This window comes from Patiria miniata, unplaced genomic scaffold (genome assembly GCF_015706575.1).
Source record: "Patiria miniata isolate m_02_andy unplaced genomic scaffold, ASM1570657v1 HiC_scaffold_16, whole genome shotgun sequence".
NCBI classification, from domain to species: Eukaryota; Metazoa; Echinodermata; class Asteroidea; order Valvatida; family Asterinidae; genus Patiria; species Patiria miniata.
Genome location: NW_024037054.1, coordinates 2370709 through 2659066, shown reverse-complemented (window position 1 = coordinate 2659066; position 288358 = coordinate 2370709). Strand labels below are relative to the sequence as shown.

At 41.2% G+C, this 288358-nt stretch overlaps 10 protein-coding genes and 1 long non-coding RNA gene across 17 annotated transcripts; 3 read left to right on the top strand and 8 right to left on the bottom strand.

The window, feature by feature from the left end:
* The first annotated feature begins 9384 nt into the window (after positions 1–9384).
* On the top strand, positions 9385–15057 carry LOC119723189 (uncharacterized protein K02A2.6-like). The gene is made up of 4 exons (XM_038193749.1): positions 9385–9601; positions 10102–13910; positions 14348–14645; positions 14894–15057. Exons 1-4 carry the CDS (start codon positions 9385–9387, stop codon positions 15055–15057), a joined length of 4488 nt encoding a protein of 1495 aa, XP_038049677.1.
* A 6150-nt stretch (positions 15058–21207) lies between these two features.
* On the bottom strand, positions 21208–40149 carry LOC119722661 (lariat debranching enzyme A-like). 4 transcript variants are annotated; one of them, XM_038192896.1, is made up of 10 exons: positions 40014–40149; positions 36420–36510; positions 35414–35528; positions 32546–32670; positions 31375–31541; positions 29144–29270; positions 27586–27683; positions 25655–25729; positions 24867–25009; positions 21208–23319 (listed from the first exon to the last, which is right to left on the bottom strand). In XM_038192896.1, the coding sequence occupies exons 2-10, from the start codon at positions 36499–36501 to the stop codon at positions 22497–22499; spliced, it is 1755 nt and encodes a 584-aa protein (XP_038048824.1). In that variant the 5' UTR covers positions 36502–36510; positions 40014–40149; the 3' UTR covers positions 21208–22496. The 4 variants fall into 4 exon arrangements, with proteins under 4 accessions (XP_038048824.1, XP_038048821.1, XP_038048825.1 ...); XM_038192893.1 differs by having other exon boundaries at positions 39992–40116; XM_038192897.1 differs by having other exon boundaries at positions 36420–36515; positions 40014–40116.
* Positions 40150–51088: 10939 nt separating this feature from the next.
* On the top strand, positions 51089–86644 carry LOC119723188 (helicase with zinc finger domain 2-like). The gene is made up of 34 exons (XM_038193748.1): positions 51089–51150; positions 52315–52351; positions 52910–53031; positions 54632–54716; positions 56588–56624; positions 57026–57159; positions 59208–59366; positions 60284–60369; positions 61971–62135; positions 64602–64999; positions 65583–65865; positions 66066–66255; positions 66953–67090; positions 67358–67588; positions 67876–68153; positions 68689–68890; positions 69853–70088; positions 70799–71032; positions 71421–71793; positions 72119–72400; positions 72521–72631; positions 73341–73416; positions 73539–73828; positions 73989–77638; positions 77933–78024; positions 78230–78379; positions 78975–79109; positions 79242–79531; positions 80031–80278; positions 80561–80663; positions 83128–83352; positions 83859–84012; positions 84796–84963; positions 85416–86644. Exons 1-34 carry the CDS (start codon positions 51089–51091, stop codon positions 85514–85516), a joined length of 9525 nt encoding a protein of 3174 aa, XP_038049676.1. The 3' UTR covers positions 85517–86644.
* Positions 86645–92134: 5490 nt separating this feature from the next.
* Positions 92135–93829, bottom strand: LOC119723187 (helicase with zinc finger domain 2-like). Its single transcript, XM_038193746.1, has 3 exons — positions 93694–93829; positions 93127–93294; positions 92135–92370 (listed from the first exon to the last, which is right to left on the bottom strand). The coding sequence occupies exons 1-3, from the start codon at positions 93827–93829 to the stop codon at positions 92270–92272; spliced, it is 405 nt and encodes a 134-aa protein (XP_038049674.1). The 3' UTR covers positions 92135–92269.
* A 438-nt stretch (positions 93830–94267) lies between these two features.
* Positions 94268–118643, bottom strand: LOC119723186 (helicase with zinc finger domain 2-like). The gene is made up of 24 exons (XM_038193745.1): positions 118458–118643; positions 117529–118017; positions 117130–117330; positions 114581–114860; positions 114189–114378; positions 112279–112416; positions 111793–112023; positions 110929–111206; positions 110524–110677; positions 108027–108262; positions 107242–107475; positions 104716–105088; positions 103812–104093; positions 103527–103637; positions 102587–102662; positions 102191–102480; positions 98361–102019; positions 97971–98062; positions 97632–97781; positions 97067–97201; positions 96628–96917; positions 95876–96123; positions 95382–95484; positions 94268–94513 (listed from the first exon to the last, which is right to left on the bottom strand). Exons 1-24 carry the CDS (start codon positions 118630–118632, stop codon positions 94268–94270), a joined length of 8661 nt encoding a protein of 2886 aa, XP_038049673.1. The 5' UTR covers positions 118633–118643.
* Positions 118644–119117: 474 nt separating this feature from the next.
* LOC119722659 (classical arabinogalactan protein 9-like) lies at positions 119118–120461 on the bottom strand. The gene is made up of 3 exons (XM_038192892.1): positions 120325–120461; positions 119715–119811; positions 119118–119518 (listed from the first exon to the last, which is right to left on the bottom strand). The coding sequence occupies exons 1-3, from the start codon at positions 120442–120444 to the stop codon at positions 119118–119120; spliced, it is 618 nt and encodes a 205-aa protein (XP_038048820.1). The 5' UTR covers positions 120445–120461.
* LOC119722660 lies at positions 120457–124057 on the bottom strand. The gene is made up of 4 exons (XR_005270467.1): positions 123980–124057; positions 121826–121862; positions 120866–120999; positions 120457–120504 (listed from the first exon to the last, which is right to left on the bottom strand). It is a non-coding gene; the product is annotated as an uncharacterized LOC119722660 (long non-coding RNA).
* A 1218-nt stretch (positions 124058–125275) lies between these two features.
* On the bottom strand, positions 125276–128002 carry LOC119723185. The gene has a single exon (XM_038193744.1). The coding sequence runs from the start codon at positions 128000–128002 to the stop codon at positions 125276–125278; it is 2727 nt and encodes a 908-aa protein (XP_038049672.1).
* A 19873-nt stretch (positions 128003–147875) lies between these two features.
* On the bottom strand, positions 147876–192847 carry LOC119723184 (helicase with zinc finger domain 2-like). The gene is made up of 35 exons (XM_038193743.1): positions 192663–192847; positions 184622–184684; positions 183775–183811; positions 182479–182600; positions 182106–182190; positions 179823–179885; positions 179329–179445; positions 176486–176647; positions 175214–175295; positions 174278–174458; positions 172719–173122; positions 171637–171916; positions 171244–171433; positions 169571–169708; positions 168607–168837; positions 167701–167978; positions 167292–167445; positions 164431–164666; positions 163650–163883; positions 162137–162509; positions 161533–161814; positions 161248–161358; positions 160313–160388; positions 159917–160206; positions 156103–159749; positions 155708–155799; positions 155369–155518; positions 154680–154814; positions 154244–154533; positions 153455–153702; positions 152567–152669; positions 151161–151385; positions 150564–150717; positions 149997–150164; positions 147876–149247 (listed from the first exon to the last, which is right to left on the bottom strand). The coding sequence occupies exons 2-35, from the start codon at positions 184678–184680 to the stop codon at positions 149147–149149; spliced, it is 9498 nt and encodes a 3165-aa protein (XP_038049671.1). The 5' UTR covers positions 184681–184684; positions 192663–192847; the 3' UTR covers positions 147876–149146.
* A 1236-nt stretch (positions 192848–194083) lies between these two features.
* On the bottom strand, positions 194084–228890 carry LOC119722658 (helicase with zinc finger domain 2-like). The gene is given in 38 exon segments (XM_038192891.1): positions 194084–195599; positions 196281–196448; positions 196803–196959; positions 197662–197886; positions 198054–198156; positions 198563–198807; positions 199116–199405; positions 199595–199732; positions 200280–200429; positions 200706–200797; positions 200928–204604; positions 204832–205121; positions 206006–206081; positions 206242–206352; positions 206459–206740; positions 206861–207233; positions 207550–207780; positions 207993–208179; positions 208182–208227; positions 208685–208886; positions 209186–209466; positions 209723–209953; positions 210094–210222; positions 210398–210584; positions 210721–211012; positions 211282–212010; positions 212214–212702; positions 213143–213516; positions 213808–214177; positions 214375–214471; positions 214985–215164; positions 215520–215653; positions 216482–216518; positions 218074–218158; positions 220314–220432; positions 220829–220865; positions 221243–221333; positions 228618–228890. Coding segments are annotated over 37 exon segments (10980 nt in total). The 5' UTR covers positions 221302–221333; positions 228618–228890; the 3' UTR covers positions 194084–195492.
* A 2372-nt stretch (positions 228891–231262) lies between these two features.
* On the top strand, positions 231263–287313 carry LOC119722656 (helicase with zinc finger domain 2-like). Of its 4 annotated transcripts, none has more exons than XM_038192890.1 (40): positions 231263–231431; positions 235965–236086; positions 236202–236235; positions 239921–240039; positions 241905–241989; positions 246189–246225; positions 247225–247370; positions 247760–247945; positions 248607–248724; positions 249432–249484; positions 251287–251371; positions 252199–252498; positions 253744–253930; positions 255127–255268; positions 256260–256991; positions 257703–258207; positions 260660–260987; positions 261413–261620; positions 262588–262716; positions 263424–263654; positions 264076–264365; positions 267095–267287; positions 269135–269367; positions 269661–269894; positions 270184–270568; positions 270987–271250; positions 273277–273384; positions 274122–274197; positions 274359–274639; positions 274773–278818; positions 279100–279197; positions 279558–279707; positions 280372–280509; positions 280627–280916; positions 282022–282218; positions 282733–282835; positions 283256–283486; positions 284015–284171; positions 284524–284691; positions 285873–287313. In XM_038192890.1, the coding sequence occupies exons 2-40, from the start codon at positions 236028–236030 to the stop codon at positions 285977–285979; spliced, it is 11433 nt and encodes a 3810-aa protein (XP_038048818.1). In that variant the 5' UTR covers positions 231263–231431; positions 235965–236027; the 3' UTR covers positions 285980–287313. The 4 variants fall into 4 exon arrangements, with proteins under 4 accessions (XP_038048818.1, XP_038048816.1, XP_038048817.1 ...); XM_038192888.1 differs by lacking the exon at positions 231263–231431 and adding an exon at positions 232778–232871; XM_038192889.1 differs by lacking the exon at positions 231263–231431 and adding an exon at positions 232778–232875.
* The last annotated feature ends 1045 nt before the right edge of the window (positions 287314–288358 follow it).

Below are 288358 nucleotides of genomic sequence, written 5' to 3'. Positions count from 1 at the left end.
TTGTGTTTTCATAACTCACGGCGCGACGAATTGATTCTGTTTTTACCCCAGACACCGCATACAAAAACAAACGCAAATGTAACGCACAGGCAGGCACCAGACTATTCCTCATTTTGCATACGTATTCAAAAAGTTTGCACAGTATGCAAATGATCCAACACCAGGATGAGAGAGCAGGTAATGGTGGGCGCGTACTGCTTGACACCCTGGGGACGAGGTTGCCCATCCTGTTATTTACATCTTTGTATTAAGTTCTTCTACATGTGTTTAATTTCATTAATATATTATTTAGACCCGGATTCTGTTTCACGATTTTCCCCCCCTTGTCTTTGATGATGCCGGTACGGTGTTATAGATAGCACTTATGTTTACGTTACATACGTAGTGTGAACATTCCTTTGTTTTTGTGTAATTAAGAAAAACCTTCTATGATTCTTTTTTTATGATTCCCTTGAGTGTTTCTCTTCATTTTGCTACGGATAAACCTAACCCCAAAATGCCTCTTAACCTGTTTTCCAGAGAGGGGGAAACACTGTGTGGACTTGGGCAAGTCCACACAACGTCGCTGCTACATTGTTTATGTGGACCTCTTTTGTTCGGAAGTCCACACAGTGAATGCTTGTACAACAAAAGTCATCTGGGTCATTTTTTTGGCCAAGATGAGACTTGACCAAGTCTAATTCACAGGTGACAGTGAATCAGTCAGTGAGATAGGTATCTCTGTGACCAGCAAGTGTTCACGATATCGAAGAAGAATCATATGAAATTTTCCAATACAACCCTGAATGCAAACTGAATGCTGGTGTTTTAATGGGAATCTTCCAATGTTTGAGAGGGAATTATATTCAACCGACTAAGGAAAACTACATACCTGCAAAGAAAGTCATTGCACTGAATATTTCGAGGTTTTTTTCATTAAACGTTACATTGCCTTAAAAAGTACACTGTAGGCCATATACCCGTGCCAGTTGTTTTGGAATTGTTGCTCTTCAAAACAGATTGGTGCATGCACCGTGGACGCATACCCTCGTTTTGTTGGCCGATTTGAATTCACATGTACTATAAGCTCGGTCCAGTTGTGGACATGGCGTAAGAAATTATGCCTGAACATGTAGAAGGCGTTATAACGAACGGTAGGTATATAGTGGTTCGAGATTTTGCCGTGTTGTTTTAACCATTGCTGGGTTCTCTACGAACACAGCTCTGCATCCATTCAACGAGATATGGCACGAGCTAGAGCATTCTCGTCAGAGTTAGATAAATACATGCATCACTTCACCAGAGCGGGGGAAGGGCGAAGGGAGCGAAAGGCAGCGCTATGGTTGAAGGGGGTAAGATAATACTCGACTCCGCACTTCTAGTGGGTACCGGTAGTTTCTCGTTTCTGGCCCTGCCAGTTTCTAACTGAATTTGTCGTGACAAGGGGCAGAATCGCCTAATATGCTAAAAACAAAACCAAATTTTAAACTGACTTTATAGTTTAGATGTTTTCCCTTCGAATCTGCTGACCTGTAGAATATCTGTCCGGTTGTCAGTTTCGGACGCTTGGTGGCAGCACAAGTGTAAGTTTTGGACGCTTGGTGGTAGCACAAAAGTCATTCCACGGAGTTCACTGAACTGATCATGCATAACGGACCTCTGGGCGGACAGGACCATTATAGCGGGGCAGATAGGGGAAATATTGTTGGGAACGGTTCAGTTCAGTTCAGCTCAGTTCAATTGTGCCTTTGACGATACAAGCGTGACATTTGGCACACAGTCAGATTATGTCTTAAGAAAGATATTTGGCTATAGGCCCATCGCACATTTGTCCTTTGAAAACATGTAGAATAATAAGCAATTTTCAAAGTTTTCAAAATGGCTGCCATTGCTTGTTATTCTACCTATATATTTTTCAAAGGACAAATCTGCGATGGCCCTATAGCCAAATATCTTTCTCATGACATACTCTGACTGTGCGCCAGATGCCATGCTTGTACCATTAAATGCACAATCCCATCACCTATCTGCCGTACTTTTATATATGTTGGCACCAAGTGCATTGTGTGCAGCACACATAAAGCGAATGAAGAACCATTTAGTTCTGCTGCAAACAATAACTAGTTTGTGAAAAAAACCCATTAAATATCTTAATTATCTGGTTTATCTATTTTAGATATTAAAATTGAATTCTCGTTTATAAATCACGTGTTCCTTTTTTCTTACTAACGCCCAACATTTTAAGGTGTTTCTGAAATTCATTCAGCAATTCCAGAATGAGCGAATTCAATAGCATAACCAGAATTTACTGCGTTAAATATTCCTCTAATAGTGAGCTTGTTGTGCTGCACATTCACGTACGCCCAATTGCATGGTATTCACGAATCGATTGAATTGTAACAAATTGAAGGGAATTTAAGTAGATGTTATGCCCAAATATATACGAAAACGAAAGCATGGCGCATCAATGATTTGCTTGTTGCTATGCTCCTCAAGGGTTGTGATCAGGGGTTTTTACAAACTTTTATTTTCCATCGAAGGAGTAAACATGATTTCCCACCTGTTGCAACGGACTGCTGTCATGAAAATACCTCCGATGAGTGTCTTACGAATTCGATTGAACATCCAATAAATGAACTCTTAGTTTGAGTCTTCTGACCTACATAAACCCCAGGGACACAAAAAATAATCCGGCGAGCTATTTCGGGACCATCTGCGCCTATATATGGAACTAAATCCAGTGTTTTGAGGCGAGCAAGTCACTTGATGACGTCAATGGCGTATTGGATGTTAGCCCGGCCGTGATCGCACCGCTGTGTGTATTGTCACAGGGCGTATAGCAGTACGATTGATTGGTTTGCTGGCGGGAGGCAGGGGCCGGAGCTGTTTTGGCGCGCGCACGTGTCAACCTCAGCTTCTAATCACTTAAGATGCAAGTCCTTGAAAGATTCGAGATGCCCCAACAGGGAGAGCCAACTAAAGGTGGTAGAAGCAAGGATGTTCAGAGGTTGATGAGGGCAAACCAACCACACGAGTTATGGGTTAATGACAAATGAGGTAGTTGAGCTTTGTGCCTCAATCTTTTGAGAAATGCAGCAGTAAACAAGGGGGAAAATCTCCAATTAGTCAAAGCTGCTTACATCATTAGGAAGGTGGTTGTCCCTCCGTAAAGTTTGTCTCATGAACATAATGCCCTCCCACTGCAGTTTAATTTGATGACAACAGATATTTATTACTAAGCGATGATTTCTGCAGGTAATTTTACTCTGCTTGACGTTAAGGTACTAACAACCAATCTTGTTTTCGAAAGGACAGAAATATTGGCAATGTAGGTTTTGAATTATTGTCAGAGGTTCTTTTGTTATGAGTCCGTGGATTGTGATGATGATCAAATTATTCCACTGAATATGTGCGTTTAGTCATCATTGCAGCAAAGAATTTGGTTAACCAGCATTTGAAAGGCCGTTTGAAAGTGACATGAAAGACCTTCATAAAAGGAGAAAGATGCGAACACCAAAGTGATTAAATGCATGTGCTGCGTGCCTGGATAAGCGCGCGTTGTGATTGCCAATGGAGAGACTTCACACGAAGACAATTCCATCTCAACGATTATCAGTCCCGTCAGCTCTTGACTACAGCCTGAGCATTCGTACATCGCAAACACATCCCCCTGGGCCTCAAGACAAATATTAACCCCGGGTTGCCATGGGTAACCAAGAAAGAGCAAAAAGTCAAGAGCTCTTCAGTGTCACTAACTCGCGCTGAATTTTCTCGATTGGCGGCGCTGTGCACAGTGAGATATGGCCTGGGTTTTGGTAATACATAATGTGGCTAGCATTATGGAGACGCATATCGAGATAAAGTGCAATGTAAGGCAGAGCTGAATTCAAGCACAGATTGATAGGGGAAAAGCAGTAGTTGTATATTTAAATTATGGAGCATTACGCCATAATGTCACTTGAATGGGTAACATAAAATTCTCTACCAGACACATGTAAGACTGTTAGTCAGTAACATAGACGCCTTCGTCTAAACTAAGAATATTTACTTTAATAGCCACTGCACAGTAAGTTAAAGGTAATAACAAGAAGAAGAACGATGCGAAAAACAGATGGCTCTTTTCTTTTTTCACTATTTGGTGTTTTCTGGACCAGAAACATTTCAAATATTTTACTTTTATCTTTAAAAGTCTTGTATTTTTAATACAATTTTATCATTGGTTATACGCAAGCACAGATAACTGGACAGATGTTTTATAAAGCGGTATAAAGCGGTATAGGCCACCGTGTGAAAACAAATTGGCCATAAATATGACATTACTGTGAGCCCTCGTGAAACTGTTAGCCAATGCTGAAACAACTCGAAAACACTCAGAGAGCGCACACGTACCCCGCCAAGACTAAACAATGTCCCGCCATTACACACAGCACCAATGCACAAATGTGGTTTCTAATCAAATCCTTAAACTGAAACATTTTGTAGTGTACATGTGCCTATGGGACTTATTGAATTGAAAGTTAGTTAAAATATTAATTTTTGGAACTTGCGAAGAGAAATGAAAGCAAGGAAATATATAATGAATTCCAGTCTGCTGCAATGAATGAGTTACCGTCTGTCATTAAACATTCCTTTATGTTTAAAGCCATATTTAAAAAAGAAAAAATGACAGTAAAATAAGGCTGCATTGTGCCAGCATAAAAAGTCTGGCGCCTTTCTATTCAACAGTTAACAATTAATGAAATGCATTCAGGGAACACGACAAAAATGGCCAGCTCGTGAATAAGGCCCATGTTGGTCTACCGTTCCTCTCCCCCATTGTATATAATGGTTTAGTCCATTGACCTGTGTGGTTAGATTAGGTGGGTGATAAGATATACAGGGTGGCCGGGTTGGTGCCACGCACAAGAAGCTGGTCACACAGGGTGCAATTTTCCATATGATGGGTGAAAAATCCTTTAAGAATATCCTGCATCCAGACGCAGATCCAGATCACTTCCAAAATATATTCGATTTGTATTTGTACCAAGGACTACCCCAAAAGTTTAATGAAAATCCGTCCATAACTTTTTGAGTTATCTTGTTAACAGACAAACCAACGCCGGTGAAAACAGAACCTCCTTGTCGGAACTAATTACGTTGGGTTTTAATCATAGGCCTACTCGCAGACGTATGTTAAGTTTGTTTCTAAAAATGATTAAAAAAAACCTCGTTCTTAATAAATCATCTTGTTGTAACACCTTTTCCATGTACAAAATACCAATAGCTGAAAAGGAGAGGTTGTTTGCTAAAGATTCAGCGGAGCATGCATACCCAAAATGAGTTGCCTGAGACAATAATACGTGCACTTAGTTCTTCTCTGGGCATTGTGCCATCGGACTTCGTTGTACCAATTCCACTTGAACGACCCAGAGCAACAGAAAATGCCAACTTATTGCTGAAGGCAATCCGCATTATTTCTGCCGTCTGATCATATCACTGTTCACGTTCTGCAGGTGATATATAGAGAAGGAATATGGGTCTGTGAGGCTGGCCGATTTGTGCCAGGAAGATTTGTATCACGGTGGTAAAATAATATCCATCGGTGTATATATAAATGGAGAATCAATCCCAGAACAATCCATTCCTTCCATGTTGTATGAGTAAACACGTCTGCCTTGTCTTACAGGTAATAAACAACATTCGCAAACATCATAAGACAAAACTACCAGAATCATAATAATACTTGGCTGCAAATGAATAATAGTCTCAAGCAGCCTGTGAAATCATTGCCTGGTGCGTTATCATTTTCAAGACGTGGAATTTTGTATCAACGTCCAACGATGGTCGACCGACCATCGTCAGAAAACACTGACTTTTTACACATCCGTGAAGGGTGCAAGCCATCTAGTCTGGTACCCTGCCCTGACAGGTCCCCGACGTCTATAAAATGCTCTGTTTCAGACTACAAGAAAAGCTTTCTTTTCTTGGTTTTTCCAGCATATGAACACAAAACTTGAAACAGGCCAGTGAATCAATATTTGCTATAAAGTACTAACCCCCAAATCCATCCATTTCTGAAAATTACAGCAACAGCAATTGAATATTATCTTTAATTTTGCCGGGAATTTAATATATCTTGCTTTGATAACAAAAAAATAGGCAAAAACAAACAAACATACAAACAAACAACAAACAAACACCCCAGCACCCCAACAGCCTAGTCCCGTTTTATTCCACAGAAAAGTTGTCATTAACAACGTCAATCATCTTTTTCAAAATTTGGTGGGTACTTAGCACTATTTTTGAAGCTTAATACTATAGGGGAAAAGGGTTTCCAGAAGAACTTTGCCAATTTTGTTTGAAACCCAAATCTTTTGATTTAAATGTCACTGCATGATATCTTCTTTTTTTTCCAAATCGCAATTGAATGAAATATTTCTCCGTAATCGCGAGGAAATGACGGGCAGTGCAAACCACACATAGACCAGCAGAATAGCAATGGCACGTGAGTGGCAAGGGAAGTGTTCCTTTAAGCTGGCTTCGATTTGAATAGTTTAAAAGAAAGCCGTTTTCCCAATTACTTTGACGCACAGTAAAGCGTGTGATTACATCAAACACTGAGGGTTTAACCAACCGTTGATCTGAGCTGTCCGCAGCAATGTATGGCACCGGCTCGCTTTCGGAGTAGTCAGCGGCGTCTGTAAGTCGACAGAGCTCTAACTTTATATGCATACAAATGAAGTTAGGGTAACCAGTTGCATTGCAGCTGCGCGGACTATGGGGTCTGAAACTGAACAAGGTGCTTCAGCCTTTCAGATGACGGTGAGCGTAACTTGAAAAAGATTAGGGTTTTTTGTCTGTATCTTTGTCTAGTTGGCTAAGAATTTTCACACTTCATCTTGATACTTATGCGTCGCATTAAACATGTAGACGGATCAACCAATCGACAAGCAATGCAAACGAAGTCTAGTTGATGCTACTTTATTCAAACTGGCAAATTGACAATTAGTTGTGCATCTATTTCTTACTGGAAATACTGTATCCCCGATTGATTACAAACCAGCATGTAGTTCTTCTTGCTTGTTATTATGCTGCTTGTTCAATCATAGATGGTGTACTTGGGGTGACATTTGTTTTTGCTCGCTGACCCCGTTTACCTTATATCAGACAAGGCAAGTCTAGTAAAGCTGGTCCCAGAGCGCCGCACAACACTCTGTTCAATCCATTCACAACGGCTATTCACCGGAGTGCATTTTGCCTACATTCAATGGGCCGGATTCAGCCCATTCATTGGCGTAAGGGGGTAAGTTTATTCCAAACTGTCGGGCCAAGCAAGTGAGACTTTAGAGCAAGTCTAAGTAACAAGTGACAGTCAGTCAGTCAGTCAGTCTGTCAGTCGGTCGGTCGGGGAGTCAGTTAGCCAGTCAGTCAGCTGGCTACCACAAAGATGACTACGGGGTAGTCCTCTAGCACAAGCAACAATTTAGAACTTTGACAAATACACATTCAAATATTTTTTCATTCGTGTGTTGTTAATTATTGCTAACACATTTTAATTTTCAAAAAATTATTCCCCAATTTTTGCTTGTCGGAGTATAGACAATTCCAATTAAACCTACCGTACAAAAAACACATCACCCGCTACACGCAGTACATATGCTCGTCAACTGCTGCAGTTCGCTCGTTTCGAAAGTCATTAAAATGTCACCTATGCCAAGGTTGAACTGCAAATCACAAAGCGAGAAATTTCAATCAATATTAGTATGCAGCTTCGGTAAACGGGGAAGGAAATCGCCGTCTTGTTGGTGCACTTCGCTGGCTTCAAATACAAGCTGACAAGGTTGAGGCGATGCATCGCGATGCATCGTTCGTTCAGCGATCAAAACAAGGAGAACTTCTGGTCCGTGGAATGTGCTTTATCGATCCCGTCACATCTTGGATAAGCAAGAGCGAATTCGTTAATGGTTTGGGGAATTCCGACACTTTCACTACACGCACAAAGTAATAAACGTGCACCCATGCATAAAATAATGCATGAATGTACATACGTTTACCGTGTAACAACTACATTACGCTTTCATACTGTTTTAAAACAAGTGCGAGTGCGCAATAAGCTCTTGCTGTCTTGCATGAACGTTTTTAACGAAATCTATCAAAATGATCCATGCCAAAGCTTAAAAATACGACGCCCAAAAATGCGACGCCGATGGCACATATGCAACACCATACTTTAGATTACCTATATTTATAGCGATTTGTGATAAGTACCACGTGACTATAACATTACTGCACATATTTTGCCTCCATTCACAAACTTTTCATGAACATCTTTCCAAATTGTTACAAACAACTTTTGTCAAGTATTTAATTTTTAGCTGTTTCGGTGACACACCGAAACAGCTCTTGTTTTCGTTAAGATTTCTTTTCTGATTGGCTTTTCCGCATAGTTGCGGAAAGCCTTTCTTTTTGTTCTCGTTGGTTTTTCCGCATAGTTGCGGAAAAGCCTTTCTTTTTGTTCCGATTTTTTCTTTCTTCCCCCATCTTTTTGTCGCCACAAAATCCCATAGACTTTGTACACGTCTTTTCGGCCCTCACTTTTGACATTAATCTCTGTCTTACATCATTCAAAGTCAACATACGCATAATCCCTATAGCAATAGACTTGACTCAAGTCGGAATTGCTCGAAGTCGGTATCTTAAAAAAACATCTCACAAATAATCACTTAGTTTACATCTTTCCAGAAGAAACTTCAGCAGGGGTTATTTAGCTCCACTGCGCATGTCTGTCATCACGCGAGGAGAAGGCGCGAGAAAGCTGGGGGACGTAATTGAATCGAATCGAAGTAGTAGCGTATGCAGTTCATACGGACTAGCTGGCCACAACGGCGGACCTCCGGTGTGGAAGGTCGTGGTCCCACGGGCGAAGGTGGAAGATGTCCTTAGACCGGCCCATGACAATAGGACTTCGGGCCACATGGGGATTGCCCGGACGGTCGCATGGTTGCGGCAGGCTCCCGTGTACTGAAGGGAAATGCGACGTCAGACGGTGGACTGCTGCCGAAAGTGCCACAAATGCGGATCCAAGAAGCCACCGCCGCGTCCTCTGAGAGCCCCACTCCAACAGAACGTGGTGGGGGCTCCAATGGAGCGCCTTGCAATCGACCTCACGGGTAGGCTTCCGAGGAAGAAGGCCGGGAATACGAGCATCATGGTGGTAGCCGACTACTTCACCAAGTGGGTAGAGGCATTCCCGATTTCTGACCAGACAGCAGAGACGGTTGCCTAGACGCTCGTCGAACAGGTCATTACGCGGTTCGGGACCCCTCTAGAGATCCACACGGATCAAGGGAGGGAATTCGAGGCTGGCCTGTTCCAAGGGGTGTGTAAGTTGCTCGACACTCACCGTTTCACCCTCAGTCAGATGGCATGGTGGAGCGCTTCAACCGCACGGTGAAGACCATGCTGAGCATGTTCGTTGACGAAAATCAGGACGACTGGGACGAACATCTCCCGTACGTGATGATGGCCTACCGTTCCTCTCAGCACGACAGCACTAAGTTTACCCCGAACATGCTCATGCTTTGCCGGGAGGTGGGACTTCCGCTGGATGTGGTGGTGGGCCTGCCGAAGGAACAGACAGCTGGTGTGGCAGTACATGGATGAATTAAGTGTGAAGATGGAACGAATTCGCCCGGCGCCGTTGTGGTTGTATACCCCCTTGAAGAAGGTGGGTCGCACACTGTTGTGTTCACAGTCTATTTGCATAGCGCCCTCTGGAGTAGAAATGTGTGGGCTGCGCCATGTTGGAATTGTACGAATAAAGTGTTACCTCGAATCTGAATTGCTCTCTCTCAGTACTGGATTTATAACCCATTTACACACCCTGGATATAACATTATTTGGCGACGAGGGAGGATAGATCATACTGAGAGTTCTTACAAGCCATGGCATCGATTCCACCGCCTCCATTCTTCCTCGTAACTCCGGGAACTCCGCCCGTTCCGTGGACTCAGTGGCGAGGTATGTTTGAAACTTACACTGTTGCATCAGCTGCAAATACGTATCCTGCCGTACGTAAACGTGCGTTGTTACTGCACTGCCTTGGCACTGAAGGTCAGCGTGTTTTCCATACGCTTCCACAAGAGAATGCAGGGGAAAATGAAGATGAATTTGATTCTGCTCTCCGGGTGCTTGACAGACATTTCAAACCCAAACTGAACGTGGTTGCTGAAAGATACAGATTTCGCAGACGTTCACAGTTGCCAGGGGAATCCGTTGATGATTACATCCGAGAGCTACGTGCCTTAGCATCATCGTGTAACTTTGGTAACATGACAGATGAGCTGATCAGGGATCAATTTATTGAGCGCACATACTCTACTCAGATTCGAGAGCGCCTACTGCTTGAACCAGATTTGACACTTACTGATGCAATTACAATTTCGCGTCAAGTCGAGTCGGCATTGCGTGAATCCAAGATCATCGGGGAGAATTCTAGCCATACTCCAGAGGCAGATGTACATGCAGTTACACACCGAAAACCCCGACAGCAAAATCGCAAACCACGCAAGCATCGCAACACTACAGGGCACCCTCCGCAACAATCGAGACCAGCACCGCTGCAGTCACAGATTTGCTACCGCTGTGGTGAACAATCGCACAAAGCAAATGATCCAAACTGCAAAGCCAAGTACGCTACATGCTCTAAATGTGGAAAAATAGGGCATTACGCACGTGTTTGCCGGTCTGGACAGAGATTTCAATCTACACGCAATCAGGTTCAGGGAGTGTTCACCAGTGATAATCCCGTTGCACCTCATCCAGACTATCAAGACTCCAATGTCTTGACCATTCAGCACATTGCACATGCTGATAGTGTCAAATGCTCCGTACTCCTTGGCCAATCCGTGCAACTCGCGATGACTGTTGATACTGGCGCTGCCGTGTCAATAATTCCTGCATCCACATTCGGAAAGTTCTTCGCACGTGAGGCATTGCAACCTTCAACAGCTAAACTCACTACTTACCTGCACGAACCGAGTACAGTACTGGGTACATTCCACACCACTGTTCGTCTTGCGAGTAATCCTGAGCGTTGTGTTCCTGCGCACATTTTCGTTGTACAGTCTGGCATCGCTATCATGGGACTAGACTTGATCCGACGCCTGGATATTACAATCACAGGTGGTAAGGTCATGCTCGTGAATGGGAACGACTCGAAACCTCCATCGTCAACTCCTCCAGCTCCGACTGCAACTACTCCATCCGACCAAACTTCAATGGACATGCGCAAACAATACCCCGAGCTCTTCAATGGGAAAGTTGGACTTGCAAAAAACTACGTACACAAAGTCAAAGTACGCCCATCCGTCCCTCCAATGCAGCAAAAACTCCGAAATTTGCCATTCTCGGTACGCGACGAAGTGGCAAATGAACTGAAACGTCTCGAAGACGCAGACATCATTGAGCGTATCGACGCCAGTGAATGGGTGTCACCACTGGTGGTCGCATACAAGAAATCCGGAAAGGTGAGACTTTGTGTGGATCTCCGCGAAGTCAACAAAGCAGTCGTTGTTGATAAGTATCCACTTCCAAACATTCAAGAACTACTAGGGGAACTCCATGGAGCTAGTGTTTTCAGCTCCCTTGACATGAATTCCGCGTACCATCAACTACTACTACATGAAGATTCGCGTGATCTCGAAGCCTTCATTACACATGTTGGTTTGTTCCGCTTCAAGCGCGTCTGTTTTGGATTGGCATCTGCACCGTCGGCTTTCCAAAAACTCATGTCGTGTGCTCTAAGTGGTCTTGCTGGAGTACAATGTTACCTAGACGACATTGTCATCTTCGGTCGCGATCAAAAGGACCATGATGCCAATCTCTCCGCAGTGCTGAACCGCCTTACAGAACTAGGTGTCACGCTGAACTATGACAAATGCCACTTCAATTTGTCAAACCTCCGCTTCTTGGGCCATACCGTTTCGTCCGAAGGCCTTACTCCAGATCCAACACACGTAGAGGCTCTACTAAATGCTCCAAAACCTACCGATCCATCTACACTCCGATCCTTCATGGGACTTGCGTCATACTACGCCAGATTTGTGCCAAATTACGCAAGCATGGTTGAACCACTCCGCGCACTCCTTCGCAAGGACACTCAGTTCATTTGGTCTGAGGCTGCTCAATCGTGCTTCGAGTTACTCAAACAGCACATTTCCAATGCTACTACACTTGCGCTGTTTGACCCCGATCTTCCTACCATCGTATCTACTGATGCTTCAGCTTACGGCATCGGTGCGGTACTCGCACAGATTAAGAACAATCACGAAGTTCCTATCGCGTTCGCTTCTCGCTCTCTTACAACTACGGAACGCAAATATTCAGTCAGCGAACGGGAAGCACTTGCATGCGTGTGGGCATGTGAGAAATGGTACAAGTACTTATGGGGCCGTCAGTTTACACTTCGAACTGATCATCAAGCTCTAACTACATTGCTGTCCACACGTGGCACTGGCCACAAACCAATGCGGATCGCCAGGTGGGCTGCTCGTCTGCTGAATTTCAACTACACTGTCGAATTTCGTGCTGGTGCGCACAATAGAGTGGCTGACGCTCTATCTAGACTGCCACTGCCTACTACAGTGCACGCAACCGAACATACTGATGATGAAATCATCGTCCAGTGGATTTCAGCACTACTTGTTGATGCTTCCGCTATCACCAAAGCTGACCTCCAAAGTGCTACAAGGACAGATACAATCCTTAAGTCCGTGTCGGAATACATCACATCCGGTTGGCCTGCTAAACAGCACATTACAACTGAACTACAACCCTACTTCAACCTCCAGGATGAACTTTCAGTTGCTGATGACTGTATTCTGCGAGGTGACCGTTTTGTCATACCTACTGCTCTACAGTCTAGCCTGATTACCATTGCGCACCAAGGACATCAGGGAATTGTACGCACCAAGCAACGACTTCGTGACTGCTATTGGTGGCCAGGTATGGGCAAACAGATAGAACACCAAGTTCGTCACTGCGCAGCTTGTCAAGTCAGTGACAAGACAGCATACATTCGCACTCCACCATTGCAACCAGTACCTCTTCCAGCTCATCCATGGCAAAAGATTGCCATTGACATTTGTGGTCCCTTTGAGCATGGTCCACAAAACTGCCGATTTGCAATCGTCTTGATGGACTACTACAGTAAGTGGCCAGAGGTCGCGTTTGCCGCTGATGCCACTTCACATTCCGTCTGCTCCATGCTTGATTCTATTTTTGCGAGGGAAGGGTTGCCTAACGAGTTGGTTTCTGACAATGGGAGCCAGTTCGTCTCCACAGAGTTCGAGTCTTATTTGATCCAGCGAGGAATTAAGCACATCCGCACTTCACTTTACCATCCGCAGGCAAACGGACTCGTCGAGCGATTTAATCGCGTTCTCAAACAAACTCTCCAAATCGCAACTCGCGAACACCGACCTTGGAAAACTGCAACGCTTGAGTTACTGACAGCATACAGATCCACCGCTCATGCAACTACAGGTAAATCGCCAGCAGAACTCTTGCACAGTCGCCGAATGACAACTACCCTGAACATTCGCCCTACAGAGATCAGCCAAGAAGAACCAGCTGATATTCGTGATCGCGTTCGCAGTACTCAGACAAAGTACAAGCGATACACAGACCAGAAGCGTGGTGCAGTACATCCGCGTTTCCGAACAGGAGACTATGTACGTGTTAAGAATCCTAGACATGTGCATAAGGGTTCAAATCGCTATGGACCTCCTCAACGCATCACACAGTCCAAGGGTCCATCCACTTACCAGCTTGAAGATGGCCGAACATGGAATGCAACACACCTTACCATGACTCATAAACTGCCAAACCAAATGCCTACGACTCCAAGACAACCAGCTACACCCAAACCACAGAACCGTCCTAAGAGACAAGTTAGACAGCCTACTTGGGTTAAAGATTACCATATGTAAATTGTGAAGTTCTGTTCATTCCATGTGCCAGTTAAACACACAAGTGTATGTGTTTAAGTAATTGAACTGTGATTTTCCTAATTTGATCTGTTGAACATTCCAAACATTCCAATGTCTCTGATTCCTCATTTTGTATTTTGATTCTTTGCAAATGATCCAAGTATGGTTTCAAAATGTAAGCTAGTTGCTCCTGTAATTACTCATACAGTTTCCTCATTTTTGAGAGGGGAGAATGTTGTGTTCACAGTCTATTTGCATAGCGCCCTCTGGAGTAGAAATGTGTGGGCTGCGCCATGTTGGAATTGTACGAATAAAGTGTTACCTCGAATCTGAATTGCTCTCTCTCAGTACTGGATTTATAACCCATTTACACACCCTGGATATAACACACACCCAAGCTGCAGCGCTGGTGGGAGGGTACCTTTGTGGTGGTAAGGAGGATAAATGACGTCACGTACCAGATACAGAGGTCTCCACGGGCCAAAGCAAAAGTAGTAGACTACAACCGACTAAAGCAATACCTGGGCGATGCCAAGGTGGATTGGTGGAGACGCGCAGCTCAGGGACCTTTGGGGGTGAAGGATCAAGCCTCGGAGGCAGGACTACCAACAACCCTTGACCGACGGGAGGTTATGCTTCCAGATCCAACAACCACTACTAACCCGGACGACCCACCAGCCGACGGGGGTGACCAGCGTACTAAATAGGACCCACCTCCGGCTCGGAGGGGGCGGGAGACATCACTGCTAGACACAACGGCGACGGCTGCCCCTTGTGAGCGGAGTGGTACAGGAACAGGATCCCGGACAGTAGCCAGTGAGACCGGGGAGGGAAGGAATGCCAGCCTCAAGTACAGTCACCAGGGGTGGTGGGCGAAAAATTGTTCGACCAAGCCGTTATTGCTTACAACTAACTGACTCGCCACTCTCTCCTTCTCCTTGCAGGATGGCTCCAGTGGTTTGCCTCAACTGCGGAAGGACCTTCGGCAGGAACCGGAGTCAGAACAGCAGACATCGATTCGGCCAGGCCGCAGGTAGAAGCCCCGGAACCCAGTCCCGACCGACGCTGGCGGAGGAGGGAATGCAGACAGAGTCCCCGGCGTCTATAGCGAGACCCCCATTCTACTGTGGAATGGGCGGACTCGAGTTCTTTCTGCAGGGTCCCAAGTGAGTTTTCCGGACGGAATCAGGCAACCAAGCGCCACAAGAGAGGCCCACACACATATGGAAGTTCTCCTCTGCGAGCACCATGGGGATGAGTGGTGCCTGGAACGGATGGCTCACGGTAATGACGCCGACGGCTCCCGTTGTGGCGGACGCGGGTGGTCCACACCTACGAGGTCCCTGGGCGTCTTCTTCAGACATACCAGGGACAGCAGTATGCCCAGTATTACGTGGACCCATCTGTGTCGAGTCTGCCCAACCCTCACTTGGGGGACTACTCCCGGGCAACTCCGCCTACACGCTACCCTTCCAATGTCCCTCAGGCCTTCTGGGACCAACTGTTGCGGCAGACAGAGGTACAACGAGGACCACCACCTGCCACAAGACCGGCCCTAACCATCTACGAACATTCTTTTCTTTTTGGTAGTTTTTGATTGTTTTTGTTGTTCTCATTTCTTTTCTAGCTTTCTTTGTATGAAGACCTGCAGGCGCTTCCCGGACCGGAGTCTCCCTGGTTGTCCGTTTGCCGATGCTCGCCGCCTTGATCGAGGACTAACAAGGGTCCTCGGAGGGGGCGGTGTGGCTTGGTGCACATGTCTCATACTTTTTTTTTACATTTCAGAGGAATCGGTGTTTGCTAATATGCTCCAGTGTAATATTAGTTTCTTGGACCCTTTGTTTTTAGTTTCAAGCAATAGATCTGTTGCAATGTAGCCATCTTTGAGGTGCATGCCTGGTTCTACAGTGATGTGCATGGGTAAAAAAAACCTCACGATGGCTGCTAAATGAAAAAAAGTCTTTTAAGAGCAGAACAAAACTTGGCCCTCAAGGACACCAAGAATGGCTGCAGTTTTAATAATCGCCACTAGGTAGCATAGAAAATGCATTTAAATTTTCAAAAAAAAATTAATGTATAATAACTTTAAATACTTGTTTTCTTGTTTAATACCACATTAAAGAAAACTGTTGACATTGAATATTTTAGGCAGTTACTTCCCTCTTGATGCCAGCCCATCCCTTGAAAATGCATGTATTTGTAGATTTGAAAATGTTAAGATTGTTTCAGATTATACCCCACGTTGTGTTCATCCCAGACTTAAGAGTATTTTATTGTTATTCCAAGGATTCAGAGCCATTTCTCTTGTGATTTCCTGCTCAAAATAGTAAGCCTCAAAATTGCCATAAAAGTTGCTCTTTTGTGTTAATTTTTCTACTTTTTTTAATATATATTTCTTTGAGTTTGTACCTGTCAGCCCATGATCAATGAGCCAACAACACAAATATAACTAAGGGACTAGAGGACCGGACGGACGATGAACTTGAAAGGCCCGCGCCGCACGCTTCGCCTGGCTGGCCTGGCAACAAATTGGTTTTAACAGAACGATTGAGGGCGCGGCGCGGCCGCAGCCGCCTCCGAATGATCTATTGGCTGCGTCCGTTAAGCCACGTCCACAGCCGCAGACGCTGCCAGCGGCCACAGCCGCAACATTCGGACGCAGCCTTAGGCTCCGGCTTCGACTTATGAGGCTTCGTCTTTGTGCGGCTCCGCACCAAGCTAGCTCACAGCAGCTAAAAGCTTTGGAACGCCGAGGCTTCGGCTGGCTTCGACTGTAGCGGCTCCAACCATTCGCGATGCTTCGGCACCGTTCATCGTTGCGCGTTGTATAATGACATTGTGAGGCTATGAATGACAATGATATTGATACTTTTAAAAGCGCCAATTATTGGCTTTATTTGTGCCATTTCGATAAAAAAGCGGACTTTAGCTGCCATGCAGAAATTTTTAAAAAGTGATATTTTGATTCTGCCTTGAAATACTCTGCGGGAAAAAAAACGATGGGTAAACATCCAGGCCTACATCAACAAATTAGATTGTTTTGTTTTTCTATGAATAAATTTTTGACTTTATTTCATTCCAACGAAAAAACCTTCTTTTTCACTATTTTTTGAAGTCTGTCACTGTTTTTTTTTTTGGGGGGGGTTACTTTTAGCGATACTGATTTGGCGGGAACCAGCCTAGCCCACGAGAACGGGAATCATTGTCTGGCAGCCACTAAATCGAAATAGGTATTCAATAACTAAACCTTTTTTTCGGTCAATGTCTCTCATTCAAAAGTGAGTAATTTTTTATTGATTGAAAAACAGCAATCATTACAAAAAAAAATTCCATTCATCAGCCATCCGTTGAGGATTCTTTTACCCATGCAGATCACTGTAGAACCAAGCAATGCACGTCAAAGATGACTGCATTGCAGGAGATTTATTGCTTGAAATTAATTTTACACTGGAGCTATTAGCAAACACTGATTCCTCTGAAATGTATAAGAAGTATGAGACATATCCCTTTTAGTAAAATTGTTTGCGAGGTGCACTTTTTTATATTTAAAATGTTTCATGCTTTTCCTGAAAACAGTTACTGAGGGTGCTGTTGCTGTGATGTCACTGTCGGAACACACTCTTCAAACTGTGAGACCGAAATTCTGCTTATTAACCCTCCGACGCAGAAAGCCCATTTAGTAACACACTTACAGTAAGGGGTCCCCCGGGGACCCAAATATTTAGCGCCACGGTTTGAGGCTACACAACACTGTATCCACATGAACACAATCTTGCCATGTCTGTAGACTAAGGAGGTGTATTTGCATACATAGTCTGTGGTCAAGCCGTGCACTGTCTACTCGCAAGTGACCTTGTTTTGTGCGCGTGCATATGGTGGGTCCCCGGATGGGCAGAAATTGCGTCGGTCCTTAGCCCAGGTTGTCATGCTCAGATATGCCTGACCCGGGGTCACACACTAAAGGTGACTGCATATATCCGTAGAGGGTGTCTCTTGCTAGGATTAGATGGAACATCACCAGAATTGGTTTGAATTTTTTTTTTAAATTAAGGTAATTATCCAAATTGGGTCCCCAAAAGGGCTAGATTCTGCGCCGGAGGGTTAAAACATTTGTGTACAGTGTGCTCAGAAAAATAACCACAGCAGACTCCTTAGTTCTGGTGATTATTTTTGCTTCTCAGCAATATTCTTCCGTTAGCTGCTGAATGATGTTGCCCCCTAATACTCTGTGTCTGAGCTCGATGAGCTTATAGAAGTTCAAATGCGCTGAAAAAAACCTGCAGACACACATAACAAAATATGTCCTATAATTGTCAATTCTTTGGTTTAGTTTATGTATTGAGAAAGCGCCGGTGGACCTTTTACCTCAGTCAAAAATTGTCTTTGTGTAAAATGTCAGCTTTCCTTTTATTTTCCTGCTTCTCCCTTTGTTGTTGCTTATTTGATAAAAAGAACCGTTCGGATATAGTTCAATATTGCCGAGACCGTCATTTAATTAACATATATTGTATGTTTATGGTTTTATCGATTTTTTCAATAAATCCTACGAACCAATAAACAAATTACTATTTTTTGCCCAAGGCATTAACAAACCCCCGTTTTAAAACTAGGTCGTTAAAAAAGGGGGGAGGTTGATATTAAATTAAAAAGGACTAAAGCTTTGAAACTTTTCAATAAAAGTATTTGTGCGTCCTTGCGTTATTGCCACGCGTATTACCCTGGATTAAGTTCACAATCGAAATCATTATTTGAATATTTTCTTTCAATGATGCCCCTGTCCATGAAATTGGTTTCGTGCACGTTTGAGACATGCAGGTTCTGTGGTCGCTTGGGTGTAAGTGTGTCTTTTTCGACAAGTATTTCTTCATCTTTAGGACCCTGAGAATGAGCCACAGCAATCGAATTGGGCATCACAATTAATTACAAGAGACAGAAACCCGTCCCGGGATAAGAGGACTCTAAGGCACTTTGGCACTCCACTTTGGCACTTTTGGAAATCCGATCGATTTCAGACTTGGTACATACTTAGACCACCACCCACAAATGGTCCTAGATGAAATTTGTGATCGTGGCGTCATCAGGTGTCAAGTTACGTCACATTGTACTTCGGAAGTACAAGTCCGATTGGGTTGGAACGTGGTATGCACATACACACTAGGATGTGTTACAGATGAAAATTGAAGTGACGTCATCATGAAGTCATCACGTTATGTGACGTCACATTAAAAGGGTAATTTTCTAAGGCCTATATCTACAGAACCATAGGTCTGATTGGAATGTTACTTGATAGGTACCCATGCTGTAATTTGTAAAAGATGAAAATTCAAGAGATATGTCATCATCAAATGCCATGTATATAATGTACAGAACTATATTTTCGATTTGACATGCACGTATGATATGCTGTTATAGATGACATTTGAAGTGAGGTCATCATGCGTTCATCACGTGCACAGAGTCATTTCAAATATCCGAAACAACTTGTGTTTATCCACAAACACATTTCTAGTTTTGCTTGCTTTTTTTTTGAAAATTTAACTTGGAAGTTATATTTTATGGGAAACGTAGGGGGTTCATTTTTGGTAAATTTTCCAGGGACAGACCGACCGACCGACCACCAAGTGGAGATCCGGCCAGAGCTTAAAAGGGGATACATGTACCTGAAGATAATCTGGGAGTCTTCATGCACATTACTAGGGGGGGGGGGGGGGGCGGGAATGGACGGCCGGTGTGAGCGGAATTTTCGTCCCCCGTACAAAATCTCCGTATCCTAGGAATGAGTGTACGGCCGGACCGGATATCCTTTTAGGATATTTTGTCCACCCGTTTTAAGGCAAATACAGGCCATGCCCGACCGCTGTTCTGATACATTTCTCAACGAATTATTGCGACTGGGCCACAGGGTGATGCAAAAAGAAGGAAACCCACTTTTGACAGCACTTTTCGCCTACTTGTTGAGCATGTTTTAAAAAAAATTCAATTTAATGGTATTAAAATATTGATCTTTAAACATAAGTGACGAAAAAAATGTCCTATTGTCTCTGAGATATGGTAGTTTAAAGATTTCATGTGCCAAACCTGTTTGTCCACGGACGGCTTTATTCCATCCACTTGACTAACCTCCGGGGCTTGAAAACAAAAAAACACTACACTAGACTTACACGTGGACAACCGTGAGTTTGGTGACTTGTATTCAAATTAGCAGAATAACACTATTCTTGCGATTTTTTTTTAAAGATTTTTTTTACCACGTATGAATGAAGAGCCATCGGCCTACTTCACTACATTATAAAAAGAACATTCAAATAAGTTAAGTAGTTATATTAAAATTCCTGTCAAACTTCCTTCTTTTTGCACCAGCCTGTACATTATATGTTTGTCAATATGTGATCATGATTATTAACACTGTGTTGGTAGTGAGAGTTCTAATTTTGTGTGCCTGTGAAAAGTAGAATACCTACTACGTACTTCCACACTAGAGAAGCGGTTACGGTAGTGTGGGTGTGAGTTCGGATGGGTGTTTTGAAAAGACACCAACGGTCATGCCCCTCTTCATTAATAAGCCTATAGGTTTTTAAATAGGTTTTGAAAATCAAAAATTAGGTTTTTAAAGGTTTTCCAAGCGCCAGAATATAGGGATAAAGTAACATGTTTTTAGAATTCAAAACCATGCAATATTTCAGCACGAGGTAGCAGAAATATCGCGAATAGACCTTTACCATGCTGCCACCATTTCAGTCATGTTCCCTGTATTTAATAACATTACTGAATGATAATGTTTTTACGTAAAAAGGAACCAGACTATTTTTACTTTCAGCCTCGCTTTGGTTATGTTGATTTGAATGGGGAAAAATCAAGATGGCCGCAACATGATAATGGTCTATGCTTAGGCTCCAGTTCTTCACATAAGGTAAACGTACCCATTTCAAATTCAATGTAGTTGTTCGTTGTCAATGTAGGTAGGCCTATATTGACATGTTGTTATTTTGGCATTAATATTACTAAACTGTGGGTTACTCCATTCTTAAAATTGTCTTTAAAATTTGTGAAAATGTATGCAAGAATACAAATATAGCTTTTTACATGTATAGGTTACTTTAAAAAAAAAAATAAGATGGTTCCAAGTTGAAAAATAGGGGTTTTTTTCGTTTTAGGTTTTGTATCTTTGAAAGGTTTGGCTGTGAAACCTGTATATTATTTGGGGGTACAGATATGGCCTATACGAAAATACACAAAAGCACAAACCTTAAACAATAAGTAGTATCCTTCAGCACGGACGTTCAATATTTATTAATTACGAATCACTTGTAAAAAAAAAACCACTCGACAGGAACTAAAAACAAACGTTAAGGTAAAATTGATCGTAAAACATTAGAGACAACAGAAAAAACGAACTCATTCTTATAATCTGTACACGTCGCATGCAAAAAATATAAAACTGAAGACTGGGACATAATCAGCTTCACTCATGTGATTATATACTCCGTCAAAAAGTACACGAAGCACTGTTAGTCGATGTACGAATGGATCACAAGTACATCACAATGTAATTCACCGTCAATTGAACAGGTGATGAACAATTACATGTATACATTATGTACATTGTATAAGGAATGCCTTTGTCACTCTTCATTTGAACATCTTGTCTGATGACTTGGGACTGGCTTGTGATTGACTTGTGATTGACTTATGATAGACTTGTGAGGAACTTGTAATTACTTCTTATCCATCACAAAGTGTCTCGACTTCAACGCTGACATATTTATCCCAAATACTTGGTCGCTTAGTCTTCGCATCCTTTGGTTAATTTTTTGTTTAGTGGGAAAAAAAACCTCATCTGTCAAAGTTTTGGCCAATACGACCTCTGTGGGTCCCGCTCCAATACTTGGAAAAAGTGACCTAAAATGTTCAAAAGGTTACTTCCCAAACGTCTGTACACAATTCATTAAAAATACACTGACTTTTCCCCTACTTTGTCTGTGTTTATTAACACAAGACCATTTAAAATTAATTGGGGACTTTCTGCCGCAATATACAAACATACATGCTGAGAACAAAATACTCCTTGATAAATCACTTGATTTTTTCTCAATTCCCAATCTGCAATAAATTGTCAGGATAATAAACTAGGGAAACTGCGTCCCAAACGTATTCCAGTTGTTTTTCTATTAAAACAGATTCTTTGGGGGAGATCGGGGTTTATGGGATAATCACGTCCAATTGGTCAAGATAACACTGGTTCTGATTGTTTACAAATAAAATTGTCCTTAAATTTAATTACTATTTCTGAATGTTTCCATATTCAAAACTGAAAAGTTTATTGAAAGGTATTCATGTATGCACATACATTTGTGCAGTTGTAATTTAATGAAAATCAAGTCTCATATCCCAAATTCATCTTAAGTATATACAAAGGTTTTGATACTCCCCATCTTGCTTTAAGAAAAAGTAAGTGGTACACATCAGATGATGACATACTAAAATGAGTACATTGTACAAATACATGAACAGATACACAAGTTTTCTAGACACTCCACCTCTTTTGATTCACTCAGTATCATCATTTGATGCATACATGGATTGGTTCCTTCTCTTCAGCTTCTTACTACCGGAAGACCCTGACTCTGTACTACTAGATTCTCCCGTTGATGACAAACCATCTGTCTTTGCTTCATCTGCTGGTGAATCCTCCTCTTGTGAGGAGTAGATTTCAAGATTCCGCCGCTTGAACTTTCCCATCGTTAAAACCGGGGTCTGCATTGTTGCATCTCTGACCAGCGAATCCTTCAGGGGTGTGCTGCTCACAATCTCGGCATCCAGGGAGATTTTGTGGCGCAGGGTTTCTTCCAAATTTGGCTCTAGACGTCCTCCAGGAGTGGGAAAGTCGATTAAGAGAGGCCGATCTACAGAACGATCTCTTAAGCTTGTCCTTAGAACCTGCTCCGCTTCCTCTTCTTCGTCATCTAAACTAATTTCGGCAGGATTACTGGAGGAGTTGGCAGTGTCCTCTTCACTGCCTTCCTCGATGGAGGTATCAAAGGGCACAGTGAAGGAATCATAGATGGCACTATCCTCCTCAGTATCGATCGTTACATCCCTCTTGCCGGTAGTCCTGAGTGGAGACGGGGTTGCTAGGATACTCTGACCTGTGCTCTCCATGATCGTGGCGAACGGGTCGGATATAGACAGTTTGGAGCAGAACGTTGTCGTCTGCGGATTTACTGCAGCCTGGGGCTGGGTCGTGTTCCTGACTGGTTTGGCTGGATCATGCTCTCGCACTGTCTTGGTGAAATTTAGCGGGATCTTCAAGTCATCTTGGAAGATTTCCCGAACAGCTGATAGCTCCTCAAGTGAAGCACTGTAATCCCACCTTTTATTCACCCAAAAAATCAAGAAACTAGAGTTACATTTAATTTAATTAACCCTTCCATGAAATATAAATTAGCCCCATCACTACACTCAACACTGGGTGGGCGACAACACTGTGCATTTCCAATGTAACACTGCACACACATAACACAACAATCATGGCAGTAATCTCTCAAAACATCACAGGGTAGAGCTTATCTCTCCTGCTATTTAAGCAATCTGCCACAGACAGTCAAAATTCACTTCACTTCCCCTGCTATACTTTTAACAAAGGCTAGTTACCAGCAGTCAGATCATATGTCAAGCAAATACTGTCTAGTCAAACTCAGTCAACAGACAAAGCAGGCAAGTTGTGGTCACAGCTGGTTTATCACTCTCCTCGAGTCAAAGCATAGCTGTATCAAGTTACTTAAACAGTCACAGACTGTCAATCCTGCTTTGAGTGGGCTGGGAATTTTTAGGGTTGAAAACAGTCACTTGATTGATTTTGAATGCAAGGACAACTTGGCACGAATGTATGTTTGCATAGGGGGGGTTAATGGATCTCTTGCCCTCCATTGGGGAGACCCAATTGTGTATTGAATACAATCCAGAAGACGATTTGAAGGCCTGTGTACATGGAGAAGATCATGTGAACCATTTAAAATGTACGGTCCGTGCCATTTTCAAATGAGGTCTTTTCTGAGTTCCTATTGTTGTATAAATAATAAAAAATAATAAACAAATAAAAACTCTGCCCAAGTAGGCCTATATTTACGGAATAATTTCTTTACAAATCTGAGTTATTTGCAGCTCAACAATCAGGCAGTTATCACAAGGTAGATTGGTTCCCGCCTCCTCATCAGTATTAATAATATAGGAACATGGAATCAGTCAAAAGTCTGATTGTGTGAAAAGGCCACCTACAATCAAAGCCTTTTGGAGAGGGTTACTGACGCCCAACATAGAGAAAGATACATTGTTGTTCTTTTCTTGTTTTTTTTCACAAAGTAAGGGTTTTTGAAGAGCATGGAATTTACATCTTAAACCCTAACCCTACTCAATCCTCCAAAATCCTCCAGGTGGTTTTTGGAGGATTTTGGAGGATTGAGGCTGAATGGCAAAAGTGTCAGTTGATTTTGGAAGATTTTGGATTGTGTCAGGTTTGTAAGCTGTTTATTTTTAGTCATGCATAACCGAGACCTACACCATGCTCGATATCATCCGCACTGCTTCTGAATGTCTTTGGCACTGCCAACCCATTAACAGTGATTATTGGAGGATTTTGAAGGATTGAGGCAATGGGCACCCCTCCACAAACTCAAGAAATAACAGATGATTTTGGAGGATTGAGGCTGTACTTAAATTTGTGCATGGTGGCAATTGAAAGATTTTGCAGGATTGAGGATGGTTGCTAGCCCAAACGGCCTAGGGGTTAGGGTTAATGGCAAGAACTAACTTGACGCGGTATGTGCTATGTGCTCAAAACACAACTGCAACAGCTGCGACCAAAAGGGCATGCCCCTTTAAGTGTGTAATCAGGAAAATATAACGGACACTAATACTGACCTGTTGTTGTACTGCTTATTAGGCATGTGGACAATCCTGTCATTAGTTGTAAGAAGAAGCTTCGTGGATTGTAATATGGCAAGCCACTCCGTGTCATAGGTCAACTCCCAGGGTGCATCAGTCTTGTGGGGTATGTCTACCACCTAAATTTAGAAAATGAAAATATGAAAATGGTCATTGTATCCACAGTGAAGATTTTGGTTATTAATCCCTACTTTACCTTGGAATCCAAAAATATGGCAGGTGTTCTCTGTATTGGTTTATATACCTGTTATATATATATATATTATCCTAGCCAGGCATATGGTATTCAATATTATTTCTAGAGGACATCATGATATGCAGATAAAAACATGTGTGACACTGCATGATCAAACTGACATCTCTGCAAAGTTAAAATAATATCACTTTGAAGCACTCTTTTACTTTTTTTTTTTAAATAAACACCAGAGGGTCTCTGGCTAAATTCTCTTTTATTTTATACTGCATGGAGCAACATGGTACATGCGTTCAAATCCTGACAGGGAACACTGTCCCTGTGTTCTTGGTCAAGACACTTTACTACAATAGCCTCTCACCATCCAGGAGTATGAATGGCTACCTGTGCGGGTAGAGACCAGACTGCGCTGATCTCAGCTGCAGAAAACTGATCTCATGGCCTGATAAACAGGGGTAGTAACTGTGAACCTCTTTGAGACCTAGCATTGGTGGAAAGAGCTATATACATGTATATATATACATGTAAGTGACAATCACAGAGCTTAGCTTACGACCTAACAAGATCTCACCTGAAGAAACTTCCTCCTTGGCAGGCACTTGTCAAGTGCCAGGAACTTGGTTGTCCTTTCCTCTCCACCTTCAGACTATGAATTTGTCACAAAACAAGTACATGAGGAAATCAAAGTTACCAAACCTTTAATTCACTGGTGAAACATGCTATCAAAATCAATCATAAAATGATCATTACACGTAAATGTATGCAAGAAATATTAACTTCAGGGATCTGAATTGTTAGAATGCAGATGGTAGAGTACATTGGAAAAATAAATTCTGTGATCTGATTGTTAGTTTAACCCTTTGGTGCACCGATTATTGGGATAAGATGCAGCAAAGGGTTAACTCTGATATAGCAGCGGGTACCACAACCAATATCTTTATTTAGGAACTTCAGGCATGCAACTGGGAAGTCACAAAAAAGAGGAAATTCAAATCTTTCCCAGACTTTGTACAGTGTTTTTCTATTTTCAATGGCATACATGAGAAGTGAAAAAAGAGGAAATCAGCTGATCCGAGGAAAAGTTGCATACCTGGAACTTGTGTTGAAGTGAGTGTAACTTTAATATAGAAGCTTTTCCCTTTAACCAACATATTTTTATACAATTAGCGGACTCAGTATTGTCTTGGAGCTTGGAAGACGAAATTCACAAGCAAGTGGGAGTGGGACTTGAACCCATGACCTCTTGCTTACTAGTGTACCTCACACAAGCTCTCACACAGCACTGAGTAAACTTTGCTTATAGAACTTATAAAATCAGCGAAGGGCAACACCCGAATTTCAATTAAACATTTGCCTAATACATACTCCATTATACAAACATTTAAAAAAAAACGGCCACAGTGCCAGAACAAGCTCGATTGGATCTCAGGAAGCTGCAGGTCAATGAATTTGTGTTCATGCAGGAGTCACGTGATTGTGCCATGCAATTTCTGGAAGTAGTGTTTTGAGTAAAGGTTTTTGATCCCAGTGACCCCATGACCTTTGACCCCAGTTTGGTCATGAGACATGTTGGGGCTGAGCTACTGTACTTTTGACAAAGTTTGGTTGTAGTCGGTCAAAATATGTAGGAGCAATGGACAATGTTAACGATTGTTACTAATTCATTCATTTAAAGGGAAAATACAACATTTGCTAACATCAAAAAATAAAACTACCAAATCATTTTGAAATACCTTGCTGGACTGTTAGTGAATGACAGTGTAAAGCATCCTGTAAAATCATGGCACCTGGTATACTGTCATTTTCAAGAAAAGTGGTATTTTTGTATCAATTTCCAACGCTGATCGGCCGATCAGCATTGGAAAAAACTGGCTTTTTTTCAAATACTGGCCCCAATTGACCATCGCACTTGTTTGCAATCGATTACACACCTATGAGCCGGTACGAGCCAGCTAGACTGGTTCCCTGACCTTACAATTCCCCAATGTATGTAAACTGCTCTGTTTCTTCTTATATGGAGTAAGGGAACCAGACTACAGGAAAATGATTGTTTTTCTTGGTTTTTATAGCATTTTTGAACCCAAAACCTCAAAAAAGTCAGTGTAACTATATTTGCTATATATTTCCAACCCCCCAATTCCATCCATTTCTGAAAATTACAGCAAAAGCAAATGATGTATATTCCCTTTAAGTTTAACTCTAGCTGCATACAGCAGCTGTTGAGCGGGCATGGAGAGTCAGTCCAATGCCCAAGTAACTAACTAACTAACTAATGGAGAGACATGATTATTGTTGAGCTATCCCACAGCTAAAAATGTAACGTGGTCATGGAATGGGATTAATTCATTGCATTTTTTTTTTCAATTCAATTTATGCTACTAATTGATCAGCCACTTCGATCTGGAAATTTACCTCCATGTTTCAACGAGGATTACAAATCACAGCACAGATTTTGTGTACTTTGAATTCTTGGACACAATATGTCACCACGATATTACCCACCCCATGTGAAACTGCAGCGGCAAATTTGACGTGCAGATGAGCAGCAAACCAGTAAGCAGGCTTGAGATGATGTAACAGCTCCTCATTGCATGGCGAACCTGTTCATGTTAAAAAAAAAAAAAGTAGCAAATGTTTGAATTTTTGTGCACTTTTTTCAGTGGGAGGGGGGGGGGGGGGGTTGTGAGGGGCATTTGAAATGATAATCTATTTACATTTTACTGGAGCTCAAAATGTCTTAGATTTTACAGATTTTATACTAGATCCCCCTCCCCAAACTACACAATGGTTGCGTTTCGAGTAAGGCTCAGATCATAAAGCACTTTTTGCTATAGAGAATGTGGCGCAAACTTTATGTTGTCAACTAACTGTTCAATGTGAAATGCGCTGATATCCTAATAACGAATTTGCTCAACTATGAAATATGTGTGAAGTATGACCTGGCCTTAACTGTGCATGCCTTTCCTGACGCAATTAGTTCTCTTGTAAATATTATCGGATAATTTCAGGCAATTTAAGTTTCATGATAAGAGATCCCTGTTGTCTGAGCTCACGAATATGTTGCTATGAGTGAAGTACACAAAACAGGTATGCTGGGATATAGTATAACTAAAACTAATGCCGTGGCCTCGTGGTCTGGAGCATTAACTCGTGTCTGCCGGTAATTCTGCAGGTTGTGGGTTCGATTCCAGCCTGGGGTTATGGTGTGTGTGCCCTTGGGCAAGGCACTTTGTCTCTCATTGCTTTTTCCCACCCAGGAGTATTTGGCTACATCGAGCTGTATACTCCCCAGGGAGCTGAGATGGTATTTGCAATGTTTCATTGGCCCAATGATCAGGGGTATTAATGCAAAGAGCTTTGATTTAGGTTAAAGGGAAAATACATCATTTGCTTTTGTTGTAATTTTCAGAAATGGATGGAATTGCGGGGTTGGAAATATATAGCAAATATAGTTACACTGACTTTTTTGAGGTTTTGGGTTCGAAAATGCTATAAAAACCAAGAAAAACAATCATTTTCCTGTAGTCTGGTTCCCTGACTCCATTTAAGAAGAAACAGAGCAGTTTAAATACATTGGGGAATTGTAAGGTCAGGGAACCAGTCTAGCTGGCTTGTACCCGTTCATAGGTGTGTAATCGATTGCAAACAAGTGCGATGGTCAACTGGGGCCAGTATTTGAAAAAAAGCCAGTTTTTTCCAACGCTGGTCGGCCGATCAGCGTTGGAAATTGATACAAAAATACCACTTTTCTTGAAAATGACAGTATACCAGGTGCCATGATTTTACAGGATGCTTTACACTGTCATTCACTAACAGTCCAGCAAGGTATTTCAAAATGATCTGGTAGTTTTATTTTTTGATAATTGCAAATGTTGTATTTTCCCTTTAAAAGCGCTATACAAGTACTTGTTATTATTAAGATAATCATAGAGATTTTTACACAGATCACAGAGTGATCTTAACCAACCTCAGCTGTCTTTAAAAGCCAAAACAAACTAAGTCTACAGTTACGTAATGCTTTATTATTACTACTGATCTTTGATCAGTAGCATCTTCTCACCCAGTGTGTTGCTTTGCACGTCGTCTCTAAAAAAAGTCTTTTCCCTGAGGAGCCGTTGTGTGTTACCATGGTGATATATTCCTCGTGGCCAATCATGTGACATCATGATGTCAATTGGTTGCGCTATCTTGGGATAAGAATGGTTGAGACGGATGCATTTTGCATTAGGGAATCAGAAAAAAAAGATGCCTCTGGAAAGTTGAAAACTGAAAGATTTGTGTCTATCAACTTCCATCTCGGGAATGAACCAAATGGATAACAAATATTATCTGTAAAGAAAACGTCACTGGGTTTTATGAGACCTCTCCCAGTAAAGATTTCTTCTTTAAATCTTCATTGCTAAATAACCCTACATACAGGTGTGCATACAATATTATTAACCCTAACCTTCCCAAATCCTCCAAAATCCTCTTGGCAAAATGGAGGATTTTGCAGGATTGAGGCTATATGGCAAAAATGTGTGGCTGATTTTGGATGCACTGTGTCAAAGTCTTGGGCCCAACCTTGTGTTGTTTATGTTCAGCCAGGCATAAAGTTAGGCCTACATTTTACTTGAAATCCTCTGCACTGCTCCAGGATGTCACTGGCTCTGCCTCATAATATTGACAGTGATGCTAAAGGAGTTTGCAGGATTGAGGCAGTGGTCACTCCTCCGAGGACTACATTCAAGAAATAACAGAGTATTTTGCAGGATTGCGGCTGTATGCAATTTGTACATGGAGGTAGTTGGAGGATTTTTCGAAAATGCTAGGGTGTTTGTGTTTAAGTAGCATTTTCCACAGAATTCAACCATTAGGGCTCGAAAACACGTTCACCACAAAATGATAATACATGTACATGTATTTGGAAAGAATGGTAAAAATATCAAGGTTCACACAACCATATCTTAATAATTTGATGTTTCCAAAAAATCACCGTGCAAAGGAGTACAAATTTTGGGTCCTCAAAATGTGAGCTGCTTGTTGTATTTCCAGTTACATTTTTTTCTGTTCACGCCATTTGAGCAAATCTGGCATTTTCAACAAATCTGTCACCTCTATGATAGGCATGTTATGCAGCGCCAGTCTTACGTTGACAGATTTGCTAACTTCGATGACCTTTTTCACTGCTTGAAATGCGTATAGACTGCATACAAATTTGTGATGTGACGGATGTACAAAATGTAAACAAACAGTGTTTGTCAACATTTTCTCCGTAAATGTATTACATTATGTGGATCTTTTGTAATACCAAGACCTTTTAAATATGGCCAGGAAAAAAATATGAAACACTACATTTTGGCAATCTCTGGATGCAAGTGTTTTTTTAGGCTGAAAATCCATGTGTCCGTCATGCGTTAAGCGCAGCTCGCACTGTGTGTTGCGTGAAAATCGGTTGTTAAAAAAGCAACGCGCATACGTCCATGTATCCCTATTGCGCAGTGCATTTTCTGTACTGCGCTATCTGTTGAAATTTTAAACGCTTCAGGTAGCGATTGAAACGGATGACGCATACAATACGCATGGAATTTGTTGCCCGCAACTTCAATAAATGATGCAGTGGTTGGGTAAAAAGATAAATATTTATGGTTGGCTTTAAAACCAAGCAGTTTATATGTGAATCTTATTGAAACAAGCTAGGGCCTGCCTCGATTTACATTTTCCAATATTCCATTGTTAAAACACCGAATATTTATCCCTTGTGAACTTTATTGAGAAGTTATAATCTTGTCGACGTTTATTTTGTAAAATGTGTACTTTCCCAAAACTAGTCCAAATTTCATTGAGACTTGATTTTTCTACTCCCAAAACTGCTGCATGCTCTCTTTGTGAGCTTTTACATCCGTCAAGTGTCCAGATAAATACGTACACATGGAGTTACAGAATACGCATTACAAATATGCAACTGGTAAACGCACAACGCAATACGCACATTGAAAACGGACACATGGATTTTAGGCCTTAATGTCTGAAGTCTGTGTGTTGCTTATGAATAAGGTTCCAAACAAAGTACTATCAGAAGCCTACGCCTATACATGAATATGCAATAAAATATCTCACTATTTTTAGCTATATTCTTTTGCCAATTTAAACGCCAAACCATGAAATTATCTCAAAAATGATTTCTGGCACCTTCGATTAAGTTGGGTTTTCTTTCATGTACGTGTCCACAAATGTGCTTCCTGGCCCTTTCTTAAACCACGCCCCATCCAACCCCTTCCCCTGTTCCATCCAGTCTTTGTCCCTCCTCACCTGCTTTAGTCTGAATACCTCCAGCCCCCTCGTGTGGTAGGCACTCCTGACTGTGTCTTGTGAGTAGGGAGGGATCTCAAAGTGTCCTTTCCTGAAATCACGCTGCTTGAAGATCCCCGAGATGCCACCTATTCTGATGCCACCATAATTAACAACACTGGCATAACCTAATGGGGAAAACAAAGAACATCAGCGTTTGTTATAAAAAGATCAAAGAGTTTCATGATTCATATTTCTGTTGCTTAATTAGCTGTATTCTGCAATTTTTGTCAGATTGTTGTTGATGCATTCTGGTTTTATTTGCCGGCTGCACATTACATAGTTGCTGCATTCTACTGGATTTAAGACGCTCTATACTTTTCTGCTGATGGATTCTGTTGAATTCAACAGGCTTTACACTTTGCTGTTGATGGATTCTCTTGGACTCAACAGGCTCCCCACTTTGATGTTTATGGATTCTGTTGGATACCACAGGCTTGAAGCTTTGCTGTTGATGGATTTTGTTGAACACAACAAGCTTGACACTTTGCTGTTGATGGATTCTGTTGCATGCAACAGGCTTCATACTGAGTCAGGTTGGCGTAGCGGTACTTTCCTCGCCTTCCACCGCTGTGACCCGGGTTCGAATCCTGCCTGGGCCAATATGTGGATTGGGTTTTCAGCCCCTGCCTGATTCCATGGGTTTCCCCCAGAATATTCTCCTGGGCATTTCCTCCCACCTCTAAAACTGTAACTTCTTCTCACTGTCTTCTCCGGCCACAGGTTTCTTCAGGCTTGCGAGCTACAGTGCCTAGGGCGCTTTTGAGGAATCCTTGGTTTCATTACCAGAAATTATTAATAATAATAATAATACAGGCTGTTCTTGGATTCTCTTGGATTCTGATGGATTCTCTTGGATGCAACAGGTTGATAGATTCAGTTTGATGCAGGATTTATACTTAATATCGTTCATGATTCTATAATATCTTGAAGTTTCATAGTTATGAAACATTGTACCTTGAAATTGGTTTCAGGGTTTCATAATTAAATCATTTTGTCCACTCTGTCATGGTACATTACCTGTGCAAATCTTGTTTGATTTCTGTTACATCTGAGAATCTTCAAGTTAATTTGATCCAAATTCAGTAATAGTTTGGAGATTTGTGAATCATAACAAACCCCATAAACTCACCCAAATAATAGATGTTTGGCGCCACCCATCCTCCATAGGCCAGCTCCCCAAGATAATTGGATGCTTCATGGTTCCCTCCAATAAACAGGGTCAAAATCGGAGCTTTCTTCTCACCAGAGTAATACCTTCAAAACAAACCACTTTAGAGTTTTAGCTTTCAGTCAAGCAAGAAAATTGCCTTTGGCAATATTCAAACATTCAAATACTATTCAGGAATACTACGTGTTAGTTAAGAAGGTGTAATAAGGCCAAAAAAAAAAGTCTCCGGTTTCTGGTATGCGCGCGCGTCGCCGTAGCCATGCGCGTCGGCAAAATGAAAAAGTTTTTTTTTTCAATACAAGATGATGTTTCAAAACCGCCAAACTCACTGGTTTGACTGGAATTCTGCTGCTGCACAATTTTAACGTGTTTTTAGAAGGGGTTATGATCGAGAATAAGATTTATGTGGCCTCTCTGGACTCCCATATATTTGCACTAAGTTTAGTCGGGCACCATTTGCAGTCATCAGCCGACATTTGAAGCCAAAAAAAAAAAAAAAAAAACAGGTAAAAAAAAAAAAAAGCCGCGTCGCCGCACCACTTTTGGGGCAAGCTCCATACCAGAAACCGGAGACTTTTTTTTTTTGGCCTAATGGTCTGGAGTCAGTCATGAAATGACCATTCACCACATTTCTTTCAGCAAATTTTGGGACAGGTTTTAAAAGTTGAATAAAGAAATTGACTGAAGCAGGATTTGAACCTACAGCCTCCAGATTGCCGTACCGATACTCCACCAAGTGAGCAATCCAGCCCTATGTTAGCGGTTCCCCATTATGTCAATGTCTTTGTTCAAGTGGCAACTATAGTCCGAAGCCATAAACGCCTTTGTAACACCTCACCCACAGATTCTGTATCTCGATTGGCTGAGAGCAAGTAACATGACATTTGCTATTTTTGCTATCTTGCTGTGCACGACGAAAAGTACTATACCCGTAGCAACCAAAGTACTATACCCATAGCAACCAAAGAACATGTACTATGCGATGAGAACCTGTATTGTGTGCAAAAGCAACAGGTGTGCGAATAGCGTGTATTAGTCCCAAGCGCGCGCTGGCGCTACAGAGCTGGGTTCAAACATCTGGGGTAGTTTGGAAAAGTGCAAGTAAATTTTCACCTATTTTCATATTCAATTTGAAGTACATTTTAATTGAATTGATGTTAAATTAATCACACATAACTTAAAAAACAAGCAGAATCTGTGGGAGAGGTGTTATAAAACAAATATTGACTGCTTTATCTCGTGGTGTAGTCAAACTAGCCTCCCTCGGTGATCCATGGAGCATTCTATTTTCCCTCAGCTTCACCTAGGGGAAGAATAGAATGCTCCATGGATCACTGAGGGAGGCTAGTTTTACTACACCACCTTGAAGCAGTCAACATTTGTAAAATATGCCATGAAGCCAGGGATTACGAACAAAGTCACGATACTAGCAACATTTTAGCACTGCTGCAAACCTGGAAATAGGAAACAGGGATCACTCAGAGAGGATACAGTTTTTTTTGTACCAGTTTTCAATCAACCACAAAGTCAGTTTCCCTTTGTGGTTAATTGGCAAATTTTGGATTCGTATCATTCTAAGTACATTCCAAAGCTCCAAATTTATTGCTTTTGGTCACTTTTTGTTTTAAGCAGGTGTTATATCTCCTTCTGATGGTGTTCCAGGGGCCAGTGGATATCTCCAATGAGTCACTGTTCTTTGTTCAACAGGACTTTAATTCATATTAAAATATCTGAAATGCTATTGTGATTGATTACTGAAGTCAGTAGAATTAGAGATTTGAGGATGCTTCCAATAACTGATGTTTCTCTCCAACTATATTGGTTGGCTACTTGCAATCACTTCCATTCTTCGAGATTTGAGATTTTTTTTTTTTTTTGGGGGGGGCTTGTTTTTGTTTTTATTTTGTGTTCCCCCCCCCCCCCACAAAAAAACAACAATTCTTCAGGAGTGGAGTTGCCATTAAAGGGGTTGACAGATTTTTTTGCAGGGGCCTTCCCCTAATCCTAACTCCCTAGTGTCTTTTAAAGTACTGGACCAAGTCCGCCAAAATCCATCACTGACCCTGCTTCACATAATGCTTCAAGACCAAATCCGCTAAAATCCACTACAAGACCACCACTACTATAGGTGGATTTTGATGGACTTGGTACTCATGGCTTGCCTACCAAAGTCCCCAAAATGGGGGGATGTCTTTTGATGGATTTTGGAAGGTTAGGGTTTATGCCACTGAAATCAACCACGTAGCTGATATGATACCAAATAAAATTAATCATTTCAGTCAAGTTAAGGATTTGTTTCTCTTCACTATGTCAGGCATGCAACTGGGAAGTCACAAAAAGAGGAAATTAAAATTTTCCCAGACTTTGTACAGTGTTTTTCTATTTTCAATGGCACACATTGGAAGTACAAAAAGAGGAAATCAGCTGATTCGAGGAAAAGTTGCATGCCTGCTATGTTTCAACTTGCTTATGAGTTATATTTTAACAAAAAAACCTACTTTCATTTTATTTTGTCTGCTTTCTTCTGGCATAAGATTTACATTCCAAGTTGATATTATGCATAAAATGATCTGCTGTTGCAAATAGAATGGTTCCCAGTATCTACATTATCAACTCTCATTGGGGGGACCAGCTAGTCTATCCTACAAGAACTGAATTATTGTTGGGTTGCAAATAATTGAAATTTTGCAAAAGTAATTATCCAAAAAACAATTATATAAGTTATATTGCAAGACAAATAGCAATTCAAAAACTATATATTTCAGCGTGAAAATCAAATTTAGCTCAAACAGTACATCATAAATGTTATAATGGCCAGTCTTGACTTACTTGTAAAAAGAGTTCATTGTTCGGAACTTTTTGGGCACTGCCATGCACTCCATGTCTCTTTCATTACGGACAGCCTGAAAGTCACCACAACATAGCAGAAGGTCCACCTTAATGCCTACCAAAAGAGAAACCAAAAGAAAAAACAGTATCGTAAAAAAAATTAAAAAAATGCCAACCCAATAAATGTTAAACCTTTGAGATCATGTTTCTTTATGTACTTGCCTTCATTCTTTCACAACAGGACCTCTTAAAAATCAATGTCAACAAAAAACCTGCAATATTGTGGCAATACTTTTCCCAAATAAAAAGACATTGCCAAGGTATTTAAAACACATTCATAAATACCTCAGACAGTTTAGCTATTCCTATTGGTCGAGAGCCCGTCACGTGGCCGGTCGTAAACGGATGATAAAGACATGGCTAGCTGGTCTTAAACACTTTTCCAGTGTCACAATAAAATGTGGACTCCTAAAAATCCAGTGCCTCTTACCGTTTCATTGGTTGAACGTTCACAATCCTCACGTAGGCATGCGCAACACTACAAGCGAGTCAGAATTTTATAGTTCTAAATTCAAAACGCAACGCCCCAGGTGCGTTCTGCGTGACATCGCGCAGAACATGTTACGCGCGCGTCAATCTCCATAAAAGGGTTGTTTACATCTTACTCGCCAGCTGAACACTCCATTATTTTGCTAGGGGGATGTTTCAAAAAGCATGAAGTGAACTTGTTGAACAAAATCGGGATTTTTTGAACGAATTATTTGATATTTTTTTACGGATAAGGTATTTATGAATGGGAATAAATATGTGCTCGGTCGGTATTTATCACTCTGTTTAATACCGCTTAGAGTCTGGGTGCTGATAATTACCCTCGCCTCCGGCTCGGGTAATTATCAGCACCCAGACTCTAAGCGGTATTAAACGAGTGATAAAAACCTCCGGAGCACACATTTATTCCCTTAATTAAGATTCCAAACCTTGACAGGATTACATGTAGATAATTTACCCTCTTTCTCTTCAAGATGCTGGATTGTGGCATATATTTTCTCCAATTCTCCATGGCAACATCCCTCCACAGCTATCTTCATCTTGCAGACCTAACCTTAGAAGCATGAACGGTAGTATTTAGAACATCTCACATCATCAATTCATTTTAAGAGAGAAAAACTTGGAACATAAATTAGCGATTGCGAAGTTACGGACCCCTCATTAAAAAAAAAAAGTTGTTGGAGTGTTTTACATTCAAAAATGACTTCTGCAACCTTACATAAAAGCAATCTTCTTTTACTTCCAATAACCATATTTTATTTTTACTAAAAAAGGATTTTGACCTAAAAAAAGGATTTTCTTCCCCTTTTAACTTCACTCCTAACTTCACAATCACCCATGAAGGGTTGTGCTATTAAGCGTCAACAAGCTCAATAGCCACTCTTGAGCTTCAAAACTCAACGTATTCAACAAACTCTCATGTGTCGTTTTATGTAAGACAGTAAGAAATGGGTGAATTCACATTCACAATCCCAAACAAAAGTAGAATTTTTATGGTGACTTCCTAAAACGGGGATGAATTCCATGTACTGACATCACTTAGGCCAAAAAACAAATAGGAGTTTAGGGGAAAACTGTGCAGCGGTTTTCTGGCAAAAGACTACATTTTGATGCACATTTTTGTACTTAGTAGTCGTTTCGTAGCAGTCAATAAATTTGTTGGTGATGCTGTCTATGGGGCTCTGCTACGGGTAGCAGATAACATTGCGATACCTCATCATGAATACTTAATTCTCATTCATTAGTCTTACTTCAACAGACACCTTATATATCGAATGATCTTAACATCTGCAACAAGCACTTGTTGTCGAGCGGGTAAACAGGCCCCACGGGCAATCCTCGAAATATCACGCTGCGCTGTATCAGTCAGTGCCAACATTTGCTCACACTATGCACTATCAACCTCTTTCTGAAATTGTCGTATTTAATTTGGCTCTGTATAGTGTTATGCGCTTTCTTGCAATTTGGGCAATTTTAAGAATGAGCTCGCATTCTTAACTAAGAACAAGTGCACATTCTAATGAGCACACAATCTTAAGAATGAGCGCTCACTCAGTTAAGATTGCATGAGAATGTTACGTGCGCAATTATGAATTTTGCACAATCTTATCAAACGTCATTGTGCATGGGAAATGTGTTCCCCTCTACTGTCTTTAAAGTCACATGGTGGCATAGCTTGAGTAACTCCAGCTCCAATGTTGTGGGTTTTTTTTGGTCAACAGCAATCGGCAGAATAGTGTTGCGCGACGTTTTCTCATGGTTTCTCGAGAATCGCCACCAAAATCATCGAAAAATTTCATATTTTAGTCTTCGTTGTTCTGTTTGAAGTCGCTTACTAGCTTTGTGAATGTCTGTTGCATCGTGTATGACTCATGAGCCAGAGGTATGTATGAATTATGGAATCTGGGTCGGGATAATATAGGGAAAATGGACCGTTTTTGTAAGATAGTGGATATTTTGCCGGAGGTAATGACGGCAAACTAACGTTTACTAAAGGTTTGCCGGCGGCAATCCATATCAACAGAGGGCGCTGTACTCTTTAAGTTAGGGCTGAATTATAAGATGTATTATATTCCCACTAGAAATTGAGTAGCTTGTTTGGTGCAGTGGTTAAGCAAAGGCTTTAGTAAGTGGGATGACTCGGGTTCGATCCTGATCCCAGCCACATTTAAGTTGTTTTTTTTCCCATCCCCAAATAAATAAGAATATTCTTCTTTTATTATTTTAACATGTCTCAAACATTTTATTGCAGAGTATTACATTTTCTTTTTCAGATTTGTGGCTCTGGAGGATTTTTTTTTAAAGGGAAATAAAGTCCGAAATTATAAAATGGTCTGAATCCCATCTTGCATCTTGTGAATACGAGGTTACAACGATAATATTGGCATGGAGCCAGACTAACATTTGTCACCGGAAAATGTTGAGGTACCAAAAAACAGTAACTCACTAACTGCGCATGTTCAGTGCATATCCGGCAAACTAACGTTTACTAAAGGTTTGCCGTCTCCGGCAAAATATCCACTGCCTTTTTGTAATGCACTGGGGATACAGTGCAGAGTCCGGGATTTCGGGACTCTTACGACCCGGTACTTTTAACGTAGGCCTAGTTGTGATTCCAGCTCTAATGCGATAGGCATTAGAGCTGGAGTTACTCAAGCTAATGGTGGCGATGTTTTCAAGATGTGTCTCCTTTCGGTTTTGCGGTAACACCATGTGGTAATAACTACTGCTTAGAACTTAGATATTAGTTCTGAGAAGAACTTGTCCTGCCTATTAGTATTACTAACTTGCTAAGTAGTTTTTTGTTCTGTTTAGAACAGTCCTGCTGTAAGTTCTAAAAGAACTTGTCTTTGGTCTCAACGTTTCGACTAGCCTGCTCTAGTCATCGTCAGGAGATCTTCAGTCTCCTGACGATGACTAGAGCAGGCTAGTCGAAACGTTGAGACCAAAGACAAGTTCTTTTAGAACTTACAGCAGGACTGTTCTAAACAGAACAAAAAAACTACTTAGCAAGTTGATAATAAGCAGGACAAGTTCTTCTCAGAACTAATATCTTCTAAGCAGTAGTTATTACCACATGGTGTTACCGCAAAACCGAAACGATACCGATACCCCACCATGCAAAGCCTCAAATCTTATATAAGATCACTCCTAGAACTATGAGGCTCCACGTAGTGGAGCCTCATAGGTTCAGAAGCCCGCAAAATTGTTGTCAGCACAAAACACTAATTAAGTACAAAAACGTCCATCCCAAGCAGGCCGTTTTCCACAGAACCGCTGCACAGTTTGCCCCTAAACTCCATACAATACCTCATGACATACTCACGTTATGTGCACCCAACAAACATCGGTGGATTCTGTCTGTTTTTCGGCAAAAATGATGAAAAATATGCCCTTTCTGCACTGAGCCAACCTAACACTTGAAACGAGCACGCGTGCAGAATGATCGCAGTTATTTTCGGTTCGATCGCTCGGAGCGCGCCGCGGGGGGTATGGTGTAGGAGCGGAACGATAGTATGCACATGCGTACAAGTGCAAGTACGTACCCCCCGCGGCGCGCTCCGAGCGATCGAACCGAAAATAACTGCGATCATTCTGCACGCGTGCTCGTTTCAAGTGTTAGGTTGGCTCAGTGCGGAAAGGGCATATTTTTCATAATTTTTGCCGAAAAACAGACAGAATCCACCGATGTTTGTTGGGTGCACATAACGTGAGTATGTCATGAGGTATTGTATGGAGTTTAGGGGCAAACTGTGCAGCGGTTCTGTGGAAAACGGCCTGCTTGGGATGGACGTTTTTGTACTTAATTAGTGTTTTGTGCTGACAACAATTTTGCGGGCTTCTGAACCTATGAGGCTCCACTACGTGGAGCCTCATAGTTCTAGGAGTAATATAAGATGTGTCTCCTTTTACATTTTACTGCAAGTGCAAAGTCCAAGAAATCGCTGATTTCCCGACTTTGCATTTGAGACACATGGTCATGGGCTAGCTGAGCTGAACACTTTTGTATCATCATATTCATATTCCTACCTGAACTGAAGGAGATACTCACAAGTTATCAAGAAAAAAAGAAATCGAATGAAAGTTAAACCTCCAGTGCTCCACAAAGTCAAAAATCTATACATGCTATATGTAAAGAATCCATCCCCGACGTCTTTGTCGTGGTTTGCAGTGCTTGCAAGTGTTGCAGGCATCGCAAGCATCGCAGGTACCAGGCTAATGGTGAATGAGCGGCGCTTGAGGGCGGTAGATATTCTCGGTGGTGGTTGATTCGATTCCTCGTGCACTTGTTGAAGGCGGGAGGGGGAAGGCGGGAGGGGCTACCAAGCAAGGTCCCGTATAAACCAAAAACAAAATGAAACTATATAATTATATATCATTGTTAATTAAGTAAAGTTTAGGCCTATCTTTTTTCTTGATTTTGTTAGCTTTACCATAACATCAGAAGGGGGACTTCTACAATTTCCATGAAGATGACAGTGCTACTCATTTCTCAAGACGATTGATATTGTACGAACTTGAGGTATTTAGGCCTATTAAAAAAAAATTAGGAAAAACAAACATGTTATTCAATTATCACAAGAGCTCAACTATGGTCATAAAGGTCAAATAGCATTATTTTTTTTTTTCAATGTGTCAAATAAGTAACACGTTTATAATATAAAATATCATTTTTGAACACTTGCTTTGTTTTCCTTGATTTAAATTAGTGATTTTTCTTCAAACCAATAATAAACCTTAAAAGTGAATGCAGGTCGGGTAAATTGGTTTGAGGTTTAATGTGAGTTTACTTCGTGCATAAATAAAACGTTTCACAAAACTAGTTCCAACAGACTTGATTCAGTGGAAACCACTCATTTCCATGTGGAAGATAATACTCAGTACATGTATACATGAAGTCTATCATAATTATTGAACACGACCTTTATGAACGATTTCCCAAGCATTTCGTGTCAAAATGCTTTCAAAATTACGGCGAGGGGTTCTGGGCCCGCTCAAGGGCCCTGAAAATGTTTTGGATTCTAGCCTGGTGCGATCCGAGGCAATTTCGGATCACTTCAAGCAAATTTGAGGAAAATAAGGTGGTGTAAGTAGTATGTGAGGCGTAAATCATTCCCCGTTTAAGGATTAAGCTGTGGATCAAATTGTGGATCCACAACTTAATCCTCAAACGGGGATGATTTACCCCTCACAGTGGGCACTCCGAGGAGTTCCAAGTTGCGCGCGCGCGTATCTACCTTCTCCTCCGTCTTAGTTCCGGTTAGCAATCTATTTATCAATAGAATAAACTCTTAAAACATTTTTAAAATGCGGCGGCGATGACGTCACTTATCCTATATGACGGCAATACATTTGTACATGACGAAAATTTCAGAGTCCGGTTGGCTGGATGGTTCAAGTCTAAAACAGCAGCGCGAACTGCAACCAAACTTTTTTTTCGGGAAATGTAAATTTTATATTTGATTTTTCCCTTCGCCGACGTATTTGTATAATTTAACTGAAGAGCCCATATTTTCTTAATCATTTTCTCATCAGCCGGTCCTTTTAAATGAAACCATGAAGGTGAATTACACATTCTAGAGTGTAGAATTTAGCTTCTGGTCGTTATGATTTGTGAATACTATTATAAACGAAGACGCCCTTTATTAATTGATATATGGATGGGTGGATTGACGGATTGATAGTTTGATCAAATCGATGGATTGATGGCTCATGCGTAATCTTGTATTACTCATTTAAATCATTTACTCATTTCGTTGCTCTTTGTACTTATTGCGCTGCTCATTGTTCTCATTTCGTTGCTCATTTTACTTATTTACCCATTTCATTGCTCATTTTACTCATTTACTCATTGCGCTGCTCATTTTCAAATTTCGTTGCTCATTTTGCTCATTGCGTTGCTCATTTTGCTCAATGCGATGCTCATTTTGCATATACAACCCAATCGAAGATGTTACTCAAACCGGATTTCAATAAAGGGCATCCTGTCAATTCGTATTAATTATTTTAATTAATTTACAGGTGAACGTTGACATTGTTCGTGCTGGGTCAAGCGAGTGGGCTATTGCGAACCAGGAATGCGGGGCACCAATCACCGCCCAATGCGCCCATGAAGCCAAACCACAATCGCGATCGACTGCGGTCGACCGTTAAGGGCTCGCTTCGTGGCCGTCGATATTCCGGGCACTGCAACTCTCCAGCTCTGTGAGGTGCGTGTTGAATTGCTGTCTTCCGGACGCTGCTAAGGATGTTACCGACTGTCACCTCCCTCAGGACCCGATTACGATGTACAACCCAATTTCGAATTGGCCTGATTACCGATTAGTTTTCACTCGGTGTCGTGGATTGGGATTTTTGTTTCATTACTAAATTCTAAATGAAGAAGTAGAAAATAATTTTGTTTGCCGAAATGACATGAGGGTATATCCTTTTCAAAGGTGTACTTTACTCGCTCAACAATATAGTTTAATAATATCTGCAACTTCCCACAAGAAAGGAAAAGAATAATTACTCCATACACATTTACACATGATCAGCCATAGGTTGGACATGGTGTTTACCCATGCGCATTTTAACGTCAGTTCATTGATTGGAAGCTATACTGAAATTTATTTTAGACGTGAAAATAACAACAGAAATGTCACACTTTTTCTCTACACTAACTTTGGTGCTTCAATTTCCATTGATTAAGTTTTTTTGGGGGGGGGGTGGGAGGTTTGTTTTTTGTTCAACTAATATTAGCTTAAAATCACAGCTACAATTTGCTGGTGCCTAGATCACAGAATTTTTTATTTTATAGTTTTTTTCATTGCAATTAATATTGCATTTATTCATAGCAGTTCTCATTTAGTGTATTGCTATTTTGAAACCATACTCTTTTTTTAAGAAAAAAGACATTCATTTCCTTGCAATTCCTACGATTTGTTATCGCTTTTAGAAGTGATCTGGATTATTTTAATGGAAATAAATACCCGTAACAAGTGTTTCCAGCGATCAAAAATATAGCGTCATATCCAAGTAATCGCATGTTGCATGCACGGGCGTCGCTACGGGGGGGGGGGGGGGTGTCACACCCCCATTAGTCACTTTTGTCGACAAAATCATGGTGCTGTCGGCAAATTAGAAAATGAAGAATGGAGAAGGAAGGGGAAAGGAAGCGGGAAGAAGAAATAATGGAGAATGTAAATAATAAACACCACTGCGCAAGACCCCACGAAGCTAAAATCCGGTTCTGCAACCCATGACAAAAGATTGTACATTCTGTCATGTCGGCTACAACTACAGCTGTGCAAAGCACGTGCTCGCTCGCAGGCAGTCACGATGCAACAGGTTGCCAATTTTGTCCTTTTTCTTTTTTTTTGGGGGGGGGGCAATTTTATAAATGATATAAATGATATAAATGTGGTCTGTTTTTGAGCAGTAAAATAGGGGTATAAATGGCGTCACCACGTCAAAATACTCTCCCCCCCCCCCCTGAAAAAAAAATTGAAAAATAAAATCAAAGTTTAAAAAAAAATAAAACTAAACGCTGACTCATCTAGTCACAGACTCCCGTGTTTTAATTTACTCAATTGCTATCTGCGTGAACGATTGGACAGTAATTGAAGTTAATAATATTACATTTATAACAGTCACAATTTGCAATGTTTTCAAAATGTTGTAAATTATAAATAAGCCTTTTTAAGGACCCATTTATTGCCATTGATTGGATGGGCCTAGTCAGGTCACAAAATATACAATTCCTGTTAGAGTAGAATCTGCTTCACGAAGCACAAAGATATCAGCCGGATGTTGGAAAGTAAAATCTATAATATGACCACTAATAGTGACCAATGGGTCACCTTTCACCTACACCTGCAGTCAACCGGCGTTAAATTGACCACGTGTGGCTGAAATCAAGCGAAAAACGTAGAAAAAGAACCATGTTGCAATTTTCCCATGAAATGACCACTAGTGACCACGGGTTGACCTTTGACCCAAGTCATTTAAAAACTCGTGATAGCTAGGCTTGGGTAAATGATGCATATGACCAAATTTGGCTTGAACCGGATAAGGAATGTGACAATGTGAGGCACTTGACATGTTTGAATAAAATGACCCCCTCTTACGCAAGCTGTCTAGTGAAGACTGTGGGAGAAGCATCTTGTCATTTTCAATTTAAAAAAAAAAAATTACCACTAGTGACCACAAGCCTGACTCCCCCCCCCCCCTCCCCAAATAATAGTGACTGCCCGATATGCCGCCTGATGTCGGTGAAGATCCTGTCAAAATTTGGCTGAAATCAGCCAAAGCGTTTGGAAGATAAAGCATTAAAGTTTAAAGGCCAATTGGGAGAAAGAAGAGGAAGATACAGCAGCGTCATAGTGTATCAGCCGGTGCAGCAACACACGTTGTAGATCCTCTATAGCACCCGGATGTGCTGTATTCTCGTAAAATATCGCTTCCACGCTCTATTACTAACACCGGATAGGGTTCAGGTACTACAATCGCGCTGTTTCACAATCACCATCGTATTTTTCCGAACCTGCACCAGCTGCATATGTCATGAGTCGCCTGCAAGGTTGTCGAACAATGCATACATGTACGCAATATGCAATTTCTCATGCGGGGATTTTTGGGGATGAGAAATATCAACTCTAATAAAAAAAAGATCAGCAGAACGGAGGGTATTTAAAAAATTGTTTGCATGCTGCAGAATGCCTTCATGTCGGGGTAATTCTGGTTAACATTGGTCTCCAAATATTTCTCTACTCCATCTACTGTGCGAATGGTGGAACTAGACATCTTCAGGGCAAATCTGAATCGATTTCCTGGTGTACTTTTGTTTTTTAGGTATTGGTCAGCGCATAATTCGTCTGGCTGCCTGCTTGATTAAGACTGGTATCTATGAAACTGTTAATGGGTGACTTTTTGAAAATTTGTATTAGGTCATAGACTTATCCAAAATATTGTCAGTCATATGTTTCAGTTTACTTCGGTAAATGTCAGCAATCGACATACCCCTCTATTATCGAGAGGGTGAAGGTACAATAAGCACACACAAACAAACACGCGTGCCGCTACACCCACACATGAATGTTGGCCTGTATTAAATTAACAATGCACGTCCATTGTCATGAGTCAGCTACAAGGCCGTCACCACAAACAATGGACACACGGAACATGTAAATATTTCTCACCGGGGAATTTGGGAGGATGAGAAATATCCTACCCACATAATGGATACATCCTTATTCCAAGGGCCAATTACACATGTAAGGTAATGTTGCAAACTTGCAATGTAGAGATTTAGAAAAGATAGTAAATATTTATTGCAAGGTTTGGTAGGGATGTTTTTTCATTTTTCTCGAAAATGTCAAAAAATTATAAATTGTTCCCTTCAATGTTTCAGTATGACTCCCTTATCTGCACGACAAAGGGCGCATGCGCACCAATTCATTAAATAATAGGCGCTGCGTCACCGTTTGCAAAACAACAACCATAGGCGATATTTGTCATTGGGGGAAATCCCTTATACGCAATCCCGTTTTATAAAATGCGTAGCCAAATTCTAGGCGTTTTTTGTATACAGAGTACAGACAATTCAAAGGCTTCTCACAGCTGTACATGAACATGCCCTGTCGTCTCCACAGTATTTGATGCCTGACCAAATGCGAGTCGTGTCTTATTAATTAACCACTTTTGTAGCTATGTTCAGAAAATGGGTCTGCCCAAGAAAAGCTAACCAAGTACAGCTAATTTAGCGATCGGTCCGGTTACGAGTTATCTCTTGATTGGTTGAGCCTCTACAAGCGGACAGCTAAGGTAAGTTATTATTCCCATGTAATTTGATAACTAGGGGCCTATATCATGACCACAGATGTGAAATACCTGTATTTTAAACTACATTGTATAATGTTATTTTGTAGAAAGCCGTGGCATTTTCGCTTTACTATAAACTGAGCTTTCCAGCCTGAATACCTGTAATACATTGATTAATTGTTAAGTCCGTGTTAATCCACTGAAATTGGTGAATAATTACCTCTTTCGCCCTTTTCGTTTGATTATAAAGCATTCCAGATTCGCACACGTTGTATAAATATATGACCCATCCATTTACATTTATTTTTAGGCCTTCAAAAATGAAGTTAATTATAATTACAGTGCGAGTAAAAAAAAATATACACTTTTAAATTTGGCCATAGTTTTTTTCTGTAGTAATATAGATAAGATATTTTCATATGTACTTTTAGAGTAACTCTTCCTGCTTCGTTTGGTAACATTTTCACTGGATTGGTTTTCTTGCATGACTGCACAGGAGACAATCAAAGGGATCGGGTGAAATCTGACTTGCGCCAACTGGTCAGGGCTGGATAAGAATGAAACAATTTAAACGAACACAACCATTGTCTTGGTTCTGGTCATGGAATGCATAATCAGTTCAGATTTGTGGATCTTGCTTGCAAGAGTTTCAGTAGGCAAATCTGGATGACCTCCAGGAAATGATAACTCGTGAAATTGACATTCTCAGACAAGACAGGGAGGTGATTCGCCGTGCTGTTGCAGGAATGATGCACCGAGCCCATCTATGTGCATTGAACGAGATGGTGGCCATGTTGAGGACTAAGACGACGTGGAATTTAGTTGCCTTTTTAATTTAACTTAAATCTTTTAAATAAACACGAAGTTTAAAAGCTAATGAAAGCCTCTTTTAAATTGTTTCTTACTTATCCAGCCCTGACCAGTTGGCGCAAGTCAGATTTCACCCCACCCCTTTAATTGCCTCCTGAGCAGTCATGCATGAAAACTAATCCAGTGAAAATGTCACCAAAAGAAGCAGGAAGAGTTACTCTAAAAGTGCATATGAAAATATCTTATCTTTATTGCTACAGAATAAAACTATGGCCAATTTTAAAAGTGTACAGTGTTTTTTTTTACTTGCACTGTATAATAATGTAAACTTATTTAGCGCTTTTAACTACGATCAAAGCCTTTTTACATTATTACTAATACCCCTGATCATTGGGCCAATGAAACATCCAAAGACAATCTCAGTCCCAGGCTAGTGAGTACAGCCTGATGCTGCCACAAATGTCAGTGAATTTTGTATTCTCGCTTTTTATTGATTTATTTTGTCTATTTTTTCCGTGTGTTTTATTTGTTTGTTTTGATACTGTGTTTTGATTTTCAATCTTCAGCGTATATGCATATTCAGTTGTTTATGTTTGTCTTTTATTTGTTTTTGCTCCTTTGTTTCCTTGTTTGTTTGTTATTTTCTATGTGCTTGGGTCTGTCTGTATAGCTGTCCTTTTTGTGTACATGCGTATCCTGCCTTGTGTGTTTGTCTCCTGTTTGTCTTTGCTTCCCTTGTTGCCTTTTGCTCACTGTTTTCTTGTATGTTTGTTTGTTTGTTTGTAATGTTCTGTGTTGTGCTTGGACCTGTCTTTTCTTTCCCCAAATGCATATCTTGCCTTACTGTGTTTGTCTTATTTTTTGTAAACTACTTTTGTTTGTTTGCTTGTTTGTTATGCTCTGTGTGCTTGTGTCTGTCTGTCTGTCTGTCTGTTTGTCGTGTTTTTGTTTGTTTGTTCGTTCATTTGTTTGTTTGTTTATGTGTCTTGTGTAAAATTGCACTGTAGTTGGAGAGCCTCTCGATAAGCTTCTTTTCTTTCTTTTTTTTTAGCTTTTTAGGCAATCCCTCAGGCCTGCGTATGGCACAATTTAATGTTTAATGTTTTTTAACGGATTTTTGCATTTTAGTTTCTTGTATCTTAGCCTTTTGTAGTTTGTCATTTTGTTGTGACATTCATGTAATGAATTTTAAAACTGTCATATGTTCAGTTGTCTTGTATTTTGCCTGAGAAATAATCTAATAAATAATAAATAAACCAGTCCCAATAACCATTTCTGCCCTCACATGTACCCATTTACTCCTGGGTGGATGGGGAGAAGTAGTGAGTGACAAAGTGCCTTACCCAAGGACACACGCACGCGCAACCCCAGGCTAGACTCGAATCCGCAACTACATGCAGTTTGGTTCGTAGAGGGGTAGTTCACGACAGACGGTATAGCCTTTGTACCCCGCACTGAGCAGCTTGCGTGTTCCCATTCACCAACCACTCGGTCGACGAACCGCACGCAAAATGCGTGTGTTGGCGCCCGCTTCCTTGAATCCCATTCGTGCTGAAATATCGCACCGCTAAGGACGTTCTTGGAACCAAGAGAAATCCGCAGCCTGCAGAATTGCCGCAGACTATGCAGGCGCGGATCCAGGGATTTTAGCCTCTGGCGACAAACACAATGATCATTAAACCAGAATAACAATAATAATAAAATAAGTGATACTACAGACCCGCGAGCTTACTGCTTCTGTTTTGTTGGTATAAATAAAGCGCAGTGATTTCGAACATTGCGTACTGGCCGCTTGACATGTCGACACAGCGAGAAGCTTTGAAATACACCGCGATCCCACCGTACGTACCCGCACACACGACACACACGTTTGTATCTTTATTTGGACCACCAAGGGGTGTGTTTTTGTAAGAACAATTTGCCAGCATTTCCACTGCTTTAAAATTACAAATTATACCTCCAAAACATTTCCTTGTTTTAAAATGAGTTCTTCAACGTCATCATATAATTTTCGTAGAGCCTTTATTCAAGAAACGATGTAAAACCCTGAAAAAGATTGAAACACCCCTTAAGATATAAATGGATCCATCCATAATGTCGACAACTTGCTGAATTTATCGAAGAAAGTTGCGATCAAAAAGTAGGGTTTTGACGTTACTACGCGTTGCAGAAAATAGAAATCTGATACTTTGTTGGTACTCAAAAGGTATCTGTTTGTTCTTAGGAAAAATCAATCAGCAATTATTGCCACAAGGCAAGTTTTAGGCTCCAGACATGCTCTGGCAAGACGGAACGCGGTGTGTTGCTTTCTCAAGTGCAAGCGAGGAAAATTTGAACGTAGCCAGGATAGGTAGCAATTCCCGATGTCTATTTCTCAACGTAATCATGTACAATTATTTACTGTATTTTTTACATTCAAAAATGACGAATCCACCTTCAAAATGTGTTGCACCATGTGGAAATTGCAATCATGGCGCCGAAAGGCCCGATGACTATTTTTTTTTTTAGACCAGTCGCATATTATTATTTTTAGTCATATACGAACTACGATGATTGCTTTATACAATTTGTCTTGCCGCGCCGCCGATCTGCCGATGGTTTTATTTACAAAAACATGTATTAGGCCCTATTCTTGAAATTGAAACTGGACTGAAATAAAACCAAGAACATTTCTGCATGATTGGGCAAAGAACCTGCAAATTACATCATGCAAAAAAAGGAAGAAAAAAATAGACGACCGCATGATTTAATTTTTGTAGTCATGAGATAAAACTGGGCTGTGAAGTTACACACAATGTGCACGGAGGCCTAATTGCTCCTCTGTTTTAGATTGATTAAATTAAACTAATTTGAACTTGAATTCAATATACATGTTCAAGCGGTTTGTTCTTCTTGATAAACTAAACACTTCAACTTTAAACAAAATATTGAGGAACAAGTAAACATCAGAAAGCATCCCGTTGCAACAGTTTACAAACTAAGCCAATACAATTCCTTTTCCAAAAGAAAATGCAAAAAAAATGCAGGCGTAAATGGTTCTCAACTTTGAAGTACACAAGTAACTTGAACTTGAGATAATTCAGGGGAAAGTGGCTAGGAATTGCCTCAGATTGCAACACAGCATCTAGAATCCAAAATGTCCCGGGGCCCCTAAAGCCGGAGTCCATCATTTGCAGCTATCCAAAAAGTAACTGGCGTAATTATTGTTGAAAAACATACTTGGTTGAAAGATAGTTAGGGAACTAAACTCCTTGTGAAATTTTTCTTCCTGGCAAGCTGTCATTTTGAAGTAATCAACGAAAGAAGGCCTTTCCAACGGTGCGTCGGCGAAGTGCGCGCAAGCGTTGACATGACACACACAAGCAAATGCCCCAACGGTGTTCCCAGCCCCCCCCCCTAAAAAAAATCCTGGATCCGCCCCTGCTATGATTTCAATGCTCCATATATTACGAGGCCACGTAAAAGAAAGAAATAAACCACGTTTATTTCCTCGTCGAACGTTTGTTAACGCCGTGGACATTGCTTTCTTCTATTACCTCTAACTTTCCTCGATATCCCACTGTATTTTAATACCACTTTAGTGAGCATGGGGAAACGTTTTGACATAATTTGTTGTGATAGCGCCCTCTAGCTTTACGAGAGCGAAATTTTATACTGGACAATTATGTATTTTATTCTGTTGTCACACTTTGTTTCAAGTCAGTAGTTCCTGTGCGGAAACTGTAGATCTGCCACCATTGGGTCAGGGAAATTGAGCTTTGCTTTTGATAACCCTATCAGGACAGCTGTGGGAACAATAATTGGCCCAGTCTAGTCTGAAACCTCTAGTATAACCGGGATGCTATACGGCCGATCGGCAGGCAGTATATGGTACACAAACCGATTATTTGGGTTTCATGACAGATAATTGCGCCATTGTTAGATTCAGTGTTACCGGACGGGGCGGTATTGCACAATATAAAGGGAGCATATACATTTTCTTCTGTCTCAATAATGATTCACCATATCGGCACATTAAAAACCGTCACCGAAAACAGTTGTTCACTAAGGAGATTGCGCAACTTTCTTTGGGAAAGTGAACTCAATTCGGACCAGTACATTAAATTGGGCCTTTTTTTCATGATGAAATCATCAGTATCTAGCAGGGGGCCAATGGGAAAGGGGTCGGAAACTCCCTTCCCAAGCGACATTTTCCAATTATTTTAAGGAAATAAAAGCACCAGCACCTAACAACCGCTGCTTGCAGTATTAGCTTCCACCAATAAAATAACGTTACATTGGATAAATATTAATGATTGGCCTTTTTCGTCGCTAGTTGGACCTACGCTTATGGGGTCAGGAAATTGGCATTCAGAGGTTTTGTATTTTGAGTATTATAAATTGAATGTGATTTCGGGTTAATGTATGCCTAAGCCTTAGGGACGAAAAATCCAAGATGAAATTGGTGGTTTGGCGGATTATGATGTAACAAAGTGATAATTGGCTTTTGAAATTCTTCCAACTCAAAATAGGAGAATGGATGACGACGACCAGGAACAGCGTCTTGGAAGACTTTTTCGAAGTTTTCGCCTGCTCAGGTAAAGAAAAACAATCTATTCATTTGTCGTTTTTAATTTACGCATAATACAATTAAGGTATTTGATGTTGATAAAATACCCATTACAATGAAGGCCTTCTTACGATTTTTGGGAGAAAACGACAGAAATGGGTTCATAATCTTCACCTATAAAAATTCAAATTATTTACTCAGTGTAATTTATTTATTCTTGATATAAAATTCTCCTTCACGAGATGTATTATTATTTATAGCAGGCTTCCAACGGTAAAAATAAATCAGCGTGTTGTGTGCTTTTGTAAAAAGTACCCGGATGACAGTAATATTATGTCAGTAAAAGTACCAGTGTCCTAATCCGGGCATTTTAACAAATGTCGCTGGTTCCCGCACAATCAAGAGCGTAGAAACTCACTGTTGTCAACCAGTCAACAGAGTGTATATAGCGTGCGGTACCGTTGCAGGCGGACGTAGCGCACGCAGCAGGATGTATCATTAATTATTATGCGCACTTATTTTGTCAACAACCACAATGGCGGCGCGAAATTTGGCTTCGGTAAGCAAAGAACATTTGACGATATATGGTATATGAGAAATAAAGATAGTATCCTGAAAGGTATTTCTTGCGGATCAAGTCAGCCTGATATAAATAATATTATTAATATTGGATGGCTTTTTTCAGGGGATACAAGAATATATTGCACTCACTATAACAATATTGTTTTAGCTTGTGCAATATATTCTTGTACCCCTCAAAGCCATCCAAATAACTAACATGACGTTGAACTCCAAAGTTATAGACAAGGAAGCCAATGTTGAGATTATCTCGTGTAAGCATTAGTCTCCAAGGCAAACGCTTCGAGATAATCCAGTTTGGAAGGATCAGGGAAAGACGAGTTTTGCATTTTTTTTAATCTCTATTTTTCTAGCAGAAAGTGTTATCCACCTTTGATTGAGACATCGGACAACAAAAATCGGCCCACTTTTATTCACGTATGGAATAATTACCAAACAAATTTTGTGTGTAAAAGCGACCTCAAATAAATTCCTAAGTTTTTCAGAGGGTTGCGGATAAAACAACAATAGAAAATCCGTCAGGAGAAAATAAACCTTAAATTTGTTGAGGAGTAGGAAAATACATCTTTAAAACAGCCACATTCGAATAAATGTGTTCTCTGTCTCTTTTTAGTGAAACTCCTGAAGAACTACTCCCACCTCCGAGCATTGTGAGTGCCATTTCTAATTTATATCGAAACAGGTGGTACAAAACCCATTTGTTTTGCATTTTCCAAAATTTGTAAAAATGCCAGCGAAACTCCATGATGCTCTTTGTTCTTAATGCCTAAAAAATCCTATCCGCGATTTGTTTCTTTTAATTTACACACCAATATTGACACTGTATTTTTATAAGCATTACACGTTATGTAAACCATTTTTAAGTCACTCATCATACCTCTGAATTATATGTCTTTGACTAAGAAGAAGGGTTTAGTTTTAATTTGCCAAACAGTTCCAGCTCTAAGTGATCCTCCAGTTGGCGATTTTTTCTTTACTTTCGGTTCTGAGTGCCCTTTTTGCAGTGTACCCCGGTGACTTTACATGTTCTGATTTCAATGCCCACTAGAAGTATGCAAATATATGCATAAACCTTTCTATATTTCAGTTGACAAAATGCAGCAGGATTTGGCTGCATATAGTGATGTATGTCAGCTTTATAAGCAGTCTGTCTCTCAATTGGTATTATGTACGACTTTACCTTCAACATTTATTTTCCAACCTTGCAGGTAAGGGAATTCATACGGGGAGTACAGCAAGATGTCAAGGAAGAAGCCAAGGCGCTGATAGCAGAGGAAGACTATGAACAGGCCCTCGTTTTTCTTTGTGTTGGAATCGATCATGTTGGCGGGTAAATATTAAATCAAACCTGAGAATAAGTAACGTTAATTAGAATGCGGCACAGAGAAGGAAAATTGTCAAAACGGGACACGACAATAGATGGATTGAAACATCGGAAGCCACAGGTGATTTCAGCAGAAATAACTTTGATAATACTGAAACGTGAACTTATTGGACTCTTGTCCTCCAAGTCTAGCAAAACGCAAGAAAAGGGGACACACACAGGATTTCCAACTCCAGAAGAAACTCTTATTTATTCAACTCTGTGGTCAACCTGCCACACTGCTACCAGTACCAGTACCACAACTGCGAATTCCCAGCGTATAAAACACAGCTGCACAAAATGAATATATTACAATGTAACAACTTGGAGTAGGCAAACCCTATGAGCCAAACCTTTTAGTGATTTATTTATAGAAAGTAATCTCCGGAGCGCACGCTAATAGAGAACTAGGTCAGTGCACCTGTGACCCAACGCGCCAACAACGCGCCGCCGCGCCGCGCCGCAACCCTCCGGCGGTGGCTAGTGAACAAAAGCAACAAACTGTCGTTACACTGCCCCTCCCAAGAATTTGCATATTCTCCTGAATAGAGGCACATCTCTACAGCAACATTACAGGGATTTATAACAAAATTTACAAATTTCCAAATGTTGCCAAAGGGTTTGACTGCAAGAGCTCCCGCAGAATCGACAGGATCTGGTCAATGGCCATGGAACTAAGGGTTTCCTCCTTTTTGGGCCAGGGAAAGACTGCACGCGACCGCCCAACTTGCTCTGCCTTGCACCACGCCTCTGCCTCGGCCGCGATTTCCACTGCTCATCGAGGGTCGAGGGTTTTCTCCGATCAAAATGCATCAAGTAATCCTTCATGTTCGTAGTCCCTGACCCGCGGCGCCGCTCCGGTGCGTTCGACGTTCGTGAGCGTGCTGGCCAACTGCATGTGCAGCACTGATCCGCTAGTAGCGATATCAGTGTGCACGTCCGTGATCCTGTCCGCATGATGAGGCTTGCAACCGCTGCTTGCCCCGGTAGGACTCGTCGGGGATCGAGAGCAACTAGGGGGCCATTCAGAATTTGCAATGTTTTAAAATTTCGACTTTTTGCTCCTTTCTTGCTCATGTCTTGATAATGAGCAAGACAGCTAGGAGCAAAAGAGCATGAAAAGAGCAAGGAAAGAGCAAGAAATGAGCAAGAAAGAGCAAGAAAAGAGCAACAAAAGAGCAAAAGAGCAAGGAAAGAGCAAAAAAGAGCAAGAAAGGAGCAAGAAAAGAGCAAGAAAAGAGCAAAAGAGCAAGAAAAGAGCAAGAAAAGAGCAAGAAAAGAGCAAGAAAAGAGCAAAAGAGCAAGCAAAGAGCAAGGCAAGAGAAAGAAAAGAGCAAAAGAGCAAGGAACGAGCAAGAAAAGAGCAAAAAAAGAGCAAAAGAGCGAGGAAAGAGCAAGAAAAGAGCAAGTAATGTCCGTTACAATACATTGCTTTTACAGAGCAATTTCAACCTCTAATGACAAGTGTGTGCTATAACTTTAGTTACTTTGTCACTTCTTGGGGTTTTTTTTTTGGGGGGGGGGGTTTAATCTAATTGACATTGTTTTTTATGTATTTTCCCTCAAGACTTCTCTCGCGTGTGGGATATAGCTGTGATACAGCAAATGACGCCAGACTCCTTATCTTGAGGTCACAATGTTACAACATCCTGGTAAGACTACTTCATGAATGTTTAAACCATTCATTGATCATAATGACGAGATGTGTTTTAATAATACACGAAAAATTGCACAACATTAAAAACGCTGACATAGAAAGAACAGTTGTTACTCTGTTTGTACATGCGTTCTTTTTGTAGGTCTTTGCCTTTCAAAACGTCCTTGCGTTGTAAAAAATAAAATGCCCCTGTTACAACCAGGAAAAACACATTAATTTGAGAGTTGAAACAGTGACTCTCAGACGGCAGCCACATTGGAACACACAGTTAACGGAATGTTCTAACTGCAACCGGCGCTATAACAGTTTCAGTCTCCTACAAGTTACTATAGCTCCCAAACTGTCTTTGTTTTTGTCCAACCTTCAAAATCGGAGACTTAACACGCCGCCGATACCCCGTTGTTCACCAGATATATCTTTAATTTGTATCGCAAAATAGTTCGAGCCATGACAAATTTAAATAAAATTTTATGCCAAAATATAAACAAACATGGAATTTAAACTGAAAAAAAAAATGCATGGCAACATTTTGTTTCCAGTAACGGGTCATTATAACGTAGCCGTAGCCGACGACGCCGCAGTCAAAGAAAATGTTGACTCTTTTACCTTTAACCCTCACTCCCTATACCTATCGCTTTCTAATGTCCAATAAGGCATGCACAATACAACCAATGAGCAGGACTCGTAGGACTCGAGTCCAGGACTCGGACTCGAATCGGACTCGAGTCGATTTTTCGTGACTCGGACTCGACTCGAGTCACATTGGAAAATTACTCGGACTCGGACTCGGACTCGACCATGATGACTCGGACTCGAGCTTGGTGACATGTGAGTGAGTCACGTATTTTCATCAAAAGACAAAACATAATGTTACGTATTTGTGCGACGAACGTAGCATTCCTTTTTGGTTTTTACTCCATAGACAAAACAGGGCGCCGCGGAATATCGTTTCTAGGGGCCGCGCACGGGGTAGTGATGGGAGAGGACCATTGAGGAATAATGTTTGGATGATAAAACATGGAAGCGGAAGGGATGGAGGAGGTTTTTTTAGGGATAGGAATTACAAGGAAAACACAATTTTGGATCTAAACAAGATGTACACACACAAGGTAAACTATATACACTGGGATTTACTTAAAAGACAGAATGGATGATTGAAAAATAATTTTAAATTTATTTTTATTAGTTTGGTGAACAACTGAGAAAAAGCGACTCTTGACTAGGACTCGGACTTGAGGTTTGTGACTCGAGACTCGGACTCGGACTCCAGGCTTGTGACTCGAGACTCGGACTCGGACTCCATGCTTGTGACTCGAGACTCGGACTCGGAGTCCAGGCTTGTGACTCGAGACTCGGACTCAGACTCGGACTCGGACTCGCGAAGAGTAAAACTAAGACCCAGAGGATTTGGATTGAGAATCACTCCAATTTAAGATTGAAATACTCTAAAGAACGAGTCAATCCAGTGGACCTCGAGTGAAAACTCGATTTATTTGAATGAACGAATTTCACTCTGAAACGCCTGGTCCCTAGTTTCAGTCCAGTGAGTGAGTCCAGTAAGTGTTCACTATTTGGAAATATGAGAGCATTACGGTATGTGTTGGGATACACTGTAAACAAAACCCGTTGAACACTGTCCATTTCCCGTGATATTTACAGTTTATTACCGTTATTGCTCAAACCGTCCCAAGAAAGAATGTGCTATGCAGAGGAGGCGGAACGCTTTTCAAACTTGGGGGGGGGGGCACCAAAAAGGGGCACTTATCCAGAAAAGGGGGCACCTTTCTGTCGGTGTGAAAGTGAGAGCCCTCAACTACAGAGTTGAGACTTGTCTTGTTTTCATTTCTCAAGTTCCTTTTATTTCAGGGTGCACACCGAGAAGCACACGCTGACGCTGAAAAAGGTGAGCATTTTTTTTCTGATTTTTTAAATTTTTATTGTTGCTAAAAACGAATACAATTTTCATTTGAACATTAAATTTACAGGTAGGATAATGATAAATGATGGTGAAATGAAAAAATAAAATAATAAATTAGATTAAGATAAAACAAAATTTAAACAAAAAAATTGACTGGAGCGGGGTTTGAACCTGACTGGAGCAGCGTCAATTCTTTTGTTCAACAATAAAATTTCGCCTAGTCAGTTTCCCTTATTAGAAAAACAAAGGGTACATACAAACAATTCGAATTTAGACTTAAAACAACAGCAATTTCTTTTTATTTTAAGCGAAATCGTTCAGGTTTTCGTCCAAAAGCTTGTCCACTGATGGAAATTATCAAATGTTTCCGGTTTTGTTTTTATTAGCCTTGCAGATTGATCCTAATTCTGTCCCTGCGGAAGTTGAGCGTGTGAAAGCCAGATTTGCCATAAGCTGCGAAATAGGTGGCGGCCTTCTCAAGATGTTCGCTTATTTCTTATTCGGTCAGGTCCCTGAATCGGTAAGATATTTTGCATGTCACGTGTTTTATGATCATTTTTTTGGGGGGAGGTCAATTAAAGATTAATAGTGTTTCGCTATATTGCAGCTTTGGTATTTTCCCCACTTTTTATGAACATAATTATAACGGCCACTCATGAACTGTGCTTCGTGCAGTTTGCAGCACTGTTGTGTGCATGTACGTGTCACGCGCAAAGTGGGAATCTGGGTAAATTCGGAACTTGCCCAGGGCAAAGTGAGAATTCCAACACTGCACGGCAAAAGTGGGAATATTGTCTTATGTAATATTAACATCAATATCTCTTCCTAAAATCACCTGTGAACCCTTTTGAAGCTAGAGGGAGGTAATACATAAGGGGTGTTCAAAGTACCTTTTGGTAATATTCCCACATGACCCTACTACAGAACCAGGGCCGCTGAAGTGGGAATTACGGGCAATTGTGATGTAATTTGCCATACATAAGGGCTGTTCAAAGTACCCATTGGTAACACTTCCACATTGCCCTACTACAGAACCGGGCAACGTGGGAATTTCGTTCTAATTTGATGTAATTTGCTATAGTTAATAGGACCGTGTTGAAATTACTATTCCTACATTGCGCTACAACCTTGTCTAAGTGGGAATTTCGATAGATTTTTATTTTATCGCTATAAGTAAGGGCTGTTGAAATTACCGACTGTCAATATTCCCACATTGCGCTTCTACTTAACATGTAGGAATTTTAACACCCCTTTTCTATGGCAAATGAAATCAAAAGTTCCCAAAATTCACACTTTGCCCAGTTTCGGTGGTAGCGCAATGTGGGAATGTTACCCCTGTGTCATTTCAACACATCATACCTATAGTGCATCCAAAATTGAACGAAATTCCCACCTTGCCCGGGTTCGGTAGTAGCGCAGTGTCGTAATATTATGTATCGGTAATGTTAACACCCAGTTTTCTATGGAAAATTAAATCAAAATTCCCACTTCGCCCAGGTTCAGTGGTAGCGCAATGTAGGAATATTAACTAGGCCTATGGGTAAATTTATCTGCCCTTTTATCAGAACTCAAGCATATTCCCACTTTGCCCAAGTTTAGTAAAAGCGCAATGTAGGAATATTACCAATGGGTAATGTGTGTTACACCCCTTATCGATAGCAAATTAAATCAAAATTGGCCAAAATTCCCACTTTGCCCGGGCTCAGTAGTAGAGTAATGTGGGAATTGCCCATGCGTCATTTCAACACGCCATACCTATAAAAAAAAAAGTACATCCAAAATTGAACGAAATTCCAACCTTCCCCGGGTTCGGTAGTAGCGCAGTGTGGGAATATTACGCATGGGTATATTTTATCTGCCCTTTTCTATAGCAATTACATCAAAACTTACAAAATTCCCAATTTGCCCAAGTTCAGTATAGCAGCGCAATGTAGGAATATGGGTAATTTTAACACCTATTTTCTATGGCAAATTAAATCAAAACTTCCAGAAATTTACACCTTTCCCAGGTTCGGTAGTAGCGCTGTGTGGGGATCTTACTCATGTGTTATTTGAACACCCCATACCTATCAAAAAATACATCCGAATTGACCAAAATTCCCGCTTTGCTCGGGTTGAATAGCAGTGCGATGTAAGAATATTACCTATATGGGTATAATTTCAAAACCCCTTATCAATAGCAAATACATCTAATTTGACGCGAATTAACTTTGACTAGGGTCAGTAGCAGTGCAATGAAGAACAAATAACAATGGGCAGTTTGGCTGTCTGACACAGTATGCTTCTGTGTTAATGTTCGCAGGCCAATCATTAAAGAACGTTGAAAACTAAGTACAATTGTAAATATGCAAGTTTTAGATGCATTCCTACTTTGCCGGGCAGTATTGGAATTCCCACATTGCCCAGCCGGACAAAGTGGGAATTCCAACTTTGCGCGGATTCCCACTTAAACCACGACACATGCATTGTCCATAATCATCATGGTTTTTTGTACGTATATTGACCCATTATGATAATGACATAGAGGTGCGAATTCGATATTCATTTATCTTATTAAATATTTTACAGGTAAAAGCAAACCCCGAAGTAATATACATAATAAGACTACTGGATGTGCATTTCAATCTAATGCCTGCTGCAACTGCAACCAAACGGAAGTCGGATTCAAAGGCTTTCGACACAGACTGGATTCCTTCTCACAATAAAGAAATTGCCAAAACCAGTAAGGTAGGAAATTATTTTGATTCAAACCGCACAAACCTGCTAAAATATTATTAGAGGAATTGTAAACCATTTTATGCTATTTGTATTTTGGCCCCAGAGGGCTGGCCGACTTGACACAAACTGACTCACGGACTGACTGACTGTCACTTGTGAATTAGATTGGTTACTTATCTAACTGACTGACTGTTACATGGGTATTGGACTGGTCATCTACTGTCACCAGTGAATTAGACTTGTACATTTCTCACTGACTGACTGTCACTTATGATTTGGACTGGTTACCTCTCTCAATGACTGACTGTCACTTGTGAATTAAACTGGTCACCTATCTCTACTGTCATTCTTGTGAATTAGACTAGTTATATATCTCCCCGACTGACTGTAACTTAGGATTTAGACTGGTTACCTATCTCAATGACTGACTGTTACTTGTGAATTAGACTGGTCACCCATCTCAATGACTTTCTGTCATTTGGCTACTGGTTACCTATCTCACTGACTGACTTCAACATGGGGAGGAGACTGGTCACCTAGTAACTGACTGATGGTCACATGAGAATTAGACTGGTTACGTATCTCACTGACTGACTGTCACTTGGCAATTAGACTGGTTACCTATCTCACTGACTGACTGTCACTTGTAAATTAGACTGGTTACGTATTCCCATCATCACTATAGCTTGTTCTACGAACTTTTTAGACATTCTGGATCAAATAAATTGAATCGACATAGAATTAGCATTTCTGCATAGGTGTCACACTAAAACCCACTTTGCAGGGTTCCATATGGTAACAATACCACTGGCCACCTCGCTTAGATTGTTAATTTGTAAGTGCACATATTAACGCAATCAGTTGGGATTAAAGACAGTTGTATAAGTGAATAAACTACATGTAACAAAGAAATTGTTGATTTCCAGATTAACACCTCCTCCAGGCCCAGCGAAAAGAAACGGAAGATTAAACAGATTTGTGATGGTGCAGAGCCAACCTTTACGAAAACAGGTAAAGTAGTTTTATGGGGAAAGCTTTGTGACATTTACCTTCAATTCCTTAATATTGTGATGTGAAAAGTTAACCGTCTTTTAGGCTTTATCCGGACAGTAGCACGTGGAGCTTCTCCATCTGCCATCTTTTGCTTGTACCGGTCCCTTGTCCTTCCTATTTTGGAATATGGCTTACCTGTTTGGGACCCCTATACCACCGCTGATCAACAAAAGCTTGAACGTGTTCAACGCACAACTACCCGTATTGTTCTAGGTCAGCGGAGGGGGGAAATGTCATATGAGGAAAGACTCCATCAGCTCAATTGGTCCATGCTCACTTCCAGAAGAAATTGTATTCTGTGCTCATTTGTATTCAAGGTATTATACGGTCTAGTACACTGTGAATCCGTCCATGAGAACCTTCATATTAATCCACGTCATCCTAACATCCTCATATTTCGTCATCTTCCTGCTCGTACTGATGCTTTATTCCATTCACCAACCCGTCGCTTTCCTAGACTCTGGAATCACTTACCTACTTCAATCCGGGATTCTGCAGTGCTTAATTCACTAAACTCATTTCTAACCAGTCTCAAGACACACTTCCATGACCAGCTCACATTATAGCGCAATTTATTTAATCTTAAGTTTAATCTTCGGGCTTCCCTTTATTGTGTTATTTCCCTGCCATTTGTAATCTTGTTCTTGTGCATTTGTTTGCCTTTTTTGTCCCGTTCATTTGTCATTATGTGCGGGTCCGCATGCTTCCGAGCAACAGTGATTAGATTCGCTTTTGCGGTCCCTGACCCACATAATCGTTTTCTTTGTGATTTTTTGTGTCTTACTGGTTATTGTTCAACTCCCATTTGGGAAGCCCACTCCAGCTGTCATTTTAAGTGCATGCCCTCTACTTCATGATTTTTTAATAATTTAAATTACATGTTTATACGTTTCTTTTGTTGTGCGTTTTCAACCACCTTTGTGTAATTTTTGTTTGGGTTTGTATCACTGTTTGTAATTCTTTGTTGAGGTCGAATAAATAATAATAAAAATAATAATAATAATAATAATAACATATGTATGTTGTAAATATTACACAAACTGTATGGTGATGACAGATTTTGCCCAGTTGGAGGATTATTATAGTATGTGCATGGCCCTGTGAGTAGACTGGTTCCCGAGCTATTGGTAGATTATGATTGGGCTATTAACTTCGTGCATGTTTTAAATTGTGAACTAAGAATTGTATACCCGACCTGTTAAAGGTAGTGCAGGATTTAATAAAGAAAATTCACTTCTAGCACTTCTGTTTCTCCTGACGTGAAAGAAAGTTTGACCAATACAGAGGTCAAATTAGTTTCTCGTTTCCAATTGTATGTTGTTACAGTCGTACGGTGGGTTCCACTCCAATCCCCAATCCACTAGTAATCCACCCCTTCCACTCATCCACTAAAATTTTAGGAACACTGGTCATCTGATCGTCAGTAAGTGCTTGTGCCGTCATTCTGACCAGACCCGGGGCAGGGAGGTTACAATATTTCGGTCTACATTTAGGTCTCAAAGCGAGAGCACTATTCATGTTCAATGACATTTTTATTGTTCCCACAGTATCTAGGCCTGCATCATCTTCATCACAACAGTGGGTAAGACAGGGGGCAAGGCCAAAGAAATCAAGCAACAAGACAGTACGAGTACCTTCTTCAATAGTGCCTGTGAAGTCTTCTAAGAAACAAACTGGCAATGCCCCCAAACGAAACGAAGTTGAACATTCAGCAGCTGTTGTAAGGTAAGGAGGTGATTACGATCAATGGATAATTACTGAAACCGTCTCAATCGCAATTAAAATATCTATAAGTGGGGGTGATGTTCTGTTTTAATCGCAAGCTCTTTCCAATGAGGCCTCTAGCCTCCTTTTAAAACCCATTAGCCTATTGCAAAGGCTGGAGAATGAACTCCGAGTAAGGGAAGGGATGGACTGGATTGACAGTGTTTAGCTTTGATGTCACAATATTCTGTTATTGCTGCCCTCCAACCACCACAGAATCGGGATAATAAAACAAACCGCACCCTGCAAATCTACATAAAAACATAAGTACTAATGAATTACATGCATGTTACACCTCCTAGCGAGTATCCTCGCAATCACAAAGGATTGTTACCTTTAAGCTACACCGTACCGTGTGTACATACAGCGTGCACACCCTCACTTGTTCCGTAGTTGTGGGGGCTACAGCCGCTACACGCGTGTGTTGTCCCACGGTACTATGGAGACCGAAGACGCTATGGGGACAGCAGAAATTCCCATAACTCTGTCCTAATTTGCCTAACATTAAAACAAAATTCACTATAACGCGGTGACGGCCCGCCCATTGTGCTATGTGCATTTGGTAAAGTTAAAACAATTATAAAGGTCGAAAAATGCAGAATACCGTCGCAAGTATGTACCAAACACTCTTCAAACCTACTGAACCGGACACCAAGGGGTGGACGGACACTCCAAGTGGACCAGGCTGTAGACTCAGAACCAATATTTTGTTATGTATTTTGCTGCCGGAATAGTGCGTGAGCTCCACACCACAGGGCTTCAGCCACATAAAAGGGCAAGACCCCCGCGGAACCAAATAACGCGAAAGACTAGTTTAGACATCCTTGTGCGGTAAAATATACAAAGATTATAAAATGGCTCGAATCATCATTAAATCAATGTCAAAAAGATTCAAGATAATTCACAAAGCAGTACTAGAAAGTAATTCCCACCTATATGTGTCTGAATGAACTGTTCATTGGAAAAAGTAGCTAGAAATACTTCCTATACAGGCGCTGGAATAATATAAAGTCAAAAGTAAACCAACTTCTCGTTGCTACGCAACAAAGTAAAGGTGAAATTAACAGTGCAGTTTAAAATGTAAGAGATATGGGGCAGATCCCCACATTATTATTATGATTAATAATAATTATTATTATTATTATTACATTTCTTTACCCAGGCTATGCCTAAACAGTTAAAACTGGTCCCTGCCGTGTCGACGTGTGGGCCCAACCTAAAGTTTCATTAGTAACAACACCTAAATAGTTACAATTCACCTTTACAACTGGACTACCAGCAATACTGACATTAAGGCCAATACTGCAGACTGTTATTATAGTTCCAATAATCATGGATTTTGTTTTGCTGGCGTTTAAAGTAAGTTTGTTTCTGACACATCAATCGTAAATTCTCGCTAGGTCTGTATTCAAGTTGTTCTCTTTTTCAGCAACACTGGTAGAACTTGATCCCTGTGGTACGCCGGTCTTAAGTGGTATGGCATTAGATATGTTGCCCTCAATATTCACAGATTGACCACGTTGACTTAGGTATGAATTAAACCAGTTGATAACAGAGATTGAGATATTTACCCGTTCAAGTTCATCTAGGAGAGTCACATGATTAACAGAGTCACATCCTTTACTTTAATCTATAGAAACAGTGCCTGTTTTTTTCCCACGCTCCATAGCCTGAAAACATGTGTTCCTTAAATCATGTAAGGTAGTTTCAGTTGAGTGTAATGGCCTAAATGTAATGGCCTAAACCCTGACTGACAACAAGGAATCAGCTTTCTTTCATCAAGGTATGAATAGACTGCTGAGTGTTTCCATCTTTCTAGAATCTTAGAGACAATCGGCAGCATTGAAAATTGAAATAGGCCGAAAGTTAGTTGTATTACACTTGTCTCCACCCTTGTGAATAGGCGCAACCTGTTTACGCGTAACTTGTTTCCACTCATTAGGGTATTGTTCGCATCTTATCGAGATGTTAAAGATGTGTGTGTTAAGGATTTAGTTATGTACGGAGACGATATGTTAATCATTTTCACACTTATTCCATCTGGACCTGTTGCTTTTCCGACCAACATTGATGATATTTGCTTTTGAACATAGACTTCTGTAATCTCTAGTAAGCATTTTTCATCAAGTGAATCTGTAACAAAGGAGTGGATATTGTTGCCCACTTCAAGTTCACATGGAGGGGCATTACTGCATGGCCATACGTGTTCCGATTGTTGAAAAATGTTCGTTATGTCGGTGAGATCATCAACAGATTCCCCATTCCGGGAAACATAGACTTTGGAATACTTTTATGTTTGTTGGGGAGAACCTATTTTAGTTTTTTCAACAGAATGGAGTAAGTATGCTCGCTGACACTTGGACTGTTGGAATGGCGATGGTTCCATTGATAAGAAAAATATGAAAATGTTATTTGGTCAAATTTCAGCCACGAAAAGACCAGAAGTTCCAAGAAGACAAAAGATCAGTGCCCTGCTTACCAAGCAACATCGAAAAATCTCGCATCTCTTCCAATCTTCCACTGTGACATCAAACACGTGTGTGGGATATGTTATTCACGAGGTGATGTAGTTGAACAACGATTAGGAAGCAAGCCACTGGTGTGTGCCGGCTCACCAGGCGAACACGACTGGAAGAGATGCAGGATGGTGGTTGTATACTCCAGCGAGAAGAAGAAATGGCGTAAGGTGCGACGGAGACATGCGAACGCACCCCCTATTCCGACACTTTGTACATCTGGTGATGCTTGCAAGCGTGGTGGAGAATGTTGGTTTCCACACTTCAAAGAAGAGAAAGACCTGTGGATCTATATGGGGAGACACAAACGTAAGTCTTAGAACAATAATGTGGTAAACTTGACCTATTCCGTTAATGACGAGTAACAGTGTCATTTTATGTGCTAAACAGAAACCACTTTGCTTGTCAGAACCTCGTTCGAAACACTCCACAATAGGGGGCCCGACATGTCTGTCGTAGGATCTTTTTACTAAGGCAAACGATCCTTGATAAAGATAGGAGCCAATGCCGCACACTCTTATTGGTGCGAGTTTGTATATTGTAGGTCAATTTCTATCACCCATCTCACCCTTCCCCTGGCCCTCCGTTTAGATCAATCCAGTCAGCAGGCAGTTTGCAGCGGTTCAGTATTTCTTATGAGAGAATTTTATGACACCCTAGACTAAAAAATAAAGGACACTAGGCTGTGCAAGTCAGAATATAATCGAGGAGTTTGTCAGCTATGTCCTTTGGCAAGACACTTTTTTGTGAATGTTGTCTTTGGAAGAATTATCATTACGAACACTCGTTATCGAGGAAAAAATCAGTATTTCCCGTAGTTGCAGAAGTAAAACTTAAGTTTTGCTAAAGTCATGATGTTGTCTTCTTTGCAAATATTGGTTTTATTTATCAGTCACCAAGTTAGATGACGTAGTGTTCGCCGGGCGTGCATCCCCGGACGTCATGTCACAAACACTCCCTTCGAAGTCGCAGCGTGACAAACGCCCCCAGCCTCAGCCTCAGCATCGCTGCTCCTACTGCGATAAATCTTACCCGCAACAATGGCAGCTTCAGCAGCACATCCAAACCATGGATCACTGGTCAAAGGTCAACTCAGACGAAGACAAGAAAGACCAGTGGAAGCATCGCAGCCCGCCCTGGAATGTCGTCAACGGACAGTACCAAGAATGTTCAGAGTTAGTCACCAGTTTGTCTTTTTGGAACTAAATACAATTTAATATATTCTTTGCTTTAATGTACGGATAATGATTGGAGGTGTCCTCACTGGACTGTTGCAAAAGATCTAGTCAAGTGCCATTTGATTTGAAAATTCATTTTGAGTAAGTGAAAATGGGTACTAAGCATGCCATTTTTAATGAAAGTCTTGGTCTTCCAGGAATAAAAATGGGAGATGCGTGTTCACTGACTGCACGAAAGCACACGGTGTCGATGAGTTAGAGGAATGGAAAGAAAGACATCGGTATCGAATAATGAAAGTGAAGAAAGCCAAGGAGTGCAGGTTGTACGCGTTCATGGACGAAGTCCTCGATAAATTCAACTTCTCTGCTTCACAAGGGAAGGATGTGGTAAGATATTAGCTAATTCAGCTTTTTAGATGAACTCCACCTTAATATATACATCGAGTGTAGGAGCGGTTACCCGGTCAATAATATTTTAGACTCCAAAAGAAGGGGCGGTAAATAAACCAGTCTTAATCTGAAAGTACGAACCTCGATACTCGCTAAAGGAGGTGTGTCAGGTGTCCCATTATCTGTTTTTGAACAGCGCCCCATTGGTAAGATGGTTTTCGATTTTGCGTCTGGCGGATGACCGGGAAAAATTCCAGCACCGGACCGAGTTGGTCTGTCGCTAATTTTGATGTCACGGCCCCATTGGTACCGATAATAATACCCGGAAATGATTTACTGCAAAAACAAAAGAAAACCTTGCTCAAAGTAGAGATAGGATGACAGCAAATACCTTGTGAAATTATTCCGTCTAGAATGATATCATTTGGAAGAAAACAATCATTTCACAACTGTGCCCGCGAGCACACTTTTTACGTGCATTAGCAATGGAATCCACGAGACCCCCAAATTACGAGACCCCCAAATATGTGCATATTCATTCTGTTACATTTCTAGCACAATGTTTTCGCCATTGAAGGGGACTTCGCTATGAAATTGACAGCGTCCCGGGAATGGTCTATACCGGTTTATAATAGTAATTGTTGGAAAAATTCGGAACCACAGGCGTAGAACACTCCTTTTTAATTTTTCGCAGATTGCAGAGCGGTTACCTGGAGTCCGCATCGACTGCTCTGAAGATCTTGTCCAGTTTCTGGATACAGAGACGAAGGATAAGGAGTCGGCATACACGTGTACCTGGTCATTCACCCTTGACCTCAAGACCTCGGAAAATGTAATTGGAAAAACCGCACAGTTAAATTACAAACACTCTCATTGTTGTTGTTGAGAATAACTTGTTCCAGTAAATGATGCGCAGCAGTTTGAGGAAGGGTAGGCAAAGAAGAACGATGGGACAAAATTGAAATAAAGTGATACTATTTTGTGAGTGAACTTCACAGTACAAAATGACAATCTACTAAGTAAGTCTGTATTTTTTTTGTAAGTTTAAAAATGACCAGGCATCCTGAAGCTTAACTATCGGTATGTGTTTATTAAATAGAAATTCCTGAAGCGTGTGTGCTTGTTCTACGACGACAACAGACTCTACTTCAGGTTGTCCCAGCCTGCTAATGAAAGCGAGGCTCAGGTGTGTCCTGGCAACCTGATTGTAGAGGAGGACAGGAGGTCATATCGGTTTGACGTCATCTTTCGCTCTCAGATCCTCGGTCGCTTCTCCCAGTGGGTCCTCTTTGACCTTGGTACTGAACCGTATCTTGTCCGGAAACTTCAGGTATGTTTTGCCGTTTGTTTTGCAAATCTACACTTTTAAAAGTCCCGTGACAGAATTAGATAGTACAATGTAATTGTAAAGAAACCAAGTTGAAAATTAGTCGTCTGCTATATAAAGTCCTTTTGTCAAAATACTGTGTTGATCGGCGATTATCTTTTAGCAGTATATGCAACCAAATACTTCAAGTTTTTGTAGCTTTTTATATAATCTTCCGAAGACGATTAGCCTTTAACCAAATGTCCGGAAAATATTCAGATGAGGCCAACTTCTTAAATCATTATCTTCAGGTCCTGGTTGGATCGCATACACCGCACGACAAATCCGATGAGATAAGCGGGGAAAAGAACAAATTTGAGCTGTGGACTGACATACACCCGGAGATTGTTAGATTCTCGGAAAGCGACCGACAACCTTCAACTAGTGAAAGGCAGCTGCTCAACGACTATGAAGTACCAACGCCACTAGACATTGAAGATCTAGGAGAGCTGAGTCGGGACAACTACAGAAAGTACATGCACGGAATGCTGTACCTGGAAGAACAGGAGTGTAATATCAAAATATCCAAGTGAGTGAATGAGATGGGTATTCGTTATTATTATTATTAATCATTTCTAGCAATGAAACCAAGGATTCCTCGAAAGCGCCCTAATCACAATAGCTCACAAGCCTGAAGAAACCTGTGGAGAGAAGACAATGAGAAGAAATTACATTTTTAGAGGTGGAAGGAAAGCCCAGGAGAATATTCTGGGAAAAACCCACGGAATCAGGTAGGGACTGAAAACCCAATCCACATATTGGTCCAGGCGGGATTCGAACCCGGGTCTTAGCGGAGGAAGGCGAGGAAAGTACCGCTACGCCAACGTGACTCCCGTCTTATTTAGAAGTGGCAAGAAGCTATAGGCACTTATTGATACTCATTGAGACAAAGATGAGAAACAGAGGGAGAAAGAAAATAGAAAAACCTTAAAACGGTAATACAAAAAGGCTAAAGACTTACGAGATGAGTCAACAGGGAAAAATGAACATTTTGTTAAGCATACAATATTTGCTTTATTTTAGTTGCTAATTATTAGCACTATTTCTCTATCTGAAAAAAATAGGTTTGCCTCAGAGAGCAGATTAGAATGCCTTGACCATATTTTACGTGAGACCCCGACAGCGACCAATGTGGATTATGCAGTTGACGGCAGCCTGTTTGGAAAAGTCGATTTGAAAAGTGCACTCATGGACGACTCGGAGACCAGCCAAATCATTGAGAGGAACGTGCGCAAGATGATGCTGAAATTCGCTAACTCGAAGAAGGTATAGGATGGTATAGATTAGCTCAGCAATTTTCTGCTGTATGCTGAAACGATTTAAAAAAAAACAACTGCTACTGCTGTCTCACTTTTAAAACAGTTTTACTAGACCTCGTTTTGGCGATGTAAACTTTTAGCAGAGTGTACCTCTCCCTTCCGTGCGTTAAAACCCCAACTGGTCACTGACTGCGAACAAAACGTCCAATCATCTGTATTTCACGAAATTACATTCACAAACAATTCACAGTGTTGAGTGTTCATACTGATAAAACACATATACTGAAATTTGTATTCTTGTGGAGACATTTCTTTGTTCTCGTGTAGTAAAGTTTTCGAGTTTAAAAGTGAAGTTTCAAAAAGCTCTTATTTCAACCAGAATTAACTTCCTTGGCTAAAATTCGGACTAAATATCCCTTTTCTAAAACTCTACCATTTGCAACGGATCAACCAACCTTGGAAATTTCTAATTTTTGAGGAAATCCATATATCTTTTTCGTGAAAATCTTGTGGAGACGTATTCATCTATAGAAATTGCCCTGCGGAGACGTATACAATCTTTTGTTCCCTATTGTGTGCACGTCTCCAGGGGGCACGGTATATCAGATCACACACACAGGCACACAAGACTAGTGTGTATTTGCCTGTAATCGGGGACCTCCTATTGTCCCTCTTTTGTTTGTACTTTTTAGGAAGACCTCCCATATGTTTTGTTCACGAATCCAATTGGAGACCTCTCGGGAAATGTTTCACTCTGCGACTGACTCTGTCAATCACAGAGACACTTAAAATAATGCAGACAAGCAGTTCCCAATTGACAGGAAATCCACGTTTGTTAACACAATTCATTGTGAACTGTCAATGGTGTGATCAAATGGTGGAAATTACTGTGACTTTGAGTGAGTACTATGTGATAATTCTGTGACATTTTTATAAGGGTAATGACGAAGGATATTTTCTCTCTTTCAGATATATGAAGCCATCATATTGGACGAACAAAATGACTTTAGGAAGCAAGACAAAGACACGCTGTATATCAAGCTCAGTCCCACATGCGTGAAGGAGATGGACCTCAGAGGTAAAACCGAACACCGGGTTGAAATTCAACTTCAGTTGGATCGTCTCCCTCTCTGCTATATGCATTCGGCAGTTGATCGCCTTCAGAACATGGATATGGTTTTCCCACCTATAGGAAACCTAAACAAGTGAGTTATAATATTAATAATGATAATAATAATACCGGAGTCTTATATAGCGCACCTATCTACCAACAATAATTAGGTACAAGAAATTGTGTCTACTATTCAAGACAGGTAAATGAAGTTTATGAAAAATATGAGACCCATTATGTAGCACCTTATAAGGGTTTACAAGGTGCTGCGGCGCATATTGCAGCCACTGCCAGAAACACCGGGGCAAACCCCTTCTCTTTAGCGATAAGTGTTACTTGGCTCTTTTACGTGCATTACACAACACACACGGGACCTACGTCTTAGGAGCAGGGAAGGGCTCATGCTGCAGTCTTGAGCTGCAATAACACTGAGACCATAAGTTCAGGTCGTGAAACCTGGATCCAAACAGGAGAAGGTTGACTATGATTTGAAAATCAAAATTAGCATGTGAAATTGGTATAATAAAAAATCGTAAGCGAATCCGAGTCCAGCTTTTTACATCAAAAAGGTTAGAAAGACATGAAGAATAAAGCATGTTACTTTCTAAGCCCATAATGCGCTCAACGAAGACGGTATTACATACTGAATTCATTATTTGCTCACCTTGTAATTTTCCTCTTCTTTTTTAAGCGACAATAGTGGAGGTCTCTACCTCAGCTCAAAATACTGTGCCGTTGGAATCCACGGTTCCCAATCCGGAGAATAAGTTTAACCTTCTTATGAAAACTTTTGATTTCTTCAAGGCTTCCACGCGTTGACAAACCATTGCAACCAGACACGGATGCTCACCAGGAAAGAGCCGTGAGATTCATTTGTCGGCACAAAGGAGGTAAAGCAAGTCCAACGTATGGAGTTGGACCCGTGCTTCTTTGTGGACCGTTTGGAACAGGAAAGACTCATACTATGGCGACGGCAGTAAGACGTACCTTAAAGGAACGTCCGGACAGCAAGATTCTCATTTGCACACACTCTAACAGGTACTTTTCATTCTGGGCCAATTTCATGGCGCTGCTGAACAGTTATTAGGCCTAGAGTAGAAAACTGTTGATTTGCTTACAGTTTCCTCCTTGTCTAGCGTGCATTTTGCTGATGTACACTAATTTAATACTGCGTATGTGGTCTACGCTTTGTTTGCAGACAGTACTGTTGTGTGCTTACTAGGCGCAGCCAAATTGGGCTGCGGTTGTTTCCCAAAATTTTCTTACGTTTTAACTATAAAAGCAAATTTTGATCAAACTCTGTTAGTAGAAAATTCATCTTCATGTTTATACTGAAATACTAATTTCACCAAATAATGCACAAAAGACAATTGAGAGAAATTTAATAGAAAAAAAAATAACTTTTGAGTATTTGTTGTTCTGTTAGTGCTGCCGATTTATACATCACCGAACATCTGCACAAGCTGGTGGAAGCAAAAGAAATCAAGCAGATGACTCGTGTCTACGCAAAAACTCGAGACATCAACACCATTGGTGACATCGTCCTAAAATACACCAAAGTTGCAGACGGTAAGGTTATGATTCCAACCGTGGAGAAGATCAAAGCGAGTAGTGTTGTTATTACGACACTCACCACATCTTACAGGCTCCCATCGTCAGAGCTATATGGTCACTTCACCCATATCTTGATAGACGAAGCGGGACAGGCATTGGAGACGGAAGTACTGCAACCTTTGACCTTTGCTACAGGAAGTACCTGCGTAGTTCTGGCAGGAGATCATCTACAGATGAGCCCTAAGGTAACCACACAATTCAGGCTTCACAACTCACTTATCGTTTTCTGTAATATTTAAGTTTCAATTCAAATTAAGCAGCTAACTAAACTGGACTATTTGACGGTATTATAATTCTTGAGTGATTTTCATGCGAGTACTCAGTTTTAAAGTTGTGTGACAAGATTTAAAAGCAGGATTTAAAAGCAGGGTCGTGGGTCTGTACCGAGTTAGTTTCGAATTCCGAACCTGAAACAAGTTCCACATGGTATGATTACGTCTCTTTATCCTTACAATGTTTACCCGATTTCTTAATTATAAAGTAAATATGACTTGTTTAATGCTTTTCAAGGTATTTTCTGGAACCGCCCGACATGCTAAGTTCCACATATCTCTCCTGGAGCGTCTATTCTACCTGAAGGTTGGCAGTGTTCTGCTGTCCTCAAACTATCGGACCTGTCAGAAGATGCTAGATTTCATCTGCGGGTCATTTTACTATGGAACCCGCACAGGTCGTATCATGAAAGCAGTTGGTAAACACGAGCCACACCCGAGATTCCAGCATCCGTTGGTGTTCTGCACGGTGAAAGGAGAGGATCAGAAGATTGGCATGTCGTACGTCAACCACTACGAGGTAGATTCAAATCTATGGGTTTTCTTTCACAAAACGTTATTAGCATTTATATGTCATTTGCTTCCACTTATAACGACCTTATCTAGTTATATTTAAGGTGTTTTTTTTCGGTTCCAACAGGTAGCAGAGATAGTGTCAACTGTGCGGGACTTGCTTCGCGACTGGCCCGAAGATAAGTGGGGGAACCCTGACACAAATGGCATCTGTGTGGTAGCATCGTATAAAATGCAGGTATATTAAACATTCTTAAAAGTATTGAGGATCACTTGCTCTTTGTTAATTTTTTATGTGTGAAGTAATCAATTTGCTGGTAATCTTAAAAAGGGTGCATAACAACTAACCCGTTTTAGCTAGGTTGATACTGTATACATCTTGAGAAAACAGGGGAAACCTTCGCATAACTTTTTGCCTCGTAAGTGGATTCAATGTAAGCGCTTCAAAATCAAAAGATTCCGCTTCATTTCTTGGATCGCACCCTGTCATGCTCAATCCCCATCACTCGAGACATGCTTCTCATTCAGCTGGTTTGTGCATGTGACGTTGAAGTTCCAGTGGGATGGGTACATTTCGCGATATTTAACGAATATCATCAAACTTTTAAATATTGTTCCCGCGGGCACACTTTTTTTTTAACCACTGTCAACGATTGTTTCAGGCGGAACATTTTCACTGGGTAAGTGGTACCAGCCATATCTTCAGTTTGGGCAAGGTTTTCTCCTTAAATATGTTGGTCCGTTTCTGAGTGCCCACCGATGTTTCTATTATACGTACCTTTAAATTTCAACCGCTTGGAAATAATTTTTTTCTCAAATGGTGCCGTTGTAAATTTCTGAGCCTTCTTTAGATCCTCCTGACTTAAATTAAATATTGTTTATTACATTTTTAAGTTCATTTGATAGTGATTTTTAAAACATCATGAGTTTAATTTTCATCGTTGAAGATACGGCAAATTCGTACTCAACTTCGAAAAGGAGGGATGGGAAGCATAGATGTATTACCAGTGCAGAGTGCCCAGGGTAAGTCATTGAACTTTACGATTAACAAATTTAGAAATCATTTTTCATTACTTTGTCAAGTAATATGGATTGTAACTAATGGTGGTAGATTAGTGCGTTATTCTTGTTATTATACCACACAGGGAAACAGTATCGGGTGATGATCATTAGCACGGTAAGAACACGAAGCACGCTGAACAAAGCCGACACAACAGCATTTGTTTCAAAGATAAGCCCGGCCAATCGCCCGGACGACACATTCGACTACGGCTTTCTGTCTGATCCCCGACTCCTCAACACAGCGTGTACACGAGCACAGTCTCTTCTGATAGTTGTAGGTGATCCATCGACTTTGTGCTCGGTGGGCGATTGCTCCAAGATATGGCGAAGGTACTTGAAAGATTGCGAGGACAACAAAACACTGCAACCACCGGTACGCAATTTTGATGTTGTTTTTTTCTTTTACCGACCAGGTCAGACCATGCATACGTTACAGTAGAATTTCCAAAAAGTGACAAAAATCCAGCACCTTAAGTGCTTCCATATGCCATATTGAAAACCTTAAGTATCACAAACAATACGCTTGTTTACAGGGGACTACTATCGCAGGAATCCAACAAGAGATGGAAGCAGCTAAACAGCGTTTGAACCCTTCGGCCCCGGTCTTCCAGCCTGCTTCTACATCAACTGGCAAGCTTCTTCCAAAGGGTCATTCATCAGAAGCCAACAAACCGACCTACTCACCAGAGCCTGCAGCATTGAAACCAATTGATGACCCATGGCTGCCAGACGATGATACAATCCTCTCCGATGGCATCATGCGAGAACTGTACAGGCAGATAAGCCACGATGAGCGTAGACGAAAAAAGTCAGAGGAGGATCCTGGTGTCGATATAGGCGAACCCGATTATGCCGAATTCGAAAGGGAGGTGTCTGTTAAATGGAAAAGGAAGCCTCCTAAGTTTCGGATGATACGGGAAAGCGATCGCATAGTTCTAGACATCAAGTATACCGATGGAGACAAGAGGGGAGCTGATGAATCCGAAGAGTCAGATTCTGGTGAAGGTTTGAGAAATGACAAGCATGACGAAAGAAAACGCCAGAACGCTTACAAGCAAGTTGAACAACGTCCAGACAAGTTCAAGATCTGTTCTTTCCATTGTGACAAGTCCGGGCACACATACGCCATCCCGCTTGATGAGGGAATGTGTGGGAAGATTTCCATCACCAGCAAAATAAGACGAGGAAGAGCCTTGAATTTAGATGAGGTTATCGTGGAAATATTCGACGACACGCGCGAATCTGTGGTCTCAGAAAGCGAAAGAAAATACGGGAAGGTCATCTGCGTGTGCAAGAGGGCAGCTCGATCCGCCCTCAAATCAAAAGTAGTCTGTAAGCTTGACGAGCATATAGGCAACCAAATGGTTCCGCTTGACCGCACTCTCCCCAAGTTCTTTGTCCTTAGTCGAGATGAAGAGAAAAGAGGGAACATAAAGACCAGTCGTGCATCACCGGACCTTTGTACCGTTTCCATCTACCGTTACAGCAGGGAACTTCAGGAAGACTCGCCCTTTGTGAGGAATGTGAAGGTGTCCAGGAGAGATCGAGCTCACAAGCTCTTCGTCGTTGAATATCTGAAGTGGTTTGCCAATGCTCCTTACCCCATGGGTGTGGTCACGGAAGAACTCCCACAAGCAGAATGCAAAGAGACGGGCCTTCGCATTCTGAAGCTCATTTATGGAGTAAAGGATGACTGGAAATCTGACATTATTGAGGAGGTGGAGAGCAAGTTTCCGGATGATTGGGAGATTCCAGAAGCTGAAATTCAGTCTAGATGTGACGCACGAAACCAATTCGCATTTACTATTGACCCACAAGAAAGCCAAGACCTCGATGATGCTCTCAGTGTAGATTATGTGGGAGAAAACTACAAAGTCGGCATTCATATTGCCGATGTGTCTTACTTCGTCTCTCATGGTAGCGCGCTTGATAAAGAAGCAAGAGCGAGGGCTACCTCGTTCTATCCACATCGTGCTCTCGCCAAACCAATCAATATGCTCCCTCCACAGCTTAGCAACAAGTTATGTAGTCTGCTGCCACAAAAAGATAGACTTACCATTTCAGTCTATGCCACCCTAGATGGAAAGGGAAATTTGGTGGGTGACCCTGAGATTGAGCGGTCCGTGATTCGTTCCCACAACCAGCTGAGCTATGAGTACGTAGAAGAAATCATCATGTCGACCAGCAGCAAGAGAAACAATAACATAACTATCACAGAAAAAATCTTGACATTAAATGAGCTAGCAAAAGAGAGAAGAAGGATCCGTCTGGGAATGGGTCGGTTTGCTTTCTCACATGATGCTGAAGAAGATGAGGTTCAACATCCACTGGCGCATTCATTGGTAGAAGAAATGATGCTCCTTGCCAACGAGGCCGTGGCCATTTATCTTGTGAAGGTATATCCCGACTGCAGCCCACTCAGAAGGCAGCTTCCTCCAAGTGACGAAAATGTTGAACAATGGTTGAAAAATCACGCCCAAGACCTTGCAAACAGTTTGGAACTCCAGTCGAGACTTTTAGAAAAAGTGGTCCACAATGAAGTTGACGTGTACGTACTGAAAGAAAAGTGGAACCAACTGCGTTCAGCTGTCGATAAGCAAGACAAGATTACTACGATCACCGATTTAATAACCAGCGATGAAAACCACCCGCAGCTTGCCGTGGCCAGAGCAGACTTATTTATCATTCAAGAGACTGCTGACTACATCAGCACCGGAGAACATCCAGACACATCTAGGAGAGGTCATCACTCGCTGAACATGTCAGTCTATACTCACTTCACCTCACCGATCCGTCGGTACTTTGATCTCGTTGTACATCGAATGCTGATTGCTGCCATTAATGACGACAAAGCTGGAGGCACTCTGCATCAGTCAGAACGGCCATATGACACAGATGAGCTTTCATCAATTTCTCATCATTGCAACATACAACGACTGAATTCCCAAGCTTTTGAGAAGAAGACCCGTGCCCTCCAGTGTGCTCTGAGGCTTCGAGAAGCCCCTCAGTTGTTCGAGGTATTTGTTGGTGGATTTTCTGACGCGAGTCTGGAACTGATATTTCCCTACAGACGTTTCCTCCCGTCAGCGTGTCCTCTGAATCTACTGAAGCCAATCAGCAAGCCAGAGTTTGATGGGGAAAATGTTAATATGGAGCTAAGATGGAAAGAAAGGATCTTCGAGTTGCGTGGTACAACTACACCCAAACCACGATTTGTGTCACAGCTAACTCTGGATACGGAGCAGATGATTGTGAAGATTTCTGCGGATCATTGGAAGGAGATTCTAGAAGCAATTCAGGCACAGAACACCGATATGATTCAGAGGGCTGTCAAGGGCGCAGACGAGGAACAACAACTTACCGAACAAAAAAAATCGAAAAGACAAAATCAGCGACACCTACCAGAGAATCAGGACATTCCTGTTGAAGAAGTCACTTGCGAAACCTTAGATGTAAGAAAACCCTCACCTTTCGTAAATTTCCAGAGAAGCTTCAAGCGAGGCGATGTGTTGAAGGTCCAGCTGAATGCAAAGGTTCGGAGGGGTATATTGTCACCATGTATGCAGCTCTTCTTTCTCACCCCGAAGCTGAGCCTTTGCGGGGAACATCGAGGAAATGCAATTGAATGCTTTTCCAAAGAGGCAGCACGTCGCCCTCCTACACACATAGGCAGTGTTGAACAGTACCAGGCCGTATGGCTGCCAATCATTCAGATGGTCTCAGCCTACAGCGCTGTTGTGAGTGATGAAAGCTGCGTGATCCATGACGTAGATGTCGACTGGCACTGCGCTGAAACTGACGATCAAGAACGACAATACAGTGGGACGTTTATGATCAAGCAAACTTTCTGCAGTGATCGGAGTTTTGGTATGCACCGGGGTGACTACCTTTGTATGCGCTACAGGGACGTACCTCTGTCTTCCGAGGCACAGAGTAAGCTCCGCGAACTTGGTACCACCCCCACATCCAGTCAAAGTCACATTCAGTCATCCAAGACTACATTCGTTGCCCATGCAGTCATTACGTTTGTTGAGGACATAGAAGAGAAAACCGACGCGTGGACGATCCAAGTTAAAGTTGGAGTTAATCAACTTTCGGCCCCTTTTCCAGATGTGTTGTTTGAGCAGAGTAAGAAAGTACCAACATGTACCATCGAGTTAATACCAAAGGCCAGCTCAGACATGTGAGTAACAGTATCAGTAACACATTTAGCATTGCGATTTTCCTCCTGATTGATGTGTCTGAAATGTCGTGACACAATTGTCCTTTTAAGTTGATTTGTCAATTTTAGTTCGTATTTTAAGTTTTTCAATACAAATTGTGGTATTGATGTACGCAAGCTCGGCTTCTCATGCATATAATTTAAATCTAATGACTTATTATTATTTTCGTTTCAACTGTGATGTTTTAAGAAATAATTTTGTTGATTTTGACAAATCGAAAAAAAAAAAATTCCTATCAATTTGCTTTTTTATAGCCGCCTTGAGTCTGCAGTAAGACATCTGCACAACGCGAAGGAGCTGGTCAAAGGAATATGCATGCACCAAATACCTGCTGTCAGCGACACAGGTATTTTATTACTTAATTTTTCAGCTACATGTGATACAGCCTTCAATAATACTGGTATCTCGTGACTGTCCACACAAATCTTTGAAGTTAGGTCTAAGTGAACGCTGCTTCAGTCAACTATTAAATTATACAAATTTCTTGCACTTCCACCTAGTTGTAAACGTCTTAACATTTGCTTGATCTGCAACTGCATGCTTACACACAGATCCGGTCATCAGAAAGCTTCTCGAGGAAGGTAGAAAGATCGACGATTTTTCCATCACAGGATCGCCATTTCCCAAACCTAATGAATCACAACAGACTGCCTTGAAGAAGGCTCTGCGGCAACATTTCACAGTCATTCAAGGACCTCCAGGTAAACTAGGCTTGTAGATACCATATTCATAATTGTCATTCATCATCAGATTGTTTCCCCAGTGCTTTAAATGCGTTTTGATTATTATCAATGACCCAGAGTAATTTTGGCTTGAAATATAATGTTAACGTGTTTTTCCCCAGTTTTGAACGTGTTTCATGTAATTTGTTTTAAAAATCTGTAAATGGATATGATTGTAGATTTTCAAGTCCATGCCGAATTTTTGTAAGTTGTGTTCAATTCAATTCCGACATATTCAGATTGTGCACATTTGTAAAAGATACGCTCAGTCTTGGGCTTGAATCTAAACCAAGCTCATGTAACTGATATAGAAACAGAAGAAAGTTTGTAAAATATATTAATATTGTGAATTTTGATTTGGAAAGGTATGTTTTGATATCGTGACTTTGTAATTACTGAACGATCCTGGGACTCTGTTAACATAATCATATTAAAACATCAAAGTGTTTTGCATCTACAGTTGTTTAACGTTGCTGACTGCTTTATCATAATTATCACCCATAAACAACAATAATACTCTACCGAATATGACAGTGAGATTTACAAGCCACTGTTGTATTTAATCACTTTACAGGTACGGGCAAGACAGTGACCGGTGTCCATCTGACATATTTCTTCACGGAAGTCAACAAGCAGCTTCCTGCCTTGGGAAGAAGACCACAAGTTCTCTATTGCGGACCGTCCAACAAATCTGTAGATGTCGTTGCCCGTGAGATATCCTGATATATATTATTTTAAACAACGTTTGTTCGTTTCGCTTTCTTATCTTAAAATAATATCAGTGTTCGGCGTTCACCTAAGATAAAAAGCATGTAATTATTTCTCGCTCATTTCTTGTTAGATTACATGCTACGACTGAACATAGCAGCAGTTCGGGTCTACAACAACATGATTGAACAGCAGGACTATCCCACACCTGGACAGTCAGGAAGAGCATCGAAGGCTGGAAGCACCAAAGAAACCAAAATGGATCCTCATCTGAGGCAAATCTCACTCCATCATCTCATCCGGCAGCCATCCAACCGACACTGTGAGGAAATCTTGGCCCTTGAGCAGACATTCCAGAGTCCAGGATACAAGATTTCATTCCGTGAACAAGACAAGTACAAGAGAGCCATTCACGAAGCTGAGGTATGCGTTATGGCTTTAAAAAGCGAATTCATTAGATTGTATCGAATATAAGCTGATTATGGCCAATGGAGAGATTTGAAATGGATCTCACAGTTTTGACACTTTCACTATTTTGTTTAATCAATATTATTCAGACTATGCAGATTACTGATGGCACAGATCATTGGCAAAAGAACATTCCACTTGGTAGTCATCTTTACAAATATACACAGTCGCGATCATTTACCTGTCAAACAGTTTGTAAGCGTCTATTGGGGGCAAATCAAAGTATAGTCAGTCTAAATTTACTTTCTTTGCACATGATTTCCCAATTCATTTTACTGATGCGTCCATAAAATGAACTGCGGGCAATTATTGCTTCATACAAAACTGCACATACCAAAAAAATAATGGCATTTGCCATGTGAAAACAAATATGGAATTACATATATAAATGAATGGTTGCCAAAAAAGAGGCAAAAACTACAGCCAGACATTGTCTCCTTTCCTTTTTATGTAGGCCGAAGAACTCAAGAAGTACAAGGTGGTCTTGTGTACATGCAATGAGGCTGGGAGCATACGGATACAGAGAAATGTGAATGCTATACAGTGTATCGTGGATGAGGCTGGCATGTGCAACGAGCCAGAGACTCTGATACCACTGGTTGGCACTATCGAAGAATCGGAAGACCAACCCTTTGCACGCAAGAAGGATGTGAGACAGGAACCACGCCAAATTGTCTTGATCGGTGATCACAAACAACTCAGGTAAACAATCAACCTTATGCGTTAGGGTAGTGTTGGAGGTCAGCGAATGGGTAGGCATGAGTAAAACTTTAGTTGTTGCGAAATTAAAATAACAAAGAGCACCCTCTGAGGCACCTGCCAAGGTTTTGTGCATACGGCGCACATTGAGGTGATTACAAACATTAACAAAAATCTCTGGCAGTAAGCTGCTGCTTGGGATTTTGTTCTCTAGAGAAGGTTAACAATAATGCGTCGAACTAAAGTCAAAATGACATTATTTCTTTCTGTTCTCTTCAATTACAGACCTATCATTCAGGAGAGGACTGCCGTGCAGCTAGGCATGGAGACATCGCTGCTAGAGAAATACGGAAAGGAGGCCACGATGCTTACCATTCAGTATCGCATGGTATGTTCTAGTGGAATATCTATGTACCGGAGTCATGAAATGAAGAAACCCCTTCGTTTTCTTTATTAGAATTGTAGGGGCGTGCACTAGGCCTGGGTTGTCCGGCAAGTGTTCGAACAGGGGGGTGGGAGTCAATCCTTGAATCCAGGAGACTGTTTTCACTATGGGATTTATTTTCCACCAAAAAAATTAAAGACCGATATAAAAGACAAAACCGAACCCCTGCAAAGACAAAGAAAGACGTATTCCAATTATTAAAAAGTGCTCCAATTATAATGAAATAATTACAATCAGTGGTAATTCTTCCAAACGATTGAAATATAAATCCTACAGTTGTACAGCAGAACAATACAGTGTACTTATTATATAAAGAATTCCCAACTTAATAGTCAGTTTAAATGATGAACGAAATACTATTTCACACGATGTGCGCTCACAGCGCATATCGCGACTGCGGTGGAGACTATACAAACTTGCTAAATACACAGCGCGGGTCAAAGGTCACCCACGAGAAACTTCTGTGACAGCGCACCACTGATCTCTATATAAAGACTGGATAGCTAATAAAGAGCCGCACAATGTACGAATTTGACGCCATATTGGTGAGACCGGCTGGTGATCTACAAAGGACAAGTTGCCGTCTTTATAGACAGCATGATTTCTTTTGTAACGTCGCGGTTCACTTGACTTATATTTTGGCCACCACCACTGACCAACTGACCAAGGTTTACTACAATTTTTCTAACGTCGTGGTTACTTTTATAATGCCGCAAATCACTTTTTCGGCGTTTTTGAAATAATAATCACTACGGAAATGTGTCCTTTTTAGAACATCATAATATGTGTACGTGACCAAAATGCGCGTCAACTGTTGATACAACGCGCGCGTATTTACGCGTAGAACGTTCGTATATACGCGGCCATCTTCGTGAGACCGGGGGCGAATTGGTCAATATGCAAAGTCTACTGTGTGAATGTTGTATGCATATCCGCTATCCAGTCTTTATATAGAGATCAGTGCAGCGCACGCACGGTGTGTACATATACTGTGCATACGTACTGTACATGTACATGTACCATGCACGTACACATTAAACGTTGTGAGAAAGCGAGCTCGGTGAGCACACAAAACACTGCCGTTTATGAAAATGTGGCAACAAAATGTCAAGGAAAGTGTCACTCACCAATCAGCAAGTGATAAATTATCCTCTCAATAAGTGATGTCCACCAGACCACGATTGTTTGGCTGAAAGAAGAGACTTTTTTGATGTATTTCTACGGAGCTTGACTGGCCGGTTTGCCGTGAAAGCAGAAAAAGGAATGACAACGCGTGCCCTATCACAGTGTCTCCACAGTACTAGTGCCTTCATTGCTAGATACACGGAAATGGATCTAAATGACAGATCCCATCCAGAATATGTAACCTTAACTTACTTCTAATTAGAAAGTAACCAAATAGTTAAGTTAACCCAGTTCCCCTAATAATGGACTACATTTTGTTTACGCAACTACGCACAGCTGTGGTGTGGCCAAAGCGGCTTGACTTACTTCCAGCCCATATATTTCAGTTCCCCACAGAAATAATGACAGTGTACTTGTGTTACAATGACGTAAACAGGAAACTTCCCTTGGTGTTCATTTCAATGCTTTTTAACAACTTGGCAATAATACTCAAATGTCGTTGGAATTTTCAAGTTATGCTCGTTAGATATTACTGCGATGTATCTTAGGAGGAGGGATGGAGAAGATGTGTACTGTGTGTCCCGATGAACATTGTGTATAATCATAGAAATCGCTGATTTTCTCAAAAGTTGGTCAAACTACAGCTTATCAAATTTTATAGCATTTTTTAGCCCATGGTCTTGTTTGTAATTGGTGAAAAAGTAAAATCCAACGATGCAAACAAGAGATATCTTCGATTTGGTAAGGCTATATATGTATATTTTGACGTGCACAATGTGAATTCTACACTTAGTATTTGCTTGCATATAACAATTATTGGGTTATTGGTATGTGTTACGCAGTGCTTGAAATATTGCATGGCCTTTATGCTGCATTTGGATAAGGGTGTTCGTAGATAACATTTTGGGTACATAACATTATATGTATAATCAAATCTAATATCATTTGGAATGCCTATATAGGTTTTGAGTCTTTGACAAAGATTTTGAAGGACAATGAACATTCAATCTTCTTTGACAGCTGAAATGTATTGGCCTAAGCTTAACTAGGGCAGGAGGAAAATAATATAGCCTTTCAAAATTAACGGTATGTCTGGTTTGCATGATGGATTTCCTTGATATTTTCACCAATTACAAACAAGAACATTGGCTTTAAAATAATATAACATTTGATAAGCTAGTATAACCACCTTTTAAGCAAATCAGCACAAATGTTTATTGGGGCACGCTGTAGAGATTGACTTTACCATCACTTCACAGGAGCATTTCACTTTTCTTTCCAGCACGAATCAATATGTGCCTTTCCATCAGAGGTGTTTTACAAAGGGAAGCTGGTTACGGCAGACATTGTGAGACGGCAAACCCAGCAGCTGAATAAGACCTGGCCCGGTGGGCGGGGCAACCCCCTTGTGTTTTGTCATCACATTGGAAGCGAGGATAAGCAAAGTGTCAGGACCGAGGAGGGTGGGGAACAGTCCCGGGCTAACCCTCAAGAGGTCACTCACGTGGTACGTAAGGGCTTCGTGCTGAAATGAGTACGAAGTAGCCAAAGAGTGTTTATTTCTTCTGTTTATATACGCACTCCAAAAGGTTCAAGTAAAATAATCCGGGACTTTTTTACATGATACTTTTCAATGTCAAATGACAATTTCCAGTTCAAAATGACACCTCTCTGTATCATTTCGAAAGTGTCGTTTGGACCCACAAAATTGTCATTTTGAGACTAGAAAGTATCGGGTCAAATAGGACCCAGAATCCTGGCCAGTACGACCGGGACCGCACGTTTAGATTGCGTAAACGTTATTACCATATCTCTTCTGTTTTGTCTATTGTTGGATGGAAATTCAGCTCTTCGTATGCTCCAACCGGGTCAAATAAGACGGCTATCCTTGGTTCACCGGCCTTTTGGCAAAAATCTGCATAGCAGGAAACTGTCATTTTCATGTGAAATGCATTTTTGTCTCAAAGTAACTCTTCACTTGAAATTTATTCCACCGGTATATCTGCTCAACAGCTCCGCATTGCGTCAAACATGGTTCGTCTAGGCGTGAAACAAGACAGGATCGTCATTCTTACCCAATATCGCCTCCAGAGGGCGCAGATCGAAGAAAGGCTGAAGGAAGCCAACATGAAAGACATCCTCGTCAGCACTGTCATAACCAGTCAAGGTAATCTAACATATTGCTTCACTTTTTATGGCAGGCTGCGTTTCCATTTATTTCCAAAATAAAGATTTTTGTATTTTTAATAGAATCTACGAATAGGGATATCTGTACTACATACGCTTAAAAATTGAGAAACACGGGAGATATTATGTAGAAATATCTCTTTTTTGTTTTCGGTCGCTGAGGTCAGATTGCAAAACGATCCGTTTCCATCAGAAAGAGAAAGATTACTAGTAGAATTGAGATTTCCTTGGATGTTTCGCTATATCGGGATTAGATTTTAACTTTGCATTCCATATTTTTAACCAATATAGGTCAAACAATATGACTAAAGAATGCTATATTCCGATAGATGTTATAATTTGATAGATGTAGTCAAATTCATGCATTCTTATACGACTGATTTTAACTTTTGTTTGGCCGTGCTCTAGAAAATCTTAAAAAGGAATGGAATGTACATTTTTTTAATTTAAGTTTTCCCCTTTAAACCTCGGTGAAGTGTGGATGGTAATGGTTGCTACTCTTAGTTGAAGTTCGAGACTCGTGCCCCGACATACACTCTTTAAACTCACTAGACAGGTTCGACCCAGAATTCCAGGTTGGATATGACCTGACACTGTTATTGTTCAAGTGGCCCTGGAAAGTGACTTAGAGAAGTGTCATTTTGACCTAGAAAATGTCAAGTCAAATCTGGATCTGGGTCTAACTTGACCCGGGACTTTTAGTAGTGTATACTATTTATCATGTTCAATGTGTGCTCTGGTTGGTTGATTGTCCCTGTTATAGGTAAGGAGTGGGACTACGTGATTCTGTCTACGGTCAGGTCACTTCCACGGGTCGAGATTGACGAGAAAGCATCCACAGCCTGGAAGAAACGCAACCTGGGATTTATCACAGATGAGAATCAGATAAATGTCGCCATCACCCGGCCAAAAATGGGATTGATCATTCTAGGTAAGTTGGAGTTCTTGCAGGACTGCGATCTTTTATTATATGAGATAGTTTATCTAAATATGTTAAATTAGCTGGACTGGGTATTAACTTTGACGCGGTATGTTGATTTTTTCTTGATATATCTTTTGGTATGTTACAATTTTGAAAACGTCTTGTGTCAGAATCAACCTGAAATCTGGGTTAGATTTTAATTCATACTTTTTGGGGGTCAAAATGACAATTTTGTTGTAAACAAAGGACACTTTTCTTAATTTAAATGATAACTTTTGTGTGTGTGTGTGTAAAAAGACACTTTTCCAGGTCAAATGGCTCGCGAGAAATGGCTCGGAAAAGTGACTCAGAGAAATGTCATTTTGACCCGGAATGGTGTCAGGTCAAATCTGACCCTGATTCGTGTCGAGAATGTATCTTCTAATAAGGAATCTTGTAAATGTGTGTGTTTTCACTTCAAGGCAACAAGTACTTACTTAGTGTTCACCGCACATGGAAGGATCTACTGGCCCATTACAAAGAGAAGGGAGCTTTGGTGAACGCAAAGGACTTCCTACCTTAGACTGTGAACGGGAACAGCTAAAACGCTGCTACACTAAATAAAGCGTTGATAGCCATTGTTATTACTTTCCTGCATTAGATTAAAAAAATATATATCGGTATTAATGAGATGGGCAAGTGTGGTTTCTTATGAAAAACATAAAATGTGTTTAATCTGTATCCACACTTATAGTTATAGTGTGCATTTGCCGATTGGGAGTATTTTTTTGAGAAGTGCGAATCTTAAAAGATGTAGTCTTAAATGATGTAGCAAAACCAATCCAACCATCGTTCTTCATATAACAGATGCATATAATGTACAAATAGTTGGTAGGGTAATGGTAATAGTTGGGTAAAGACCAATTAATGGTAATGTATCATTCCGAATAAATGGCAACTAAATCATTCCAAAATCGGATTTATCCAAAGTCAAATCTGAAGTCTGCAGGTCACAAGTAAGAGAAGGTGAACAATCACAGGGATGCTTTTGTCACATTGCGTTTAAATATAGCTTGTCACCTGACTTGAGACTGTGTGACACGTGATTGACTTTGGATGGGCTTATCAGGTCGAGACTATATCCCTTGGTCGTCTGCTGTTGAAAATATAGCCCTCTTGACCTTCGGGTGCATAGATGTACAATATTGACCTCATTACCATAATCAGTATGTGTGCGTAATATTTGCATCATCTTGAACATTTCGAGTCAGGGTTTCTTTCAGAAAATATTTCATCTCCTTCAGTAAATATTTGATGTATAGGCATAATTGATACATATATGTTTTTAGAGATATTGTTTTTAAGTTCGTTTTTTTTTCAAAAATCGATAGAAAGATCGATCCTCCGTTCGTCCCCTCGCCCTGTCCTAGGAAGCCCCTATCTGTTAATCTTTTTCACAGAAAAAAAAACACATGCAGGACAAAGAGTAGTCGCAAAGCATTGTGGGAAAGTCAAGTACATGTGTAATGTACATGTTTTGCATTGATCTCCATTAGAAAGTCTTTCTAATGGAAATCAATGGTGCATTCCATGCGCACGGGCTATGCGCATGCGGAAGTGCTGACCCCGGGCCACCCGCTAAACAAATGTATCCAATGAAAGCTCAAATAAACTGGAGGTCACAAGCCTTGGATAGGGGTCTGGGTACATCATTATATATCATATGAAATATATATATATATATATATTAAAATTTATCATTAGCCAAATATATTTTCCTGTTTACACTTTATTGCATATTCTATTACAAATATTTAATTTCTCAGCATTTTTATGAAATATTTTTCAACTCGGAATTGTATATCAATAATCGAATGTATCTTTATATAAACTGACATTTTTGAATTGTTTATGTGTATGTGCCAAATACTTAAATTGCATATCTTTATTATGAATGAGATGATCAAGATGAATCATATTCCAATTGTCTTAAACGTACAACATTTTGCCTTGGAATTACGATGTAATAGTTATAGTTATTAGTATTAGATTGTTGAGCCAAATATTTGATAATGTAAATGATGCAAACAGGCTTGACGATTTTGTTTTCCATTTTTTAATTTTTAGTGGAAGACTTTTTCAGAAAGCGCCAGTGATGCCAATGGTTAATGCCAGTTCGATTGCATTGAGCCTTGATATTGATTTTCCTGAACAAACTGACCGGACAGTGCATGGTACATTCATTATATTTTCAATATGAACATTAGCAATTCTTGTAATTTAGGTCGAGGTCTAGAATAAACCATGATAATAAAATCTCAATCTGTTACTAAAACGTGTCCAAACATGTATCTGCCAAAGAGTCTGTTTTATCTTTCCCGAAGTATATTTTTAGATCGTGAAGAATATACGGTTATTTATGATGCATTATGCAGGATGTGCCTGCCGCCATTTAAAAATGAACTTGAGTTAAAATGAAAGGCATAGGTATCCTGTTCGTTAGTAAAAACGTCATCCACGCGCGCGTACCGCTGAGTAGTGACGCCCATTTGATAAACACTCGAGTTGCGTTGACTTCCGGTTCCAATGGTTCCGATGCTAATGGCCAGTGGGCGTGGTTTAAACTAAACTGATGTCACACTAACGAACCGGATATAAAGGCCCAACAAGGTCATGTTTAGTTGGGAGGGGGGGGGGGGTAAACAAGGCCTCCGTAAAATCAAATGGGGGGGGGGGGGGCTGGTCCGTCGATGGGGGCGCTGTTCAAATCCGATACATGCGCGAAAATTTAAAAAAAGGCAACCCCATAACGGCCGATGGCACACAAAAAGAGCACGATTTAAAAATAAAAAAGGCACTTGTTCAGAAAAAAGGGGCACTCTTTACAAATATTGAGGGGTAAGCGCTGGTGAATAAAGGCATTTGAATGAAAAAGGCAGTCTTGACAAAATATTTGGGAGGTAAATACCCCCTCCCCCCCCCCTCGCGCTAGCTACGCATATGCTGATCTGTAAAGTGAACAATGCACAATGCATGTGGTCCGAACAATGACTGAGATCGAGTGGCCGGTCATTAGGCCTAGTGCAAGTTGTGAAACCAGGGCTTTGTGCCTGTCGTCATATTATCCCAGAACCCCTGTCTTGGGCTTTTAATATTCAAACTAGGGGACAACTTTTGCTTATCATTATGAACGATTTGATCATGCTCATGCATGAAGCGAACGACCCGTGATATTAAACTGGAATCTACAGCTTCGATATAGGGGTACAATATATTTTCCGGGGGGGGGGGGGCGCAAAGCACTTACCGGCCCGAAAGAGAAAAACAAACCTAGGATGGGTGAGTGTGTTTGTGTGTGTGTTTCCGGGGGGGGGGGGTAAGAGACGGGCATCATTTGATGCTTGGGGTGCTTTTGAAGATGTGTTCATATAAATTATGTTGTGTACAAAGCAGCGGGCCCCTTTCCAGAAGTTTCAATTATTCAAAAATACAAAAAAAATAACGCTTAGGCCAAAAAAAAAAAATATACGGTCTCTGGTCAGACCAAAGTTCCGGAATTGACGCGGCCACCTGGCTTTTTTTTTTTTTTTTGGTTTTTTTTTTTTTCTTCAAGCTTGGATTGTACAGACAAGGTGGGTACTATTTTGCTTTTTTTGGTATCCTCATGTACATTGGTGTCCTCCATAATTTGCCTTGGTGCTTTCGATCATTTGCCTTGGTGCAATTTCCCATTCCTTGGTGCTCTCTTGGTAAAAAAAAAATGAGGAGTTGCGGAAATACAGGGCGCTGTTGGAGCTACCGCGGAACATTTTGGACAAAAAAAAGATCGACGCGCATGATTAAAATCGACGCGCGCGCTGACCAGAGACCGACTTATTTATTTTTTTGGCCTTATAGTATCGGTTTAAACTAACTTTTTTTCTGAGATACATTTTATTTTTCATTCTTTTTAATTCCCCCCGCGCCTTCTCTATTCCAAGGGAGACAAGTAAACCCCTCGCCATGCCGAATAATTAGACTGGAAGAGAAAGTACACAGCTACAGGCCTCAGTGAAAGTCGTACAACGCTTTCCATATTATGACTTGTGCAATCTATATACACAAAAATTAAATGTAAACGAAGAACGATTACCGACCTAGGCTATACACATTGGTTGCCAACAAGTTTCTTTTATTTCAAGTTAAAGCATTTATAACAAAGCTCTGATTACGGATATCGTTTGGTCGATACACATGTATATATTCATGTTCTAAATGTTAGCTTCAAATTAACAATAATTATGTGTAGCACGAGCTTGACGGATCTTTACTATGGCATTGGAGCTGCACACTGAGGCATACTTTCTTTGCTGTGTTTCGTTCGTTATATCTAATTTATTGTCAATAAGCACTGCAGTCCCCTTTTCTTCACAACGTATATCCTGGGCCATATTTATATGGCTAACGTTTAGAAATGAGAGCACAGTCATAGATGTACAGACCATTAGTAATGCATCTTTTAGGGCAATTCTTTTCCATTGTTTTTAATATTTTTGCCTGCACAAAAACACCTACAAATAACTCATTGTTTCGGCAATTAAATATTTTAGTAAATCTGACTGTGATAATTCTGTCACTCAAGGTTGAGAAAGCAGTTTCGTAAATTAAGCTCTAAATAATAAGGTATACATTGTATATATTTTTCCTTCTATTATTCGTAATACATGTATATCATTTCTAAATACATGTACGTTATATACTTCCGTGGATAATGAGAGTAATACGTGAAAATATACATCAAAGTTACAAAACTGTCATCTGGAATGCATGGTATCATTTTAAATCAAATAGTTCTTTGAATCACCGGAGTTCAAAAGTTCAAAAACTGAGATGTCCTTAACATATTTTAACCTTTTATTTAATCATTCCTGATATACTAAACCTGTAAAATCATGTAAAAACACCATACATAAAAACCTAAAGAGTCCTATCCGCTGTAATTTCAACGAGGCCCCCGGTGCGTTAGACCCCCCCCCCCCCTCCCCCTTGCCAAGCCAATAGCTCCGCTTAGCAAAAAATATATTGAGGTTTTACTGCAGCAACAAATTTTCCAACAGGATTTTCATTTTCCAACAAACTTTTGTTTGAAATGTCATATCTCCGATGTCCGGAGATATGAGTAGTAAAGTAATTAGTCCCGGCCTTTACAAAATTGCGTAGGCCTATACCACCCCTGTTCATGGAGAGAGATGGTGTTAAACGGGGGCCATTGTCACGCTTACGGACCCTTTCCAAATCTTGTAACTGACACAAACAATGAAACCGACAACGGATATAATACCATCACCTGAAGTCTATATATATTATTTTGATAGAATTAATTAATTTGTACACATGGTGTAATAGTAATACAAATATTTGTACGACTTTGTAATAGAAAACGTAAAAAAATTGCCTTGTTCACACTTTCTTGAAACATTTTCATTCGACTGACCTGTAGTTCAGCAGGCCTATCTTTAAGATCAATATATTACATCTGTTTTATTTGATGTTTATTTAATAACACAGGAGGCTGTTAATTATGGAAAGCATTGATGCATATTATTAAGGAATTCGCATAAAACAGATATCATTAATAATTACAACTGAATAATCACAACTCGTCAATTAGCGAGTTGTATGGACTTGATTTCAATTAACACAATACTATACTGAGATTATATTTCAGTTCATGTGATAATAGCCTACCTCAGCTCTAACCTTGCCCACTAAGATGGATTCACTTGACGTCTAGCCACACTTTTAGATCCATCTTATACTTCTCGATCAACTAGGAAAGTGCTGTCACTCAGTGACGGCACAGTCTTTTATATTATTAAAATTTTAGGATAAATAACGATAACTAATTAATAATTTAAACATGTCGTAATTCCAAAGCAAAATGATGTACGGTTAAGACAATTGGAATGTGATTCCTCATGATAGTATTTAAGTATTTGGCACATACAAATAAAAACTGTAAAATTTGTATCATAATGATACAGTCGATTGTTGATATAGAATTCTGAATCGAAAATTATTTATAATAATGCTACAATTATATTATTTTATAGTAGAATGTGCAGTAAGGTGTATAAAGGAAAAAATATTTGACTAATACAATATAAACTTTAATAAATATATTTTCATATGATATATAATAATATAGTGTTTTGTATCCAAAGTGCAAGCGTGTTTTACAAGGTGCGTCTATCGCTCGTACCTTGACCCCTATTCAAGGCTTGCGATCTGCAGTTTCTTTGAGCTTTCATTTGATACATTTGTTTAGCGGGTGATCCGGGGTCAGCACTTCCGCATGCGCATAACCCGTGCGCAGGGAATGCACGATTGATCTCCATTAGAAAGACTTTCTAATGGAGATCAATGTAACGCACATACATTGTACTAGACTTTCCCACAATGCTTTGCGACTACTATATGTCCTGCATGAGTTTTTTTTGTGTGTGTGAAATGGATTGGCGGTATTAGGGGCTTCCTTAGACAGGGCGTGGGGACGAGCGAAGACTCCCCTTTCTTTTGATTTTTTTAATTATTTGAAGGAAAAAAAACGAAATTAAAAACAATTTCGCTACAAACATATATGTCTTTGGCCTATATCTGACATTTACAGTAGAAGATGAAACATTTCCTGAAAGACGTCCTGACTCGCAAGGTTCAAAATGATGTAAATATTATACGCGTACATATTGACTATAGTAATGAGGTCAATAGAGTACATCTATGCACCCGAAGGTCAGAGGGACAATTTTCAAACGGCCGAGGAATATAAACTCGGCTTTATAAGCATCCAAAGTCAGTCACATGTCACACAGTCTCAAGTCAGGTGACAAGCTATATTTAAACGAAATGTGACAAAGGCGTCCCTGTGATTATTATCCCCTGTTACTTTTGATCTGCAGGCTTCAGATTTGACTTGAGGTCCGATTTTGGAATGATTAAATTGACATTTATTCTGAACGATACATTACCATTAATTGGTCTTTACCAAACCTTCATCATTACCCTATCAACTATTTGTACACCATATGCATCTGTTATATGAAGTAAGATCGTTGGATTGGTTTTGCTACATCATTTAAGACTACATCTTTTAAGAAAATGACTCCCAATCGGCAAAGGCACATTGTAACTATAAGTGTAGATACAGATTAAACACATGTTATGTTTTTCATAAGAAACCACACTTGCCCATCTCATTAATACCGATATATTTTTTAATCTAATGCAGGAAAGTAATAACAATGTCTGTCAACGTTTTATTTGCTGTTGCAACGTTTTAGCTGTTCCCGTTCACAGTCTAAGGTAGGAAGTCCTTTGCGTTCACCAAAGCTCCCTTCTCTTCGTAATGGGCCAGTAGAAGCTTCCATGTGCGGTGAACACTAAGTAAGTACTTGTTGCCTTGAAATGAAAACACACATTTACAAGATTCCTTATTAGAAGATATATTCTCGATAACGCATCACAGTAGTGGACATTTTGTAGGCGGTTGTTCCCATGCACACTTCAGGGTTCCGGTCAGATTTGACACTCTTCTGGGTCAAGATGATAATTTTCATATAGGCCTAAAAGCCTCTCTGGGTCAAATGACACAGAAATTGACTCAGAGAAGTATTATTTAGGTCCGGAAAATCTGACCCGGATTAGGGTCGAATCTAACCTAGGACTTTTAAGAGTGTACAGCCAACCGTTTGCTGAAACATTTTTCCCCAAGAAATGATATGAGTTTTTATTGTGGCCTTCATACTTTGTATGTTTAACTACCTCTGAAATGTCTGACATGTTGGGCAAGCTGTACATTCATTCAAGTCCCGGGTCAGACTCGATCCGGGTCAGGGTCAGATTTGACCTGAAATAATTCGTGGTCAAATGAGTCATTCTTCCGAGCCATTTGATCCGGGGAAAGTGTCTTTTTCACGCCAAGATAACTAAGAAAAGGGTTCTTTGTATGCCACAAAATTTTGATCAAGAAAGGCGTGTGAAGTCAAATGTGACCCAGATTTCAGGTTGAATCTGACCCCAGACGTTTTCAAAATTGTAACACATAAAAAGTCAAAATACCAATATCCAAATCAATACCCGATCCAGCTAATTCAACATATTTAGATAACCTGTCTCTGATAATATAAGATCGCAGTCCTGTAAAATCCAACTTACCTAGAATGATCAATCCCATTTTTGGCCGGGTGATGGCGACATTGATCTGATTCTCATCTGTGATAAATCCCAGGTTGCGTATCTTCCAGGCTGTGGATGCTTTCTCGTCAATTTCTACCCGTGGAAGTGACCTGACTGTAGACAGAATCACGTAGTCCCACTCCTTACCTGTAACAGGGAAAAACAACCAACCGGAGTACACATTGAATATGATAAATAGTATACGGGCTAGTATACTCTAGCACTATATTAAAAGTCCCGGGTCAGGTCCCACACAAATCGGATTTGACTTGACATTTTTCCGGATTGAAATGACACTTCTCTCGGTCACTTTCCTGGACCACTTGACCAATAACAGAGTCAGGTCAAATCCAGTCATATAAGAATGCATTAATGTGACGCAAGATAATCACTTCGCTCTGTAGACTTTGAATACATTCATCAAATTAGAGTCCGAATGTATCATTCATATTGTTTGAACTATAGGCCTATTGGTTAAAAGGTATGACATGCAAGTTAACATTGAAACGCCGCACGCCATAGAACGGTGAAGCAATGTTAGATTACCTTGACTGGTTTTGACAGTGCTGACGAGGATGTCTTTCATGTTGGCTTTCTTCAGCCTGTCTTTGATCTGCGCCCTCTGGAGGCGATATTGGGTAAGAATGACGATCCTGTCTTGTTTCACGCCTAGACGCACCATGTTTGACGCAATGCGGACCTGTTGAGCAGAGATACCGACAGAATGATTCTCCAGTTAAAACTGCATTTTGCATGAAAATAACAGTTTCCTGCTGTGCAAATATTTGCCAAAAGTCCAGTGAACCAAAGATAGCCGTCTTCTTCGACACGGTCGGAGCATACGAAGAGCTGAATTTCCATCCATTACCAAAAAAGCAGAAGAGATCGAGGAACAACTAATTCTCAATCTAAAAGGTCCCGGGTCCTATTTGACCCGACACTTTTCAGTGTCAAAATGACACTTTTGTTGGTCTAAACGACACTTTTGAAATGATACAGAGAGGTGTTATTTTGACCCGAAAATTGTCAGTTTGACCCTGAAAGGTATCTCAGATTACGGCTTAATTAATCTAACTCGATTTTTTTAGATTGCGTAACAAACGAAATAAACTCCCAATGGCTACTTCAAGTCTTTACGTACCACGTGTGTGACCTCTTGAGGGTTAGCCTGTGAGTGTTCCCCACCCTCCTCGGTCCTGACACTTTGCTTATCCTCGCTTCCAATGTGATGACAAAACACGAGGGGGTTGCCCCGCCCACCGGGCCATGTCTTATTCAGCTGCTGGGGCCGCCGTCTCACAATGTCTGCCGTTACCAGCTTCCCTTGGTAAAACACCTCTGATGGAAAGGCACATATTGATTCGTGCTGGAAAGAAAAGTGAAATGTTCCTGTGAAGTGATGGTAAAGTCAATCTCTACAGCGCGTCCCAATAAACATTGTGCACGAAGTCACTGATTTGCCAAAAAGGTGGTTAAACTAGCTAATCAAATTTAATATTTTATTAAAGCCTATGGTCTTGTTTATAACTGTTTAAAATATCAAGAAAATCCATCAATGCAAACCAGAGATATTGTTGATTTTGTAAGGCTATACTATTTTCCTCCTGAATTATGTAGATAAGCTTACGCCAATACATTTCAGCTGTGAAAAAATTGCATGTTCACTGCCCTTTTAACACCTCTGTCAAAGACTAAACACCTGATATTATCTATTATGTAAAATGTTATCTGTGAACAAATATAGCCAAATGCAATATATTATGCAATATTTCAAGCACTGTGTAACACATACCAATAACCCAATAGTTGGTATACTCAAGCAAATACTAGTATGGAAATTACATTGTGCAGGTCGAACAATGCAGAGCCAAATCATTATCTCTGGTTTGCATTGTCGGATTTTCTTGATTTTCCACCAAATATAAACAAGACCATAGGCACGAAAATGCTATAAAGTTTGATTAGGTAGTCTGACCAACTTTTGAGAAACTCAGCCATTTTGTTCGTGCACAATGTGGGTGCACCGCTCCTCCTAGGATAAATCGCAGTGATATCTAACAAGCATAACTTCAACAAATTCAAGTGACATTTGAGCATTATTGCTCAGTTGTTAAAAACATTGAAATGAACACCAATGGAAGTACACAAGTATATTGTCATTATTTCAGTGAACAAAACGTAGTGGTTTCTTCATTTCATGATTCTAGTAAAACGGATATTCTGCGGGAACATACCATGCGATACTGAATGGTAAGCATCGTGGCCTCCTTTCCGTATTTCTCTAGCAGTGATGTCTCCATGCCTAGCTGCACGGCAGTCGTCTCCTGAATGATAGGTCTGTAATTGAAGAGAACAGAAAGAAATAATGTCATTTTGACTTGAGTTCCACGCATTATTGTTAACCTTCTCTCGAGAACAAAATCCCAAGCAGCAGCTTACTGCCAGAGTTGTTTGCTACAACGTGCGCCGTATGCACAAAACCTTGAGATACAGATCTTATACGTGGCAGGTGCCCCAGAGGATGTTCTTTGTTATTTTAATTTAGTAACAACTAAAGTTTTGCTCATGCCTACCCAACCACTGACCTCCAACTCTACCCTAACGCATACTTCCAACGACTATTTATTTCGGGGGAGACCGTTTGCATGTACGTCACGTTCTTACATTTGGCTAGTGCAATTTTTTTTATGGAATTATTTTGGGGGGCCGCATATGGTCTATTGCTCACCTGAGTTGTTTGTGGTCACCGATCAAGACAATTTGGCGTGGTTCCTGTCTTACATCCTTCTTGCGTGTAACGGGTTGGTCTTCCGATTCTTCGATAGTGCCAACCAGTGGTATCAGAGTCTCTGGCTCGTTGCACATGCCAGCCTCATCCACGATACACTGTATGGCATTCACATTTCTCTGTATCCGTATGCTCCCAGCCTCATTGCATGTACACAAGACCACCTTACATTTCTTGAGTTCTTCAGCCTCCATAAAAAGGAAAGGAGACAATGTCTGGCTGTAGTTTTTGCCTCTTTTTTGGCAACCATTCATTTATATATGTAATTCCATATTTGTTGTCACATGGCAAATGCCTTTTTTTTTTGGTATGTGCAGTTTTGTTTGAAGCAATAATTGTCTGCAGTTCATTTTATGGACGCATCAGTAAAATGAATTGGGAAATCATGTGCAAAGAAAGTAAATTTAGACTGACTATACTTTGATTTGCCCTCAATAGACGCTTACAAACTGTTTGACAGGTAAATGACCGCGACTGTGTATACTTGTAAAGATGACTACCAAGTGGAATGTTCTTTTGCCAATGATCTGTGCCATCAGTAATCTGCATAGTCTGAATAATATTAATTGAACAAAATAGTGTCAAAACTGTCAAAACTGTGTGAGATCCATTTCAAATCTCTCCCTTGGCCATAATCAGCTTATATTCGATACAATCAAACCGAATTCGCTTTTTACAGCCATACCGCATACCTCAGCTTCGTGAATGGCTCTCTTGTACTTGTTTTGTTCACGGAATGAAATCTTGTATCCTGGACTCTGGAATGTCTGCTCAAGGGCCAAGATTTCCCCACTGTGTCGGTTGGATGGCTGCCGGATGAGATGATGGAGTGAGATTTGCCTCAGATGAGGATCCACTTTGGTTTCTTTGGTGCTTCCAGCCTTCGATGCTCTTCCTGACTGTCCAAGAATGGGATAGTCCTGCTGTTCCATCATGTTGTTGTAGACCCGAACTGCTGCTATGTTCAGTCGTAGCATGTAATCTAAACAAGACATGAGCGAGAAATTATGACATGCTCCCTCTATCTGTGCTGAATAAATATGTTTTTGTCAACGCCCAACAATGATATTATTTCATTACAAAAAAACGAAACGAAATAAACGTTGTTTGAAATATATCAGGATATCTCACGGGCAACGACATCTACAGATTTGTTGGATGGTCCGCAGTAGAGAACTTGTGGTCCTCTTCCCACGGCAGAAAGCTGCTTGTTAACTTCACCGAAGAAATATGTAAGATGGACACCGGTCACTGTCTTGCCCGTACCTGTAAAGTGATCATAATTATGTTTACAGAGTCCCAGGATCGTTCAGTAATTACAAAGTCACGATATCAAAACATACATCTCCAAATCAAAATTCACAACATTAGTATATTTTACAAACTTTCTTCTGTTTCTATATCAGTTACATGAGCTTGGTTTAGATTCAAGCCCAAGACTGAGCGTATCTTGAACACAACTTACAAAAATTCGGCATGGACTCGAAAATCTACAATTCCACATCCATATACAGATTTACATAAAAATTACGTGAAACACGTTCAAAACTGGGGAAAAAACATTAACATTATATATATCAAGACAAAATTACCCTCGTTCATAGACAATAATCAAAATGCATTTAATGCAGCACTGGGGTGGGGAAACAATCTGATGATGAAGGACAAAAACAAAAATGGCATCTACAAGACTTACCTGGAGGTCCTTGAATGACTGTGAATTGTTGCCGCAGAGCCTTCTTCAAGGCAGTCTGTTGTGATTCACTAGGTTTGGGAAGTGGTGATCCTGTGATGGAGAAATCGTCGATCTTTCTACCTTCCTCGAGAACCTTTCTGATGATCGGATCTGTGTGTAAGCACGTAGTTGCAGATCAATCAAATGTTAAGACGTTTACAACCAGGTGGAAGTGAACGAAATTTTTATAATCAAACAGGTGTCTGAAACAGCGTTTACTTAGACCTAACTTCAAGGATATGAGATACCAGTATCATTATAGGCTGTATCACATATAGCTGAACAGTTGGAATAAACTACCTGTGCCGCTGACAGCAGGTATTTGGTGCATGCATATTCCTTTGACCAGCTCCTTCGCGTTGTGCAGATGTCTTACTGCAGACTCAAGGCGGCTATAAAGAAAAGCAAAGTCGATAGGAAATTGTATATATACATTGACTTTTCAAAATCAACTCAATTATTTCCAGAAACATCACAGTTAAAACGATTTGAAGAATAACCTATTAAGGTTAAACTCTATGCATGAGAAGCTGTAGCCTGCGTAGATCATTGCCACAATTTTATATTAAAAAAGTAAGAAATTTAATAGACAAAAACATAATAGGACAATAATAATGTCACTCTTTACATTTCAAACACTTTATCAACCAGAAGGAAAATTGCAATGCTAAAATGTTTAATGATACTCACATGTCTGTGTTAGCCTTCGGTATCAACTCGATAGTACATGTTGGTACTTTCTTATTCTCTTTGAACAACACATCTGGAAAAGGGGCCGAATGTTGATTAACTCCAACTTTAACTTGGATCGTCCACGCGTCGGTTTTCTTGTTTATGTCCACAACGGACGTAATGACTGCATGGGCAACGAACGTAGTCTTGGATGACTGGATGTGACTTTGACTGGATGTGGAGGTGGTACCAAGTTCGCGGAGCTTATTCTGTGCCTCGGAAGACAGAGGTACGTCCCTGTAGCGCATACAAAGGTAGTCACCCTGGTGCATGCCAAAACTCCGATCACTGCAGAAAGTTTGCTTGATCATAAAAGCCCCTTTGTAATTTCGTTCTTGGTCGTCTGTTTCGGTGCAATGCCATTCGACATCTACGTCATGGATCACGCAGCTTTCATCACTCACAACAGCGCTGTAGGCTGAGACCATCTGAATGATTGGCAGCCATACGGCCTGGTATTGTTCAACACTGCCTATATTTGTAGGAGGGCGACGTGCTGCCTCTTTGGAAAAGCATTCGACTGCATTCCCTCGATGTTCCGCGCAAAGGCTCAGCTTCGGGGTGAGAAAGAAGAGCTGCACACAAGGTGACAGTATTCCCCTCTGAATCGTTGCATTAAGCTGGACCTTCAACACATCGCCTCGCTTGAAGCTTCTCTGGAAATTTACGAAAAGCGAGGGTTTTCTTACATCTAAAGTTTCGCAGGTGACTTCTTCAACAGGAAGGTCCTGATTCTCAGGTAGGCGTCGCTGCTTCTGTTTTCTCGATTTTTCTTGTTTTGTAAGTTGTTGTTCCTCGTCTGCGGCCTTGACAGCCCTCTGGATCACATCGATGTTCTGTGCCTTAACTGCTCCTAGAATCTCCTTCCAATGATCGGCAGAAATCTTCACAATCATCTGCTCCGTATCCAGAGTTGGCTTCGACACATATCGTGGTTTGGGTGTAGTTGTACCACGCAACTCGTAGATCCTTTCTTTCCATTTTAGCTCCATATTAGCATTTTTCCCATCAAACTCTGGCTTGCTGATTGGCTTCAGTAGATTCAGAGGACACGCCGACGGGAGGAAACGTCTGTAGGGAAATATCAGTTCCAGACTCGCGTCAGAAAATCCACCAACAAATACCTCGAACGACTGAGGGGCTTCTCGAAGCCTCAGAGCACACTGGAGGGCACGGGTCTTCTTCTCAAAAGCTTGTGAATTCAGTCGTTGTATGTTGCAGTGATGAGAAATTGCTGAAAGCTCATCAGTGTTATATGGTCGCTCTGACTGATGCAGAGTGCTTCGAGCTTTGTCGTCATTAATGGCAGCAATCAGCATTCGATGTACGGCGATATCAAAGTACCGACGGATCGGTGATGTGAACTGAGTATAGACTGGCATGTTCAGCGAGTGATGACCTCTCCTAGATGTGTCTGGATGTTCTCCGGTGCTGATGTAGTCGGCATTTTCTTGCATGATAAATAAGTCTGTTCTGGCCACGGCAAGCTGCGGGTGGTTTTCATCGCTGGTTATTAAGTCGGTGATCGTAGTAATATTGTCTTGCTTATCGACAGCTGAACGCAGTTGGTTCCACTTTTCTTTCAGAACGTACACGTCAATTTCATTTTGAACCTCTTTTTGGAAACGTTTTTGGAAACGTATCGACTGGAGTTCCAAACTGTTTGCAAGGTCTTGGGCGTGATTTTTCAACCATTCTTCAACATTTTCGTCACTTGGAGGTAGCTGCCTTCTGAGTGGGCTGCAGTCGGGATATACCTTCACAAGATAAATGGCCACGGCCTCATTGGCAAGGAGCATCATTTCTTCTACCAAAGAATGCGCCACTAGATGTTGAACCTCGTCTTCTTCAGCATCATGTGAGAAAGCAAACCGACCCACTCCCAGACGGATCCTTCTTCTCTCTTTCGCTAGCTCATTTAATGTCAAGATTTTTTCTGTGATGGTTATGTTGTTGTTTCTCTTGTTGCTTGTCGACATGATGATTTCTTCTACGTGATCATAGCTCAGCTGATGGCGGGAACGAATCACGGACCGCTCAATATCAGGGTCACCCACCAAATTCCCCTTTGCATCTAGGGTGGCATAGACTGAAATGGTAAGTCTATCTTTTTGAGGCAGCAGACTGCATAACTTGTTGCTAAGCTGTGGAGGGAGCATATTGATTGGTTTGGCGAGAGCACGATGTGGATAGAACGAGGTAGCCCTCGCTCTTGCTTCTTTATCCAGCTTGCTACCATGAGGCACGAAGTAAGACACATCGGCAATATGAATGCCGATTTGATAGTTTCCTCCCACATAATCTACACTCAGAGCGTCATCGAGGTCTTGGCTTTCTTGGGGATCAATTGTAAAGGCGAATCGATTTCGGGCGTCACATCTTGACTGAATTTCAGCTTCAGGAATCTCCCAATCATCTGGAAACTGGCTCTCCACCTCCTCAATTATGTCAGATTTCCAGTCATCCTTTACTCCATAAATGAGCTTCAGAATGCGAAGGCCCGTTTCTTTGCAATCTGCTTGCGGGAGCTCTTCCGTAACCACACCCATTGGATAAGGATCTTTGGCAAACCATTTCAGATATTCAACGACGAAGAGCTTGTGAGCTCGATCTCTCCTGGACACCTTCACATTCCTCACAAAGGGCGAGTCTTCCTGAAGTTCTCTACTGTAACGGTAGATAGACACGGTACGAAGGTCCGGCGATGCACGACTAGTACTTGTGCTCCCTCTTTTCTTTTCATCTCGACTTAAGACAAAGAACTTGGGGAGAGTGCGCTCAACCGGAACCATTTGCCTGTCTATATGCTCGTCAAGCCAACAAACTACTTTCGAGGTGAGAGCGGATCCAGCTGCCCTCTTGCACACGCATATGACCTTCCCGTATTTGTTCTTGCTTTCTGAGACCACAGATTCGTCCGCGTTGACTATTTCCACGATAACCTCATCTAAATTCAAGGCTCTTCCCCGTCGTCTTTTGCTGGTGATGTAAATTTTCCCACACATTCCCTCATCAAGCGGGATGGCGTATGTGTGCCCGGACTCGTCACAATGGAAAGAACAGATCTTGAATATGTCTGGACGTTGTTCAACTTGCTTGTAAGCGTTTTGGCGTTTTCTTTCGTCATGCTTGTCATTTCTCAAACCTTCGCCAGAATCTGACTCCTCGGATTCATCAGCCCCCCTCTTGTCTCCATCGGCAAACTTGATATCTAGAACTATGCGATCGCTTTCCCGTATCATCCGAAACTTAGGAGGCTTCCTTTTCCATTTAAGAGACACTTCCCTTTCGACTTCGGCATCATCGGGTTCGCCTAGCTCGACACAAGGATCCTCCTCTGACTCGTTTCGTCTACGCTCATCGTGGCTTATCTGCCTGTACAGTTCTCGCATGATGCCATCGGAGAGGATTGTATCATCGTCGGGCAACCATGGATCATTAACTGGCTTCGATGCTGTAGGCTCTGGTGAGTAGTTCGGTTTGTTGGCTTCTGATGAATGAACCTTTGGAAAAAGCTTGCCGGTTGATTCAGAAGCAGGCTGGTAGAGCGGGGCCGAAGGGTTCAAACGCTGTTTAGCTGCTTCCATCTCTTGTTGGATTCCTGCGATAGTAGTCCCCTGTAAACAAATGAATTGTTTGTGATACTCAGGGTTTGTCAACATGGCACATGGAAACAATTATGGTGCTGAATTAAGGTAAACTTATTTTTGGAATATCTATTGTTATGCTACAGACGAATACATGTGTTGACGCGGTCAATGAAAGAAAACAACATCAAAAGTGCGTACCAGTGGAAGCAGTGTTTTGTTGTCCTCGCAATCTTTCAAGTACCTTCGCCATATCTTGGAGCAATCACCTACAGAGCACAAGGTCGAAGGATCACCTACAACTATCAGAAGAGATTGTGCTCGAGTACACGCTGTGTTGAGGAGTCGGGGGTCAGACAGAAAGCCGTAGTCGAATGTGTCGTCTGGGTGATTGGCCGGGCTTATCTTTGAAACAAATGCCGTTGTGTCGGCTTTGTTCAGGGTGCTTCGTGTTCTTACCGTGCTAATGATCATCACCCGATACTGTTTCCCTGTTTGGTGTAAAGAACAAGGATAACGCACTATAAAATCAACTATGCCGTTTGTTACAATAAGGGTACCATCCAAATTAAGTTTGCGTAAACTTCAATAACTTACCCTGGGCACTCTGCACAGGTAATACATCTATGCTTCCCATCCCTCCTTTTCGAAGTTGAGTACGAATTTGCCGTATCTTCAATGATGACAAAATAAATTCATGGTGTTTTAAAAATAACGGAGCAATGAGGGTAAACATGTTTTATACAATATTCAATTAAAGTCGCTATTTTAAGAAAACCATGAGCTTTGAACCCATCATTTTGTGTCCCCAAATAGGGTAAAGTCACATGATTTTGGAAGTATCCTCAAATCAATATGCCCTCGGATAGTACAAATGCAAATTAAACTTGGACCAACCATGTTTTTCCTTGTTTATCCATCCTCTCAAGACTGTTAAAAGTGACAATAGGTCACGGCTGAGCCAGTTTACTGACAACACTGGCCCAAAATATGATTTTATCTTTTTTCCTCAAAATAAAAAAAAAATTACAGTTTTTTGGGGGCTGAAAGGCAAAAGTACCGGCTTTGCCTTTGAAGAGCACCATTTACGGATGCCCCAAAGTAAACTAAAACAAAAATAATATAAAGATTAATATCTAACATTTTGCGAATAAATGGCCTTATCCCAGGGCTCATAAGTAGAGAGAGTCCATATAAAAAAAAGCCCAACAATGGCACCATTTGTAATAAAACAGATATATTTCCTAGCGTGGTGCTATCCATTGTGGTAACAAAAACATAAATCGTTGTCATGTTCACATTTATTGTCTATGACGCCCTATAGGATAAATGACGTCAGCGCCGCCACCTTTATTCCATCTTTTAAGCATTTATTCTATATATAAATAGAACTTGATCCTCAACTTAATCCTCAATCCTCCACACAAAATCCTAAAACAAGGACTGATTTGCCCCACACCTACTACTCTGTTTTCTTAAAATATATAGCATGCACTGAGCTAAAACGTCAACATACCGTTAAGAAAGTTTAATATACCTGCATTTTATATGATGCCACCACACAGATGCAGTTAGCTCCTTGTTTCCCCCACTTATCCTCGGGCCAGTCGTGAAGCAGGTCTCGCACAGTTGACACTATCTTAGCTACCTGTTAGTATCGAAATTCAAAAATAAAAACACCAACTATATTTAGATAGGGCCGTTGTTAGGTGGTAGCCAAAAAACATGACCTGCTGATTACGTTCAAGTGAAAGAAAACCCATCGTGCAAGTTTGACTGTTTTCTTGTCAAATGTAACTAGGTGTTTTTACAGTGTTTTTACCTCGAAGTGGTTGACGTACGACATGCCCATCCTCTCATCCTCTCCTTTTACCGTGAAGAATATCATAGGATGATTGAATCTCGGATGCGGCTCATGTTCACCGACTGCTTTCAAGTTGCGGCTTGTGCGGTTTCCATAGTAAAATGACCCACAGATGAAGTCTAGCATCTTCTGACAGGTCCGATAGTTTGAAGCCAGCAAAACTCTGGCCGCCTTCAGGTAGAATAGACGCTCCAGGAGAGAAATGTGGAACTTAGCATGGCGAGCAGTGCGAGAAAATACCTTGGAAAACATTAAACAAGTCATCTTTACCTTGTAATTTAAAAATCGGGTATATTTTAAAGCGGGGGTATTGAACTCACATAACGGGTAACGAAACGTAATCATACCATGTGAAACTTGAGTTCGAAACTAACTTGGTACAAATCCGTGATCCTGCTTTTAAATCCTTCTTGTCACACAACCTTATAAGTTAGAGCTCAATTGAAAATCGCTGATGGTCCCGTCAAGTACAGCTAAGCAAGGGCGGATCCAGGGGGGGGGCCAAAGGGGGCCATGTCCCCCCCCCCCCAAAAAAAAAATAACATCGCAATAAAGGAGTACACCACCATCTTTTCCTCAAAAAACCATTGGTTAAAGAGGTCAGAAATTGCCTCAGATCGCACCACAGAACATCTAGAATCCAAAAAATTTCGGGGCCCTTAAGCGGGCCCGAATCCCACGCTGTTATTTTTTTGACCCACTTTTTTGGGGACCACATTTTTTTTGGGCCCCCCCCCCCCCAAAAAAAGAATTGTGTTCTGGATCCGCCCTTGCAGCTAAGCTGCTTAAATTGTAATTTAAACAAAAAATATTACAGAAATTAAAGGATAAGTGAGTCGTGAAGCCTGAATTGTGTGGTTACCTTAGGGCTCATCTGTAGATGATCTCCTGCCAGAACTACGCAGGTACTTCCTGTAGCAAAGGTCAAAGGTTGCAGTACCTCCGTCTCCAATGCCTGTCCCGCTTCGTCTATCAAGATATGGGTGAAGTGACCATATAGCTCCGACGATTGAAGGCTGTAAGACGTAGTGAGAGTCGTAATCACAACACTACTTGCTTTGATTTCCTTCACGGTTGGTGTCTGAACCTTACAGTTTGCAACTTTGGTGTATTTTAGGACGATGTCACCAATGGTTTTGATGTGTCGATTCCTTGCGTAGACACGAGTCATCTGCTTGATTTCTTTAGCTTCCACCAACTTGTGCAGATGTTCGGTGATGTATAAATCTGCAGCACTAAAAGAACAACAAATACTCAACGGTTTTTTTCTATCAAATTTCTCTCAATTGTCTTTTGTGCAGTATTTGGTGATATTAGTATTTCAGGTTAAACATCACAAATATTTTTCTGCTAAAAGAATTTGATAAAAACTCGCCGTTTACAATCAAAACGTAAGAATAATATTCGGAAACAACCGCTGCCCAATTTCATGCGTCAGTAAGCACACAATTTTCTGCTAGCAGAGCGCCTGTCCTTCAATATAATGGCGACCGCATTATCAGTCAGCACATCAAGCTTACACAACAAATTTTCAAATGTGGGGACATTTCGTATTTGTTCTCTGGTGACCTTTGAGTATTCAATGACTTTTACATACTATATTAACCATTGTTCTTCAAAACTTCACCTTCATATTATCCATTTCCCCAAAAATAGCAGGAAATAATAATTGGAATTCGGGCAACGCTTGTAATTCGTGCCAGGTGATTAGTAGAAGGGTGTTACGTAATGAGATCAGTGAGTAGTATAAATAAGGAGGAAGTATAAAAGAAAGCCAGTTCTAGAAACTTGCACTTCACAAGATCCACCTCCTTAGTTTCTTTTTCCGCCGTGGATGCACAAGCGCGAGCAAGCAGCCTTTATCGATGACCGTGTTAAACCCGCAGTTGCAGGATGGCAGGCAGCCATATTAGATAAGATTGATGGCTTGATCTACCAAATTTGCAAGCTTTGTGAGCAAAGTATGCGACACGCAGAGACAGATCTCGGGCACTCAGTTGTCAAAATCGAACACAACATTCTAAGTAATGATAGTTACAGATTTAAACGCAAAAGCTGCGAAGATCATTACAAGTTTAACGCTAAGGCTGTCACCAAGCTGAAAGATGCCTACAGAAACATTTACAGATAGGGTTTACAAACGTCATGACCCCTTAAAGGTCACCAGAGGTTAAATGTGAAATGTCCTATATATGAGATTATTGTCCTATCATAAACACCTAACAATCAGACTTGGGTCGTTAAAAAGTTTGGGTTTGAAGTGCAAATCCTATATACAGTGCGAGTCATATGTACTTTAGAGTAATTCTTCCTGCTTCTTTTGGTGACATTTTTACTGGATTAGTTTTCCTGCATGACTGCACAGGAGACAATTAAAGGGGTCGGGTGAAACCTGACTTGCGCCAACTGGTCAGGGCTGGATTAGAAAGAAACAATTTAAAAGAACACAACCGTTGTCTAACAAAGAGACACAACAGGATTTTTTTAGCTTTTAAACTTCGTGTTTATTTAAAACATTTAAATTAAATTAAAAAGTCAATTGAATTCAACGGTGTCTTAGTCCTCAACATGGCAACCATCTCGTTCAATGCACAGCTAGCTGGGTTCGGCGAATCACCTCCCTGTCTTGTCTAAAAATGTGAATTTCACGAGTTATCCTTTTCTGGAGGTCATCCAGATTTGCCTACTGAAACGATTGCGAGCAAGATGCACACATCTGAACTGATTATGTTCCATGACCAGAACCAAGACAATGGTTGTGTTCTTTTAAATTGTCTCAATTTTATCCAGCCCTGCTGACCAGTTGGCGCAATTTAGCTTTCACCCGACCCAAGTTTAATTGTCTCCTGTGCAGTCATGCAGGAAAACTTATCCAGTGAAAATTTCACCAACAGGAGCAGGAAGAGTTACTCTAAAAGTACATATGAAAATATCTTATCCATATTGCTACAAAATAAAACAATGGCCAATTTTAAAAGTGTATAGTTTGTTTTTACTCACACTGTAAAGCTATAAAAAAGTTTACAAAGGTCACTGACCTCTCGAAGGTCACCAAATTTAAGATATGAATTGTTGCCACGTCTGCATGTTCATTATTTGCATTGTATGAAAACCTACAACATAGACTTGGGTCATAGAAGAGTGAAGTTTGAAGAACAATTGTTATAAATATAGTATGTAAAGGTCACCGACCTCTCAAAGTTTGACCAAAGGTCAAATACGAAATGTCTCCACAGGTGCATGTGAAAATTTTATTTTCTTCATGCCATGAAGAACCAACATGTGAAGTTTCATGCTTTAACCACAAAGTGGACATTTTTGAAAATATTGGGTTATGCTGCTCGACTATAGGCCTAAGCAGCACATTTGCCCAAGAAGACAGAATCACCTGTTGGAGTGCGTGCAGATGAGAATCTTACTGTCCGGACGTTCCTTTAAGGTACGCCTCACTGCCGTCGACATAGTATGAGTCTTTCCTGTTCCAAACGGTCCACAAAGAAGCAAGGGTCCATCACCATACGATGGATCTGCTTTCTCGCCTCTGTGCTGACAAATGAATCTAATAGCTCTTTCCTGGTGACAATCCGTGTCTGGTTGTTCTACTTTGTCAACGAGTGGAAGCCTATAACAAGAAATGCTGTTTTCATAAAAAGGTTGAACAAAACTCCGCACGGTGAACCGTGGATTCCAATGGCACCATGTTTTGATACAAGGTAGAGTATTGCAATATTGTCACTTGAACTGGAAACGTGTACCACTTAAACCAAAAAAAGGAAACTACACGGTGAAGAAATTTACAATGAAAGAAAAAGCGGATTCACTAAGAACATTTTGTGCTTTAAACTTAATATGCTTCATGCGTCATGTCTTTCTGACCTTTTTAATATCAAAAGATGGAGTCCTATTCGCTTAAGATCTCTTCTTATGCCTATTTCACATGCTAATATTGATTTCCAAAGCAGAGTTATAACCCTCTCCTGTTTTGGTCCAGGTTCAACGACATGAACTTATGGTCTCAGTGTTAATTGTACCAAACAGTTACGGGACACAGAATGTGCGATTCCCTGCTCCCAAGAAAGACAAAAGGTATTAAAGTGTTTTTTTTCACAAGCTTCCTCTAAATCCATTTGTGGTTGTCTGCGTAAGATTTGGTTCTATTGAAGACCAACTCACCTGTCTGGGTTTGCTACAGGTGGGAACACCATATTCATGTTCTGTAGGTGATCAACTGCCGAATGCATGTAGCAGAGAAGGGACCGATCCAACTGAAGTTGAATCTCAACCCGGTATTCAGTTTCACATCTGAGGTCCATCTCCTTCACGCATGTTGAACTGAGCTTGATATACAGCTTGTCTTGGGTTTGCTTCCCAAAGCCATTTTGTGCGTCCAATATGATGGCTTCATACACCTTAAAGAAAGAAAAACAGATTTCACAGTGTTAGCATATATAGTTCAATCATATAGCTCTCACTTTAGGTCACACTGATTTCCACCATGTGACCACACCACTCGTCACCGTTTTCATGAAGAGACAGCCGCATGTCAAATGACAATTGTTTCGATTTCGATTATTTTTTTCACTATATTGCCGAAGGCGAGGGTAATTATCAGCACCCAGACTCCAAGCGGTCTTAAACAAAGTGGTTAAAACCGACCAAGCACATATCTATTATTACTATACCTCATACATATTCATGATCGAGAGCCGAACTCTCACTGGTCAATTCACCATCACGTGCCAGATGTTATTCTTGCTGTTTACCAAACGCGCGCGCGAGGATTCTCGCGTGCGTAGTAGACTGTCGCATGAGTTACCCGTGCGACAGTCTACTACGCATGCGCTTTACAGAGCAATCGAGAACTGTCGCACGGGTGCAGTACGCACGCGCGAACACCGCCCAGGAGGGAGCGCCATGCATGGTTGTACAGTTCGCGTAAATGTTAATTTCCAGAGCTCAATGATGCCGTACTGGAGAAAGTGTACAAAAGAAAGTTGTACACGTCAAACAACTGTATTTACAACTATAAAAAAAAAATGTCAACTGAATATGTATGAGGTATAGTAAAACAAATATAACATGGTTTATTTCGGGTGGACAGTCGATATTAGCTCCCCTCGGTATTGGAAGTTGACAAACTAGTTCCCTAGTCAAACTAGTCAACTTCCAATACCTCGGGGAGCGAATATCGACTGTCCACCCTCAAACCATGTTATATTTGTATATTATTGAACAGTTACATAGGATCGATGCTTGTTCCATGACGCAGTATTTGTGTGCAAAAGTATGCTGGTGTGCGCGTCCAGCGTTGTGCGTATAGTGCGTGTTGTAAGAGTCAGGCTCACTGATCTCTATATAAAGACTGGATAGCGGATAAAGACCCACACAATGAATGAATTGACGCCATATTGGTGAGACCAGTGAGACATGCTGGTGATCTACAAAGGACAAGTTGCCGTCTTTATAGACAGCATGATTTCTTTTGTACCATCGCGATTCACTTGACTTAAATTTTGACCACCACCACTGACCAAGGTCAGTGAGACCGGGGCCATCTTCGTGAGACCGGGAGTGAAAAGGTCAATATGCAAAGGCTAATGTGTGACTGATGTATAGATATCCGCTAGCCAGTCTTTATATAGAGATCAGTGGTCAGGCTACGGAGTTGGGTTCAAACATTTTCGCGAAGGGGTGGTTTGGAAGAGAGAACAACATTTTCCACCAATCTTGTATTGAAATAAAAGATGAAGCATATCAAATGACAAGGATTTATAATTATGTCAGTTATATAAAACAAATTTTGAGTGGCTTTAAACTGTGAAATGGGAGGAATATTATCGCTCGGTAAAATCTGGAGTTTTCCAGTCCAGAAAAGTCCAGATTTTACCGAGAGATAATATTTCTCCCATATCACTCTGAGCCACTCAATATTTGTATAATTACATACTATACAATTAGACGCAGAACGCGCAATATGAGACAAACACAACTTAGCGTACACGAATTCCATAGGCTTGTTGTCTACGGGGCGTGGCTAACTCGCAAACAGCGATAGGTCAATTGCGCATGCCTACGTGGGGATTGTGAACGTTCAACCAATGAAACGGTAAGAGGCACTGGATTTTTAGGAGTCAAATTTCATGTGACACTGGAAAAGTGTTTAAGACCAGCTAGCCATGTATTTATCATCCGTTTAAGACCGGCCACGTGACGGGCTCTCGACCAATAGGAATAGGTAAACTGTCTTAGGTATTTATGAATGAATTTTTATACTGTGTTCTCGGGTTATCAGTGTTAATCATTGTGGCTACATGGCCCAAGCCAAACCTGACAATTTTAGTGTGCAGAGACTATGTTCACATAATTACTACAATGTAACAAAATACAGTGTAGGTACTCGACGGTGTACTCACACTGTTTTCACATTGTATGCACCGTGTTGTATGAGTGTAACTGTGACTTTTTATGAGGGTATCGTCAGATACAGACGCATTGTTCGCGATCAGTGACCAGTGTCAGTGACGCAAAGGAGAGGTACACTTTGCCGAACGTTTATTTCGCCAAACAGAGATTTGGTAAAACCGTTTTAAAAGTGGGACAGCTTAAAAATCATTTCGTAATCGTTTCAGTATACAACAGAAACTTAAGAAACAAATGTATTTTCTCCTACCTTCTCCGAGTTTGGGAATTTCAGCATCATTATCTTGCGCAAGTTTATCTCCATGATTTGAGCGATCTCCGAGTCGTCCATCAGTGCACTCTTCAAATCAACCTTGCCAAACAGGCTTTGTTCGAAACATTCTAATCTGCCCTCCGAGGCAAACCTTTTTTATCCAGATAGAGAAACAGTGCAGATAATTATTAGCGACTTATATACAAAATATTTTGCATTCTTAACAAAATGTTCATTTTTCTTCGTTGACTCATCTCGTAAGTCTCTACTCCTTTATTACCGTTTTAAGGTTTACTATTTTCTCTCTCTTTCTGTTACTCATCTGTGGCTCAATGGGTACCACTAAATGCCCTGGCTTCTTAACACTTCTAAATAAGACGAATGCCCATCTCATTCACTCACTTTGATATCTTGATATTATACTCCTGTTCCTCCAAGTACAGCATTGTGTGCATGTACTCTCTGTAGTTGTCCCGGCTCAACTCCCCTAGATCTTCAATACCGAGTGGCGTTGGTACTTCATAGTCGTTGAGCAGCTGCTCTTTACTAGTTGAAGGTTGTCGGTCGCCTTTGGAGAATCTGACAATATCCGAGTTCCTGTCAGTCCACGGCTCAAATGTCTTCTTTTCCCCACTTATCTCATCGGATTTGTCGTGCGGTGTGTGCAATCCAACCAGGACCTGAAGAAAATGATTTGGGAAGTTGGCCTCAATCTGGATTTCTATCCGGACACTTCGTAAAAGTCTCATCGTTTTTGGTAGATAATATGTTTATTTATAAATAACTACAAAACATGAAGTATTTGGTTGCATATACGGCTTAAGTTAATCGCCGATCAACACAGCATTTTGACAATAGAACCTTAAAGCAAACGACTCAATTTCAACTTTTTAATTTAACAATTACATTGTACGTTAACTTCATTTTCAAAATATTTTGTTATGGTAAGGAAAAAGGGAACACTGAAACAATACAAAGTATTTGTTACAAATATGAATTACAAATCAACACGGGACAGATCAAACATTTTACACTCTAACAAGTCCCGGGTCAGATTTGAGCTGACACTTTTCATTGTCAAAATGACACTTCTCTGAGTAACTTCTTTTTATCGTTTACAACCCGGAAAAGTGTGATGTTGACACAAAAGAAATTGATTATGTGACAACAAAAGTTACATTTTTTACACGACAAACTGTCATTTGACCCAGAAGAGGGTCAGGTCAAATCTGACCCACAGTTTGAAAAACAAACAGCACAACATACCTGAAGTTTCTGGACAAGATACGGTTCAGTACCCAGGTCAAAGAGGACCCACTGGGAGAAGCGACCGAGGACCTGAGAGCGAAAGATGACGTCAATCCGATATGACCTCCTGTCCTCCTCTACAATCAGGTTGCCAGGACACACCTGAGCCTCGCTTTCATTAGCAGGCTGGGACAACCTGAAGTAGAGTCTGTTGTCGTCGTAGAACAAGCACACACGCTTCAGGAATATCTATTTCATAAAACAAACAATTTAAGTTAAGCTTGCTGATGCCTAGTCATTCATTAAAAAAATTACAGACTTACTCAGTCGATTTGTACTGTGAAGTTCATGAACAAAATGATATCACTCTATCTAAATTAGCGTTAAATGTCCCGTCGTTCTTCTTCGTCTACCCTTACTCAGACATAAATTCACTGGAGCAATTTATTCACAACGTCATCAATGAGGGTGAATGCATTTAACTGTTATTTTTTCTCCAATTACATTTTCTGAGACCTTGAGGTCAAGGGCAAATGACCAGGCACACGTGTATGCCGAGTCCCTGTCCTTCCTCTCTGCATCTAGAAACTGGACGAGATCCTCAGAACAGTCAATGCGGACTCCAGGTAAGCGCTCTGCAATCTGCGAAGAATCATAAAATCATGGCTACGAATTTTCCAACAGTTACCATAATAAACCGGCGTAGACCAATCCAGGCACGCCGTCAATTCTATCGCAAAGGCCCCCTTCAATGGCGAAAACATTGTGCTAGCTATGTTAACTTAATCTGTCATAGGTAGTGGCTATTTAGCACAATATCTTGCAATGCTTTCACCATTGAAGGGTGTGTGTGGGTGCGTGTACAAACACTGCCTTGTGGGGTACCGGTGTCACATGAAAATCGGACTCATATGAAAATCGGACTCTTTTTCCCTTTATTGGTTAAACCCTCTCACATGACAGGTCCCTCTCCTAATTATCTATGCATGAGCATGCGCAATAACACCGACGAGTCCGTATTTCATAAAACCTAAATTCATGCTACACCTGTCCAATGGGAGGTGCCCCAAAAGGAATGCCCACCGACTTGCGGGGTACCGTTTTGGTACCCCACAAGTTTTTCACGAAATAAATGTACGGATTTTACTCAGAAACTAGGAATTTCCAAGGTGCGTTGATCCGTCGCAAATGGAAGAGTTTTAGAAAAGGGATATTAAGTCCGAATTTCAGCCCAGGAAATTAACTATGGTTAAAATAAGAGCATTTTGACATAAGTGTGCGACGTTGCAAAATTTTAGTACACGAGAACAAAGGGAGTACCCCACTTCATGCCTATGTAAGCGTGAGTTTGTGTTACATACCCTATGTGAACTTGTGAACAAAAGAGGTCCACATAATGCAGGTTGTGTTAACCTTATGTGGACTAAGCCGTGTCCACATAAGGTTTTGCCCTTTCTGGAAAACAGGTTTAGAGGCATTTTTGGGTTAGGTTTATTTGTAGCAGAATGAAGAGAAACACTATAGGGAATCCTAGAAAAATAATTGGGTTAAAAGAGTTTTCACAGTTTAAGTAAAGTTATTTTTTGTACCGAGTTTTCTTAACTACACGAAAACAAAGCAATGTCCACACAAGGTATGTAACGTAAGTCTGGGTGGGTGTGTGGGTGTGTCTACGTGTGCTGGAATTTACTACCTTAAGGAGATATGCACACAATAGGAAACAAAAGATTGTATACGTCTCCGCAAGAACATTTCTATACTACAACTAACATGTGGAAGTTGTAGCTCAGTGGCTACTACACATTTGTGAAAACAGAACAAATTTATGCACATTTTTGGGAGTCTCATAATTAGTTTCCATTGTTCACGCACGTAAAAAGTGTGCTCGCTGGCCTATATTTATCGTCCCCTCTTTCAGTGTCCAAAATATAATGCAGAGATGAAACTGGCCTTAGCAAAAAAATAATCTGAAATTAGACCTTGGGTCCGAGCTGCCACAGGGTCCAAGCTGCCACAGCGTCGCGCGGTGCAGCGCAGCACAGCGCATCAATGTCATGGGGCAGTATTTAATCTTTTCTCCAAGGGGTAAGGGATCTGATCAGCGTTGGTCTAGGTGTTTTACACTTCTGCACGTTTTTGACATGCCATTTTCATCGACTTTTCTTGGAAATTATAATTTAAAAAAACATTTTGTGGAAAATTTTTTAAATAATCATTTTTGTGGGATCGTTAAAAAATCTGAAACTTCTTTGGAACAGTTTTTAAAATCTGATTTCAGATTAAAATCTGAAAGGTTTCATCTCTGATAATGGACTGGGTAACAGCCTATTTTCGCTTCAATGGACGTATCTTTGTTTCCATACATTCGATGTATATAAGGTGGAATTTGCCTGTAGAATGAGATACTGTCCTACCACGTCCTTCCCTTGTGAGGCAGAGAAGTTGAACTTAACGAGAACTTCGTCCATGAATGCGTACAACTTGCACTCCTTGGCTTTCTTCACTTTCATCATTCGATACCGATGTCTTTCCTTCCATTCCTCCAGCTCTTCGGCACTATGCGCTTTGGTGCAGTCGGTGAACACGCATCTACCATTATTATTCCTAGAGGACCAAGATAGTCAATAAAAATGTAATTGACTACATAACTATTTTCACTTATCAAGACGATTTTAAAATCAAGTTACGATTTACTTAATCTTTGGCAAGCGCCCAGCGACGACTCCTCCAATAATTGTCCCGATATTTAAAAAGATTGTATTAATTTTCATTATAAAAGTTCCAAAACGTCAAATTGGTGACTAACTCTGAACATTCTTGGTAATCTCCGTTGACGACATTCCAGGGCGGGCTGCGATGCTTCCACTGGTCTTTCTTGTCTTCGTCTGAGTTGACCTTTGACCAATGATCCATGGTTTGGATGTGCTGATGAAGCTGCCATTGGTGCAGGTAAGATTTATCGCAGTACGTGCAGCAATACTGAGGTTGAGGGGGTCGTTTGTCATGCTGCGACTTAGATGGGAGTGTTTCTGACGTGACGTCAGAGGATGCACGCCCGGCGAACACTACTTCATCTAAATTTGTGACTGAAAAAAAAAAATAAAGCAAAATTTGCAAAGTAAACAACACCAAGAGTAACAACAGTAAAGTTACTTCTACAACTAGGGAAATACTTATTTTTTTCCCCTCGATAACACGTGTTCTTCAGGATTATTCAGGATTCTTCTTCCAAAGACAATTCAATCCAACAAGGACATAGATTACAAAAATTAGATGTCGACTTGCATAGGGATCTACTCGATGTTCCCCAATACCGATGTTCCCCACTACCGATGTTCCCCCAAATCCTTAGGATTAGGGTTAGGGCTAGGGTTAGGGCTAGGGATAGGGCTAGGGTTAGGGTTATTTTGGTAGGGATTTCGGGCAACATCGGTATTGGGGAACATCGGTATGCACCCCTTGCATAGCCTATGGGCTCCGAGCACCAACAAAAGAGGGACACACAGCGTGTGCGTAGTGTACTGTAGTGGTTCGTGCGTGAAGTACGGGTGACTTCCTGAATATGCCAAAGCTATTAGCCACAGTGTCTTCGCGTGAGCGTCAGGCGTCGTAGGGGCGCGAATGCGGTCCAATTTATCTTTCGATGGTCTCCAACACTTATCCCCGCCGCCAATTACTTTGGATCATTCAAAATATGCAGTGGATGGACCAGGAACCAGTCAAGGTCTCCCCAACTGTCCTTTTCTGGTTGTTAAATGGGTACTAGTGCACGGAGTGCATAGTGTCTTGAATAATTTAGTCTGTGGTATAACAAAATTCTCTCGTAGGAAATACAAACTTGCTGCAACTTCTTATATATATATTGTATCAGTAAGAGGGTGTGGCATTAAGGCTCTCATCTTTTAGAAAAGATACCTTTGTAAAAGACCCTGCTTTGACAAAAAATGTCAAGCCCTCTATTATGGAATGTTTCGAAAAAGGTTCTGACAAGCAACGAGGTTCGTGTGCAGCTAATAAACAAATAACATTGTCATTCGTCATTAAAGAATTAGTTAGAGTTTACCACAATACTGTTGTAAGACTCACGTTTGTGTCTACCCGTATAGATCCACAGGTCTTTCTCTTCTTTGAAGTGTGGAAACCGACATTCTCCCCAACGCGTGCAAGCATCGCCAGATGTACAAAGTGTCGGAATAGGGGGTGCGTTCGCATGCCTCCGTCGCACTTTACGCCATTTCTTCTTCTCACTGGAGTATACAACAACCATCCTGCATCTCTTCCAGTCGTGTGGGCCTGATGAGCCGGCACACACCAGTGGCTTGCTCCCTAATCGTTGTTCAACTACATCACCTCGTGAATAACATATCTCACACACGTGTTTGATGTCACAGTGGCAGATTGGAAGAGATGCGAGATTTTCTGATGCTAATTTGGAAGAAGGGCACTGATCTTTTGTCTTCTTAGAACGTCTGGTCTTTTCGAGGCTGAAATTTGCACGGGTGACAATTTTATATATTTCTTTATATATATCAATCATGCCACAACGCCACTCCAACGGTCTCATCATCGGTGAACAGACTTAGGCCTACTAATTATTTCTAGGTACGCTGGTGGATTTTAAAAGGAGGCTAGAGGCCTTAAGTGAGGGAGCTTGCTGTGTAAGGCAGTGATGGAAGACTGAAGAGAACATTACCCCCATATATATTTTTTAATTGCGATGAGACCGTTTCAATAATTACCCATTGATCGTAATCACATCCTTACCTTACACAAGCTGCTTGAGGTTCTACTTCGGTTCGTTTGGGGGCCTTGCCAGTTTGTTTCTTAGATTTTTTAGGAACACTTGGAGAAGGTACACTTTCTGTCTTGTTGCTTGATTTCTTTGGCCTAGCCCCTTGCTGTAACCACTTTTCTGATGAAGATGATGTTGGCCTAGAAACTGTGGGAACAATCAAGATAATAATCAACATGAATAATGTTCTGAGTTAAGTACAGACCGAAATAGAGTAACGAGCGTCGCCAGTTTTTAACCCTCCATTCCCAGTGTCTGGTCTGATGAAGCCCACAGCACTAGTTACTGACGATATGAGGAAACTTTTGGAAAGAGTGGATAACCTTTTGGATCGGTTGGATTGGGTGGATTATAAAAAGTCATAATAAAAATATTAACTGGACTAAAAAAACGCCAAATTGCCAAAGAACACAAGGCGCTTATTATTACCCCTGCTCATTGGGCCAATGAAACATTCAAAATACCATATCAGCTCCCTGGGGAGAATACAGCTCGATGCAGCCATTTCGGCACAAATCAGCTAAGTCAACCACAATAACCATCAGTTTGCAGGGGTTTCTTACAGGCTGATGACTTGAAAGCAGCGGAGGAATTTCTTTCAGGCTTTTCCCTGGTTGCCGCTGCTAGTTGATGGATTCTTGCTGGCACGATGTCAGCAGTAGAGGCACTTGTTTGTTGCTGGACTGGTCGAGCTTTTGCGGACGAGTGTAACTGAGGAGAAGTTACTTGCTTCAGAAATGGCATGACGTCATCGAGGGTCGTCACTGCAAAAGAAATATGAGAACAAGCGTGCACAAACGTTTATTAGATGGGTCATGGCTTACCATATGGAACATCTCCGATAATCATTTTTTCGGATCGCCACCTTAAAAGAACCTTAACAATAGTTCAGTTGAGAATGTTAATCTTAAATAGTGTGCAAAGGCTTTCTTAATCATTTTTACCGACATTTCTGTACTCACATTTGTACTTGGCCATGTACACCCGCAAATCAAATTCTTCCTTGATGCGTGGAAACATGCAGTTGGGTCGTGGACAAGCTCCACTGTGCTGACACAATACAGGTTGGACCGATGCCCTTAATTTGGGATGTCTTGGCATGACTTTACACCAAGCTTTCTTTGCCTTTGAGTACATTACTACCACCTTGCTTGGTTCCCACAAGTGGGGAAGTGCACCAGCACATTTGGGTGAATTACTGTCAGCTCGCCCCACTTGCTCATCACCGTAGAGTGTAAAACATTGACCGCAGATATACTTCATGGCATGCTTAAAACTCGGGATAGCAGGTTCTGTAGCGGCGATGGGGACAGTTTCTTTTTGTCTTTTAGATGGGATGGATTGATGGGAAACTGACGGTTGTGCAGCTAGTGAAGATGTCGTCGTTGGCTTGTTCTTCGTCTCTTGTGGTGTTCCTTTTCTTGCTGACAAGACTTCATCCAACGTTTGCACTGAATACAGGAGGCAGCATTTAAAGACAAACATTAACACTTTACTGAAGACCAGACACGATATCAAATGTTATTTACCCACTGTATAGTTTACCCATCTTTGAATTGTCCGTGAGGTCTTGTATAGGTTGCGAGTTAGAAAACCGAAACAAAACGAAAAGAAAGCAGTTCCAATTTCGCCTGTCAGAGGCTAGTACGACTCCGATCACAGTTAAATCCAAAACAGGGCCTGCAAAGTATGGGTATCATTTTATTTACTCTTTTGCAGGACAGAGGATTCTATAACCTTCCTAAACTCCTACAAGTCCATTTATGGATTTTACCCCCTCATATAAAATGCATTCTCAATATTGATTTCCGCACGAAGGAGATAAACTTCAGCTGCTATTCATGCTATTTTGAAATATAGTCTAACGTGACCAGTAAACTTTTATACTCACATTGGTGTGTCCACATGTACTGCCAGAGTTGCATTTCTTCTTTGATATGTGGAAACATGCAGTTAGTACGCGGGCAAGTATCCCCCGATAGACACACCTTTGGTAGGATTTTGGATCCTAGCCTAGGATCTCTTGGCTTCACCTCAAACCAGGCCTTCTTCTCTTTCGAGTACATCACAGCTACTTTGCCCTGCCGCCAGTTGTGGGAACCTGGGCCAGCGCAAACTGCGGGATCGCTGCCTTTCCTTTTCAAAACCAACTTGGATTTTTTGGTTGCGAAGCACTCTCCACACACGTACAGCGGGAGAGGGTTGAAGATGGGAATAGAGGCGGCGGCGATACTCGCTGCTTTTGCATAGGGAAGTTTCTTTTTCCTAAACAAAAAAGATCGGGAGTATATTAACCAAGTTCTCAATTTAGCCACAAGTACATAAATCATTATGGAAGTCCATTTTTAGACAATGTGTAATGACTTCGATCACATTTTAATTTATATGAAACCTTCCTAAATGCAGTTTAACATTTTCATTTGTAAATTGTGCTACCAGTTTCATGAAATGAACCCTTATTAATGGGACACTCCAAACATTCAGTACTCAATACTATAGCATACGACAAGCAAACGCATAGCCTACAGCTACCACGTTCTGTGTTTTATCCTTACTTGACACTTGATTGAACGATTTGGAATTCTCCTTCCTGGCTACAGCCCAAGTCATTTGCTGTCTTGGAAATCTCCGCCGGTTCAGATGTAGCAATCTCTGGTGGTGAAACTAGTGAATCCTTGTTGGTCTCCTCGTCGGCCGCTGTCGGAGTCTGTGTTTTGCTCTGTGGTGTGGCGCTATTTTCCAGCTCAGAGCAACGAGGAGACGGTAATGATTGGGTCGGTGATGATAAAGGTGGTGAAGAAAGAGCTGTTTGGGGCAAAGATGGTGGTGGTGGCGGTGATGGTAGTGGTGGGGGTGGCGCTGATACTGCTGGAGGGGGAGGTAAAGGTTGCTGTGGTGTTGATGTTGCTGGTGGTGATGGTGATAGCGGTGGTGGGGTGACTTGTGACAACTCTGTAAGAGAAATCCAATCGAATCATTATTCACTGTTTCATGGAGAAAAACCAACAGTATATCTTTTAAAATAGTTCAGGAAACTATTGAAAGATCACCATTTAAAGGCCATTAACAATTCAAATTAACTGGCCATTTCGTGGTGGTTCGAGCAGATTTGAAGTGGAAAAAAATGAAAATCCAAAGACTGACTCACCATTCGTTGTGTTCTTTTCAGAGTGTGGATGTGTGCCAACGGTTGTACATCCCACTTGTCCTCTTTCTTTTCGTCTGCATGACATGTCACTGTTTTCCTACAATAGAAACCGTGTTTAAGACAAAGTGAATAACGAGGGGTCACCTTTAATTTCAGCATGACTTCTGAGGCCTAAACGCAAATTTTAAAGCAAGAGCATACTTGATCTAAAAAAAAACACGAATCTTGACTCAACGGATAGGTTAATCATGCCGATGTGATTATAAAAAGTAAGGAAAATAAGCTCATATTCAATTGCTGTTAACGTTTCTTATGTTAACCCGACAAGTCGAGAGTGTTGCCCTTTTCAGAATCACCAATATGGACAATGTAAATTCTTGCCATTTTGTTTCTTTTGAATTTTTGTTTATCTTTATGAATGATTTTCTAACAAAAACAAAAATTTAAAGGCTTCCACTACATCATACAGTATTAAGCTTTCCACAATATCTACTTGATACAGTATGATACAATACATTTATTGACACGAAAGATTGATTTGGAAAATTGTCAAATTGAATTAAACCCCGAACATCATGAGTATAGATTTCTACATATCTAGTCCTTTTACCGAGTTGTTCTCAGCACTGTTTTCTTTGTGAAATGGAGTCAAATTCGGCGCAGGTGTTTCGAGACAGAGGGCCGCTTGGTTGGCAGTGGTTGCCCTACTGGTCGGAGGCATCGAAGCCATGGGGTCCAAGGCGGCTTCAAACTGTCGTATGATATTCCCCACTTCTGGATTTTCTTTAACCTGTACATTATACAAAAAAAACCCACTAATTTTTGTTGTTGTTTTTTCATGAAATTTTTCGTCTAAAAGGTGAAGGCTGTATGGAGATTATATCACCGTCTGAAAGCCCAGGACACAAGACATAAAATCAATGCTTTTTCTTCAAAAACAAAATAACACAAGAAGAGTCAATCTGGAAACTCCACTTCTCCCCAAATCTACACTAAGAAAAACAGAAATACAAAATTACATCATTTTCTATAGGCCTTCATGTATTTGGCCCATTAATCGAAAGAAAAAAACTGCCATTGAAATATCTGTTTTGAAGGAAATTTTCTCTGAAAGAAAAAGGATAGGTTTAAGTTTATTTTCACCGTCTTACCTTTTGTGGGACTTGATAGAGCAAGAATTCTTGGAATTCCACCAGACATTGACCCCCTTCTGCACAGGCAAATGCGTACTTGGCTTTGACTAACTCGACCCTGGCAGGGATGGAGTATCCGTTGATATACAAAGCTACATAGTTTAGTAACAGTCGAATTGTTAGGACCACAACTATAATAAGATGAATTTAATGCAACTAAATTTTTCTTCCGTGAACCCTTCCAACACCCGGTTACCTTGTTTCGGATAGGAACTAATCTTTTGTCGTGTTTTTATGTTTCTGTTTTGTTTTTGTTTTAGATCGCCAGACTGAGAAGACGACGTAAAAAGTGTGAAGCATTGCAAAGACGTTACTTACAATCTGAAAACTGCCTTTTGTTAATTACAAAGTGATTACATTCATCGTATGCATTGATCAATTAGTTTTCTTACACTGCAAGGGCAGATATCTGTAACAAAACCACTTTATTTTTTCAAGAAAAAGTTCACTGTTGACACTGACCGCGAGTTGGAGTATTATCTTTGTTTGAATGTTAAAGGCATATCGAATCTATTGCTTTTTGCTCGTTACCAAAAAAAAACACACTTTGAAGTTTCAGTTCGGCGGATAGTATTACACATTTCGAGAAAACAGTGAAAAGCAATGACAACCTTTTGATGTCGAAACACGATTCCTTCCATAGCATTTCCCCAAATCAGTTAAAAGACTGGTCGTTGGAAATCACCTACATTTCTCATTTCTTATTTCTCACAATTAACAGCACGCCAGACGGAATAATTTCACGGGTTGTTTAGTACCGATACAAGCTTCAAGTAAGCTTTTTGATTATTCAGTAGATTACTTTTGAGATCAATGCAAATGATTATATGCCTTTCAGTAACAATTGTTTCTATTTATATTTCAATTTTGTAGAATTTTAATTGCTTTATCAGTTTGAAACAACAATTTTGCACGTACCGTTTTCGGCATCCTGTATTGCTGCTTGAGAATATCCCTGTAAAAGACAACCTAATTTACAAACATGCGTGATGATTTTCAGAAGAAAAAGACCTGTGATATTTTGCTTTTTTTAAACAAAGAGTAAAGATGTGTCGTTACCTTCACGGAACGAAGTTAAGATGTTAACTGCCATCATCACGAAATGTGGAAGACAAGCTCGGCTTTATCACAAATTTAAATGGGACTTTCTGTAAACTAGATTTGTATTCATAATCATAAATTTGAATAATTTATGTTGTGCATGATGGTATAATGGGAGGAAGTACATGACTTCCATTGGTGAGATTTCTTTTTTAAGATTTGAGGCAGACAAATCTATATGTGTATGTGCAATGTACTAATTTTATTAGTCTTGATTCTTGACCTACTTATATGGGTTATTTCTCTGTATGTATTTGTTTAATTCATGTTTACCGTGATTTTGATGTTTTTGAATATTGTACATTATCATGCACTTTGACCTTTGGGTCACAATGTGATAATATGAATAAATATACCATACCAAGTTTTCCTTGTTAATTAGTTACACTGTGATAATGACTAAATCTTACCTTTGGAATGGAACTATTCAATTCAATTCAAATTGGTTTATTATAAAGCATCATGAATCGCAGCCAAGGGCTGAATTGCAAATGATTTACATTTTCGTTTAAACAGCTAAAAAAATACTAACTATCAATTTCATTCAAACCAAGGGCGGCGAGTTCGGGAGGGCGAGGAGCATGTCTCCCCCCCCCCTTCACACACACACACACACACTCCACCCCCAATAACATTGGGCAGGGGACACCAATGGCGATGCACCATTAATATATCCCAATGTTACCTCAATCTTCTTCATGTCTTAAAGGGAATATACATCATTTGCTTTTGCTGTAATTTTCAGAAATGGATGGAATTGGGGGGTTTGAAATATATAGCAAATATAGTTACACTGACTTTTTTTAGGTTTTGGGTTCGAAAATGTTATAAAAACCAAGAAAAACAATCATTTTCCTGTAGTCTGGTTCCCTGACTCCATTTAAGAAGAAACAGAGCAGTTTACATATATTGGGGAATTGTAAGGTCAGGGAACCAGTCTAGCTGGCTTGTACCCGTTCATAGGTGTGTAATCGATTGCAAACAAGTGCGATGGTCAACTGGGGCCAGTATTTGAAAAAAGCCAGCTTTTTCCAACGCTGGTCGGCCGATCAGCGTTGGAAATTGATACAAAAATACCACTTTTCTTGAAAATGACAGTATACCAGGTGCCATGATTTTACAGGATACTTTACACTGTCATTCACTAACAGTCCAGCAAGGTTTTTCAAAATGATTTGGTAGTTTTATTTTTTGATGTTTGCAAATGTTGTATTTATTTGTACAACTTTACAGGGGCGGATCCAAAATTGGCTCAAAGGGGGGCGGGGTTAGCTGTCAGGGGGTAGCAGGCATGGCTACTTTTTTCCTGCATGATTTTCCTATTTTTGCGGACCAAGGGGGTACGAGTTTGGACCCCTTTGACATCCCCCGCGCCGTCAACAGCTCCGGGCATTATAGGGGCCATAGCACTAACTATAGGGGGGGGGCACACTACAATGAAAAACAAATACATAAGTATGTATTAAAACATGCTTTTTTCTGCCGGTGGGGGTCAATTGCTCGCCGGGAAAGAGGGGGGGGGGGCGGCACGGCCCCATCGCCCGGTGAATACGTAAATGTTTGTACATTGTGTTAATATAGATACATGACCCATTTTCTTGAAATTCAATGAGTCTTGAGTCCTGAGTGGTAGGCCTAACGCACACATGAAGCAACCGATAAAAAGCGGTGTACAAACGAATAGATATTTTCACCGGCTGACGTTATCACGCCCATTCATGAATACATTTACATGAGTACATGTGTATGTTGTATGTACATTCAAGTTTAAACAGCACTCCCGAGGATAAAGGAAGCTTCCAGCCCCCCCCCCCCCAACACCCAACGCATCGATAGTCAAGCCATTGCCCCCCCCCCCCCGTCCCTGCCCCCCCCAAAGAAATCGTCGCTCGTTTATCAAAGTATCATTTCAAATGCTAGTTCAGAAGTATTGATGCCAATATAAAAAAAAAATCAAAAGACGGCTCTGACCAGTTTGTTGGCACACTGTGAGCGAAGGATGAGCAGTTGGGCATCGGTTGTCGTGTAGCAAGAGGAACCGTCTCGTCGAAGAAGCATACAAACGGATTGCAAACACTACAATTTGTACGGATATAACTCATCAAAAGAAGAGTAGGCCTACATGTAATATTAGAAATGATTTCACTACTTGCACGACCCGCGTTCCATAACTCATGACTCATGATTCATGAACTGTATAAGCCATGTGTGGGGGATTTAGGCTGTGTAAATTCACTAACGACCACTGTCTGTTAGTGGCGCTTGTTTAACAGTTTACTGCAAACACACATATGTCTTATGTTCATCATTTATTCAACAAACTGTCAGGATTGTGAGTAATCTTTATCTCCAGAGCATTGGCACAGTTACATGTAATTCTCACATCTGTTAAAAGATAATGCTCACACAGTGATGATCTCCAATATCGCACAGTACATGAAATGCCTCCAAAGTCGTACACTGCAAATGTTATACACTCTGTAGTTTGCTGTACTAGTCAACAAGACACTTAGGTGGCCATGCATACAGTCACGCGACAATGTAGTACGATGAACCTTCGAAATATTTAACAGTCAAACAACACAAGAATGATCCAACGATAATTATAACGACAAGCGAATATCCCCCCGAATATGTGATTTGCAGATTACATGTAAGCGACGACAAAGCGACCAGTACAAAACCAAATGGCAGTTCTTACACAGCTTAATCAAAGTGATCCTTACTCAGCAGGCCGTGGAAGCAATTATCACCTAGGTTTGTGGCCTCAAATAACTACATTTCTCCAGAAACGAAGTGATTTCTGACAATAATTCTTCACAAACTCACAAGCGACATGTCTCGTTTCACTTCCGTACGTTGCTTGGTTACTGGAAAACAGCGCCCTCCATCGACACTTACAAGATTGTTAACAAACGCTCATTCATAAATTTTCGTCCGGAACATCCCGACCCCTTAAATGCGAACATTAACAAGTGAACATTAACAAATACTTAAACAATAAACATACAAAACTTAAGTACCACCGACTCTCTGGCAATACATAAACTACATATACATTTGAGATCAAAGTTTAAAGACATCTGTCAACTGGTTCCGAACATTATATCTCACAAAATTAAGATAAATCAAAATGTAAACTGTCTCTTGGGCTTTGTGGCAGAGTAGCAAAAACCTGGTGAATACTGAGATTTTAAGAGCAGAGCATGTCGTACACTCCCAATCAGGAGGCATTATTCTAGCCTTCAATCCTGATTGTTTAAAATCTCAGTCAGCTGACTCAAGCAGGCAGAGCTTGTCGACAGGTCTGACCACAATGTTCTGGCGAGTCTTCACCTCAGCCGTCCTCACAAGTCCATCCTTGCCTGGAAATGTCCTCGTGATGAGTCCCAAGGGCCAGTTCCTCCTTGGTGTAGTCTCCTCCATGATCAGTACAGTGTCTCCTGCGACCACGTTCCTCTGGGGATCTATCCACTTTCTCCTCAGCTGTAGAGTTGGGAGATACTCGCGTATCCAGCGCTTCCAGAACTGATCTGCAAGCAGCTGCACATGTCTCCAGCGCCGTCCATACGCATCCTGCTTGATGAAGTTCCCTGTAGGTGCAGGCTGGCCAGCTCTGAGCAGCAGCAGGTGGTTTGGGGTCAGAGTTTCTGCATCATCGGGACTATCGGAGACAGGAGTGACTGGGCGTCCATTCACAACGGATTCCACCTCACAAAATAAGGTATCCAATCGCTCATCATCCAGCACTTGGTCCTTGAGCAGAGAGTTGATGACCTTGCGTACTGTTCTGATTTGGCGTTCCCAGACGCCTTTAGGTAGGTCAGCCATTCTCTGGGCACATGTTTTTCCTCTGATCCTCCTGCAGACAACACAGTCACGAAGTACTCTGTTGATGAGTGGGCGCGCTCTAGGAATCCAAAAGCGCTCCCTCGTCAGGCACAGCACATACTCCCTCCCCGAGTGTGCTGACTTCCTCTCATGGTAGTGTCTGATGATGAGCTCAGTTACATGGTGTTCTCTGGGTACTATCAGTGGGTGCTTTGCTTGTTCTGTGAGTGGCGCCATCTTTAACCTCCCTCCAACTCGCAGCAGACCATCATCATCCACCACAGGGTCCAGGCTGTATACGGCGCTCTTCCTGGAAATGGTCCCGTTTGTTTTCAAAGCACGCACTTCCTCACCAAAGTGCTTCTCCTGCAGGTGTGCAATGATTGCCTTCTCAGCTGCCTGTAAGTCGTGAACCTGTAAGGACACTTCCGGTTCCTGCTGTCTGTGATTGCGGAGCCACGCCTTGAAACGCAACAACCACGCCACTGTCTTCTTCAAGCGAAGCCAGCTCGAATACCTCTTCAGCAGTGTGTTGATGAGATCGTCTGGGGCAACTGCCTCAACAGCACAGGTCTTTGCCTCATGCTTGACTTCCTTGTCATCTTGGAGCAGGTCCGGACTTGCTTCAGGCTCCACTGACCAAGCTGTCTCATCTGCTGACAGGAACGCCGGACCCTGTTTCCATCTTGGTTGGCATAAAATCTGCTTGGCATCAAGCCCTCTGGAGGCGTCATCTGCTGGGTTAGAGCGTGTATCCACATACCTCCATTGAGCTGGCAGCGAACCATCGTGAATGACATTCACTCTGTTGGTGACGAAGGTCTGGAATCTCTTCGAGGTATTCTTGATGTATTGCAAGACAATCTGGCTATCAGTCCAAAATGTGGTACTCTGAACCTCCAGCCTCATTTCACGTTGCAGAATACTGTCCATCCGCACTGCCATGACTGCTGCCGAGAGCTCAAGTCGTGGAATGGTCATCGACTTCATGGGAGCCAGTCTTGATTTTCCCATCAAGAATGAGGTGTGGATATGTCCCCGGTTGTCTACCAGCCTGATGTACGATACTGCTCCATAAGCAACCATAGACACATCGCAGAAGTGATGTAGCTGTACACTGGTGGGTGTCCCAAACTCTCGAGGTACGATACACCTGGGAACACTGAATTCTTCCAGCTTGGGTAGACCCTGCAGCCACTTCATCCACTGCTCAAGGTTTCCTGGCTCTAGTTCGTCATCCCAGTCTTTTCCTCTCTTGCACTCATCTTGGAATATCTTCTTTGCTTGGAGCACAAATGGGCACACGAATCCAAGTGGATCATATACAGAACTCACGATGCTCAGAAGACCTCTTCTGGTGTAACCCTTCTCTTTTGGCTTTATTTTGATACCAAGAACATCCGTGTGTGTATCCCAGTGCACTCCAAGAGCTCTCTCAACAGGTAGTAATCCATTGTCCAGGTCGACTTCTTTAGCGCTCTTGGCTCTTTCCTCCAGCGGGATGGATTCGATGAGCTTCCGACTGTTTGACAACCATTTGGTTAGCCGAAAACCACCCATAGATAGCAGCTTGCACAGTTGTTCCACCAACTTCATGGCCTTCTCGTCATTCTCCACTGACTTCAAGCAGTCATCAGCGTAGAAGTTTTCCATCACAGTGGTGATGACTTCAGGGTCAAATTCGTCCTTGTGGTCTTCGGCCGTTCTGTGGAGAGCATAACTTGCACAGCTTGGGCACCAAACACCTCCGAAGAGATGGACTGCCATTCTGAAGACTTCAGGCTGGTTGGCTATGTCTCCATCTCTCCACCACAAGAATCTCAGAACATCTCTGTGGGATGGAGTCACCTTGACCTGGTAAAACATCGCCTCTATATCACCCATAACTGCTACTCTTTGCTCTCTGAACCTCACCAATACGCCAATCAGCTTGTTGGTCATGTCGAGGCCTTGCATAACATTCTTGTTCAGAGATGTTCCTGCATATTCAGCAGCACAGTCAAAGACTATGCGGAGTTTCTCAGGCTTGTTGGGGTTGACCACATTATGATGAGGCAAATACCAGGTCCCACCAGGCGAAGCATCAATGTCACTGCTCAGCACACGTTCCGCATATCCCTTGTCCAGTAGATTCTCGATTTCAGTCTTGTATCTACCGTGCATTTCAGGGTTCTTGGCAAGACGTCGTCCAAGACTCTGCAGCCTCTTCTCAGCAAGGGATCTGTTATTTGGCAACTGTGGGGCAGAACCTTGAAGGGGATGTCCATCTGATAGTGCGTGTCACCATAGTCAGAGAGCAGTCCCACACATCAATCGCTTTCTTGTCATTGACAGACATCTGAGGAACGCTTGCTGCCAGCACTAGGAACGCTTGCTGCCAGCACTTGGGGTGTGTCGAGCTTCCAGAACTGTTCGACTTGGGCATCAAGGCTGACCTCTGGCTTCGCGCATGCTTGTATGAAATTGCACTCAGCCTTCCCATGGTGCAGCTCCCCACCGATCGGTCCATTGACGGTCCATCCAAGTGCAGTTCTCGTTGCATAAGGCTCGCCAGCATTGCCTCGTCTCACTTCCAGCGGTATCAATGCCTGTGGAACGTCTTGTCCCACCAGTATGGTGACTTCAGTCTCGTCCATCCGGGGTATGTCAATGTCTTGAAGGTGCTGCCATTGTTTTGTGTCAGCTGATGTGGCCACACAACTCTTCAGCTCTGGGAATTTGGCCAGGGCATACACTCTCGGTAGTTGGATGACCTCCATTTTCCGCATCTTCCCAATGGTTCCAGTCACCTCCAAAGCCACCTGAAAGGCTTCAGCATCGCTTCCATCATTGAGCGTTTCAAGGGACAGGTTGGTTTTCTCTCCCTCAAGGCCCATCTTGTCGAGCAGAGCTTGGGAGCAAAATGTTTTGTTACTGCCAGGATCGAGAAGTGCATGAGTCTGGACAAAGCTGCGTTGGCCTTTACCTCTGACATTCACCGTCACTATGGGCAGGACTACCTTCACTGGTTCTCTTTCAGAAGGACCGCATACACAGCTTTTGGCACCCACGGTTGGTGAGTCAGCCTTGGTTCCACCTCCACCCTGTGCATCCTTCTGATCTGTCACACTGGTGGCATACTGCATCGCATCATGCAGCAAACTGGCATGTCGTCGGGTACATCCCTCTTTATCACAACCGCTCTTCTTCCTGCACCATCGAGCTACATGGTTACTTGCCAGCAAGCAGTTGAAGCAGAGCCTTTTACCTTTCACCACCTCCATTCGCTTCTGCGGGGACATTTTCTTGAAGTCATCACAGGCGTCAAGACGATGATTTCCTCTGCAAAGATGGCACGGCCTTGACTGTCCGTCTCTCCCTGATGATGTGCCAAACTTCTTTGACTCTGATGACTGTTGTGTCATGCCGTCTTTGGCATGGACATTGAAAGTTGTCCCTCGCCTTGGATTTCCGGGTCTGCTTGTTGGTGGTTTTGAGTCCTTGTACTTGGTGTTGAGGGATCCAAATACGGGGTCATTGGCCTCGTTGGCAGCCACATTCAGGAATTTGGCCAGCCTGTTGATGTTTGGGTAGTCACCAGTTGCTTCAACTGTCTTCACTGCATCTTTACGCCATCTGGACTGCAGGAAGAATGGTAACCGTTCCACAATTTTTACCATCCTCATACGAGAGTCAATCTCATTGAGCTTGTTCATGGCTTTAAGCGTCTCCATGCAGCCTTGGACATCATCAGCAAAATCTTGCAGGGCTTCGGCACTGTTCGATTTGAGAACAGGGCCCTCGCATACTCTGTCGACCCAGGCCTGCGATATCTTGAATTCATTGCCGAATCTCTCCTTCAGGAGTGTCCGTACCTTGGCATAACCCTCTAAAGGTTTCATCATTGCGCATGGCTGGATGACGCGAGCTGCTTTTCCCTTGCAGTACTCGAACAGTCTGTTCAACTTGGCTCCATCGCTGACAGACGAATTCCCCACACAACTGTCGAACGATTTCATGAACGCCCAGTAGTTCATGGGGTTGCCATCAAAGGACATCAAACTGGTCTTCGGAAGGTTCATAACATCTAACATCTGACGCTGCAGTGTTAGGAAAACACCTTCCGGTTCCTTTGAGGGAGTCGGCCAAGCCTTTGCAAGTGGGTTAAGCTTGGAGTTTTGAACGTCGTTACTCCTTGGACAGTCTGTTGTCGGTATCTGTGCTGCAGCATTGGTGGATAAGGGTTGCTGAACTGGTAACCCTCCTTCACCACAGTCTGGTTCCGAGTTCAAGACTGCATGATCACCAGTGGCTGCCTGGTTCTCCGCTTCACCGTTGTGCAGTGGGGGGTCAGTGAACTTGGCTAATGCTTCCTCCTCCGCAATAGCTATCTCCATCTCTGTTTCAAGCTGCAGGGACTCCATTGCAGCTTTGTGTTTCAGCAACTGTTCATCCATCTGGATTTTCTGCTTCAGTTGCTCAAGCTCCAACTCCTGCTGTCGTTTCAGGAACTTGGCCTTGACATGGAGTGCTGCCCTTTTGGCTGCAACCTTGGCTCTGGCACTTGATGCGGTCGACCGGGCTGTAACACTCGTGCTGTACTGCGAAGCACTATCGTTCGGGGCTATGTTGTCGTTCGGGGCTACGTCGTCTTTCAGATCAATGACCAGTTCACTGTATGTATTGCAAGCCGCCTTCATGAGTTCTTCGATTTCATTTAAGTCTTCTTCATATTTCGGCAGCTTGTCCTTGTCCACCTCTGATGCTAGGCAAACACAGTCTGCATGGACTTCCTGATATTTTACAACTGCAGACTCTAATGAGGCCAGTCTATTTCTAACAGTCTCCAAATCAAGCTTCGTGTCCACAGAAATTTGGAAATCTTTATATTTTCTTTTAATGTTCGAAGCATGGCCACCACGAAATTTATGGAGCTTCACTAGCTTTTCCCTGCTTGCTGTTTCTTGGTCCAAACTGTCGTGCAAACTCCCAGGGTTACTCATCTTTGCTGTTTATAATTATTCACTCACAATGCAGCTTAAAGTCACTTACAGTCACAATAGTGTACAGTGTTCAGTTAGTACACCTTTGGTTTTGTACGGAAAATGAGGGGGGGGGGTTAGGCTGTGTAAATTCACTAACGACCACTGTCTGTTAGTGGCGCTTGTTTAACAGTTTACTGCAAACACACATATGTCTTATGTTCATCATTTATTCAACAAACTGTCAGGATTGTGAGTAATCTTTATCTCTAGAGCATTGGCACAGTTACATGTAATTCTCACATCTGTTAAAAGATAATGCTCACACAGTGATGATCTCCAATATCGCACAGTACATGAAATGCCTCCAAAGTCGTACACTGCAAATGTTATACACTCTGTAGTTTGCTGTACTAATCAACAAGACACTTAGGTGGCCATGCATACAGTCACGCGACAATGTAGTACGATGAACCTTCGAAATATTTAACAGTCAAACAACACAAGAATGATCCAACGATAGTTATAACGACAAGCGAATATCCCCCCGAATATGTGATTTGCAGATTACATGTAAGCGACGACAAAGCGACCGGTACAAAACCAAATGGCAGTTCTTACACAGCTTAATCAAAGTGATCCTTACTCAGCAGGCCGTGGAGGCAATTATCACCTAGGTTTGTGGCCTCAAATTACTACATTTCTCCAGAAACGAAGTGATTTCTGACAATAATTCTTCACAAACTCACAAGCGACATGTCTCGTTTCACTTCCGTACGTTGCTTGGTTACTGGAAAACAGCGCCCTCCATCGACACTTAAAAGATTGTAAACAAACGCTCATTCATAAATGTTCGTCCGGAACACCATGGTTTAACGAGGAGCAATATGAATGCGCTCACACACACACGCAATCTGGAAGGCCTTTGTGTATGTGCCGTCTCTGTAGCCATGCATGCTGCCGTGGTTGAGGTTGCTATGTAACCTTGACACACCATCCCAGTATTTGAATACCATGTTACCAAAGTCATTTTTCATAGATCCGGATCTATAACAATGACATTTTGTATATATGGAGGCCTTTTGTATGTATTAAGGCCTTAATCAAGTCATTGGCAGTCGTTGAATTTTACACTGGAACATAGTTGTAGCACATATCCATTCCTCTCAAATGTATTTTGTTTTTAATGATACGAGACATCCCTTTTGGTCAATTTTTTTTTGGAAAGGGCACCTTTTTTAAACATGAAAAAATGTTTCATGCTCTTCCTGCCAAACGAGGGCGCTGTGGCTGTGATTCACTATAGGAACACACTCTTCAGATTAAGATTTTTCTCTGTAAGCTGAACCCAAAATTCTCCTTAATTCTCCTTAAACATGGAGCAAGCTTAGTGACTGAAACAAGAATGAATATGAAAGCCGGCCGAACAATGACCACAGCAAACCACTAAAATTCTGGTGGATTTATGATGCTGAAGCTTTGAACTGAAGTTTCTGCCTTGAATGATATCACAGTTTTGATCATAGATATGGATATTTGCATTTGCTATAAAAACCAATAAGGCACGCAAAAAATGGCAATATGAAGTCAACAAATAAAGTTACATGGATCACAAAGGTACATTTCCAGGATTGCGGTTACAAAACGATTCCACTGCATTGCACTTTAAGCACGGGCTGTATTTTGTTTAGGCAAAGGAATACAGACTTTTACAGACTTGTACTTTTTTTCACATTCTTAATTAAAAAATCAACAACGGACCAGGATTTCATCTCACGTGAAGGCGTTCACAATCTGTCTTAAGTGTCATCATGGTTTCGCTCATGTGAACATGGAAAATTCGGATTAGCATAAAGCACACGCAACACTGACACTCATACTGCCTTATTAAGCCCGGTTCATCCTCGGCGCGAAAGCGAAAAGCGAACGCGAATTTGTGACGTGATGGCAAGTATTCGCGTTGCGAATTCGTAAAAGTTGAACATAATCAACTCGGACGAATTTCGCAGCGAATGTTTCATGACGTCAAATTCGCTTCGCATCCGCATTCGCATAGAGCCTCACCCGGGCTTATAAGGCCGTGTCCGAATTACTTGACTGCGGCTGAAAATTACACACAAGTCGTTGACAGCGGCTGCCACCACTTCCCATAGACCCGTGTGTAATTTCAAGCCGTGGCCAAGTAATTTGAACGTGGCTTTAAGTTTCATCATGGTAATCACGAATTTTCGGTTTTGCTTATGAATATGGAAAGTTCGAATTAGCATAAAGCAGATGCAGCACTGAAGCCTCAAGAGTCACAATGGCTTCGCTCATGAATATGGAAACTTCGAATTATGAAGCAGATGTAACACTGAAGCTTAATGTGCCTTTACGTGTCACAATGGCTTCGCTCATGAATATGGAACCTTCAAATTAGCATGAAAACCAAAAGATCCTTAAAACACGAACATTTAAAAATTAAGTTGTTTAAAGATTACATGGATTAAAAAACATAGTAAATGGTCCTTTAAGATTTACCCGCTGATGTCGATGCCACGATTGAGATACATGACAGCTGTGTTGTAGTTGTCTTGTGCAATCAGATCCATTGCCTCATCCCGAATGTCTTGCTGTAGTTTTACTATGAATTCTTTAAGCTGTACATTTAATGTTGCATCCATTAGTATCATCCTTATAACACCTTATAAATCTCGCTGATTTAGCTTGAAAAGAGAAAATCGGATAACGCAATAGATCAGCCCCCATCCCACCCCTTAAAAAATATCGAGTATGTATACACATGTACCTGCAATTGGTACACGGAAATTGTAAAGAGCGCCCTCTTTATCAAAAGGTACCGGTGCACATCTTGTTTCAAAATACTTGTTTATCATTCAGAAGTGAATTATTGCGGGACAAATCCAGCGTCACCGTCAGACTTTGACCCGGATCGACGTAATCATTTATTATGTTTACGAGGGTTGAAATGAAAATTACCCCAAGTTAAGAAAGAATCGAAATCGTTGAAGGGCGTGTATCATGAAAGACCACTTATGACTAAAATAGGAGGCAGAAGGTCCACGGAAGTTAAGCTGAGGAAAAAGATTGAAACACAAACACGATTGCCTTTACGAATTTGAGGGCTGCCGTGTAGTAGATAAACGTTACACACATTGGGATGTGTCAAGTTGGATTTATTTCCGTGTGGGCGTACTTTTGCGTTGGATGCTTGTTTACGTATGCAAACTTCAAGTCAAGCGACGGAACCAGCTGCATTGTGTCAGGCTGTTAATATTGACACCAATTGTATGGTTTTATCAAGAAGTTATTCACCCACGCTATTTGCACCAATGATCATGTTTTACCGACCAAGTGGTGCAATTCTGTGTCAACAAACTTTAAAAATGAAAAAAGAATCATGGAAGGATTGAAGAAACGTTAGGTTTTCTTTTTTACCTTAGTGTTCCTAACCGCCATCTTATTCTCTGAAGTCGTTTGTCTGGACGATGCGCCATCGTTTGTCAACTTTTATCAAATCTTTCTGGTGCTATTGGGAACGAGTAAAAAGGGACCCCTGTTTGAAGTCAAGAAGGTCATTATACCCAAGGGCGGATCCAGAACCCAATTTTGGGGGGCTCAAAAAAATTTTGAACCCCCAAAAAAGTGGGTCAAAAAAATTACGGCGTGGGGATCGGGGCCCGCTTAAGGGGGTCCGCTTAAGGGCCCCGAAAAAAATTGGATTCTAGATGCTCTGTGGTACGATCTGAGGCAATTTCTGACCACTTTAACCAATGTTTTTTTGAGGAAAAGATGGTGGTGTACTCATTGCCTGCCTTTATGGCGATGTCACATAAAAAAAAAAATTGGTCTCGTTTTGGAATGGGGGGGGGCACGTCCGGTCCCCAGCAATAGGAAAATTACTGTGAGAGCACTAAGTTTAAATGGTTACATTGCGCAGACGTTACCGCAGTTGGTCATGTTACTTGAAAAAAATCATTAACTATGGCAAAAAATATCAAAAAATTATGAAGTAGCTGTAACACCGAAGGTTCGGCCTTGAAAAGATAGCCCACGTGTGCTCCTAAATATTGTCGATTTGCATAAGAATAAAACGGCAGCAAAAAAAAGTATTAAGATTTGAAATACAGTTTAATGGGATACAAAGGTTCATTGTCAAGGATTGCAATGTACAATTTATTTCGGGCCATTTAAATTGCTATTTAGCAACAAGCTTCAAATGTTGTTTTCGTTTGATTTCGGAATGATTACTTTACAAATAGTATTACGAATTATTACCGACCCGACAGCAATTCAGCTATCTCAGCGTACCAAACTCCACATCCAAGTGCGCCGCTGCATCTCTCCGGACATCTGAACAATAGATTGGCCCTTTTGTGACAATTGCCACTATTTAACGATCCCACGAAAACATAAGTACGCTTCCCGGTCTAAACTTGCTGCAGGGTGAATCTAATTGTGAGCAAGAGCGCCCCAAAATAAGAGCCAATTTATTATATGGTTGCAGACACCAAAAAAGAGGGGAAAGTTACAAGTGAAAAGTCGCAGGAGACAAACAAATCGAATGTATGTAAAAACAAGTGCAGTCGTATTTTATCATGTGCACCTGCTGTTGACTTTGTTATTTCGCTTTTAGGTTTTTGAAGTCCTGGATCGGGTCAAAGCTGTAAATTTTCTATCAATATGCAGCCTATATGACATTGATTGTGCTGTCTTATCATAAGGATCACATACTTGAGAATGCACATGTATAATCGGGATGCAAACACGATGTTTGAAACAAAAAAATAACTCATCTTGTGTGTTGTTTTTTTTGTTTGATAAAAAACGCAATGTCGAGTTACAATTGAATAGAATAATAATTCTGATCACAAATTTGAGTTTAAAAAAATAACAAAATGTTACATACAAACAAGAAACACAACCACAGTTGGGTAAGGATCAAGGATTTTTTTTGCATTGTACTAGGTTACACCATTCCTCCATGGTTACACACCATGATCCGACACATGCACATGTCCCCCCCCCCCCCCATTTGTTCCAACTGTACATTCATGTCCCTATCCTAACCCTAACCGGAAGTAATACAATCTTATGTGGGGGTTGTCAGAACATATGGTGTCTGAACATATGGAGCTGTCACCTTATACTAAATGTCAGGGCGAGTCAAGAAGGAAGTAACTAGGATTTATCCCCTTAAAACACAATTAAATTGATACACATAATGACGCATGTAATAAACGAGCATGTTTTTCCACCCATACCTGTGAACAAAAAAGAATTTTTGAAATGGATCGTTGCTATCAGGGGTCATGCATGTTTTACTATATAACCACACCATTAATGGTTGTCCATAGAATGTGAAATGCTGTTGAAGCTATTTGGCTGATTGCACACAGGCATTCAAATTAAACTGAGATTCATAACTTGAGGGGTTTTTTTCCAAACCAATAATGGTGATTTTGGTGTGTAATACCTTTGCAAGTTTTCGTTCAGAAAGGGTACTCATCAATGCGTATCTGTAAAATGATCAGCGGTGCACAGTTCAGTGAAGTTATAGTGGCATTCCTATTAAAATTAAAGACCACTTGAGAATAGAGTATCATTACGTGAACATTTCACACGTCGATAACATGCACACTTATTCCTTTCATCAATTGGAGCGACCTACATAAAATTAAAACAAGAATTATAATTCGGTCACTTTCTTTTTGACTCATTAGTCTGTATTTTCCGTATTTCTAAAAGTAAAACGTTTGCACAAGTCGGAAGTAAAACTCAACAGTAACATCCGGTTTGGTTTTACCCTATAATTGACCACCACCCATGCCCTATTATTAATACAGTGCATATGCCTATGTCCCTGTTTAACAGTAGCGTATATTGTCACATTTCCTACGCAATATGAGTGGTTAAACGCCGTTCTTCTATCAAATATAATGTGCGTACAGGCCTATTTAATAGGGCCTATATGTTAAAGGGAATGTACATCATTGGCTTTTGCTGTAATTTTCACAAATGATCTATTTGAGGGGTTAGTATAATAGATCAAATATTGTTACACTGATATGTTTGAAGTTTTGTGTTCGAAAATGCTGGAAAAACCAAGAAAAACAAAAATGTTCAAGTAGTCTGGTTCCCTGACTCCACTAAAGATAAAATGGATCAATTTATAGATGCCGGAAATTTGTGAGGTAAGGGAACCAGTTTAGCTGGCCTGCACCCGTTCATGAACATGTAACCAATAGCAAACAAAATTTGGACCGAAAAGAATGGTAAATTTGGAGCAGTAGTTGAAAAATAGTTAGGTTTCATTTTCCGACGGTGGTCGGCCGACCACTGTTGGAAATGTACACAAAAATACCATTTTCTTGAAAATGACACCAGGTACCATTGTACAGGATGCTTAAGACTGTCATTTACCAACCTCCTAGTAAGGTATTTCGTAAAAACTTGGTAGTTTTATTTTTCGATGTTTGCAAATGTTGTATATTCCCTTTAATGTTTTCCTGATAAATAAAACAATAGGCCTACATCTGCAATGCTTTTCAACACAAAGAACAATCATGACAATGAAATATATGTGGAGTTTATCAAATAAGGTTACTTACCTATGAAATGTTCATGGCAGTCGCTGTGTCTGTCGGCATCGGGTCGATCAAACCCCGGGATCAAACCAATATCGAATTGGATATTTCAAAATGCGTGATAGACCGATATGCTTATCGCTCACCTTTCCCGCACATAGGTTTATTTCCCGGGTAACAAAATTAGCAAGGCACTCTCATAGGTACTGGTTGGTGAGTGGTGACGATAATACAATAGTACCACTCGACTCAACCAGGCCCTAAAAAAATAGTCTCTGGCATTGAAGTACTACTAGGAAATGAAGCGCTCTAGCTCTGCTGTTTACATGCAATTTCAAGCACTATAACGTGCTTCGTGGAAGTCATTGCGTACACAGCGGTTTTCCTCATGATGAGAAATATGTCTGGGTTGGAACTTTGACCACGAGCTTGATATGTTATTATCATAATCATCACGAACATTATTTCTCTGTACCATTTCCGCGTTAGCAGTGACGTTCAATTATAGCAATTCGTGTTACAGAGTCGATCGACATTATTGGTACTTTGTTTAAAATGCATCCTTAAATGTGACTAAAGAACACATTTTATTCAGATATTATAATCATTTAACCCTAAAAGGGCCGGGGGCGGAATCCGCCCCCCACCCCTCGACTTTTTCCGCGATAGCCTTTACAAAAAAAAAATTCGCGACCCGAGCTGATTTGACTTTTTAGCCTCAAGCCTTGCGCATCTTTTGACACCAAAAATATAAAAATCGGACCAGGGGTTGTCGCGCAGCGAAAAATTTTCCGGCGCTACGCGCCGTGAAATATTAATTTTCCCATATACGTCGTGGACACAGACTAGAATTACCATTCGTAAATTAATTAGCCATAATTCCAAAACCCTTTGACCTATAGTCATGAAATTTCTTGGGTATGTTCATGAAGAGTTGCTCTATGCATGTACTAAGTTTCACAATTGTTCATCACTCAATAGCCGAGATCTTACGGGGAGGAATCCGCCCCCCCCCCCCCCCCCCCCCCGCACGGCTGAGAGATGGTCAAAATAACCCGGCCCTATTAGGGTTAAATTATATTAATTTAAAAAAAAAATAATAAAAAGGACCATGAATTAAGCATGATCACTGTGTACCGATGACCGTTTGCTCCTAGTGACACTTGGCGGGGTACTTGACAATTCGAAAATCGGAAAGTGAGCACATGGGCACCCTCCAAATAAGCATCAGGCATGACAACTATACAAAACCACAATATTTGGCTTTAATAAAGGCAAAAATACTGCATCTAGGGGTATTTTCTTTAGTTCAATACAATGAGGAACTTCCATTCGATTAGTCTGATGATTATACAAATTAGAGGCTTGTAAATTTGTGAACGTCAGCAGACAATCGCGCCACTTTGACGGGGTCTTCTACCGATGTTCCCCAATACAGATGTTCCCCTAAATCCTTAGGATTAGGGTTAGGGTTGGGGGTTAGGGCTAGATTAGGGTAAGGGTTAGGGTTCGGGTTATATGGTAAGGAATTTTGGGAACATCGGTATTGGAAACATAGGTATGTGCACCCGGCCCACTTTGACGGACGTAGGGCCCTGTCACACTTCTGCGTATCCTAATTCCTTATGAGTTGCGCATTGACACTTTTTTTCATACGCAGTCGTACGCACAATACGCACCTCATTATGCATCTCTATCGTTTTGTGTAAGTTTTATGTACGCAGGCATACGCATGGTACGGCCCAGTGCGCCGGATAGTTTTGGGCATGCACAAAACTAAGCTGCGCACGCTGTTACGCAGGTCATAAGTTATAAATACGCAGCGCATCGGTCCTGCATCGGTCGAGCAGTACGCTATATGTTCGTGGGGGATAAGCGGTTCATACGCAGTAATACGCTGACCTCCCGGCATAACATAGCGTACTTGCAGCGCAGATACAACGCACGCTGAACGAACTCATGCCGACGTATTGCGTCAGGCATGCGGTTGGCATAAGTCGGGTGCGTCCGGAATACGCTCGGCATGCGCACTGCATACTGACCTATTTGCAGCCCGAAAAATAATGTTGTGCACTGCATACGCAACTCTTACGCATCTCATACACAATGGATGCGCTGAATTCGTAACTTGTACGCTAGATGTGCGTCGCACATAAGTCAAAGTATTCAAAAAATGTCGACGTTTTGAGCTTACGGCCGCGTATTGATATTTTTTGATGAGGAACTCATAAGGAATTAGCATACGCGAAAGTGTGACAGGGGCTTCACACCAGTTCAGACTTGCCACCCTATGGCCTACGTACGTACGCGGGAGGCAGCACAACTTTCCAAAGAAATTGGAATTCTCTCTTTAAAATAACCTCCTCTACTGAACAGATATAGATTTCAACGAAACTGCACTGAAACTCTGATATTGTCACTTGTGTCGTGTCGATGCCGTGGGCAGCGCTGACGGGAAGTACATGTGTATTTCTCACCCCGAAATTCCCACAATCCAGAAAATGCCATTCCACTACGCATGCGCGGTATAATTTGCAGTGTCATGCAAATCTGAACTTTGCTCCGTCGAGTGCTACCTTAATATGTTAATTATATACCTACGTACATGTTTGTGTAAAAATGAATTATATTAAATCTCGGTCTCAGTCCATCACAATGATTGCCAAGTGAGTTTTATACCGAAAATATAACCCGTTGGATTTACTGCAATAGGCGGTTTTTTTGTATTCACAAGATAGAATTTGCTTCGGGGTGATGTAATTTAAACAAAATCATGTCGGTCTAGAATAACAGCATAATAGCATAAGCACAGTGATTCAAACACGCCATGGTGACTGACAGGCATAATTATAGTGACGTTTACTCATGACTTCTCGATCGTTTTTCATATTAGTGTGACGGTAGGAACAGCACAGCAAATTGTATAGTTTCTGACACGATCCGAATTCAAGCATGCAACCCCCCCCCCATCACCATCAACCCCCCCCCCCCCCCCCATGGCGGTAAATATTCCCGGTACCGTTACGTGAGGCTAATGTGGTTTATACCCCAGACTAGAAGATTGCGCCACGCTGCTAGAACGTGCCAGCAATTCAATCATTATTTCTCAGTGCAAACAGAACTGTCACAAATTATACGTAATGGCTGCAAAAATTACAGTCAATATGGAGTATGAATATTCATATCGCATGTCCTGATAATTAAGCCTGATCATAACTTTATGTAGGCCTATGCTCCATTTTCTTTGCTTGTTCTCAGTGTTTGACGGATTGTTATTTTTCCATCTTTTTCGATCGACCTTAATGACATGATGTAAATGTAATCATAATCAACTCTTAACTCAAAACTTAATCGTCAGTTTTTATAAATATTCATTTCTTATTGCCCATTATATCTGTGGTGGAGCCCTTTGATTGGTTGTCAGTCGGGCACTGGTCCCGTTATTCTAAATTATTATATATATTTGCCCATGTATATATGAAGGCGGGCACCAGTCTGGTCGTTTGTTGTCATAATTAGCATTATTATGCATGTATTGTGGTGTTGCAATCGGATGGGAATTCCCCCAACAGCAAACCGAGAATTTCACAGACAACACCTGCTGGAGTGCTGGCCGGCCGTGGTATGTGTTTGTGGAACTTTGTGAATATTTCTCACAACACTCGGTGCAACACTGAGTATACAGTGTTTATGAACGACGTCGGTGAAGGGTTGAATAAAATAATCGCGTTTGCAAATATAATATGTGAATGAACACACGTAGATCGTGTTGTATGTGTTCCCCGTGCATTTCGCAAGGAAGTACGCGCACACAATCTATTTGGGAAGATTTCATCAGTCCGAGTAGTCTAGCCTAGACGTTGTTCTTGTTTGCTACGCCGATAACCGGCCACCGCTATAACCGGCTACCGCGAGAGGGCGCTATCACGACCAACCAGTATCACCCACGAACCTGTCAGAACAACGTCTAGGGCAACCTCGTCCCCAGTGCTTACTTTATTTCCAACTGCGTTTCCAATAGTAAACCCTGGATAAGAAACTTTCTTTCTATATCCTGATTGGATACCGCAATTGGCTAGTAATTGATTTTTATCGTGTACTTGGTGCTATTATTCACAACGTGCAGTACGTGTTTTCGCGATCATTCGTCCACGCCTTCTTGAAAATACTAATTTCCTATCCAATTTGCTCATATTAATATGAAATATGATACTGCATGTTGTCTCGATAAGATCGTAACAGTTTGATTTCAAAAATCGTGTTTTCGTAACTCACGCCGTGCTCGCGCTGCTACGAATTGACGTTGTTTTTACCCCAGACACCGCATACCAAAACAAACGCTAATGTGTAACGCATATCCAGGCACCAGACTGTTCCTCATTTGCATACGTGTTCAAAAATCTTGCACATGCAAATGATCCAATACCAGGGTGAGAGAGCAGGTAGTGGTGGGCGCGGACTGCTCAACACCCTGGAGACGAGGTTGCGTCTAGGGTACTTGCTATTGGTTGTCTAATGCGCGCGCATCTGTTTTGCCTAATGTATGTAGCGCGCATTATATATGTTGCATAATTACCCCCAAAATCATGCATATTCATAGTCTAGCTCCCTGACGTACCATACCGCGCCGTATCCTGCGGATTGAATCATGATGTACAATATGTGTATATGTACATGTACATGTACATGTAATGGTGCATGTGTACCAAGGTGACCGTTTTTAGCCCATTTTCGGCTAACGTTGTCTGAATTTTGTTTAAAAAAACGAGAGTTTGACAGAAAATTTGAAAGAATGGATTTTTTGGGAACAGATTTCTGGCAGAATTCTGCAAAAATGGTTATAAATTTGATTTGATGAGACGGAACAGCAAATTTGAACAAAAAATTAACAAATCTGAACAACAAATTTCAACAAAAAATGATACATATTTGTTTAAAAAGCTTCAATCCTTTCAAACAAACCCTGGCATAATGGGACAAGTTGGCTGGTCTAGGCAGAGTTGTAATGACTCGAGTCAATTACTCGACTCGAGTCGGACTCGAGTCACAATTTTTGCTGACTCGACTCGACTCGAGTCCCTAAGGGTAAATGACTCAACTCGACTTTACTGCGAGCAAATGACTCAACTCGACTCCAGTCCCTCATCAAAGGACTCGACTCGACTCGAGCGAAGGCTGATAATTAAGACTCGATTGAGTCCCAAAAATAAAAAGCACAACTTTGCGAAAAGTATTCGCAATGACTTACGGTGCAAAATTTATGCTCACTGTACTTTGCGAATAGCAGTCATGTACAAATATACAAGTGTCTCAGACTCCCACCTCATGGTTCTAGAACGCACAAAATACCATCCGGGAACCAGATTTTTAAACACATTTTCTAATTCGCTGTTTCATCACCGGTTTTTGGCGATTTCTTATGAAGCTTTTGGATTTGAACGCTCGCTAAAGTTATGGCCTCCTTTTATAAATTTTGGTATACATAGTGTTCAAATAATCGTAACTCGAATTGACTCGACTTTTTGACCTAATAACTGGACTCGATTCGAGTCACTTCTTTAAAATGACTTGACTAGAATCGAGTCCAGTTATTAGGTCAATGACTTGACTAGAATCGAGTCACAAAAATCAGTGACTCGTTACAACTCTGGGTCTAGGTGCTGAAGTTCACTGGGAAACGTCGTCGGGGCCGAATCTGCGTTTTGCCCAAAATTTACGGGATAATTTCATAACATCTTTATGTGACTATAGAATGTTTATAGTGTATTTCGAGTAATTCTGGGGAATATGGCAGATTTTTGATAAATCTGACAGATTTTTTATGTGCATCTAGCAGAATTTAGCTCTGCCTTACGGTCACACTGATGTGTGTGGGTGTGCGTGTACGTGTACGGCGCCTACGGCTCTATACTTTGGTGTATCATACTGCGCTAAGTTGGAAATGGCAACTTCTCCGCCATTTCTCCGTCGTATTTTACGAACCAAACAGCGCGAGCGTACTGCAATGCTACCCCGGACGGGCCCGGCGCCGTACACGGCCGGCTGGCAACCTGCGGCTCGGCCGACAGCAGACATTATCCACTGTATGTCTGAAACGTCCAGCCAGTAGTATAGCGAGCTACCAGACTATTGTGCAGTTTTGTGGCAGATCTGTTTCGTGAGTGCGCGTGCGTGAAGAGGAACTAACATACAAAATCGGCGCACGCGCACTAGTTTCCCCCATTTTTCGGGGGGAAATTTAAGCAAGTACCCTAGACGCAACCTCGACCCCAGGGTGTCGAGCAGTACGCACCCATCACTACCTGCTCTCTCACCCTGGTATTGTTGGATTATTTGCATGTGCAAGATTTTTGAACACGTATGCAAATGAGGAATAGTCTGGTGCCTGCATGTGCGTTACATTATCGTTCGTTTTTGTATGCGGTGTCTGGGGTAAAACTGAACAGAGTCAATTCGTCGCAGTGCGAGCACAGCGTGAGTTACGAAAACGCGTTTTATTTAATTAAACTGTTACGATCTTATCGAGACAACATGCAGTATCACATTTCATATTAATATAAACAAATTGGAAAAGGAAAGGAATGTTTTTGAGAAGGCGTGGACGAATGATCGTGAAAACACGTACTGCACGTTGTGAATAACAACACCAAGTACACGATAAAAATCCATTACTAGCCAATTGCGATATCGAATCAGGATACAGGAAGAAAGTTTACTATCCAGGGTTTACTAATGGAAACACGGTTGGAAATAAAGTAAGCACTGGGGACGAGGTTGCCCTAGACAACGGTTCTGACAGGTTCGTGGGTGATATTGGTTGGTCGTGATAGCGCCCTCTCGCGGTGGACGGTTATAGCGGTGGCCGGTTATCGGCGTAGCAAACAAGAACAACGTCTAGCCCCTAGACTACAGTCCGAGTCGTTGTTGTCTGGGACATATGGTAAGAATGCGTTTCGGAATTATCATATATTGAGGTCACTTCAAACAAAATGAAATGACTTGTTAAAAACGCTGTAAGCTATTGTTGTTGTTGTTGTTGTTTTTTAGTAATATTACAGCGGTAGGCCCAATTGCAGGGATCATTAGCCAATTATTTCTTCCAAAAAAAGTATGCTTGACAACAGTGCACCTGGAGCTTTTCCATCATTCATATTTTTTTTAGTTATGTGGCATTGGCTCTTTAGTTTATGTTACCGATTGGATCGTAAGCACTAAATTCGGATTTTAGTCTTAATTGCAAGAAATTTATAATTGTTTTTACCCAATTTTGAGACTAGGCCTAGCTTCACCTAGCCCCATAAATGTGGCCAATTTACTGGACTACCTCCGTAAATAAAGGCCACACTTCCACCATGTACAAAAACATGTCGAACTTTGTCAAATTTTGATTCTTACATTAAGGCTTAGTTAGTAGTTTATTTTTTGCTTTAGAAGCATATTCACCCTCTTTATGGGCTAATCAGAAAGTGCTGCTTTTTTCAGATGTCTATTTTTCGTCAAATTTCCAGATTCGTTTGCACACGTTTGCGTATCAAAATTTCAACATGAAATTTCACGAAAATTAGACCTTTATTTGGCCACATATATGGGGCTAAGCTTCACCACAAATTGTTTAAACAAAATAGCAGTGGAATCCAGTTTCGGATCCCACAAATTGTGCAGTTTTCTCTGACGGTTTTCTGAGCTGAGCTTTAACTTCAATCGATTAGCTTTTATGCACCATGTACTTAAAATTCTGAGCAATTTTGTTGCAGATGATCCTATCACGGTATGCAATGGAATATATTCACAAGTAGCAGGCATATTCTTTCAGTACATGGGCCATATCGTACTCGACCCGAATTCACAATCTCGGCCTGCATTGTGCAACGCAACGATTGTTGTGCTTTCTTGAAAACATTTCTCACGCCAAAAATACCCGTTGCGTTTGGGAATTCCCCGAAGTTATGACGGTTTTTATCGTTGGTGGCGCAATCTCCATTGTATTTTCGGATCAGACGCACGCGTTGCGGTCGCATGCTCCACTCCCACATTTCAGCCGTTTTTCTCATGATTCATCTGGGATTGATTGGTAACAATTCGTGAGTAAGACAAATAATAATACATTGTGTAACAGAGACGGTCCTGGGAGAAAGGTAACAGGCCAGGTAATGTTTGTGCGAGACGGATCGTGCACATGTTTTTTTGGAACGATTTCCGGTCTCTCTATTTTTTTTTTAAATATCCGCAAGACCGCATGGAGGTAGACTAGACTTCGCAACGTGCATGCATGACGTGGCGGGATTTTGGGTGACTAGGGCCCGGTTCCCTATTTATATTAGCCCCATAATTACTCCTAGAACCATGAGGCTCCACGTAGTGGAGCTACGTGGAGCCTCATACATGTCATAGTTCTAGGAGTACCCCATAATGTGGCCAATTTACTAGACAACCGCGTAAGTGAAGGCCACACTTAGAACATATGTACCCGAAAATAGCTTAAGTAACTCCAGCTGACATGCTCATACTCATTCACATGTAGCGCTGGAGGCATAACCTGTTCGTTAGAATGTGGTAGCAAGAGACCCTAAAAAAATGGCCTCTCAAGAATTGTTCATTTTTACCTCTAATATCCCACCCCAGAGTTCATTTACATACCTCATACATTCAGCAGTCATTTACGAAGCCTAATGATCGACTTGAAACAGACCACACACAAAAAATGTGAAAAATCTTGACGATTTCGGTGGCTTGTCCGTAAAAACACGCCAGTTCCAACGGCTGTCGTCCATTTTAATTTGCTAATTATGTAAATGTATGCATCACGTGATGACATCGAAAAAAATCTGCCCGCGCGATGTATGTGGGTACCACACCGCTTTCAGGCGCCGCAAGTGAGTTCAATTTTCGTCTGGTGCGTTGTCGTGGACAGCATTCTCATTGTCTTGCTTTTTTTCCATTGTTCTTAATATTTTTGCCTGCACAAAAACACCTACAAATAACTCATTGTTTTGGCAATTAAATATTTTAGTAAATCTAACTGTGATAATTCTGTCACTCGGGGTTGATAAAGCAGTTTCGTATATTTAGCTCTAAATAATAAGGCTTATATATTTTTTCCTTCTACTATTCGTAATACATGTATATCATTTCTAAATACGTTATATACTTCCGTTGATAATACGTGAGAGTAATACGTGAAAATATACATCAAAGTTACAAAACTGTCATCTGGAATGCATGGTATCATTTTAAATCAAATAGTTCTTTGATTCACCGGAGTTCAAAAGTTTCAAAAACTGAGCTGTCCTTAACATATTTTAACCTTTTATTTAACCATTCCTGATATACGAAACCTGTAAAATCATGTAAAAACACCATACATAAAAACCTAAAGAGTCCTATCCGCTGTAATTTCAACAAGGCCCCCGGTGCATTAGAGCCCCCTCCCCCTTGCCAAGCCAATATCTCCGCTTAGCAAAAATATATTGAGGTTTTACTGTAGCAACAAATTTTCCAACAGGACTAATTTTCCTACAAACTTTTGTTTGAAATGTGATTATCACGATGTCCGGAGATATGAGTAGTAAAGTTTAGTCCCGCCCTTAACAAAATTGCACAGGCCTATACCACCCCTGTTCATGGAGAGAGATGGTGAAAAACGGGGGCCATTGTCACGCTTACGGACCCTTTCCAAAATCTTGTAACTGAAACAAACAATGAAACCGAAAACGGATATAATACCATCACCTGAAGTCTATATATATTATTTTGATAGAATTAATTAATTTGTACACATGGTGTAATAGTAATACAAAAATTTGTCCGACTTTGTAATAGAAAACGTAAACAATTTGCCTTGTTCACACTTTCTTGAAACATTTTCATTCGACTGACCTTTAGTTCAGCAGGCCTATCTTTAAGATCAATATGTTACATCTATTTTATTTGATGTTTATTTAATAACACAAGAGGCTGTTAATTATGGAAAGCATTGACGCATATTATTACGGAATTTGCATAAAACAGATATCATTAATAATTACAACTAAATAATCACAACTCGTCAATTAGCGAGTTGTATGGACTTGATTTCAATTAACACAATACTATACTGAGATTATATTTCAGTTCATGTGATAATAGCCTACCTCAGCTCTAACCTTGCCCACTAAGATGGATTCACTTGACGTCTAGCCACACTTTTAGATCCATCTTATACTTCTCGATCAACTAGGAAAGTGCTGTCACTCAGTGACGGCACAGTCTTTTATACTATAAAAATTTTAGGATAAAATAACGATAACTAATTAACAATTTAAACATGTCGTAATTCCAAAGCAAAATAATGAACGGTTAAGACAATTGGAATGTGATTCCTCATGATTGTATTTAAGTATTTGGCACATACAAATAAAAACTGTAAAATTTGTATCATAATGATAGAGTCGATTGTTGATATAGAATTCTGAATCGAAAATTATTTATAATAATGCTACAATTATATTATTTTATAGTAGAATGTGCAGTAAGGTGTATAAAGGAAAATATATTTGACTAATATAATATAAACCTTCATAAATATATTTTCATATGATATATAATAATATAGTGTTTTGTATCCAAAGTGCAAGCGTGTTTTACAAGGTGTGTCTATCGCTCGTACCTTGACCCCTATTCAAGGCTTGTGATCTGCACTTTCATTGAGCTTTCATTTGATACATTTGTTTAGCGGGTGACCCGGGGTCAGCACTTCCGCATGCGCATAACCCGTGCGCAGGGAATGCACGATTGATCTCCATTAGAAAGACTTTCTAATGGAGATCAATGTAACGCACATACTTTGTACTAGACTTTCCCACAATGCTTTGCGACCACTATATGTCCTGCATGAGGGTTTTTTGTGTGAAATAGATTGGCGGTATTATGGGCTTCCTTAGACAGGGCGAGGGGACGAGCGAAGACTCGCCTTTCTTTTGATTTTTTAATCATTTGAAGAACAAAAAACGAAATTAAAAACAATTTCGCTAAAACCATATATGTCTTTTGCCTATATATCAGACATTTACAGTAGAAGATGAAACATTTCCTGAAAGACGCCCTGACTCGCAATGTTCAAAATGATGCAAATATTATACGCGCACATATTGACTATAGTAATGAGGTCAATAGAGGATATCTATGCACCCGAAGGTCAGAGGGGACAATTTTCAAACGGCCGAGGAATATAAACTCGGCTTTATAAGCATCCAAAGTCAGTCACATGTCACACAGTCTCAAGTCAGGTGACAAGCTATATTTAAACAAAATGTGACAAAGGCATCCCTGTGATTATTATCCCCTGTTACTTTTGATCTGCAGGCTTCAGATTTGACTTGAGGTCTGATTTTGGAATGATTTAATTGCCATTTATTCGGAACGATACATTACCATTAATTGGTCTTTACCAAACCATTACCATTACCCATCACCTATTTGTACACTATGCTATGCATCTGTTATATGAAGTAAGATGGTTGGATTGGTTTTACAACATCATTTAAGACTACATCTTTTAAGATTCGCACTCGTCAAAATGACTCCCAATCGGCTAAGGCACACTATAACTATACGTGTGGCTACAGCTAAGGTTAAACACTTTTTTTGTTTTTCATGAGAAACCACACTTGCCCATCTCATTAATACCGATATATTTTTTTTAATCTAATGCAGGAAAGTAATAACAATGGCTATCAACGCTTGATTTACTGTAGCAGCTTTTAGCTGTTCCCGTTCACAGTCTAAGGTAGGAAGTCCTTTGCGTTCACCAAAGCTCCCTTCTCTTCGTAATGGGCCAGTAGAAGCTTCCATGAGCGGTGAACACTAAGTAAGTACTTGTTGCCTTGAAATGAAAACACACATTTACAAGATTCCTTATTAAAAGATATATTCTCGATAACGTAGTGGACATTTTGTAGGCGGTTGTTCCCATGCACACTTCACGGTTCCGGTCAGATTTGACACTCTTCTGGGTCAAGATGATAATTTTCATATAGGCCTAAAAGCCTCTCTGGGTCAAATGACACAGAAATTGACTCAGAGAAGTATCATTTAGGTCCGGATAATCTGACCCGGATTAGGGTCGAATCTAACCTAGGACTTTTAAGAGTGTACAGCCAACCGTTTCCCCAAGAAATGATATGAGATTTTATTGTGGCCTTCATACTTTGTATGTTTAACTACCTCCGAAATGTCTGACATGTTGGACAAGCTGTACATTCATTAAAGTCCCGGGTCAGACTCGATCCGAATCAGGGTCAGATTTGACCTGAAATAATTCGTGGTCAAATGACATTGCTCTGAGTCATTCTTCCGAGTCATTTGATCCGGGGAAAGTGTCTTTTTTCACGCCAAGATAACTAAGAAAAGTGTTCTTTGTATGCCACAAAATTTTGATCACGAAAAGCGTGTGAAGTCAAATGTGACCCAGATTTCAGGTTGAATCTGACCCCAGACGTCTTCAAAATTGTAACACATAAAAAGTATCAAAATACCAATATCCAAATCAATACCCGATCCAGCTAATTCAACATATTTAGATAACCTGTCTCTGATAATAAAAGATCGCAGTCCTGTAAAAATCCAACTTACCTAGAATGATCAATCCCATTTTTGGCCGGGTGATAGCGACATTTATCTGATTCTCATCTGTGATAAATCCCAGGTTGCGTTTCTTCCAGGCTGTGGATGCTTTCTCGTCAATCTCTACCCGTGGAAGTGACCTGACTGTAGACAGAATCACGTAGTCCCACTCCTTACCTATAACAGGGAAAAACAACCAACCGGAGTACCCATTGAATATGTTAAATAGTATACGGGCTAGTATACTCTAGCACTATATTAAAAGTACCGGGTCAGGTTCCACACAAATCGGATTTGACTTGACATTTTATCGGATTAAAATGACAATTCTCTCGGTCACTTTCCTGGGCCACTTGACCAATAACAGAGTCAGGTCAAATCCAGTCATATAAGAATGCATTAATGTGACGCAAGATAATCACTTCGCTCTGTAGACTTTGAATACATCCATCAAATTAGAGTCGGAATGTATCATTCATATTGTTTGAACTATAGGCCTATTGGTTAAGAGGTATGACATGCAAGTTAACATTGAAACGCCGCACGCCATAGAACGGTGAAGCAATGTTAGATTACCTTGACTGGTTATGACAGTGCTGACGAGGATATCTTTCATGTTGGCTTCCTTCAGCCTTTCTTCGATCTGCGCCCTCTGAAGGCGGTATTGGGTAAGAATGACGATCCTATCTTGTTTCACGCCTAGACGCAACATGTTTGACGCAATGCGGACCTGTTGAGCAGAGATACCGACAGAATGATTCTCCAGTTAAAAATGCATTTTACATGAAAATGACAGTTTCCTGTTGTGCAAATATTTGCCAAAAGTCCAGTGAACCAAAGATAGCCGTCTTCTTGGACACGGTCGGAGCATACGAAGAGCTGAATTTCCATCCATTACAAAAAAAAAGCAGAAGAGATCGAGGAACAACTAATTCTCAATCTAAGAGGTCCCGGGTCCTATTTGACCCGACACTTTTCAGTGTCAAAATGACACTTTTGTTGGTCTAAACGACACTTTTAAAATGATACAGAGAGGTGTTATTTGGACCCGAAAATTGTCAGTTTGACCCTGAAAGGTATCTCAGATTACGGGTTAATTAATCTAACTCGATTTTTTTAGATTGCCTAACAAAAGAAATAAACTCCCAATGGCTACTTCAAGTCCTTACGTACCACGTGTGTGACCTCTTGAGGGTTAGCCCGTGACTGTTCCCCACCCTCCTCGGTCCTGACACTTTGCTTATCCTCGCTTCCAATGTGATGACAAAACACAAGGGGGTTGCCCCGCCCACCGGGCCAGGTCTTATTCAGCTGCTGGGGCCGCCGTCTCACAATGTCTGCCGTAACCAGCTTCCCTTTGTAAAACACCTCTGATGGAAAGGCACATATTGATTCGTGCTGGAAAGAAAAGTGCAATGCTCCTGTGAAGTGATGGTAAAGTCAATCTCTATAGCGCGTCCCAATAAACGTTGTGCACGAAGTCGCTGATTTGCTCAAAAGGTGGTTATACTAGCTAATCAAATTTTATATTTTATTAAAGCCTATGGTTTTGTTTATAACTGTTGAAAATATCAAGAAAATCCATCTATGCAAATCAGAGATATTGTTGATTTTGTAAGGCTATACTATTTTCCTCCTGCACAATTAGAATTCTGTAGATAAGCTTACGCTACTACATTTCAGCTGTAAAAAAATTGCAAGTTCACTGCCCTTTCAACACCTCTGTCAAAGACTAAACACCTGATATTATCTATTATGTAAAATGTTATCTGTGAACAAATATAGCCAAATGCAACATATTATGCAATTTTTTCAAGCACTGTGTAACACATACCAATAACCCAATAGTTGGTATGTACAAGCAAATACTAGTATGGAAATTACATTGTGCAGGTCGAAAAATGCAGAGCCAAATCATTAACTCTGGGTTGCATCGTCGGATTTTCTTGATTTTTCCATCAAATATAAACAAGACCATAGGCACGAAAATGCTATAAAATTTGATTAGGCCAAAAAAAAAGTCTCCGGTTTCTGGTATGCGCGCGCGTCGCCGTAGCCATGCGCGTCGGCAAAATGAAAAAGTTTTTTTTTCAATAAAAGATGATGTCTCAAAACCGCCAAACTCACTGGTTTGACTGGAATCCTGCTGCTGCACAATTTTAAGGTGTTTTTAGATGGGGTTATGATCGAGAATAAGCTATATGTGGCGTCTCTGGACTCCCATATATTTGCACTAAGTTTAGTCGGGCACCATTTGCAGTCATCAGCCGACAATTGACGCAAAAAAAAACATGTAAGAAAAAAAAAAAAGCCGCGTCGCCGCACCACTTTTTGGGCAAGCTCCATACCAGAAACCAGAGACTTTTTTTTTTGGCCTTAGGTAGTCTGACCAACTTTTGAGAAACTCAGCGATTTGTTCATGCCCAATGTGGGTGCACCGCTCCTCCTAGGATAAATCGCTAAATCGCAGTGAACACCAATGGAAGTACACAAGTACATTGTCGTTATTTCCGTGAACAAAACGTAGCGGTTTCTTCATTTCGTGATTCTAGTAAAACGGATATTATACTGGAACATACCATGCGATACTGAATGGTAAGCATTGTGGCCTCCTTTCCGTATTTCTCTAACAGCGATGTCTCCATGCCTAGCTGCACGGCAGTCCTCTCCTGAATGATAGGTCTGTAATTGAAGAGAACAGAAAGAAATAATGTCATTTTGACTTTAGTTCCACGCATTATTGTTAACCTTCTCTCGAGAACAAAATCCCAAGCAGCAGCTTACTGCCAGAGTTTTTTTGCTACAACGTGCGCCGTATGCACAAAACCTTGAGATACAGATCTTATACGTGGCAGGTGCCTCAGAGGATGTTCTTTGTTATTTTAATTTAGTAACAACTGAAGTTTTACTCATGCCAACCTCGTCCCCAGTGCTTACTTTATTTCCAACCGTGTTTCCAATAGTAAACCCTGGATAGTAAACTTTCTTCCTGTATCCTGATTCGATATCGCAATTGGCTAGTAATGGATTTTTATCGTGTACTTTGTGTTGTTATTCACATTGTGCAGTACGTGTTTTCACGATCATTCGTCCACGCCTTCTCAAAAACATTCCTTTCCTTTTCCAATTTGTTCATATGTTGTCTCGATAAGATCGTAACAGTTTAGTTAAATAAATCGCGTTTTCGTAACTCACGCTGTGCTCGCGCTGCGACGAATTGACTCTGTTTTTACCCCAGACACCGCATACAAAAACGAACGATAATGTAACGCACATGCAGGCACCAGACTATTCCTCATTTGCATACGTGTTCAATAATCTTGCACATGCAAATGACCCAATACCAGGGTGAGAGAGTAGGTAGTGATGGGCGCGTACTGCTCGACACCCTGGGGTCGAGGTTGTACTCATGCCTACCCAACCACTGACCTCCAACACTACCCTAACGCATATGGTCTATTGCTCACCTGAGTTGTTTGTGGTCACCGATCAAGACAATTTGGCGTGGTTCCTGTCTTACATCCTTCTTGCGTGTAACGGGTTGGTCTTCCGATTCTTCGATAGTGCCGACCAGTGGTATCAGTGTCTCTGGCTCGTTGCACATGCCAGCCTCATCCACGATACACTGTATGGCATTCACATTTCTCTGTATCCGTATGCTCCCAGCTTCATTGCATGTACACAAGACCACCTTGTACTTCTTGAGTTCTTCAGCCTACATAAAAAGGAAAGGAGACCATGTCTGGCTGAAATCTTCGTTTCTTTTTTGGCAACCGTTCAAACATGTATATATTATGCAATTCCATATCATAGTAAGTACCATTATTGAGCAAAGGAAGAAAAGTTAAACTTACTACCATCTTAACATTCATTCACCTGTGTTTTATAATAAACATAATTTCCAGCGCCTTGAGTACCAAATATTGTTGGTAGATACGTGCGTTATATAAGTGCTCGGTAGTATTACTATTAACATGTGTACTTTGATTTGCCTCCAAATAGACGCTTACAAACTGTTTGACGGTAAATGACCGCCATATTTTGTGTATAAAGAAAACTACCATGTGGAGGTTTCATTTGCCAATGATCTGTGCCATCAGTAATCTGCATAGTCTAGTTAGTATTGATTTAAAAAAAAAGAGAAGTGAAATTGTCAAAACTGTGTGAGATCCATTTCAAATCTCTCCCTTTGCCTAATCAGCCCTCAGTTCGCTACAATAAAACTGAATTCGTTTTGTAAAGCCTCCAACACATACCTCAGCTGCGTGAATGGCTCTTTTGTACTTGTCTTGTTCACGGAATGAAATCTTGTATCCCGGACTCTGGAATTTTTGCTCAAGTGCCAAGATTTGCTCACTGTGTCGGTTGGATGGCTGCCGGATGAGATGATGGAGTGAGATTTGCCTCAGATGAGGATCCATCTTGGTTTCTTTGGTGCTTCCAGCCTTCGATGCTCTTCCTGACTGTCCAGGTGTGGGATAGTCCTGCTGTTCAATCATGTTGTTGTAGACCCGAACTGCTGCTATGTTCAGTCGTAGCATGTAATCTAAACAAGAAACGAGCGAGAAATAATTACATGCTCCTGATCTGTGGTGAAGAATTTTGTCAACGCCGAACACTGATATTATTTTCAGATAAAAAAGCGAAACGAAACAAACGTTGTTTAAAATAATATATATCAGGATATCTCACGGGCAACGACATCTACAGATTTGTTGGACGGTCCGCAGTAGAGAACTTGTGGTCCCCTTCCCAAGGCAGGAAGCTGCTTGTTGACTTCCGTGAAGAAATATGTAAGATGGACACCGGTCACTGTCTTGCCCGTACCTGTAAAGCGATTATATACAACAGTGGCTTGTAAATCTCACTATCATATTCGGTAGAGTTTTATTATCGTTTTAAATGGATGCTCATCGTGACATGCAGTCCGTAAAACTGGCTGCAAAACCCTTCATCTTTTATTATGTTACAAGGTTACGGTATCAAAACATCGATTTCCATAACAAAATTCACAGCATAAAACATTTAATAAACTCTCTTCTCTGTGTTAACTGCAGTTATATAAGCTTGGTTTAGATTCAAGCCCAAGACTGAGCGTATCTTGAACAAATGTGCACAATCTGATTATGTCGGAATTGTATTGAACACAACTTACAAAAATCCGCATGAATTCGAAAACCTACAATTTCACATCCATATACAGATTTACATAAAAATTATGTGAAACATGTTCAAAACTGGGGGAAAAACATTAACAGTATATATATCAAGACAAAATTACCCTGGTTCATAGACAATAATCAAAGTGCATTTAAAGCAGCACTGGGGAAACAATCTGATGATGAAGGATACAAACAAAAATGGCATCTACAAGACTTTACCTGGAGGTCCTTGAATGACTGTGAATTGTTGCCGCAGAGCCTTCTTCAAGGCAGTCTGTTGTGATTCATTGGGTTTGGGAAATGGTGATCCTGTGATGGAGAAATCCTCGATCTTTCTACCTTCCTCGAGAAGCTTTCTGATGACCGGATCTGTGTGTAAGCATGTAGTTGCAGATCAATCAAATGTTAAGACGTTTACAACCAGGTGGAAGTAAACGAAATTTTTATAATTAAACAGGTGTCTGAAACAGCGTTTACTTGGACCTAACTTCAAGGATATGAGATACCAGTATCATTATAGGCTGTATCACATATAGCTGAAAAGTTGGAATAAAATACCTGTGTCGCTGACAGCAGGTATTTGGTGCATGCATATTCCTTTGACCAGCTCCTTCGCGTTGTGCAGATGTCTTATTGCAGACTCAAGGCGGCTATAAAGAAAAGAAAAATCGATAGGAAATTGTGTTTATATCGATTTGTCAAAATCAACAAAAATATTTCTTTAAACACCACATGCACAATTGAAACGAAAAGAATAATGTCATTAGACTTAAGTTCTATGCATGACAAGCCGAGCTTGCGTACATCAATTCCACAATTTGTATTGAAAAACTTAAAATACGAACTAAAATTGAAAAATCAACATAAAAGGACAAATATGTCACTATATATCAGAAACATCAATCAGGAGGAAAATCGCAATGCTTAAATGTGTAACTGATACTGTTACTCACATGTCTGAGTTAGCCTTTGGTATTAACTCGATGGTACATGTTGTTACTTTCTTATTCTGCTCAAACAACACATCTGGAAAAGGGGCTGAATGTTGATTAACTCCAACTTCAACTTGGATCGTCCACGCGTCGGTTTTCTTTTTTATGTCCACAATGGACGTAATGACTGCATGGGCAACGAACGTAGTCTTGGATGACTGGATGTGACGTTGACTGGATGTGGAGGTGGTACCAAGTTCGCGGAGCTTACTCTGTGCCTCGGAAGACAAAGGTACGTCCCTGTAGCGCATACAAAGGTAGTCACCCTTGTGCATACCAAAACTCCGATCACTACAGAAAGTTTGCTTGATCAAAAACGTCCCACTGTAATTTCGTTTTTGGTCGTCTGTTTCGGTGCAATGCCAGTCGACATCTACGTCATGGATCACGCAGCTTTCATCACTCACAACAGCGCTGTAGGCTGAGACCATCTGAATGATTGGCAGCCATACGGCCTGGTATTGTTCAACACTGCCTATATTTGTAGGAGGGCGACGTGCTGCCTCTTTGGAAAAGCATTCAATTGCATTCCCTCGATGTTCCGCGCAAAGGCTCAGCTTCGGGGTGAGAAAGAAGAGCTGCACACAAGGTGACAGTATTCCCCTCTGAATCGTTGCATTAAGCTGGACCTTCAACACATCGCCTCGCTTGAAGCTTCTCTGAAAATTTACGAAAAGCGAGGGTTTTCTTACATCTAAGGTTTCGCAAGTGACTTCTTCAATAGGAAGGTCCTGATTCTCAGGTAGGCGTCGCTGCTTCTGTCTTCTAGATTTTTCTTGCTCTGTAAGTTGTTGTTCCCCGTCTGCGCCCTTGACAGCCCTCTGGATCACATCGATGTTCTGTGCCTGAACTGCTCCTAGAATCTCCTTCCAATGGTCCGCAGAAATCTTTACAATCATCTGCTCCGTATCCAGAGTTAGCTGCGACACAAACCGTGGTTTGGGAGTAGTTGTGCAACGCAACTCGTAGACCCTTTCTTTCCATCTTAGCCCCATATCAGCATTTTCCCTATAAAACTCTGGCTTGCTGATTGGCTTCAATAGCCTAAGAGGACACACCGACGGGAGGAAACGTCTGTAGGGAAATATCAGTTCCAGACTCGAGTCAGAAAATCCACCAACAAATACCTCGAACGACTGAGGGGCTTCTTCGAGCCTCAGAGCACACTGGAGGGCACGGGTCTTCTTCTCAAAAGCTTGTGAATTCAGTCGTTGTATGTTGCAGTGATGAGAAATTGCTGAAAGCTCATCTGTGTTATATGGCCGTTCTGACTGATGCAGAGTGCTTCGAGCTTTGTCGTCATTAATGGCAGCAATCAGCATTCGATGTACGACAAGATCAAAGTACCGACGGATCGGTGATGTGAACTGAGTATAGACTGGCATGTTCAGCGAGTGATGACCTCTCCTAGATGTGTCTGGATGTTCTCCGGTGCTGATGTAGTTAGCAGTCTCTTGCATGATAAATAAGTCTGCTCTGGCCACGGCAAGCTGCGGGTGGTTTTCATCGCTGGTTATTAAATCGGTGATCGTAGTAATATTGTCTTGCTTATCGACAGCTGATTGCAGAAGGTTCCACTTTTCTTTCAGAACGTACACGTCAATTTCATTTTGAACCTCTTTTTGGAAACATCTCGACTGGAGTTCCAAACTGTTTGCAAGGTCTTGGGCGTGATTTTTCAACCATTCTTCAACATTTTCGTCACTTGGAGGTAGCTGCCTTCTGAGTGGGCTGCAGTCGGGATATACCTTCACAAGATAAATGGCCACGGCCTCATTGGCAAGGAGCATCATTTCTTCTACCAAAGAATGCGCCAGTGGATGTTGAACCTCGTCTTCTTCAGCATCATGTGAGAAAGCAAACCGACCCACTCCCAGACGGATCCTTCTTCTCTCTTTCGCTAGCTCATTTAATGTCAAGATTTTTTCTGTGATGGTTATGTTGTTGTTTCTCTTGTTGCTTGTCGACATGATGATTTCTTCTACGTGATCATAGCTCAGCTGATTGCGGGAACGAATCACGGACCGCTCAATATCAGGGTCACCCACCAAATTCCCCTTTTCATCTAGGGTGGCATAGACTGAAATGGTAAGTCTATCTTTTTGTGGCAGCAGACTACATAACTTGTTGCTAAGCTGTGGAGGGAGCATATTGATTGGTTTGGCGAGAGCACGATGTGGATAGAACGAGGTAGCCCTCGCTCTTGCGTCTTTATCCAGCTTGCTACCATGAGGCACGAAGTAAGACACATCGGCAATATGAATGCCGACTCTGTAGTTTCCTCCCACATAATCTACACTCAGAGCGTCATCGAGGTCTTGGCTTTCTTGGGGATCAATTGTAAAGGCGAATCGATTTCGGGCGTCACATCTTGACTGAATTTCAGCTTCAGGAATCTCCCAATCATCTGGAAACTTGTTCTCCACCTCCTCAATTAAGTCAGATTTCCAGTCATCCTTTACTCCATGAATGAGCTTCAGAATGCGAAGGCCCGTTTCTTTGCAATCTGCTTGCGGGAGCTCTTCCGTAACCACACCCATTGGGTAAGGATCTTTGGCAAACCATTTCAGATATTCAACGACGAAGAGCTTGTGAGCTCGATCTCTCCTGGACACCTTCACATTCCTCACAAAGGGCGAGTCTTCCTGAAGTTCTCTACTGTAACGGTAGATAGACACGGTACGAAGGTCCGGCGATGCACGACTAGTACTTGTGCTCCCTCTTTTCTTTTCATCTCGACTTAAGACAAAGAACTTGGGGAGAGTGCGGTCAAGCGGAACCATTTGCCTGTCTATATGCTCGTCAAGCCTACAAACTACTTTCGATGTGAGAGCGGATCCAGCTGCCCTCTTGCACACGCATATGACCTTCCCGTATTTGTTCTTGCTTTCTGAGACCACAGATTCGTCCGCGTTGACTATTTCCACGATAACCTCATCTAAATTCAAGGCTCTTCCCCGTCGTCTTTTGCCGGTGATGGAAATCTTCCCACACATTCCCTCATCACGCGGGATGGCGTATGTGTGCCCGGACTTGTCACAATGGAAAGAACAGATTTTGAATTTGTCTGGACGTTGTTCAACTTGCTTGTAAGCGTTTTGGCGTTTTCTTTCGTCGTGCTTGTCATTTCTCAAACCTTCGCCAGAATCTGACTCCTCGGATTCATCAGCCCCCCTCTTGTCTCCATCGGCAAACTTGATATCTAGAACTATGCGATCGCTTTCCCGTATCATCCGAAACTTAGGAGGCTTCCTTTTCCATTTAAGAGACACTTCCCTTTCGACTTCGGCATCATCGGGTTCGCCTAGCTCGACACCAGGATCCTCCTCTGACTTGTTTCGTCTACGCTCATCGTGGCTTATCTGCCTGTACAGTTCTCGCATGATGCCATCGGAGAGGATTGTATCATCGTCGGGCAACCATGGATCATTAACTGGCTTCGATGCTGTGGCCTCTGGTGAGTAGGTCGGTTTGTTGGCTTCTGGAGAATGAACCCTTGGAAGAAGCTTGCCGGTTGATTCAGAAGCAGGCTGGAAGACCGGGGCCGAAGGGTTCAAACGCTGTTTAGCTGCTTCCATCTCTTGTTGGATTCCTGCGATTGTAGTCCCCTGTAAACAAATGAATTGTTTGTGATACTCAAGGTTTGTCAACATGGCACATGGAAACACTTATGGTGCTGAATTAAGGTAAATTTTTGGAATATTTATTGTTATGTTACAGACCAATACATGTGTTGACGTGGTCAGTGAAAGAAAACAACATCAAAAGTGCGTACCAGTGGAAGCAGTGTTTTGTTGTCCTCGCAATCTTTCAAGTACCTTCGCCATATCTTGGAGCAATCACCTACAGAGCACAAGGTCGAAGGATCACCTACAACTATCAGAAGAGATTGTGCTCGAGTACACGCTGTGTTGAGGAGTCGGGGGTCAGACAGAAAGCCGTAGTCGAATGTGTCGTCTGGGTGATTGGCCGGGCTTATCTTTGAAACAAATGCCGTTGTGTAGGCTTTGTTCAGGGTGCTTCGTGTTCTTACCGTGCTAATGATCATCACCCGATACTGTTTCCCTGTTTGGTATAAAGAACAAGGATAACGCACTATAAAATCAACTATGCCGTTCGTTACAATAAGGGTACCATCCAAATTAAGTTTGCTTAAACTTCAATGACTTACCCTGGGCACTCTGCACAGGTAATACATCTATGCTTCCCATCCCTCCTTTTCGAAGTTGAGTACGAATTTGCCGTATCTTCAATGATGACAAAATAAATTCATGGTATTTTAAAAATAACGGAGCAATGAGGGTAAACATGTTTTATACAATATTCAATTAAAGTCGCTATTTTAAGAAAACACATGAGCTTTGAACTCATTATTTTGTGTCCCCAAATAGGGTAAAGTCACATAATTTTGGGAGTATCCTCAAATCAATATGCCCTCGGATAGTACAAATGCAAATTAAACTTGGACCAACCATGTTTTTCCTTGTTTATCCATCCTCTCAAGATTGTTAAAAGTGACAATAGGTCACGGCTGAGCCAGTTTTTTGACAACACTGGCCCAAAATATGATTTCATCTTTTTTCCCCAAAATAAGCTTTAAAAAATTACAGTTTTTTGGGGGGCTGAAAGGCAAAAGTACCGGCTTTGCCATTTAAGAGCACCATTTACGGAGGTAAACTAAAACAAAAATAATATAAAGATTAATCGTAACATTTTGCGAATAAATGACCTTATCCCAGGGCTCATAAGTAGAGACAATCCATATAAAAAAAGCCCAACAATGGCACCATTTGTAATAAAACAGATATATTTCCTAGCGTGGTGCTATCCATTGTGGTAACAAAAACATAAATCGTTGTCATGTTCACATTTATTGTCTATGACGTCTTATAGGATAAATGACGTCAGCGCCGCCACCTTTATTCCATCTTTTAAGCATTTATTCTATCTATAAATAGAACTTGATCCTCAACTTAATCCTCAATCCTCGACACAAAATCCTAAAACAAGGACTGATTTGCCCCACACCTACTACTCTGTTTTCTTAAAATGTATAGCATGCGCTGAGCTAAAACGTCAACATACCGTTAAGAAAGTTTAATATACCTGCATTTTATATGATGCCACCACACAGATGCAGTTAGCTCCTGGTTTCCCCCACTTATCCTCGGGCCAGTCGTGAAGCAAGTCTCGCACAGTTGACACTATCTTAGCTACCTGTTAGTATCGAAATTCAAAAATAAAAACACCAACTATATTTAGATAGGGCCGTTGTTAGGTGGTAGCCAAAAAACATGACCTGCTGATTACGTTCAAGTGAAAGAAAACCCATCGTGCAAGTTTGACTGTTTTCTTGTCAAATCTAACTAGGTGTTTTTACAGTGTTTTCACCTCGTAGTGGTTGACGTACGACATGCCCATCCTCTCATCCTCTCCTTTTACCGTGAAGAACATCATAGGATGATTGAATCTCGGATGCGGCTCATGTTCACCGACTGCTTTCAAGTTGCGGCTTGTGCGGTTTCCATAGTAAAATGACCCGCAGATGAAGTCTAGCATCTTCTGACAGGTCCGATAGTTTGAAGACAGCAAAACTCTGGCCGCCTTCAGGTAGAATAGACGCTCCAGGAGAGAAATGTGGAACTTAGCATGGCGAGCAGTGCGAGAAAATACCTTGGAAAACATTAAACAAGTCATCTTTACCTTGTAATTTAAAAATCGGGTATATTTTAAAGTGGGGTATTGAACTCACATAAAGGGTAACGAAACGTAATCATACCATGTGAAACTTGAGTTCGAAACTAACTTGGTACAAATCCGTGATCCTGCTTTTAAATCCTTCTTGTCACACAACCTTATAAGTGAGAGCTCAATTGGAAATCGCTAGACTGCTGGTCCCGTCAAGTACAGCTAAGCTGCTTAAATTGTAATTTAAACAAAAATCTTACAGAAATTAAAGGATAAGTGAGTCGTGAAGCCTGAATTGTGTGGTTACCTTAGGGCTCATCTGTAGATGATCTCCTGCCAGAACTACGCAGGTACTTCCTGTAGCAAAGGTCAAAGGTTGCAGTACCTCCGTCTCCAAAGCCTGTCCCGCTTCGTCTATCAAGATATGGGTGAAGTGACCATATAGCTCCGACGATTGAAGGCTGTAAGACGTAGTGAGAGTCGTAATCACAACACTACTTGCTTTGATTTCCTTCACGGTTGGTGTCTGAACCTTACAGTTTGCAACTTTGGTGTATTTCAGGGCGATGTCACCAATGGTTTTGATGTCTCGATTCCTTGCGTAGACACGAGTCATCTGCTTGATTTCTTTAGCTTCCACCAGCTTGTGCAGATGTTCGGTGATGTATAAATCTGCAGCACTAACAGAACAACAAATACTCAACGGTTTTTTCTATCAAATTTCTCTCAGTTGTCTTTTGTGCAGTATTTGGTGAAATTAGTATTTCAGGTTAAACATCACAAATATTTTTCTGCTAAAAGAATTTGATAAAAACTCGCTTTTTAAAGTCAAAATGTAAGAATAATATTAGGAAACAACCGCTGCCCAATTTCATGCGTCAGTAAGCACACAATTTTCTGCTAGCAGAGCGCCTGTCCTTCAATATAACCGCATTATCAGTCAGCACATCAGGCTTACACATCAATCTGCAAATGTGGGGACATTTCATATTTGTTCTCTGGTGACCTTTGGGCATTCAATGACCTTTACATACCATATTAACCATTGTTCTTCAAAATTCACTTTCACATTATCCATTTTCCGCGATTCGGAGAATAGCGGGAAATAATAATTGGAATTCGGGCAACGCATGTAATTCGTGCTAGGTGATTAGTAGAAAAGGTGTTACGTGATGAGGTCAGTGAGTAGTATAAATAGGGAGGAAGTATAAAAGAAAGCCATGTCTAGCAAAGCACTTCACAAGATCCACCTCCTTAGTTTCTATTCTACCATGGATGCACAAGTGCAAGCAGCCTTTATCGATGACCGTGTTAAACACGCAGTTGCAGGATGGCAGGCAGCCATATTAGACAAGATGGATGGCTTGATCTACCAAATTTGCAAGCTGTGACAGCACAGTAAACGACACGCAGAGACAGATCTCGGGCACTCAGTTGTCAACATCGAACACAACATTCTAAGTAATGATAGTTACAGATTTAATCGCAAAAGCTGCGAAGATCAATACAAGTTTAACGCTAAGGTTGTCACCCAGCTGAAAGATGCCTACAGAAATATCTGCAGATAGGGTTTACAATCGTCATGACCCCTTAAAGGTCACCTTAGTATGTAAAGGTCACCGACCTCTCAAAGTTTGACCAGAGGTCAAATACGAAATGTCTCCACATGTGCATGTGAAAATTTTATTTTCTTCATGCCATGAAGAACCAACATGTGAAGTTTCATGCTTTTATCACAAAGTGGACATTTTTGAAAATATTGGGCTATGCTGCTCGACTATAGGCCTAAGCAGCACATTTGCCCAAGAAGACAAAATCACCTGTTGGAGTGCGTGCAGATGAGAATCTTACTGTCCGGACGTTCCTTTAGGGTACGCCTTACTGCCGTCGTCATAGTACGAGTCTTTCCTGTTCCAAACGGTCCACAAAGAAGCAAGGGTCCAGCTCCATACGATGGATCTGCTTTCTCACCTTTGTACTGACAAATGAATCTAATAGCTCTTTCCTGGTGACAATCCGTGCCTGGTTGTTCTACTTTGTCAACGAGTGGAAGCCTATAACAAGAAATGCTATTTTTATAAAAAGGTTGAACAAAACTCCGCACGGTGAACCGTGGATTCCAATGGCACCATGTTTTGATACAAGGTAGAGTATTGCAATATTGTCACTTGAACTGGAAACGTGTACCACTTAAACCAAAAAGGGAAATACAAGGTGAAGAAATTTTCAATGAAAAAAAGCAGATTCGCTAAGGACATTTTGTGCTTTAAACGTAATATGTTTTATGCGTCATGTCTTTCTGACCTTTTTAATATCAAAAGATGGAGTCCTATTCGCTTAAGATGTCTTCTTATGCCTATTTCACATGCTAATGTTGATTTCCAAAGCAGAGTTATAACCCTCTCCTGTTTTGGTCAAGGTTCAACGACATGAACTTATGGTCTCAGTGTTAATTGAACCAAACAGTTACGGGACACAGAATGTGCCATTCCCTGCTCCCAAGAAAGACAAAAAGTATTAAAGTGTTTTTTTTCACAAGCTTCCTCTAAATCCATTTGTGGTTGTCTGCGTAAGATTTGGTTCTATTGATGACCAACTCACCTGTCTGGGTTTGCTACAGGCGGGAACACCATATTCATGTTCTGTAGGTGATCAACTGCCGAATGCATGTAGCAGAGAAGGGACCGATCCAACTGAAGTTGAATCTCAACCCGGTATTCAGTTTGACATCTGAGGTCCATCTCCTTTACGCATGTTGAACTGAGCTTGATATACAGCTTGTCTTGGGTTTGCTTCCCAAAGTCATTTTGTGCGTCCAATATGATGGCTTCATACACCTTAAAGAAAGAAAAAAAGATTTCACAGTGTTAGCATATATAGTTCAATCATATAGCTCCCACTTTAGGTCACACTGATTTCCACCATGATTGTGATCACACCACTCGTCACCGGTTTCATGAAGAGACAGCCGCATGTCAAAAACGACAATTGTTTCGATTTCGATTATTTTTTTCACTATATTGCCAAAGGCGAGGGTAATTATCAGCACCCAGACTCCAAGAGGTCTTAAACAAAGTGGTTAAAACCGACCAAGCACATATCTATTATTATATAACTGACATACATATCCTAGTCATTTGATTGGTGGAACTCACATCACGTGGCATTCGTTATTGCTCCCATTCATGCCACGGCTCAAAAAGTACTATCCGCCCATGGGGAATGGGAAATACTATTCAACAGTTAGGATCATGACGCGGTATTTGTGTGCAAATGCATGCTGGTGTGCGCGTTCAGCGTTGCGCGTAGCGCGTATTGTTCCAAACAGCCAGCGCTACAGCGTTGGGTTCAAACATTTTCGTGAAGGGATGGTTTGGAAGAGGCAAATACATTTTCCTCCAGGTTTGTATTGAAATAAAAGTTCAAATATATCAAATGACAAGGATCTATATGTCAGTTATATAAAACAAATATTGAGTGGCTTTAAATTGTGAAATGGGAGGAATATTATCGCTCGGTAATATCTGGACTTTTCCATTTCACTCGGCTTCGCCTCGTGAAATGGAAAAGTCCAGATTTTACCTTGCGATAATATTCCTCCCATTCCACGCTGAGCCACTCAATATTTGTATACTATTGAACAGTTACATAGGATCGATGCTTGTTCCATGACGCGGTATTTGTGTGCAAAAGTATGCTGGTGTGCGCGTCCAGCGTTGTGCGTATAGTGCGTATTGTAAGAGTCAATAAGGCTCACTGATCTCTATATAAAGACTGGATAGCGGATAAAAACCACTGATCTCTATATAAAGACTGGATAGCGGATATGCATATAACATTCACACAGTAGACTTTGCATATTGACCAATTCGCCCCCGGTCTCACGAAGATGGCCGCGTATATACAAACGTTCTACTCGTAAATACGCGCGCGTTGTATCAACAGTTGACGCGCATTTTGGTCACGTACACATATTATGATGTTCTAAAAGGGACACATTTCCGTAGTGATTATTATTTCAAAACGCCGAAAAAGTTATATTTGCGGCATTTTAGTAACCACGTCACCACGATGTTAGAAAAATTGTAGTTAACCTTGGTCAGTGATGGTGGTCAAAATATAAGTCAAGTGAACCGCGACGTTATATAAAAGAAATCATGCTGTCTATAAAAACGACAACTTGTCCTTTGTAGATCACCAGCCGGTCTCACCAATATGGCGTCAAATTCGTACATTGTGCGGCTCTATATTAGCTATCCAGTCTTTATATAGAGATCAGTGATAAAAACCCACACAATGAATGAATTTGACGCCATATTGGTGAGACCAGTGAGACATGCTGGTGATCTACAGAGGACAAGTTGCCGTCTTTATAGACAGCATGATTTCTTTTGTACCATCGCGATTCACTTGACTTAAATTTTGACCACCACCACTGACCAAGGTCAGTGAGACCGGGGCCATCTTCGTGAGACCGGGAGTGAAAAGGTCAATATGCAAAGGCTAATGTGTGACTGATGTATAGATATCCGCTAGCCAGTCTTTATATAGAGATCAGTGGTCAGGCTACGGAGTTGGGTTCAAACATTTTCGCGAAGGGGTGGTTTGGAAGAGAGAACAACATTTTCCACCAATCTTGTATTGAAATAAAAGATGAAGCATATCAAATGACAAGGATTTATAATTATGTCAGTTATATAAAACAAATTTTGAGTGGCTTTAAACTGTGAAATGGGAGGAATATTATCGCTCGGTAAAATCTGGAGTTGTCCAGTCCAGAAAAGTCCAGATTTTACCGAGCGATAATATTTCTCCCATATCACTCTGAGCCACTCAATATTGGTATAATTACATACTATACAATTGGACGCAGAACGCGCAATATATGAGACAAACACAACTTAGCGTACACGAATTACATAGGCTTGTTGTCTACGGGGCGTGGCTAACTCGCAAACAGCGATAGGTCAATTGCGCATGCCTACGTGGGGATTGTGAACGTTCAACCAATGAAACGGTAAGAGGCACTGGATTTTTAGGAGTCCAAATTTCATGTGAAACTAGAAAAGTGTTTAAGACCAGCTAGCCATGTCTTTATCATCCGTTTAAGACTGGCCACGTGACGGGCTCTCGACCAATAGGAATAGGTAAACTGTCTTAGGTATTTATGAATGAATGTTTATACTGTGTTCTCGGGATATCAGTGTTAATCATTGTGGCTACAAGCCTGTTGTATGAGTGTAACTGTGACTTTTTATGAGGGTATCGTCAGATACAGACGCAGTTCGCGATCAGTGACCAGTGTCATTGACGCGAAAGGAGAGGTACACTTTGCCGAACGTTTATTTCGCCAAAAAAGAGACTTGGTAAAACCGTTTTAAAAAGTGGGCCAGCTTAAAAATCATTTCGTAATCGTTTCAGTATACAACAGAAACTTAAGAAACAAATGTATTTTCTCCTACCTTCTCCGAGTTTGGGAATTTCAGCATCATTATCTTGCGCAAGTTTATCTCCATGATTTGAGCGATCTCCGAGTCGTCCATCAGTGCACTCTTCAAATCAACCTTGCCAAACAGGCTTTGTTCGAAACATTCTAATCTGCCCTCCGATGCAAACCTTTTTTATCCAGATAGAGAAACAGTGCAGATAATTATTAGCGACTTATATACAAAATATTTTGCATTCTTAACAAAATGTTCATTTTTCTTCGTTGACTCATCTCGTAAGTCTCTACTCCTTTTTGTATTACCGTTTTAAGGTTTACTATTTTCTCTCTCTTTCTGTTACTCATCTGTGGCTCAATGAGTACCACTAAATGCCCTGGCTTCTTAACACTTCTAAATAAGACGAATGCCCATCTCATTCACTCACTTTGATATCTTGATATTATACTCCTGTTCCTCCAAGTACAGCATTGTGTGCATGTACTCTCTGTAGTTGTCCCGGCTCAACTCCCCTAGATCTTCAATACCGAGTGGCGTTGGTACTTCATAGTCGTTGAGCAGCTGCTCTTTACTAGTTGAAGGTTGTCGGTCGCCTTTGGAGAATCTGACAATATCCGAGTTCCTGTCAGTCCACGGCTCAAATGTCTTCTTTTCCCCGCTTATCTCATCGGAATTGTCGTGCGGTGTGTGCGATCCAACCAGGACCTGAAGAAAATGATTTGAGAAGATGGCCTCAATCTGGATATTTATCCGGACACTTCGTAAAAGTCTCATCGTTTTTGGTAGATAATATGTTTATTTATAAAAAGCTACAAAACATTAAGTATTTAGTTGCATATACGGCTTAAGTTAATCGCCGATCAACACAGTATTTTGACAGTAGAACCTTAAATCAGACGACTCAATTTCAACTTTTTAACTTAACAATTACATTGTTCGTTAACGTCACTTTCAAAATATTTTTGTTGTGGTAAGGAAAAAAGGGAACACTGAAACAATACGAAGTATTTGTTACAAATATGAATTACAAATCAACACGGGACAGATCAAACATTTTACACTCTAACAAGTCCCGGGTCAGATTTGAGCTGACACTTTTCATTGTCAAAATGACACTTCTCTGAGTAACTTCTTTTTATCGTTTACAACCCGGAAAAGTGTGATGTTGACACAAAAGAAATTGATTATGTGACCACCAAAAGTTACATTTTTTACACGACAAACTGTCATTTGACCCAGAAGAGGGTCAGGTCAAATCTGACCCACATTCCGGGTCAAATCTGACCCGGGACTTATAACGGTGTACATTTGAAAAACAAACAGCACAACATGCCTGAAGTTTCTGGACAAGATACGGTTCAGAACCCAGGTCGAAGAGGACCCACTGGGAGAAGCGACCGAGGACCTGAGAGCGAAAGATGACGTCAATCCGATATGTCCTCCTGTCCTCCTCTACAATCAGGTTGCCAGGACACACCTGAGCCTCGCTTTCATTAGCAGGCTGGGACAACCTGAAGTAGAGTCTGTTGTCGTCGTAGAACAAGCACACACGCTTCAGGAATTTCTATTTCATAAAACAAAAATTCAAAGTTAAGCTTGCTGATGCCTAGTCATTCATTTAAAAAATTACAGACTTACTCAGTCGATTTGTACTGTGAAGTTCATGAACAAAATCATATCACTCTAATTAAATTAGCGTTAAAGCTACAGTCCATCATTTGTAATTTGTGCATTTTGTTCGTTTGAAGCAACAAAAGAGTTCAAAATCTAATGAAGGATAGTGAGCAACTAACCTGATGAAGTTTCAGCTAAGATCTCAATTTCAAATCAAAAGTTACTGAATCATGTTTTGAATTGTTTTGAATTGCAGCTATACGCGACGTAGCGCACTGATCCGACAAATTATAACAACCGCGCGCGCGTGTGCATCGTTCCAATACTTGTGCGCGCTGCGCTGAATAACAAAACGAACTACTAATTTAAATTTTCCTACGGTGTTTCTTAAGAATCACCGTTGGAAATGCCTTCTTTCGTTAATTACTTCAAAATGACAGCTTCCCAGAAAAAATAATTTCACAGGGAGTTTAGTTCCCTTACTATCTTTCAACCAAGTTTGTTTTCCAACAATAATTACGCCAGTTACTTTTCGGATGGCTGCAAATGATGGACTATAGCTTTAAATGTCCCGTCGTTCTTCTTCGTCTACCCTTACTCAGACATAAATTCACTGGAGCAATTTATTCACAACGTCATCAACGAGGGTGAATGCATTTAACTGTTATTTTTTCTCCAATTACATTTTCTGAGGCCTTGAGGTCAAGGGTAAATGACCAGGCACACGTGTATGCCGAGTCCCTGTCCTTCCTCTCTGCATCTAGAAACTGGACGAGATCCTCAGAGCAGTCGATGCGGACTCCAGGTAAGCGCTCTGCAATCTACGAAGAATCATAAAATCATGGCTACGAATTTCCAAAAAGTTACCATAATAAACCGGCATAGACCAATCCAGACACGCTGTCAATTCTATCGTAAAGGCCCCCTTCAATGGCGAAAGCATTGTGCTAGCTATGTTAACTTAATCCGTCATAGGTAGTAGCTATTTAGCACAATATCTTGCACAATGCTTTCACCATTGAAGGGTGTGTGTGGGTGCGTGTACAAACACTGCCTTGTGGGGTACCGGTGTCACATGAAAATCGGACTCGTATGAAAATCGGACTCTTTTTCCCTTTTATTGGCTAAACCCTCTCACATGACCGGTCCCTCTCCTAATTATCTATGCATGAGCATGCGCAATACCACCGACGAGTCCGTATTTCATAAAACCTAAATTCATGCTACACCGGAACAATGGGAGGTACCCCACAAAGAATGCCCACCGACTTGCGGGGTACCGTTTTGGTACCCCACAAGTTTTTCACGGAATAGATATACGGATTTTACTCAAAAACTAGGAATTTCCAAGGTGGGTTGATCCGTCGCAAATGGAAGAGTTTTAGAAAAGGGATATTAAGTCCGAATTTCAGCCCAGGAAATTAACTATGGTTAAAATAAGAGCATTTTGACATAAGTGTGCGACGTTGCAAAATTTTAGTACACGAGAACAAAGGAAGTACCCCACTTCTATGCATATGTAAGCGTGTGTGTATGGGGGGTGTGTGGGTGTACAGCCTCGTGTATGTGCAGTGATCACGTGTCCGGATTCGTCTATAAGCTGTTGTAGGTACCTTGCATAAGTTCCCTTTTAAATCTACGTATTTTCGTTTGCTTCTTGTGCCTTTTTCGTTGCTCAAAATGTTATGAAGGGTGCACTACAACTAACATGTGGAAGTTGTAGCTCAGTGGCTACTACACATTTGTGAAAACAGAACAAATTTATGCACATTTTTGGGAGTCTCATAATTAGATTCCATTATTCACGGACGTAAAAAGTGTGCTCGCTGGCCTATATTTATTGTCCCCTCTTTCAGTGTCCAAAATATAATGCAAAGATAAAACTGGCCTTAGCAAAAAATAATCTGAAATTGGACCTTGGGTCCGAGCTGCCACAGGGTCCAAGCTGCCACAGCGTCGCGCGGTGCAGCGCAGCAAAGCGCATCAATGTCATGGGGCGGTACAATTGTAATCTCTTCTCCAGGCGGAAAGGGATCTGATCAGCGTTGGTCTAGGTGTTTTACACTTGTGCACGTTTTTGACATGCCATTTTAATCGACTTTTCTTGGAAATTATAATTAAAAAAAACATTTTGTGGAAAAATGGTTAAATAATCATTTTTGTGCGATCGTTAAAAAATCTGAAACTTCTTTGGAAAAGTTTTTAAAAATCTGATTTCAGATTAAAATCTGAAAAGTTTCATCTATGATAATGGACTGGGTAACAGCCTATTTTCGCTTCCATGGACGTATCTTTGTTTCCATACATTCGATGTATATAAGGTGGAATTTGCCTGTAGAATGAGTTAATGTCCTACCACGTCCTTCCCTTGTGAGGCAGAAAAGTTGAACTTAACGAGAACTTCGTCCATGAATGCGTACAACTTGCACTCCTTGGCTTTCTTCACTTTCATCATTCGATACCGATGTCTTTCCTTCCATTCCTCCAACTCTTCGGCACCGTGTGCTTTGGTGCAGTCGGTGAACACGCATCTACCATTATTATTCCTAGAGGACCAAGATAGTCAATAAAAATGTAATGCTATACTACATAACTATTTTCACTTATCAAGACGATTTTAAAATCAAGTTACGATTTACTTAATCTTTGGCAAGCGCCCAGCGACGACTCCTCCAATAATTGTCCCGATATTTAAAAAGACTGTATTAATTTTTACTATAAGTTCCAAAACGTCAAACTGGTGACTAACTCTGAACATTCTTGGTACTGTCCGTTGACGACATTCCAAGGCGGGCTGCGATGCTTCCACTGGTCTTTCTTGTCTTCGTCTGAGTTGACCTTTGACCAGTGATCCTTGCTTTGGATGTGCTGTTGAAGCTGCCACTGTTCCAGGTAAGATGTATTGCAGTAAGTGCAGCAATGCTGAGACTGAGGGGGTTGCTTGTCACGCTGCGACTTGGAAGGGAGTGTTTTTGACGTAACGTCCGGGGATGCACGTCCGGCGAACACTACGTCAGTTAAATTTGTGACTGGAAAAAAACAAATAAAGCAATATTTACAAAGAAGACAACACCATCCATGACTAGCAACAGTGAAGTTACTTTTGCAAAAGGGAAACAGGAATTTTTTTCCCTGGATAACGCGTGTTCGTCAGGGTAATTCTTCCAAAGACAATAAATTCAAACAAACTGTCTTGCCCAAGGATATAGCTGACAAAAAAATAGATGCCGACTTGCACAGGCAAAAGACAGGCGTGTGCCTGTCTTTTTATTCTATATCTATGTACTGTACTGTAGTGGTTCGCGCGCGAAGTACACACGACAACCTGAATGTGCCAAAGCTATTTAGCTACAGCGTCTTTGCTTGAGCGTCATGCGTAATCGGCACGTGAATGCGTTCTAATTTATCTTTGGATGGTCTCCCAGACTAATCCCCGCCCCCAATAACTTTGGATCATTCGAAATACGCAATGGTTGGACCAGGAACCAGTCTAGGTCTCCCACAACTAGTTTCTGGCCGTTGAAGGGATACTTGTTCACGGAACGCATAGTGTCTTGAATTATTTAGTCTGTGGTATCAAACAATTCTCTCAAAGGAAATACAGAATCGCTGCAAACTGCTTATACAAATCGTACCAATAAGAGGGTGTGGCATTAAGGCTCCCATCTTTATCAAGGGTCTTTTGCCACATGTCAAGCCCTCTATTGTGGAGTGTTTCGAAAGAAGTTTTCACAAGCAATGTGGTTCCTATGCAGCTAATTTACAAATAACATTGTCACTCGTCATTAACGAAATAGTTAGAGTTTACCACAATACTGTTGTAAGACTCACGTTTGTGTCTACCCATATAGATCCACAGGTCTTTCTCTTCTTTGAAGTGTGGGAACCAACAGTCTCGACCATGCTTGCAAGCATCACCAGATGTACAAAGTGTCGGAATAAGGGGTGCGTTCTCATGCCTCCGTCGGACCTCACGCCATTTCTTCTTCTCGCTGGAGTATACAAGCACCATCCTGCAGCTCTTCCAGTCGTGTGCGCCTGGTGAGCCGGCACACATTAGTGGCTTGCTCCCTAATCGTTGTTCAACTACTTCACCGTGACCTCGTGAGTAACATATCCCACACACGTGTTTAATGTCCCAGTGGAATATTGGGAGAGCTGCGAGATTTTCCGATGTTGCTTTGGAAGCAGGGCACTGATCGTTTTTCTTCTTGGGACTTCTGGCCTTTTCGTGGCTGAAATTTGACCAAATAACATTTTTATATATTTCTTATAAATGGTACCAACGCCATTCCAACAGTCCCAGTGTCAATGAGCATACTTAATACTAAAATGGGGATCTGCCCCATTTCTCTTACACTTTCAACTGCACTGTTAATTTCACTTTTACTTTTTTGCGTAGCAACGAGAAGTTCGTTTACTTTTGACTTTATAGTATTCCAGCCACTGTATAGGGAGTAGATCTAGCTACTTTTCCAATGATCATTTGATTCAGATACATTTAGGTGGGAATTACTTTCTAGTATTGCCTTTTGAATTATCTTGAATCTTTTGGAAATTGATTGAATAATGATTCAAGTCATTTATAATATTTGTATATTTTACCGCGCACGGATATCAATACCAGTCTATCGTGTTATTTGGTTCCGCGGAGGTCTTACCCTTTTCCATGGCTGAAGCCCTGTTGTGCGGAGCTCACACACTATTCGGGCGGCAAAATACATATGAAAATACGGGTTCTGAGACTACAGACTGCCGGTCCACTAGGAGTTACTTGGTGTCCAGTAGGTTTTTAGAGTGTTTGGTACATGGATATCATTGCAACGGTGTTCCACACATGGTACAGTGTGGCTTAAAAGCAGCAACCCCTTGCACGATTGCGAGGCTACTCGCGTGTTTGCTGGATCACTCGCGCCCTCGCTGGATTACTCGTGCGTTCGCTGCGGTGCAGGCACATGATTTGCGAGGTTGTGATTTAATAATAATTCAATAATATGCATTCAATAGGTTGTACCCTTCACCGACGTTATAAACAATATATACTCGGCGTGCAATATGCATGTACTTAATTACCACTTATGTTTTTATGTTGATTTGTAGGGCGTTTGTTTTATATCCTCATTGCTTGATGATTGAAGGGCAGCAATAACAGAATATTGTGCATCACAGCTGATCATTGTCGATCCAGTCCATCCCTTACAAAGAGTTCATTCTCCAGCCTAGGTAGGCTAATGGATTTTTAATGAAGGCAAGTGGCCGCATTGGAAAGAGCTTGCAATGTAAGGAACTGGTGGAAGACTTAAAACAGAACATCACCACCACTTATGGACATTTTAATTGCGATTGAGACAGTTTCAATAATTATCCATTGCTCGTAATCACCTCCTTACCTGACACTACCTGCTGAAGGTTCAACTTCGTTTCGTTTGGGGACCTTGCCAGTTTGTTTCTTAGAAGACTTTGCAGGCACCACACTTGAAGTAGGTACTCGTCCTACCTTGTTGCTTGATTTCTTTGGCCTTGCCCCCTGTCTAACCCACTGTTGTGATGAAGATGGTGTAGGCCTAAATACTGTGGGAACATTGAAGATGTCATTGAACGTGCATAGTGCTGTCGCTTTAAGATCTAATGTAGACCGAAATATTGCAACCTCCCTACTCTGGTTCTGGTCAGAATGAAGGCCACAGCACTTACTGACGATCAGATGTTATGTGTTTCACAGTGGGCCACAGCGAGTGACTTTATTTAGAGAATAGAGGATAACCTCGTGAATTGGTTGGATTCGGTTGACTGTGGGGATACCTATAGTGGACTGGATGGACTAAGTGGATACAGTGGATTTCCTTGTAGATGAGGTGGACGAGGTGGATTACCTATGTAGTGGACTGGGTGGATGGGGTGGAGTAACTAGTGGATATGGGATTGGAGTGCAGGCAACACACCCGTGTAACAACAAAGAATTGGAAACGGGAAACTACTTTGACTTGCTGGTCTCACCTCCCTTCAACTCAGGAGATACAGAACTTCTAGAACGTGTTTTTTTGGGGTTAAATCCTGCTCTTCCTTTTACATGGTGATGTACAATTCTTAGTTCACAATTGAAAACATGCACGACGTTCATATTCTACCACCAGCATACAGTGACCTAGGGACACGCCCACTCAAAACTGTAATCAAATCAGATTTCAGATGCATGTACTATTAGTGATCCTGCAACTAGGCAAGATCTGTTGCATTATTATTACCTTACAGTTTGTGTAATATTTAAAACATACATACAATATGAAGGTAAATTTCACAAAGCTTTCCCCACAAAACCACTGTACCTGTTTTGGCAAATGTTGGCTCTGCACCATCACAGATCTGTTTAATCTTTCTTCTTTTTTCGCTAGGCCTGGAGGTGGTAATCTGGTAATCGAAAATATTACATTTCTTTGTTACATGTAGTTTCATCACTAAGATTGTCCTCAATCTGTGCACTTACAAAAAAATCTAAGCAAAGTGGTAAGTAGTATTGGTACCATAGGGACCCCAGTAAAGTGGGTTTTAATGTGGAACTATGTAAAAATGCTTTGGTACCCAGCCGCAGCCTAGTAAAAGTGGCCCCAGAACGCACACATAATTCTATTCAATTGATTCAGAATGGCTAAAAGGTTCATATACAAGCCGACCAGAAGCCTCCGATCATCTACTGACACCAGATTACTCCATGTACCAAAAACTCGCACTTCCACTGGAGAGAAAAGCTTCCACGCTGCTGCCCCCAAACTCTGGAACAATATACCCTACATCATCCGCCACTCTAGCTCACTAGCAACATTCAAAAAATCCCTGAAAACCCATCTGTTTAATTGATCTGTTTAATTAATATGTTATTGCTTACTCATGTATTTGCATGTAGTTTATTTCTTGTTCTGTTTTCTGGTTTGGGGGGGGGGGTTTGGGTCCATTTTTGTGTAAAGCGCTGTGGTACTTTCTATGACAGTTAGAGCGCTATATAAATGTTCAGTATTATTATTATTATTATTATAAAATAAGCTGTAGTGGTGTTTGGAATACGTAGCCAGTCTAATTCTCAAGTGAAAGTCAGTCAGTGAGATAAACTAGTCGAGTTCACAAGTGAGAGTCAGTCGGTGAGTCAGTTTGGTACAAATATGACTACTGAGGTTTTGCATCTACATGACCGTATCGCGTGGACTGTATCCGCTAGCTTGGCCGCGCTCAATCGATTGCTCGTGCAGTAAATGTACGTTCCGTTATGATTGATTGCATTGCATTTATCATCTTGGGATGAAATTTTCTCCAAAACGTCTTTGATTAACCCCCCACAAAATGCACAAAAAAATCAAAGACGATAAAATAAGCTTTAATTTGATGCGTGTCTCAAACACCTCGGGGAGATGTACGTTTTATTTATGATTTTCGAAAGTAGTCACTGGGTTCTATGGCAGTTAATACTAGTCTGCAACCGTAGACGTCAAATATGGTGGATGTGTGGGTGACCATTGACCTGTGACGTCATGTGGAATTCCTCCACAGGCAAATTGTTAAGCATATGAAAATATGTTTGTGCGGTTTGAATCAAAACAAATTCCTACCTTACTGTTTTTGGCAATTTTTTTATTGTGAGAAGGGATCCAATCTGTGTCGAAAGCCTTTGAATCTGACTCCTGTATGGTTGTAGTTGCAGCGGGCATTGTCAGATTGAAAAGCGCTTCAAGTAGTCCTATTATGCCCGGTACTTCCGGTTGTTCTTGTTCCTATTAAAATGTTTAATAAGATAAACGATTATCGATACAATTTCGCACCTCAATGCCATTATCAAGACCGGTCAATCCATGTAAAAATAAACCCTTTTCATTGTATTTATAAAAAAAATTATGAATACAACAGGATTGCGAACTGCAAGAAGCTCAGTTCATGAGCGGCTTTATCTTTAATTCGTGTTCACTGTGCACATTTTAACCCCTATACTCACAATATTAATAATTTTCTACCAAAAAAAAACCCGGGGAAAATAACAGATCTGTAATATAGTGAAATACTATCAATAATAAAAAAAACCGCCATCGCCGATGGTGAAGCCATAAGAAACCTTGACCCAGGTGCAACATACCGCTATCTTGGTTTGGAGGAGAATGCGAAGCAGGAAGATGAAATCATGAAAGATTGACTGAGAAGGGAATATGCTCGACGGGTCCGCCTCGTTTTGGCGACAGAGTTGAACAGCAGCAGTAAGACAAAGGCCGTCAACAGCTTTGCTGTCCCTGTGCTGCCTATATACAGCTTTGGCGTTATAAGATGGCGGATAGATGAGATACGGCTTTTGGACAGAGTGGCAAGGAAACTCTTGACTCAGTTTAGACTGCACCATCCGAGGGCAGCAGTGGAACGACTCTACCTCCCGCGTAGGAATGGTGGATGGGGATTCCTACAATTAGGAGGAATGCGTAGCTGAGCTGTAATAGCCTTGGGAAGTTACATCGGTCGGCTTCTCCGTTTCCTGAAAAAAAATCCACCATGACAGCAGGCCCATCCACTCCATAACCAAACAGGCGAGAGCAATCTGCCAGAAAGCTGACATTGGCGCCCTCTGTCCTTCATCAAATTTCGAGTACCGTCAGTACTATACAGAAGAGATGAAGGATAGGTGAAAGCCAAACCACTCCATGGGCAACACTGCAGAGTAGCTGTAGAAGTTCATGTACCTCCTGAATCATCATATCAATGGCTTTGGTGGTTACAGCCGGATAGTCCGAAGGTTCGATAGTCCGGAGGTTTTTTAGTCCGAAGGGTCATTAGTCCGAAGGTTCGTTAGTCTGAAGGTTCAATAGTCTGAAGGTTCGATAATCCGAAGGTTCGATAGTCCGAAAGGCCCATTATAGTCCGAAAGTAGAATAAGGTCAATTCCGAAGGCTCGATAGCCCGAATAGATGATAAGGTTCGATAGTCCGAATATACGGTAGGGTTCGATAGTCCGAATTGACAATAAGGTTCGATAGTCCGAATGGGCAATACGGTTCGTCAGTATGACACTTCGGACTATCAGACCTTACTGTTGATTTGGACTATCGGACCTTATTGTCGATTCGGACTATCGGACCTTATAGTCGATTTGGACTATCGAACCTTATTGTTAATTCGGAATAATGAACCTTCAGAATGTTGAACCTTATTTTCGTTTCGGACTATCGACCCTTCGGATAAATGAACCTTCGGACTAATGAACCTTCGTACTATTGCATCAAATTTTCGGATAATCTAACCTTATATCATTTTCGGACTAACGAACCCCCTCTTATGGAAACTGTGTGCATTCGGACTATCAGACCTTTGGACTAAAGGACATTCGGACTATCGGACTATCGGGCGGCCACTGGCTTTGGTTGGAAACGGCTGGAACGTGCCGAATGTGTGGTGAGAGTGAGGAAACGATCAACCATGTTATCAGCGGATGTAAGATGATGGCGCCGAGGCACTACATGGAGAAACACAACCAAGTGGCGTCCATCATCCACTGGCAATAATTGTGTCGCCAGACAGTTATCAATGCCGCATGCAGATGGTACGAGCACACTCCTCCGCCAGTTGCAGAAAATGATGTCATGAAGCTGCTGTGGGATCAGCTAGTACAAACAGATCGTACCATCATGGCTAACAAACCTGACATCATCGCCATAGACAAACAGCGACGTGAGGCTAAAATCATCGAAGTCAGCATTCTTGCAGACGGCAACATCAGTAGGAAGTTTGCCGAGAAACGAGACAAACCAAGACCTGAGAATGGGCACGTCAAGGCCCCCATACATCCTGTCATCATCGGTTCAGATGGTCTGATGCTGAAGGAAACAGTCCAATAGCCGCACCCTCTCCAACAGACAGTCATCCTCCAAACATGCAACATCACCCGTCGCTTCATAAACCAAACCATCTAGCTCCTGGTGCATCATCAGTTGCGATGGAAACCTACACCGGACAAAGTGGCTAAACTGCTTTTCTTTGGACTAATGCATAGTCTTGGAAAAACTGTGGTCCGCTGGCTGATAAAGCTGTGTTATATAGAAATACTAATAATACAGAGTATTTATACCGCGCTATGCCAAGATCACAGCGCCTAACAAAAAGAGGGAACACGAAGGGTAAGGAAAACAGAGCAACTAACAATAATACAAAATCCAGGGGGGGAGGTAGTTTAAGAGACGTTTGGGAAAAGGCTGGTCTTTAAAGAACGCTTGAAAAATTGACAATTCCGCCTCAATCAATCTTTTACGGACCCAATATACAAAGCGATATAACTTGAATTCAGAGCACAATAGGATTTTATAGGTAAAGGTGGAGGTTTTCCTACTGCAAAACATGTGCAGATACCCTCTGTTTTAAAAGAAGGAAAGCTTCTTTCTAAGCCATAATCATAAAACACGTGACATGCAGAATATCTTACCGATTCGTCTAATGAGAAATCAGCGAATTTCGCGAGAAGGCCAAGACCTAGTTTACAGCGTGAGGCGAATATGGCTTTCGCACGCTCAACTTCCGCAGGGACAGAATTGGGATCAATCTGCAAAGCTGAACAAAAACATCGAACCGGAAACATTTGATTATTTCCATCAGCGGACAAACCTTTGAACGAAAACCTGAACAGTATTACTTAAAATTGTTGTTGTTTTCGGTCTAAGTTCCAATTGTTATTATGCACCATTTATTCTAATAAGGGAAACTGACAACGCGTAACTGTATAGTTGAACAAAAGAATTGACGCTGCTCTAGTCAGGTTCAAACCACCCCGCTCCAGTTAATTTCTTTGTTCACCTTATTTTTAATCTTAATCCAATTTATTATATTATTTTTAATTGTCACCATCATTCATCATTGTCGTACCTTTAAGTTTAATGTTCAAATGAAATTGTATCCATTTTAAGCAACGATAAAAATAACAAAATCTGAGAAAAAAAACTTCAAACCTTTTTCTGCGTCATCATATGCTTCTAGGTGTGCTCCCTGAAATTAAAAAAAAATAACGTTAGAAGTGAAATAAAGTCTCAACTCTAAGGTGTTTTCGACTGAGCGGATCCAAAATGTAGCCTGTGACCTAAATGTAACCTTAAATGAATGTATAGCCCAGCCTGTACCCTAAATCTAGCCTGAACACTTCTTTAATGTACCCTCACGGGCGTTGCTAGAGGGGGTGGGGTGGGGGTGTCATACCCCCGAACCCATTAGTCAGTTTTTTCGGCAAAATCATGGTCCTGTCAGCAAAATATAAAATGAAGAATGGACAAGGAAGGGGACAGGGAAGAGGGGGAATGTAAAAAATAAACACCGCTGTTCAAAACCCCGCGAAGCTAAAATTCGGTTCTGTTACCCATGGCAAAGGATTGTACATTCTGTCATGTCGGCACGAGCTGCAGCGCGAGGTCGCTTCATATACGGCGGTTGACAGCTACAGCTTTGCAAAACACAAACACGTGCTCGCTCGCCGGTGCAGTTACGACTTGAGCTGATTCTGTAGTGACTACTCAAAATCATGGATCAGGCTAAAGAGGGCAAATCTCGACAGAGAGGCAAGCTACAATTTTGATGTGATGTTTGTGATGTATTATTATATCAACTTTGATGACCCACCCCATGTCCCTAAACACGCGCTTATTTCATTCAAAAAGTCAGGGGAAAGTAACCAGGAAATGCCTCCGATTGCACCACAGAGCATCGAGAATCCAACAATTTCCCGAGAGCCCTTAAGCGGGCCCCTGACCCCACGCCATCAGGCCTTTGCAAAAGCGTACGCGAGATTTTACGAGATTTAAGAAAAACACGAAAAGTGTCAGGATGCACCGTTTGGCCAAGATGGCTAAATAAGTGAAAAGTTGTCAATCGTGTTTTTTTTTATACCACAAATAACCGACTGCTTTTGACAAATGTAAAGTGTTGTTACGGCCTGTCAAACAAAATCATATTTTTTATCAACAAAATCGAAGTTCGATAGTTTTTTAGGTGTACAATCAATTCTTAAAAAAGGCCGAAAGAAACGGCAAGGCTTAATAGATAGATGAAAGTATACGCTTCATTTTCATGTGAAACACGTGCAGGAGACTTCTAATGTTTGGTCCAAATCGGTGGTTGAAAAATTAAGCCTTTTGCGAGATTTCATGATTTGCAATCACATGTACGCGTGTGAACGAACGTAAGTAAGCCGACGAACGTCGGCATGAAAACATTGTGATAAGCACGTGCTAACGTGCAATGAATGAAATTAATATTAAGCAGGCCATACTCGAGCTCGACCAATCAGAGGGCGTATGGGTCACAAGGTCACACAGTGTTTGGGTTCCCCGCTCTATGCTTTACAATGGCGACGATTTTTTCGCGTTGTGAAAAATGGAAGTTGTTGAAAACATTAGGTGTACATCGAATTCTTAAAATATTCTTAACTCAATTTTCTAGTCGATTTGTTCGTAAAATAATATCGTCAAAATGCATCGAAATCCTTTTTTTTTTTTTGAGAAAAAATACCTTGATGGATGTATGAAGTAGGTCTTTACCAACCTAAGTGAAATTCATTCAATCGAATCAATCGACTTTTCACTGAGTTACGACTGGATTGACTCATTCTTCAGGGTATATCAATCTAAATCATGCGAGTCCTAGTTTCACTCTCCACGAGGATGTAATATTGTACAATAATTATGAAGCCTAAGTGTTGCCCCTTGCTTTCCCTGAAGTGAGATCAGTATTGAAGCTGCAGGGTGTGGCTACATTCAAGTCCTGGGCTTCAAAAGTACCCCACACACACACACGAAACATCGCAAATGTTGGGACTTAAGAAACAATTAGCTAATAAAAAAACAACTTTTTCTTTTTAGCGGTGTAAGAGTTAAAATTTTATGGGGAATCTGAACCTGAGGGTGCACAATTTTTGCGCCATTTTTTTTCAAGGGGGGAACTGAAGGCAAATGTGTTTAATTTTAGTCTGTTCAGTTCAAGATTTCAAATGGTGGTAGGGGGAGGGGGCACCCAGGAAGGCAGGGACATCCGCTGGGGGTGGACGTCCCCCGTGATGTTATGTCCCCCCCCCCCCCTGTTCTTTCTAACTGAAATATGTATATCTTTTTAACTGAAATATGTATTTTTTTTTACTGTTGCTGCAGTTTACGTGGATTATTAAAACACATCTGGTTATTACACAAATGAATGGTTGAAATACTTATGAAATAATCTTACCAGCATGTTGCCACATTGTGACCTCAAGATGAGGAGCCTGGCGTCGTTTGCTGTATCACAGCTATATCCCTTACTTGACAGAATTCTCAAGGAAAAAATACATAACAAATAGTGTGAAATAGATTCAAAGAACAAAGTAGGCTAAAAAAGAGATTCCCCCCCCCCAAAAAAAAAAAATCGCACGTGAAAGAGAACGCCAACACCGTTGTCTTTGACTGAATAATAGCTGAACTTAAAAGCAAATAGTAAGTTGTCGTGGAAGGTTACGATTTTTAAATCCGTTTATAGTGGCGGTCCCCTTTTGAGAAGTTCCCTTCTATGTGTCGCATTCTGTTTTATCTTTACTTATTCAAAAGTTTGATGAAATAGGTACCCGCCAACATTATCGATTCCAACACAGAGAAGTTCGAGGGCCTGTTCATGGTCTTCCTCTGCTATCAGCGCCTTGGCTTCTTCCTTGACATCTTGCTGTACTCCCCGTATGAATTCCTTTAACTATAAAGTTCGAAAAGATAAAGATAGGCGTTAAAATTTACCAAGAGACAGACTGCCAAAAGCTGACGCACATCACTATAGTAAAATCCTGTCGTACGTTGTCAATTTAAATAATATTGTCTAGTTTGCATACTTCGAGTGTGCATTGAAGAAATCAGAACATGTATTGTCACAGGGTAAATTGTCACTGGGCCTATCAGACAACAAATAAACAATCACCAACTGGAGGATCACTTAAAGGTACAGTCCATCATGTGTACTTTGTGCATTTTGTTTGTTTGAAGCAACAAAAGTGCTCAAAATCTAAAAAAACAGGGTGCTTAACATCTAACCCGATGAAGGTTCAGCTCAGCTTCAGCTGTATATTCCGCCAAAAAAAAAACATTCTAGGATCTCGATTTCAAATCAAATGTTGCTGAATCGTGTTTTTGGGCCTGCATTCAGCGTCTGTGACACGTTCTCACTGAGCCGATTGCAGCTACAATACCCTTGCACAACTGTACAATGAAAATGCAGAGAAACGTGTTTGGCGTTGGCTGAACCGAATTTAGCTTTGTGAAGTGGACTCGATAAGAAGAAGATACGCGATGTCGCGCACTGATCCGATGAATTCACAGAATAAAAACACTAGATCGGCAGCGCATCCACACACGCCCATTCACTGCGCCATCTCCGCCATTTGTGTTGTCTCTCGTGGACGCGCAATAAATTAACGTAAAGTAATGGAGCTAAATCAACCTAAACCAAGACGCACCGTTGGAAAGGCCTTCTTTCGTTGATTTTTTCAAAATGACAGCTTGCCAGAAAGAATAATTTCACAGGGAGTTTAGTCCTCTTACCATCTTTCAACCAAGTATGTTTTTCAACAATAATTACGTCAGTTACTTTTATGGATAGCTGCAAACGATGGACAATAGCTTTTAAGCTCGACATGTGTGGCGAATTAAAACTAAACCCTTTTTATAAGTCGACTGCGATGAGTGACTTAAAAATCGTCTACGTGATGTGTAATCCTTACCTAAATATGGTGTCAAATTTGGCGTGGAAATTAAAGAAGAAAATCTTGTATTGCATTTTTTAGGCGTTAAGAATAAATAAGCATCATGGGGCTTCGTTGACAAAACTAATGGGTTTTGTACCACCTATTTCGATATAAATTAGAAATGGCACTCACAATACTCAGAGGTGGGAGTAGTTCCTCAGGTGTTTCACTAAAAACAAAAAGAGACAGAAAACCATTTATTCGAATGTGGCCGTTTTAAAGATGTATTGTCCGTGCTCAGCACTCCTCAGCAAATTGTAGTTTTATCCGCAACCCTCTGAAATACTATATCGGCATTTATTTGAGGTTGCTTTTGCACACAAAATTGTCAGGTAATTATTCCATACTTGAATAAAAGTGGCCGTTTTTGTGGTCCAATGTCTCAAACAAAGCTGAATAGCACTTTTGTTGCTAGAAAAATAGAAAGAAAAAAAAAACATTCCCTGATCCAACCAAACTTTACCTCGGCGCGTTTATAGACTAACGCTTACACGAGATAGTCTAGTCTCAACATTGGAGTTCATCCTCGGCATCATGTGAGATTTTGATGTAATATTGGATGGCTTTGAGGGGGATACAAGATTATATATTGCACGAGCACATGTCGAAGACGAGTGCAATATTGTTTTAGCGAGTGCAAATATATCCTTGTATCTCCCGAAAAAAATCCAATATTATTATTATATATTATTTGTATCAGGCTGACTTATCGCATGAATTACCTTTCAGGATACTGCCTTCATTTCTCAAATTTCGACGAAAGCTCTTTGATTAATATCAAAGCAAATTTTGGGCCGCTCGAAGTTCCATTATGGCTGTTACCAAAGGTCCGCATAATAATTATATACCCAGCCTCGACTCCATTAGCCTTTCGCCAAGGCCATCGTGGCTTCAACCGGCAATATTAGACGGAGCGGTAAAATTAAAAATTAAAAACGACAAGAACAAAATTCAAAATGAATAGCTTGTTTTTCTTTACCGGAGTAGGCTAAAATTTCGAAGAAGTCTTTCTCTACGCTGTTCCCGGTCGTCATCCATTCTCCTGTTTTGAGTTGAAAGATTTTCAAAAGCAATCACTTTATGTTACAATCATAATTCCTCAAACGACCGATTTCATCCTGGACATTCATTGTGACAGTGTGACAGGCGCGGATCGAGGGGCGGGGGAGGGGGAGGGTTGGGTGTAGAAATCCCCCTGCTCTGGCAAAAAAAGTTGTTATTATTTCCGCCTGTCCAAAATAATCGGACACAGAAGCGTAGCCAGCGTTGGGTAAAGGGGTGAATTTGCACACTATTGCCGATAGTGTGCATGGGCGTCCGATTAGAACAGCGCCCCCACTGTTAAACAGTTATGGGAATTCCCAAAAATATGTAACATGAAGTTGCTGAACTTGGAAATTCCAAAATGCGCTAGAGCTAGACTTGGGACATCCCCCATTATGATTAAATCTTAGTCATTCTTTTCTGACAAAAATCTGTTATATAAGAACATATCAACAAGCCCTAATTTTAATTTTATAACACCTATTTGTAAACATCACTTACAATTGGGGAAAAATTAAAGACTGTTTTCATTTGCTTTCGGGTGACTAAATATAATAAATAAAAAAAACACCCAATTGTTAAACATAATAAATGCCAATATTTGAAAATTCCAAAAATTCCCGAGCCCTTCAAAATTCCTAGAAACTTTCCGGGAAACTTTCGAAAATTCCCGGAAACTTTCCACCCCTTTGCAACCCTACGTGTGTCATTGGGCAAGACACATTGTCACTCATTGCTTCTCCACACCTAGGAGCAAATCGGTGCCTTTTGGGCAAAGATGGGTATTGTGACTGATTTTTTTATTTATGTATTTATTATTTATTACATTTTTTCTCAGGCAAATAAATTATAAGACAATTAAAATATATGACAGTTTACAAATTCATTGCATAAAAGTCACAACAAAAGAACAAACTACAAAAGCTAAGATACAAGAAACTAAAATACACCCCCCCAAACAAAAACATCAAAAACACTGAACAAATTGTGCAATATTATGTAGGCCTGCTGCTGGGCCCATTTTCTTGGCTCTGCTTACCGTTACCGAAAAATGCCTGCTTACTATAGCAGAAAATTCTGTGCTTACGGTAAGCGTATTCCACGCCATAGCGAGGAATTTTTGCTATATCCCATAACTAAGGATTCTGTGCTTACGGGTTAGCACAGAATTTTTCTGCTAGCGCGGTTAGCACAAAATTTGTGGTCGTAAGCGCGGAATTCTGTGGTTAAAAGAGCCTAAGGAATTGGGCTCTGATGGATTGCCTAAAAAACTTAGCACATAAGAAGCTTATCGAGAGGCTTTCCCACTACAGTACAATTTTTACACAAGACACAGAAACAAACGAACAAAAAAACAAACAAAAACACGACGAACAGTCAGACACACAAGCACACAGAGCATAACAAACAAGCAAACAAACTTCATTATTTGTAAATAAAAAAGGTAAGAAAAAACACAAACAAGTCAATATATGCATTTGGGGGTAAAATTGACGGATCCAAGCACACAGATCTTTATAAACACACAAAGAGAACAGTGAGCAAAAGGCCGACAATGGCAGCAAAGACAAACAGGACACAAATACATACGGCAGGACATGCATGTGCACAAAAAGGACAGACCCAAGCACACAGAAAAAAAAAAAAAAAAACGCTACCAACAAAAAAGTAAACAAAGGAGCAAAGACAAACAAAAGACAAACATAAAAGGCTGGATATGCATATACACTGAAGATTAAAAATTGAAACAGTTTCAAAACAAACAAATAAAACACACGGGAAAAAATGGACAAAAAAGCAATAAAATAGTAAGAATTAAAAATTACTGACATTCGACATCTTTAATAAAAAGCTGTATCAGCCGCTTTGCGCCGAAATGACAGCATCAGGCTGTATACCCACTAGCCTGGGACTGAGATTGTCTTTGGATGTTGGCCCAGTGATCAGGGGTATTAATAATAATTAAAGGGCTTTGATCTTTAGTTAAAAGCGCTAAATAAGTATCCATTATTATTATTAATCTTTCGAAGGCCTAAAAATACATGAAAATGGATGGGTCATTATATACAACGCGTGCGAATCTGGATTGCTTTATAATCAAAGAAAAGGGCCAAAGAGGTAATTATTCATTCATTTCACTGACTTAACTATTAATCAATATATTATAGGTATTCAGCCTGGAAAGCTCAGTTTTATAGTCAAGCGAAAATGCCACGGCTTTCTACAAAATAACATTGTACAATGTAGCTTAAAATACATTTTACATCTGGTCATGATATAGGCCCCTAGTTGTCAAATTACATGGTTATAATAGCTTACCTAAATGTCCGTTTGTAGAGGCTCAAACAATCAAGAAATAGCTCGTAACCGGACCGGTCGCCAGATTAGCTCTACTTGATTGGCTTTTCTTGGGCAGACCCATTTTCTGAACGCAGCTACAAAGGTGGTTTTAAATGTTACGGAGCCACTTGCAAGCAGTTTGGCACCTTGTGCTTGAGTCAACAGAGAAAGCAATCCAATACATGTACATGTACGACTGGTCTGTACTCTGAAACGCATAGAATTTCGCTACGCATTTTATAAAACTGGATTGCGTATAACTATAAGGGATTTCCCCCATGACAAATTTCGCCTATGATTGTTGTTTTGAATGTGCTGCAGCGCTATAAAACTGGATTGCGTATAAGGGATTTCCCCCATGACAAATTTCGCCCATGCTTGTTGTTTTGCATGTGACGCAGCGCTAATTTAATGAATTGGTGCGCATGCGCCCTTTGTCGTGCAGATGAAAGAGTCATACATTTTGACATTTTCGAAACATGAACAAAAACACACTTGAAACCTTGCAATAAATCTCTACTTTTCTCTGAAACATTGCAAGTTTGCAACATAAGCTTACATGTGTAATTGGCCCTTGGAATAAGGATGTATCCATTATGAGGGTAGGATATTTCTCATCCTCCAAAATTCCCAGCATCATGAGAAATATTTACATGTTGCGTGTGTGCATTGTTCGATGACGTACGGCCTTGTAGCTGACTCTTGACAATAGACATGCATAGTTCTTAATACAGACCCACGTTCATTGTGGGCGTGTAGCCGCGTGTTTTTGTGTTTGCGCTTATCGTTCATATCCTGTCGATAACAATAGAGTATGTCGATTGCTGACATGTACTGAAACAAGTTGAAGTATGTGATTGGTATATGATTAACAATATTTTGGATAAGGATTTATGACCTGATACAAATTTTCAAAAAGGCACCCATTTACTGTTATATAGTTACCAGTCTTAATCACTTAATGATGGTAATATCACATGGGTGAGCGGGTCGCCAAGCAGGCAGTCAGACGAATTATGCGCTAATCTAAGCAATACCTAATAACAAAAGTGCACCGAAAATCAATCGGATCGGCCCTGAAGATGTCAAGTTCCTCCATTCGCACAGTAGAGTAGAGATTTGGAGAACTCTATGAGTGCGTTCGATTACTTCCCCCAGCTTACTCGCGCCTGGCTCCTCGCGTGATGACAGACATGCGCAGTGGAGCTAAATAAACGCGATCGGGTAAAGTTTCGTGTAAGAGCTGGACAGTTGAACTTTGACATGACCAGTGGCGTAGCCACGGGGAGGGGGGAGTGGGGGGGGGGCGACAGCCATGAAACCTTGTCGCCCCCCCCCAGTCGCCCCCCCCCCCCCCTCACTGAGATTTTGAGTTTCTAAAAAAATTATCATTGATCTACATGACGCCCCCCCCCCCCATGAAATGTTCCAGGCCCCCCCCCCCCCCCAGCGCCCCCCCCCCCCGACTAAAAAATTCCTGGCTACGCCACTGGACATGACACTGTCTAGAGCTAGGTCTAGGTCCGCACCCATTGAAAATACGCGGGGACGCGCTGACACTAGATGTAGCCGTAGCTCTGGAAGCCCGTTTTGGACACGGCCTGAGTGAGGCCCCATATTGATCTATAATGGAGATCAATGGGTGTCCATATTGATCTCCATTAGTCGCTCACCGGACGTCACGTTGGCAGCCATGTTTATTACATGGCCTATCATGGAATACTTACCCAAGTAACCGGCTCGGCGCCAGTCGGTTACTTGGGCCAGGCTCGAATAAGAGCGAGAATTAAGTCACGTGAGAGAGCGCTCTGGCGCTTGCAGGAGTAAACGCGGCGGAAGTAATCGAACGCACTCTATGTAAACCAAAATTACCCGATGATGAAAGCATTGCAGCATGCAAACGCTTTTCAAATATCCTCCAGTCTGCTGATCTTTTTATTAATGTGGATTCTTCTCATCCCAAAAAATCCCCGCATGAGAAATTGCATGTTGCGTATATGCATTGTTCGACAAGTCATGACATGTCTGCAGGTCAGGTTCAGAGAAATACGACCACGATTGTGAAACAGCGCGATCGTAGTACTTGAACCCTATCAGGTGTTAGTAATAGATCGTGGAAGCGATATTTTACGAGAATACAGCCATACAACGTGTGTTACGGCACCGGCTGATAATACTGGCGCTGCTGACACGTATCTTCCTCTTCTTTCTACCGAATTGGCCTTTAAAATGCTACATCTTCCAAACACTTTGGCGGATTTCAGTCAAATTTGGACAGGATCTTCATCGACAGGCAGTCACTTCTCTTTTGGGGGGGAGGTGGGGGAAGTCACGTTGTGGTCATTTGTGGTCATTTCTTTAATACTGAAAATGACAAAATGCTTCTTCAAAAGTTTTCACAAGACTAAAGCCGAACTTGGTAAGGGCCAAATAAAAACTTTAAGCGTCCACACCAGTTTCCTTTTTGGAGGCCGCCTCTTTTTTCTTTTTTTTAACCGAAAAAAATGGAAATTTTAAACAGTTCATCATTTTGACCTCTTTGTCTGTTGCATTTAGCCCGTGTAAAACTATATATGCAAAAGTATAATGTTTAAAACTACCCCATCGATCGAGTCACTGGTGTAGTGTCATGTATACTTCATTGGATTACAAATCCGATGGTGCGAGTTCGATACCCCCATTGGATGCTTTTTGTAGTTTGGAGGATTTAGACGAGTCGGTGTTTGGTCAGTACAAGACAAGCTTACGTATAGGCATATAGTGACTGCTGCTGGTCCTACGGAGCCTGTCGGTCCTCTTTGCACCTGACTGACTGACTGACTGACGTACTGACCCACTCATTGGATGTCACTGTCACTTGACTTACGTTTGTCTGGAAGAAGCTTTACGAGGGCTTGCCTACTCATGCATGTAATGCAGCAGTAAAGTCTCCGTGCGTATGACAAAAGTTGATTTTTTTCTGTTCATTTCCATCAAGTTTACGAACTTGTTAGCCATTCCAAACCAATTGATTCGAATTGTGTGTGCTCTGGGACCAGCTTCACAAGGCTAATCTAATTTTTTTGTATTTACCGAAATTGACATCCACTTTGCAGATCGAGTCATAGGAATCCATAATAATTCAGAATTCATAAAAAAAAATTCATTTTGCACATTTATTAATTTTGATCCTAATTCCCTCTTTCTCTTCCTCTTCCTCACGTAGTGGACATCGACAAGTTGTTTCCTGTCTTGGAAAACAACAGAGAGTGACGTATCCGGGGGGTTCTACAAGTCTCCCCTGAGCGCCAGCACATGCAACCGCTTCAAAACGGAGTAATACTTTCCCCGCGTTTTACCATTTTCCCAGAAAAACTACCCATTTTCATGGCCCCTCCCCCAGACTCAAAACCTGCATACGCCGATACGCTACCGACAACAGACATGCACCTCACTTGTGGAAAGGTAAATATTTTGGGTTGAGCCCAATGGCTCAGAAAGTTGTGCAATCCTGCTTAGTGAACCACTCTTTTCGGTGACTGTTTCTCACGTGCCAACATGGTGAATCAATGTTTTGGGACAGAAAGAAACATGCACATGCAGACATACATGCAGGCCCCCTATTGTGCAACACTGCAGTGTCTGGTAACACTGTACTTGGTAATGGTGCAATACTTTTTCGTAAAATACTTGCGAGCATGTAATACAAGGTTAACGAACTATTTCTGGCCTTAGCGGAAGTGCGTTTAAAGGGGTTCTCACGTCTTGTAGTTTTTTTAATGAAATACTTTTTTGTTCGCACAGCTCATGTTTTCATATTTTTTTCATATTGCATTAGTATTTTATGTTTTCATATTTTTGAAAATTATATTACGCAGTGGAATACAATAATGTGTACATAAAAATAATCCTTTGATTTTCTAGGATATATTTACATTGACCAGTTAATGTTCGCCGATTACTAAATTCTTCTTTGATTGGATTCTTCGGGTGAATTTTGTTTAGTTAGGACAAACGCTCTACCAAAACCGTGGGTCTAGTTCTGGAAAAGGTGAAAGGGAAAATAGAACATTTGCAAACATCAAAAAACGAAATGATCAAATTATCACGAAATACCTTACTGAATTGTTAGGGACTGACAGTCTAAAGCATCCTTTAAAATCGTGGCTCCTGGTGTGCTGACATTTTCCAGAAAACCTGTATTTTTCCAACGCTGGTCAGCCGACAAGCGTTGGAGAAAACTGGCTTTTTTCAAAAAAAATTCTGAATTTTTCATATTTAGTTACTCCGACTTTTCTTTGCAATTGATTACGCACCTCTGAAGGGGTACAAGCCTGCTAGACTGATTCATTCTCTGACCTTACAATTCCCCAAAGTGTATTAATTGCTCCGTTTCATCTTAAGTGGGGTCGGGGAACCAGACTACAAAACATGATAGGTTTTCTGGGTTTTTCCAGCATCTACAAGCCCAAAACGTGAGACAAGTCAGTTTACCAATATTTTCTATAACATATATTAATCCTCCAAATCCACCTATTTCTGAAAATTGAAGCAAAAGCAAATGTTGTACATTCCCTTTAAGCAGCAACAGCTGGGCTTCAGTGACTCGGGGATATTATGTGGGGTCTATGACACTAGTTCTATTGAAAGCGTCAACTGTTTTTATAATAATTACACAGAACACGTGGATCAGTGAAATATGAACGCTGGTCGGCCAACCAGAATTTTTCATAATTAGTTTTTCCGCAGTTTCATTGCAATTGATTATACACACCTGTACAAGCCTGCCGGACTGATTCTCTGACCTGACAATTCTCCAAAGTCGACAAACTGCACCGTTTCATCTTCAGTGGGGTCAGGGAACCAAACTACATGAACAAGATGTTTTTCTTGGTTTTTCCAGCATCTTCAAGCCCAAAACGTGAAACGAGTCAGTTTAACAATATTTGCTATAACATACTAATCCTCCAAATCCATTTATTTCTGAAAATTGCAGCAAAAGCAATTGCTGTACATTCCCTTTATAGCAAATACTGCTATACTGACTGGTTTCACGTTTTGGGCTTGAAGATGCTGGAAAAACGAAGAAAACCAATCATTTTCATAGTCTGGTTCCCAGACCCCACTTAAGATGAAACGGAGAAACGTAAAGACTTTGGGGAATTGTAAGGTCAAAGAATCACTCTAGCAGGTTAGTACCCCTTCACAGGTGTGTAATCTATTGCAAAGAAAATGCGGAATAACTATATGAAAAAATAGGAGCAGCTTTTGAATAAAAGCCAGTTTTTTTTCCAACGCTGGTCGGCCGACCAGCGTTGGAAAAATACAGTTTTTCTTGAAAATGTCAGCACACCAGGAGCCACGATTTTATAGGATGCTTTAGACTGTCAATCCCTGACAATTCAGTAAGGCATTTCGTGATAATTTGATCGTTTTTAGATTTTTTTTTATTTGATCGTTTTTTGATTTTTCGTTTTTTGATGTTTGCAAATGTTGTATCTTCCCTTTAATGGTAAAGCAACACAAAAACAACAGCAGTCTATCCTTATTTTGAAAGAAATCCATAATGAGTCTAAAATAAACCTGTATGAATGAGTAGTAACGGGCACCCTAGTGTTGATGAAAAATGAGAAAACAAATAATTAGATATATAATACCGTCCATTAGTCTTTCAGGGCCCATGCCTTTGAAGAGCTGACAGTCTTGTCACCAACTACCAGGTTGACAGTTCCAGAGCGAAAGTTGATTTTGACGTATGTCGTCAACCCTTCCTGTTGCGAAGTTTTATATTCCGGCCTGGTTTAAGTTTTAAGTTGTGGGCTTTCCTGATTTTCTTGGGCCACTAGTGTGTGACGACCTTCATGTACTTCATTGAAGGTGGGTTGGATCTTGCAGATGTAAGAACCAGTTCTTTATCGTTCCAAGAGTTGAAGGCGACAAGAAAACTAGCTGCTAGCTCCCTTGTATTTTCAGGAGTATTACGTCTCGGGAGAGGATGGGTAAATAAATCCCCCCCCCCCCCAGCTAAGCATATGCCGATCTGTGACGTAAGCAATGCACAATGCATGCGATCGGAACAAAAACTGAGATCGAGTGTCCGGTCATGGGCCTTTGTGCAAGTTGTGAAACCAGGGCTTTGTGCCTGTCGTCATATTATCCCAGAAGCCCTGTCTTGGGCTTTTAATATTCAAACTAGGGGACAACTTTTGCTCATCATTATGAACGATTTGATCATGCTCATGCATGGAGCGAACGACCCGTGATATTAAACTGGAATCTACAGCTTCGATATAGGGGTACAATATATTTTCCGGGGGGGGGGGGGCGCAAAGCGCTTACCGGCCCGAAAGAGAAAAACAAAACCTAGGATGGGTGAGTGTGTGTATGTGTGGCCGGGGGGGGGGGGGGTGGGGGTAAGAGACGGGCATCATTTGATGCTTGGGGTGCTTTTGAAAATGTGTTCATGTAAATTATGTTGTGTACAAAGCAGCGGGCCCCTTTCCAGAAGTTTCAATTATTCAAAAATACAAAAAAAATAACGCTTATAGTATCGGTTTAAACTAACTTCTTTTCTGCGATACATTTTATACTTCATTCTTTTTAATCCCCCCCCCCCGCCTTTTTTATTCCAAGGGAGACAAGTAAACCCCTCGCCATGTCTCTGCCGAAAAAGTCTGGATGAACTTGATCGTCACAATATAAATCAAAAGGGTGGGGCACATACACAGTGGCGTCACCAGACTTTTCAGTCTGGGGGGGCACAGGGGGGCACCAGCATTTGATGGGGGGGGGGGGGCACTTAGGTGGATACGGATCGCCGTCCTGGGGGAGGGGTCTAAGGGGAGGGGGTGCCCCCCTACGTACGCCACTGCACATACAAGACTGCCTTTGTTTGCCTCTGCCTCTGTCTTGGTCCCAATGTAATGAGGTATGTGCTTGAAAACTAAACAATCTAGTTGCAGATCAGTCCATATTTCAATGTTAAAAAAATCAGGGGTGGTTTTCTACAAGTGGCAGTGGAGCCAAGGATTCGGAGGCAGTCCGGCATCTGATTACCGACCTAGGCTATACACATTGATTGCCAACAAGTTTCTTTTATTTCAAGTTAAAGCATTTATAACAAAGCTCTGATTACGGATATTGTTTGGTCGATATACATTCATGCTCTAAATTGTAGCTTCAAATTAACAATAATTCTGTGTAGCACGAGCATGACGGATCTTTACTATGGCATCTGAGCTTATTTACTGTTAATAAGCACAGTCCCTTTTTCTTCACAATGTATATTCTGGGTCATATTTATATGGCAAACGTTTAGAAATGTGAGCACAGTCGTAACTTTAGATGAACAGACCATTAAAAATTCATCTTTTAGGGCAGTTCTTTTCCATTGTTCTTAATATTTGTGCCTGCACAAAAACTCCTCCAAATAACTCATTGTTTTGGCAATAAAATATTTTAGTAAATCTAACTGTGATAATTCTGTCACTCAAGGTTGATATAGCAGTTTCGTATATTAAGCTCTAAAGAATAAGGTTTATATTTTTTTCCTTCTACTATTCGTAATACATGTATTTCATTTCTAAATACGTTATATACTTCCGTGAATAATACGTGAGAGTAATACGTGAAAATATACATCAAAGTTACAAAACTGTCATCTGGAATGCATGGTATCATTTTAAATCAAATAGTTCTTTGATTTAAGCAAAAAAATGTTCTTTGATTCTCAGCAAAAATATATTGAGGTTTTACTGCAGCAACAAATTTTCCAACAGGATTTTAATTTTCCAACAAACTTTTGTTTGAAATGTGATTATCACGATGTCCGGAGATATGAGTAGTAAAGTTTAGTCCCGGCCTTAACAAAATTGCATAGGCCTATACCACCCCTGTTCTTGGATAGAGATGGTGTAATCTTGTAACTGAAACAAACAATGAAACCGACAATGGATACAATACCATCACCTGAAGTATATATATATTATTTTGATAGTATTAATTAATTTGTACACATGATGTAATAGTAATACAAATATTTGTACGACTTTGTAATAGAAAACGTAGTAAATGTGCCTTGTTCACACTTTCTTGAAACAATGACAATTTCATTCGATTGACCTTTAGTTTAGCAGGCCTATTTTTGAGATCAATATATTACATCTGTTTTATTTGATGTTTATTTAATAACACAAGAGACTGTTAATTATGGAAAGCATTGATGCATATTATTAAGGAATTAGCATAAAACAGATATCATTAATAACTACAACTGAATAATCACAACTCGTCAATTAGCGAGTTGTATTGAATTGATTTCAATTTACACAATACTATAACTGAGATTATATTTCAGTTCATTTAATAATGGGCTACCTCAGCTCTAACCTTGCCCACTAAGATGGATTCACTTGACGTCTAGCCACACTTTTAGATTCATCTTATACTTCTCGATCAACTAGCAAGAAAGTGCTGTCACAGTCTTTACTAGTAATGTTTTAGGAAGTTCTCGGCATAAACCACAGCTTCCTTGTGGTGGTAATGGGTCAGCAGCTTCTCCCATGTTTTGTCAACGGTCAGGAGAAATTCGTTTCCTGAAAAAAAAAATAATAACACCCTGTGATAGGAGGAGTAAGTATAAAGAATGGTTTCTATATAGGGAGGCATTCCCATAGACTTGTGCACAAAAAAACCAACGGAATCCCTTCATAAAAACTTGCCCCTCCCCAAATTGTTCAATTCTACCATTCACGAAGGAATCGTAAAGTTCTCGACCATACAATTTTCCCTCTAGAAATGGTAGTTAAATCATTAAGAAGATATTCAAATGTCCCCCTAATGACCAGTGTTTCCCTAATGTCAGACATACTGAAAGTGTCTCCATAAGTTACTCTAAACAATGTTCAATAGTTTGAGATGAGAATATAGATGATTTGGTAGTACATGTATTACCGGGGAGCGAGTTACGAAATGTTTCAACAAAGAAATCTCACAGTATGGCACTTTGCATCAATCTTTAAAAACGTGCAAAAAAAACCTGGCGAAAATGAGAATTTCGGTTAGAATTAAACGCACAAATTGAAACTCTCTTTAAAAAAATCGGATTTGTTGATGAGCACGGGGATCGCAACTTAAAGGTGCATTGCCTTTCAATTATGTCATAGCTCACTGTCTAAAGACGTGGCAGTAAACAGCCGTCCTGTTAATATGCGACATCATTTTTTGAGCGAGACTGCTAGGAAAATGATGAACGCACACATGAATTTATCACTCACCAAGTATAATCAAACCCATTCGGGACCGCGTGAGGGCGACATTGGTTTGATTCTCGTCACAGATGAAGCCCAGGTTGCGTTTCTTCCATGAAGCTGATGGTTTCTCATCAATCTCCACCTTCGGCAGTGATCTGACGGTGGACAAGATCACGTAATCCCATTCTCTACCTGATAAAGTGAGCAAGTACACGTATTGAACAGAAGATCATTGCCAAAACGGATCTTTTTTTCGTATAAAAAAATAGGTGTTCATGTTGACGCCGGCAAGATCTCGATTGCTCAGTAGGTCATTGAGGTAAAAAGGTCACCTTCTCTCGTCTACCTCAAGCCCCACAAGTTGACATCAATTCTATTTGAGCTCCCTGTCATGACTGCAATGGCCTTCGTCTCGTCGTATTCTTGGCAATGGAGACTTGGACGACAGGATTCTTAAAGTTACTATTCACCATAATCGGACTACCGATATTTATATTACTAATATATTAACTGTCTCGCAATTCGTTAGTTATAATCTTAGCCTACCTTGACTTGTGATGACTGTGCTGACTGCAATGTTTCCCAGGCCGGTGTCTGCCAGCTCCTTCTCGATCAGCGCCCTCTGAAGGCGGTATTGGGTCAAGACAACCAGCCTGTCTTGTTTGACACCCAGACGATTCACCATTACTGACGCTATGCGGATCTATCAACGAAGTATATCGTACAGACTACAGTAAGAACAGTATTTCATCGATAGTACCACCTTTACGGTTTTGAATGCCAAATAGGCATATTTCTTTGAGGTCTCAAATGCATTTTTCGGAACAGGTGATAGATACATCGTTTCAACAGTGTGCATGACCAACGTTCATCTTAGAATAAGCTAAGCTAACTTCCCTTACCACGCTACATTATAAAGGAATATCGTAATACAATGAAGACAACATCCAAACTGGGCTAATCACAGAATGTACGAAACCAATCTAGAGTATCCCAAACGCCTACGTTTGCATTCATTTTTTTTTTGTAAAACACGTTTTTTGAAAATTGCTTATGATCCATGAAGACATATTACAGATAAATATAAAGAGATAGATTACCAGTCAAATTCAAAAGTGACAGTTAGTCAGTGAGGGACTTAACAAGTTCAAATCACAAGTGTCGGTGAGTGAGAAAGGTAACCAGTCTAACCCACAAGCGACAGTCAGTCAGTGAGTGATTTAGGCAAGTCTAATTCACAATGACAATCGGTCAGTCATCAGTCAATCGGTCAGTAAGTCAGTAAGTCAGGTAGTTTGTACAAAGAGTACTACAGGCTTGCCCCTGGGACCAGTAGACACAACGCTTATCTTAGCAGTCAAAGGCAAATCATTTCATCAAATGTTAAACCATGGGTATAGCTCACCACATGCTGGACCTCCTTGGGATTTGCCCGAGACTGTTCATTGCCTTCCCCAGTCCGTACACTCTGGACCTCTTCAACCCCGACGTGATGGCAGAAGACCAGCGGGTGATTCTGGCCACCCGGCCATATCATCCCAAGACGTGGCTCTCTTTTCTTCACAGTCTCGGCTGTTTTCAGCTTACCACTGTAAAAAGTCTCGGAGGGGAACGCACAGATGGACTCGTGCTATGGAGAAAATATTGTGTTATGCAAGAGCAAGGTAAGAAGGGGCAAGTTTTAATACCTTTTTAATTAAACCTTGTAAGTTGTAGGTAGACCTAAAAGACCTAGGACTTGAAGGAGAAATATGTTTCTGTCCAAATGTGAGGGTCACTGTACAAATTTGAACTCACCATGCGATACTGAATGGTCAGCATAGTGGCTTCCTCTTCGTATTTCTCTAGCAGTGATATCTCCATACCGAGCTCAACAGCAGTCCTTTCCTGGATGATGGGTCTGCAACCAAAGCCGTGATACAATAATTATCTCTACGCCTTTGTGGTAAAATATTTATCAATTCCATTTTTTCTGTAAAGGTTTTCCCATTTCCAACCACGATCCACTTTGGCTAGAAAACTGTCACTTACGCATACTGTCCTCCTGACACTTATTGCAACTTTTTTTTAATAATGGCTTCGACCGATGGATTCAGGATCGCAAATCAAAAGGGAAAATCTCTACCAAACTACCAGACTAATACTTATTTCCCATGACCACTAATTTGCATTCTGCATCTCCACTCTGATGATTACAGGATAAATGTAATCAACGTTTAGTAGGCCAATAAAATAGAAGAGCTGGTCGTTGTAATCCAGATGGAAATGTGATGTTTTTTGGTTTGTTGCACCACCTCATGACTCACCTCAGTTGTTTGTGGTCCCCAATCAGAACAACCTGTCGTGGGGAATGCCTTACTTTCTTGAGGACGGCGCTGGGTTGCTCTACCTTCTTGACGGTACCCACCAGTGGTATCAGGGTTTCTGGTTCGTTGCACATCCCAGCCTCGTCAATTATGCACTGGATCACATTCACACATTTTTGAATGCGTCCGCTGCCACCCTCGTTGCATGTGCAAAGAACCACTTTGCAGTTTTTCAACTCTTCTTCCTATGAATAACACAACCGAACCATTTTTACTGGCGCTAATACCTTATCGCACTTAATTCAACGTACCACATCACCTTTTTACATCACGGAGTTATAAGCTGCCCAATATCACACCTTATGCGCAGTAAACCTCACAACACCAAACCTGCTCATCTCAATGCAAAATATACATCACCCCAAATTTCACCACTGGGTACAACTGATGAACACGAGAGCAACAGTGATGGGCACTTTTATCTGGCTTGTTACAAATTGAGGTTTACGAGAGTGAAATGAAAAATGTGTGATTTTCATTGCTCAAATCTAACCTCGGCCGCTTGAACTGTCCTTCTGTACTGCAGCAGTTCAGAGAAACTGATCTTGTAGTGCGGTGTCTGGAATATCCGGTCATAGTTTCGGATGATTGGGCTGTACGAGTTTGATTTCTGCCTGATGAGATGATGCAATGAGATGTGCCGCAGATCAGGGTCCATCTTGGCTTCTTGAGCATTCCCAATCTTACTGGATCCGTAAGTGTGTCCGGAAACTGGAAAGTCCTGCTGTTCCACCAAGTGGTTGTACACTCGGACGGCCGGTATCCCAAGTCTTAGGATATAGTCTGAATTACGAAGGATAGAAATGGTAAAGAAATCTACGTCACTGTGGCATGACCTTATAGCTGCAGAAGGAAAACCTATGGAAAGATGTGTAAAAATTGCAGAAGAGGGCAATATAAGTGACGTGATAGTTCCGTCTTGTGATAGCATACAGTTTCCCAAATGAACAGTTCAATTTTTCATTAACTTACGGGCAACAACATCGACGGATTTGTTGGATGGTCCACAGTAGAGGACTTGCGGTGGTCCCCTGCCCGAATTAGGTAGCTGCTTGTTCACTTCCGTGAAGAAAAAGGTCAGATGGGCACCAGTTATTGTCTTGCCCGTGCCTGCAAAAAAGAACAGGTGAAAAACAAAGAGTAAGACCGCTTCAAGAAAGACAGGACGAACTTAAAAGTAAGATAACTTGACTTAATAGCAGATGTCCCCTAAGATCATAAAAAAACGGAAGATTGGTCCATCCCAAATGATACATTAAAGCACTTGGATAAAGCACAGAAAAAAATCACTGTGCAAATCGTGATAGCAAATCCTGCAATTTTTTTACTTGAACCATCTTTTGAGCACTCACAAATACATTCACATAATATTAAAACCTCGTACTCGACAAGGTTAACTGTCCAACTGAATTACAATATTTAAACAAAAGTTTCCTCGACATCAACATTATACACAATATATGGCGAAGGAACGTTAGGAACACAATTTCATCAGGGAAGCTGAACCCGAGCAAGCACATCACTGTCTTTCGTTGTCATACCCCGTCGGATCACTTACCAACCACTAGATTGATGAACCAACCACTAGATTGAGGTGCCTTTTTTGTATTCAGCACGATTAAAACATGGTGGGTGATATGGGCTATATCCTCCATACCTGGTGGGCCTTGGATAATGGTGAATTGCTGCTGTAGAGCGAGTCTCAGTGCAGCTTGTTGAGGTCCATTCGGAACGGGGAATGGCGAACCTCGGATTTCAAACGACCTGATCTGTCCACCAAGCTCCAACAGCCTCTTCATCACGATATCTATACAATTTATGAAATGAATTGGAGAATAAGGATCACCCTCTCATGAGGCCATTAGAAAATTACGACTTTCAGGAAAAAATCTCATACTTTCCCAAGAGAATTAGTCAATACATTTAGTTTGTACTTTGATCTAATGGTAATATTTTGGAATGAGTATTGTTTTCCTGGTTTGGTATTCCTTTGAGAACATGTTTTCAATGAGTTGGTACCAAATCTGTGCTAAGTGATACATAAACACAGGTGATAAATGCAAACATGTGATATTATACATACCTATGTCGTCAACCTTCGGTGTCTTATGAAGACATATGTCCTTGGTCAATTTTTCTGCTGTATCCAAATTCTTCATTGCAGATTCAAGACGTCTGTAAGCATATTAATATGTTTTAACTTTGACTTCATTTTGACTCATTTTACAGTGATGTCTTACACATGTAATTATGATAATGTAATCTTTCATATGGGTTCAAATTGAATTTGAATGCGTGCACTTACCTATCTGAACTGGACTTCGGTATTATCTCGATGGTGCCTGCGGGGATCTTCTTAGACCCAAGCAAGACGTCTGGAAATGGTGCCGATCGTTGATTCATCAAAACTTGGACGATCAGCTTCCAGTCGTCAGTCCAGATCTTGATGTCCTCAATTTCAGAAATGACAACGTGGGCAACGAAGGTGGTTTTATCTGTGTCTGCTGTGAATGATGAACTGGAAGTAGATGTGCTGCCAAGCTCCAGGATGCTGTGCTTCGTCTTGGGATCCAGGGGTACATCCCTGTAGCGGATGCACAGATAATCCCCGGTGCGTAGTCTTACATTGCGGTGGTGACAGACCATTTTCATAAGTTCGAATGTCCCACTGAACTTCACTGGCTGATCGTCATGTTCCTGGGAGCATTTCCACTTTATGTCTACGCCATGAAGTACACTCGCCTCATCACTAAGAACAGCATCGTAGGCTGAGATCATGTTTAGAATTGGTAACCACACTGCCTGATATTTAGAAATGCTCTTTATCCTGGCAGGAGGACGGTGTGTCGCTACCCGAGAGAAGCATTCTATGGCATTCGCACGGTGTTCGGTGCACAGATTCAGATTTGGCGTGAGGCAAAACAGCTGAAGGCTGGGCATCAAAACTCCCATTTGAATGGTAGCATTCAGCTGAACCTGCACCACGTCACCTCGTTCAAAGTTACGCTTGAAGTTGACGAAGGGTAAGGGCCTCTGTGCGTCTGACGTTTCGCAGGTTACTTCCTCGATGATGTTGTGTTTTCGTCTCCGTCTCCTCTCTTGTTTCTTTTGTTCTCTGGTAGGTTGTTGGATGCTGTCAGCATCATTCACGGCCTTACTGATCATGTACATGTTTTGGGCTTGAACCCCGTTCAGGATTTCCTGCCAATCTTCGGTTGAAACCCTTACCACAGCTGTCTCAGTGTACAGTGTGCATACAGTTTCCCGTGAATGAGATGAAACAGCAATTTGCCTCGCCATTGTACCCGGACTGTGCAACTCATAGACTCGTTCCTTCCACTGCAGCTCCATTCTCATGTTGTCTTCGCTGATTTCCGGCCTGCTGATCGGTTTTAGAAGATTGAGTGGGGACCTTGACGGAAGGAATCCTTTGTAGGGATACAACAGATCCAAATTAGAGTCAGAAATCTCACTCACGAAAGCCGCAAACGACCGAGGGCCTTCCCTGAGCCTCAGTGCATGTTGCAAGGCAAGGGCCTTCCTTTCAAATGCACGGGAATTGGAGTGTTGGTAGTTACAGTGATGAGCTACTGCCCCAATTTCGACATCGGTGTACGGTCTCTCCGACTGATGAAGAGTACCTCGAGCCTTCTCGTCATTTATTGCAGCAATCAGCATGCGATGTACGACGAGGTCAAAGTACCTACGAATCGGTGAGGTGAAGTGAGTGTAGGCTGACATGTTCAGCGAGTGATGACCTCTCCTAGATCTGTCTGGATGTTCTCCAGTGCTGATATAGCTAGTACGCTCTTGGATACGGAAGTAATTCGTTTTTGCCGCGGCCAGTTGTGGGTGATTTTCGTCACTGGTGATCAAGTCGGTGATCCTTGTAATTTGGTCGTGCGCTCCATCACTAGCAGTAGCCGTTCGCAGTTGGTTCCACTTTTCCTTTAATACTCTCATCTCACTTGGACCCTGACTGTTGTCTAACCCATCGACTGGTAAATTCTTAGATTGCAGATCCAAACTGTTAGTGACGTCTTTGCCGTGTTTGACCAACCAATCGTTGACATTTTCAGTACTTGGAGGAAGCTGTTTCCTCAGTGGAGTGCAGTCGGGATATACCTTCACAAGATAAATGGCCACGGCCTGATTGGCAAGGAGCATCATTTCTTCTACCAAAGAATGCGCCAGTGGATGTTGCACCTCATCTTCTTCAGCATCATGCGAGAAAGCAAACCGACCAACTCCCAGCCGAATTTTTCTTCTGGCATTAGCCAAATTACTAAGAGCGTAGATCTTTCCCTCTACAGTGCCAAGGCTCGTTACCTCGTTGCTGGTGGAGCTGCTGATGATATTCTCGACATCGTTGTACGTCAGCCGCCTGCGAGAACGAACCACGGACCGCATGAGCTTTACCTCACCCACAACTGAGCCATCCTGATCTAGCATTGCTAAGATGGTAATTGCAAGTCTATCTTGATCTGGAAGTAAACTGCACAGCCCATTGCTGATCCTTTCAGGTAGCATGTTGACAGGCTTGTCTAAAGGGGGGTAGAAGGATGTTGCCCTGCTCTTGGCCACTTGATCTACCGCTGTGTCTTTAGAGACGAAGTAGGATACATCTGAGATGTGAATTCCAACTTGGTAGTTGTCTCCTACCAATTCTACACTCAAAGCATCATCAAGGTCCTGACTTTCTGGTGGGTCAATGGTAAAGGCCATTTGCTTCCGAGCGTCATACCGCGCCTTGATTTCTTGTTCAGGAATGGTCCAATCAGATGGAAACTGCTTGTTGACCTTCTCAATGACACTAGGCCTCCAATTATCCCTTACACCATGCATAAGCTTTAGGATACGAAGCCCTTTCTCTCTGTCATCTCCAATCGGAAGCTCTTCTGTCACAGCGCCAAGCGGGTAAGGAAGAGCAGCAAGCCATTTCTGGTATCGGACAATAAAAAGCTTGTCTTTCCGATCCTTCCTTGACACCTGTACATTTTGAACAAATGGCATGTAATCATCTGAACCCTTGAACTGGTAAATAGACACGGAACTGAAGTCAGGTGACGCATACTTGTGACTTTTCATTCCACTCTTCTCTTGGTTGTGAGACCATACATACAACTTGGGGAGCGTGCGATCAATTGGAACCATCAAATTATTCATGTGCTCATCAAGCCTACAAACAATCTCAGTCATCAGTGCAGATCTAGCAGCCCTCTTGCATATGCAGATGACTTTCCCGTAGCATTTTTTCTTCTCATTCTCTGCAACCTCCGATTCATCGATGTCGTCGAATATTTCCACTATAACCTCGTCTAGGTTCAGAGCTCTTCCACGTCTCCTCTTACTTGTGATTGAAATCCTCCCAGCAAGACCCTCATCCAGGGGAACTGCATACGTGCGCCCCGATTCCTCGCAATGAAAGGAGCAGATCTTATACTTGTCTGGTTGTTCCTTCACTCGTTCATACGCCTGCTTCCGTGCCCTCTCATCATGCTCGTCATTCTTCAAGCCCATGTCGAAGTCGAACTCATCCACTTTATTTTTACCACGCACTCGTTTCGACTCGTCTTCATAACTGAATTCCAGAATGATGCGATCGTTTTTTTCTACCATCCTGTACTTATGAGATTTCCTTCTTGATTTAGCATGACCCTTTCTTTGGCTGTAGGCATCATGATCATCAACCACCTCTGGAATTGCACCAGTGTCCTCCAACATGCTCTGATCTTCATTGATCTGCCTTTGTAGCTCCCGGATGATACCATCTGGGACTGTGTCGTCGTCCTCTGGTAGCCAAGAATCAATCTCGGATGAAGCTGGAGCTTCTGGTACAAGTGGTGGTTCGTCATCAGCTTCATTCACGGTTGGAGGAGTTGTGCTGGTCCATGATTCTGCAGGTTTGAAGACGGCGGCACAAGGGTTCAAACGCTGCTTCGATGCTTCCATTTCGTGCTGAATTTCTGCAACTGTGGTTCCCTGCATTTTTGAATAAAAAAGAAGAGAGATATTAATATATTTTTTTTCTGAAATAAAAATAAAATTCGAGGTGTTTGTCGCCAATAGGCTTGCTTTAATCAATGTTGTTTGACTTGTCCTAGTTAATCGTTCAGAGATATGGTGATATTTGGATTCCCATTATCTACGGAATGTAGGTCGATTGACCGAATGATTATGTTTTCGATATTAAATTGGAAGCAACTCACCAATGGGAACAGAGTGCCATTTTCTTCACACTCTTTCAAGTACCTTCGCCATATCTTAGAGCAATCACCTACTGAGCACAAGGTCGATGGATCACCTACAACTACCAGCAGAGATTGTGCTCGCGTACATGCAGCGTTGAGGAGTCGGGGATCAGACAGAAAGCCGTAGTCGAAGGTTTCGTCGGCGCGATTCGCTGGACTAATTGTCGACGCAATTGCAGTCAAGTCGACTTTGTTCAATGTGCTGTGAGTTCTCACTGGACTGATAATCAGCACACGATATTGCTGTCCTAAGATATGAAACAAGGGAAAAAAACATAACTCGTTTTGGCTGAAACTTTAAACAAGGAAAAAGACGAGGTTTGAAGATTAATTATTGATAATTATACAGTTACTTTGGATAATTTTCTTCATATTCAGTATTTTTTTTTACTTTTAATCCCCGTAACAGATCCGTTGAGTTAATGTGCGTAGTCCAGACATCATCACGTAAAACATAACCACCAAACGGGCGAAAACAGAAGCCATTCAATGTGACCAATCACACTTAAAGGGAAAATACAACATTTGCAAACATCAAAAAATAAAACTTCCAAATCATTTTGAAATACCTTGCTGGACTGTTAGTGAATGACAGTGTAAAGCATCCTGTAAAATCATGGCACCTGGTATACTGTCATTTTCAAGAAAAGTGGTATTTTTGTATCAATTTCCAACGCGTATCGGCCGATCAGCGTTGGAAAAAAATGGCTTTTTTTCAAATACTGGCCCCAGTTGACCATCGCACTTGTTTGCAATTGATTACACACCTACGAACGGGTACAAGCCAGCTAGACTGGTTCCCTGACCTTCCCCAATATATGTAAACTGCTCTGTTTCTTCTTAAATGGAGTCAGGGAACCAGACTACAGGAAAATGATTGTTTTTCTTTGTTTATATAGCATTTTCGAACCCAAAACCTCAAAAACGTCAGTGTAACTATATTTGCAATATATTTCCAACCCCCCAATTCCATCCTTTTCTGAAAATTACAGCAAAAGCAAATGATGTATATTCCCTTTAAGGTAAAACAACCCTGCATAATAGGTGTGAAATATACAAATAGCCTTCAGAAATCTTATGAAGTACATGTATGTTGTTACTATAAGGCAGGCTGCATCACTAACGTGTTTACCTTGCACACCGTGGATCCTGTCGACAGTGATGTTTGCCAGTCTAACCTTTCGAAGCTCATTACGAATTTGACGTACCTGATTGATACAAACAATAACGTGTTGGACGTTTGTAACTCACGTCTTTTATAAATTATATACTACATCATTCACTGACGGTTGCAGCATACCCATGCCTCATTCTTAGATCTGCATAAATCTATGCTATTATGAGATGTGAATATATCAAAAACATTACCTGCATTAAGTACGGTGTTATAACACCAATGCTATTCTTGTCAAACTTCCCCCACTTTTCCTCAGGCCAGTCAGCATGTAAGTCCTTCACTATACCCAAGATCTGTCCCACCTGTTGGATTTAAATTGATATTACTTTTATAAATAATGACACATTCAAAAGGGATCGATGTAATTTCGCAATAACTAAGCTGTTTTTCAAGTGGATTTCTTTTTACCTCGTAGTGGTTGACGTACGACATGCCGATCTTCTGATCCACACCTTTCACCGTGCAGAACATCAAAGGATGCTGGAATCTCGGGTGTGGCTCGTGTTTCCCAACTGCTTCTAAGCTCTGGCTTGAGCGGGTTCCAAAGTAAAATGACCCGGAGATGAAGTCTAGCATCTTCTGACAGGTCCGATAGTTTGAGGACAGCAAAACTCTGGCCGCCTTCAGGTAGAATAGACGCTCGAGAAGGGATATATGGAATTTACCCTGACGGGCGGTTCGGGAAAATACCTAAAAATATAAAACATATTAAGAGCAAGAATAAAGTTACCCAGCTGGGTCGAATTACTGCATTACGGCGTATTCGCACAGTCTTTATAAGCTTGTTTTGAACAAAAAGGTTCTATATACCTTCGGACTCATCTGTAGATGATCACCGGCAAGAACTACGCATGTACTTCCTGTGGCTAAGGTCAAAGGTTGCAACGCTTCTGCCTCCAGGGCTTGCCCTGCCTCATCGATTAAGATGTGAGTGAAGTGGCCATGAAGTTTGGATGATTTAAGTCTGTGAGATGTTGCCAGGGTAGTGACGACAATGCTGCATGCTTTAATCTCCTTCGTTGATGGGAACTGAATGTCAAAACCCTTGATGGGTATGTAATATCGCACAATCTCAGGGATGGATTTGATGTTACGAAACTTGGCGCAGACACGAACCATCTTACTGATGCTGCCGTTCTGCACGAGTCTGTGAAAATGCTCAGTGATGTATAAATCTGCAGCACTGTGGAGTAAAAATGTCAAATGAAGCAACAATAATTTACATAATTATCACTGTGCCCTACGTCAATACTTCTCTTTATTTAATGAATTACTCAATCATTGATATACTCAACCAGCCAGTACCATATTGTCTGGAAAGATATTGACGCAGTAAATGTTAAAAGAAGTGGTGATGTCGACCACAAGATCATAAAATAAGCGAACGTAACTTCAATGAGAAACTGTAACTTTTTAAGTTTAGCTATGCAATTAATATAATTGTGTCACAAGGGATAACCGAAGACCTTTTTTGGTATCAAGATCTTTGAAATTGTTACCTGTTTGTTTGGGTGCAGATCAAGATTTTGCTATCAGGTCGAAGCTGCAACGTACGCTGGACGGCTGTGGCTAAGGTGTGTGTTTTTCCCGTACCAAATGGTCCCAACACGAGCACCGGCCCTACACCGGTCATTTGGCGTGCATTGCGCCCTCCGTGATCTGAAATGAATCCCACTGCCCGATTCTGATGGAGATTCTGATCCTTCACTCTGACCTGGAGCGAGGGCAGTCTGAATAAAAGGTAAAGCAATACAAACTTTTCATGTCAACTCATCAAACGCAAGTGCCACATAATTGCATTAACTGCTTTTTTTTCACTTTACTAAGTATTATCACATGATCAGCTGGTTACGTTATCTTTGAAAACGATAACAACGATATTGTGCGTTGATCCCTATCAACAATAAAGAGAAGATCACCACTCCGGAAAAAAAAATCTTACTGTTGTGGTTTTTCTTTTGGCGGGAAAACCATGTCCATATTTGTCAGTCGATCGACGGCAGAGTGCATGTAACAGAACTGAAGCCTGCTCAGCTGGAGTTGTATCTCGACTTGGTACTCGGTGCCATTTTTGAGCTTCTGTTCACCGACACACGTTGGACTGAGTTTTACGTAGAGAGTTTCCCGGGTTGTTTCCCAGTCTCATCTTGATCCAGAAGTATGCTTGCCTCGTAAATCTGGATGACAAATTGATATGAATAATATGTGCGGAAATGGGCAAGGAATGCTTTATACGAAGCTTATATACCCGGTCTATAATCAAGAGTCGCAGTTTAAAACTGGTCCATAATCAAGAGTCTTATAGAGATCACGGTGAACGGAATTGCAGGCCGATGTTTTACACTTCTAAAACGGTTTCAACAGGTTGCTTTAACTTCCAGGGACTTCAGGTAAATCAAAAAGCAGCGGCATTTCAACCTTTGGCTCATCAAGGATGGCAGCTGTCGGGGGGTGGGGGGTGGAGACATGGGCTACCTTTTTCTGCAAGCTTTTCCTATATATTGTTGCAGCCCAGGGGGAGCGGGGTTAGACCGCCTACCCTCCCCATTATACCATTCGCCATCATGGGTAATACATGAACTCAGAAAAGCTCATCGATTACTCCAACAAGACTATCTAACATCATGCACTTACTCTTTCTGAGTTGGCGAATTTCAGCATCATCTTACGCACACTTCTCTCGATGATTTGACTGGTCTCAGAGTCATCCATGAGGGTTGTCTTCATATCCACCATTCCATACTTACTATCACCCGTGGAATACTTCACGACTGTTCCAGTCGACGTCTCAACATAAATCGTGTTTAGACACTTCATCGTGCTGCAGCTGCTGAACCTGGTTGATAGAAATGTACTTAATTTTTTTTTCCAATTGAAAGATAGATAGTCGGATCTTAAGTATTGCAATATTAAAACAAATACAGAAGGTATCCATGCGGGCCAAAAAAATATTAACAACTTGCAAATTTTAACGAGTATACAAAACTAGAACAGTCTTGTACTGCGAATGCATTTTTCAATGCCTACTTCAGTCTTGAAAATCGTCGATAAACATAACGCCAAAAAGGACTGTTCTGTCTTTAAAAGCTGTCAGGAATATATCTGAGTATCAGAAAAATACTTCTTCTGCCTCACTTGGATATCTTTCTATTGCACTCTTGTTCTTCCAAGTACAGCATTCTGTGCATGTACTCTTTATAGTTGTCACGACTCATCTCTTCCAGATTGTCAATGCCGAGCTTGGCTGGTACACGATAGCTCGAGAGCAGCTCCTCTTCAGTGGATGAAAGCTGGTAGTCCTCGTCGTCAAATCGGACTATGTCGGAGTCGCTGTTGTTCCACACGACCATCGGTCTCGCTAGCTCTCTCTGAGGCTCGTTGATTGCTTCATGCTGAGCTGCTGAACCAACTTGAACCTGAAAGGGAAAAAGTAATTGTTCTTGCCAGTATTTAAAAAGGGATATTGGTATTGAGACTGGATTTTATGGTAGGCACAAGCGTAAATTTGAAGATTCGGATTATGCCGGGCATCGAATGATGAGGTAGTTGACAAAGCATTTACAGGGCCGAAGTCTAGTCTCACGTGGTCATTACAGCATCAATTTTAGACCTGTGCCCATTTCTAGTTGTTGACATACACATTTGTCTCTTCATTTTTTCGGTTTGACTTACCTGAAGTTTCTGGACAAGATACGGTTCAGTACCCAGGTCAAAGAGGACCCACTGGGAGAAGCAACCGAGGATCTGAGAGCGAAAGATGACGTCAATCCGATATGTCCTATTGTCCTCCTCTACAATCAGGTTGCCAGGACACACCTGAGCCTCGCTTTCACGAGCAGGCTGTGACAACCTGAAATAGAGTCTGTTGTCATCGTAAACCAGACACACACGCCGCAGAGATTTCTGTTTGGGAGTGGAAAATTGTAAAGCTCGACATTATTGGGATATATTCCTTTTTTTGTTTTAAATATCCTTGCTCCTAAACACTTTATTATTAACAAAAAAATAACAAACGTTCGTGACAGTTATTTATTCAAAATTACCGTGTCCGGAGCCTTAAAGGTGAATGTCCAGGTGTAACTGGCCGAGTCACTGTTCTTTCCTTCCGTGACAAGAAACTGGGTCAGCTCATCGGAGCAACTGACATGGACTCCCGGTAATTCTTCTGCAATCTGAAAGGTTTGAATGGGATGAAGAAACTGTTCGATCGTTTTTTGGTAATAGTTCAAATCTGTGTCCGACACCAGAAAATGCTTTAAATTGGGCAAGCTGATCGTAAAAAAAGATTGGGTTATTCAATTGAAATCAGTCCGTTGATTGAAGAGTCGAGTTTTTTTTTTAACTCACAACATCACCGCCCCGTGTCGAGAAGTTATACTTTTCGAGAACTCCGTCCATGAACGCGTACAACTTGCGCTCCTTGGCTTTCTTCACTTTCATCATTCGATACCGATGTCTTTCTTTCCATTCCTCCAACTCTTCGACACTATGCGCTTTGGTGCAGTCAGTGAACACGCACCTTTCCTTTTTATTCCTAAGCGATGTTGAATATAAGAAATATCAAGAATTAATTAAGAAATTCAACCCGAAGCATGAAGTTCACATACAGACAGGGTGATTTCTGTTCCGTGAGAATGAACCAATGGACAGGGCTAACTGACACTACTTACTCCAAACATTCTTGGTACTGTCCGTTGACGACATTCCAGGGTGGGCTGCGATGCTTCCACTGGTCTTTCTTGTCTTCGTCTGAGTTGACCTTTGCCCAGTGATCCTTGCTTTGGATGTGCTGTTGAAGCTGCCATTGCTCCGGGTACGATTTATCGCAGTAGGAGCAGGTATGACGATGTTCCTCTGATGAAGCGGATTTGTTGAGAGTTGATGGCTCAGAAACAACAGCTTTTGTCTTGGAACCTTCTACCGATTTCTGCCCAACAGAAACGACTTCATCTAAAGTTTTCACTGAGTGATAATAATATAAAAAATAAGTAGATTAAAGAGTTTGAATGAAAATTTTGCTCAGGTTTGAATGCAAGTGAAATGATTGCTTTAAAGGTTTGCATGGCTATAATGAGTTTAAGCCGTTAAAGTTAGTTTGTCTTTATTTGTCACAGTGGTCAACATTGGCATGGCTACGTTCTTAGCAGATTTTTCCACTAAAGCTTTTGGACTATTTTCCTCAGTCACTCAGCTCATAGCGGTGTCAATATTGAGACTAATGGTATACTCACGGCTGTGATCTGCCATGTAGACCCAGAGTTCTATTTCTTCATGGATGTGTGGAAACATGCAATCCGACCGGGGGCAGGACTCGCCTCGAACGCACAACTGAGGATGGGCCTTGGGTCTCAATTTGTGATGTCTCGGTTTAACCTTACACCATCTCTTCTTGGTGTTGGAATACATCACTACCATCTTGCACTGCTTCCAGGCATGAGAGCCTGAACCCGCGCATACCTGCGATTTACCATTGCCTGCCCGCTGTCCAACCACTTTAGACCCACCGTGCTGTTGGAAGCAAATACCACAGACGTACTTGATGGGGTGGGGGAAAGTGGGAGTGGTTGGCTGGATGACACATAAACAATCTGTGCGTACAGCTGCAGCATTAGGGGTCTTTGATTCTTGAGAGGTTGGCGGCACGAGAGATGATGATGTAGATGGTGTAGCGCTTTTCTGAGTATTTTCTTGCTTTCCATGTCTGTCTGGCGTGGCATTATACTCAGTTTGCAGGGGTTTCTTACAGGCTGATGACTTGGAGACAGCGGAGGAATTTCTTTCAGGCTTTTCCCTGCTTGCCGCTGCAGGCTGATGGAGTCTTGCTGGCACGATATCAGCAGTAGAGGCACTTGTTTGTCGCTGGACTGGTCGAGTTTTTGCGGACGAGTATAACTGAGGAGAAGATTTTGCAGCCTCAGTTGCTTGCTTCAGAAATGGCATGACGTCATCGAGGGTCGTCACTGCAAAATATATGAGAACAAGCGTGCACAAACGTTTATAAGATGGGTCATGTCTTATCATATTGAACATCTCCGATAATCTTCTTTTTTTTAAGGATCGCCAACTTAAAAGAACCTCAACAGTAGTTCAGTTGAGAATGTTGATCTTAAATAGTGTGCAAAGGCTATCTTAATCATTTTTTTACCGACATTTTTGTACTCACATTTGTACTTAGCCATAAACACCCACAAATCAATTTCTTCCTTGATGTGTGGAAACATGCAGTTGGGTCGTGGACAAGCTCCACTGTGCTGACACAATACAGGTTGGACCGATGCCCTTAATTTGGGATGTCTTGGCATGACTTTACACCAAGCTTTCTTTGCCTTTGAGTACATTACTACCACCTTGCTTGGTTCCCACAAGTGGGGAAGTGCACCAGCACATTTGGGTGAATTACTGCCAGCTCGCCCCACTTGCTCATCACCGTAGAGTGTAAAACATTGACCGCAGATATACTTAATGGCATGCTTAAAACTTGGGATAGCAGGTTCTCTAGCGGCGATGGGGACAGTTTCTTTTTGTCTGTTAGGTGGGATGGAATGATGGGAAACTGACGGCTGTGCAGCTAGTGAAGATGTCGTCGTTGGCTTGTTCTTTGTCTCTTGTGGTGTTCCTTTTCTTGCTGACAAGACTTCATCCAACGTTTGCACTGAATACAGGAGGCAGCATTTAAAGACAAACATAAACACTTTACTGAAGACCAGACACGATATCAAATGTAATTTACCCACTGTATAGTTTACCCATCTTTGAATTGTCCGTGAGGTCTTGTATAGGTTGCGAGTTAAAAAACCGAAACAAAACGAAAAGAAAGCAGTTCCAATTTCGATTGTCAGAGGCTAGTACGACTCCGATCACATTTAAATCCAAAACAGGGCCTGCAAAGTATGGGTATCATTTTATTTACTCTTTTGCAGGACTGAGGAATCTATAACCTTCCTAAACTCCTACAAGTCCATTTTTGGATTTTACCCCCTCATATAAAATGCATTCTCAATATTGATTTCCGCACGAAGGAGATAAACTTCGGCTGCTATTCATGCTATTTTGAAATATAGTCTAACGTGACCAGTAAACTTTTATACTCACATTGGTGTGTCCACATGTACTGCCAGAGTTGCATTTCTTCTTTGATATGTGGAAACATGCAGTTAGTACGCGGGCATGTAACCCCCGATAGACACACCTTGGGTTGGATTTTGGATCCTAGCCTAGGATCTCTTGGCTTCACCTCAAACCAGGCCTTCTTCTCTTTCGAGTACATCACAGCTACTTTGCCCTGCTGCCAGTTGTGGGAACCTGGGCCAGCGCAAACTGCGGGATCGCTGCCTTTCCTTTTCAAAACCAACTTGGATTTTTTGGTTGCGAAGCACTCTCCACACACGTACAGCGGGAGAGGGTTGAAGATGGGAATAGAGGCGGCGACGGTACTCGCTGATTTTGCATTGGAAAGTTTCTTTTTCCTAAACAAAAAAAGATCGGGAGTATTTTAACCAAGTTCTCAATTTAGCCACAAGTACATAAATCATAATGGAAGTCCATTTTTAGACAATGTGTAATGACTTCGATCACATCTTAATTTATATGAAACCTTCCGAAATGCAGTTTAACATTTTCATTTGTAAATTGTGCCACCAGTTTCATGAAATGAACCCTTATTAATGGGACACTCCAAACATTCAGTACTCAATACTATAGCATACGACAAGCAAACGCATAGCCTACAGCTACCACGTTCTGTGTTTTATCCTTACTTGACACTTGATTGAACGATTTGGAATTCTCCTTCCTGGCTACAGCCCAAGTCATTTGCTGTCTTGGAAATCTCCGCCGGTTCAGATGTAGCAATCTCTGGTGGTGAAACTAGTGAATCCTTGTTGGTCTCCTCGTCGGCCGCTGTCGGAGTCTGTGTCTTGCTCCGTGGTGTGGCGCTATTTTCCAGCTCAGAGCAACGAGGAGACGGTAATGATTGGGTCGGTGATGATAAAGGTGGTGAAGAAAGAGCTGTTTGGGGCAAAGATGGTGGTGGTGGCGGTGATGGTAGTGGTGGGGGTGGAGGTAAAGGTTGCTGTGGTGTTGATGTTGCTGGTGGTGATAGCGGTGGTGGGGTGACTTGTGACAACTCTGTAAGAGAAATCCAATCGAATCATTATTCACTGTTTCATGGAGAAAAACCAACAGTATATCTTTCCAAATAGTTCAGGAAACTATTGAAAGATCATCATTTAAAGGCCATTAACAATTCAAATTTACTGGCCATTTCGTGGTGGTTCGAGCAGATTTGAAGTGGAAAAAAAATGAAAATCAAAAGACTGACTCACCATTTGTTGTGTTCTTTTCAGAGTGTGGATGTGTGCCAACGGTTGTACATCCCACTTGTCCTCTTTCTTTTCGTCTGCATGACATGTCACTGTTTTCCTACAATAGAAACCGTGTTTAAGACAAAGTGAATAACGAGGGGTCATCTTTAATTTCAGCATGACTTCTGAGGCCTAAACGCGAATTTTAAAGCAAGAGCGTACTTGATCTTAAAAAAAACACGAATCTTGACTCAACGGATAGGTTAGTAATGCCGATTTGATTATAAAAAGTAAGGAAAATAAGCTCATATTCAATTGCTGTTAAAGTTTCTTATGTTAACCCGTCAAGTCGAGAGTGTTGCCCTTTTCAGAATCACAAACTTGGACAATGTAAATTCTTGGTATTTTGTATCTTTTACACTTTTGTATATCGTTATGAATGATTTTCTAACAAAAACAAAAATTTAAAGGCTTCCACTACATCATACAGTATTAAGCTTTCCACAATATCTACTTGATACAGTATGATACAATACATTTATTGACACGAAAGATTGATTTGGAAAATTGTCAAATTAAATTAAACCCCGAATATCATGGGTATAGATTTCTACATATCTAGTCCTTTCACCGAGTTGTTCTGAGCAATGTTTTCTTTGTGAAATGGAGTCCAATTCGGCGCAGGTGTTTCGAGACAGAGGGCCGCTTGGTTGGCAGTGGTTTCCCTACTGGTCGGGGGCATCGACGCCATGGGGTCCAAGGCGTCTTCAAACTGTCTTATGATATTCCCCATTTCTGGATTTTCTTTAACCTGTAAATTATACAAAAAACACTCATTTTTGTTGTTTTTTTCATGAAACTATTCGTCTAAAAGGTGAAGGCTGTATGGAGATTATACCACCGTCTGAAAGCCCAGGAAACAAGACATAAAATCAATGCTTTTTCTTCAAAACAAAATAAAACAAGAAGAGTCAATCTGGAAACTCCACTTCTCCCCAAATCTACACTAGGAAAAATAGAAGTACAAAATTACATCATTTTCTATAGGCCTACATGTATTTGGCCCATTAATCTGAAGAAAAAAACTGCCATTGAAAATATCTGTTTTGAAGGAAATTTTCTCTGAAAGAAAAAGGATAGGTTAAAGTTTATTTTCACCGTCTTACCTTTTGTGGGACTTGATAGAGCAAGAATTCTTGGAATTCCACCAGACATTGACCCCCTTCTGCACAGGCAAATGCGTACTTGGCTTTGACTAACTCGACCCTGGCAGGGATGGAGTATCCGTTGATATACAAAGCTACATAGTTTAGTAACAGTCGAATTGTTAGGACCACAACTATAATAAGATGAATTTAATGCAACTAAATTTTTCTTCCGTGAACCCTTCCAACACCCGGTTACCTTGTTTCAGATAAGAACTAATCTTTTGTCGTGTTTTTATGTTTCTGTTTTGTTTTTGTTTTTGATCGCCAGACTGAGAAGACATTGTAAAAAGTATGAAGCATTGCAAAGACGTTACTTACAATCTGAAAACTGTCTTATTGTTAATTACAAAGTGATTACATTCATCGTATGCATTGATCAATTAGTTTTCTTACACTGCAAGGGCAGATATCTGTAACAAAACCACTTTATTTTTTCAAGAAAAAGTTCACTGTTGACACTGACCGCGAGTTGGAGAATTATCTTTGTTTGAATGTTAAAGGCATATCGAATCTATTGCTTTTTGCTCGTTACCAAAAAACCAAACACACTTTGAAGTTTCAGTTCGGCGGATAATATTACACATTTCGAGAAAACAGTGACAAACCGTACACAACCTTTTGATGACGAAACACGATTCCGTCCTAGCATTTCCCAAAATCAGTTAATAGACTGATCGTTGGAATCACCTACATTTCTCATTTCTTATTTCTCACAATTTACAGCACGCCAGACGGAATAATTTCACGGGTTGTTTAGTACCGATACAAGCTTCAAGTAAACTTTTTGATTATTCAGTAGATTACTTTTGAGATCAATGCAAATGATTATATGTCTTTCAGTAACAATTGTTTCTATTTATATTTCAATTTTGTAGAATTTTAGTTGCTTTATCAGTTTGAAACAACAATTTTGCACGTACCGTTTTCGGCATCCTGTATTGCTGCTTGAGAATATCCCTGTAAAAGACAACTTAATTTACAAACATGCATGATGATTTTCAGAAGAAAAAGACCTGTGATTTTTTGCTTTTTTAAACAAAGAGTAAAGATGTGTCGTTACCTTCACGGAACGAAGTTAAGATGTTAACTGCCATCATCACGAAATGAGGAAGACAAGCATGGCTTTATCACAAATTTAAATGGGACTTTCTTTAAACTAGATTTTTATTCATAATCATGAATTTGAATAATTTATGTTGTGCATAATGGTATAATGGGAGGAAGTACATGACTTCCATTGGTGAGAATTTTTTTTTTAAGGTTTGAGGCAGACAAATCTACATGTGTATGTGCAATGTACTAATTTCATTGGTCTTGATTCTTAACCAACTTATATGGGTTATTTCTCTATATGTATTTCTTTAATTCATGTTTACCGTGATTTTGATGTTTTTATTATTGTACATTATCACGCAATTTGACCTTTGGGTCATAATGTGATAATATGAATAAAATATACCACACGAAGTTTTCCTTGCTATTTAGTTACAATATGATAATAACTAAATCTTAACTCTGGAATGGAACTAAAAATCAATTTAATTGTTCAACTTTTAAATAAATTGGATATACATGTTGTAGATTCGAATGTTCATCAATCCATGGGCGGCGATTTCGGGAGGACGAGGAGCATGCCTCCCCCCCCCCCCCACACACACACACACCCACACCCCACCCCCAATAACACTGGGCGGGGGACACCAATGGCGATGCACCATTAATATATCCCAATGTTACCTCAATGTTCATCATGTCTTTGCCAACTTAAATGTTTAACGTTAGTTGTACAACTTTACAGGGGCGGATCCAAAATTGGCTCGGGGGGGGGGGTAGCTGTCAGGGGGTAGCAGGCATGGCTACTTTTTTCCTGCATGATTTTCCTATTTTTGCGGACCATGGGGGTACGGGTTTGGACCCCTTTGACATCCCCTGCGCCGTCAACAGCTCCGGGCATTATAGGGGCCATAGCACTAACTATAGGGGGGGGGCACACTACAATGAAAAACAAATACATAAGTATGTAAACATGGTTTTTTTCTGTCGTTGGGGGTCAATTGCTCACCGGGACGGGGGGGCACGGCCCCATCGCCCCGTGAATACGTAAATGTTTTTACATTGTGTTTATTTAGATACGTGACCCATTTTCTTGAAATTCAATGAGTCTTGAGTCCTGAGGGGTAGGCCTAACGCATACATGAAGTAACCGATGAAAAGTGGTGTACAAACGAACAGATGGTTTCACCGGCTGACGTTATCACGCCCATGCATGAGTACATACATGTGTATGTTGTATGTACATTCAGGTTTCAACAGCACTCCCGAGGGTAAAGGAAGCTTCCAGCCCCCCCCCCCCTTCTCCCAACACCCAACCATCGATTTTCAAGCCACTGCCCCCCCCCCCGTCCCTGCCCCCCCCCCCAAGAAATCGTCGCTCGTTTATCAAAGTATCATTTTAAATGCTAGTACAGAAGCATTGATGCCAATATAAAAAAAATCAAAAGACGGCTCTGACCAGTTTGTTGGCACACTGTGAGCGAAGGATGAGCAGTTGGGCATCGGTTGTCGTGTAGCAAGAGGAACCGTCTCGTCGAAGAAGCCTACAAACGGATTGCAAACACTTCAATTTGTACGGATATAACTCATCAAAAGAAGAGTAGGCCTACATGTAATATTAGAAATGATTTCACTACTTGCACGACCCGCGTTCCATAACTCATGACTCATGATTCATGAACTGTATGTTTAGCCATGGTTTAACGAGGAGCAATATGAATGCGCTCACACACACGCACAATCTGGAAGGCCTTTGTGTATGTGCCGTCTCTGTAGCCATGCATGCTGCCGTGGTTGAGGTTGCAATGTAACCTTGACACACCATCCCAGTATTTGAATACCATGTTACCAAAGTCATTTTTCATAGATCCGGTGTCACATGAAAATCCGACTCCTATGAAAATCGGACCCCTATTTCCCTATTATTGGTTAATCCCTCGCACGTGAAAGGTCACTCTCCCGAAACGATCCTAAAAATAGCATAGTATCGTACTCACGCGTGCGCAGTACTACCAATGAGTCCACATTTCATGGAGTCGGATATTTACGCTACACCCGATCTATAACAATGACATTTTGTATGTATGGAGGCCTTTTGTATGTATGGAGGCCTTAATCAAGTCATTGGCAGTCGTTGAATTTTACACTGGAACATAGTTGTAGCACATATCCATTCCTCTCAAAATATATTTTTTAAAAATGATACGAGATATCCCTTTTGGTCAATTTGTTTTGCAAAGGGCACCTTATTTAAACATGAAAAATGTTTCATGCTCTTCCTGCCAACCGAGGGCGCTGTGGCTGTGAGTCACTGTAGGAACACACTCTTCAGATCAGGGTTTTTCTCTGTAAGCTGAACCCAAAATTCTCCTTAATTCTCCTTAAACATGGAGCAAGGTTAGTGACTGAAACAAGAATGAACCACCGAAAGCAGAACGATGACCACAGCAAACCCCTAAAATTCTGGTGAATTTATATGCTGAAGCTTTGAACTGAAGTTTCTGCCTTGAATGATATCACAGTTTTGCTCATGAATATGGATATTTGCATTTGCTAAAAACCAATAAGGCACGCAAAAAATGGCAATATGAAGTCAACAAATAAAGTTACATTTCCAGGATTGCGGTTACAAAACGATTCCATTGCATTGCCCTTTAAGCAATTGTAGTCTATTTTGTTTAGGCAAAGGAATACTCGGTATAATTTGAACCACAATACAGTGAATACATCATAAGTTAACAATTTTTGTCAAACCTTTGACGTTTGTTCTTCATTTGTTACAGAACTTACAGTAGATTCTGACATGTTAAGCTAAAATATGGACTATAAACCACACCTTCTCCGTATCCATTTTTTCTTATATTTTGCGGGTCTCCGAGCTCTTCTTCTTTTTGAACAAGGCACGTAATTGGAATGCGTTTTACCACTTTTATTATACAGTTTTCGAGCGATATTTTCCAGACTTGCACGTTTTTTTCACATTCTTAATTAAAAAATTAACAACGGACCAGGATTTCATCTCGCGCGAAGGCGTTCACAATCTGTCTTAAGTGTCATCATGGTTTCGCTCATGAATATGGAAAATTCGAATAAGCATAAAGCAGATGCAACACTGACACTCATACTGCCTTAAGCCCGGTTCATACTCGGCGCGAAAGCGAAAAGCGAACGTGAATTTGTGATGTGATGGCAAGCACTGGCAAGTATTCGCGCTGCGAATTCGTAAAAGTTGAACATAATCAACTCGGGCAAATTTCGCAGCGAATGTTTCATGACGTCAAATTCGCTTCGCATTCGCATGGAGCTGTAACCGGGCTTATTAAGGCCGTGTTCGAATTGCTTGACTGCGGCTGAAAATTACACACAAGTCGTTGACAGCGGCTGCCACCACTTCCCATAGACCCGTGTGTAATTTCAAGCCGTAGCCAACTGAGTAATTTGGACGTGGCTTTAAGTGCCATCATGGTAATCACGAATTTTTGGTTTTGCTTATGAATACGGAAAGTTCGAATTAGCATAAAGCAGATGTAACACTAAAGCCTCAAGTGTCACAATGGCTTCGCTCATGAATATGGAACCTTCAAATTAGCATGAAAACCAAAAGAGCGCCGAAGATCCTTAAAACACGAACATTTAAAAATTAAGTTGTTTAAAGATTACATGGATTAAAAAACATAGTAAATGGTCCTTAAGATTTACCCGCTGATGTCGATGCCACGATTGAGATACATGACAGCTGTGTTGTAGTTGCCTTGCGCAAACAGATCCATTGCCTCTTCCCGAATGTCTTGCTGTAGTTCTACTATGAAGTCTTTAAGCTGTACATTTAATGTTGCATCCATTAATAACATCATTATGACACCTTATAAATCTCGCTGATTTAGCTTGAAAAGAGAAAATTGGATAAGCAATAGATCAGCCCCCAACTCATCCATTAAAAAATATCGATTATGTATACATGTACCTGCAATTGGTACACGGAAATTGTAAAGAGCGCCCTGTTTATCAAAAGGTACCGGTGCACATCTTGTTTCAAAACACTTATTTATCATTCAGAAGTGAATTATTGCGGGACAAATCCAGCGTCACCTTCAAACTTTGACCCGGATTGACGTAATCATTTATTATGTTTACGAGGGTTGAAATGAAAATTACCCCAAGTTAAGAAAGAATCGAAATCGTTTGAAGAGCGTGTGTCATGAAAGACCACTTACGACTAAAATAGGAGGCAGAAGGTCCACGGGAGTTAAGCTGAGGAAAAAGACACAAAAAACGTAGAATTGTAATTTTGCGATTGAAACACAAACACGATTGCCTTTACGAATTTGAGAGTTGCCGTGTAGTAGATAGACATTACACACATTGAGATGTGTGGGCGTACATTTGTGTTGGATGCTTGTTTATGTACGCAAACTTCAAGTCAAACGACCGTGACGGATGCATGGTGTCAGGCTGTTTATTGACACCAACTGTACGATTTTATCAAGAAGTTATTCACCCACTCTATTTGCACCAATGATCATGTTTTACCGACCCAGTGGTGCATTATTTAAACTCTGTGTCAACAAACTTTAAAAATGAAAAAAGAATCATGGAAAGATTGAAGAAACGTTAGGTTTCTCTTTTACCTTAGTGTTCCTAACCGCCATCTTATTCTCTGAAGTCGTTCGTCTGGACGATGCGCCATCGTTTGTCAACTTTTATCAAATCTTTCTGGTGCTATTGGGAACGAGTAAAAAGGGACCCCTGTTTGAATTTAGAACACTTCAGTCAAGAAGGTCATTATACCTTACACTTCCGGTCCCCAGCAATAGGGAAATTACTGTGAGAGCACTTAGTTTAAATGGTTACATTGCGCAGAAGTTACCGCAGTTGGTCGTGTTACTTGGAAAAAAAACATTAACCATAATTATGGCCAAAAATTATCAAAAAATGAGGAAGTAGCTGTAACACCGAAGGTTCGGCCTTGAAAAGATATCCTACGTGTGCTCCTAAATATTGTCAATTTGCATAAGAATAAAAAGCATGCAAAAAAAAATGGAAGTGGCGCTACAAGTATTAAGATTTGAAATACAGTTTAATGGGATACAAAGGTGCATTGTCAAGGATTGCAATGTACAATTTATTTCGGGCCATTTAAATTGCTATTAAGCAACAAGCTTCAAATGTTGTTTACTTTGATTTCGGAATGATTACTTTACAAATACGCAACAGCAATTCAGCTACCTTAGCGTACCAAACTCCACATTTAAATGTGCCGCTGCATCTCTCCCGACATCTGAACAATTATAGATTGGCCCATTTATGACAATTGCCCCTAACGATCCCACGAAAACATACTTATAGGAATGAACATATATAAACAAACAGCACCTGCTGTTGACTTCCCGGTCTAAACTCGCTGCAGGGCGGATCAAATTGTTTTGGGGTGCAAGAGCGCCCCAAAATATGAGCCATTTTATAAGATGGTTGCAGACACCAAATAAGAGGGGAAAGTTACAAGTGAAAAGTCGCAGGAGACAAACAAATCGAATGTATGTAAAAACAAGTGCAATCGAATTTTATCATGTGCACCTGCTGTTGACTTTGTTATTTCGCTTTTAGGTTTTTAAGTCCTGGATCGGGTCAAAGCTGTATATTTTCTATCAATATGCAGCCTTTATGACATTGATTGTGCTGTCTTATCATAAGGATCACATACTTGAGAATGCACATGTCTGATTGGGATGCAAACACGATGTTCGAAACCAAAAACAACTCCTCTTAAGTGTTGTTTTTGTTGTTCGATAAAAAACGCAATGTCAAGTTAAAATCAAATAGGATAATAATTCTGATCACAAACTGAATTTAAAAAATTACAAAATGTACTTACAAACAAGAGACACAACCACAGTTGGGTAAGGATCAATCAATATTTGTGTTAAAAAGTAATTTGTTGAGTCACTGTGTTAACTTTAAAACAAGTTGTTTTTTTGCATTGTACTAGGTTACACCATTCCTCCATGGTTACAGACCTTTTTCCGACACATGCACATGCCCCCCCCCCCCCATTTGTTCCAACTGTACATTCATGTCCCTATCCCTAACCCTAACCGGAAGTAATACAATCTTATGTGGGGGTTGTCAGAACATATGCGGCGTTTTCGAATCCCTGTTCTTGACAACACTCGGGTTAACCCGACACGAGAACAGCGGTCTCAAACGTGACGAACAGACCCGAGAGGGCGTTCGCGGATCGATTTTTCCACTCCCCGGTTGATGGAGGGTTCGGCGAGGTGCAGCTTGAACAAAATGGCGGACTGTGCAGATTCGTACAGTTGTTTTGTGGGGTTTTTTTTGGGGGGGGGGGGGGGGCTAATACCCCTTATGATTGGAATAAGAATACCATTATAGTGCAGGTCTGCAATTTCATTCCCGCATGTCCGGTTTTGCAACAGTCGTCCTCGTTCATTTGGAATAGGCCTAAGTACAAATTCAGACGATTGTCGGCCATTTTGCATTGCTTTATATTGATGCGACACGCACCCGCGCGTTCGTAACGACCAGCTCGAGAACACGTTCTCTATGGCGTGTCAAACGTTGCAATATTCAATGTTTTACAATATATATGTTGGATGTTCAATATGTGTTTGTTATCTTTTACATTTATGTGCGATGTTCAACATAAGTGTGCGATGTTTTTCATTATGTGTGCGATGTTTAATATATGTGTGCGATGTTTTACATTTATATGCGATTTTCATTTTATATGTGCGATGTTTGACCTTATACATAATATATGTGCGATGTTTTCAATGTTATGTTCGATGTTTTGCATTAAATGTGCGATGTTTTTCGATACAATTGTGTGTGATGTTTTACAATATATTTGCGATATTCTCAAATATGTGAGCAATGTTTTACAAATATGTTTGACATTTCCAGCTATTTGTATTCGATGTTTCATCGGTATGTTTGCATTCGATCTTTTGCAATATGCATTTGATGTTTCACATTTCATTCGATGTTTCGTTAAGAGTCAAAGTCTGGTTACTAGACCAGGCGCGGTTCTACGGGGGGGGGGGGGGGCTAGGGGGCTGAGCTCCAAGGCCGATGTCCACCTGTCCCGTTTAATGATCCAGTTACATGATAATTTGTTAGCATAAGCTGATAGGCGACAAACGGAGTTACGTAATTCATTGGCTTATGTGGCACACAATGGAAGTTGTGTGACCTTTGGGCCGAAGATCATGAGTAGATATTTTTTTTAAAACTTTACAATATTAATATTCATTGCAAGTTTAGTGAAGTACCAATTTAGACTTATTCTAAAGTTGCACTCTTTTTTGTAGTACAAAATGTCGAATATCCGATTGACTGTTGTAAATTCGAGCCGGGAGCGGCACTGCCAGAGGGATTATTAAGGCCATGATATAATACGGCCGATACTGACTACAACCACAAAAAAGTTCATATGTCTGAAAAATTTCATCATTATGATTGCTTACATCATTAGCAAGGGGCTCTGTGCTTATCGGCAAAATGGGTGCGTTTTTGGGCGAGCACTCTGTTCGGGTACAAACCCCAGTCCGTTTGCTATTTTTTGCAATATTTTCCCGTCCAAAACAATAGCTGAACCCGTTATCAGCCGCGGCTGCCTCATCAGACCTCGGCGGTGTGCGGGGCGCAACGAACGGCACGTACGTGCACTCTGATCAGCGGACCGCGCCTGTCAGCACGGGCCGGGCACTCTCATCTCTGGGCCCTCGGCCTCAGAACGTGGCCCTTCCCGACCCGATTGCACTGTGGATTTGAAGGAATTTCAAAAGGGCTTGCCAAAGCGTCGATTTTTTCGGGGCAGGATTCTATTTCATTCCCCTTTCGTAAGATGATTTAACCCAAAAAAACCCCGAAATTGTCTCATTAAAGATGGAACACATTCATTTCAAAGCTGGAAATCCGTTATTCTGATGAACGATGTATGTAAAAAAAATGTTTTGCCTGGATTTTAACCTCAATATAAAATTAGTTGGACTGAGACTGTTTCGATACCGAATTATTCGGGGCGCTAATAAATTAGTGCCTTAACCCATCTATCGAATCTGGACATTTCTGAAATTAGCGATGGAACAAAATTGTCTGACTGAATTAATGGTTTTCGTTTCACCATGGTTTCACTCAATGGCAGTGAATGTTGAAAAAAAGCCGAATCTCCGTCTAAATTAATCGGTTTTACCAATGCACCGATTTTCTCAAGGCGCTTATAGTTATACATTTTTTTTTAGTTCCGCCTTTCGTAAAATGATTTAACAACAAATTAAAATTGCTGTCATTAAATGACGGACCAAATGCATTCCAAAGCCGGAAATCTGTTCTATCCGCGATGAAAAATGGGTGTTCAAGTGCCTGGATGTAGGCTCGATGTGCAATGAGTTGGGCTGAAACTGTTTCGAATTTTTCGCAATTCGGGGCGCCTATAAAAATTGAAGTTTGGATGTCATATTCCTCTATGTTTAACCAATCGATTTAAAGAAATTTTGCAGACATAAGCCTAATGTTTTTCTTTTCTTTGTCGGCCGTAAAGGTCTCAATCCCTCTCGGCGCAACCGTAATCCTCCCGGCTCGAATTTACAACACTCAGATATTCGACATTTTGACGTTTTGCCCTTGTGTACTAAAAATGACTGAGAGTGTAACTTAAGAAGAAGTCTAAACATGTATACTTCACTCCTTGCACTTAATATTAATCCGTGAAGTTTTAAAAAGAAAGCATCTTTTGCCAAAAAATTACCTCAGTCTCTCACCGGCACAGAGCAAGGAAGCTCTCGCGGACAACGAATTCTGTGACTCTGCTTATCTTGTTTATACAACACTCGGTGGGCTGTTTATTCGAGAATTACGGTGAAACTGCAACCGGTACTGCGCCGGTTGGTTTTTCACCTTACGAAAGGGGAATGAAAAAGAATCCTGCCCCGAAAAAATCGACGCACTGGCAAGCCCTTTTGAAACCCTCTTTGAAATTCCTTCAAATCTGCAGTGCAATCGGGTCGGGAAGGGCCACGCTCTGAGGCCGAGATGAGATAGTGCCCGGCCGGTGGTGACAGGCGCGGTTCGCTGATCAGAGTGCACGTAAGTGCCGTGCGTTGCGCCCCGCACACCCGCGCCGAGGTCTGATGAGGCAGCCGATAACGGGTTCAGCTACTGTTTTGGACGGGAAAATATTACAAAAATAGCAAACGGACTGGGGTTTGTACCCGAACACAGTGCTCGCCCAAAACGCACCCATTTTGCCGATAAGCACAGAGCCCCTTGCCATGTGATATGATGTAAGCAATCTTAATAATGAGATTTTTCAGACATTATTAACTTTTTTGTGTGGTTGTAGCTGTAGTCGGAATCGGCCGTATTATATCATGGTTTTAATCCCTCTCGGTGCCCCTCCCGACTCGAATTTACAACACTCGATCGGATATTCGACATTTTGTACTATAAAAAAGAGTGCAACTTGAGAATAAGTCTGAATTGGTACTTCACTAAACTTGCACTGAATATTAATATGGTCAAGTTTTTAAAAAAATATCTATCTTAGGCCCAAATGTCACACTACTTCCATCGTGTGCCACATAAGCCAATGAATTTACGTAACTCCGTTTGTCGCCTATCAGCTTATGCTAACAAATTATCAGGTAACTGGATCATTAAACGGGACAGGTGGACATCGGCCTTGGAGCTCAGACCATGTGTCATGCACTCCTCAATGCATAGATGATGCACACAACACTATGGGTAGTACAGGCACAGCTGGGGGTACTGCCCAAACAATGATGAACCATGGAGAAATTTCTCCATGGATGAACGCATTGCGTATGCTTAAAGAATTACCCCACAATTCCGGTTTTTACCGTTTAGGTCTGGTTCTAATCACTTTACGCGATCCCCTGACGTCTCATACACTGACCTTAGGCAAAATAGTCAGACTTTCGCGGTCTAGTAACCAGACTTTGACTCTTAACGAAACATCGAATGAAAAGCATTGCAAAAATCGAATGCAAACATACCGATGAAACATCGAATACAAATAGCTGGAAATGTCAAACATATGTGTAAACCATTGCTCACATATTTGAGAATATCGCAAATATATTGTAAAACATCACACACAATTGTATCGAAAAACATCGCACATTTAATGCAAAAAATCGAACATAATATTGAAAACATCGCACATATATAAGGTCAAACATCGCACATATAAATTGAAAAGCGCATATAAATGTAAAACATCGCACACATATATTGAACATCGCACATATATTGTAAAACATCACACAAATATATTAAACATCGCGCACATAATGAAAAACATCGCACACTTATATTGAACATCGCACATAAATGTAAAAGATAACAATCACATATTGAACATCAAACATATATATTGTGAAACATTGAATTTTGCAACGTTTGACACGCCATAGTTCTCGTGTTACACGCGTGTTGTCAAGAACAGGGATTCGAAAACGCCCAAGGTGTCGGAACATATAGAGCTGTCACCTTATACTACATGTTAGGGCGAGTCAAGAAGGAAGTAACTAGGATTTATCCCCTTAAAACACAATTAAATTGATACACATAATGACGCATGTAATAAACGAGCATGTTTTTCCACCCATACATGTGAACAAAAATGAATTTTTGAAATGGATCGTTGCTATCAGGGGTCATGCATGTTTTACTATATAACCATACCATTAATGGTTGTCCATAGAATGTGAAATGCTGTTGAAGTTATTTGGCTGATTGCACACAGGCATTCAAATTAAACTGAGATTCATAACTTGAGGGGTTTTTTTTCCAAAACGATAATGGTGATTTTGGTGTGTAATACCTTTGCAAGTTTTCGTTCAGAAAGGGTACTCATCAATGCGTATCGGTAAAATGATCAGCGGTGCACAGTTCAGTGAAGTTATAGTGGCATTCCTATTAAAATTAAAGACAACTTGAGAATAGAGTATCATTAAGTGAACATTTCACAAGTCGATAACATGCACACTTATTCCTTTCATCAATTGGAGCGACCTACATAAAATTAAAACAAAAATTGTAATTCGGTCACTTTCTTTTTGACTCATTAGTCTGTATTTTCCGTATTTCTAAAAGTAAAACATTTGCACAAGTCCGAAGTAAAACTCAACAGTAACATCCGGTTTGGTTTTACCCTATAATTGACTACCACCCATGCCCTATTATTAATACAGTGCATATGCCTATGTCCCTGTTTAACAGTAGCGTATATTGTCACATTTCCTACGCAATATGAGTGGTTAAACGCCGTTCTTCTATAAGATATAATGTGCGTACAGGCCTATTTAATAGGGCCTATGTTAAAGGGAATGTACATCATTGGCTTTTGCTGTAATTTTCAGAAATGATCTATTTGAGGGGTTAGTATAAATTTCAAATATTGTTACACTGACATGTTTGAAGTTTTGTGTTCGAAAATGCTGGAAAAACCAAGAAAAACAAAAATGTTCAAGTAGTCTGGTTCCCTGACTCCACTAAAGATAAAATGGATCAATTTATAGATGCCGGAAATTTGTAAGGTAAGGGAACCAGTTTAGCTGGCCTGCACCCGTTCATGAACATGTAACCAATAGCAAACAAAATTTGGACCGAAAAGAATGGTAAATTTGGAGCAGTAATTGAAAAATAGTTAGGTTTTTCCGACGGTGGTCGGCCGACCACCGTTGGAAATGTACACAAAAATACAATTTTCTTGAAAATGACTTCACACCAGGTCCCATAATTTTACAGGATGCTTAAGACTGTCATTTACCAACATCCTAGTAAGGTATTCCGTAAAAACTTGGTAGTTTTATTTTTCGATGTTTGCAAATGTTGTATATTCCCTTTAATGTTTTCCTGATAAATAAAACAATAGGCCTACATCTGCAATGCTTTTCAACACAAAGAACAATCATGACAATGAAAAATATGTGGAGTTTATAAAATAAGGTTACTTACCTATGAAATGTTCATGGCAGTCGCTGTGTCTGTCGGCATCGGGTCGATCAAACCCCGGGATCAAACCAATATCGAATTGGATATTTCAAAATGCGTGATAGACCGATATGCTTATAGCTCACCCTTCCCGCACATAGGTTTATTTTCGGGTAGCAAAATCAGCAAGGCACTCTCACAGGTACATTTTGGTGAGTGGTGACGATAATACAATAGTACCACTCGACTCAACCAGGCCCCCCCAAAAAATAGGCTCTGGCATTGAAGTACTACTAGGAAATGAAGCGCTCCAGCTCTGCTGTTTACATGCTATTTATAGCATTGTCACGTGCTTCGTGGAAGTCATTGCGTACACAGCGGTTTTCCCCACGATGAGAAATATGTCTGGGTTGAAACTTTGACCTCGAGCTTGATATGTTATTATCATAATCATCACGAACATTATTTCTCTGTACGATTTCCGCGTTAGCAGTGACGTTCAATTATAGCAATTCGTGTTACAGAGTCGATCAACATTATTGGTACTTTATTTAAAATGCATCCTTAAATGTGAATAAAGAACACATTTTATTCAGATATTATAATCATTTAACCCTGGGCCGGGGGGGCGGAATCCCCCCCCCCCCTCGACTTTTTCCGCGATAGCCTTTACAAAAAAAAAAATTCGCGACCCGAGCTGATATGACTTTTTAGCCTCAAGCCTTGCGCATCTTTTGACACCAAAAATATAAAAATCGGACCAGGGGTTGTCGAGCAGCGAAAAATGTTCGGCGCTACGCGCCGTGAACACTTAATTTTCCCATATACGTCTTGGACACAGACCAGAATTACCATTCGTACATATGAATAATTAATTAGCCATAATTCCAAAACCCTTTGACCTATAGTCATGAAATTTCAACGTTCAACGCAATGAGGAACTTCCATTCGATTAGTCTGATGATTAAACAAATTAGAGGCTTGTAAATTTGTGAACGTCAGCAGACAATCGCGCCACTTTGACGGGGTCTTCTACCGATGTTCCACAATACATAATTATGTTCCCCTAAATCCTTAGGATTAGGGTTAGGGTTAGGGGGTTAGGGCTAGGTTAGGGTTAGGGTTAGGTTAGGGTTAGGGTTAGGATTAGGGTTATATGGTAAGGATTTTGGGGAACATCGGTATTGGAGAACATAGGTATATGCACCTGGCCCACTTTGACGGACTAACACCAGTTCAGACCTGCCACCCTATGGCCTCCGTACGTAGGCGGGAGGCAGCGCTACTTTCCAAAGAAATTGGAATTCCCTCTTTAAAATAACCTCCTCTACTGAACAGATATAGATTTCAACGAAACTGCACTGAAACTCTGATATTATCACTTGTGTCGTGTCGATGTCGTGGGCAGGCGCTGACGGGAAGTACATGTGTATTTCTCACCCCGAAATTCCCACAATCCAGAAAACGCCATTCCACTGCGCATGCGCGGTATAATTCGCAGTGTCATGCAAATCTGAACTTTGCTCCGCCGAGTGCCACCTTAATATGTTAATTATATACCTACGTACATGTTTATGTAAAAATGTATTATATTAAAACTCGGTCTCAGTCTATCACAATGATTGCCAAGTGAGTTTTATACCGAAAATATAACCCGTTGGATTTACTGCATTAGGCGTTTTTTGTATTCACAAGATAGAATTTGCTTCGGGGTGATGTAATTTAAACAAAATCATGTCGGTCTAGAATAACAGCATATTATAGCATTAGCACAGTGATTCAAACACGCCATGGTGACTGACAGGCATATAGTGACGTTTACTCATGACTTCTCGATCGTTTTTCATATTAGAGTGACGGTGGGAACAACACAGCAAATTGTATAGTTTCTGACACGATCCGAATTCAAGCATGCACCCCCCCCCCCCCATCACCATCACCCCCCCCCCCCCCCCCCCAATGGCGGTATACTAATATTCCCGGTACCGTTACGTGAGGCTATTGTGGTTTATACCCTAGACTAGAAGATTGCGCCACGCTGCTAGAACGTGCCAGCAATTCAATCTCTGTCACAAACTATACGTAATGGCTGCAAAAATTACAGTCAATATGGAGTATGAATATTCATGTCACATGTCCTGATAATTAAGCCTGATCACAACTTTATGTAGGCCTATGCTCCATTTTCTTTGCTTGTTCTCAGTGTCTGACGGATTGTTATTTTTCCATCTTTTTCGATCGACCTTAATGACATGATGTAAATGTAATCATAATCAACTCTTAACTCAAAACTTAATTGTCAGTTTTTATAAATATTCATTTCCTATTGCCTATTATATCTGTGGTGGAGCCCTTTGATTGGTTGTCAGTCGGGCACTGGTCCCGATGTTCTTATTATCATTTTTTATGTTTGCCTATATGTATATATGGAGGCGGGCACCAGTCTGGTCGTTTGTCATAATTAGCATTATGCATGTACATGTATTGTGGTGTTGCAATCGGATGGGAATTCCCCAACAGCAAACCGAGAATTGCACAGACAACACCTGCTGGAGTGCTGGCCGGCCGTGGTATGTGTTTGTGGAACTTTGTGAATATTTCTCACAACACTCGGTGCAACACTGAGTATATAGTGTTTTATGAAAGACGTCGGTGAAGGGTTGAATAAAATAACCGCGTTTGCAAATATAATATGTGAATGAACACACGTATATCGTGTTGTGTGTAACTCTGTTCGTGGTGTATATGTTTTCCCCGTGCATTTCGCAAGGAAGTACGCGCACACAACCTATTTGGGAAGATTTCATCAGTCCGAGTCGTTGTTGTCTGGGACATATGGTAAGAATGCGTTTCGGAATGATCATATTGAGGTCACTTCAAACAAAATGAAATGACTTGTTAAAAACGCTGTAGGCTAGGCAAATATATTGTTGTTGTTTTTTTAGTAAAATTAAAGCGGTAGGCCAAATTGCAGGGATCAGTAGCCAGTTATTTTTTCCAACAAAAGTATGCTTGACTACGTTTGATGTTTTAGTGACTTCTTCGGTTTTCCTCCTCTTCAATGTTTTTTTTTTTTTAATGAAAAGCATAGTTATAAGTACTCTTCAGGTCATTAAATATTCTACGATAATAAAGTATCACAAAATGAAATTTTCAGTGCACCTGGGGCTTTTCCATTATTCGTATTTTTTTTTTAGTTATGTGGCATTGCTCTTTAGTTTATGTTAGCGATTGGATCGTAAAGCACTAAATTCGGATTTTAGTCTTAATTGCAAGAAATTTATATTTTTTTAACCCAATTTCGAGACTAGGCCTAGCTTCACCTAGCCCCATAAATGTGGCCAATTTACTGGACTACCTCCGTAAATAAAGGCCACACTTCCACCATGTACAAAAACATGTCAAATGTCATGTTGATTCTCACATTTAGGCTTAGTTTGTAGTTTATTTTTGCTTTAGAAGCATATTCACCCTCTTTATAGGCTAATTAGAAAGTGCTGCCTTTTTCAGATGTCTATTTTTCGTCAAATTTCCAGATTCGTTTGCACACGTTTGCGTATCAAAATTTCAACATTAAATTTCACGAAAATTAGACAACTGAAAAAGGCAGCACTTTCTGATTAGCCTATAAAGAGGGTGAGTTTGCTTCTAAAGCAAAAATTAACTACAAACTAAGCCTAAATGTGAAAATCAAAATTTGATAAAGTTCTGATGCTTTTGTACATGGTGGAAGTGTGACCTTTATTTACGGAGGTATAAATTGGCCACATTTATGGGGCTAAGCTTCACCACAAATTGCTTAAACAAAATAGCAGTGGAATCCAGTTTCGGATCCCACAAACTGTGCAGTTTTCTCTGTTTTCTGAGCTGAGCTTAAACTTCAATCGATTAGCTTTTATGCACCATGACATGGTGACCATGTACTTAAAATTCTGAGCAATTTTGTTGCAGATGATCCTATCACGGTATGCAGTGGAATATATTCACAAGTAGCAGGCATATTCTTTCAGTACATGGGCCATATCGTACTCGACCCGAATTCACAATTTCGGCCTGCATTGTGCAACGCAACGATTGCTGTGCTTCCTTGAAAACATTTCTCACGCCAAAAATACCCGTTGCGTTGGGGAATTCCCCGAAGTTATGACGGTTTTTATCGTTGGTGGCGCAATCTCCATTGTATTTTCGGATCAGACGCACGCGTTGCGGTCGCACGCTCCACTCCCACATTTCAGCCGTTTTTCTCATTGTTCATCTGGGATTGATTGGTAACAATTCGTGAGTAAGACAAATAATAATACATTGTGTAACAGAGACGGTCCTGGGAGAAAGGTAACAGGCCAGGTAATGTTTGTGCGAGACGGATTGTGCACATGTTTTTTTGGAACGATTTCCGGTCACTCTATTTTTTTTTTTAAATACCCGCAAGACCGCATGGAGGTAGACTAGAATTCGCAATGTGCATGAAATGACGTGGCGGGATTTTGAGTGACTAGGGCCCGGTTCCCTATTTATATTAGCCCCATAATGTGGCCAATTTACTAGACAACCGCGTAAGTGAAGGCCACACTTGGAACATACATGTATGTACCCGAAAATGTAGAACTTGTCAAATTTGGATTTGCACATTTAGACTTCATTTGTAGAATTAGGCCCTATTTACGCTTTAGAATTAGACATGTTAGAAGCATACTCACCGTCTTTATTTAGTCCCCCCATTTTCAGACATCTACTTTTCGTGTAATTTCGTGTTGATATTTAGATATACAAATGTGTGCAAACAAACCTGGAAATTAAACGAAATATACATAACCTGTCTGAAAATGGGGGGGGGGGGGGGGGGGGGGCTAATTTTCTATCGCTTTGTGTGTGTGCCTCTAAAGCGTAAATAAACTGCAGACAAAGTCTAAATGTGAAAATAAAAACTTGACAGAGTTCTACATTTTCAGGTACATGTTCCCCTTGTGATGACCTAGCGGCCAGCGGTTAAAGAGGTTGTGGAATGCTGAAAGTTGTTTTGTTTTTTATATTTTTTTTTATTGTAGAGTAGACCCATATTTATCATAATGACAAACTCCCATTCCTTTGTAATGTGCGTTTATATGTTTAGAAAACTGAAATTCATCGAGTAATTTGTTGGTCGGCGAGCGCATAATTGAAATCAACAGTCGTCGGGTTCTTCGTAAAATCAGAAAAATCGTGACGTAATAAACAGGACTCGTTTATACTACGCTGCATAGGGAGTCCTGTTTATTACGTCACGATTTACTATGTTTTGTTTGCTGCCCCCAACGACGACTTTTACACAAATTGCACGTTCGAGTCGAAACAGGACCAGAAAAACAGCTCTCAAAAGTACCTTTTGTATTCATTTCATGACAGAAACAATAGTCGTTTTTATTTCATCACACCTTAGGCCCAAAAAAAAAAGTCTCCGGTTTCTGGTATGCGCGCGCGTCGCCGTAGCCATGCACGTCGGCAAAATGAAAACGTTTTTTTTTCAATGAAAGATGATGTCTCAAAACCGCCAAACTCACTGGTTTGACTGGAATCCTGCTGCTGCACAATTTTAACGTGTTTTTAGATTGGGTTATTGTCAAGAATAAGCTTTATGTGGCCTCTCTGGACTCCCATATATTTGCACTAAGTTTAGTTGGGCACCATTTGCAGTCATCAGCCGACATTTGAAGCAAAAAAAATCAGGTAAAAAAAAAAAAAAAACCGCGTCACCGCACCAATTTTTGGGCAAGCTCCATACCAGAAACTGGAGACTTTTTTTGGGGGGGGGGGCCTTACAGTTAGCGAAACATGTCACTGGCATTGGTTGGAAGAGAAAGACGATAATGCCTGATTTTTCCCTACGTACGATTGCAAGTGGAGTAGTGGAGTTGTGTGGTTGAATCATGGACATGATCGATTGTAGCACCATGAATATGGCACCCTTGTCTTTCAGACTTTTTCCTCGACTTTCTCAAGTAAGAAGTGAACTTCTTTGTTGATGACTCCATTACTCTAACCTTAATTCAGGCGTTTTATGCTATGAAAACACTGACCGTTTTTTTTCATTGTAAAATTTTGTTTGGATCAAAAATAAAGCAGGAGTCGGTGTCCGGAAATTGGGCATGAAGTGTATTGATGCACATGTACAATTTAACTGCAGTGTGGCCCAGATTTCGGACACCTATTTTTCTTGGGCCTATTTTCCGATTTTTTGGCCATATGCCAGTTTCATCTCTGTACAAGGGTGCATCCGAATTACTTTACTAGGGCTGGATATAACACATGGGTCTATGTGAAGTAACTGCCACCGATTCCATAGGCTATGTGCAGTAATTTCCAGCATAGCCAAGTAATTCGGTAATTCGGGTGTAGTACATTGGCGTGATGGGATGTACATACAGTGGAACGCCGCTATACCGAACACCGCTTTAATACCGAACATTCGGCTATACCAAACATCGTCTATGGCTCCCGATTTTTGTGTACAAAACGTTCCGAACATTGTTGTTGAAAAATATCAACGGAAAGTGATAAGTAGCTATCATTTCCCCATGGAATAGAAGGAGAAAACCAGTTATTGCTGTAGGTAGTAAGCTGGACAACTGTGTAATTACATAATTCAATAGTGGACACATGTTCAACGTCGTCTTCCAGTACATGTAGTAACAAAATGTACCAGGGCAAGCAGGGTAAATTTCTGAAGGACGCTATTTTTTGAAAAGTGATTACCAGAGCCCCAGCAGCTTAAAATCGCTATCCCAAACGATCGCTATTACGAACAATTTCTGTGGATCCTTCGATGTTCGTTATAGCGGCGTTCCACTGTATATGTATGGAATGCCTTGTGAGATTACCGCACGACCACAAAGATGGCAGCATTCATGAAATGGTCCATAGTGATGTTCACTGTAGCCCATACAATGTGGCATTGTTCTTTAATTCATTTGAAGCACGATGCATAAAATGATCGAGTGCAGCAATTGCATTTCAAAATTTGTGATGCATTTCATGATGGCATGTGCAGTTGATTGCAGAGAAGATTGTAAATGTTACCTTACTGCCATTGAAGGCTTCATCATCTGATAATCAAATAGATAAAACCTACTGGTACATTATATTATTTCATGAAACCTATGGATTATACTTTTTCCGGGATAAAGAAACAAATTCAGAAACAGAGTTTGTGTCAACTTTGTTCTCACCCGTAAAGTTTGTGCCGCAGCACCAAATCTTAGTCCTGCAGTGCTTACCACTTGTGCTCAAACACCAGTCTCATAGCATGGTATATACTGCCTTGGCGCTCAGTCTTTGGACATTTAAATCCATTTGTCATATATTAACTAAACGTCGACTGACTTTTTTTCCGTGCAGGCAACATGGTGATCTCTTATCTCCTTACAACGTCCTAGAGGTGTAAGACTCACTCTAGCTACAATGTCTAGATCAAGGGAAGAACGTCAACGTGATATAGAGGATGGCTTGAACCGCTTGAGGTGAGGCAACATTTTAAATTTAGTAAGAGCCAGGACATTTTGACAAAATTCAGGTTTGGACTTTTCACTTCAGTGATGGTTCTTGATTGTTTTTTCTTTCTTTCTTCCATCACAGGTTCCATCCTGACCGTATTCCTATCGGATATGAGGTAAGCTTTTTCCTGCCTTGTCTGAATCCATAATGTGTTAAGGTTGAAGAATGTATTGCCCAAGCTTGTTTGGTTATTCGCATCTGTGGTTCTACAGAATATATTTTTATGGTTCTCATTTTTTTTTTCCTGCTGAAGTTGGGTTGGTCAGTTGAGAAAAAAATTAATCTTTTAGGGAAAAAAATGCAGTTGCACCCGTAAAGATGGCTAACTTAAATGCTACCAAGTGGGTATTGTCTGTAGTTTTGTTTATTGCAATGAGTTTATCATGAGTTGATATAACTGAATAAATTAATAACATCATATTTTGCCAGTTCTAGTTGATTTACATTACATGTGCACCATGGCTGTAGTGGCTGCCATGACATATAGGCTCCATGCACAAGTACTCCTTCAAAGAGCAGAAATGGAGAGTTGGGGGAGACCTAGACTGGTTCCCGGTCCATCGTCTGCGTATTTCGAATGATCCAAAGTTATTGGGGGCAGGGATTATTCTGGGAGACCATTGCAAGTTACATTTGAACGTATTCGCACACCGACGACACCTGACGCTCACGCAAAGACACTGTGGCTAATAGCTTTGGCACATTCAGGAAGTCGTGCGTACTTCGCGCGCGAACCAGTTCAGTACAGTACGCACTGTGTGTTCCCTCCACGGGGCTCTCAAAAGTGGTCAAAACGCTCCCTCTTTCGTTGGAACACGGAGTCCATAGACACCTACATTGTAACATGATGAGAGGCAACATCCTCTCATCTTTTGTGATTCCGCTGGTTGCTATAGGCTATAGAAACTTCACATAAAAATCTGGTATTCATTTTCTATAGCTTTTCAAATAATACAGAGCCCGATTGTGTGAATTTTGAAGTAATTTTTTTTTTTGTTCATGGGGTTCCAGACAGGTCGGCGGTAATAAAATAGGTGTTTTTTTCCTTCGGTTGGGAGCCAAAACAGGGTCGGTCAGAAATGAGAATCAAAGAAATAAAAAAGGGATGCCCTAATGAAAAGGAGAATTATTTTGAGAAGGGTTATTTTTCAAAGAAACAAAACATGGCAAGCAGTAAAGCTGGTGCCAGAGTACTCAAACTATTGTTCAATTGATTGCGAATAGCTATTCAATGGAAGTCTTTTATGGCATCTGGTTTACACCGTGGGCCAGAGTTAGCTTATGCGTGTATAGGAGAATCCTATTAAATGGGAATGTTGGGCTCTCTTCATCAGCCAACAACCAGGCCAAGTGACAGTCAGTCAGTAAGTCGGGAGGGGGGGGGAGGGGAGTGAGCATGGGCGTCGCAAGGGGGGCACTTGCCCCCTCCCTCCCCCCCCCCCCCCCCCCGGAAAACGGGGAAAAAAGGAAAAAGAGGTGCGATGCCATATATGCTGTTAATTCGATGGGGGAGGGGGGGGGGTATGGCAAATGCTCCCCGCTCACGCTCGGAAAAATTATAAATTGAGAATTTAATGAAAAAGTTAAGGAATTTTGGGGGAAAATTTGCTTTGCCCCCCCCCCCCCAAAAAAAATTCTGCGACGCCCATGGGAGTGAGTCGGGGAGTCAGTCGGTCAGTCAGTCAGTCAGATACAAAGAGGACAATAGGTTGGTCCCAGAGTTGCAAAAATAATTAGCTTGGGAAGTTACTGATGATTCAGCCACATGTCAATGTCGTCATGTTCCTGCAACAAGGTCGTATCTACTGAAATGGCGTGTGACGTCATGCACGTGAAATGCGAGTTTTCAATTTCAAAAGGTCGTTATCTCGCTTAAAATAACCCGGATGTACACACAAAGTCAGTGGACGTCGCGATATACAAGATACGACCTTGTTGCACGGAGTCGGAGTGTTTTGCGCGAGATGCGACTTTGTTGCAGAATTGAGTTACGACCTTGTTGCACTGACCCGACGATATGTACCCTTTCAAACTGTGAGGTAATAAGAACCATGACCCATGATCAAACCAAATTATTTGTTTGACTATGCGTCTGTTAATAATAACTATTGATTGACAGACCAAAAAGGTAACATTGTTTTTGGTCACCAAATAATGTCCTTGCTTGTATTTGTACATGAACATAATCAAGTCAATTCTACCATGGAGGAATAAGAACGTTCTTATTCCTACTTGATTCTACAAAGCTAAATTCTTGAAAAACAAAAACAAAACAAACACCATTGCCAAATCACTGTCAGACTAGTTTTACAAAAATAGATTTTCTAAAACTGTGAAAAGGTTTTAAAGAGCCAATGAAAGGATGGTTAAGTTTTTACCCCTCAGCCGAGAGGCTCGAGGGGTATTGTCATCACCTACGGCGTCCGTCCGTATGTCTGTCTGGGCAGCTTAGTTTCCAGATGATAACTTGAGTTAGAAATGTTGTTTTGGATTGTAACTTCGGTAGGGGGTTGCCCTTAGGAATAAGCAAGTTGGGATTGGTTTTGAGGTCCAAAGGTCAAGGTCACCGTGGTGAGTTAAAGGTAAATGGTTTCTGGATGATAACTTGAGTTAGAAATGAGATTTTGGTGTATAACTTTGGTAGGGGGTTGCCCTTGGGAGTAGGCAAGTTGGGATTGGTTTTGGGGTCAAAAGGTCAAGGTCACCGTGGTGGGTTAAAGGTGAATGGTTTCCGGATGATAAATTGAGTTAGAAATGAAATGTTGATGGCTTACTTCGGTAGGGGGTTGCCCATTGGTACAGGCATGTTGGGATTGGTTCTGGGGTCAAAGGTCAAGGTTACCATGTTGAGTTAAAGGTTAATAGTTTCCGGATGATAACTTGACTCTGGCTGAGGGGTTTCAACAGCAAGGCTGTTATTTTTTCTGCTTGAAGTCATTCTTTTATAGCTTGTGCCTTCACACAATTAATCCAGACAATTTTTTGTGATGCAGACTATGTGTAAGAGAACTTTAAACGCAGAGTAATCATTTACATGTACTTTACATTCTGAAAAGCCTGAGGTTTAACTGCACATTAACATGTAACCAGTGCTGGAGTGACGTAGCATGGTTGAAACATATGCCACATCTGTACTACATGAATCAGTCACTGCACTGTGGGCATGCTTCACCGGTGTACTGCACTTAATGACTTCATGGCGTCATATACATGGGCGTCACCAGGATTTTTCCTGAGGGGGGGGGGGGGGGGGGGGGGACAAAGCACATTTTTCCCCAAAATGCTTGTACTTTCTCTAGCATATTCTCAATTTATCATTTTTTCGAGGGTGGGCGGGGACATTTACCCACTCCACACCCAATGACACCCCTGCAGACGCCCATTTTGTTAAATGTGTATTAAATTAATAGCAAGTATGACTTCACACCTCTTTTTCATTGTTTTTTCCCTTCCTTTTTTGTTGTGTTTTGTTTTGTTTTGCTTTGCTTTTCCGGGGGGGGGGGGGGGGGGGGATGCCCCCTGACGCCCATTTGCATTCAAAATGTCCTTTTTGCAAAACCTGATGAACTGCTAAGAAACCAGTACTTTAAATCAACTTTTTTTGCCAGAAAAAAATGGCTAATTAAATATACCTTGGCATGGTCTGATGGAGCTGTTTATAAGCTACGCAACCACACCAAATCTGAAGGCAAAAAAACTCAGCTACTCCAATATTATCTCTTTAAGTTTTAACAAGACCGAATTCACATTGTAGGAACAAGAATAAAGCAACTAAAAGGGATTTATTTTTGAACTTGTAGGCGAAGACAACAATCCGTGAGGTACAGAGACTGATGAAAGATGAGGCGACCGATCTCATGGCAGAGGGTGATTATCAGGCAGCCGGCTCCACAATCATGGATGCTAACAAATTGAAAGAGTAAGATCAACTGTTCCTGTCAATTATCTGGCTGTGTTTTATTTGTAAAACACCCCCCCCCCAAAAAAAAATTAATTAATTAAAATAGTTAAGATAAGATTGTTCTGCAGATTACATGCTGGGTATCCCACCAAATGATATACAAATATTGAGTGGCTCAGGGTGGAATGGGAAGAATATTATCGCAAGGTAAAAGCTGGACTTTTCCATTTCACGGGGCAAGCCGAGTGAACTGGAAAAGTCCCGATTTTACCGAGCGATAATATTCCTCCCATTTCACAATTTAAAGCCACTCAATATTTGTTTTATATAACTGACATATAGATCCTTGTCATTTGATTTATTTGAACTTTTATTTAATAGAAAATTGGAGGAAAATGTATTTCTCTCTTCCAAACCACCCCTTCACAAAAATGTTTGAACCCAACGCTGTAGCGCTGGCTCTTTGGAACAATACGCGCGACGCTGAACGCGCACACCAGCATGCATTTCCACACAAATACTGCGTCATGATCCTAACTGTTCAATAGTATTTCCCATTCCCCATGGACGGATAGTACTTTTTGAGCCGCGGCGTGAATGGAAGCAATAACGAATGTCACGTGATGTAAGTTCCACCAATCAAATGACAAGGACCTGTATGTCGGTTATATAAAAGAAATTATCGAAATGACGACCTGGCAATGGTGTTTCATGTGCATTGCAAACATTTCTTTCTGGTTGAAAAGCTGTTTTCTAACTGGCTTGTTGCTACAACATTCAATCTTTAACCTTTTGCAAATGATTCACTTTTCCCACAGAGGCGAAATTATGCATACTATGAAATTTGAACTGTAAAAAAATGAAAACGGTTGCTTTCACTACAAAGTCACTTTTGACCAGAAAGTTAAGTGTTCAAACAAAAACGTTTAGAAATCAGAGGGGTAGGGTCACAAGGATTTCAGTAAAATTGAATTGAAATCATTGAATAGACTTGCATGTAAGACATAATGAATCACACTTTGTTTACATGTGGCTTTCCTATGGGAACTTGGTGGACCTCGTCCCCACCTAGCTCCCATAGGAAGTGCACATGTTAACAAACATGACAAAGCATGACGTCATTATGTCTTAGGTGTGTTACCTGTTGTAAATTTGAAATATTAACAAACAAGCCCGAGTGCACAATAACATCTGGCCCGGTTCCGGATTGTCTCACTTCTTATGCAAAATAGACATGATGCGCATCAAACGAGACAAAGGGGCGTGTTTTGAAACCTTTTGCCAAGAGTTACTGACGACGGCATTGAAATTGGTCAATTTTGGGTCAATTGGTGGTATATTTTATGGGAAATTTAGGGGTCCATTTTTGGTCAATTTTCTGGGGACAGACCAACCGACCGACTTACCGATCGACCAACCAACCAACCATGAAGTGACATGTAGAAGCCCTTGCCAGAGCATTTAAATAGTTGTCCTGCAATTGCCACATTTAAGAAAAAAATGAGATTCATGTAACTTCTAATAGACAATATTCATTATTTTTCCCTAGATTGGTGTGAAACACGCCATGGGCTTGAACTGCTTATGTTGGCTGGTTGGTGGGTGGGTGGGTTGGTTGGTTGGTGAACACTATACTCTGCCAACTTCGCTTCCGAAAGTCGGTTTTGATAACACTTATCATGCTTCTAATTTGCATATTTTTGCATATTAAATCAGGCCTCATTCGTTTTCATTTTCTGTACTCGTGAGGTACCGGTACGGCCTTGGTGCGCGCACGGACGGTGCCGTAAGCCGTCTTCCCATATTACCCGGCCGCGGTGGGTTGTACCAATTGGTACTTGTTTTAATAACCAAGATGAATCAATGTATAATTTACATTTCAGCTATTTGCTTCTGTCTGGATATTCATGCTCAACCACACTGGACAAGAGCATCTACATAATCCTATCAGAATGCACTCGCAAACTGGTAAGAAAATTCTTTGTCTTTCTCTATTCCAATTCAATGTCTTACATACTTTTTACAGTCTCAAAGATTATATGCCGAATCTCCATTTAGAAACAAACTGGCTAAATTATTAACCAGAATGAGATGTTCATAAGATCCAATAATTTTTGTACCAAATTTTCTCGCTGAATGTTTCATAGGCTTTTTGACGTATTTGCAGGAAAGGAAATTGTTGTCATTTAAAATTACAAAGACAAAGATGCCAAGTAAAGCTGGTCCCAGAGTGCAAGCATCGATTCAGAATGGCTGAAAAGTTTGTAGAATAAGCTGTATTGTTGGAGACTAACTTGAATACTGCCTCCAAATGTATCATGCTTCAGCCTCGACTCCAGGGGCACGTGCACGTTCCTCACACTAACCCCTGGCTGTGATGATGACGTAAATGACGCTGATTGGCTATTCACAGCGTACTGCGCGCGCATTTCGAAGATTGCACGCCAGGCACGCCCATAATGCGCTTGCGTGCTTTGCACGTAACATCACATACGAAAAAAAAAATTATGATTCAAAAGTCGCTATGCCTGTACGATATGGATTATGTCAGCCACGTTTTTGGCTAAAAAAACCCCTGTATCTGTGGTTGTAATGGCACAAAAGGGGTACGTACATTTAATACAAATCTTTGCTAAATAACGCAACATCCAAACATTATGTTTGAAAGGATTTTTTCTTCAAAATCACAACTTTTGATATTTTAAAGATGGCGTCGGCATGTAAAACGGATAAACTGCAGCCCTAAGTATAGTGTGCCATATTTTGGCACATTTAAAGTACACAATTCCAGGGGTTACGATCGCGCAAGGCATGATGAGAAGCAACATGGCGCAGCAAGATCGTATCCACGAGGCATGAGGTTGATCATGCTTGTACATGAAACAAGCAGCGCCAGACTATGCACTTATGTGGTGTATTAAAACCTAGGTTCTTTTTGCTAGAAACCATCCTCATTCACTACAAAATCCTCCAAAAGTTTGCACTTCTGTTCAAATGAAGGATACCCAGCGCCTCAATCCTTCACAATCCTTGCCATGCCTTTTTATAAACTTAACACGTGATCGTTCTAGGCCAATGAAAATACAGTATTCAAGACAAAGGTATAACAATAACAGTTGTTTTCCTGTAATACAAGGAAGTCCAAATAGCAAATCGTGTCATTTGGTTTATTGCACTTTACGTATTGTTTACATGCTCTTAGGTACATGTAATCATTCCCCTCTTTTGCAACCATTCCAAAATGGGACTCGAACCTATGACATCCTGTTTACTGGTGCAGGCGTCTTGCCACCGAGCTTGCCAGGGTTGGCTGGCTGGTTAGAATCTGATATCAGTGGTTAGGCCACTATGCTGTGGATGAAGACTGGCAATCAGTGTTGTTCCATCTTGCTTGAACCCTGTCATTTCACACTGTTGAACTAGGCAGCCACTCTGATTTCAACATTTTGTGGACATGGTTCCTAGTGCAACAGTTCATTCTCCATATCTGAGTATATTTGTCATGTCACTGAATGGTAAATTTGTTGTCATGCATTGAACTTTTAAGTGTTTGCTTGGATTGTAAGTGTCTAGGCTATTTGCAGTTACATATATTGTAAATACATGTAATCATTCAAGTTGTGACAAGTTTCATGAGGTTTTTCCGATACCATAATTGAATATATGTCAGTTCACTGGAATATGTAAGATACATGTACATGTAATTGTTACAAGATAGGATAGTTGAAGTGTTAACAAAAGTGAAAAACGTCTTTGTGAACAAAAAAAAAATCTTGAGCTGTTGTTGCTTTTTGTTTGGAGGGGGAAGCAATCACACACTCAGTTCATAGAAATGGCCCCAGAACATGGATGGCAATCTAACCTAAAATTTGTGAACAAAACATAGTCAGAATTTTGTCAATGTTTCTACTCATTGGAAGTTTATTGTAAATTTGTGTACATTTTTGACCAAAAAGGTATTTATGAATGGGAATAGTAGTGTGGTTGAGCAGTTTTAAACGTTTTGTTTAAAACCGGGTAGTGGCCAGGTCGCCGATAATGACCTTTGCGTTTGGCTCTGGTCATTATTAGCAACCAGGCCCCTACCCAGTTTTAAACCAAACGTATAAAACTGCTCTCCCACACTATTATTCCCTTAATAAATAACTTGGCTGAAACTTTACTTTTCAGGATAATATTGCTCAAAATGTAACATGTGTCACATGCCACGCAGGAAATTCACTTTTTTTTCTGACATTGAAGTTGGGTCAAAACCTCTTTTGAGTTGATCAGTGGTAACTTCTTGCAAGCAATTTAAAAACATTGTAAACAAATAAACAAGGGTCAGATATTATGATCTCTGGAGTAAAATTTGTTTGAATAAAGAAAGGCCACAAAATTAAGGACAGCTTGTCGTGCATGACAGGCAAAATAGTCGCACAGGACATCTTTGAATTATGTCGTAATTTGTACTGAAACAGTGACAGTCTATAAATCAACCTTTTCTTTTTAGGGCACAATGTCTGTAGTTGATAACATCTAAATCATTGATTTTGTAAAAGTTCATTCATCTTATATTATCTTAGTACAGCAGAAAAGTACTTGTGCTGTACAGGACAAAATTTTTAAAAAAGAACCACAAAAACCGATCAATCCTTTTAATTTGACCCCAAATATCACATTCCCGGCCGTTTCCATGAAACACTAGTTTGGTATCTGTATTTGGAGTATTCAGTTATACAATTCGCCAATCAGCAAATATTTTAGAGAAGGTCTAAAAATGTATCAGTTTTTGACTTTCTGATACACGTATGGAATTGCCCTAATATAATTCTGATTCAACAAAGGGAACACAGGCAAGCGCCCCCCCCCCAAGAAATAATAAAAAGTCACAAGACAATATCTAAACTTTATGATGGCATTTGCCAGCATCAAGAGCAAATGCATTTTAAACCTGGCCTCATTACACAGGTCAGCTTACTGTATAAAAGCCACAAGTCCCCACAAACTGTAGACAATTCTGGGCTAACAGTTCACATTATTAGCAAGAAATTATTGACATGCATGTTTTTTAAAATCCATCATCATGCATAGGCTACATGTTAAATATGTGACCTTTGTATTTGAATGTACATGTACATGTATGTACATGTACGTGTACATTGCCTTGTATGTATGTATTCATAAACCTTTAATAACTTCCTGGTTGACATGCAATAATCAAAAAAAAACCCAGATTTGGGTTATATGTGTACCATACATGTATCTGTGCTATACATTATTATTATTATCATTTTGTGGGTTTTATTTGTTATGTTTTTTTTTTGGGGGGGGCACACCACACTCACAGTCTACGTTACTGTGCATACATGTACATGTACATGCGTAGTGTACAGTGCATATATTAATATTCATCATGTTCATAGTCACATCCTCAGTGATACACGTGTGCAAATTTCATTCGCTGCTGGGTGCATTACGACAGTCATGACATGTTGGGGGCTCCCCCCATGTGCTTGGGAAATCAGTCCATCATGAGCAATCACTGCAGGGATTATGTGTAACATCTCAGGGAACGTCTCTGATGTAAAATCTTTGCATCGTCATTTTGTATCAGATTTCTTGCAAGTTGAGCAGTGATTTCTGAGCTTTGCAGACCTTTTCTATTGTGATGGGTGGTTACCTAGCAGGATTTATGAAGCCTAGTACAGTATGTGTTACCACTGAATGACTTACATAAATGGATATTTTTGCATTGGCTGAACAGCTCTTTTGTTGCATGTAATTAGTTTGCTGTTGTAGATGTTTTGTTAGGCCCTATATGTTACTTTATTTTGTTTAAAAATAGAATGAGGCATATGCATAGTTGCTGCACATTCATGACCAGTTTGGAGCAATTGATGTTTTCAAAAGAGAAATGTTATGTTGTCTTGATAAAATTTCCAAAATCTTGACAAGTCTTGATGCATTTAAGTTTACCTTTTAGGTATTTTGTTTCTACATGTAACTAGTGTACATTGTGTATTTTGGGTGTATTTTAATCTATTTTAGTCTACAATGGCAATGCTGATTATCCAGTACCCAGTCAGCGAGACAGTCAGCGACTCCATTTTTTTATTACCTCTTTTCTTTGCAGATTTTGTGGTCATCTCCTCTCAAATGTTCTTAATTTTCTTTTGTTATTACAGGGCTTTCCTGAGGCTGCCCTACAAGACAGCGAAAAGGGTATGTACATTTATCAATTGTCGACTGCTTTGATGGGGGACATTGCGTTTTTGAACACTCAAGGGAAGCATGGCACCTAAGAGGAGTTGCCATGCATCCCTTTTGCACCTGTGCATCCCTTTTGCACCTGTGCATCCATTTTGCACCTGTGCATCCATTTTGCACCTATACATCCCTTTTTGCACCTATGCATCCCTTTTGCACCTATGCATCCCTTTTGCACCTGCGATACTGTGCTTTGAATTAAGGAGCCATGGCACCTACAGGTGAATCTGAGGGTGTTATGCATCCCTTTTGCACCTGCAATATTGTACTTTGGATCAGGGAGCCATGTCACCTACATTTAAGGTGAGTCCGGGGGTGCCATGCATGCCTTTTGCACTTCCACTACTGTGGTTTGATATTCCACTTGTCTTCCAAATACGATGCATCAAAAGTAACAAAATGAATGATTAATTTTGCTGTTAAATTTAAAAGTTTTTAAATTAAAACATTTGAAAGTTTTAACTTAAGTTAATGTTCATTTGCTAAACTTTAATGTCTTTTTAATTGATGAAGTACATTGTATGCAGCAAAGATTTTTCAAAAATTGTGATGCATTAGAGCCACGTGTAAAGTGCAAATTTCAAAGTAAGCAAAGAATAAAAAGGACATTGAATAAGCTTTCCAATGATGTATAGAATATGTGAATGGGACAAAATCTGACAGATTTATACTTATTTTCAGCTTATTTTCTGTTCGGTGTATCATAGGCTGTATCTCAAAATACGGCTGTGTGACTTCCCACTGGTTTTGCGTTGGAAGGACGCATATATATTTTAGAATGGACCCTAAATTTAGACTTCAGCCACTGCCGTTTATTGAAAACATTGATGGTTTCTTTGGAGGTTGCTTGGTCAACTGTATGGTATAGTGTGATAGTATAAATTTTCGTACAGTGCGATATAAAGTTCTCTATCCTATTCTGTTCAATTAATTTTTTTCCATGTGTTCTTAAAGCTTTGCTAATCGATCCAAACTGTGAGCGGGCACGGATGCAGCAATTGCTGGCACGGTACGAGATCGCTGAGAAGGAGTGGATTAACACCAACAAGTGGCACTTTATAATTGGCTTTGAATCTCTCCTGTCTGAATATCCAGAAAGGGTAAGAAAGTAGTCTTGTTTTCAGTTTTAGGTAATAGTTATTAAAAACTGGATTGAAATGGATTGTCAGCCACCCTATCACATAAATGCAACAGCATATATGTACTGTGGGGATGGGCTTTTTGATACTGTAATTTCATTGGTCTAGAACGGCCAGTTGTCCAGTCTGTAAAATAACCATTTACTTCATATACACTGCGTTGCATATAAATTACCTTACACTGCTTTGCATATAAACTTGAATACTTATTAAAAGATGTTACATGATTGTATTTCTTGTATCTATGGAACATGTGGAAAAGGTCATTTTGCCCCCACTCGTGATTCTGGTTGCCATTTTTTGGTCTCTTAGTAATTTTTTTCATTATTATTTTGTTCTTGTTGCACCAGATTCTTCTGGACCCCCGGGTTCAAGAAATAATTGCTAATGTAAACAGGGTTTTGGACCCTCATAAAGAGTATGACCATATGAGACGTCGGCCCAAATTTGGAAGCACCCAGAATGGCGAGGCAGCAGGAGCCGTGGCTATGGAATGGTTGCCGGATCACGTCAAGGCAAACAAGAAGAACAACCAGGTAGGAGTGCTGACCAAATTGGTCCAATAGGGTGTGCAAGTTGACCCTTAAATCCCAGCGAGATTTTACGAGGATACAGCACATCGGGCACCACATATAGCATGTTCCACGTATAACATGTTGGTTTTTTTTTTGCATTTATATTGTGTCCTGACTGGGCCCATCCAATCAAGGGCAATAAATGGGTACTTCAAAATATCAGTGTTGTAGTCGAGTACTTTTTTCCAAGTATCGAGTACTGCTGAGTACTTACGTTACCGAGTACGAGTATTTCAAAGTGCGAGTATGAGTACAAGTATTTGTACTTCCGAGTACGAGTACAAGTATTTGTACTTCTGAGTACGGGTACTTGTATTCCGAGTACAAGTACTTCTATTTCCGAAATATGATATGGACTTCTGGTCAATCGGGCCATTAACCGCATCCAGGCCCCAAACTAGTTTTTAAATGTAGTCGTTTAAAAACTGGCAAGCACATATTTATTTCCTGTTTATAATGCACGATCGTTATAACGAACGACCACTATAATGAACATTTTTCACAGACCCCATCATGTTTGTTAGAGTGGCGTTCTGCTGTATGTGTAACATGTCATTGTTTAGCTAGCTTGAACTAATCTTGAGATACCTTTCAGAATTTCATTTGTTCTTCTCATGATTAGAAAGCAAAAGCCAACACAAAGAGTAAGAAGAAGAATAAGACCAAGCAGCTTGTCAAGGAGGAGTCATCCGAGGAGGAGGAAGAGGAGGATGACACTTGTGATGAAATCTATGAAAGTGGTAAGGCTACACAATCCTAAGCATGTCCAGGCATTGGCTTGCAATCCAGAATGCAGCAAAATAAAATAATGGCTGACAGAGACAAAACTTTTTATATGTTGTGTATTTTGGGTGGCATGGGTAGCTTGTGCGTAAAGCGCTCGCCTCTCACCAAGGTGACCACGGTTCTCTGCTATGCCACGAGGGTTTTTCTCCGGGCCCTCCGGTTTTCCTCCCTCCGGAAAAATCAAACACTTTCGATCTCAGGCTGTGCTCCGTGGTCATATATGGGTCGATGTGGTCGGCAGCCATAGGCGCCTTTATGTGCCTTCATGTACCACGTTGTAGCCGCGTCCTTCGCAATTCAGCATACCAGCTGCGAGTAAGGATGATTAGCCTCCCAAATTAATATTATCATTATTATTTGATTTGCCCCTCACGGATTTGATTTTATGAGCACTGCATGCATGCCTTTAGTGCTGGCATAGAGCTTGAATGAAACTTGCCCAGGTTTAACTTGAACCCACAACTTTCTAATAAAAGGAAGAATATTACCTGATTGTTTGGCTTTGCTATCAAAGAAACTTTTTGCTATCAAAGTATTAACCGAGAGGTACCAGAGCTGCGAAGCATGTGACATGAAGCCGCCTCGCCCGCGTTAAGCCTCGTTCCCTTAAAAAATGCAGTGTCTGTTTTAATTAACTTCCATTCCCTTTGTTACTCCATAGATGCATCCAGCATTTCACCTAGAGGAGCACAGTCTGATAGTCCTGTCAGCCAGGTAAGTCTTCCACTAATTTCTTTCTCTCTATTTCTCTTTATCTCTTTGTCTCTCTTTTTTAATAAATTTGTTGGACTAACATAATAACACCACTTTTCATTAACACAGAACAATTCCAGCTTTCGCTGGTTTTTCAAGTTTTTTTTCACTTCAATCCAAACCTCTTCAACCCATAACTGAAAACTGAAATTTTGTTTATGTGTCGCTCAAGTGTCTCAGTTTTGTTTAATTTTTTCGAAATAAACCACAAGGGGAAACTTACTACCGTAATTTTCGGAATATAAGCCGCGGCTTATACGTTGATTTTGCCCATGAAAATGTTTACTGCGGCTTATACACAGGGCGGCTTATACGCCGAGCCTTGAAGAATAAAAATGAAATTCACATGTGTATTTAATGTACTGGTATAAGAAGAGATATGTTGCTGAAATGAATTATCAATTAAGAAAGTCATTAACGAACCGAAATCACGTGCCACGTGAAGGTGCCGAGCGGTAAAAAGTACGGTGAAAGCTGTCTTCGATCGACGCTTGCAAATTCTAGTGCTGCTGCATGCAGCATGCTTTCCCCAGCGGACCACACCATTTGAGGTAATATACCGTAGGGGTGTACTTTCTTGGAAAAAACATTTCCGCTGTTTAAAAAAAGAAAAAAGATGACTAATACTTTTTATGGTGTCCGAAACATTTCTTTATTCGATAATCAGTTGTTCAACGTCACAATATAATTTTTGTACTTGAAATGTATTCAAGAAACGATGTAAACCTCAAAATAGGGACTACATCACCCCTTACAAAATTAATGGATTCGTCCATAAAAATGGCAGCATCGTTTTGACTATTTTCGAAGAAAGTTACGATCGAAACTTGAATACTGCTCGTTAGTAATCACCAACATTTGATAAGTTTTGAGATAAAAACGGACCTGTATATTTTTAGGACAAAACAAATCAGCATCTGTTGCCACAAAGCAAGATTTGTACATAGCGCTCCAGTCAGACAACACACGCAATGGGGAAAATCACTTGCATACTCTCTCACGTGCTGCAGGAAAATGTTGTCCTAGGCCGGCACGGCGCAGGCTGCCGCGCCGGGCGATGTATTAACTTTTACGGCCGGGGACCGGACGAGGCAGCGGGCAGCAATTCCCGGTGTTTATTTCTCATCATCAATTTCCACATTTGTTTGTGAGAGTATCGATTGTAAATGATTTGATACAACTTTTGTTGCCCTTTTTATAGCTTCTGTAGTATAAATGGAACTGGTTCAGAGCATTTAAGCTAGAATTTGGAGGCCTTACAAAATTGAAACCTCTGCCGTCGGTGCGGCTTATACGCCGGTGCGGCTTATAGGCCGACTTCAAATCTTAATTTGCAGATTTTTGCGTGCTGCGGCTTATACGCCGCGCGGCTTATATTCCGAAAATTACGGTAGGTGCATTATAATAATTTTTTTAAAGTTGAACAAAGAAATAGACTAGAAGGGGCTTTGAACCTGTGACCTTCAGATTGCTGTTCCAGTGCTCTACCAACTGAGCTATTCAGCCCTATGTTGGCGGTACCCCATTTTGTCAAATTTCGTTGTTCAAGGGGCCAGAAGCCATATAACCCGAATGCCAACTAGCCAGGGATCACGCCCTAAGTCACGATGTTGGCAACATCTGCAAACCTGGGAAATATGTTAGAGTTTAGTTTTTGAAGATTTGTGTGTGGATTAAGTAACCATCATTGTCTCAACTGGTGTGCAGTCAGCTTTCTTTAATACTTCCAATAACTTGACTCTGTTATCACTCCTTGTTTGCAGGGTACCACTGCTGCCAAGTCTTCAAGTTCGTATGGCCTGGATGACTTTGGTCCAATTCATTTGCCACATAGCAATCTGAACAATGGTGAGTCTTGTCACAATAGGTTGAAATAAGATGCTTATGAAATTGAATCCTCCCCTCTCAGTTTGCCCAAAAATAGGAGAAAGAAGGGATGTTTAAATGTGTGCAGATAATTCTATTCTTGATTTCCGTCTTCCTGACAAGGTGTCTGTAGGGTTTCCCGTCTTTGACAATCTATCAATCCATTTCCTGTTTTAGTCATGTCTAGGGGTGTGCATCGGAACCGGGTACCCGAGTTCCCGACCGTTAATGTCACAAACCGGTTCCAGATTATGGGATCGGGTACCCCTATCCAACTTTAAAAATTTACTTAGTAGCTCCTCAAACAATGAAAACAAAGGTTTTGAATGCCTTTGATGGGGTAGTTTCAAAATGAAAATCAGGCTATATGCAGGCATGCAACTTTTCCTCGGATCCGCTGATTTCCTTGTTTTTTACTTCTCATGAATGCCATTACAAAATGAAAAACACTGTACAAAGTCTTGTGTGGTTTGGAATTTCCTCGTTTTTTTCTAAATTCCCAGTTGCATGCTTGTATATGGAAAACCAAAACAGATTTCACGTTTATATGAACCTTTACGCGTGACAGATCTAGAAGAAGCTAGCAAAAGTTGCAGATTACACGGTAAAGCTATAAAACCCTTCAGACAACTTCCACAATTTGAAATGTTTGCAGTGGATTTTCTTTTACAGGTACTCAGGTACCGTGTTTTACTCCAATAGGGTACCCAGATCCCATACTACCCGTAAGTGCACACCACTATTAAACTTCAAACGGATCTTGCACTGGCAGTGATAAAAAATGATTGATTCTTGATTTCTTTTCTAAGGTGCAATTCCCAAAGTTGTATCTAGTAAACCAACCAAGAAAGAGGCCGCACCTGAACCCCCTGGAAATAGAATCTCCAATGCTTCACTTCCAACTGGAACACCAACAGCCGGTATTGATTACGCCTCCTTGTACTGCAAGATATGCAAGGTGCAATCCAATGCCCAGAAGCAGCTCCTTCAGCACCTGTCTGGCACTAAGCATATTGCTAAGCAAGCAGAGTACATGAAGAACCTGGGGGGTCAATCTGCCGGGAATCAACTTGGACCTGGGCAGTCAGCACCCACCCAGCATGCATCTGGTAAGCGCATTTAATGAACCTGCTGCTTACAAACCTCTACGATATCAATAACCCCTACAGGGCCGATGAAAAATCCTCTCAAGTCCTCACAAGTCCTGTCCTGTCCATCACAAGTCCCTCACAAGTCCTCTCAAGTCCATCACATGTCCTCACATGTCAATCACAAGTTCTCTCAAGTCCATCACATGTCCTCACATGTCAATCACAGGAAATCACAAGTCCTCACAAGTCCCTCACAAGTCCTCTCATGTCCATCACAAATCCCTCACAAGTCCTCACAAATCCATCACAAGTCCTCACATGTCCATCACAAGTCCTCACAAGTCCATCAAAAGTCCACCATTCCATCACAAGTCCATCACAAGTCATCACAAGTCCATCATGTGCAAGTCCTAACAAGTCCATCACATGTCCTCACAAGTCCTTACAAGTCCATCAAAAGTCCACCAGTCCATCACAGGCCCATCACAGGTCCATCACAAGTCATCACAAGCCATCACAAGTCCATCACAGGTCCATCACAAGTCATCACAAGCCATCACAAGTCCATCATGTGCAAGTCCTAACAAGTCCATCACATGTCCTCACAAGTCCTTACAAGTCCACAAGTCCATCACAGGTACATCACAAGTCATCACAAGTCCTCACAAGTCCATCATGTGCAAGTCCTCACAAGTCCATCACATGTCTTCACAAGTCTTTGCAAGACCACAAGTTATCCAATGCCAAGTAAAGTCACAAGCAATTCAGATGAACTGTGACAAAGGCAATCCTCTGTCATTGCTCACCGCCTATTACCTATGACTGGACTTGTGAAAGCAATATTGATTTACTTGTGACCGGAGTTGGGATAGGTTTGTGATGGATTCGGCTACAGCTCTGCTATGAAATAGCTTAAAATTGCATAGAAGTATAGGGACTTTTTGTTTTCAATTGTTTTGATGTGTGTTTTTTTTCACTATTTACTGTGATGTGAAGTCATGCTCCTTACACTAAACAGATTTTTCGGATGAATTAAACATTACCTCCTTTTCGAGGTTTCAATTTTACATTTGCTGATTAATTTACTGTCGTGCATTAAACAGTCATGTACCATTAAGAATTGTAAATGGCAAAAACTAAAAGTATGATTTAATTCTTTACCGGTGTGTGGATAGTGAGCAGCAACATTAAACATTTCCTAACTGGACATGCATTCCTAACTGTGCTGCATTTCTTTAAATACTTTTGTATTCCTGTGGACAGCCCAACCTCAGAAGTTCAGCATGCCAACCAAAAACGCAAGCTATGCCTCACAAGCTAACCCAGGTCCGGGTCCAACGATGCAGCAGTCTGCCAAGCCGATGATGGCTGCCAGTAATGCCGCCACTGTTGGCCCTCCGCCGGTGATTTCCCAGGAAAGCATGCACTGGCTGAAAAAGCTCCTGCTCAGGTAGGCAAAGCACAAATAGAACTTGGTCCAACCTGGGAGTCAGTCAGGTTTAGATATGTTTACTGGTAGACAAACGCCTTGGAACATCTGTCTTTTCCGAGTAATTTTCGTTATTTTGTCCACCGATTTACATGGAGTTATATTTGGTCTGCGCACTCCAAACTTTTTGGAGATTGTAGCCACACTATCTAACTCTATGTCCATGTAAAATATGAGCCTCCACGACTGAGTACTGAGTCTTTAATTGCATACGGGATCATCGCTGGAATTCCAGTGACTAAATAAAGAAAAACAGACGCAAGACTCACGGTTGTTCAAAGGCGCTCGTTCAGCACCAGCTGATTTGCATATTGCAGCCTAGCCACGTGAGGTCGCTGTTCAAGTTTCGTGCAGTACATGTGCGTGAATAGCATACAGCTATGGTTGTTTGCGGCCGACCTTCGATCGCCGGATTGGACTCTTTGTTTATTCAGAACACCGTGACCAAGGCTATATCACTGGTTGACTTTTTGCCCTTCCCCGATGCTTGATTCCTACTAAAACAGGCTAGAGACTTATTTCTTCGTCAAGCTCTCCAACAGTGTTCATAACTTTTACGTCTATAATAAAAATAATAAAAAATAATAAAAACCAAATAAAATTACCCAAACAAACTTCACTCTGACGCAAACTTTGCAAGTCACACTTTCCTCTGTTGATACAGTTGAAATGTTTGATATCCAAAGTAGCACATTTATAGTGTCATGCCCACTTAAAATTAGTGCGCTAATGCGAGAAAAGTTGCCACTGGCAAGGTTATCCACCTTTCTGCGTTGTGCATCATTTGTCCTTGTGTAGCTAATGCCTAACAAGTTTTCAATTTGCACAAGGCAATGAGGGCACTGCATGTTTTACAGTTACTTTATGCGCGTGCATTTTAATTTTGACTTTTTTTCTGTGAATAGCTGTCCTTTTTCTTTTTGAGGCTTGTAATTCCTTTGGGGTAACCAAGAAGGATGTGATGTGCTGGACACTTGATTCAGGAAGTTGGCCGTTTTAGCTGAAAAGTGGCTAACCGCTTTGTGACAAATGCTTGGCACCATTCTGTAGTGTGCATCCCATCTCTAATCTGTATTGTAAAGTGCCAGTTTGAGATGGTTCATTATGTTCTTGATATTTTCTGAACAAGCGAACATTGTCTGCCCTTTCTCTCACAGACTTGCTTGTGAAAAGTGCTACCTAACTGTTGCCGGGAAGTACGGTTACCAGGCGCACAGGTACCAGCCACACAGTTCTCATCATTGCTTCGGTGGGTGGTTGGTGTGCAGGCTAGGCAGCGTGTCTACTCCTTCTAATGAGGTTTGTTCCTAGATCAGTTTGTGTATAGTTTGGTTTACCAAAGAAGCTTCAGATGTTTAGGTCTGGCTGGTGGACATGTGTTTGTGTCCTTTGGATAGTAACTTCTATGCATCTTAGAGTGACCTGAAATGTTGCAATAGTGTACATGTTGTACATAACCCCCGAGGACCGACACACAAAGGGAGAACAACAGATCCTTTCAGTCTGGGGCGTTGCGTCTTTTGTTGAAAACGGTCCTCGATCGTACGGTTCTGTGCTTAATCTATGGGAGAGAGTTATATTTCAGGGACAAAGGGAAACACAAAGCATTGTCCTCGAGAGTATAGTAAAACATGAGTGTGTGTGCTGGTGCAGGTTTAAAGGGAAGATCTCTGTTGAAATCTTAACCCACACTTAAATGAGGTGCCCATATCTTCAATTTTACATTTGAAAAGTTAAGCAGGGCTTGAACAGTCAACCTCCGGATAACTGTTCCGGTGCTCTTACCAACTAAGCTCTCCAGCCCATGCTTGCGGTTCCCCAATTAGTCAATATCTTTGGTCAAAAGCTGTAAACCTGTATATGCCATAAACCATACAGCCAGGGATCACACCCAAAGTCACAATAAGACCTGGGAAATAACAAACGGGGACCAGTCAATTTCTTTGTTCAACTTTTCATTTGTTATAATTCACTTAGTCAATTTCCCTTTGTGGTTCATTTGAATTTTTTTCAAAGATTTTTTCGGCCCTATTCCATTGATACGGTATCTCAGCCAATGTCACACACCTTCAGATCGCTCATTCAGAAATATTCTTGGTTTAACCAAGATGTCTATTCATGTGCATAACATTGTATTGAAAAGGGCAAATGCTGAGATAACATCCTGAGCTTAAAAACTTACCAGATGCCAAATAAACGCTTGAAATTGTACTTTACAAGAGTGATTTCCTTTTTAATTTGTGCAAAGCCTGATGCTACAACTTTTCTTCTTTTTGTATTATGTCAACAGATTTGGGGGAAGATCCGTCGCAGAACCAAGCCAGATTTCCTGGGTCCATACACCCTGTGTGAACAGTTCAACACTGGCGTGCCATGCAAAGTTGGTGAGGAATCCTGCTGGTTCTGCCACAGTCGGGAGGAAGTGATGATATGGGATGCTGACCGTGCAGGCCACTTCAATGGCAAGGAGATTGTCACGTACCTTCGATACTCCCAGGGAATCGGGGTGAAGCAGCTCAAAGAGGAGCCTAGTCGGGAACAAGGTGGCTTCCAAGTGGTGTCGCATCATACTCCCAACAGAGCCAAGGGGATGCAGCCTCGGCCTGAGATCGGCAGGAGCGCTAGCAAGATGGCCGCCATCGCCGTCCCGAATGCTGCTAAAGCGGTCCTGCCGGAACAAGCCAAGAAGCCTCCCTTGATCAGAGACAGAAAGTCGCACCTGGAGCTCATGTCAAGGGTCAGGGGTCACTTCCTGTACTTATGTGGGAGTTGTTTTGATGGAGCGCCGCAGGTCATGGCTTTAAAGAGCCCCACTAGGCCAATGTGCAGCAATGAGGATAGCCAACATCCATGGGAGCTGAGCAAAGCCTTGGTCCATGTCTTGAATGAGGGACGTAGGACCAGGTACCAGAAGGTCCGGCCTAAGCCCAAGGGGATACCGGCCAGGGCTTACCTGTGCAACAACCTCCAGAGACGCTTTGGATGTCGGTTTGGAGATCTCTGCAAGTTTGCTCATAATCTGGTAATTAATTTTTCCCCTCTAAAGAATTTTGCAATAAATAAACAAGATTCTGGCAAGTGGAGTCGCTCCAAAAGTGTCTCAGACAGAAACTTCATGGCTCTGCTAACCATAGAGTAATGCACCTATGATGACCAGTCTGTGCTTACAGTACTAGCTTAAACTCTGCACTAATTCTGTGAGCACACAAGGGGATGTGCACATGCACATTGGCCAAATTTCCTTGCTGACCTATAACATAAGCTAACTGCTGCTGAAAATACATAAACTTGCTGCTATTTCTATGGTTTGTACAACCATGAAATTAGGCTCTGGTCTTTCCTAGGATCTGTGAGAAAAATCAGAGGTTTTGAGCTCCAGTATTGGATTATATATACATTTATGCTCTGACAACTTTGATTGCTTTATGATCAAATAAAGTATAGTGCTCAGTATACATGATGAGCACTTAGGATGTTGAGCATACATTCAGAATAACACTAAGTCCAGGAATCTTTAGTATCATGCATTTTCATTGTTTGTTGTTTAAATACAATGTTACTACAGAATGTATTAACAATCTGATTTTCTGTTGGTATGTTTGATGATAGTTTATTTGCGATACAAAAGAAAATAGTAAAAACAAGTCAATATCATACAGTGTGCTGTCTACCCCCTGATCATCTAGAGCACAATTTTTGTTAAAACTGTCGGTTTCTGGAATTTTTGAAACAGGTTGAAATAGAGGTCTGGGAATTTGAGGTTCTGTACTCACTGGTGCGTGACACCATAGTTCAACTGTGCTCAGAAGCAGTCTCTCGCCCCCCACCATCACCGTCAGGCCCCGCCCCTGCTGCTACTGCCGCCAGGACTCCAGCCCCGTCTGCCAGTCAACCCCTACCGACCCCAGCGATATCCCAGGCCATACCCAAATTCTTCCACGACATCAGATACGTGTGCGGGATGTGCTTCCCGCGGAATAACCAGTGCGTCGGCCAGAACCCTCGCAAGCCTGCATACTGTGCTGGAAGCAACCCGCATCCGTGGCAGCACAAGATGGTGGTTGTGTTCACAGCATCCAAGAAGAAGTATTGCCCTGTCAAGCCTCGTCATCCCAACCTACGACGGGAGATTCATCCGAAACTGTGCCGACACCTTGACAAGTGCCGTCGAGCAGAATGTATGTTTCCTCACTTTGATGAGGAAGGCGCACTCTGGAAATACATGGCTACGTACAATCGTGAGTAGTACTGACAACTGAAGATTGTAAAGACAACTAACGTTGCCAACTTGGAACTAATTTGCGGTAAATGTGGGGAACTTTCCAAGGAAGATTTCAAAAATGTGACAAGATTTTGTTTTATTCAAATGAAGTTTTAGAAACTGATGACGAATTATCACTCCGAAAACTCCCAGGATTTAAGTTCATCAGACTGAGTCACCCTGTATCATATGTTTTCATTCATTAAATTGATTGACACTTTAAACTGATTAACGTGAGTAATTGCCAGTGTTGTAATCCAGTACATTTCCATGAGTACAAGTACAGTGGGTACGCGTGTTCTCAGGGATTTTTACTGTTTAACTAGGCATGAAACAAATGTAAAAACTGGTTCTTTTCCTGCACGTAGTTCTTAAAATTTTGTAGAATTCTTGCAGAACAATTGCAAGTAGGGCTGTCTGCCATATACCGAATACTCAAATATTCGATCATCAACCAAATATTCGAATAGCTTTTACCGGTTTGAATATTTGAAAACAAAAACACTATGAAAATACACACACGAATGTGATGTTATTTATAAAGTTATCGCACATTATTGTCAGGTGCCACTTTTTTGTCAACTGACGGTAACTTTTTTGGTGGATGGCATGCGTGGTTCATCGTTCACATCCTTTTAAGAGGTTAACGCCCTTTACAGTTATAAGATACTGCAAATCACTCATGTGCCCCATATCGATTGCCGCACGCAAATTGTAACTGGCATACTCTTCGTGCAACTTTTTACAGGCAGCACTGCATGCACGAAGTTGCAGAATATTAATAAATATTTGGTGAAACACAGTTTCGAGTAATTGAATACTAAATTATTCGAAATTAGACAGCCCTATTTGCAAGAGTATGAGTACTTTGTCATGAGTACGAGCACTAGTGTAAGTAATTTTTGTCTTGTGAGTACGAGTATGAGTACGAGTACATTTTCGTGACTACAAGTATGAGTACAACTACCGACAAATGTACAGTGAAACGTCACTATGCTGAACATTCGGCTACACCGAACATCATTCTTGGCTCCCGATTTTTGTGTACAATATGTAACCGAACATTGTTGGAAAATGTCAACCGAAGTGACGATAAATGGATATATTTCCCCAAGGAATAGAATGGAAAAGCCACTCGTGTAAGCTCAAAAACTGTACAACATGATTCAATAGTTGCATGTTTTCAAAGTCGTCATTCAGTAACTACCAGGGCATATAGGGTGAAGTTCTGCTTACGGAATTATGGAAACTGCGCTATAACATTGGTCATAAGAGGGCGCCACTAATGTGTGAAAACCACAAGCTGGTAATTATTGGCTTAAAGTCGCTATACCAAGCGATCGCTGTTACAAACAATTTTTGTGGACCCCGTGATGTTCATTATAGCGACATTCCACCGTACTCAAGTACAAATACTACAACATTGGTAATTACATAATAGAATTACATTGTATTTTTATCATTCCAATGTCATACATGTATCACATCAAGCCAGAAGATTTATGCCAAAAATAGTATAATCCTTTTTTTCAGCAAGGAGTTAAGCTTGGGTGACATTTCTCATTGGGGAAATTCCCAATTCCAGTAATCGTGACAAGCAAACAAGAAATGTATGTTCAGTTCAAAGAGTTGCTGCCTTTCAGCGACAAATTTTCCTGAATTGAGGTTTCAGAACTAGGGGTTTTAGCTTCTCTGGGTGACATTTCTCATCGGGGAAATTCCCAATTCCAGTAATCGTGACAAGCAAACAAGAAATGTATGTTCAGTTCAAAGAGTTGCTGCCTTTCAGCGACAAACTTTCCTGAATTGAGGTTTCAAAACAAGGGGTTTAGCTTCTGTGGGTGACATTTCTCATTGGGGAAATTCCTATTCCCAGTAATACAAGGTATGTTCGGTAACAAAAAAACGACTGCTTTTCAGAGGCAAATTTCTCTGAATTCAGGTTTTCAAAACAAGGGGTTTAGCTTCTCTGTGGGTGGCATTTCTCAATGGGGAAGTTCCCAATCACAGTAATCATGACAAGTATTACAAGAAATGTTTGTTCAGTTCAAAGAGCTGCTGCTTTTCAGAGACAATAACTCGAATTCAGGTGTTTTTGTTGAATTGGAATTTCCTAGACAAAGCTGGAATTTGCATCAAGTTTCTGTTACAAATAACAATAGGGTTTTCCTTTTGCAGCATGCATTACTCATTCCTAAAAAAAATCACCCACCTACAGCCAGCACATATTTTGGCAGTTGGTCCAGTCCAACTACAAACCTTAGATGAAGTGTTAACAAGCAGCAGACCAATTGTATTTTCCAAGATAGAGTTACTACTTTATCCTACGCTACTTCAGACAAAATCGTGTGAAATAGGTGGTATTAAAACTAAGTTCCAATACATATCAGGACTTAATGTCAAATGCTTTTTATTTTCTTGGCGTAAAGTGAAGACACTTGATGAAGTGATGTTGATTGTGCAGAGATCCTCAGCAGCAAGCTCCAACAGCTCGGCAGCGTCCAACGCTACGGCAGCATCCAACGCTTCATCATCTTGCGACGCCGCAACCCCATCCCAAGTGATCCCGGGGCACTTCACGGTCCAGCGCTACTACTGCAGTTACTGTGACCGCGGCTTTGCTCAGAACTGGCAATTGCAGCAGCACACCCAGACCATCGATCACAGGGCAAAGGTCAACTCCGACAAGGAGAGGCAGTGGAAGTACCGCAGCCCACCATGGAGTGTTCTGAATGGGGAGTACCGGGAATGTGAACAGTAAGTACAAGCTTTCTAGTTGTTGGCGGATTCAAAACTTTTTGTTTCAAAATGAACTTATTTTATTTATTTCATTCTTATTTTAACTGGGTTGCCCATTCAGTGGAATCCACTGGTCTCCCAGGTGATTCAAAACCTTTTGTTTCAAATGAAATCCACTGGCTCCCTTGGGAGAAGACAATGTGAAGGATTGAGTGATGAAAATCTAGGAATCAATGTCGAATGGCCTTGATACCTCTAACTGGCACCTTCAGATCAAAATAATGATAAATTGGGAGACCAGCAACATTGAATCTGTTGGTAGAGGTACTGTATCTTGATGTCGTAGGTTTGAACCGTGTAGAAGTTCAATGTTCAATCATAGCAGTAAGTAATTACTATCATTTGTTTATCAACAAAGAAACTAATTATTTTGTTTAACTCAGGCACAAGAGGAAGGCGTGTGTCTTTACCAACTCCCCAGCCGACAAGAACAACTGTACCCATGCTCACAGCTCTGAGGAACTGGAAGAATGGCGTGAACGGCACCAATACCGCATGATGAAAATGAAGAAGGCTAAGGATCAGAAGCTGTATGCCTTCATGGATGAAGTCCTGGAGAAGTACAACTACTCAACCAATGAAACGAGCGTGGTAGGTCCAAAGTCAGAATAGCAGTTCAGTTTGGCTAATGCTATGTTGAAAGAAATCAACCAATAACAAAAGTGGTCGTCATTGACAGAAACATTGTACACTGTTAACACAAACCCTCCACAAGGGACACATACAACAAACTGCAGTACGATTTTCATAATTTATGCAGAACTCTGGTGTTAATTAGAAAAGGGATTCATCTTTTACAAGTTCCTAGTCCAAACATACCTAAATAACTTGATGCAAGCCCATTTACCCTAGGCAGGCCCGATTTATCCAATAGGCACAGTAGGCACCGTTCCCTTAGGACTACACAGTTTTGGGGGCCCTACGAAAAATTTGAGGGCCTACAAAAATACCACAGTGTGCCAACAGGCTATAGAGCTATCAGTTTAGCCTGTCTTGCTTAGTACGTCAACATGAAACTGGTGCTGGTGACTGGTGCAGAGTAGGGCCTACGAAACACTGGTGCCTAGGGCTTAATCCAGCCCTGATCCTGGGTATTTACACTAACTGTAAAAAAAAATTCCAGAAGACACCCTCCAGAAACCCAAATCCATCATTGGACAAAGATGAGGTCTTTTTGACTAATTAACACTGGAGTTGTGCATAAATTATGGAAATCGTACTACATTTTGTTGTACGTGTCCCTTCATGGATTTGTTTGTATTCCATAATAAACAAGATAAGCAAGGTTACCCACCATCAACAATCCACAATGCTTTCAGACTAGACTTGCAACAAGCAATGTAATAGAGACTTGTACATGTTTTGTGTGAGCACATGTGTATTTTTTTTCCAAACCGTACTGCAAAATGTCGTACCCGTTTTGTAACTATAGCTATTTATGTTGTTTTCAGAGGGCATAGTTATGCACATCCTACACTTTACTCCAAAGTCTCTACATGCAATGTTGATTTATCGTAATTGAAAACGTTGCATTTGTTCCCTGTTTCCATTGTGCAAGATCATTGAGGAGTTGCCAGGTATCCACATCCAGTGCCCTCAAGATCTGAACAAGTTCCTTCACACTGAGAGAAAAGCAGATACCACCTTCACATTTACCTGGAAGTTCCTCATCAAGTCCAAGAAGCAGGTAGGAGCAAGATTTCTTGACTCTACAGTTTTGAATGAACATTCTAGACATTTTATGATGTGCATAAATGACTAAGGCCCAAAATCCACATGTCCATCGTGCTTTTAACTAAATGTAGTGCAAGATGCGCACAAATCTGTTGGAGAAGCATCGTGCAATATATGTACTTGGTATAAGCTAGTCCGAATTGTATTAGGACTATTAAAGGTTTCTAATCTCAAACTGCTGTGCTTAGATTTTATGTCCATCAGAATATTTCAGAATGTGCATTAAGGATTTGCAACTGGTAAATGCACAATTCAATGTGTGCGCATCTCAACTTTATCATTGGGCCCATGAGTTAGGCACGGGGTCCGTGAGTTCTGCATTCAGGCCAATAATTGTGCCCACATGGTCTGCAATAGGCCCATAGGTTCTGCATTAGGCCCATAGGATTTGAATTAGACCCATAGGTTCTGCATAAGGCTAATAATTTCTACACAAGGCCCATAGTTTTTTGCATAAGCTCAGGTTCTGCGCAAGGCCTGTAGTTTTTGCATAAACCCATAGGTTCTGCACTAGGTCCATAGTTTTTGCATAAGCCCATCATAGGTTTTGCATTAGGACCATACATCCTGCATTTACAAGCCAATAAGCTCTGCATCAGGCCCATAGGATATGCATTGTTTGTTCATGCAATTTGTTTCCTATAATTGATATCCCATCAGCAATCTCTGAAGCGAGTAGGCCTCCTGTATGATGACCACCGCCTGCACTTCTACCTGTCCAGTCCTAAAGGCGAGGACAAACCACAGGTCTGCCCTGGCAACCGCATCACTGAAGGAGACGGGGAGACGTACCACATTGATGTCCTCTTCCACTCTAGGATGCTGGGCAGCTTCAACCAGTGGGTGCTCTTTGACTTCGGGAGTGAACCTGTCCTTGTCCGCAAGTTGGAGGTGAGTTATTGTTGCACTGTGGATGATGTGCTTTAGTACACCCTCAGCAGTGACAAGCAACAATTGTTGACTGCTGTGATGTAGGATATGGCTTTCGTAGCACCGAAGAGCCCATAGCACCCGGGGTGAGGGGTTAAAAAGGATATATCCCACATCACAACAGTCAACAACTGTTTTCTTATGTCTTGCCCATTAGTCAAGAAGATAAAGGCTTGTAACTCACTATGCATGAAACAAATAAAATCACTGCAGTGTAACTTTTCATAACTGTGAGCTTCCATACAAGAAGGGAGATTTAGAAGTTGCTGTTGTCAGGATTTTTCCTGAATTCAGCTTTTTTGGGGGTCAGGATTTGTCCTGATTTCCAGGATTTTCACCTATGACTGCATGTTTACAACTGACATCACTTCTCATCCCGCAGATCCATGTGGGCTCAGAGCAACACTTTGAAACCTTCCAGAAGATCCAGCATAAGAAGCAAATCCAGACCTGGGACAGCAGCAACAGTGAGATCGTCAAGTTCCTAGATGGGGCTCCCGTAGACCAAGAACAGACAGCCTTTGAGGAGAAACTCCTAGCTACCTACAAGCCTCCAACCTCGCTCAGCATTGATGATATCGAGTTGGGTAGACTGGACCGTGATAACTACAAGCTTCACATGCACAAGATGCTACACCTGGAGGAAAGGGAACAGACCAAGCGCATCGCTAGGTGACTAACTTAGACAAATCTCAAACTCTTTCACTCTTGCTAGATGCTGAAAGTTGCACAACAGTGGTTGGTTTCTAAATGAAATACCAAAAGTGAAAGTCTGAGGAAAAAGGCGTTAAAACAAAAATCCAACTTTGCAATAAGTGTTTAATCAGATCCCTTGACAGTAACTTGATTTTTATTGTTATGCGTCTGATAGAAACTACAAAACGCTGTTGTTTATAATACCGGTAAAATACTGAAATGTCCTCTGGAATAAATCTTGTAGGGCGTGTTTTGGTTGGTAATAGGAGGCATCCATGTAGTAGATGCTATCCGTGATGTAGAATTGCTTAGGCTGAGCGTCCATAAAAAATTACTCGGCGCGCCGCGATCCGCTTCACTGCTCCCACTGCGCCGCACTGGCCCGCACTCCAGCTTCTCTCGGCCTGCCGATAGCACGGCGCCGTGCGGCGCAGGTGGAAAACATGAATAACAATAGGTGACACGGCTGAACGCACTTAATACACACAGCCCGCCGCAGCGCGCCGACACTGATTTCTTGCTGTATGATGCAAACAAATCACCATCTTGCAAGGTGCAGTTTAAATACACCGACACAATAGTTGCCAGGATTATTTTGCCAGCTTCTAGTAGAACTTCCACAGACAATCTCGTTATCACCAAAGATATACATTGTATTACTTTTGGAGGAAGGCTGTAACGTTATTTTCTTTCTCGGTAGAAATATATTTTGATTATGTTCCAATTCCCAGGGTGGAATTTAATACGGTGCCGTAGGCCTATGTATTAAACCGGGTATCAACCGGGAAACCTCTCAATGAATACTTTCCGCAGTCAGACTAAACGGGGACGGTTTAAAATGGGATATAAATATAAAGTCGGGCAAGGAAATTAGATCATCCGCACAAAACTACTGGGATGGTGAAAATCGATTATGAAAGTATATGAATAAACATATTTTAACGATTTTTCAATCGATGACACGATTTCAAAGAGCTTCATTTCAAATTCATTTTACACGGTACGATTTAATATGAACCGACCAATGCACATCCTACTGATTTCTGGGCTCGATTCGCGGTGGAAACATAAACGAGACGAACTTCTCAAACTGTAAACATGACAAGGCCTAGACCCGTGAACGTGGCGGTATCCGCCGCCACGCGTACATCTCATTGAACAGCTTTCGATCGGCCAGCATCGCCGGGAATAGAATTTCCGTTTGAGACTCGAAATTTCTTTGGAATGACAGATCCTACGCAACTCAAAGTTCGCGAATAAGGTTTTGTGCGTGTATTGGTCATAAAAGTGCTTGTTAAATTTCCGGACTCAAACGAAAATTCTATTCCTGCCGAAGTTTGCCGATCGAAAGCTGTTCAATACGATGTACGCGTTGCAGTGTATACCGCCACATTCACGGGTCTAGACTAGACAAGGCCAACCTGCAGTGCAGACGAAGATCGACCAGTTCACACGCCGCACGCACTCACAATGTGATTGCCCAATACACGGAATGTACGCTACTGTCGGATACCAGCGTGTTCAAAAGGCACCTGAACGCTGGTGCCCTTGGTTCCTTTGTATTACACAGGCCATTTCTCACCAAGGGGAATTCCCTTTACGCACGTGCAGCAAGTTTTGTACGCAGCCCATGGCAATTGTTCCGTCGAAATTGATTTTTGTACGAGAACCGGTGCATATTTTCGTACAAACAGGAGTAAAACAATGTCTTTGAATCATGGGACATAGATTTAGCTCATATTTTGCAGAGTTTTCACTGCTATTGCGTGCTATTCGACAATATTGCATGATGGCGGCAAAGAAAACTTCTCAACTCTCGAGCAACAAGGAAGGCCCTACGTACGTACATGTACATATTAAACTACATCCCTTAGCTTATTATAAATGCATCTGAAAGATAATATCGCAATTCCCTTAAAAGTAGGCACTTCAGTGGGGTGTCGAATTACAGGAGTCTTAACCTCAACACACGCACACGCGGAACCAAGCACACAGGCTCAAATGTCCTGATGAACTTTGAAAAATCATAACAAAAAAAGTGCTCAACCGATGTTTTCAAATTTGGAGACATTTATTCTGAGTATTTCATGTGTACTTCCACCGAAATTCATTGTCAAATTCTTCGTTGATCTGGTTTTATGGCGACAGAAGTAACGCGGTGCCCATACTTTGCGATCACTTTCTCGTGCCGATCTTGAAGGTCATGACGCAGCACCGCTTTTCGCGGCACTTCGTATGCACTCGGTTTCGGGGTGAAATTTTCCAGAGGAAAACCGGGCGTTCTGATTGGCTGGAGAGCTTCACCGTGGGCTTTTCCGAATAGATCCGAAGACATGCTTTCACATGGTGTGTGTTCTAGGTCGATCGGTTCACAAAGAGTGGAGAGACGAAGTTTTGAAAATTTCAGCATCGTTTTTCAAGATGAAAATTCATGTTTTTTACCAGGGAACAAGGTGTGTGTAAAACATTGATATTCAAGCTTTATATTGATATAAATGACAACGATCTACGATTTGAAAAAAGTCAACGGAAAGGGAAACGAAAATGATAGCACTTTTGGAGAGTTGCCTGTACGCACGTAGTTTGTGTGTACGGCGTGCGTGCACACGGCGCACCGTGGCTTTCCACTGCATGCCTGCCTGGATGCGCTGCGTTTTTTAATAGTGGGGTAAAAACCAATGTTTCTACATGGCTTTAACTTTCAGGTTCTCTATTGAAACAACGCTGAACGCGGCAGCGAGCATTGAATTGGCAGGTCAGGGCTACCTTGTGTCTCATGATGGTCAGATGTATGCCAGCATTAATCTGAAGCAGGCCCTCATGGACGATTCAGAGGCTAGTCAGATCATCATGAGGAGTGTGAAGAAAATGCTGCTCAAATTTGATAAGACAAACAAGGTATGCTGTCATGTAAAATAGATAAATAAATAAAAAAACAAACACCTCCCCGCACTAAAGGGCAAACCCTAAACCGCCTGAGCAATAGGTACAGTAGAATACCATGAACTTGTGATCCTACTTTGTACATGGATTAGTCTGTTTAGTAGTTGGTCATATCAACGCTATATTTGCAACAAAACATTGGCTAATATACAAATATCGAGTGGCTCAGAGTGAAATGGGAGGAATATTATCGCTCGATAAAATCTGGATTTTTCCAGTTCACTCGGCTTTGCCTCGTGAACTGGAAAAGTCCATATTTTACCGAACGATGATATTCCTTTCATCTCACAATTGAAAGCCATTCAGTATTTGTTTTATATAACTAACATATAGATCTTTGTCATTTGTCATACTTGAACTTTTATTTCAGTACAAACTTGGTGGAAAATGTACTTCTCTCTTCCAAACCATCCCTTTACAAATGTTTGAACTTAACTCTGTAGTGCTGGCTCTTTGGAACAATACGCGCTACGTGCAATGCTGAATGCGCACACCAGCATGCATTTGCACACAAATAACGTGCCATGGAACAAGAATGATCCTAACTGTTGAATAGTATTTCCCATTCCACATGGGCGGATAGTACTTTTTGAGCCGCGGCATGAATGGGAGCAATAACGAATGCCACATGATGTGAGTTCCACCAATCAAATGACAAGGATCTGTATGTCAGTTATATAATATACGAATAATGAATGTTTATGAATGCAATGGTAAGAATAATTTCATGCAGTGACTGATGGAATGTTCCATTCCACGAGGCAAAGCAGAGTGGAGTGGTACATTCCATCTGTCACCGAATGAAATGAACGAATGTGAAACATTCATTGTTCGTTTTATACAACACCTCAATAAATCCAATATTGGGTTTCCCCCTTTGAATATCCTGAATAAATCTTCGTCATCTAATTGGTACCTTGTAAACTTGTACTATGAATGTACAGTATCAGAGCTATCAGAGCTCAGCCAACAGTTCAATGACATGCAATCAATGATCCACCAATCAGATTAAAGGTATAGTCCATCATTTGTAATTTGTGCATTTTGTTCGTTTGAAACAACAAAAGTGCTAAAAATCTAAACAAGGGTGCTGAACAACCAACGTGATGAAGTTTCAGCTCAGTTTCAGCTGTATATTTCGAGAAAAACAACATTCTAGGATCTCGATTTCAAATCAAAAGTTGCTGAATCATGTTTTAAATCAGGCCTGAATTCAGGGCTCGAGAAACATTCTCACTGAGCCGATTGCAGCTACGCGATGTCGTGCACCAATCCGATGAATTATAGCAACCACGCGCCTGTGCGTCGTGTCAACGCTTGCGTGCACTTCGCCGAATAAAAAAAATAAAAAATATAAACGGAAATTTCCATTGGTGCTTCTAAAGACGCACCGTTGGAAAGGCCTTCTTTCGTTTATTTCTTCAAAATAACAGCTTGCCAGAAAGAATAATTTCACAGGCAGTTTAGTCCTGTTACTATCTTTCAACCAAGTATGTTTTTCAACAATAATTATATCAGTTAGTTTTTGGATAGCTGCAAATGATGGACTCTGGCTTTAAGGGTATTTCATTATATTTTGTAAAAAAAGCGAATGTGTGTCAAAGCCAGGAGTGTTGGTTTAGCTGTGCTGCTTTGGATTTCATCCTGTATCTTTGAATGGCACTGGGTTGTCTATTTAACACTTTTGCAGGAGAATTGTTTTCAAGGCAAACTAGTATTTTTTTTTTAACTAGCATGGCCTTGCACACAGTGTACCTCAGATTAAACACTGACTGAATATTATCATTCCTAACATTTTGAAGGTGTATGAGGCAGCCATCCTCCGTGATCAGGATTACGGAAGTCAAGCTCAGGACAACATCAACCTGAAACTCAGTCCAGCTTGTGTCGGTGAACAAAATCTGACAGATGGTGCCACACGGACTGTCCAGGTTCAGTTCCAGTTGAACCGGCTTCCGTTCTGCCATCAGCATTACGCCGTTGAAGAGATGCACAATATGGACATGGTCTTCCCACCGCCCAACAAACCTCAACGGTAAGAGTGGATCATTCTGGATTCAGTCATACCCACTTTGCATATTATGCCACAGGCTTCATTCATAAGTACTTGCATTGTGGACTTCTGTCAGACATTAGGTTGCGCACTCGCTGCTATGATTGGTTAAAATATCAGGGGGCAGGGCTTAACAGATCAGCCCATTGTTGATGAATATGTGTGAGGTATGGTAACTATGCATACAGACTGAACTGACCTAAAAGGATTGTTGAAATTATCGTGGACCTCATCTACTTGTTCGGTGACATTGCTTCTTTTATGTTTATATTCAGGTTTCCCTTTATCGATGCCGATCATCTTCAGGAGACAAACTTCCGTCAAGAGCGTGCAGCAAGTTACATCTGTAAGCATGGTGGAAGCGACGCTATGCCAATGCATGGCGTGGGACCGGTCTTGGTGTTTGGGCCGTTTGGAACTGGAAAGACCTACACTTTGGCAACGGCCGTCAGGAGAGCTGTGGTAACACGGCCATTGTGCAGGATCCTAATATGCACTCGGTCCAACAGGTAACTAACTGTGGACACATTGTAGCTAGATGTATGCTTGTCATGTAGCTGTGTTTGTTCAATGATATTTTCAGTAAAGTTAGATCTCTGATTATAAAACAGTTGAATATATGTTAGCAGATAGGTAAGTGACTGTTCAGTGACATAATGTGTGTTTATATGGTCTATCTGGATTTTTTCTCGTTACTAACTGCAAAGCCCACTTTTCTAAAAAAAGGTTATTTTATTTGTAAAGAGTGATTTCGACCCAATCTTATGATTACCAAAACTGTGTTACTTTGTTCAAAAGTGCGGCTGACTGGTACATCACAGAGCATCTCCACAAATTTGTGGAGCAGACATGGAGCAAACACCACATTCGCATGCTCCGCATCTACGCCACCTACCGCAAGATCAGCTCCATTGATCCTATCGTCCGACCCTACGTCCTGATGGACGAGTCCGGCCAGATACTACTTCCAGATGCCAACAAGATCCGACAGTACCACATCGTCATCACAACGGTGGCCACGTCTGGCATCCTGGGATTAGCCAACCTGCAGGGTCACTTCACTCACATCTTGATTGATGAAGCTGGACAAACCTTGGAGACTGAAGTACTGCAACCGCTGACCCTGGCAACAGGAAACACATGTGTTGTGCTGGCCGGAGACCACATACAGATGAGCCCTAAAGTAAGCAGACCAATTCAATCATAGAAATTTGAAGTTAAAATATCTGTTGTATATCTTGTTTTCATTTTCATTCCCATTTCGTGGAATGTTTCCACTCGATTACTATATTTACTATGAATTAGGAAGGCCTTGCCATTTTGATGATAGTATAAACTTTTTATTATGCCAAGAAAGAATCTCTTGGGATTGAATCGTGAAACACCACTCACTTTTACATATATTCCAATCCAAGCAAGTTTGGAAGCAAAATGTATGTTTACAAAATTGACTAGAACTTAGTCTCACCGCTCAGTTTACTAATGTTAGCTAATAATACAGACTTTTATTGACATTGTTGGAGGGGGCTTGAATTGGACCAAACTGGGCTTTATCTTTTCCCAAACTCTTATCAAATTTCAAACTCTATTATCGTCACCAGGTCTTCTCCGACACAGCACGTGCTGCCAAATTCAACAAGTCGTTACTGGAGCGACTCTTTCTGCTGCACATCACAAACGTCGTCCTGACCTACAACTACCGTACCTGCGAGCAGATTCTGAAGTTCATCGCGGAGACCTACTACCATCAGCAGTTCAAAGCCCTGGGTAACCATCCAGTGCATCCCGATTTCTATCCGCTGAGTTTCTGTGCGGTGAAGGGAGAAGACCAACACGTTGGAATGTCCTACGTCAACAACCTGGAGGTTTGTTTGAAAGGAAGGCACATATATACTAAGTCCATGTCTTATTCTTATGTCTACATAGTTGTAATCCGGATACATGTTTTAGAAGTTCCTTAGTGCCAATTTTGTATGCATGATAGGCAATTCCCCCATCCCTCACGTTACATTTATATGGCATGAGGCTACTTTGACCTTTCACTTCTTCAAAAGTATTTGATCAAGCTGAATCAAACCAGGCATACAACAACCTTGGGGTAAGGGTACTCAAAAATGGAAAGAAAAATTCAATCCATTTATTCACTTTTTGGAAACGTGTGTTTTGTTGGTCGTCACTCACATTGTTGTTAAAGTCTCCTCAAACTGTAGTCTGCAACACAGAAGTAGCAATATTTTACCTTTCATTCAACCCATAGCTACTTGTGAAAACCCATTTTAAATCAAATAAGTGTGTATTTTAGATGCAAGGGGCATTAGATTACAGGGAGGTACCGTCACTCACGTTACGTCATTCACGTTACGTCATTCACGTTACGTCATTCACGTTACGTCACTCACGTTTCTTCCTCTACATGGTTTCTAACGGCATAAAATCTGAGTTTGACAATAATAATAATACAGTATTTATAACGCGCACTTTCTCTGGTATCCATTCAAAGGCGCCGGACTATAGATGTAAAGAAAAAACTGCAACATAATGTAACTCTTTTCTTTCTCTCTGCCTTAAACACAAAAACTCTTAATAACAGTCACATTTTGCATGTTAAAACAAGGTGCCAAAATGACTACCAAAAATCCATTATTTTTAGCCAAAAAAAAAAGGTTTTGTTACCCAAAATCAGACTTGACTACATTCCATCTCATTGGCACACCACTCAAATGAAAGATCTTGTTGTCCCCTTTAATTTGACACCACATAATGTTGTGATGCTCGTAGTTTGGAAGATTTCAATATTTTCCACCTACCAGCCTTTTCACGTGAGTGTGGAATTGCCCGTATGGGGGAGTGATGAGTTGAAATAACTTTTTTTAATTTTCTTAAAGTTTTGTACCAGTTGCACCAAAAAGTTTGTCAAGCTTTTTCAGGAGGTACTAAATATTGGATTGAAGGCTTCATTCTGTAGAGCCTGTCGGATTTGTATCCCCCTGGCTGTAAGCCGGAGGGGGATATTGCGATAGCGTGTTCCTTCTGTCTGTACGTATGTGCCTGTTTATAGTGTAAATGGAGGACACACACGTGCAACATCATCGATAAATCGAGGACAGCAACCAAATCTAGGACAAACCAAATCGAGGACTCCTCGGTTGGAAAACGTGTACAAAACCAATGGGAGCTGTTGCGAAAAAGTTAAGGTATATACAAAGGAAAAGGGAAGATCCTTGATTTACACCATAAATGGATGAGTTTGTTTACGGTGTAAATCGAGGACACACATATGCAACATCATCGGTGAATCGAGGACAGGGAACAAATCGAGGACGACCTCAATTAGAAAACGTGTACAAAACTAATGAGAGCTGTTGCGAAAAAAGAAAAGGGAAGAGGAACAAAAGGAAATCCTCTATTTACACCATAAACAAAAGTGTGTGTGTCTATCTGTGTGTCTGTGCGTTATGTTTTGGTTCGGTTAACTCTTTTCAGCATGATAACTTGAGAAATACTTTTACTTAGGAACTTGAAATTTGGTTTGTGGGTTGTTCTTGGAAGTGTTAAGAACCCTATTGCTTTTGAGGCCGACAGTTCAAAGGTCAAGGTCACTAATGCTAAAACAATACAAATGTTGTCAGCGCGATAACTTAAAAAATACTTTACTGAGGAACTTCAAATTTGGTTTGTCATGTTTGTTGGTTGCTCTTTGTATTCTTAAGAAGCCTATTGATTTTGGGACCGACGAGTCAGAGGTCAAGTTCACCACTGCTTAAAGAAATCTTCCATTTTGGTTAGGGACACTGACAAGTATCTGTACTAACTGACTGTATAAAAACTGCCAGCATGCCAGGGGGATCCCACAAGTTTTACTTGCAGTATTTTTTACTCTGACATTACCAGGTTCTTGAGATAGTTTTCCGTGCGGAAGAGCTGTGTCGCAAGTGGCCTGAGAAGTGGGGCAAGTTCAACAAAAACAGCATAGGCATCATTTCCCCATACTCCATGCAGGTAGAAATAAATCTTCAAATGTAAATATTTTAAACATCTGTTGTATCAATGGGTTTTTTTTATTAGAATTTCGAGACTTTTCTGTTCAGACGATCAGATGGTCAATTAACATGAATTTGAAAAAAAAAAAATAGAGGAAATGTCTCACTGTGGTTGTTAATTGTTTTTTCGTCGGTATATTTAAATCAATAGTTCAGTATAAAGGGAATGTACAACATTTGCAAGCCAACCAAATTATCAAAAACTACCAAATTATCACAAAACACCTTACTGGACTATTAGTGAATGACAGTCTAAAGCAACATGTAAAATCATGGCACCTGGTGTGCTGACATTTTCAAGAAAAGTGTTAATTTTGAATCAATTACCAACGCTGGTAGGCAAGTACTGCTCCCGACTTATCATATTTAGTTAGGCCGCATTTTCTTTGCAATCGATTAAACTCCTGTGAACGGGTACAAGCTAGCTAGCCTGATTCCATGACTTGACACTTTGCCGACATCTATAAATTGCTCAGTTTCTTCTTAAATGGGGTCGGGAACCATACTATAAGAGCATGATTGTTTTTCTGGTTTTTTTCCAGCATCTATGATCCCAAAAAATCAAACAAGTCAGTGCTACAATATTTGCTATAACATGCTAACTGCCCAAATCCATGAATTTCTGAAAATTACAGCAAAACATATGTTGTGCATCAAAAACAACCTTGTAACTATCAATGTTTTCAATGCTTTTAGGTGCGTCAGATTCGCTTTGAAATGCGTCGAAGAGGCCTCGGGGACATTGATGTGGAAACAGTAGAGAATGTGCAAGGTAAAGTCCCTCTGTCCAAATTTGTAAATGAAAGATTGTTACAGAATTTGATAATTTGGCCTGGCCACCAGTTTTATTTAGTGGTTTGATTCTAATGTTAAGTTAAGATTTTTGAAGAGCACTTGGTTAACAACGTTCAATTTTGATACATTACCCTCTAGGAAAGCAGTTCCGTGCTCTTCTGATCAGCACTGTTCGCACTCGTAGCACCCTGACACGATCTCGCCTAACAGCAGCCTCTCAAGTTGGGTCCTCCAATCAACAAGATGAGGAGTTCTACTACGGGTTCTTGTCCGACCACAAGCTTCTCAACACAGCACTGACCCGGGCGCAGTCCCTTGTCATTGTAGCTGGTGATCCAATCACTCTCTGCTCTGAGGGGCAGTGTGCCACTACCTGGAAGGCCTTCCTTAAAGACTGCGAGAAAAACAACAGCTTGCAGGTACGGGCTTCCGAAGAACTAACATAAATAACTTATCAAAAGCTCCAAAGAGTGCATAGATGCTTAGGCCTCTGATCAAATCACAGAGAGCCCTGAAGTGAGTTTTATGTTCAATCTTGTTCTGTCTTTGCAGGGCACCACAATGGAAGAAATTCGTCAAGAGGTAGAGGCTGCCAAGCATCGCCTGAATCCCTTTGCTAAGTCTTTCCAGCCGTCAGCATCTAGGAACCAAACATCTCCTCCCAGGAATGAGCCAGGTCAAGGCAAACAAGCAGGGAATTGGCAAGAGGCAGGCCTTATCAAGATGCCAGCGGGACAAAATCCTTGGAAGGTTCCACCAAAGAATCCTAGTGCAGGATCGAACTTGTCAGTCCCAGGAATAACGAGGCAGAGCAGTGATGAATTTCCTGCACTCAGATCTTCAAGTATAAGTAACAGTATGCCAGGCGACCAGGATGGCCAGTCAGATGAGAACTCATGGTCGGCAGATGAGGAAGACATTGATCTAGAAGATGCCATCTTGCAAGAGTTGCACAGACAAGTCCTGGAAGATCGTGGAGAGCTGGAGGTAGCAGACCACGATTCAGGCTTAGATTCTGAGGCAGCTGTTGTTTCTGGAAGTGAAAATGACATTCAAGAGGTTGCACAGGATGAGTTTATGCTGAGGGCAAAACATCAGCAGGAAACCAAACCTTTCATGGACAGGGATTCTATGATAGCCAGTCACCTACCGGTATCTGATGGTTCCACCAAACGCAATAACCTCACTGATAAAATGAATGCATCTAGAAAATTGCGTAATGTCCGCATGGTTGAAGGGAGAGGTCACATCCTCCTGATTGAGGATAAACGTGACCGTTCACGTCTTGAAGGAGTTGACACCTTTGAAGAGTATGATTCAGATGAAGATGTAGAAGAGGATGAATTGGATGAAACTGTGCAACAGGAAAATCTAGAACGTGTTGGACAGGAGCCAGATCGATACAAAATCTGCTCATTTCATTTTGATTTGAGCGGACACACCTATGCCCTACCAAAGGATGAAGACTCCTCCTTGAAGATCTTGATCACCAGCAAGAGGAAGCGAGGCAAAGCTCTTAACCTGGATGAAATCATCGTTGAAATTCTTGAAGACATAGACGAACTGGAGAATGCCGTAGGATATGGAGCTCAAGATACTGTTGAAGAAAAGAAGACCTATGGAAAAGTCATATGCGTCCTGAAACGTGCAGTAAATCCCTATCTCAAGAAAATTGTGTGCACCATCGATAGGTTTACAGATAACCTGATGGTTCCAATTGACAGAAAATTCCCAAAGATCTTTGCCTACTCTCGTAAAGATGAGGGACAGAAGCCAAAGACCAAGTCGAAGAAGAACCAAGTTCCAGAAGTCTCAAAGGTGTCTATTTACAACATCTGCAGGGCATCTGACCAGGGCTTCCAGTTTCAGAGAAATGTTGAAGTTTCTCGTAAGGACCGCCCAAACAAGCTGTTTGTGGTGCAGTATCTGAAATGGCATGCAAAGACACCCTATCCTGTGGGCATCATCACTGAGGAACTGCCACCTGGAGATACCAAGGAAGATGGGCTTCGCATCCTCAAGCTTGTCCATGGCATCCGGGAGAGGTGGAAACACTCTATCGTGGATGAGATTGCTGATGCTTTCCCCGAAGACTGGGAGATTCCAAAGGAAGTGATCAAGTCTCGGTATGATGCCAGAAGTCGGGTTGTTTTCACCATTGATCCCCCAGAATCCCAAGACCTGGACGATGCTCTAAGTATCGACATGGTGGAAGATAACTACTTCATTGGCATCCACATCGCCGATGTTAGTTACTTTGTCAAGAAGGGTTCAGCTTTGGATGATGAAGCAAAAGAAAGAGCAACCTCCTTCTATCCTTCCTTTGCCAAGCCAGTCAACATGCTGCCGCCGCAGTTGAGTAACAAGTTGTGCAGTTTGCTCCCCGAACAAGACAGGCTGACAATCTCAGTCTTTGTCACCCTGGATGAAAATGGAGAAGTTGTTGGTAATGTCAACATTGTGCGGTCTGTGATTCGATCACGTATCCAGCTTTCATATGATGCTGCGGAGAATATTATCAAGATGACTGATGAGACTGAGCAAAACAGTAATGCTACCATCCAGGAAAAGATCATGACATTGAGCAAGCTTGCCAAGGAACGCAGGAGAATTCGTCTTGGGGCAGGCCGCTTTGCTTTCTCTCATGATGCTGAAGAGGAGGAGGCCCCCCATCCGCTGGCACATTCTCTTGTTGAAGAAATGATGCTTCTTGCAAATGAAGCTGTGGCACGCTTTCTGATGATGAAGTATCCAAAGTGTACACCGCTACGGCGACAGCTACCTCCTGGTGAAGAGGAAGTCAAGAAATGGTTTGACAAGCATGGCAAAGATGTTCCCAACAGTGTAGATCTGCAGTCGAGACCTTCCCTGCAGGAGCTTGAAACAGAAGAAGAGAGTGATGTTCATGTCCTAAGAGAGACTTGGCACAAGCTGAAAGCTGCAGTGGAAGATGAGGAACAAAATGACTTGACAAGGATCACAGACATCATCTGCAGTGATGAGAATCATCCTCAGTTGGCTGTTGCTCTTTCCACCTTTTTTCGTATCCAAGAACGATCAGCTTACATCAGCTCTGGAGACCACCCAAGTGAAGTTGCAAAGAGGCATCATACACTGGGCATGCCATCCTATACTCATTTCACATCTCCAATCCGCCGTTTTCTTGACCTAGTTGTGCATCGCATGTTGATAGCTTCACTGGAGAACATTCAAGCCCAAAATGGAGACGGCTCATTGGTGGCACCCTACACATCTGCTGAGTTGGCCGAGATCTGCCATCACTGCACCAACCAAGCCATTAATTGCCAGGATTTTGACAAAAAGACACATGCCTTCCAGCTTGCCCTGAAGCTCAAGGAAGCCCCTGAACCGACTCTAGCATTTGTGGTCAGCACCTCTGATGCTGGCCTTGGATTGCTGTTCCCTTACCGTCGTTTCATTCCTTCTAGGTCACACAGTATTCCTCTGCGACTCCTGAAACCAATCCAAAAGCCAGTGATAGAGGGAGATGCCAGCTTGGAGCTGGTATGGAAGCACCGAATATATGACATCAGTGGAACCCCAAGCCCAGTGCACGTACAGCCAAACTCCGAGTTCAGGCTTGACACAAGGAAGTTCATCATTCAGATCTCTGCAAACCAGTGGCAGGAGATCATAACAGGGATCAAGACAGAAGATATCTATCAGATCAGGACTGCTGTCATGGTTGCAACAGATGAACAAGAGCGCAGAGAACAAGATGAAGAAGCAAGACGGAAACAGAAACGTAATCCTGATGTTCCCTACAACTTGCCCCTGAGAGAGGTGACCTGTGAGAGGTCAGATCCCAAAAAACCATCTCTCTTCATTAACTTCAAGCGGAACTTTGATCTTGGTGATGTAGTTCAAGTCCAGCTTCATGCTTCTACACAGATGGGCTTGCTAGCACCAACAGTCCAGCTTTTTGGCCTCACGCCAAAGTTTCATCTCTGCACAGAGCACCGTAAGGAGGCAATCACAAGCTTTGCTGAAGTCGCAACACATCGTCCAGTTGGTATGAGGAATATCAGCTCTTACAAGAAAGTGTGGCTTCCCATCATTGAGATGTTAACAGCTCATAATGCTGTCCAGAGCGATGAGACCATCATCATCCACAGTGTCAAGATCCGCTGGGACCGTACATTCAACCAAGACACAAACAGCTATGACTACTCTGGATTTTTTACTGTCCGGGAAGACTACTGCGATGACCACCACATCAGGTTCAGCCACCCTCCTAAGATCAATAAGAATGAGAAATCTGAAGCTTGTGATGATCCGGAGGCACACCTGGACTATCTCTGCATCCGCTATGGTGGCCTGACAGTGACCAGTAATACACAGCTCCGTCTCCGAGAGATGGACTGCAAACCACGCGCGATGCGGCCAACATCCAACGTCCATCCGGGCAAGATGACCTTTGTGTTACATGCTGCCACTGTTGATGTGACCAAAGACAAAGGAATGGTCGTGGTGCAGGTGACAGGGACACAGTTCTCGTCACCATTTCCTGATGTCCTGCTGTCATCGGATCCCCCATCCTGCACTGTGGAGTTGGTGCCCAAAACGCAACCAGACAGGTGGGTTACTTTTGGAGAAAAGTTCTCCAAACCAACAGATACTGTGCACTTAGCCCTCTCTGAGAGTTTCAAATTAAAAAGCCGTACTTAACTTCCAGATCAATTAGTTCAAGCCTCTGTATTTGGCAAACCTCAGGTCCTACTCGTTTATTAACTTAGAATGCTTTTCCCCCAAATAAATTTAAAACAAATTGTAAATGCTACTGGAATTTGATGGTATGCAAAAATGAAGAGGTAATGCTACATGATCCAATCTCATTTGACGTTAATTTTTGCTGCAGGCGGCTTGAGAATGCAGTGAGGAGGCTGGATAGTGACCGAGTGTCACCCCTCATCCGAGACATCTGTCTGTTGCAGAAACCAAGAGCAAACCAAGATGGTGGGTAGTCATTGGATTGGTTCTGGTTTATTCTGTTTATGGTATAGTGCACTGTCAATGCTCAAAGTTGGACAAAAAGCAATAAATGCTCATTTGTGACAGGAATCAGCTAAATTTTTGAGGACCAAAATGTATACCCTGAGGTTACTTTCCTCGACAACTTCAACTTTGTAAGGTACAGTTTTGTGCTCTTAAAAGACATTGTTCGTCTTGATGCTCTTTCCAACTATGATCATTTTGTGGGAAACGAGAGCCTAAACAGAGCAGCTGATTGAGAGCAGTAGCCGATAATTAATATCTTCCAAAGCCTCTGAGTCGCCCAATTACAACTTTGCAACCCTTTCTGATTGATCCTTGCAGACCCCTTCAGCAAGTTACTGCCAGCCCTGTCGCAGAGGATTCGCTCGTTTGAGATTCCCAACTCACCCTTTGCCAAGCCCAATGCCTCTCAGAGTGCAGCATTGCGCCAGGCTGTAGCACAGCCATTCACCGTCATCCAGGGACCACCAGGTAGAGTCTGTACTTTCTGTGGAAAAGTTTTCTTGGACGGAAAAGTATTTATCAGTTTCCACTGAGAGCAACTACATAATAACAATATAACATATAACATACCAACCCTGCCGCCAAATTCAAGAACGAGTTGGTAACTTACGCTGTGCACAGGATTTGCGTATTGTATTTGTTCGCAGTAGCGGAATAAATCCGTGAATGGGTGTGCACAAGAGTTGACAGGGCGCACACATGCACACGGTTGCTATTGTCCATTGATTCAGTGCGTGACGTTGCGTAGCTGCAATCAGCTGAATGAGAACGTGTTGCGGATGCTGATTTCAGGCGCAATTCAAAATATGACACTGATCCTAGAATATTGTTTTCTCGGAATACACGGCATTCCCTGAGCTAAAACTTCATCAGGTTAGTTGTTAAGGGCCCTTCTTTAGATTTTGACCACTTTTGTTGCTTCAAAACACATGCACAAGTGACAAATGATCTACCCTACCTTGAATTCACATCTTCAGAATCGGTTCAGTGTGACACTTGAACCTAAGTCTGAAATTTGTGTTACTTGTGTAAATTTAACTTTGCTCGTGATCCTGGCTACTGACTCTGGCCAGACAACAGTACTTGTCTCGATGCTCAGTCTTTTTCCAAACTTTGTTTTTCTTCAATCCAGGCACAGGAAAGACCATCACTGGTGCCCACCTGGCTCATTTCTTCACTGTTATGAACAAGGGACTACCACCATCGGGCAAGGGACCACCTCAGGTTCTGTACTGCGGACCATCTAACAAGTCTGTTGATGTCATATCAAGTAGGTTCCCAATACTGTGCCTGCTTACACTGTCTAAGGTATTTATTTATAAATTTCAAATATGTTTAATACCGTTTTGAAATGTAATGGAATGTGTAATTGTTTGTTTATGTGCAGCCTACCTCCAGAAGCTAAACGCTAAGGTCGTTCGTGTCTACAGCGAGACCATCGAGAGGAAAGACTATCCTATCCCTGGTGAGCCAGGAAGCACACGCAAGACGGGCAACTCCAGAGATGCCAGCATGGACCCTCAGCTTAAGGGGATCTCTCTCCATCACCTCATCCGTCAGAAGACCAACACTCGCTGCCAGAACATCCTGAAATGGGAGCAGATGTTCCGCAGCGAGGGCTATGTGCTCAAGACCAGTCATGTCAAGGCCTACAAGCATGAAATCTCCAAAGCAGAGGTGAGGCAACTGGTCTAGCTATTCACAAGACCAACGACCTCACCAAGCCTACCTAAGCATGGCGCTCTCCTCCATGCTTACTGAAAGTTGAGGAAAAAAACAGCCCAACACATTTGAAAATTATGTGCTACAGTGAACATAAGCTGTGCCATGCTGAAAGCCATGTCAGATCATTTGGAAAATTACCTGCCGATTTAATGACAGAAACCCTCCTCAAAGTGAAGATAGGACTGGTATCAAATACCCTGGGAAATTATTCTCCCTGAGATTCCCCAGGGCCCCCAGGGAGAACAGTTGTGAGATAACTGATGGGGCTATCCTGGTAAAATAAAATGATACATACTAAAGATCATTTAGTATCGTTTAATTGAAAATCAACGTTCAAGGTGGTTACAAATACGGGTGCACGCGGACACACTTATTTTATGTGTGTAAGCAATGGTATCCAGTTATGAAACCAAACAAATCTGGTATACAATTTCTTTATTTTCTCCAAATGTATAGTATCCACATTAAAGCTAGACGTTCAACAGGTTTATAGTTGCTATGGTCCCTACCTAAGATTTTGAATAATGTTGTCGCTTAGTACAAACTGCCCTGCATGTCATCATTGTAACCTCCCTTACCAGCACAACAAATTTTCTACTGTTGTGCGAAATCACCATTTTGAATTCTCCCACCCTGTATGGGAAAATCCTTGTGAGGCCTCAACGCAAGAGCCCAGTGCGTACATGTTACCTTCCATGCTTAATGATTGGTTTGGTGTTTCAGTGCCAATTTCTACGAGCTGCTGAACACAGAAATTGCTTAGGCACAGAAAATACTTGCTTGGCAATCCCAGGTTACCAGCCAAATTGTCTTGTGGTGTATATTGCCTATAACCGGTACCCAGCTGATTTTTGCTTATAAATCTAGAAAATTTTGCTAAGGCTGCAGCCCCTTCCCATAGACCAGTGTGTAATTTCTAGCTGTAGCCATGTAATTGGGACGCAACCTCAGCAACATTTTCTTCATGAAATTCAGCCTTGGTGTCAGAATGGCTTTTCTGTTAACCTTTTTTTCTCTGATTCTGTCGTTTTATTTACATCAATTGATTTGATTGCAGGAGGAAGAACTGAAGAATTACCAGATCATTCTGTGTACATGCAATGCAGCGGGCAGCAAACGCATCAAAGAGCACACTAACATCGTCCAGTGTATCATTGATGAGGCTGGTATGTGCAACGAGCCGGAAACATTGATACCGCTAGTCAGCACCAACCCATGCCAAGTGGTGCTGATCGGGGACCATAAACAACTCAGGTGAGGAGGGACAGTGATAAAAGGGGTGGGGCATGGGTGGAGCTCAGACCCATGCCAAATAGATGTTTTTACGAGAGGGTACTTGTGGGGTTCTCGCACTAAGGAACAGAAGTCGGTCTTTGTCTAACCGTGCCCAACAGTGTAAATTCTAAAGAAGAGGGTTAAAGGGAGAACAATGCAAATACCCAAACCGCATCTGTAAAGTTGTGTGCATATGTGTATTTTTTTTGTGCAGAGTAAAATGAAATACTCATTTACTAGATGATTGTGCATTTCAGGTTTAGAATACAAATGCATATATATGCAAATAGCTGTCCCCAAATCAGACCAAATTTGGAGCTTTCTTTAAGTTTATGCACAATCATGAATATGTGCAGCAGACTTCATTGTGTAAGGAGAGTGAGTGCAGCTATGTATTGGAAATGTAGGTTTTAGAATTGCTAGAGTGCAGTGTGATCCTAATACAAGTCACTGGTAGAGTGTACTGATTTCTAACTGTGTGTTGCATACACAGGCCCATTATTCAGGAGAAGACGGCTCAAATTCTAGGCATGGAGATATCACTGCTGGAGAAATATGAGAAGAAAGCCCACATGCTGACCATGCAGTACAGAATGGTGAGTAAGGGTGTTTGGTCAATAAATAATGCAGTTTTTATAAAATGCATGTACTTCAATATTAATGGTCATTGGGCCCATAAAACATTCCAAAGACCCTCTAAACTTGGCGCAACCATTTCAGTGCGAAACAACTGAAATCAATCACAATAACCATGTCTGCACTCACAGGTACCCATTTACTCCTGGGTGGGGAGAAGCAATGAGTGACAAAGTGCCTTGCCCAAGGGCACACACACCACAATCTCAGGCTGCAGAATTACCCACAAACATGACACACCTTGAGTTCAGTTTTACAGACCACAAGGCCAGGGTGCTCTAAATTCCTTAGATGCCAACAATTCTTCTTATATCCCCTTTATGACTCATTCTTGATGTCACTATCTAAATGGTTCTGCCATGTTTCCTTTCTCTTGCCAGCACGAGGCCATCTGCGACTTTCCTTCCCACGCCTTCTACGATGGCAAACTGGAAACGGCGGATATTGTCAAACGTAGGCAGCCCCACCAGCAGGTGCAGGATATCTGGCCTGGGGGTAGGGCCTACCCCTTGGTCTTCTGTCACCTGTACGGTAAAGAAGAGACCCTGACAGTCAAGACGGCCGAGGGCAATGAACAGTCCAAGTCCAACCCTCAGGAAGTCAAGCACGTGGTAAGGACACTTCATTTACATTTCGCCAATCAAGTCAATCAACTAATATTTGGCTTCCAAGTTTGCATTCCAGCTTACCAGTACTTCCTCTTTATGCATGTCTGCTCTAAACTTGTTACATGTTCAGTGCACCATTGTGATTCATTTGCGGTGCTCAGTGGTCTTGTGTCAAACTGGAAGGCTGACAGGGAGTGGCGCCCCTTGTCTCAGTGTGATGACTGGCCAGTGTATTGAAAATAGGCTCCTAAGATGCCAAAACAGCTTAGGAATTGGTCTTGGAAAGCCCTAATTTTGTCCTGGAAAAGTTTAATATTGAATTTCATTTTTAAATTTCGGTGGGAATCCTGATAAGCTCTTATAGGGCTTAAGGTATAAACATGTTTATTTCTCTCTCTTTTGTTAATATTTCTTCTAGCTTAGTCTTGATAGACAAACTTCATTCACAATTTGTAGCTTAAAAGATAAGCGAAGTTGCATCATAGGATCCTTTAGTGATAGATGAAAATGCTACTGGGTTGTTCTCCCTAGGTACGGATGGCTACGTCCTTAGTGAGACGATATCAAATCAAACCCGAGGATATCGTCATCTTGTCACAGTACCGCCTCCAGTGTGCCGAGATCGAAGACGTGTTGAAGAGACACGGCGTGAAAGGTGTGTCAGTCAGGACTGTCATCACAAGCCAAGGTTGGTCCAAATCTTTCAAAGAGTTCCTTTCACTGCCAACAATCTGTGGAATTTCAATCATACTTTTCTGGATTTCCCATTGTTTCTTATAATATGGGTCATTCTATATTCTTTTCCCTGTCCCAATTATTTGAGGATTTTGTAGTTTGCCATTCAAATATCATTAAAAAATTACTTCCAACTATTTTTTATTTGTTGGGTTGGTGGTGTTTATTTATTCACTGATAAATAAAAAAAAACATAGAGTGCTTGGTTGGTTTCAGGTGCTAGAGTGAGTAATGGGCAACATGGTTTGAGGCAGTACAGTGAGATAAGAGTTCATATGTTTTTGAATATCAATTGTTTTCAACAGGAAGCGAGTGGGACTATGTGATCATGTCTACAGTGCGTTCCTTGCCGCGCATTGAGATTGAGGAAAAGGCGAGCGTTGGCTGGAAACAGAAGAACCTTGGTTTCATCATCGATGAAAATCAGATGAATGTCGCCCTCTCTAGAGCCAAGCGAGGCCTCATCGTCATTGGTAAGTTTTTACAGATTGGACAATTGGATAATAGATGCTTTCAAACCAAGTGGGGTTTTTTTTTGGGGGGGGGGGATATTTTAATCAAAATTGGCTTTTCCGCATTGTTGCAGAAAAGCCTTTGTTTTTGTTCTGATTTTGTTCTTTCCTGTTTTTTCTCATTTTGTTCTATCCCAAATCCCATAGACTATGTACATGTTTTATTCAGCTGGGCACTTTTGACCTAAAACAAAGTCCTATTCCGATAAAACTTAACTTAACTTAGGTATAGACCCCATAGTGAACTTGTGTCCTGCACAGTGATGTCCTGATGACGTTGTCACGGGTCACGTGATGTCATCTTTAAGGTGCATATTTTAAGATCCGATATCTACAGAACTGCAAGTCCAATTGGGTTGACACTTGGTATGTAGGTAGACCGGGATGTGTTCTAGGTAAAGTGGAGATGATGACATCATCAAAGGTCATGGGACGTCATCTTAAAGGTGCATATTGTAAAGTCCTATTTCTAGAGAACTACAAGTCTGATTTTGTTGTAACTTATCTGAACATAGATAGGGACGTATTATAAGCAAAATTTAAGATGACGTCATAATGATGTCATCATATGTCATTTGACGTCATCTTAAAGGTGATATTTTAAAGTTCTATATCTGGAGAACAAGAACTACTAATATGTCATGGAACTATGTTTGTGTACATATTAACTCCTAAAAAAATCATAATGCGGAAAAGCCCTACGATTTGTGCATCAAACAGACATAGATCTAGATTTATTCTTTTCTTGAAATGATAAGCGCACTGAACATTGTTTGACTGTATAATTATGACACTTCATACCCTTGTGGTCTTGTGGTTAGGGTGTGTGACTCGTGATCAGAGGGTCAGGGGGTTCAAATCCAGCTGCTGGTCATATGTTGTGTCCTTGGGCAAGCCACCTCTACCCTACTTGCCTCTCTCCACCCAGGAGTATAAATGGGTACCAACATTAGCTGGGGAGTAAACCTGCGATGGACTGGCATCCCATCCAGTGGGAACAGAAATATTCTCAGTTGTTTCATGCTAAAGAAACTGAGCCATATTTGCTTGTGACAGACTTTACTTACTATACATATTCATGAGCCATTCTGCGCATACCATTGGTCAATTTGGGTTTCTTTCCATTTCTGTCCCTGTCACAGGCAACCAGTACCTACTCCAGACTCATGAGAAGTGGAAAGAGTTGATAGACACGTATCGTCAACATCAAGCAGTTGTGGATGCTCGGAGTTTTTTGCTTTCTCGTTAACCATCACAAAATGTGAAATATATGCTTGCTTACGGAGGAATGAGCGATGTTAATCAACACGTTTGTCTTTGTGACTTGTTTTTCTGAAGTCTTTTATTTCATGATCTCACTTGATATAAGTTCACTGATTATAAACTGTATGCCTCAAAAATGTGATGCTTTACTCAGATATCTTTTACCCTGAGTCACTGACCTGAATTTTTATATTTTAGCGACATTCCAAGAGAAACAAAAATGGCATGGTTTAATTATAATGCAGATTGTAAAATTTTGATGATAAGATTTGCGAAGTCTGCATGGATCCATGTAGCTTGTGCCTAACGTTGTAAGAATTATGCATGTATGCTTGTATATTCTGAATACAGTACAGTGTTATAAGGTAATGGATTGATATGAATACTTGAATTTTCATATATATTCTAAACTGATCCGTAGAATTGACAAAAACAAACTAAGGATATTTGTTTTGTTTATTAAAGTAAGCAAATTTAACGTAAGCGTAGAATATTTAAATTCAGAATGAGTTTTAATTGCCAGCTTGATTATAGTAAACTTTAATATGTCTCTAAATACATGTTTAATGTCAAATTGAAGTACTTTGTGTAAGATTTTTGTTGCTTCATACTTTGCCTAGACTATATTTTTATATACACACAGATGCAGTGTAGTCGCCTTGAAATGGAGGAGAGTTTAAGATGTATGGTCAAAAGTCAAGATTGCATTCCAATTTCTTTTTTCATTTTGTAGCCACAGTGCCAAAACTTGAAAGACATGTTAGAAATTGCTGTGATTAAATCTGTACATAACTCTTAAATCTGAAAATGGGTTCTACAATCACTACAATACATGCTACATACAATTGCAATGATTTGAACATTCCCAATTGAAAAAAACCCATAAGTCTACCTTATCAATTGTCACCAACAAAAGGGATCAGAACCTTGTATGGGTTTGACTAAGTTTTATCTGAAATATGAAAAATACAGACTCGGGGGAAACAAAGCATTTTGTAATCCTGGAAATTGAGTAATTACGCGGGTGTCCTGAAGATTTCTTCAATTGATTTCATTTGTAGATTGTTCGGAGCATCGCTAAAAGCAATTTGACCGCCCAGGTTTTCTCACAAAATAAATACAACTTGGAAGTAGTAGTGGTAGTGAGCATAATGACAATGCTCAGCTTGTTAAACAAGTTAAATGTGTGTAATGTAAAACAAGTTTTTTGAAAGAAATATCAAATTATTATTTTTTGTAATGATGTTCACAATATTTTCTATTGTATACTGGATAAATGGGTCAATCTCAATGAATAAATAAAATCATCCTAAAACTTAGCATCAATGTCTTCTCAAATTATCTTTTCGTTTTCAATTACATGTTTGTTTTTAGGGTGAGAAATAAGTTTTGTTTTACCAAAACTGAGCTATGTATGAAAATTCTTTCATAAATACCTACGACGGTTTACCCATTCCTATTGGTCGAGAGCCTGTCACGTGGCCGGTCTTAAACGGATGATAAAGACCGGCTGGCTGATCTTAAACACTTTTCAAGTTTCACATGAAATTTGGACTCCTATGAAATCCAGTGTCATGCCGTTTTACTGGTTGAACGTTCACAATCCCCACGTTGGCATGCACAATATTACCAGCGACTCAGTATTATTGTCCTAAATTCACACTACTCTGGCACAGCATGAAGTAAAATTGTTGGTCTACATCACTCTACTTACCTGTAGAGCGAATACTACATATGCATTGTTCCCTATGCCGGCAGGCAATTTGCTAAGAGTTTCACACAATAGCGCCCTCACGTGTCCTACCCACGACGCCCTGTGACATGCGCACTACGTTAGCGTCCTCTTTTTCTCTTAGCCGCAGGCGAGGTATAACGTGGAATTTCAATCGACCTGAATTTCACTATTTTATTCGTACCTCTTTTGCTTGGAGAAAGCTATTTCGAAGAAATAAAGAGAAAGTGTTTATTGTAGAGTTGTTCTAGTGAAGTAATTTGAGTGAAGTGAAGTAAGAATGAGTAAATCTAGGAAGTTGGGGAGGACTGGGTGTGTCGATAATGGAGGGACGTACATCCCACCAGACAAGCCCGAGTTCTCGGGGGACTGCACCGGTGATGGTACGTCACCGCGGCAGCAGTCCCCTAGTCGGCCCCTTCAGCCAATGCCGGCTGTCGGAGCTGACGGACCCGTTGACCAAGCGGGGGGCCGTACAACCCCACCGTCTTCGGTCAATATTCACGGGTCCGCCCAACTGAAGGGGAAACGCACCGGCAAGACAAGGAAATTGTCTGACGCCGGGGCAGTACCCAAAAAGGGACGTACGGCGAAAGGTGGCCCCGCTACGGGGCGCACCGTGCCTGTCCCTGG

Excerpts from the sequence above, each read along its gene's own strand:
- LOC119723187 (XM_038193746.1), bottom strand. The coding sequence starts at position 93,829 with ATGGTGCGTCTAGGCGTGAAACAAGACAGGATCGTCATTCTTACCCAA. Across the intron at positions 93,295-93,693 it reads CACTGTCAAAACCAGTCAAG|GTAAGGAGTGGGACTACGTG; the intron begins GTAATCTAACAT and ends TCCCTGTTACAG. Across the intron at positions 92,371-93,126 it reads AATGGGATTGATCATTCTAG|GCAACAAGTACTTACTTAGT; the intron begins GTAAGTTGGATT and ends TTTCATTTCAAG.
- LOC119723184 (XM_038193743.1), bottom strand. The coding sequence starts at position 184,680 with ATGGATGACGACCGGGAACAGCGTAGAGAAAGACTTCTTCGAAATTTT. Across the intron at positions 182,191-182,478 it reads GGAATCGATAATGTTGGCGG|AATTCTGTCAAGTAAGGGAT; the intron begins GTACCTATTTCA and ends TTTTTCCTTGAG. Across the intron at positions 149,248-149,996 it reads AATGGGATTGATCATTCTAG|GCAACAAGTACTTACTTAGT; the intron begins GTAAGTTGGATT and ends TTTCATTTCAAG.
- LOC119722656 (XM_038192890.1), top strand. The coding sequence starts at position 236,028 with ATGTCTAGATCAAGGGAAGAACGTCAACGTGATATAGAGGATGGCTTG. Across the intron at positions 255,269-256,259 it reads TGTCTACTCCTTCTAATGAG|ATTTGGGGGAAGATCCGTCG; the intron begins GTTTGTTCCTAG and ends TTATGTCAACAG. Across the intron at positions 269,368-269,660 it reads CCGCCCAACAAACCTCAACG|GTTTCCCTTTATCGATGCCG; the intron begins GTAAGAGTGGAT and ends GTTTATATTCAG.
- LOC119723186 (XM_038193745.1), bottom strand. The coding sequence starts at position 118,632 with ATGTACTCGAAAGAGAAGAAGGCCTGGTTTGAGGTGAAGCCAAGAGAT. Across the intron at positions 118,018-118,457 it reads GTACATGTGGACACACCAAT|TGCAAACGTTGGATGAAGTC; the intron begins GTGAGTATAAAA and ends TCCTGTATTCAG. Across the intron at positions 96,124-96,627 it reads GAGCCATTCACGAAGCTGAG|GCTGAAGAACTCAAGAAATG; the intron begins GTATGCGGTATG and ends CTTTTTATGGAG.
- LOC119722661 (XM_038192896.1), bottom strand. The coding sequence starts at position 36,501 with ATGAAGATAGCTGTGGAGGGATGTTGCCATGGAGAATTGGAGAAAATA. Across the intron at positions 32,671-35,413 it reads ACAATGAACTCTTTTTACAA|GTATTACTCTGGTGAGAAGA; the intron begins GTAAGTCAAGAC and ends TTTGTTTTGAAG. Across the intron at positions 23,320-24,866 it reads AATAAGCAGTACAACAACAG|GTGGGATTACAGTGCTTCAC; the intron begins GTCAGTATTAGT and ends GGTGAATAAAAG.
- LOC119723188 (XM_038193748.1), top strand. The coding sequence starts at position 51,089 with ATGGATGACGACGACCAGGAACAGCGTCTTGGAAGACTTTTTCGAAGT. Across the intron at positions 73,829-73,988 it reads ACAAAACACTGCAACCACCG|GGGACTACTATCGCAGGAAT; the intron begins GTACGCAATTTT and ends GCTTGTTTACAG. Across the intron at positions 77,639-77,932 it reads CCAAAGGCCAGCTCAGACAT|CCGCCTTGAGTCTGCAGTAA; the intron begins GTGAGTAACAGT and ends GCTTTTTTATAG.
- LOC119723185 (XM_038193744.1), bottom strand. The coding sequence starts at position 128,002 with ATGCACGGTAGATACAAGACTGAAATCGAGAATCTACTGGACAAGGGA.
- LOC119722659 (XM_038192892.1), bottom strand. The coding sequence starts at position 120,444 with ATGGCTTCGATGCCTCCGACCAGTAGGGCAACCACTGCCAACCAAGCG. Across the intron at positions 119,812-120,324 it reads ACAGTGCTGAGAACAACTCG|GAAAACAGTGACATGTCATG; the intron begins GTAAAAGGACTA and ends TTTCTATTGTAG. Across the intron at positions 119,519-119,714 it reads TGAAAAGAACACAACGAATG|AGTTGTCACAAGTCACCCCA; the intron begins GTGAGTCAGTCT and ends TTTCTCTTACAG.
- LOC119723189 (XM_038193749.1), top strand. The coding sequence starts at position 9,385 with ATGGTGGAGCGCTTCAACCGCACGGTGAAGACCATGCTGAGCATGTTC. Across the intron at positions 9,602-10,101 it reads GCCGAAGGAACAGACAGCTG|AGAATGCAGGGGAAAATGAA; the intron begins GTGTGGCAGTAC and ends CGCTTCCACAAG. Across the intron at positions 13,911-14,347 it reads AGAACCGTCCTAAGAGACAA|CTGCAGCGCTGGTGGGAGGG; the intron begins GTTAGACAGCCT and ends CACACACCCAAG.